Genomic DNA, 280976 nt, shown 5'->3' on the forward strand with positions numbered 1-280976 from the left:
TCTGGTTACTGCTTTCTAAACTGCTAAAAGATAACTTGCTACTTGTTCTCCAAAAAAAAAAGGAAGTTGGCTACTAAAAAAGTTCAATACTGCATTTATATTGCATATTACAAAAGAATTATGACTTCAGATCAAAGAACAAAAGAATTAAACTTCTGTGTGCAGACAATCACTATGAACTACAACTTCCATCCGTGTCAGGAGAAAACAAGTCCTTGCAAAGCTCTCCATAGAATCTACTAACCAAATCTATGAAAACAGGGCATTTCAGGTTCTTCCAGCAATACAGAAGCTCTTCCACATCCGTCAAGTCCCTCACTTTCCCTTCTTCAACAATCATCTCCACCAAATAGTTCTCGAAACTCCTGCATGCATCTTGCACTTCTTCGTGATCCGAATTTACCTTTTTTTCAGCCATTGCCTTCACATAGGCTGGTGTAACTGGTGACTGAGGAAGAAGTGCTAGTCTGTCCATTCCTTTCGGCTTCCTTAGTGAACGAAAAGCTGACCGGAACAATGCAGTCACTTTGTTCTTCTTGTGAGTCGTTTGAACCTTGGTGTACTCAGGACGAATATGACGGGCTCTTATAAAGAAAGGTTTTTTCAGCTTGATTCTGAAGATTCGAAAAAGTTTTGTGCATGGGTGGAGTACCTTGGATTTCAAGGATGATTGTGACCTCATCTTTTATGAGCGTGATATAAGGAATGGAGGAAGATGGTGAACTCTAACCGACTCTTTGAGCAGAGCTTTTTGTTTGTTGCAACAACGGTTGGTGTAACAAGGGGGGAGAGAATGTGTTGGTTCAGGATAGTAGGATGTTACACAGAGATGAAGGAAGGTTATGTACTTTATTCGTTGGGTGCTAATTCTACGTACTGGGGTTCACGTCTTAGGTGAAGTTAGTGGCATACCAATAACCCTAAAAAAAAGCTTATAACAACAACTAATAACATTTAAGAACAGCTTCATGACTAGGCTGACTGAAAAGCTAGTGATTGCCATAGATATGGTTTCATTGTCAAGATGAAGAAGATGAAGTTACGTCATATGCTTATGAAGGTGAAGTTTCTGGACTTCATGCCTTTAGTGAAATGGAGGTGCAAAAAACAAAGTCTATGATCTTCACATTGACACCTCAGTGACTAACCGCTAAGAATGAATAGTGGTTTCTAACACTAAACATGACCATGATGACCAATATATTGTGACAATCCATGCAGCTAGCTAGCCAAGCAACATGCAAGACTACTTAAGAGGCAGAGCTCCAGTATTAAGGACATAAGCTGAGCCGGTGTGGTTTAGCAACCACCAAACTAGGTTCACCTCGTGTGTTGTTTTTAAGAACAAAGCCTCCTGCATTTGTAATTTTCTTGTGGGTTTTTACCTTCAGCCAATCTGTTGTTTTCTTTCTAGCAAACTGTGTACTGCATTAAACGTCTGTACGTAGACACTGTTATGCAAACATCTCTATATTGTTAGTTCAAACATACATTCCTCTAATGCAAATGTCACTTTTCAACTCTCTTTCTTCATCGATATATCACTCTACACCGAAGTTGACATGCATGCATGTGGTATGCCATCCGGCCCGGGTAGGTCCAAATGTCTTATTTCTTAGTGTGTTCATTTTCAACACATCAATTCTCAACGAACTATATATTGATTTCGACAATTCGAAACTCGCAGTACGTGAACACCAGCTCTATGGTTGAGTATCACAATCCATTGTTGCATTAATCCATCCCTAATAATTAATTTACTTATGAACATCTTAGTCTAAATAATTAATGTAGGTATTGCCAGCCGCCTATTATAGCCTTAATTGGTTTGTGATCTGATCCCTTATATTTTACGACAAAAAATTAAAGAGATTGTTTTCTGTACTCTAGCAGTCTAGCTTAATCAATCAATTAGTGCATGTCGTCTTCGGCTCCTCTCTAACCTTTAATTTGTAGCTGTGTGATGTAATTAATTTATATCGTATGCGTACATACTATGTAGGTTACAGTCACGAATATAATCATTTCATTAGAGCTAGCTAGCAAGCTAGCATCCCCAACCGATCCTTCAATTTCCTTTTATTAAGAAGATTAATTTTTTTCACCAAAAAAGACTAATTACTTGGTATAGTTGAACATTATATTTAAAGTCGTTAAAACACGCTTTGTGCAATCATCAACACTAGTTACATATGTGGAAACATTTTAAAATCTTTTATCTAAGCATGCTAAATGATGTTAGAAATATGGAAAATTCATTGTTCAAGAAAACACTTCAGGAAAACAAGGTATATGTAATTTGACCAGAGAGGAAAGGAGGTAAAGAACGAATAAATTGAGGAAAATGTTAAAAAACAACAACATTTATGGGCATAAAAAGACTCGAAATTGTGACCTTAAAGTGGAAGAAAGATGAGAGTTGGACATATAGCCAACTGAGGCAATGATATTTTTGTGTCATATGTGCACTAGCTAATTTATAATCAAATTTCCGTGCAGCCCAGATAACTCACCACATGTATACGCCCCTACCCATGATTCCCTCATGAAGGTCTTGTCTTCGATCTCCTAGCTATAATATGTCGACTTGATGAGTATATAGAGGTGATCTTTGACACACACACACACACATAAAGCCGTTCGGAGACGGACGTCCGCAACTCCTCTAAAGTGTGGACATCTTTGTTTTTTTTTTTTTATGATTCAAGTTGGCGATGACGTTTTTGTTGCCTGGGGAACACCATATTCATCTTGGAGATTAGGTTTAGGGTTTTGGGCAGGATAATGAAGGCCAAAGATATCAAAATTCAAGGTTATGGGCAGTAAGATTGCCTAAGAGTTCAAGTTTCGATGGAGGAAATGAGAAACTAGTAGTGGGCTAGGCTGCACGGAATCAAGTACGGGTACGCGGAAGCGAAACGTTTAGAAACGCGAAAGTGTTTTTTTCAAATTTTTTAGACTGCGGGTAGATTTTGAAAACGTCGAAATAAAAAATTATACATATAAATATATATAAATTATACAAAAAAAATAAACATAATAATAAATGTTTAGTTTAAGTAACTCAAAGTCTCAAATAATTTAAATAATTTAGTATTCTACATTCGAAATAACACAAATATAATGAGAGATCTAAGTATCAATAAGAGTGAGGGAGAGTCGGCAACTCAATAGGAGGTCGAAATAAGTCATTTGACTCGACGAAAGTAAGTCTAGTCCTTCATTTTTTAGAAAAAAAAAACATAAAAAACCCTTATTTTATTAGAAACTCACGTTTCTATTTCGGAAACTCGCGTTTTTAAAACATCTTTTTCGGAAACTCACATTTCCACCGCATTTCCAAAATACTTTTTTTTGGAAACGCGTTTCTGCGCGTTTTCATCGCGGTTCTGTAGTGGTTCCGCTTCGGAAGCGGGAAACGCACCTTCCCTCGCGTTTCCGTGCTTCCTAGGTAGTGGGCGGCTCAACCGTCAAGAAGAAGCTCCAGGTAGAGGCATGGACACAGTCCAACGAGAGAAGCTCTGTCACCGGCGTGTGATTGTCGAAAAAGCTAAGAACATCAACACTTTTGGAGAGTTGTGGACGTCCGTCCTTGATCAAGCTCCACTTGTTCGTGAGGCAAAGCTGGAAAATCATTTGCTTACTAATTCATAGTTCATGCGTAGTTGCATACATAGATTTGGAATTCACCAACAAAACTCACAGGTGCAAATTGACCCACAAATATATGTGACCAAACAATTAACTCGTGTAGAGCATTTGAAGTAATTAAAGTTATTATATTTTTCTTTTCTGGAATTATTGAGAGCATATGATTCTTAATATTGTTGTAATGGAAGATAAATATATATATATATACAGTCTCTATCCAGAGTGAAGGTTCACTCTGAAATTTCAGAGTGAAGTTCTAATTTTGGCACACTTTTCGGTCAATTTTTTTCACCATAAGCGATTCAATATTTAGGTATGTTATTCAAGATCATCTCTATAAAGTTTCATCCAATTTGACAATGATTTAAGCTTTCAAAATTGAGATTTACACGAACGGTTCACGTTGAACCGTTTTAATTTATTTATTGATTTAATCTAATTTCAATACCTTAACGATGTCCGAATTGGATGAAATTTTGTAGAGATGATATTGAATAGCATATCTAAATATTGAATCGTTTATGGTGAAAAAATTTGACCGAAAAGTGTGCTAAAATTGGAACTTCACTCTGAAATTTCAGAGTGAACCTTCACTCTGGATAGAAACTGTATATATATATACTTGTCTTCCGTTACAACAATATTAAAAATCAGATGCTCTCAATAATTCCAGGAAAGAAAAATAGAATAACTTTAATTACTTCAAATGCTCTACACGAGTTAATCGTTTGGTCATATATATTTGGAGGTCAATTTGCACTTGTGAGTTTTGTTGGTGAATTCCAAATCTATGTACGCAACTACGCATGAACTTTGAATTAGTAAGCAAATGATTTTTCAGCTTTGCCTCACGAACAGGTGGGGCTTGTAGAAATTAAGACACTCGGAGAAAGGCATGGAATATCATCATTTGTAAAAAGCATGGTTTTATGGGAGAAAATACAGCACTTAGCAGACAAATGGGTCTTGGCTGTTACTATAAATCATGATTAGTGTAGGCTGCTTTAGGTAAACAAAGTGAGTAGGATCCACACAGGATGAGGGCATTGAAATCCATAGAGGGACAACAAAGCATGTAAACTGTAAAGCATTAAGTAATTAAATCAAGCTCTGTATCAAAAAAAAAAAGCCTCAAGCTTTAGCTAATATGCTTCATTAGTTCTGGCACAGCTAATCTGATGTCATTTATAGTATTATACAAAACAAATTGACAACTCTTCCAGCTTTCGAATTGGTACTAAACAATTACAATTATTTTTCCTTCGTAGCAACTTTACTATGCAATTTTTGATTCCATTAGAAACTTGGTCTAGCTAGTACTTATGTTTCCTTATAGGCTTTGCGCTAGCTGGTACAGTTTGAGAAAGAAGATAAATACACGAAACAAACTACAAAAGAAGGAAATCGATAGGAAATATTTATTAATGAGCTCGACTACTAAGCTAAACTTGTTAATCTTGAAGTTGATGTACACCAAAAATATTTTCTAACCTCTAGTCAGAATAATTGAAGAATTATCTAATTAATTATCAGTAACTAAACAGCTCTATGCAGAAGTTGGTTGATTGGAAGTAACTAATTAGCAGTACTAGACTAACCAGATTATGCTAAACAAAGGTACTAATTAGCCTCATGTTGCTTATTCATGTTGTTGATCATAGAAGAACTAATACAACACAAATTTTCCTACTAGTGGACCCAACTCCAACCTTCTATAAACCAAAACTTTTGAGCTCTTTAAACTCTCTGTTTCAGCACTCCTGCTGCTTATTCAACACCCCATGCCCGCAAAGTGCTGATCATAAGAGTGAGATACTAAGTTTGAGACACTCAATGAGCCATAGTTGATGGGCAACTACAGGTTTAGATTGTCAGATATGATACCAAATGCCTGGTTTTACAAGCTCAAAGATATGAGCAAAACCAGAAAACACAACACTACTTCTCCCAAGAATTTCTCACAAGGAACCCATCTTTCAAAAACTTTATACTCCTACTACATCACAACAGATCAGCAACCCAACAGAGATGAAAAGTTCTACAACTCACTTGCACACCCCAGAGCCTCAAATACACATTTTCCAGAACAACCCAGAAGGTCATCAACCAGGAGAAGCAGAAGGAAAGCTGTGTACAAGCCTTCTCCTAACAAGCATGTCAGCTCTTCCTCTGTTTCCTCCGGCCATTGTAGCTGTCATGCCTCAATTCCAGAGTCTTCAGACTACTTTGGCTCATCTTCAAGTGAGAGTCATTCCACTGAAGCTCATGACTTTCATGAACTGATTCCATCCGAGTTCGAAAGCAGCCAGTTGGGTGCTTCTGAGTTTGGCTCTTATAGCTGCAGAGTCAGTTCTTCAACTTCTAACACCATCAGTGATAAGAAAAAAGAAGGCTCAACAAACAGAGTTGATGATAGGTTTGATATGATCTCGGAGTTGGAGCTTCCTCCAATCTTGACAAAGCCAATGAAATTTGATGATTATAATAAGGCAATTTCGTCCACCAAGTTCAGGAAAAGTACGTCATCCAAATTGAAGGAAACAAAAAGACACCAGTCTCTTTCTGTCAAGATTGTCAAGGAAGAAAGAAGCAGTAGTAAGACACAGAAGAACCAGAAGACAACAACTCCTTTCGTTCGGAACTCGTCGACTTCTCCAACCGGCATAAGGCTTCGAGGCAACTCTCCGAGACTGGCAAGCAAGAAACTTCAACAGCCCTTTGGTGGTAGAAAGAGTGTGTCAAAGAATAGAGGCATCTCGGAAAGCTTTGCAGTTGTGAAGTCCTCAATTGATCCACAGAGGGACTTCAAGGAATCGATGAAGGAGATGATTGTGGAGAACAACATCAAGGAATCTAAGGATTTGGAAGACCTTCTTGCTTGTTATCTTTCACTCAACTCAAAGGAACACCATGATCTCATTGTCAAGGCTTTCGAGCAAATATGGTTTGATATAATTCAGATCAAAACCTGAGATTCTTAGGCTATGAAATTCATATGCATATATCCACATAATCTTATTAGTCATGGTAACTACTTTATTTTCTCATTTCCGGCTTCATCTTATTCTTATCTACAGAAAAGCTGAATGACTTGTATCTATTCTCTGCTCTATTAGGCATTTAAACATGCATATTATATCTTATGAGCAATAAAATAATCCTTTTGATCAAGTTCGGATTCCGGTTTGATATTGAAATCACTGCAAATGATCATCTGTTCCCCAGAGTTTGCTTCTGGTAAAGACTAGTAGGGCTTTAGTACTCTAAGGCCAGTAAATAGGAACCTGCATGTAGAGCAGTAGAGAAGCCAGAGCAACGTTTTGTCAGATGACCGAGTACTGCACTGCAAAAAAAGAAGAAGGTGCTGCACTGATGGTACTATTCCAATACTACGTATATATATACAAGAGAAAATATGTTATTAACTATTGTTAGATACAAATGTTTCCTATAAGCTCACTACCCTCAACTTCAACGGAATCAACGCCTTCAATATACCTCGATCTGCTTTTTGTTATGTTATGTCTGAAAGCTTGTGCAGTACGTAGAATGCCAATTATGAATATTAAACTTCTTTTCCTTCATATATAATCGAAATTAACTTCTTTACTGATCCATAACCATGAAATCTTGATATCAGGACTTACGACTTCCTCCAAACAAGAACCTGATATGCGTTGGCAACTATTGCGATTCAGAAGCTTAAGATCTTAAGATCAAATACAACAAATAGACTAATTAATCACCAATGAAACGATATATGAAGGTAACAGTATACTTTTTCAATCATGAATATACAAGGTATGCATCCCAGAACAAATGTAAAGAAGTATTTGGTTCTATATTCTCACAAGTCACAAGTACTGCGCTGAGCGACTGAGCATTGACTACCTCATAGTCTCATGCATCCATGAATAATTGAATAATATATTGAAAACCGACAACAGTCTTATTCAAACCTAAAAGGCTAAACCCGAAACAATCTTTCCACTATTGCATAATAAAAATAATGTAAGAAATTAATTGTATGCTTGTTTCATATACATATAGTAACTCTTCATAGTTCATACTATAGTTCACATTAGTAACTCGACAGCGTAATATCGTGGCAACGATGAGATAATCATTCCCCTACTACGTACATCCCTATGGTTGGGGTTCATTAAGTTGCAAATTTGTGCTAGCATACCATGGTTATGGTTTACGTAACTTTTTTTTTTGTGAAAGGTGGTTCAAGTAATTTTAGAACGGAAATGGCAAAACTCATTTTCCGAGGTTTTGGAGATGATCATCTTGTGTTAGAGTACCGCAACTGTGTAGTCTAGCTGATATAAAAGTTCATGATTCAAGCATAGTCCATGATTCATATTGCACCGATAGTCCGATACTATCACAAAAGTTCCTAACTTAGCCATTTAAAAAATTCATGCAACTAAACGTTTTGGCCTGAAAATAACCCATTTAAATATGTTATCATCGAAATAAATATGTTCAGAGTTTCACATATTTTAATGCGTCAATAGAGAATATATTATGTTGAGAGTTTTCTTGTTTACGGAAAGCGATTCAATGCACCACGGAGTGCTACCACCAGCGAATATTTTAATAAGAAGAAACAATATCAGCCACACACATGTGGGTCCATTCATTCAATATAATTTATCTCGTATGTCTTTTTTAAACTCCGTTAACAATCAAATTCTAACTGACATCTCATATCTACTTTCGACCGGCAAAGCTTAATGCGGGTCGCCCGACCATTTCTCCACATTCTGGCGGTGTTGTCGCAGAGATCTAATCCCATCTGGCTCGCATATCTATCATCAATGTCTCTGTTGTATGTTCTTGTCCATTCGTTGAAAATGGAGAGAGAATAGAACGTCGAAATCCCGACAGCTCCGGCATATCTTCTTTGTGTTCCGGTCACCATTTCCGGTGCATGAGGTGTGATATGTGATCCCCTCATCGAGTTTTGATTCTATGTATAATTGATTTTCAATTTGAAATGGGTTTTGGACAAATTTGGGTGTCATCGGATTCGGCGGAGGCGCGGAGCCACTATCATGGATGTCCAATCTAATGCTCCATGGTTCATTTTTGACTTTAAGTCATGCCCAGAAAGCATATGGGAATACAAGTACGAGAACTAAGCAACAAGGTTGTGTTACCAAGATCCTTCGTCTTCAACTATGGTTTTTGGGTTCATGTTTTCATTGTTTTGTAGTGTTTGATCAGTGAGGGAATAGAATTGATGGTGTAGATTTCTTAATATATTTTGGAAGTGGTTTGATAATGAAAATCCCATTCATTTTGACAATTTTCATTTCTCATTCTGGTCGGCTACGTAAAGTCGACGGCGGTTGGGATTCGAGAGTAGCGGGGAGCGTTGAGTGGATGACGGAGGCTTAACTGAGTTTTGGAAGCAAGTCACATGCTGAGGCACGTGCGGCTGGTTAGGAGAGCTCTGAATAAGCTCCCCTTGTTTACTAATTAGACGTGTATTAGACTTTTACTTTTAGTGGAGACGCTATTTGCATTTTTTTTGTGTGAAGAAAGTTTGTTCACAGACTTTGATGTTTAAACTACCCACCATTTATCATATACAGTCACATACGATAAATACACTCTTACTTCATTTTATAAATAAGAACCATATTCCCCTTAAAAAATCACAAAGCATTAATTTAGTATGAAAGTAGTGTGTTAATAACCTCTTGGCTTCCCAAATGGCTTCAATCTTTATATTTAGACTGACGATTCATCTCTCTCTTATCAGCCAAGTAGTGTTTCTCCTTGTTCTACCCATAACTGCATTTTCAGCTCAAGTTGCACCTGTTGGGCAATATGGGTATGAAAAGGAGCTTGAGTTCAAGTACTACATCATTGAAAGCGGGTCTGGTCCTAATGCTACAACGATACCTGTGGCAGGTGTTGCCGGAGAGAATTGGAGCCCGGCCACCTGGGGAACAATCGAAGTCAGTAATCCACTGTTGGTTGAATACCCAAGTCCATACTCGCGAAAAGTTGGTGAATCCCGGGGCTTGGTAGTGGCTGCATCAAAAGACGGAAGCACCAAGTATAATGGCAGCACGTTAGAAGTACAAGGAACATTAGACAGGGTTTCTAGGGGAACTAGCGAGCTTTCAATCGTTGGAGGTACCGGAAAGATGAAGAACGCGAAGGGTAGCGTTACTCTTCAATCGTATTTTGCTAACAAGTCTTACTCAATTATAGTCTTACTCAATTATTACAGCCAAGTACAAAATTTCATTTTCCAAATGACCATCTTTGTCATAACCTCGGCCATTATCAATTGTTGATCATCAATTGATTTTGGAGAAGGTGCTTATACGATACCTACTTTTACTTTTATAGAAATGGACAAAACTAGGGTTGTCAATGGGTCATGGGTTGGGTTCGTGTCGGGTCAATGTGTCTCGCGTGTTATAAAATATAAACTCAAACTCAACCTATTTATTAAACGGGTTACCCGTTTCCAACCCGTTTAACCAATTTAATAAATATATTTGTCGTTTTAGATAAAATAACTAACTAAAACAATAATCAAATAAAAAAATTCACTATATTACCCAAAATTCTGTTTCAAAATGAGAAAAAACTTACTAAATTTTTATATACATATAATATTACTATTTTAAATAGCTTGCGTACGCGTATTTTATATAAAATTTAGTTCGACTCTTTTATTAAACGTGTCATGCGGTTTCATTTCGTGTTAGCGGGTTAACCCGTCGTTGACCCATTTATTAAATGGATCATGGCGGGTTGGCCCGCCGCTGACCTCTTTTTAATCGTGCGGGTTCAACCCGCTTTATTTCGTGCGGGTTTCGAGTCGTGTTATCGGGTCGTGTCGAAAACAAAACGCCCATATACGAGTCACTTGTTCTCTCGTTTTTTTTATTTTATTTCATTTTTACGTATTTGTCTAATAAGTTGAGTGTAACAGTACACCTATAACCTAAGAACCCAAATTTTCCACAAGTGAGACAAAAAACGAAAGCAATAAACCAAACAATCCAATTGCATGTGAGCCTTAAGAAAAGGGGTTGTATCTAGTTCATCCTACGCTGTTAATATACTAATCTACAGAGGGAAGACGAGGACCACATACAGGACACACGTTTAACAGTCATAAGGCCTATAGTTCATAGAAGCATGTATTCATATAGCAAATTTGGATTACAATTGAACCACCTGCCAATTTTGTTATCCCGGACTGTGTAATTTGTGACTGTGTTGACTCAGATTAAGATACAGAAATTTCTTATCCATATTTGGTGCAGTCTCGGATTAACGAACAAAATTAGCAGAATAGTCAAGTCTTACGTTTGATGAACCACCAGACTAAATAAGTTTGTTACTGAAATATTTATTGAATTATAACAAGTCTTATTCAATAAGAACATAATATTTCATTAATAACACATGTTCATATAAACAATCTTATATAAGCAATATTCTTAATTTACAATTTCCAGTAACAATTGGCTTATAATAGAACAACTTTTTTAACATTCTTGAAAGTCGAAATAGGCAAATGTCTAGAAGATGACATCAAAGGAGTCCACTAGCGAGATAAGAGCGCTTTATTCCAAAGGAGGATAGCTCGTTTTGTAGCTGTTTATAGAGCAGAAACTTCCCTAAAATTTTCAAATCTGACTTCACCTTCTTCCCTTCCAGTTATCCTCCAATAATTCTTCTGTCTTCCATATGCAGCAGTACCTGGCGGCTGATGCTGATATAGTAAGTTGTAAACAGCTTATCAATCAGAAAAATGGCAAATACAACACACCTAATGTTACATGATTTTGCTAATTCGGAAGTTTAATCTATTGGATCCTGAACCGCATAAGTTGTAATTTGTAAAGATAAATGATATTCAAGCTTTGCTTGCCCTCACTTACTCCATCACCAATTTTCTCTCTTCGTGATTGGCATTTCCTTCATCAACTTATCCATTGCCTTGTTCAAATCAGTAGCCTTCTCATCACTCCCATACAACTCATCGAAATCAGATTCAACCTCTTCATAAAAACCAAACAGATTACAATGATCTAGCTGAAAACCTTAAACCTCATAACCCAACAAATTCAAGTTGATTTCTAAGCTTGTGATCGAAACCCATAATATATAGTTATCATGAAAAGTTAGTACCTTCGCTACTGACATCGTCTTTTTCGTCTTTGAAAACCTTTGGGTCTCGTGACTGAGACTCGGTCGTGTAGAAGCTCAATTTGAGCCGAGTTGAAAGGGCGAGTTTGGAAGTGGGTTTGTGGCAAGATTGAGAGATAAGACGAGTAGAGCGTAAAGAGAAGCTTCTCTGTGTGTTAGAGAGTCCGCACGAATTCGGCACATCTCCATAATCCTGAAAATTAGAGACGTCCGGATTAGCTAATTTCATTAAAATTAATTCCGTATTTTTTTCAAACGAGAATTTCTGACTAACTTCTTTCACTCTATAGTCTAATCTCAACTAATCCGGAATAACAAATGTGCGGTAAATAGATTAGCAAAAGTATATCTTTTGGTTGGGCAAATAAACATGTACGTGATGTATTATTTTCGTCGTGGGATTTTCTATTCATATTCACGATTTGATTTGCGTCCTATATGCACCTGCTGATTCATGATTCAACATTAAGGGGACCCAAAACTTTTCTTTTGAGCTGTGGATGAGAGTCGAAATCTGATGGGATTGATAAAAGTCCTAAACTCTTGATACTTAACCAAACAAAGCCTTATTATGTTACGATACTTGTACAAAATCAAGTCCACCCAAGCTCTACATAGCTCCGCCCCTGACTATTTATGTACTAAGGGTAGAGCAAAAGAACCCTAGCTAGCCTCGATGTAACTGGGTACATATATGCAATCGGTATCAACCTATTAATACAAGAATAGGGCTTGTTGCAAGTCTATTGATGCAATAAAAGAACTCTAATATGAGTCGTACACGACATTCGGAATTGATCTACCACTACATGACATTAGCTTAACTAGAGGCAATGATGCAATATGATCTCAAGCATTCTGCATCAGTAAATGATACTGGTAGCTCCCATGTTCCTCTCATATTAACGACTCATTTGAGTGGGCATGTGGCCTTGTTTTTCAACTAATGATCACCAATTCAGAAGAAGATTTTGGAAGTGGCCGGTAGCTAGTTTTGTGAGAGCCATGCACTGGCCTTGTATCTGGTATGAATATGAACAATGCAACCTATGCAAGGTCCATCAGATAAGGTCTATCAAATAAGTACAGTTCATCAAAAACCCCACAAGAAAATGTGCATCCCACGATTCTCGGCCATTCGCTCCTTTCGATGTTTCATATCAACCAGAGAATAGCCCTATAGATTTCCAAAATTAGCAAAACATGGATCAAGGATTTTTCCCTGAAGCAGCTATCTATGGTTGAAATACCCTCTGAGATGAGTCTCAGTAATTGAACTAGACAGATAAGTTCGCCTTAAAACAAAGCCTCACAGGAGTGAGAAGGCAAACATCTTTAGATGTACAGACGTGGACATATTATACAGTTTCACATCAAATGACCAAAGTAGTTGTACTCGTGCTCTAAATTCCGGTATATATGAAAACTTGCTAATATGTCATGTCATCTGATGGATTGATCATCTTTATTACGAAACTAGCAATGTTGGCCGCTTTGCTGCGGGTTGTGTACACAGTACTTTACCTCCATTTGTTCAATTAAATTATGAGATTTCAAGACTTTACACTTGACCGAATACATGGATTTATATATGGATTCCTATATCTATAAAGCCATGTAATAATGATCAACAACTAACTATGGCTAAAAGGAAACAGACATTGGTGTACGTTTAGTCTACATATTTAATTATATAACCAACAGAAACAGGAATCATGGTTGCCAAGCTGAGCTTCAATACTGCAATTTAGCGTTTGGCGTGTTGTGATCTGTTATAATGTATCTGAAGAAAAAAAAAACCCACAATCACCGCATCACTTAGTTAAAGGTGGTTGCTAGTCGGAAGCAATGAAGGCAATGAATTCTACTAACAGTCACATCAGTGCATCATCACATCCGGAAATATGATCAACGAAGCAACTCGATTTAGAAGTATGACTATCAATCAGAAACAATTGAGAAAATAAATGATACCACCTCAAAACTCTGACCCTAAAATCCCTTCTTGCTACCTTTATTTTTGAAATTGATTTGTGGTCTACTACGGATACTGAGGAGAGGGAGAAGAGAAAATAGAGCAAGCTTGATTCTAATCAAGAAGCGTGAAACCTAATAGTGATATACTAATCTCTTCCAAAACCTAATAGTACAGTATTGTAGCAGTGAAATTATACAAAGATGACATCACGTACAAACCCAAAACCTCTTACCTGACTCCCAAACCTTTTACCACCTTCATTTCATATATCTTTTGAAGAAAAATCACCCAACTAAAAAAAAACGTTTGACAAAGCCTCCAGAAGCTGTTTTGGTGTGGTACGCTGGTACATCAGCACACAGGCAGCTGGCGAAAAGGTCATATGCGTCATTTCACAAAACCATGGCAGCCAAGCAAAAATGCAGAACGACGGGGGCATTCTCATAGAAACATAGGGGTGGGCACGGGGCTGGATGGGACGGGACGGAGCTCATCCCACGTCTCATCCCACTCTTTTGAATCGGGACGGGACGAGGGTTTTTAAGAATGCATCACACTCGGGATTAATCCCGGTTGAGACGGGACGAGATCGGGACGGGACGGGACAAATCCCACATTCCTATGAAGTTAAATAAAAACCGATTTTTTTACTTTTTCATTAACAAATTAACATTTAATAATGAAATTTTAACAAAAAATGCATATTATGTACAAAATATTATAATTTACCATTATTATTTGAGTTGATATAATTTTGGAGTTATTAAGAACATAAATTAGTTTCATTTTGATACAAATATATAAAAAAAATTAAGTTTTCATTAAAGGTGGGACGGGACGGGACGAAGCGGGATATAAATTATTCGTCCCACTATTATGAAACGGGACGGGACAGACTTTTTTAGACCTCCGTCCCGTCTCGTCCTTATGAATTTCGGGATGGGATCGGGATTTCCGTTTTTTATGCCCACCCCTATAGAAACATGTATACGGCCGAGGTCGTAAATGAAAATGTGTGCAAGGGTAAAAGTGTTATGAACAGTGAAACACCCAACTCAAAAATAGTATATACTAAATGTGTGCAAGGGTCACCCAACTCAAAAATAGTATATACTAAATGTGAAAATCACAGGACTTTACTTAGTAATAGCCTAATAGGTATTGTCACAGTGAAGGAACACGGCCCAAATTTTGTTTGGTTATTTTGCAAACTAAATTTGCATTTCAAATGGGCTGATTAAATATTTAAGTGAACTGCTTTCGGTGTTGGATTATTAGGCCCAAAATATGTAAAATCCCGTCTTCCCTTTGTATTTTCTCTGTTCATTACATGAATCCTCCCAGATACAAACTTGATTATAAGTTTATATCCGAATTTGGTGTACATATTCCAGAAAGCACGACGTGTTTGGATTAGTAATTTCCACAAGTTCTATAAATAATGCACTTCTGAGCATTAAGTTGTTTTCACATTGCACTAATGAGAAGTGGGTTTTGTTAAAGCACTCAAAATAGCGTAAAGTCTTGTTTCACCGAGATCAAATGATTTGAACAATAATGTGGACGATGAAAATCCTAGACTTCTTTGTTCTGATGAAATGAAAACCCTAGACTTTAATGTTGCATTTTGCAGCTGGTCCATCACTCTACGGGAAGCTATCTGTTTTAGTGCTAGGGCATCATGTCATTGAAGTATACAACCATAGCCACTTATTCATTCTGAAAAAAAAATAAATAAATTCCACGCATATATACAGTCCTGTGTTTCTTTGGCCTAAGCATAACTACAATCGATTCAAACCATATAGCTCTTTATAATATGTAAATGACCGGATTCTGGTAGTGATCGACACTTGACCGAGCTAGCTCTCCACTTTTGGGTCCATTTGTACAAGACTATTGATCAAATATGCATTGTCAAATGTCATCGATGCTTCTCAGGTCTTGTGGAACGTAGTTGAGAAGAACCTGATGATGGCTTAGACAGCTTTGTGGAAACCTCACAAGGTGATTGAAATCCGATGTTTTCCACAGATCCGACTGTCTTAAACAGACGTCTCCTGTTCACTTCTTCTACCAAAGACCGGTGCAGTAATTGACTTCGTACATCTACAAGTGACCTATTCCTCATCAAAGTACGGTTATCCATGGTCCTGTTATCCACCATACCTGATGCTAGTAGACCTTTGCACTTAGCCAAGGATTTCCTAGCATAACGGTTTTCTTCAGGACAAAATCTTGTGGACTTGTGACATTTTGATATGGAGTGATTATCTCCTCCTGCAGGCCACATATTGTTTTCATGCTCATAGTCAGAGATGAAATGTACATTGGAATACATTCCTGATTGAGAAGAACTTTGAGAACTGATCTCATCATAGAAATCATCTGCAACAGAACAACATTGCAACCGAAACTTAAGATTCAAAATGAAACGATTAGATTAGCAGCATATGTATGCAATGATCATGAAGAAATGGTATTACAAGAGAGTGGTTGCCTACACTCGTCCACTCATGCTATTGTTTAACAGAATTGGTATTACCACAGGCCACTTTAAATCCATTTGTTCTGGCCTATGTAGGTTAAAATGAGGTGAATGACTGTCGAAAGTTTCATGAAGCAGACAAGACATGATGAGGTGATTTAAGGTTGAAGTTAAGTCAGTAAAGTGTCATGAAATGAAACCCCATCTTCATCAGGTACAGTTATAGACTTATATGGAATGGAATATGGTTAATGGTTTACCATTTATCCCTTGAGAATTTCAAAGAGATAACATCAACAAAAATCTTTCGACCAGGCAAAAGGCACAAGGCAAGACTGCAAGACTAGAATGTGATAATGACAGCAGCATTGCTTTTGAAAATATCTAAAACAAAATTAATAGAGGGAAGTAACAGTTAGGCATACCTTGGAGCTGATCACACCCATTTGTCATTCCGATAATTCTGTGAGAACTCATCAAACCTGAGAATGGTGACTGAGACGAAGAGTCGGAGGAGCAAGAATGAAAGTGGTAATGAGGACCATCATTGTCATCATCATCTTGATAATTAAATGCATGATATGCTTCAGTTTTCCAATCTGGTACCAGAACAGATATTTCCCCTTCAATCATCTTCGCAATCTCATATGGCTCCCAATCAATGATCTCCAGTTCCTTCACCATTTCTGTTGCAACATCAATCGGTGTGTCGTTTAATATGTCAAAAGGAAAAAATATGTTCCTGTGGGCACCTGCATGACAAAACAATAACAGAAACTCTCTTCATTAAAATCTCTTGACGTTTGCTTGGAAATGAAAATCTCTAAAGAAAAATAAACGAGTACCATCCTTATCAGCACTCTGAACTTTAAGAAAGATGGTATCATCTTCGGGATTCAACTTTCCCTTGATTGTCATGTGACTCCTTGTTGGATCATCATGCAATTGCAGCTTTTCCATTTCTTTGGCATTTAAAAATGGCTTTGGATGTCTGAGATTTCCCAAAAGCAATGGTTCGCCTTTATCGCACTCAAGAAATGGATCAAGCAATAATTCTTTTGCCGATAATCTCCTGGAAGCATTTACTAAGCATTTTCCAACAAATCGTTGTGCTTCAAAATCTTGAATTCGGTAGAATGCTGCTGGAAGCTTCCCCTGAACAATACAGTGGCAGAGGGTAAGGTTCTTCATCACTGATATCTATTGATCATTATATCAAAACTTCACCTTACCGATGTCACTTTCTTGTAGATTTGTGCAGGGTTGATACATTCACCATATGGATATTCGGACGTAAGCATCTCTAAAACACACATGCCAAAAGAGTAGACATCAACTAGCTCGTTGTAGTCTTCCTCATACAGCTCTGGTGCCATGAACTCTGGAGTGCCTAATAGTAAGAAGATAATGTACTTATCAATAGAGGAAATAAGTACCAGTATTTGTGGGCTAATGATTGATGAAGGAATACCTATAACACTATGAGCACTACGGGAACCACGAAGAATTACTGCAAGGCCTAAATCACCAATTTTGACTTGCCCAAGATGTCCATTGACAAAGATGTTGTCACACTTGAGATCTCTATGAATTACTGGAGGATCATTTCCATGCAAATAAACAAGACCTTGAAGTATCTGGCGTGCCCAATTCTTAATGGCTCGGATATCTACTCGAGGGTAGTTCTTTCTATACCTGCAAGATGGAAAATACAACAGGTTCATTATCGATAGTTTTGCTTACAATAAAATTGAATTAAAGATCAGCATTCAACATATCAGGCATTGGTATTTTAGATCGTTAAAAAAACAATAACAACAATGAAAAAACACAACAATGGGTATTAAGATTGTAGTTTTAGTTCCTGATCATGTATTAACAAGATTCTGCTGATTATACAGTCCCCATAACCCCAAGATATTTATGATGAAGATGACTATTGGAAGGACAAAGGCTTCAGTTAGAGGCTGTTGCAACATATTCTCTTTTTGTCTAGTTTGGCCTACCCAAGGATATACAAGTTAACAGTCTAAAGGAGGAATTGATAAATTAGAGCGGGAAAGAAAATTACTCTCTTACTGTCCCCGAAGTGAACATCTCAGTAATGAAGTTAAAAGTTTTGTGATCAACATCGATCCACGAGGTGTAGAACCGAATAATGGACTCATGATTGAGGGTGCTGAGGAGGTGAACCTCTGAATATAGCCGTTGCAAATCCTCTGGTGAGCGAAGCACTTCGCTAAACTTCACCTGATTCCATGCCACTTCCATCCCCAAAAGCTCATCAATAGCCTTGTACACTGTTTTCATTGCTCCTTTGCCAAGAACTTCTTGAAACTATCAATGACAGAAGAAAAAACATAATATTTACTAATATGTAAAGCAGAACAAACCAACTGACAAAACAACTAAGATGGTGTTTTCAAAAAAAAAAAAAAAGATGGTAGCGAGACTCTTGATCATTACACCCTTTAACAATGACTTTTATAAACAGATGAATGCCTAAGTTTTACTTGCTTGTTTACATGGTTAGTTATATTGATCTGCCTATAAACTGTTCTAAAATGAATCTGGCTATTCTAATTCTTTCAAGTCCATACAAGAGATTAGTGTCCACTCATGCTGTCATGCATAAGCGAGCGACTGTTGCAACAGATATCAGGTACATTTTTAGCAATTGTTCTGAGTTCTAGTGAAGAATTACTAATCTATGGCAGGATAGTTGATATTACTTTACAATCGAGCAAGCCTTTTACTTTTACTGCACAAATAATCTATTCCCTTTTTTTAGGATAAATAATCTATTCCTTAGTTTGGTCAACTTTAATTTTTTAAAGCACCACTAGTCGAATTCCATAGAGCTCAGAGCATAAATCAGCAAATGGAATCATATATACTACAAAGAGAAAAATCTGGCATCTTGAATATTTAAATTAGCAATCTTTCTTAATCAAGTAAAACAAATGGCCAATTGTTGAGGCATAAAGATGAAGGACGACAAGTACTCCTACTCAAACATAACACTTTAATAAATGGTGGTTTAGGCAGTGACTCAACCATGAGGCCATTACAAACAACCTCTTGGATCCTCTAAAAAATCTAAATCATCAACTGTTGTTTTCTTTTGGTTTTATTACTTTATACGTACGAAACTATCCACTGGTGTTGCCCACACGTCGTTTGTTTATATATAAATAACTCAATATACGTATATATACCCACATACATAACATATACAAATCCTAACAAGGACAAAATCAAGGACCTGGTTCTATTGCTATGGCGATGATCGACCATTTCCATGGTGGATTTTGAAAACTAATTCAAAACCCCACATATGTTTAAACAGTTCAACAACTATAAAGCACAAAACTTTCGACAGTTTCGAGCAACAAGAACTAAATCACCATGAATTCATGAAAACTCATAGCTTCTGGCAACTGGGTTAGCTTTCTCCAACTTCAATCATCTTTCACAGCCAAAAAAGCATGAAAATTGCAGAATAAATCCATGAATGAAAAGAAAGCAGTAGTAAGACCATGCATACCCGACCATAGCGACGATTAGGATCCATTTCCATGTAGGCAGAGCTCTGTTCACACATCATGTTTCGATGGACAAGTTTTAAAGAATGAAAACAAAGAGAGAAGAGAGAATAAGGGAGAGATAGTATGAACTATGAAGTGTATAGGCAAATAAAAATGGAATGTTAGAAAAATCAAATATAGGAGGCTTTCCCTCGTGGTTTACTTAGGAGAAGACAAACAAGTAATAAGAGGCAGAAGGGGCTAGAGTAGTCAATCCAACAGAACCATATTCCCACTAACAACAGCGCGTGGCGCCCACTCGAGATTGTGGCTGACGAGGTTACGGAACTAGAACAATCTGTGGCTGCACATTCTTGTTGTTGGTGGGAGAGAGGAACCAAGTACTTGAAGTCCTTGTAGTTTGTTGGTCTTTGGGTTTGGACTTCGGAATCATCGAGGAAAAAAGGGAGGAGACCGGAGTGGCGGAGTCTAGGGGTGACGGAGGAGCTGCCGGGATTTTGAGAGTAACCGGTGGCGGATGGCGTAGGCAAGTTTTTGAGGGGGAGGGATTGGTTTAGTGGGTTTTTGGGGATTTGGGTTTTTCAAGTCAAGACGTAACCATGATGATGAATGGGTTTTTGTTGCTTGATCATGCCTTGAGACCAAAATCCATTCGAGATTTCTTTATTAGGAGAATGAATTAACTTCATTCACATTAAGCTATGCACGATCATAAAGATTAAATATAAGAGACATATGTCATTTATCATACAAGTTAATCTAATAAAGCAAATTAATGTACAAAAATGTGTTTATTATACAAATTAAAGTCTGAAAAAAAGTCTAAAACAAACAGACATACTAGGAATGAAAATGCAAAGTAAATATGTAGCTCTTCAAATACTAAGTTCCGATAAATTCATCAACCAATTTGGGCCTAAGGCATAAATTGCATACCCTAACGGAAGAATGGTCAAAAACTTAGATATTTGAGAATGATCTTTTCCCATGAGGTTCAACATTAGACCAAACACTAAAAAGAAAAGGAGAATGAAAATACATAGCCCGGCCCATAAAGCATAACAACCCAACAAGCCAAAACCCAGTCTCCCATTTCTCCTCCACTTTCAACTAGAGGTGGCAAACGGGCCAAAATCTTGCTCGTGTCGCGTTCGGGCCAGCCCATTTTATTTATCGTACCGGGCTCGGGCCGGGTCATTTGTTTAAATATTAAGCCCGGCCCACGGCCCAAGCCCATGTCGGGCCAAGAAGCGGGCTAGCCTGGCCCATTAGCATTATATGACACAATTAAAATAAAAAATATTATGTACTTTGAATATTTGTTTTATATAACTATTTAGAGTAGTAAAATAAATAAAATACTACAACACATTTCATATCTTATTTTTAAAACGTTACGTATCTTAAAATAATGACGTTTCATTCAGTATTTTGATAATATTTGTGAAATATTGTAATTAAAATAATGAAATAATCAAGTTTAATAATGATAATTGTTTAAATATTGATATAAATAATATAAAATTATGTGTTTAACAAGCCGGCCCATGAATTACTCGTGTTCGGGTCATGCCGGGCTAAAAAGGGATCGGGCCGTGTCGGACCCATGGGCCAAAATATTTCGATCCGACCCATTACAATAACAGGCTCGGGTCAGGCTGCTAACGAGCTCGGGCCGTGCCAGGCCGATTTTTAACGTGCCGGGTCCGGACCGGGCTCGGACTTTTGGGCCCATTTGCCACCTCTACTTTCAAATGACGAATCTGACCCCCTAAGGACTTCTGCCACCACTTCAATCCAACGACTTGGCTAGTCTGGAAATCATGAATGCCGGTAAAGGGACTCAAGAAAGTCGCTGCCACTAAAGACCCCGCAAAGAATACGAAGCTAAAAAGCAAAGTCACAAACCAAACAATGGCTCGAATCAATCTTCAAGCCTCAAGCAATAACACCCAAGCACTCCGCCGACGGAATCTACCATGTTCATCTTCTGCTCTGGTTTACAAAACACCAGATATGTTCTTAGACAACTACTCAGAGTTAGGAAAACCAAAAAACCTTGAAAAACCAAGGCGGAAAACGATTTTCCACCAAATACTGCCGCAACCATGGCTTGCACACTCCGTTGAGACCGGGAACCCACGCTAGACGACACCTATAGGTTGGTCAGGGATCCCCGACGCCGCCAATAATCTCACGAAATTCTAGGTTTCGGAATAGAGGCTCCGCAAAAGTTAGAGCAATGTTTCAGTTTACGGTATCACACCTAATACACAACTATGACACTATCATCCCAAAATCCATTCGAGATTTTTCAATATACTCTGGTTTTTTGTCCCTACAACTAAAAAAATATTAAAACGACACCCCTCTCAAAACTATCTGCTTTAGAGAGATCAAAATTAATGAACGAACTTACAAGTTACAAAGGAGCTCACACAAGCGAGGAAATTAGAAATTCAACAAAGATGTTGGTCAAAGGCATGACCTTTCGTAGCAATAGCGTATGCAACAAAGTTAACTTCTTTGAGGATATGAGAAAAAAAAATTCTTCGAAATCTGGAGCAATATGTCTGATGTCGTGAATGATGGGCATCAGCCTCCAAGGGATTGAGTGGTTGCCTATGACACTGTTGATTATGAGCTTGAAGTCACTTAGAACAATAACATTTGAGAAACGCATCTCTTTGGCTTTGAGCAGGCCATTCCTTAGGGTAGTAGCTTCGGCAATTGGAACATTAGTTTTACCACAGCTACAAGCACTGGCAACAATGGGGGATATAGAATCATCTCCAATAATTAAACTCGTGGCAGCATCGGACAGTTTGTTAGACAACAAACTCATGAATGTTTATTTTGAAAACGCCAGGAGGGGTGAGACCATAAAAAATAGTATCCGAATAATTCTCTTTTGGAGTTACAAGTTCATAAGATCATAAGAAAAAAAGATCATACGGAACTTACAAATTCATGTATAGAGTTCTGAAAATCGCCCACAAAATCACTAACTATACAAGTAGTTTAACTATCATTCAATCCAATGAAGTAGAAATTAAAATCATTGAAAGAAAATAAAAAGCGGACATTATGTTCACTTAAAACCACAATATTAGCGTTTCTCGTCCATGCGTTATCAAGAATGAAATAACCAAAATTAGACAGTTTTACTGAGAAAAGTTGTGTATACGATTTAGTCGGATTATTAAAAATGCCACATGCTGACTTTTTATTGGTGAGGGAGGATCATTGTGCATGTTGACATCGTCATTCCGTAGCATCCGAAAATTTCTCCTAAGATGATTAATTAATATATATTCTGGATAATATGTAATTGTACAACTTTTAATTAAATAATAAATTAATCTTTCGCTTGTAAAATCGGAAATTGTCAAATATGATAAATCAAATATATATACATATTTGTCTGGAAAATGACTACATAAAAATGACTCATCATCTTGCCAAGGATAACATCTTCTTCCTACATAATTTTGATAATTGAAAGGTAAAAATTGGAAAGCAAAGGTAATTTGTCAATTTAATACAACGGAAGTTATTGTTGTTTGTTGAATATGGCTTATAAATTGGGATTTGTGGGTTCATCCACCAAGTGCTACAATCTTATTCTCCCAAGTACTCAGTAGTGGATTGATAAATCAATCAATCGTATTCATCCCATCAAATCACTCCTTCCCCGTGCATTCGACAAAGGGACAAAGGGTCCCCCTTATTTGATTCTTATCCTCTCCCTGCCAATAATCTTAGGGATTTCATATCCCCTCTAATCAGAATATCAAAATTATCCCCGACATAATAACTTAATTGTTGAAGTAACATTCATAGCCAGAAAGAAAAACCAAGTTTCTCCAGTTGACTGAGTACCAATTAACCATGTGTTACATACATCAAATCAATTTTGGAGCTATTTGAGTCCAAATTGATAAGTCCCAGCGTATTGCACCACATAAAAACAAAAACAAAGAGTTAGTCAACACAATTATCATTACAATATTTTAAGTGTGTGTTGCGCAGGCTTGTAACCACTGATTTGATAGCATATTCTAAAAAAATATGAAAAAAAAAATTACAAAAAAAGGAATTGCACCAGCCGGGAATCGAACCCGGGTCTGTACCGTGGCAGGGTACTATTCTACCACTAGACCACTGGTGCTTGTTGAAGTTCATCATAGACAGATTGTTCTAGAGTATTAGTTGGATGCCAGTTCCAACATTACACAATTTCAAGAAATTTTCATTCTGAAAAGAAGAGAGCAGAACTTCAGTTGTTTATTAGATTGGGTACTTTCAACAGAAGTAGAAGAAACAAGAGAAGAAAAGGAACAAAAACTTCATGAAATTCAACTAAACTGTCATTGTTACATCTATGTATTTGATCCTACACATGTCTAAAAAAGCCGGAAAGATTCCTAACAAATCCTTCTCAGTGCTGATTTGAAACAACTACAAACCTTGGGACGGAATCAAACTATGGGAGGCAAGCTTCACCTCCTGTGTAGAAATGAAACATGAAAAACAACTTCTGAATGCACAAACTGTGTAATCTACATTAAAGAAACAACAACACAGGGCGACAACCCCAACGAGAGTGGGGGTGGGGGAGATTTCTTCCCAGAAGCTCGGTCTAGTGAGTTAGCAGCTAGAGATATCAGGGTCTTCATTATTGAGTGCATATTCCCTCCTCCAAAGGCAGGCGAGGGGTGAGTGGGGGGAAATCATCTTCATTCTTCAGATGGAATACATGCTCTTCAATCCTGTAAATAAACAGCAAGGGAGGCTTAGCTTTGATAAGAAATCAATTACACATGTCTATACACAGTCGCCATTTTGTTAAAAAAAAAAAACTCACTTACCTCACTTCATCAATTCCTGATAACTGTGAACTGTCCAGTTCGGGCATGGGTACTTCTTCCCACGATTGAGGGGAGGAGGATCTAGACTCAGGTTTGTCAGGAATGTTGGAGAAACCATTTTCATGGAAAGGCTCCCATACTGAAAGCTGAGGTTGATGGTAATCTGATGTTGCAGAGTTTGGATTAATTAGAACTGGGAATTCAGCCTCAGAGAGCTGATGGTTGCATTCTCCAGGTGAGATTGACTCTTGAGGGGCCACAGGGAAGCCATAACTGAAAGTGTGTCTCTGGAGTGGAGGATAGGTTCCAGCTGACTCTTTCCTTCCCCTTCCAAACCAGTGTCTATCCTTGTAGGGACGATAATTCTGAAAAGACTGTAACCTTGAGAAGTTGAGACTATCAAACAACTGTTATTGCCCATGAATGACACAACATAAACCAAAATCCCAAAGCATAAAGCCAGTATGTAACCTGAATATAAGAATCCATGAAAAAAAACAAAGATGCATTACCGTATTGGGGATGTACGTCCCAGTTCCTCGTGGTTTGTTCTTCTCTTCTCTAAATGGGGGAACATAAAAATTGGAACCGTTTGTGTGATATGCATGTGTTCCCCAAGCAATACCATTTATTTGTGAACCAATATTATGCTGGGACTGTAGGGTTTCAGAGGTAACTTCCCATGGATTCTCTTTCCATTGCTGAGGTGACAAGGGAGGACTGGGCAATAAAGGAGGTGATGTAGCACACCCGTTGCCAATAGGACTAAATTGCATGTTCTGACAATGACTGTCCAAATCTTCACCAAGGTCCAACAGGGCATCATTTTGCACAGTAGTCTGGCATTTACTTTCATGCCTATCCAAAGTGTTTGCAAAAAACTTGTTTAGTTCATCTGACACTCTCTCTGGTGGTAACAAGAGAATCCAGCCGAGCTTCCTAGCTCCAAATTTAAAAGCACTACATATTCGATAGAAGCTACCTGCAGAAAACACATGAACCATGCACACAGACTGTCAGAGGAGCTAGTAGTTACCGTATTCCAGTAGAATTCCATGAGAGAGAGAGAGAGAGAGAGAGAGAGAGAGAACAAGGGCATACCTCTATTGACACTACGGCCAAGATTATTGTTCTCTTTTAATGTATCGATTATATTAAGATTCTTCAGAGAAAAAAATCGTAAGTGTGCCTCACACTTCTTTGATGGAACAGAGAACATGTCCACACAGTTTTTAATAAACTCTTCACTTAGCAGTACATCATCCCCTCCATTATCCGGTACTTCAGCTTCAGAGAGAGAGAGAGAGAGAGAGAGAGAGAGAGAGAGAGGAAACTCAGAAACCAGATCAATACAGAAGAGCCACCCAACATTACAGGCACAAAAGGTATGTCTTACCCACAATATTAGGCAAAGAGGATTTGCAAACAGGTCCGTTTAAACTTACACAATAGTTCTCCCAATCAAATTTGCTGAAGTAATCCAAAAATTTATGGAGGACCTACAAGATGGAAGCATAATCAAGAGTTACAGCTTCTGTATGATTTGATAATATAAAGCTCATGATTGATTGTACAAATACTCACCGTTAAAGGGCCATCTAGAGAAGAGTGGAAAAGATGGAATACATATAGGACTAATGTTTCCAAAGCATATGTTGAAATTAAACCATGATGGGCACCCAGAATACGACTCTCATAGTAGCACCAGGCTTTTATCAGAATAATGCTGCGTTTGAAAATATGATATTTGCCAATGTAGTGATCAACCTGCATACAAAGTACCACGAAAGATGTAACCCAATTACCAACTGAACATCACGAAACTTTTCATGCCGGTATGAGAATACTAATGTAAGAAGATTGGACTGGAATCATCAGACTCATTTCTACGCAACAAAACAATACCAATGATAGCTATGAATCATGAATTGAATTGCTCATACCTGTTCAAGAAAGCGTAGTGTATTAAGTCCTCCTAACTGATTGAAGGATATATCTACAATCATATCTTGCACTATGCATTTTACAAGCTTAACCTGCAACCAAAACACCCAAGCTTGAAACCTATTTAACACACATGAAGTCTTGCACAAGTCAATAAGTAAGATACTTACTTGAAGCATTATCAATCAATATGAAACATAGATGTAAAACAAAAGGTAAAAAACCTAATAACAACTAAATCTGAAGAAAATATGAACGAATGTTTTTCAATTAGTACATACGTAAGTGCACATACTACAGGATAAAACCTACTTTGGATTTCAGAAGAGAATGAGATTCAATGAACCAACATACCCAATTGAAGACATCTAGCAAAGCTCTGACATACTAATACCTATTTTAGTTTTCATTATAGAGTGTGTCAAAGGAAAACACATAAGTTGATAAGACTGAAAATCATCAAATAAGATGATAGTGATACCTACGTGCAACCGTGCAAGACTCCAATGCTAATTTTATTAGAACCGCAAAATGCGATCAAAATTGAAACTAAGAAATTGGAAAAGAAAAAAAAGGGAGAGACCCTATATTGCCAATATGCTAAACTCCACTTCCACCTTCATTGCAAACAAAAGAAAACAATGAGATACTAAATACACTGATATCGGCAGGCATGCAAGACTGCAAATCTAATCCTACACTGAGATACTAACAAGAAAATGTTTTCAACTTAAGAGATGCAATGTTTCCAAGAATAAATCAACCAATAAAAATGAGAAAAACCTCAGCATCAATGCGATGGACATCCTTCACATGGTACCGAGCAGCCTCATTATTCTCCTCCCCCTTCAGAACAGCATGAACATGAGCCACAAACACATCCTCAAGTTGCGGACTGCCACTGAAAATCGTCAAGTCTATATCTCCGTCGGGAAGATACGTCTTCAATGGAACTGACCCATAAGGAAAAACCTGTGAGACTCACAATACAAACAAAAATTGCAGGCTTAACACATATCAATTCCATTCTAAAACTCCAAAAAAAAAAAAAATTATCAACATCACTGCCATCATATTCTCCATAAAACAACCACATTGATATACTCCCAACTATGAAATCAAACACGAAAAAACTCTAACTTTGATCATTAAAAACTCCCATCAGCATTACTTAATCTCAACATTAAAACATAAAGATCAAAACTTTAATATCCAAACCAACACCCAATTAAAACTAAAACTAGTACTTCAAGACTAGACTAATACCTTGTTTGATAAACAAAGAACACTCGCATATACAAATCCAAAACCTCAGAAATGAAATTGAAGAAATTACCTGACAGCCCACGTTAGAAGAGATGAGGCTCTGCACATATAGAATGACATCCTTCCTTCTCCGGTGAGTCGCCACCGTGGGCTGAATCTTGGACAGAATATCCCGGGTGGCCCGTTCAGCTCCGGCCCAAGACTCCGGCCCAATTTCCGATGGATCAGGATTCGTCGGCGGCATGGGGCGATATTCCGGCGAGACGACGGCGTTCGGCTCCGGCGAACAGACATGGGTCATGATTAAAAAAAATGGGGCAAAACAGAGAAAACAGGAAGAGTCTTGGAGAAGATTGGATTAACTGAAACGACGTCGTAAACGGTTAAGCAGAGATCGGAAAATGGAAGAGAGAGAGAGAGAGAGAGAGAGAGAGAGAGAGAGTGGTCTTGTTCTTGTCTCTGTTTTTGGGTTTTTTTTTTTGGTTGGGGAGTTCTGGAAAAACCAAAAACCTTTAAAACCCCTATAAAACGCAAAGCGGCAAAATCCAAACAAAGACCGAAGCGCCTCGAGTTTCGTAGCTTTTGTCTCTTTCTCTCTAGATGACGTCACGGGGAGGGGACATGTCGGCAGCAAGCCGGACGCGAAGAATTGGAATTGCGCGCGCTGGCGGTAATGCAGCGGCGGCAAACACCGCAACAAAACCCTCCGACGACGTCAACGACGTCGTTTTGTCTTAAACCCTTCTCTTCTCCGATGTCCTCATCCTTTGTTAGTGATTTTAGTCAGAATGTCCTCATCCTTATCAGATTTGAGGTAAAATGGATGGTTTTATATTATGGTTCACCGGTGATTTTAGTAATGTGGTTTATGGGGTTAACATTCATAGGGGGATGATTACATTCCCCTTGTGAATTAAATGTCATAGATACATACAATTTGATTAATCTTTTTATTTTGAGCATACGACGATTTACAGTTGACTCTGAACAGTTTATTGTGGATAAACGTATATCAAATATTAAATGAAAACGATCACGTTTAGTTTAATTCTACGTGCGTTAAATATCAATTGCGAGTCACATTCACGTTGTAGTAGGTAAGAGAACAATAGAAAACAAATCAATGAAATATTTGAATATTAGGGCTCGTTCGTTAACGTTTTATGGAAACGTTTTTATGATTTTGTTTTACGAAATGAAAACAAGAGATTGAATTACAAGTTTTTAAAATCCAAAAATGCGTTCATCATAAGTATTTCGAAAACAATCTTCCAAAACTAAAATAACAGAATCGGTCATACAAAATTTAAAAATAAATTGCTACTTTCAAACTGATCGATCTTGATTTTTCTTATAGTTAGTACTTAGTACTCCTCAATAATCATGTAAAAGAATTTATTCTTTTTCATTGAAATGATTTAAGTTCTTGTAAGAAAATTCTCTATTGATCGTGAATTTGTAAAGATTGATAAAAGGTGATGGCCAAACCCCCTTTTTGCTGGAGAGATCGATAGAGTTGAAATTGCATACTTGAATCTTTATTGTTTTTCAAACAATTAAATCCCTTGCTGTCAGTTCCAATGATTCGATGATTTCGATCATCCCAACCCTTCAACCTCATTAACAATCTAAATTTCATCAGACACTCCCAGATCTAGACCCGATCAAACTAAAATCTTTGATCAATTCTTCCACAAAGAAGTGTTGTTGGCATGAACAAACTGTTTTTTGAAACTTGCGAACCCAATCAACAAAGCAAGTGAGATTTATGATACTCTAGCCGGCGGTGATGGGAAAAGCATAAGAAAGTTTTGGTGTTCGCCGTTCGCGGTAGAGAACAGGGTGTTTTCTGAAAACATGGAAAACTTCATAATATTTACACAGACATATAGAGTTGTATTCTCAAATTCGTTTTCCGCGTTTTGGAAGTCAAATACACCGAACGAGTATTGCCCCTATTTTTGTATTCATAAAACAGTTTTCTGTTTTACAAACTAATACCGAACAGCCCCAGCCCCTGAGTGATCGCCTATAAGAAGGTTGATTTACTTTTTTCCTTTTCATTTATTATTTTAGTTAAATTTTAGTTATTATTTTCAGTCAGATATAGCCTAAGAAACATCGACACAGCAAATGAAAAAAAATTTAGACAATTAATACGTTAATTAAATATTAATTTTAATATATATTAACTAATTAAAAAATGTGTGCTACAATTATTAGTTATTACTAAGGAATAGGTAAATACAAAGAACCATGCATAAATTTATTTATTGAAGAAAGAAGTATAAAATCTGTGTTCAAATTTCAATAAAAGTAAACTAAACTCAAAATTATCAATTAATGGTAGTGCCTAGTAGGGAATTGATAGTTGTTTTTCTTTGTAACTGGACAAAACTTTTAGCACGTGATGGGTACAAAAATAATTATCCATATCTACTCATCTAAACACATCAATCATTTCTCAGTCTCATAATCGAGAAGACCACACTGCCACGAGTGTCCTCCAAATCGTGTCAGATCGCTGCACCTTCTTTCTCGACCTCCTCCCCCTTCTGCTCTACGTTTTTGATCACTGCACCTTCTTTCTATAGACTCTAGGGATTCGACCTCGCTTTGATAAGGGAGAAGCTCAACGCCGACACAAAGAGCTTAAGGGCGACAACTCCGCCGTTGAAGCCAAGACGACGGCGGTGAAGCCATGACAGCGCCTCTTGAAGCCTCGGCGACTGGCGACGGAAGCCCGAATCCTCGACGACAAAGGCTAATATGATCTGATTTGACAGATCTCAACGCCTCGTTGTAGATCTCTCGATCAACACCACACCTTGATTCCCTGACGACGCCAAAACAGAGAGAAAAATAGAGATTGAAACCCGCCACTGACCACAGCGACGCCGCCGCCTTTGAGTGTCCAAATCATATCCAAGCGAGAATACATGTGTCCATATCGTATCTAAGCAAGCATATGCGTGTCCAGCGTATTTAAGTGTATCCGGTGCGCATTGCGTTTATGTCCGTGTCCAACACGCGATGCCGTGAGGTGTTGTACATGTCCGTGCTTCATAGGATATATCAAATGTAGTATTCGAGGGCAAAATGACTAGAATCTATAAGAGGAAGTTCTATAATGATATGCATGTTTAGATTTATTTCTACAATGTGTTTCGTGTCCTAATCCAATTCGGTAGAATTTCAATTACTCCGGAACATTTAAAGGTTGATATGTCTTATCAAAACAGAATTCCTCATTATTATAGAACCAATCCGGCAATCCCCATGGATGTGGATGCAGTGCACATGGATGGTATCATTGAATAATCGGTGTGTTAGGCATCATGGACTTTTGACCTTTTGAAAAACTTGATCACCATATTGCAAACTTGAGACGCAACACATGTATGCCAAACAAAATCTGGCATCCAATTCCAATGCCACCCAGGACTATATCCCGTCTCAGGATCAGTTTGTATCTATCTTTCTATCTCTTGAATTCAACATATAATACACTTCAGCCCGCCGGTTGTTGAGTTGTTTGTCTACATGTATTTTACCATCTTCTTAAGCTATTAGAATCCAACTGCAACGTCTCTATTTGAATTTTGGCCAGGCATGGCTGCTAATATTTCAACCTTGCCTAACAGAAATTAAGCTGAGTAAAAACTGAATGCAGTTGCGGAAAATCAACGAGTGATTGATGTATGTCTACGATTTAGAAGCAAAACGTAAGGTAGGGGTTTATGTAGATTCAGCTTTCTTTACTCTTTTAATACTACATAATCCGAACCACGCCTATAATCAAGAATGTTTGAAACTGCAAGTTGCGAATAAATAGGGTAAGGTGGTCAATACCATAGATAACTTACTAGTCAAGACATTCAAGTATTAATATAGATCAATCAATACAAGAAAACTGACTAGAGAACATTAGTTAGTATATGAAAAAACTGGGTCTTTCTATTCCATTTCCAATTGTCAGAACATGACTTAATGACACATTTACTAATGAAACTAACATAGAAGTCATAATCCGAGAACAAGATACATTGAAATCAAACCGGTAATAATGCAAGGCAAGTAATGAAACTAGAGAACATTAGTTAGTACATGAAAAAACTGGGTCTTTCTATTCCATTTCCAATTGTCAGAACATGACTTAATGACACATTTACTAATGAAACCAACATAGAAGTGTCATAATCCGAGAACAAGATACATTTAAATCAAACCGGTAATAATGCAAGGCAAGTACTCCAAGTAGGCTGTGTCAAAGTAAATAGCCTCAAAAATCTAAACATCCTCAACAATAAAACCACAGAAGCAGTCTTTTCATGGACGGGCAGTTGCCACTCCAGCAGCAGGGCGTGGAGCCTGACCAGGTCCACCAGGTGCACTAGGCCTAGGCTGATCCTCCTGATACACCAAAGTAAACGGAAAGGATTAACATGAGAACACAAATAAGGAGATAGGGGAAAATTTGTTTACTTCACTCAATATTGATGGGTTCTATTCATTCTGTTTTCACACCATGATGTCAAATACCATCACCAATGAATTGTTCTAACTATCAATAACAAAACAATTTATACCAAATTATGCTTCCATAAAGAAGCTATATAACAAGGAGATTGAATTCATATTGAGGAAGGGGAAGGATGTTGCAAGGACACTGAGATGAACTTTGAAAATGTGCACACTACATTATCAAATATGTCCAATATATCATCATATAGACAAATGAAACACCCGGACACAAAGTTTCTATGGAACACTTGTATTAGATTACTGATTCAAATAAACAATTTTTTACGCACTTCCAAGCTTTTAAAAAAAGGAATATGACGATTAAAAAGCAGAAGCCACATCATGCAAAAACCTGCGCCCCCAATCATCATCAGTCATCACCATGATGATGAGAACCACGAGAAAAATGTCAACCTAATTCACTGTACAAACTTAGACAGCATGCGCCAAACAAGATGACAAGTACTATAAGGAAACAGATCTTATGGGGAATATGGTAACCTCCAGTCATTAATCCCAGAAAGAGCAACACAAACTCATGATATTTCATCAAATAATATATATACAAGTATTGACAGTAGCCACAAAGATGAAAGGCCACACGAAACTGTCTTAGACCTCATATTGACCCTCTTTAGGTATCAGGCTTATTGCTCATAAAAGCATTACTCTATTGATAACATCACTGTATTATCCTCAAATTACATTGCTCATAAATACAAAAACAGAAACATTAAAATGGCAAACAAAACTTGGAACATACCCGGCGCCTGAAACGCTGAGGAGGCTCACGGCTCCTCCTCTTCTCCCTGGATCGAACCCTCACAACATGAGAGTGGATAGCACAGGAAACACAGTATTGCACCTTTGCATACAGCTTAGGAAGAGTGTAAGCTGCAACAATCATTGTCAACACAACAATATCATCAACACAACAGTCTCAACTTACATAACAAAAGTTACATTATCAAGAACAGTGAAAAAAGAAGAAGAGGATGAAAGAGTAAAAAACATAAATTTACCATCATAAACACAAGCCTCCTGGACATCCCTAACAGCAGCTTGCTCAACAATGTTCCTCACCAGAAACCTCTTAATAGCTTTATCCTAAATCCAAACAAACCCAACACCCAAATCAGCCCCAAAGCCAATTCGCAAAACCAAACCTGACCTAAAGTTTCAAGCTTGCTCGTTAAAATTGAGTAAAGGTTAAAACTTTAAGGTACCTTGGGGCAGCATTTGCCGCAGTTGGAGCAGCGGATGAACTTGGTGTGGCCGCGGCCGTGCTTGTTGCGCCCGCCATTTCTTCTCTTGAAAGTCTGCAAACAAAGACCATTGAGATGATTCAGTTGAGTCTAAATTAGGGTTTCAGGGAGGCGAATTCGGTTGGGAGATTAAGAGACTTGTTACCATGGTGAGTTTCTCTGAGCTCTGTGTTGCAAACACTTCGGCGGCCTTTCTGGGTTTTTATACACTAGGGTTTATTTCTGTGGGCTAGGCCAAGATGAGGTGGGCTAGGTTTAATGGGCCTAGTGGGCTTGTGATTCCACCATTCGTCCATTAAAAATAAAAACTAAAAGGCTATTAAAAACATTTTATTATACCATTCAAATGTTCAGCATAATTGGATAAAAAAATGTTTTTAGAATACCCCAGGCCCTAAGGCCCCAAAATCCAAATTTGCTTGATCAACCATGAATTAGATCATCATCTCGGTTAAAAAGAAGAGATAAAACAAACTGCCATCTTCGAATGGTTTGAAGAACCTTTGTTGACAAATAAAATTATGTTTTTTTTTCTATACACTAATAACCTGTGTGATGAATAAAACTTGTATTTCACTGTACTAATATTAGATTCTTTATTTTCTTAATATTTTTGAGGAATTACTTGGCTTGTTAGCATCCAAAATAAATCTCAACTCTCGAGTACAATCGAATGGCCCCAGGTGCTACAATTTTCCGAGTGCTATAACATGGCTTTGCTTCACCAACATCAACAAAATTCATTTCATTTGGAAAAGATTTATCACACAGGTGAACCCCAAAAAAGACAAGTTCATACTAAAGATAATACACTCGGCATTACCAAAAAAGATGAGAAGTTCGGGAGATCATCAACAACAAACAGCTGATTGCCTATTCTCCTAAAAAACCAGCTGATTGCTTATTATTTCTGCACAAGCTGAACAAACGTACCAAAGCCTACCTGCAGTAGCTACAACTTTGTCAGGACCAGGTTGTTGTCGAATCATGGATGCTCTTTCTCATACAATCCACTTGCACATTTCCAGTTAATAACCTCCCATATGTGCTTCAGATAATCTGGCCTCACGTTTTTGTACTGCACAATGTCAATAACATTCATGTTGATCATTGCTCTGGTATTCCATATTATTCATTCGAAGTTTAAAATAGGTTTTGCTAAAACAGTGCTTAAAACCTTTCAAACTAGATAAGAACTTTCGACCAAAAAAGATAACTGGATATGAACGTACTTCAGCATGAAGCAACAATATATCAGAGCATTCAAGCACAGACTACTAATTTTGAGTAGTAACATACTCAAGATGGTATGTAGCTTACTACTTTACTATGTATCTTACCTTTTCAGCTTTTCTACCAAAGCAGTTGCATACTATTAGCATCTGATCAAACATGTGGAGCAAAAAGAAAGTCAAAAAGATCTCTTATCAGCTCGGGCAATTGTTCATCGTCCAAAACTAAGCTATCAAGTCATTCAAGTGTATTAGAAATACCATTATCCAAAAAAAAAAGAGTATAAGAAATACCAAATACGAAAAAATTCACCTGCAGGTAGTAAGTATGCTCCCAAACATCTATCCCAGCCAGAGGAACATAACTTGCTCCTTTGATTACAAGCGGATCCTGCACAAAGTTTTCATTAGACAACAGAATATGCAGCATATATTGCTGGAAGACTCAAACAACGTGCCGTGTGTGTGCATATGCGTGTGTTTGTCTGCATGAGCATACTGCACAGATCCAAGCCCAATGACACAGTAACTAAAAAGAAAGCTCTGAATCACCACCAACAAAAGCCGAAGAGTGTGCGAAATGCAGTAACATATAAAGCTCAAAGCATACTCTACCTGATTAGCTGTGGTTTCAATTAAAAGCCTCTTTTGAACTCTGTCAAGCGCAAGCCACTATACATACATAATCCATCCCACAACAAATTGAATGAAACAAAGACGTACCACCCAACCAGAACCTTGCAAAGCAGCACCTTCTACCATCATTTTTTGTTTCAAACTTTCTAAGGAACCAAACTGATTGTCAATCTCCCATCCTAATGAATCCTTTGGTGGCTCACCACCTCCTTCCTGCCCATTATATTTCTTCACAAAATAAAAAGTAACACCAAATCTTGATTAAATGAATCTTATTAATTGCTTCAACACCATGAATATAACAAACCTCATGCGGTGCCAGACATTTCCAGAAAATTGAGTGGTTTATGTGACCTAGCCCAAACATGAAAGAAATACAGATATCATCGCTATCGTATCACATATATTGACTAGTTGACTGGTTTTGAGGTAATGCTAAGGTTTGACCTAGCCTAAGCCCCCTCTGCCATTTCTGGTAAGACTCGCTGAGGTTTTCCTTCTTAGAGTTGCCATTTAAAGCTAATCGATCGGATGCAAATTCTGGGTTTTCATGGTCGCATACTGCACACACTTGAGTCGGTTCAAGCTAAGCGTGATGAAGTCAGTGGACAAGTGTCACTGGTCCACGTGTCACGACAAGGACACTTCTCCCGGCAAGTTTGATTCTTGATCACGTCTCATGACTTCACTCACAAGTTCATCAAGTTGATTGTCTGACCATGGATATTATTTTTTCATCCCATTCACAAAAGATGGCTGCAGATTTAGTCGGTATAGCATACATCAATGTATACCAGATTTTTTCAGTGAATACGACATCTAGTAACTCCCTTACGTGCACATCACCAATCACGGGAACGTTGCATAACATGCAACATTGTACGTTTAAATTTTCCGATTTACTCATAAAACCAGGTCTTAGTCTTACCAGACGCACTGAATTGGCTGATCTATGATCACTAGCTTTCATTGCCACTGAACGATGCATTTTCCTCTCATCCAGACTAGTTATGATGATCATAAGGAAAGTGGCAGCATTGTAATGGTGCTCATGCAATCTGGAGAAACAATGACAATCTGAATCGAACCTCTCCAAAAGAGAGCAGATCGAAAGAGGGTAAAACTGCAAGAACGTAAATAATTAAACATCAAGGCCAATTCACGTTCACTAAATAAAACTAATCAGTAGAAACCAGCTAGGAACAATAATTCTGAATATTTCCAGTATTCTGGTTCAACCATACTACGTACCAAATTCCAGTATGAATCTCAATTGCTAAGCCTGATTCGTACAATAATAATCACCAAAACTGCTGATATAAACCGTTCTCTAGTCTCTACGACTCTTTTTTCTTCGACTCTGAAGTATCACTTCTACAACGGAAATTATAAACCGAACCAATGCCCCGGATAGAGAAAAGTTGCCAGCAACATCTTCATTGCTGGAACAGCTTTTTCCACTACTTTTTATCAAACTATTTTACCCAAGTTAAACTAAGAGAGACAGTAAAGGCTTTAAGCATGCAAGTCCTTGTTCAAATTCCACATAGGACCTTTCTGAACAGCACTATCCTCCCCTAGCATTCTAGTTCCACTTTCCATTGCTAATAAAGGATCCACTTCACTTTCTTTTGTCTGGAATCATTTAGCGAGTAAATGAAGTTAGCAAAGCATTTCCAGATATTCATATCCAAAAGTACTACTGGATGAAAGAGAAAAACTGAACTTATATGCGACTGACAAAAAAAAGACACAACTATAGCAGGTTCAATTTAGGCCCAGTTCATAACTCAGATTATGTAAAACTGGCATTATATACATGAACACCTGTGAGGTATAAATAAAAATGGATCTACCTGGGGCAACTGTTGAGATGCTTCACTAGCCTTCCGCTGGCTCTCACGAGTGCAACAATAAGAGTAGAGTACCATTCCGAGTACAGCAATCAATATCCCTAAAATGTTGCGCCAGTTAAACGGGTCATGAAGTAGAGTGTAGCCAAATCCCAAAACAAGGCATGTTTTCAAATGTCCAAGGACCTGATAGGTTACTGCAGACGTCTTTCCAATAACCAAAAACGTACTGAAGTTTACAGAGACAGATATCAGGCAGGATAGAACAATGAAGAACTGCAGCATACATAATACACTATCAGAAATAGAGGATATCACAAAATAAAGTGAGGAGGGGGGTAAATCCCCTAATGGAGTTGTTGACTTCTCACCAGCACTTGCGGGGTATACGCGAAGGAAAACACATTTTGATTAGTCAGAAATCCATCTAGACATGGACCAATGATAAACAGGGTTAATGCCTGATACGGGCAAGATTGATACAGAAGTTGGGTTGAAGAAACCTTGAACTTCTTCTGGATGGTATTGGTCATCTGAGTAACTGTTAAGGTTTAACAATATAGGCATATTATTCCAGATAAAAGCAAGTAAATCAAGTGCTTTAAGCATAAGAGCATGCCTCAGTGCATCCAATGAAACATTAAAGTTAACTCTAGCACGGGATACAATCTGAGCAACACAGGTTGTGAGAACAGCCAGCAGGGACAAAAAAGAACCCAGTGCATTGAGCTGAAGATCAGTCACTGTTGCAACCCCAACACCCATCAGAAGGATGCCAAGTGAAAACTGGATACTTCGGCTGTCAAAGTATTGGCATCAGTCCCCAGTACAAGATGTAACAATTTGAGATCAACTACCTAATACACTATAACAACGTAGAAGGGCACAGGCAAATGGAGAAAACATAAACACCTGACTCATATACTACATCAAATTTCTCGCACTATGGGATGGAATTTAAAAAAGTACTTAAAGACTGACCTGAATTTCTTCCTAAAGAAAAGGGTCTCCAACAGGACAGTACAAGGAATGATTGCCAGTTTTGTCATCTAACATAAAAAAGTAAGACTCAGAAACTGATAGTTTCATATAAAAATTTAAGAACTTGTGAACACGATCACACTAAGAATAAGTTGAGTGAGGCGTGAAGAAATATTAGAAACTTACCTGGTAGAAACCAACTGAATTGAAACCCAGGCTGAGATTCAGAAGTCCGATAGAGGTTCCATTTAAAATTCCAAAACTCATCACAGAACTAGCATCAAAAGGCTTGTGTTCAAACATTTTCATCCATAATGCTACGTGAAGAGAGCAAAATGTAACCAGAAGATGCCAGCTTGTCAAAGTAGTGGCTGTGGATTTAGATAGACAATTAGCATGCTATACTGTCAAAGCAAAATCAGACAGTAACATATGTATAATGACATGAATTTAGTCAAACTATGCAATCATGAGAGGCATATAACTAAAACAACTGAAGCTTTCCCAGATAAACCAACAAAAGCAGAGCAAGAGTTCTGTGCCAGCATCTGTGAGTTTTGACCACTTTATTACATTTCACCAGTGTTTGATCGAAATGATCAAAAATGAAAGTTGAAAACAAGTTCTTGCTTTACTGCGACAGTCTAAGCTAACAGAATTCATTTATGTAATACATGCCTTTTCCCAATGAAACAGCTGAGGAAATATAATGGAATGAAGAATCACAAAATTGCAAACGAGGAAACTAACTGCCAACTAATCGTTAGATCTTTGGAATCCTCCAATCTTAACAACAAATTTGAAACTAGATAGTTCATATTTCTATTCAGTAGAATATGGATTCATATAACTGATCCCTTACACTACCCACCAATTGGACCTGTTTTCTATCCACCAACATGACTGCACTGGTCAATACTTCCCTACTCAAAGATCATCATCAATATCACTCCACAGTCCACACTCATCATTAGATAACCGCATTCATATATAAACAGTACTAATACATTGCTGAAACCGAAATCATATAGATTCAAATAATAAAAACATTTTTAACAACAATTCTTACTAAAGCACGCGAATAGTGCAGGGGAAGAAATCCTACTTATGCAAACAAAACTGAGCACCAATTGTAACTACAACAACCAACACAGTTGATACTGATCATACCACCCCTTAACACTCACCAAAAGTAAAGCCAAGTGTGCTAATAAGCGCCTTGTTGCAAATGACAATCGACACGGACGACACCACCGACAAGCTCAGAGCCCCAATAGTCCCCAGCTGAAACTTCTGGCTCTCTCCCATTTCTTTTTTTTTTCTTCCCCACAATCTCTCTTCTTCTCTTCACACTCTCCACGAACGCTTTATATGGATCTACCACATTCCACCAACCACAAATAACACATTTTTATATATGTCAAAACCTTCAATAGCAGCAATGCGCCAAATCAGGCATTAAATTCAATACCTCATTATCATAATCATCATCATCAATATCTCATGAACCATTTTGAGTAAGTGCTGTAAGTCATACAGAACAAAGCACCAGCTCAACTGCCAAACAAAACCAGAACAACATATTAACCAGCCCTGTCAACAATTCAAACCATGATGTCGTGATTACTGGAACCCTAGATCTGTCATTTCATGGAGAACAGAGAATCATCGACGGAAAATGGAGACTTTACCGTACAGAAACGCGAAACGCGGAAGGTGACACGGAAGAAGAAGAAGAAGAAGAAGGTGGATGACGTAAGCGTGCGGGGGCCGGCATTGATGGGCGGAGCATCAGAGCTCGGCCTGCTGAATCATCATTATCATCATCAGTGGCGGCATTAATGTTCTTGGCTGATAATCAAAGATGGAAATTTTTTTTGCCCAGTGAAAAAAAATCTGTATTTTTTCAGAAAATAAAGAAAATGGTGAAAAATAACTGTTTTTTTTAATAAATTTAATTTTGGATTTTGTTTGACTTTTGTGGGCCTATTAATTACGCCGCGGCAGCACGTGTACTTTAGGGAGTGCTGGTACTGGAGGGAAGGTGGGGCCCATTACAATGTGGATTAATTAACTTAACTGATGATTAGCGTAAGCCTCAAGGTGATTAGTTACTTGCCGAATCTGCACGCGTCGGTGGTAGGAACTCGGAAGTTGGCCGTGTTACGGGAAGCTTAATTTGGCCGTTAAAGTGTCCTGAAACATAACATATCGTGATGTTCAATGCTTTATTCATATCATGATCATTATATTTTTTAAGTCGTGAGCACCTCAGATTGATGTCATGAACTCTCTCTCTAGTTCAAAGTCTTGGTTCAGTGACATGACTTGGCCTTGAAATGCAACATTTTTTTTCGATTACAGAATGCATTGCAATATGGTTTAATGTTGCGTAGCGTTACTTGCATAACATTAGCAAATTCTCGCGTAGAAGGCTACATAGATTACATAATTGGCTGCAAGTGATAGTCGATTACACTTTTATCTTTGTAATTTTGTTAAAAACTGTGTTTTATGTCATAATTTAGATACTGCAAAATCAGAAACATGTTATATTATTTGTACCTAATGGTACCTGAGGTATGTTATTATTTGGATCGCAATATCACTGTGATTATATATATTGGGCCTATCGGCTGGTGATTCATTGACCATTCACAGTGATATTGCGAGAAACAATTGTTGCCGACAGCTCTTAACAATTAAAACTAGTCCTATGACTCCTATCTTGCTTTACTGCCCAGCAACTCGATTCTTGTTTGGATTATCTGGTGCAAATTATGTAATTATGCAATAATAACCCTCTTAATCTAACGTTTTGAATCAGTTATTAACAGTATGTCTTAACTCTTAAACTCGAGTGTTCAATACAACTCTCAATGCTTTCATCTTTGGTTTGAGAACAATGCATGCAAGTTACTGCTAACTTACTATTGCTGGAGGAAATAGTGCATATCTAAAAAGATATTCATTGCTTTAATATATATAGCTTTAAGATTACAATTGAGGAACAAGTAATAACCCGAGTGAGGTAAACTACCAAATTCCCAGGAATCTCAACGTGAAAGGCTCTGCGGGTACTCTTTGGTTCACCTCAGCAAACCTCTTACACTTACCAAAAAACAATTAAAAAGCAGACACTTATATGATTTACAAATTCCTTTACCATATATTTTTACTGAGAATCTAAAATTGACCCCCTTGGTAAGTCTGACCAAACTGCCAGTTACCTGGAGCAACGTTGTAACTTGTCACAGTTCTACCGTCACTGGTGGTGACTTGGAAGGAGAGTGCTTGGCCATTGAGGTAAGAGTTGCTCTGCCAGTTTTGGCCCCAATTTCTTGACATCGATTGCCAGCCAGTTCTGGACCCCTTGATTGAAACCGAATGAACATCCCCGGCACCGGCGACATTGGTGATCAGAACCAGGTTGAAGTATGAGTGCCCATTAATGGTGAACCTTACTCCTCCTTTCTTCACACATGGTACTCTGTAGAAGCCAAACATTAACATACATTAATTAGTAAATATACTTATATACTGTACGTTATAGAAGTATTGTTGCAAAGAGTACCAATGTACCATCAAGCACTTCTGGTTTCAAGCAAAATAAATATACTTTGAAGATTCAAGTCCTACCTTCTGAAGGCAACGGGAACAATTCCGGCACGGTATTGCGCGATTTGCAAGAAAGCAGGCTCGGCCAAGTCGAAGTGCTGGAGGGGAGGGTTGCACCAACCGCCATTGTCATTGGCCTGTGCAAAGTTAGGAGGGCAGAAGTTGGTAGCAGTCACAATGATGCTTCCAGGGCGGCACCACCTCGGATCATTATCACACCTCATTTCATAGCAAGAGCCACAGCTCAAGCCATCGTTGAACAAAGCTGTGCTCAGTGCTGCAGTGTTGGTTCCATACCCTTGGCTATACAAGTTCCCATAACCACATGCTCCTCCTGCAAAACAAACCCGAAACTGAGATATGTCAAAACTTTATTCGTACTAAGAGATTGATCGACAATCTCATGACATAACATGTCGCGTTGGAAGTTAAACTTACCCATTGTGCCTGAGGCATCACCACCGCCATAGAATGTGGCGTGGCCGCCGTTCCAGCCACCATAATCAGCAAAAGTAGAGTGAAAATGGAGGTTGAGGAGAATGAGGAGAGCTAGAGGAGCTAAAGACAATGCTGAAGCTGCCATTTTGTGATTTTTTTTTTTGGTGATGATGAGTTTGAGAAGTGAGAAGGTTTGATGGTCAAAGCAGAGAAGGTGTTGTTGTTTGGTTTGTGGTGTTAGAGTGCACGAAGGTGCCTCTATTTATCAGGAAACTAAAGTGAGGTTGCAACTTTGTACAGACTAATCCAAAAATTTAGAAGTCATTGTGGGAAAACTCAGTTCTTTTATTTCTCTTTGTTTTTGAGATGATTAAGAAGAAGAAGAAGAAGAAGAAGAAGAACTGATTGACAAAATCAAGTGCACATGCAATGGTTCTGGTTGGGGTTACCAGCTGCTAGGCCAGTGGGCCAAACTTCTCCACATGCATTTCTCACGAATATGACTGTTTTTCTTACAATGACAAATGTAGGCAGTAAGTTGATTATTCTCATCCTAACCCACTATATAGTAAGAGTTCAAGTTTTAATCACAGAGTTCAAACGATTAAGTACGGCGGCCTGATTCGAATCTCATCAAATTTAATTTCTTACTAACTAAAAAATACCGGATACACAGAATGATTACTCCTTGTATATAAAACATCTACTTCTTGTAGTTTATCTCTTTGAGAACCCATATATTAAGATCTTACATGTATGCTCTAGTCATATAGAGGTACTTCAATGAACTTCACTTCTAAATAAGTGATTGTCGTTGCTATAATCCATGTGTGGATAGAACATTAGTTTGGAGAAATGCCATTGTATTTAATGGATTAATGGTAGGGTCTTAACAAGATAAAGGGTATCTCTGCACATGGCAAATAGTCTTGCTAAAATGAAAGCATGGATTATAGCAAAATAATAAGAGGATACAGTATTAAGCTGTTAGTTGAAATTTGATGGTACGTGCACCAAAATTTTCATTTGGCAAACTTCTAAAACCAAATCATTTGCCCATATAGAAATGTGATCACTTTACAAGAAGGATTTCCAACTGATCCAGAGAATGTGATTAGCAACTTGGAGACTTCATTGCGTCCCACCCCACAATTTCATATATATGCCTTTCAAATAGGGAAGTGCATGTGTTATGTTTTATCGCAGGGCCAAATTCATTTGCCCCCACATATCTCTTCAAATAGTGATATATCACTTGATCAAGGCAATGAAGATCTTGCTGCTCAGTCGATTTTGGTTCAGTTTTCTGTCTCAATTTGGATCAACCCCCCTGGCCTTTAGTTTCTAATCTAGGAAAATCGACAAGTAGCAAATGTCTCCACTACTAAAAGACAGGCTTCCTCCGATTTATCCATTTTAACCTTTCTTAAAATGAGGATAATATATTCGATGAAATGTCCTGAGGAAAGACTTAGGCAAACATAAAAAATTTCCTAATTATAAATTCACTTGAGCATAAACGGCTGTGAGTCATGATGAGCTCGATGAAATGTCTCATGAGTTAAATGTTTGGTATAAATTTATGAAGAAGATTTACCTGCATACGTGGGCATGAAAGACATCAGGAAGTAGATGTTTGCTTTTTGTTGGGTGTTTGGTCACATGGATGGCCGACTTTCATTGAATAGGTATCGATGAATTGCTGCTGTCTCGTATCCAATTTTGGACCCGCCCAATAAATAAGTCATGTAGCTAGCAAGAAATTTGAGGTTAAATCAACCCTAGTTTTGAATTCATGTGTTTTTCAAGTTTTAGTTGTAGTGTTGAGGTCCTTGGTGATGATCATTAAGATGAAAGACACTTATTACGAACCTATAAGCTAGACACTTTGATGGTTAAGAAAAATGATAGATCATAATGATTGTTGTAATGAAAATCATATGGTCGTCTCTATCAAAATTTATTAGATCTATAGAGTTTCATTCAAGTCATCTTAAAAAAAATGTCATGAATCCATAAAAAGAGAGTACCTTTATTTCATCCCTCGACAACTAATATAGCTTCGTCAAAAGCCTCATTTTCTTAGCAACTGCAATAATAGGAGAGCCATTTTCATCAGGATCGAATATTAGACCGAATCCATTAAAACTTTCCTTAACATGAAGTATAACCTGGCCGGAGTACGTAGTTTTCTGATGATTAACATGAAAGAGCTATATGTTCTTAAACCTAGTCATATAGCATGAGTCATCAGTCATATATTATGCAGATCGATAATATCACAGATTAAAATAAAGTGCATGTTTTTTGCGAGACTAAAAAGCCAAAAGCAGCTTCAGATTGCAGCAGTATGATTTCTTTGCGGGTTCTGGTTCACTTCGTGTTCTTGTTCTTGTCTCCTACTTCTAATTTCAAAGCAACAGTAACATACAACGAACAATTACAGGTGTCCTCAAAACCAGCTTGTATTTTATTAGAGTCCACTAATCTGATATTAACCATAAAATTTACACTGAGACTCTAATTGCTAACAAGCTTAAATGTGCATGAACCACCATTAATAACATAATTTGTCCTAACTAATCTGAAACAAGAAAGTATTAAACTAGCTAGTAATGCATCTCTGTCTTACATACGAGCAAAATAGTAACACAATTAGTAAATTATTAGGGTTTAGCATATAAAAAATTACTCCCATCTACCACCGACCAAGGCCTCATAATATAAAGTGCAAATAGTGGCATGCTGAACAGATCACCTAGCTACCAATTAAGCTGCCAGCAGTTGTATATTGCAAGGGAACCATTAATGAAATCACAGTATCTGTTTATTAATGTCTTTCTCTAGAGAACCCTATTCTATTGTGTTGTATGAGATTGCATTTCTCCCAGGTGTAGTAGAGCCCTGTAGAGGTAACCTATTGTTCTGTACGTGGGTCTTGCATTTGTGACAGATCGAAACTTTTGCATCGATCATTTCTACTTTTTTGAGTTGTTGCTCGCTACAAGCTAAAGATGTCGAGGGAGAAATATTTGCATGACAAAAGGCTGTCTAGTAACACAACTATGACTGTCAAAGAAGGAAAGATACTAATGATTTTCATTACTAGTATATAATTGAAAGATTGTGAGTTGAAAGCACTTAAAATTTTACACATGATCATGAACTCTATCTGCAGGGACGTCGGCCTAGAGATTTAATTAGTGGATTAGGATTTAATATGAGTTTCACGTAGGATTTAATGATGCAAATGGAGCTTCATTTCTCTTGGTGTCGGCCTATATGTTTGGATTTGTTTTCTGCAAAATTTCACTTATGTTGGTTGTTTAACAGCAAAGATTTATAACTCCTGATTGCAACCTTTCGTTATGGTTGAGTTGTATCTATTTCTGCTACCTATCTTTGTCCAGCACTAAAATTAAATATAAAAACCCTATATTAATTTGCAATAGATGTCTGAGGTTGGAGATAGATACATGAACAAGCCTGTCCTATTATCCTAGATGCACATGGAATGTGTTCATGCACCAATTTTCATCTATATCTTGGAAACAGTATTATTTTGTAATCTAGGAAGAATTGAAGCATTGATAAAGTATCTTAAACACCATCATATAATTTTGTCCCATGTCAAAACCTGACTCCCTTCAGTCCCTTGGTTTCAATTTACATACATGCCTTTTGTTCTTGTCCTCTCCTGAAGAGAATATTTGAGTTGGGTATGGATCTTTTTTATAGTTTTATTTATGATAGAATGCAGGAGTGATCTTCAATTCGGATTGCTGTATGATCTTGATTCTAAAACCATATATTTCCAGATTGTCTTGCGACGATTCTCCGAGCCTTCATCATTTTTACCTACAACGGATGCTCTAGTATTTGGTAAAGCTATTACATTCCAGGGTTTTTCATTACAACCCTTTTGTCTAGATAGATGAAAATATTAAACTGCTCTTTAACTGGGGAGGAACTACAATTGCATGGCTGGATAACCACAACGATAATAACCACCAAAGGAATCTAGGGGAAGGGGTCTGAACAATTTGAGCCATACAATAAACAATTTAATGCTATTATAATTATTGAGAAAATGTTGGATGTGACCACAATTTGTGGGAGATTGGATTAGCCAAATAGACAGGGGGGCACAAGGATTTGAATATCCTTTCTATTTAGTTAGGAGTCTTTGAAAGCGCCCTTCACAAGGGCTTGTCTGAGTTTCTTGGTAAGCAAATAGACCTCTTAATGCAGATTTTAAGCGACTGTTATCTAGTAGGGGAAAATAAGAACATGGTTTTAATTCAGAGCCCACAATATCGCCCTACATCAGATCATATGGAGATGCATCACAAATTCACAATCACCAGATCCAAACCCTACCATGTGCATTCTAAAGAACACTTGATCAATATTGATCCTCATATATAGGTTGCGTGAGGGTCAAGTTTTACCTGAGGCCATTTCCATGATAAACCAAATCAAACCAATATTGATGTACTTCCAAAACATCACATAAAACCAGCAGCATAATTTCAATTAATGTCAGGATCGAATAACAAGTTACTTGTGAATCAATTTGAATTCTAACAGTTCAATTTTCCGCCCAATTTTCAAATCAAGTATTCAAAAATTGTGTTATTTTTCAACAGTAACTAAGATAGAACTCAGACGACATCTTACAGGCTGTAAGGTATTCAATGACTATTCCGGCTGTGCTTCAGCATTTTACAAGTTTGTGTTGCGCAACCTGCAACACAAAATGCAAGTTTCCGACACTTGGGAAATGCTGATTGTGCATCCTTCTTCTGAATGCTTCTGAGTTGTTCTGCTACCTGTTTTGCAGATTCAAACATATACATCGTGTCAGAGCACAAGCAGATAGCTCAAGGGATCAAAGCCTAGACAAAGTATCATAGCAGGCAGAGAGGATAAATATATACAGTTACCACCAGAATTCTGATGAAACAAAAAATTATTTTGAGATTGCTCAATCAAGGAAAGCAGATAACTTAAATCATGGGGGTAGGAATAACAATAGAATAAATCACACCCAAGTAATTTTCTAATAAAAAAGAAATGCAATTTTTTAATGTCGAACTTCAAATTGCAAGATATCAAAGGCATGTCGCAGTGGTTTAAACAATGGGTATACTTACCTATCATGGCTACTAGTTGGCAGTCATTTGATCCCAAGGGACAAGCGTACTACCCCATATGATTAAAACAAACTCAATATATGACAAAGATTTAGATTTATGTACAATTCAACAAAAATATTGCAAAAAATTTACCGCTTTAAACAAACACAATAAATTATGCAAGAATGACAATGTCGACCAGCAAGTTTTAGTATCAATAGGAGAGAATAGAATCAAAGCGCAATGTAAACTAAAACAATTACTGCGAACTAGTAGCCATAATTGGTCAGAGCTTCTCTCTAAAAAATAATGTGTACGATAACAGTGAGTCGAAAACAACAGCAGGACTTCTTTATTGAATGTCACAGTTGGGTGGTAAGAATTTATTTGACTAATTTGAGCCATCTTGTTCAAATTTGAATCTACACAAACACATACCCTAAAATTTGACAGCAGTTTTTAAAAGAAAACTGCATATGTTGCAAAAAAACTATCCAAACAAACACTGAAGCAAATCAAAAAGCTGCAATGAAGCCTCTCTGAAACAGCAGCAAGCAAAAAAATAAAGGCTGCCAGACGCCAAATGAGTGTGAGATAGAGAAGCATATACTAACTACACAGTGGTAGCCTACGTATAAATCAAAGAAAAGAGATCTAAACTCATAAGTCATAACTGTATTATAATAAATAAAACAAGATTAATAATAAAACTAAGCAAGTGGAAGGGGAAAATCCTAATATTGCATCACAGAGAGTCAAAGTTTGAATCTATAAATCTGAATCTAGTGAAATAAAAGAAAACGCAGCAGATTTTGAAGCGTACCAGAGCTTGATAAAGTTCAAATAAACTATTTTGTGAATCCTTTACAAACTGCAACAAAGCCGGATCCACTACATTCTTCGACAGTAAACCAAGTATCAATTCCATAGTTGATGCATCTGCAGAGAAACCACACCTCCTCATTTCTTCAATAAGTTTCACAGCCTGTGATGTCTTGTTGTTATTTAAGAAGCCTCTGATAATGATGTTATAGGTGCAATCATTTGGAGGACATCCTTTCCCTTCCATTTCTCTCAGCAACTTTTCTGCTTCAACTAATAAGCCCCGGCGACAAAGTCCCTGAATCATTAAATTGTGTATTATGACATCAGGCTGTACTCCTTTTGATAATAAGTCACATAAGAGATCTCTTGCCGATTCAATCTCTCCGGCTTTGCACAAACCTTCAAGAACAACACTGTAAGACACAATATTAAGTTGCAATTCGCTGGCTTCCATCTTTTCAAGCAATTTTAATGCCATCGAAAGTTTCTGATTGTTACACAAGCCATTGGCTTCCACAACCTTCCCTTCCTTACTGTATACACCAACCAAGACATTGAAAGTGTAGACATCTGGAAGTATACATTTAGCCAACATATCCTCCAACAGCCTTTCAGCTTCATTCCACCTGCCTATATTGCAAAGCCCGTGAATCAAACAGGTGTAAGTAACCACATCTGGAGCCATCCCCCTACTGCTCATTTCAGAGAAGAGCTTCCTTGTTCTCCCATCTTCCTAAGTAAAGTAATAGAAGCACTGTTGTTCCCCGTCTTGCAAAAGCCCTTGATAAGAATACTGAAAGTAAACACATCGGGTTTACAATGGCCTTCCTCCAGCATTTTGTCTCAAATTCGTGCGGCCTCAGGGCAATTGATTGCGGAGAACAAAGCCGTGGATGAGAGTGTTGAAAGTGGAGGCAGTTGGGTGAAGGCCCAGTTTGAAGAACTTTCCGAAGACAGATAAGCTGAAACGCAGTTGATCATAATGTTGAGAGTATACTCATTAGGAACAACTCTGACGCAGAAGCATTTGTTGGAAGATGAAATGACAGCCGGGTACTGTTTGAATTTGACAAGCTGGGCCAATATCTGATTGAAAGGAATAACGAGAGGGGGAGGCCGGGAGTGAATCATTTCATCGAATCAAGGCATGGTCGGCATTACTCACTTCAAGTCGGTGGGTTCTTCTCGAATGACACAAAGCCATGGAATTGTTGAGAGCAGAGGGAAGACAAGAAGAAAGAACACCTCTTGTGCTGCGCCTGAGCATCATCATCATCATCAGATTCAAGTCATTCAACTAAGAGTTTAGTTTTGTTTCTCTGTGCGAGAGAGTTTAGCTTTATTACTGTGTTTTTTTTTTCTGCCATTCCTTATTAAATATTATTAGGAAGCAAATTTGTTGACATATAATATTTAATTTTTTTATTTACATTTTTTTTTCTGAAACTCATTTATATATTTTCTTTTAACTGAGAATATTATTAACAAGTTCATAGTTGATGCTTTGTTCTTGGGACATAATGCATTTCCCTAGTCTGGTTTTTAAAGAGTAACCAGAATTGAAACCAAACCCTGTTTTTAGAGTTACCAAAGTGTAACCAAATTGACTAATTGAGTCTATAAATTACTGGATAAGACATATCTAAAATCTCGAATTGATATAACCATGTGGTAATGTGATTTCATCTCAAATAGAACGCCGTAAACAACTAGACCTAGATGGTCAATTTTCCATCAAAATGAGCCGTCTATTAATTCTCAACTGCTAGGATAGGACTCGGATGACATCTTGAAGGCTGCAAGGTCTTCAATGACTATCGCAGAATCAGGCCGTGCTTCAGCTTCTTTCAAGTCTGTGTTGCATCCCCAAACACGAACTGCAAGTTTCCGACACTTGGGAGATGATTGTTGCAGATATGTTCTGTACCAGTTGATGACATCCACCTTCTGGATGCTTCTCAGTTGTTCTGCTTCCTGTTTTGTATACTCGAACATGTACCTGCAGATCAACATTCATTTGAACGCGTCAGAGAAGTAACATCAGAAAGGCGAGTTTACTAAAGTCTAGATAACGCTTTCTAGAATATATGGACGACCTTTTATCGGTAATCTCTGACCAAAATCGATTGGTTTCATATTGGAGAAATGGATCTTTCTCCAATAGCTTCGCCATTAGCCCAGCTCTGTAATTTTCAAAAGACTCGTTGTCCAGTCCTTGCTGCAAATGCCACCACATTTTATTTATAAGAAATTCAAGATCCAAACAAGTTATACCATGGTAAATGAGCATAATACTGTAGAATGAATATCATATCCAAGAGATTTTCTAATTAACAAAGAAATCCCATGCATTTCTTTCATAATAGCACATTGGCAGAAGAAGTTGCAAGATTTTATAGTCATGTCTCTCGGTTTTAATAAGTATATGCATAGTAGACAACAGTTGAGTTCACACTTTTTGAAACGTTAACAGAAAGTGTTGGGTAAAACACTAAAACCTTAAACTCGTTTTATTATCATCTTTTGAAACTTAAGCGGGCAAAAGCTTAAACTAGCAGTTTTCTAGGAGCCTTGAATGCTTACCAACAACTCCTCCAGATTGCTTATAAACATCTCAATTCTTTGTTGCAAGTAGACGGGGTTGTACTCAGATGACTGAACGTAAAAACAAAATCCAAATACATTCGTAGTAAACCGTGGGGCACACTGAACCGTATAACCAAGTTGCTCCTTTGTCCTATTTCCAGATGTAAAAGGACAATCGTCAGATTATACATCAAACTAAAGTGTGAATGTAATACTGTCACTCTGTCAGCCTCGATATATTACCTTAATTGATTGAAGAGTGGTTCCTCCACTATTTCATTAAAAAGATCTATTATGGCTCTCGATCTCGGGGACTCACTAAATACTTCCCGCTCAATTTGAAAATACAGCTGCAACGTGGAATCAACCCCAAGTGCAACACGTAAGACAAAGGCACATCTCAGAACAAAAAAAAGACAAAGGCACATCTATATAGAAGAAAAAAGTAAGTAACTAATACTTCTAAATTACCTCTATCACTGAATTTGTTTCGCACTTATTCTTCACACTGGCATCTCTAATGAGGTTAGCAGAAAGAGGAAGACAAATAACATGGTCTCTATGCCTCAGCTCAACAGGAAGTGGTTGTACAGCAAAATTTGTTTTAAATATATCTGAAAGGCTGATTGCTTCTTTTTCTGACAAATTTCCATGACAGAGGCCTTCAATGTATAACTGCATATTGAGGAGACGATGAGTTAAAATAATCAATCCTAACAGTATTTGATTACTGGATGTCATATCTGACACTATATCTCCAGTAGTTCATATCACTCTCTACTTATCAGGGTACACATGAAACTGAAACAAAAGGAAGTCAGCAATCTTTGACCATTTATGTGTACTCTTATACCTGGGAAGAAAGCTGGGGAATAAACAGCTTCATATCGGAAACAGACAGTCCATCCAAAACATGCAACTTCTCATCAACATCATAGAATTTTTGAAACAAAACTTGCAGTCTCAAGTATGTTGAGTGACTCAGAGGCTTCATATTGCTGTTCTTTAATTTTCGCTCCGTTTTTTCTTTAATAACCTGCTAAGTGTAAATTTGTCAAAACGAGCCATAAATCAGCAACGTTGTCATATCTATGGTTTACTTGAACTAGACATAGAGTGCAGAGCAGAGATGATTGGCTACATCAGCATACCACAAAACGATCAGAAGTTGGCATGAAACTTTTGGTTGTTTTCAGAATCTTTGACAACAGAGCCGGAAGTTTGTCATTGAAACCGTAGACCTTCAGCTCCAGACTGTCAGAAAATACAGATACCAAAGTTTCGAGCTTGGCAACACTCGCCTGCACAAAGAAAAATAAGTCAATGCCGACAAACTGACTGACTTTGTTCAACTAAATCGGGTATACCCTTTAGGCATTGGTAAACATATCATTAGGTTTTAGAATTAGCTATGCACGGCAGGGGAAGATTACCATTTAATAAATCAAACTGAAGATCGATATATATGAGTTGTTAAGAATGGAGAGATAACACTATTGTAATTTGTAACTTCAATGATAAAATTTATACAGGTACTTTATTCTGAAGTCTAAACAGGGTTTCCATTTTCAAATCTGAAGTTATTATAGAATCCAACTCCCTCTAGAGCAGAAATTTGGAGGCCAGCTACATGGAGGATAAACAAATGATCGAACCCCAAGAGTCTCCCGAAAAAAATGACTAAGCATCAGAAACTAAAACTAAACAACAAAGTCCCATTGCTCAGTATGAGATGAGACACTAACCTGATAAACAATTTCATTCAGTTCATCTTGAAGGAGGGATACATATAGTTCAGTCAAGACACAACTCTTCACATCATCATATCCACCCTTTAAATTGATGCGGAAATAAGTATTTGCTCGTGGAAGTTTAAATGTACTATCAAGTTTGTACCAGAACTTCACCAATGGCTCATCCAGTATACATCTCGGAGAAGATGTATTTGGATTATCAAGACCATCAGAACGAATCAAAAAATCAGTAGGAATGAATTCATTTTTCTCTGGGAGATGCAATGCAACATCAATTTTTGGAGGATCTTTCCACAAATCTATCAAAGATGGAGATATATCTTCCTCAGTATATTGTGAGCCAAACCAAGGTTCACACTGAAAATCTGAAACAGTTAAAACACACAGACATATAAACGCATTAATATTTGTTTCACTTAGTTTATTCCAATAAGTTCGTGTTGCATAATTTAAAATATATAAAGAGACAACATTGAAAGCATGGTCCACTCGGAGTTGCAAACGATTAAATTACATGGGATATATTGAAAAGGCCATATATGAGACACTTCCTATAACAACCAAAAACCCAATCTGAGAACACAAAGACTATAAGATAGAACAAGATATATAAGAAGCATCCTTCTTTTTGGCATAAGTGGTAATCGAATATTTACCTTCCGACTTAAATGAGGGCTTTGATACAACATCAATCCTCATGTTTTCGGGTCTAAAGAAATCAAGAACATATTTGATTGAATTCTCATCCCAAATTTTGTATGCATAGGACCCATAAATGACATGCTCTGGTGCATAAATTAGTAAATTTCCTGCAAGAAATTCAGACATTAGGTAATATATATCTAATTTCCTGCACTACGTGAACTTAGCTATTCAGAAAAATATATTTTATGAGGGGTCAATCTGGTGATATTTTCTGTAAAATGACTAAGAAAGGATATCTATTTCAATAGCAAAAATAACCTGCAAGTTCTGAGGCATAATCATCCTGAGGCTGCTCCTCTGCAAATCTAAATTCCATGTTCCCAGTATCCTGTAGTTCCTTATATATCCATTCTTGTGGAGATACTTGATGCAATAGCTTTATGTATTGATAGACCAAGCCAATAATATCGAAAATCTGCAAATAGGTATCATTGATGGAAAATGAGAAATAAGAATGATGGAGCAAACGTTAATTCAATGATCTGTTCAAACTTCAAACAGTATATTAACTGATGCCAGTACCCTGCATCGTGAGAAAGTTTAAGGCGTGCATTTATAAAAACCATCCATTTCTCAAGATCTACGTAACATTGCAATTTACTTCCAGGACAATACAAACTCAGAAATGAGATAGTTACTCTTCTACCACACCCAAAGAAATGAGTTATTGCTACCTTATCCAATCCAGAGTCAGTAAGATGAATGTCCATGCGAAAGACATAAGCCACAGAAGAACGATGCATCCCATCATCCCCAACACCAGCAGCCAGAGATGTTGCCCATCCTCTAGCTTTAAAATAGGAAAGCAAACTTCCCCTACCCTCTAGGAAACACAAAACATAGTTCTCAGTAAACAAAAACGTCAGATAATCACTGTATAGCTGGACAACAGATGACCACAAGCACGCAAGAGCGACAAGATCTCATGCAGGACAGATGCTAGTCAAAAGAAAATTATACACAAAAGGTGGCAGCACAGAAGAATTCGAGCTCCTTTTGTTGGATCTTAGCTAACTAAATCATACTATCAGAACTTTCAAGGACGTCTACTTCAGGAATTCACAAGAATTATAACTGTTAAAAAGGAGCATAATATTCTCAGCTTGTTTATCCAATAAAAACACCTTGCCCCATGCAGAACAATGAATGGAATATTCATCTTACCGTGCCCAAGGAGATGAGATAAATAATCTTCTGATTTCTTCAAATAGTCTTGACGAAGACATGGAAACGTCCATGTCAAGTGGAGTTCATGAATATCTTTAACAGCCTCTAGCCTGTAAACTTTTCCGGCTTTCCAAATCGGACCTTCTGGCACCTTAAATTCCAGTTTTACTTGGGGACCTTTCTTAACATTACCAAACAATTCCAAAACCCAATTCTCAAGGACATCAAGAGATTCTGCATCAAATACAAAGATCACAATGACTACATTTTGATTTGTCCAAAATATTAAAATGTAATAACAATTGCTCAATATTAGGATACAAAATTATATCTACAAGTTAATAACAACTGCACAAACACTATGATATCCAACAGCCCAAGGCCTCATCAAAAAGTGCTCGTGAAATTATTTCAAGATTCATAGGTCAAAAAGTACTCGTGAGATTCCCACTGTGATCTAATGGCCCGAAGGCCACATACAAAAGTACTAGTGAAATTATGTTAGGCTTCATACGCCAAAAGTGCCCTAGATTTCTCCAGCACATTGCCTATTTGGAATCATAAGTATCAGAATAATTAATATGAACACCACAATATTTAATTGTGTTCTCCAACATCAACTTCTGGGCCAGAACCATATATGATCAACAAAACAAAACAGAAACCCTAGTAAATACGTGTATTTATCTAACAAATGTTCCTTTGAAATATAAAGACCATATTAAAATTATCTGCTACTGGCAATCTTATATTCAACTTTTCAAATGACAATGGTAGAAACAAAATACAAAACAAAAAACAAGAAAAAGAGATAAACTTTTCACCTCCACCAATGACAACTAGCTTCATCAATCCACCATGGTAATAATCTCTGTACAATTTCAATATCTGTTCCCGCAAATTGATTCCTTTTTCCATGGCATCAGACAGGCTTTTTTTATTCCCTATTATGCACACACAACTAAAATTAGCCGCATTCATAATAAAAAAAACTTATTTGAGCAAAAAGAATAGTTAAGATCAAAAGCAAAACCCCATGATTATGTTTTACCCCATGCGAATCTATTAAACGGGTGACCAGGTGAGGCTGTATGGCATAGAAGTTGTTCAAGGCGGCAAGCATCATTTTGCAGAGCCTGGTTAAACTCTGCATTCCATTTTGTTTAAATAGAAATCCATTCAGCAATAAGAAACTAACAGCCGCACTAGGATATTTCTTAATGGAAAAAATTGGTGTCAATAAGTACAGACAAGAGTGGCATGCACCTGAATCTACAGCCTGTACCTCCCGCTCCATGGCTTCAGTTTTTACAAGGGGTGAAACAAAGAACTGGGAAAATCTGATAAATCAAAGTGCCCCAGTAAACAGAAGTCAACTTGCTGAAATAGAAATGTAAATCGGAGAAAATGAAAAGTTCTGGCAGAGGGAAGTAGTGACATCTGAATAATATACTACTAAATGAGTGTTTAAGGTATTATATATTGGATTGAAATGATATAAGACATGAGATGCTGGGGCAACAAGGTTAGTTCTTAATGATCTGCAACCAAAACCTCAGGTCCGTCCCAAAATTTTTGGATGCGGTAGTCCAACAAAAAGTAATATCCTTAATATATGGAACATAAATATATAAAGGTCCCATATATAAAAGAGAAAAGGACTAAAAAAGTTAGCAACATTTGTACACTTCAGATCCTATTGTCAATTACATTTATTGGAACATAAATATGACTACCACACATATATCTGTTCAAATTTTCATATGAATGAGTGGACATCGGTAGGACCAAATATCAATGCAGGAAGCTAAGACTAAACATATATCCATTCAAAATGTATTACCTCACTTTGACAAATCACATATATAGAATTGAATTGCTAACATTGAGCACTTGAGGAGATCAGTATTTACCTTGTCAAGGCACCCTTGAGAAATTCTGGTTTCACTTCAAAATGGTAGCAAGTGTGCTCTGCTTCCGTGTATGCATTTGAAGACCCTCCGTGCTTGGACAAGTAACTGTCATACTAGCAAAGGAAAGAGTCATAACAGTGATAACCAAACTTCGAAATTTTTTAAGTAATAATGTTATTAATTATATATATATATAGAGATATATATATATATATATATAGAGAGAGAGAGAGAGAGAGAGGATCGAGGGCGGACGTTGCCGCTTCCGGTGACCGGTGATGCGCATATGGTGCTGGTCGCGCTCCCTCCTCTCGAGGCTCCTGTTTGTGCCAGCCGGAATTTGCAAATTTCTCATAAACTTGAAATTTCTAGAAATTTGCAGATTCCGGCCACCGTGGGCCGGCGATGGAGCTCCGGCCGACACAGGCAGGAGTGACGGGAGAAGAGGAGCATGGCCGGCACCTTCGAAGCCGTCGTTGCGCGTCGCCGGAAGCGGTGACGTCCGCACTTTTGCTGCACTGCGGACGTCCGCTCTCTAACCCGCCTATGTGTATATATAGGGCCCTTCCAATGAGGGATCCCTTTTTTGGGTTTAAAAAAGAGATAGGTCATTTGACCAACTTCTCGATTATATTTTCACATCTCCACCATTTAACCTCTAGAGTCTAATGTATAGATCACCTCTGTAAAATTTCAGCCAAAATGGAAGTGTTTAAGACATTCAAAACTAGAATTTAAACTTATAAACATGAACGGTTCCGGTTTGACAGATTTGGTGCGTCAATTGTTTTCACCAAGTTTGTTAATACCTTAACGATCACTATTTTAGCTGAAATTTTACAGAGGTGATTTACACATTAGACTCTAAAAGTTGAACGATGGAGATATGAAATTTGTAATCGAAAAATTGGTGAATGAGCTATCCATTTAAAATACCCAAAAAAAGAATCCCTTAGTGGAATGGCCCTGTATATATATATTCTCTTTCTTGTGGGAGTAATTTCGAATGAGTATGTTGCGGCAACTAAAGAGTTCTCGAGACTGACCGCAATTCTAGCCCGACCCTTCCATATAAAAAAAAAGAGAAGAAACAAGAAGACTCATCATAATAACGCTTATTTAGTCAAATGTATTTTGCCCCGATCTATTGCTTTCTTAATCCTTCTCCTAATATTTTAATCCTGCTGCTGATTCTTAAGCTTAAGCCTTTTTGAAAAAGCCTCCGCTCCTATAGGTCCCAGTCTAGAACGTGTAGAATACACAATCCGTCGCCAGTCCTTTCTAAAATGGTAAATGCTATCCCTTGGTAAATCCATAATATATATACACACACACATACAATTAACCAAGATACAAACTATCCAGTAATGTATAAGCCAAACAGCTAAGATGATTCATATGTCATGGTATGATACCCTGGTGCCACCTAAACATTATTAAATGATTTCAGGACACAAAAAGTAGATTAAACAGCAATTTTTTCCTAATTATGTAAGAATAACATAAAACCCCATTTTTAATACTAATATAGAAATCACAACATTTACATGGTTGCTAAATGCAGCCCGACATATAGGCTGGACAGGTTTGCGGCAAAAAGAATAAGCAAGGCATACCCCATGTGTATGAATAGAAAGGCAAGTTGATGATTCGACAAATAACAAGTAAACCTAATTTTTAATTTGCGAAAAAGTAATCACTATTAAAAACAAAAATGACGCCGGTTTATAGATGATAAGGTGCACAAAGGAGCTCCATGCATTCTCAGAGATTAGAGAATCAAAACCAAGTCAAAATGGCAAGAAGAGCATACTTGGATGGAAAAACATACCTCGTTTTCGTCTGGAAATTCCGTACTACCCATAAATAGCATGTGTTCTGCGAGCACAACATACAAAATGGTTAAGTCAAGTCTGCACATCAAACTTCTAACCATGCTCCGGTGGAACATAAGGTGCACTGTACACGCTTAACTCAAACAGTCGTACCTAGGAAGTGTGCCAGCCCCTGCGCCTCAGGAGGGTCAGAGAAGCTGCCTATTCCTACGCACATTGCTGCGGCTGCCTGCAAGGACAAGCGATCATGTTCACTTATCCACCTCAAACACAAAATAACTAGACACCTCAATCATCATCATTCCTCCATATCCTTCTCAGTTATTTAACATCACAATAAGACAACCAAACACACAGAAAAATCCCCCAATTAAACAATCAAGCATTATGACCCCATATTAATAAACTTAAATAATGATGGCACCATTTACAAGTACTACTAAGCAAAACAGAGAGACTTAAAGTTTATGCAATCGGGTCATGAAGTTTCCATCTTTTCCAACCTCTTTGCCCTTATAAACCCTAACACTGATGTCATCAAATTCCAACAACTGGGTCTTCAAAACTAAACTCCAATACAATTAGGGCATTGCAAATTTCCAACGAAAATCACAAAAAAACCGACCTTCTTAGTCTGAGAATCCCCTCCCTTTTTCATCTTCTTCGTTAGCTCATCTTCCTCTTCTCCTTCCTCGTCCTCTCCTTCACTATCTTCATCGTCTTCTTCATCATCATCGCCGTCGTCGTCGTCTTCCTCATCGTCCTCGTCCTTGTCTTCTTCTTCTTCCTCTTCCTCGGCTTGTTCAGTTTGCTCAGCGCCCTTGGGGAGTTGGGCTTCTCCAATCTCGGGATCGTGAACTAGTAATGCGGTGAGGCCATTCTCGAGCGTGATTAACCGGTAGAGTCGTTTGTCGTTCGGAGACTTGATGACGACGACGTCCGATGAGAAAGTCCGGCGAGCCATCAAGAGATTATGTGTAGCAGTGTCTCGCGCCGCTAGGGGTCTCTTAAGTTTGAAAGTTGAAACAGCTTCAAAGCTTTAACCATGGAGAGCGTAGGGATTATAATGGGCTAGGATTGGGCTACAGTGTAGTGGGCTCGAAATCATGGGCCTTATTGGTTGGTAACGGTCCATGTCGGACAACCAAATGGGTCATGGATCCACTGGTTCACCGACTGTGAAAAGGCTGAAAGTCGGCCCGAAGTATAAAGGTGTGTGAGACTGTGAGAGCATATGCTTGTGTGGGCTTCATGACTTTGAGAGTCTTTTCACTTTCGCAATTCCCATAGGGTGGTGCAGTCTCCTGATTAAAACGTTGGGCTGATTAGGACTGGGCATCCAACAGTTCATCACACTCTTTAAACTCAGGACGAGAATGGAATTGGCCTTGTTTTTTTTTTAATTTTATTACACTAGGAATCTAGGATTGATTCTAGACGGGACTAGCGAAATCCCACCGTCCTAACATTTGAATAAAAAGTTTTAATTTTCAATTTTTTATTAACAAAGTAACATTATGCAATGAAAATTAATAAATAATCATATATAATGTTCCAAATATTACCAATTACTATTAATACAAAAATGGTTCAAACTCCAAAAAACTTATTTTTGTAAATAAGTTACATCTCCGCACAATTGTAGGACAGGATGGGTCTTACAGGATTGGAGCTATTAGTCCCACATTTTATCCCACCGTAATCAAACAAGACAAGATAAGCCAGGTTCATAATACAGTCTATTCCTAGTGACCCAATCACGACTGTTTTAGGTAAAAAAAGGTTTAGTCAAGAGGTGTCGAGGTGCCGAGCGTTTAACCCAACATTTAATCCGGAGAATGATTTGGCATGTGGTGCAATATTAGAAATAAGATTTTATTTCAGGCTTATGTATTGTAAATTGGGGCTCATGTCGTAAATTCGCCAAGCCTAAGATTTTATTTATTAGATTTGATTTTGGCTATGATGGGCCTAAGTGCCTCTCAAGGTGGGTTTATCTGGTATTCGGTATTCCCTCTTGTATTTTGATGTACCATAATTGGCGCACACACGACACAATCAAACCAACAAAGACCCAAACAACAACGAAAAGTTTACAGACCATATTAAAACCCGGCCCAAACTTAACCCGGTGACTTATAACCTCATATCAATACCAAAACCCTAACTCGGCGTCTCCAAAAAGCAAAAGCTCTTGGTGTTTCTGGGTCTCGGCCGCTCAAGCAAGAAGAAGAAGAAGAAGACAGAGCTTCCATCATGGTGGCTGTGAAGAAAACCAAGAAGACCCATGAGTCTATCAACAACAGACTCGCTCTTGTCATGAAGAGTGGCAAGTTCACCCTCGGCTACAAGACCGTCATCGACACCCTCCGTAACTCCAAAGGTAGGTTGAAAAAGCTTCAATCTTTCCCATTTCCTTTAATAGGGTCTTGGATTTTCGATGTGGTTTTTGAATTTTTGTGTGATGTGGGCGTGTGTGAATTTCAGGGAAGCTGATTATTATCTCGAACAATTGCCCACCTCTAAGGAAGTCCGAAATCGAGTACTACGCCATGCTTGCCAAGGTTGGAGTTCATCACTACAATGGAAGTAAGTGTTCTTATCAACTCTAACTAATTTGGATGCTTGTTTGTTTTTGATAGCGAAGTGTGCATTCATTTTTGAGATGTGTGGATATAAGAGGGTAAGGAATTGTGATGTGGAGGGATGCTTTTTTAGTTGAATGTGAATGGTGGATCATCGATGAAAGGCCAAACAAGTTAAAATGGAGCTCATAATTACTGGGTATTGTGAGTATGAGACTTGTTCTCGGAACTCATTTAGCTCATTGTTAGCCACTTGATGGACCTGATTTAGTGCGACTGTTATAGAAGCATAGGCCCCCCAAATTAACATACCCTGGGGAATTTGTTATTCGGTGTTGGATTAAACAATGGAGGGTTTCATATTGTTGATGATTGGGAGTTGGTTTTCATTGGTGGTTAGATTTGCATACATGGTGCTTTGCTGATTCTGTGATCTTTTCATTTGGAGGAATGAAATTGCTACCTGGAAAGTATTTATTCTTGTTTTGGTTTATTGTAGTCTTCAGGGTGAATTAAAAACTTAAAAAAAAATCTGTGCATATTATATTGTCCAGATGTAGGTCTTTGTTTGCTCTTTTACTATGTAATACTCTCGGGTCTAACTTCTCAGCATTGTGGTTGATTGATTCTCGTATGCATGATAGTTTGGTATTTTGCAAAGTATAAGAAATTTCTCTTAGTCTGCTTTTGTATAGGATACTCTCTTTGTGCCACCTATTATGCCTGGAAGACATTATAAACATTGATCTATTGCAGGAAAATAGATGGTCATTGTTATTCTAATTCGTCTAAGGGATGTAATTGATTGTTGTACTGATATATACTTTTCATTGTCATTTGTTGTGTTTTCAGACAATGTTGACTTAGGTACAGCCTGTGGCAAGTACTTCCGTGTGTCATGCCTAAGCATTATCGATCCAGGTATGTTTAATCATTTGTTCTTGTTTAAATTATATTTGTATATGACCTCATTCATGTGAAGAACTTATTTGGCTAACCTGGCTGTTGTTTTGATAATGTTCAGGTGATTCGGATATCATCAAGACGCTGCCTGGTGATCAGTGAATGGATTGTGGACACTGCCTCTGTATTACATTATTTTAGGCTTGTTTGTGCTTTATGAACGATGATGTATGCCCCGGTGGTCTTTAAAGATTTTGTTTGTGGGTATGTTAGTATTCACTTGATCAGACAAGATCCTGCGTTTAAGATTTTTCAAGTTAATTTTGTTACAATTGGATACTCACATTCCTATTTTATTGTTGCATCATTACCAACAAAAATCATCTGAATGGCGCTGTAAACTGTATGCATCTTGTGAGTTCCTAGGGCTCGATCCAAGCCCACAAATTTCTCTTTGGCTTGTCTCCTTATCTTTTTTGCTCACTGGTACATACACTTTTTGGTTAGGTTGTTGGACAATATACAATAGATAACTGAAAACATAGATATGTGCTGGTGTTGGCCAAACCTGAACAGAGACCAAATCCAGAAATGCTAGGAAAAGAAGGGGTTGCAATGGAACCCGATCGTTTACTTTTCAGCCTGACAGTTTCTTACTCAGTTTTGCCAAAGTGCGCCATTCTTGTCCCTTTGTTTTTGGCAAGATTGTAGGAGCATCCGTTGGGGGAACCCAGTACAGCATTATGTATCTTCGTACGAGGGCGGAACCCAGTACAGTATTGTATCTCTTGGAATCCTGAATCTGATCCTGTCTGCGAGATGATAGTCAAACAATGAACAGTGATATTAATCGGATGGAGGTTTCCAAATTCCAACACAGAATCTTACTTTCCCAGCTCATTGGAAGCTGGTTTCTTGGAATCCAAGTCCAAATTTTACCTACTAAAACAGTTCTGCTGGCCTAAGCTAAAGGGATTTAACTCAGTATACGTGTAACTACGTATATGATACTGTGCCCAGGGGCGGATTCAGCCCAGGTAAGATTTTTGTTCAGAAAAAAAAACTCTTTATTAAAAAAAAATTAAACCAATTGATTGTACGGAGTCTCTCTGCTCTCATCTATACTTCTACCGTTCTACTGTATAACCCAAAAAATTAGCTATTCTCCAGTTCTCTTCTAAGTTCTTTTAAAATTGAATCAGATACTGATTAGAATAATTAGATACTAATTATGGAATTATTAGATTTTGAAATTTGGTGGGTATATGGGTTTGTTCACTTTGTTGGTTAAACAGATCTTATTGGAAATTTGGAATATGATTATATGAAATTGGGTGTTAATGTGTTAGTCTTGCTACTGTCTTACTAAACAACTGAATAGATTATAATCAAAGATTGAGTATTTTATTTGCCTATTTGAGTTTGGTAAGATTGTAGGGAATTAGTGTCATCGATTTGAAATGATTGGAAATTTGGTGGTATGTTAGAGAATGGCCGAATGAGAAATTGAGCATTTGTCTATGTGGATTAGTTAAGAACTTAAGATTATAGGGAATTGTAGGAATATTTAGGTTTAATTTACTTTTAATTATATGAACTTTATACACTGTATATTGTAAACCTGAAAAAAAAATTCTAGATATGTCCCTAAAATTAGCCCAGGTGACATGTTTATCCTGGATCCGCCACTGACTGTGCCAACTCAACAAGAACTTGTTCTAAGAGCATAATACTGAAGATTACTCATAGTGGAAGGAGCAACTGTCTGACATCTTCCACGATCATAGAACTGAGATGACTTCTTAACGGCTGCAAGTTCATCAATGACTTGTTTAGACTCTGTTCGCGCTTCTTTAGCTTCTTTCATGTCAATGTTGCAGGCACGAGTTGCAAGTCTCCAACGCTTAGGAGATAATCACAAACTATATATATAATTCCACATAGATCAATACCGTAGGAATGCCATTTCAAATTTACAAGAACAAATTGAAGGTACATATATTGACCTCCATATAGTTGATGAAGATCTAAAGGTGTGGAGGACAAGTCATGAAGATTTGATATGTAAAAGAGAATTGAAGTTGTTTCCTAATTGGACTAGGAAAAGATTATGGTTTGTTTTTCCTACCAAAGAAGTCTCAACCGATTTGATTATGGGTAGATTGATATATATTTGGGAATATATATTTAGTTAAATGGTGTTTGGGAATTGTTATAGAAAAGGATTCAAAATAAAAGATGTATTCCATATTCATATGGATTTTTTCCTTTTCTGTGTGAGATGCATTAGGAAGGGAAATTAGGTTGATTACCTATGTGTACTAGGGTTAGGGTTGGATGGCCGGCTGCTATATATATGATGTACATAGGCAGTAGGTGTGATAGCCTTCAAGCACACACAGATAGAGAAGAAACAAGGTGAAACCAAAGAGAAGAAATTTCACAAAAATGAGAGCTTAGTGCTAGGAGATCTTAGTGACTCCATTGAAGACCTTAGTGGCAACATCAACGTTCTTAGTGAGGTTGATCATCCGTGTGACTACAATGTTCTTAGTGAGGTTGTATCAACATTTGAAGCAACGATCTTAGTGAGGTTGTTTCATACTTGATTGTAACTATCAAGTAAGAAGTATTTTTACATTTGAGAATAACATTATTATTGATTAAGGTGTAATCATTGTAATATTGTTTATTCAATAAAAAAGTAAAAATCTTCTATATATTCCGCTGCTATTACTCGTTATTGTTCTATCCTGTATTTTCACAAATAGAACATTTTCAAACTCTACTATTCATTTTCTCTCATACTATCTTTTCTTCTTTCACAGAGATTGAAAACGGTATGTGTTCATTGTAATCAATGTTTTAGTTTTGGACGCGTATTCTTCCTCTAATCATGTAGTAGAAATGATTATGATACAGCTGTAATTGGAAGGAAATAAGCTTTTTGACCAAAACGGCGACGTTGTGGTGTAAGGGACTCACCCTTGTTTGGTTAAAACTTAGATATAGCAAAATCTAAACTACATCGTCTTCAACCTTCGCCCCCGCGCCTCCGGGCTTCACGTCTGCAAAAAGCGCCGCCTCTATAGTCCACACACACACACACACACACACACACACACACACACACACACATATATATATATATATGTATTACATAACCTACCAATGATCGTCGATCTCTAAGAAGGCAAGACAAGAATCACAAGATCAAAGAGCGAGGCAACTCATCAGTGTATATGGGTGGCGGCGGCAACAGTACTTTCACCTTCACCATGTATCTGATGATGATCATCATCTTGTCTTCCATATCCTTATCTCGTAAGTTATATGAATTTATGATTTCATTTTCTTTGATTGAAAAAAATGAGGATGCATGACTGACGAACATGATGATGATCGATGGTGGTGGTGCAGATGGATACGACTCATTAGATCCTTATGGAAATGTAACTATTACTTGGGATTTTCTGGCACAAAGCAGCACAGATACGTATGACGTGAGTAAATATATCTGTCTACCTCCCACTTTCCTCTCATTCATTGTCATCAAAATTCTATTCTGCTTGTTTCATTTGATGATTATTGATATTGATTAACTAGACTTGGACTGGTGTCCTACATTTGATTATTCTTAATCTAAACCCTGTCAAGTTACACAATCCATACCTCTTATAAACTCAACCTGCTACATTCGGGGTGATAGTTTGATCGAATTCTCAAAATTTTCTCTAAACCGAGAAACAAATCAAATACCTTTCGAGAAAAAAAAAACTAACCTAAATTAAATCTTGATTCAGTCAGTTCAAGTAACTGCATAACAAAGTTTCGGATGAAAATTTGGATCTCTCTCATGAATCATGACTAGATGTTTCCATCTGTTGATACTTTTCCATGCATATTAGTTTCATATATTTATTAGACATTAATTTGATTTAATTCTCCTATCAATGTTTGGGACTGATTCTCCATTTCCAAAAGTATATGGGGACGGAATTTTGTGGAAAATTAGGAAGTAATATCTCATGTCCCTTGATTTACATTTTTTTGTTGATATATATATATATCAAGGTTCTAAAAAACGCTAGGTGTTAATCGGGCGGACAGCTAAAAACCAGCGCCCAGAGGATTAATCAGGGATTAATCGGGGATTAATCAGCTTAAAATTGAGGCGGCCAAGGGTCTCCAGGCGCCTAGGCGCTGTCTAGACGGTCCTAGGCGGGGATTTTTAGAACATTGATATATATATATATATATATATATACATCTTTTTATCTAAGGGCATATCAGGACGAGACCTAGAAGTTCCCTAGTGTCATGTCATTGTGTGAAGTATTCGATCTATTTCTTTCCTATAAATTTCCTTTCCAAATAGTATGTACACTAGCTGAATTAGGTAATAAAAATAGATATTAATCGTCTAAAATAATAAACTTGATAAATTGAATTCCAAAAAATGTTTGTTCAAGACGAAATAACATATCTATGTATATATGTGTGTTTGTATAAATGTGCCATGCATATTTCACATTTCGGATATTTGCAGGAACCCAATGAATTTCGATTTCTCAAACATGCCATGCAAATACATTGAACGAATACATGTGCAAATTTCAAATTACTTGAAATATTTTATATAATTCTATTCTAAATAATATAAATTGGTGTGTAACCCTAACTCATTAAAATAGAAAAGTTGTTATAATCACCAAATTGATTCAGCTATATCGAATTATTGATCAATTCGCAAGTGGGTAAGCTACCTAAGCTGATATATATTGTTTCTTTTGGTGGATGCATGCATGCGTGCAGATTAAAGTATCGATATACAACCTGCAACAGTACAGGCATATAGAATTGCCAGGATGGAAACTGCAATGGAAGTGGAACAAATCGGAAGTGATCTGGGACATGCGTGGTGCCGAGGCAACTGAGCAAGGAGATTGCTCAGCGTTCAAGGCTTCCGGTGGTGGAGATCTTCCTCATTGCTGCTTGAGGCAGCCCGCCATCATTGATCTGCTTCCTGGAACTCCTTACAATATGCAGTACAAGAACTGCTGCAAGGGAGGTGTTTTGTCATCCATGAACCAAGACCCTTCCAAGTATCTCTCCTCCTTCGGTATGAGCATTGGAAACTTTCCTTCTAACCGCCCATGGTCAAAAACTCCTTTCGATAAGCTCAACCTTACTATGCCTACCGAATTCAATCTTGGGATTCCTGGTTACACCTGTGGAGACGCGTTTCTAGTCCCCCAAACAAGGTATACTGATGAGAGAGGACAAGGACGCCGCTGGAAACAAACCCTTGAGACATGGAACATCACCTGCACCTACTCCCAGTTCCAGGCTTCTCTCGCACCCAAGTGCTGTGTATCCTTGTCTGCCTTCTACAACACCACCATTGTCGGCTGCCCGCTTTGCAGTTGCGGATGCCGAGGACTAGCAAAGGCCAAATGTATCGAGTAAATAATTAGTACTCTATCCCTTTTACTGCTCGATTAGCTGAATACATCATTAATTATATCTCAGCATAGTATGTCGGTATTCACCGCAGGTCTGGTGACAAGCCTCCTCCTTCTGTGTCGGAACTTCCACCGGAGAAGCGGGCAGTAGCACCACCTCTGGTAACATGTTCGCCGCATATGTGCCCCATCCGAGTTCACTGGCACATCAAGCAGAGTTATAAGGAATATTGGAGGGTGAAGATCACAATCACCAATCTCAACTTTGTCAAAAACTATTCCGATTGGAACTTGGTTGTTCAGCACCCAAATTTAAGAAGCGTCAGGCAGCTTTTCAGCTTCAATTACCATCCCCTCACTACCTACGGAAACATCAGTAAGTCCTCCAATTCCTCCTATTGAATATTCATACCATTATATATGCAATACTAGCTAAGCAACTAAATATAAGTTCATTATCAGATGATACGGGCATGTTTTGGGGCATCAAATACTATAACGACATGATACTAACCTCGGGAGACCAAGGGAACGCACAAACAGAAATGTTGATGCACAAGGATGAAGGAATTTTCACATTCAGAGAAGGATGGACTTTCCCAAGAAGAATTTCCTTCAATGGGGATGAATGCGTAATGCCCCCTCCAGATGACTACCCTACTCTTCCGAATCGAGTTAATACGATTGCGGCGACCTTCAACCCTTCCCTGCTATTAGTCTCCTTTCTGTTCCTAGCAGTAGCAGCACCGGCTCTTTTCCGCTGATCGATCCTAGTTCAATTGGCCTTCTACCTCTATTGTTGTTCACCAAGCTAGTACTTGATCAAGAGAATCAATGCCACATTCAGTTTAGTTTAGAGCATATATATTAATACTAGCAATCGATCTTATTGGGAAGTACTGTCTATGTAGTCAATTATTTGATGAGTGTCCTAAAACTAGCTAGGTAGTGTCACACTAACCATGGTACATTTCTCAAAATTTTGAATACCTTTCAATACTATCGGAACACCAATTGAATAAGTATTACATTACACTTTGATTAGTATTACGTTTACACATGATCAATGAGCAGAATAGGTACATTGAAAAATGCAAAATGCCTTGAGACTTGTACAATATGTGTGACCTTTCGTTACTTTTTACAACAAAGAATAATGCAAATATTGAAGGAACAATAATATACAGGAGAGGAAGGAAAGCCGGAGAAACTCAAGAAGAACACAAAAGGGGTGAGAGCAGAGAGAAGAAGATGGCGGCGATGGCGGTCAGGCGCGGCACAAGAGGTATGGTTTCGTCTACTCTCAACATCTCCATGGCTTTGTTTCATTCAAGAGGTACCCAATTTCCTCAAGTGAGTAATGCCGAGGATGCCCGCAAGGTGTTCGATGAAATGCTTCACTCGCGTCCGCGGCCTCCTGTCATCCCATTCAATCAGCTGTTGTCTCAGCTTGTCAAGCTGAAACAATACGCAGCAGTCATCTCCCTCTATAACCAAATGCTCCTGCATCGAATTTATCCCAATCATTATACTCTGTCTATTGTCATCAAATGCTATTCCCATTTGAATCGAATGGGATTTAGTCTATCTGTGTTTGGAAGTTCCTTCAAGTTGGGTCTTCAACCTAATGTTATTACCTTCTCCACTCTCATCCACGGCTTTGTTCTCCGCAATCAATTGCCTGAGGCCACACGACTTTTCGACAAAATGATGGAGGAAGGTCATTGTAAGCCCAATGTGTTTACTTTCAGTATTCTTATCAAGGGCTTTTGCAACACGGGGAACAACAGTGCTGCGATTGCTTTACTGAGGAAGATGGAAGAACAAGGATGCATGCCTGATGTTGTTTCTTATAGCAACATCATTGACAGCCTATGCAAGGATACACTCATTGATGAAGCACTGAAGCTCTTCTCTGAAATGAGCAGTAGGGGGATTGCTCCAGATGTGGTCACTTACACCTGCTTGATTCACGGGCTTTGCAATATAGGCAGGTGGAATCAAGCTCAGATGTTGCTTGACGAAATGCTGAGTGCATATATCTTTCCCAATGTCGTCACCTTCAGTTGCCTGGTTGATGCATATGGTAAGGAAGGGAAGGTTGTGGAAGCTGAAAGGCTGGTTCAAATAATGATTGAGAGGCATATTGAGCCTGGTACGATTACTTACAACTCACTTATGGACGGTTACTGTTTGCTTGGGGAAATGGAAGAGGCTAGACGAGTTTTTGATCTTATGCTCAGCAAGGGCTCCATGGTTGATGTCCAGAGTTGTAATACCTTGATCAACGGATACTGCAAGGCTAAAAAGGTCGACCAGGCTTACGCGATTTTTAAGGAAATGCCTAGTATGGAACTAGTTCCTGATACCGTCACTTATACCACTCTCATTGATGGTCTTTTCAAAGTGGGGAGACTACAAGAAGCACAAAAGTTGGTCTCTGAGATGATTGATTGTGGCCAGCTTCCAGGTCTTCAAACATACAATGTTTTACTTGATGGGCTGTGCAACAACCAGAAACATTCGACGGCATTAAAATTGCTTGAAAAGATGGAAGCCAGCAAATTGAAACTGGATGTTGTAACTTACAATATAATTATCGAAGGTTTGTGCAAAGCTGGAAATACAAAATCCGCGAGAAATATCTTCAGTAGTTTGTCATCAAGAGGAGTTCAGCCAAATGTGAGATCATACAGTATAATGATCCAGGGACTCTGTCACCAGGGCTTATTAGTTGAAGCAGAAAAGTTGCTGAGAGAAATGGAAGGGAATGGATGTCCGCCAGATGATTGCACCTATAACATCATTATCAGAGGCTTGTTAAATAACAACAAGACATCATTGGCCGTGAAACTTATTGAAGAAATGAAGAAGTGTGGTTTCTCTGCAGATGCATCAACTATGGAATTGATACTCGGGTTACTGTGTAAGGATGTAGTGGATCCGGCTTTGTTGAAGGTCTTCAAAGATTCACGAAAAAGTGGATCTGAACTTGATCAACCCCAGGTATGTCTATTTCTTCACAGCTCCAAAGTTTTTTATTTGAATTTCTGTTGTTTGTTTCACTTTATGTTTAGAAATTTATAGATTGCAATTTTGACTCTTTGTGATGCAAGTTCAGAACTTGGTCCTCCCACCTGCTTGGTGGTATATTTTTAAACTTTAGTATCTGCCACTACCGTTATTTGTTAGGACATTAGATTTGTGGTTTTAATTCTAAGCTGCCACTGTATATGGGTCTGTTAATGAAGATTTCAATTTAATTTGAGTGTTCTGCGTGGTATGCAATATCCACCTGGTTTTCTTAATTGTTACATTTTTTGAAAGGCTATAGCACCTTCTCGGCTTTCTGCAGTTATAGTTTCTTTGCTGTATTATTGCAGAGATGCAGCTTTCTAACTCTGCTTACAAGTTTTCGGGTATTCATGGTTTTTATGTGTAGAGTCAAATTTTAAGCAAGTTGGCTGAGACCAACCTCTTGAAACGCAACTTTATTTTTTCTATTCTCCTGCCTGAAATATTTCTTTGTCTAGACTTTGATCTCTTCGGCTAGCTTCCCAATGTTTGTGCTCTGATACGAGGCATATGTTTGAATCTGCAAAACAGGGAACAGAACAACTCACAAGCACTCAGAAGGAGGATCAAGGATGTCAAAACAGGTAACAGAACAACTCACATGGTACAAAACATGTTTGCTCCAGAGTGTTGGAGACTTGCCATATTAAATCCGAGGATCATGGATGAGCACTGCAGCGAGCCCTTTCTCAAGCTTAATTAAACTGTTCAGTTTCTTATCATTCAGAAACATTATTACATTATCTTCCTAGAAAAGTGCTGCGATCCCATAGACCCATAAGACCATGGTTTTAGCTTCAGTGTCAAGAATATATTATACGGGGGAGTCTGTTACTTTTTTTTCACTTTCCCAGATTGTAATTGTGGTAGCCGTATACTTAAACTCTGAGTCTGTTTGTTTGACGCTCTTCCTTATTACCAGCCATGTCCTTGGCACAGTGATGTCATGGATTTTGAAAGTACAGAGTAGAGACGGAGAGACCTCAAAAGATACCACTTTTTGGTACAGGAAAGTTACTAGAACAGCAGGTAGTTGCTCTACATTTCACAGTTCAGTAGGATCCACTGATGGGCGTTGGTGACCCAAGCACAAGGCTCGGAGAAAACCCAAACAAGTTACTTTGATGACGTCGGTAGAGTTGCAAACTTGCAATACGAGCTAAATGTTGCAGGGATTTAGATTCTAGATATAGAAAATCCTAGAAGTTTTCAGAAGTATCTAAAGTATTAGTTTTAGGATCATAGAACTTAGATGACATCTTAAAGGCTGCAACGTCTTGAATTGCTTGAACAGGCTCCCATTGCGCTTCATCAGTCTCTTTGAAGTCGGTGTTGCAACCCCACACACGAGTTGCAAGTCTTCGGCACTTGGGAGAAGATTGTTGCAAATAGGTCTTGTGAAAGATGACAACATCCTCCTTCTGTATGCATCTGAGTTCTTCTGCTGCCTTTTTTGAGTAGTCAAATATATATCTGTAGTATATTGACAATTATTAGTGTTGGGAGTGATCAGCATTAGAAAGCTTAATATGTATATACTAGTACCTTTTATTATAGATCTCATTCCACAATCGATTGGTTTCATGTGTAAGGCATGCATCTTTCTTCAAAAGATTTTCTATTAGTCCAGCTTTATAGTTCCTAAAGGAATCATCATCCAGTTCTTCCTGCAAATGCCAACGAGTTCGATAACAGAAACTCTAATGCAGAAACGAGATTCATGGATACACAATTTGAGAAGTCATTATGAAAACCATATATCTTTTAAGTTGAAAGTAGGTATGCAGTATGCACACAAATCTAGTTCAAACAGAGACATGCGAACAGTACTCATAATTTTAATTTTTTCTCTAAGGGAAGGTGATATCAATGAAGGAACCTTGCTTGAGCGCTTACCAACAACTCTTCCAGACCATTTATGAAGTTGTCAAGTCTTCCTTGTAGGTGGATTGGGTTATACATAGATGACTGTACTGAGAAAAGAATGCCAAAAACATCCCATTTTAAATCCAGGCCACACTCAACTCCATACCCGAGCTGCTCCTTTGTCCTATTTCAAGAAATAGAAAGACCTTCATAAGAATATTTCATCTGATCCAAGGTGAACAATTTATCAGATCCAGATTCTTAGCACACTGTTATCTGAGGCAATTCTTTTTATCAAACTGTTATTTCAATATTAAATGAACTCACCTTAGCTGATTGAAAAGTGGTTCCTTTACAATTGCATTGAAAAGATCTATCAAAACTTTCCATCTCATGGACTTACTCCCTGTTGCCCATTCAATTTGAAAATACAGCTGCAATATCAAACAAAACTGACATATAAGAAAGAAAGTACATAATATGTGAAAACCAAAACAATCTAATCCATTTTAGTTACCTCTGTCACAGAATTTGTTTCTGACTTGTTCTTCACAGTAGCATCTCTAATGAGGTTAGCACTAGGAGGAAGACAAATACAATGATTTCTATACATCAATTCGACAGGAAGCGATTGTACAGAAAAGTTTGTCTTCCATATATTTGTAAGGCTGATTGCTTCTTCTTGCGACAAATTACCATGGAGAAGGCCCTCAATGTAGATCTGTACATATTGAGGATAATACATTGTCACTTTGTAAGCATATGCCTTGAAATAAAAATACTAAGTAAATTATATATCAAGGGAAATATAGATATAAAGTATTCAATTTACATTGGCAGGTTCTTCCATGACAAAAGACCTGGCAGGTGGATATCTAATAAATTCAGTGAATACTCAACACAAATTTATAGTGTACCTGGGAAAAAAGCTCAGTAATGAATGAGTTCAAATCAGAAACAGACAACCCATTCAAAACATAAAACAGCTCATCTATGTCGTAGAATCTCTGCAACAAAATTTGCTCTCTCAAGTATGCTGAGTGACACCAGGGATTCATATTGGCATTTCTATACACTCGCACCATGTCTTCTTTAATAACCTATTACAATGCGATTTTGTTATCAACAAGGCAGAACCCAGAGAGGTATACTCAACTATACGCATAATCAAAGTTAAACCAGACATGGACCAGTCTGATGAAAATGAATGGCTCCCCAGCATACCTTAAAACGATCATCAGTTGGCAAGAAGCTCTTTATTGTTTCCAAAATCTTTGACAATAGAGCTGGAAGCTTATCATTGAAACCAAACACCTGCAGCTGGAGTTTGTCGGTAAACACAGAAATAGAAGTCCCCAAGCAGGCAACATGAGCCTACAAGCAGAGTTAAAAGGTTAAGCATTAATACAAAAGACTAGTTCACCAAGTCACTAGGATCAGAGTAAAATACAAGTACAGTACCCTGAGAAAAGAGCAACAAAACTAGCTAATAAATGCTGGGCAATGTGTCTGCAAACTCTGTTCTGCAACTGAGCTACTAAACATCAAGGACAATATATTTTTTTTATAAATTCCTTGATTTTTTTTTTTAACATTAAGGAAACTATTTTCCATAATAAAATCATACAGATCAAGGCAACTACAAACCGAAGTTAGATGTTTGAAGAAATTGAAGAGAAGTTCTTTCTAATTGTCACTCCTAGAAAAATACAGAAAAGAAAACACACTTCTAAAACTTTTAAATACCTAATCAGTTAAAGACATTGTGTCTGGCCAGTCACATGGAACAGTTTTCTAGTCTCCTTCTGATTTAAATTCAAATAGTTTCCCCACAAAAATCATTTATTATAGTGTAATAATTTTCCTCTTAAATTGACCTTAAACGTCACAAGTCATTAAAGATGAGATATTAACCTGATAGATGATCTCACTGAGCTCATCTTCAAGAAGGTCGATGTATAAATCTGTCAAAACACTACTCTTTACATTATCATATCCACCTCTCATTCTGATGAAAAAGTACGCATTTTCCCGTGGAAGTTGAAAAGTGCTATCAAGCTTGTACCAGATCTTCATCAATGGCTCATCTAGTATACATGTCGGAGAATATATATTTGAAATATCAAGACACGTCCCATCAGAACGGAGGGAGAAGTCACTAGGAATGAACTTATTCTTTTCTCGCAGATTCAAAGACACATCAATTTCTGGAGGATCCTTCCACAACTTCATTAAAGATGGAGATAAATCTTCCTCGATATAATGTGAACTGTACCAAGGCTCGCACTGAACCTCTGAAACAAATACAGCAAAACAAGGGAAATGTTAATGCTTGATTATGCTTGAGTTACTCTAGGACACTCCACATATTACATGAAACATATACAGTAGAATGGGACAGGGATAGTTTCAATAGACAATAAGCTTAAGAGCAACAAGATAAATGGATGGAGAAAGATGAACAACGAACATCCTTCTTTCTTTAATTGCTTTGGCGTATTAGGGAATCACCTTCTGTCTTAAATGAGGACTTTGATACCACATCAATCCTCATGTTTTCAGGAGAGAGGAAACTAAGAACATTTTGTATCAATGCCTCATCCCATGTCTCAAACATATAATCCCCATAAATAACATGCTCTGCTGCATAACGTTGTAAGTTTTCTGCAAGAGGAAGTTTGATTTATTCAACAATACACAAATACAGATATCTTAAAGGAATTAATTAAGCCCTGATCGAGAAAGAGGTGTGCTTCCAATAAATGAAAGAAACCTGCAAGGTTTAAAGCATAATCATCCTGGAAAGGCTCCTCCTCTCCAAATCTAAAGCACATGTTCCCTATATCCTGGAGTTCCGAAAATATCCATTCTGGTGTCTCCTGACGTAGTAACTTAATGTATTGATACACCAACCCAATCATTTCGAAAATCTGCAAGATAAGCATTCAACATAGTAAATGAGAAGTGAAAGATGCAGTAAAGTTGGCTTTGTTAGATCAGTTCAGCATAACTGAAATTTCTGACCAAGCATATGTAGAGAAAGAAAAAAGGCAAGCATCTATGGATTCTCCAAAACTCGTTGAATTTGAACTAAGTCAGAAATCTAATATAGGATAGTTAAAAATAATATTCTGCCGAAAGATTGAGAAAAAAAAGTACCTGCTCCAGTCCAGAGTCAGTGAGGTATATGACCATGCAAAAGACATCGGCCACAGGATAGCGGCTCACCGAAGCACCTAGATTTGTTGCCCACCCTCTCTCTTTAAGGTAGAAATGCAAACCTCCCTTGCCCTCTGGAAAATGTAGATTGTTCAGAGCTAAAACTAAATTAAGCAAAATGCATTAAAAAAATTTAGAGGTACCAAACCTATTGGCAAATCCATATTCAACATGCAAACATAAAAAAACCAATGCAGGAAAAAATATGATGGAGGCTATTTCAAGAAATATAATAACTTAGGCAAAAGGCAGATGATAGAAGCACTAAAGCTCCCCTCCATCCAATATCCAGAATGATTCATCTTACCATGCACAAGGAGATGATGTAAATAAAATTCTGGGCCTTTAGAATAGTGTCGACGAAGGCATGGAAGTGTCCATGACAATTGCAGTATGTGAACATCTTGAACAGCTTCTAGCCTGTAAACTTTTCCAGCTTTCCAAATGGGACTTTCTGCCTTGAACTCCTGATTTACTTTGGAACCTGTTTTGACATCTCCATACAATTCCAAAATCCACTTCTCCAGTACATCCAGTGACTCTGTAAGAATTAGAACCATTTAAATGAATATAGATTTATTTAATCATCAGAACTGAAAGAAGAAGTTATATGTTGATAGTATTTAAAATTAAAAGCTATTAACACTAATATTCAATTTGCAATAGCATCGAAAACTTCATCTCTATTGTAACTGAATAAGTTTCACCAATAACTACTGACAAATATTTTTTTATGTTATATTGTAATCCATTATAAACCTCAACCAATTCACAGAATCCCATATTTATGAAGACCTTATCATTTATTAATTTTATAATTTTTTTTTAGATTCAACTACAAAATATATAATCTCTTCCATTTCCTGCACTCAAGCACACCCTCTGTGGTGTTGCACAATAGAACATTAGAATTATATGTTACTTTATTATTTTATTTTTTTTGAAAACGACTTTATCTTATTTATGGTCACCAATTCTTGATTAACCTCCAAAAGGTGACAAAACCATGCAAAATAAAAATAAAAAAGGACACAAAATTTCACCTCCACCAATGACAACTAGCTTCATTAATCCACCATGGTAATAGTTTCTGTACAACTTTAGTATTTGTTCCTGCAAGTTGATCCCCTTCTTTGTTGCATCATCCAAGCTCTTCTTATTTCCTTTCATTCCATATATATAACAAGATGTAAATTTCATATCACATATAAAATATCAAAATGAGAAAGAAAAAAAACAGTGGATTCAAGTATCACCCTGAGAAAATCTATTAAACGGGTGACCAGGTGTGGATGTATAGCATTGAAGTTGTCGAAGGCGGCAAAAGTCATTTTGCAGAAGCCTGTTAAACTCTGCATTCCAGTTTGATTAAGAAATTCATTCAGCAATGACGAATCCATACAATTACAGATGGTAAGAAAAATCCGGAAGGATTGAAAGTGGAGGAAACGCTGGATGCGATAATTTAAGAATTAGTAGCGTATACCTGAATCTATAGCATGTATCTCTCGCTCCATGGGTTCACTTTTTAACAGAGGTGAAACAAAAAACTGAGAAAATCTGATAAGACCAAAGATCCCAAATAGATATAAACCAAGTTACTGAAGAAGAAGAAGAAAGGCAATTGGAAGTACAAAATAGCAGCGAGGTATGATAAATCAGTGAAATGATTATGAGCAGCAAGCAAGGGACCGACACAAACAATCTGAAAATAGACCTCACTTCAATCCCACATTTTCCTGATTCAGACAGTGTGTCATATCGATAAGTAATACATATACTTGGTCTTAGATGAGTTCATAATAAAACAAAAGAAAGCAACCCACATTCTTTTAACAACAGCTTCTAACCTATCAATATATATTTGTTTTGGCACATAACCACGAAAATCATATTCCATGAAAATCATTTCCAGATGCTCAAGTCAATAATAGAGACAAAGACAAGATTCAGTGTCAATTCAGAAAGCACACCAAAGACTAAGACCTTATTCCATGCATGGATCAAAATTATCTCCAACATAAAGGACTTCATGAAGAGCACAGTAATTACCTTGTCAATGCACCCTTAAGAAACTCCCCATTCACTTCAAAAAAATAGCAAGTATGCTCTGCACATGTGTATGCATTTGTGGACCCTCCATGCTTGGACAAGTAACTATCATACTAGCAAAGGGCAGAGACAGAAGCGATAACATAGCAGTAAGCAGTCAATCTTCTCCCACATAACTTGAGTGCAAGCTAGCAGAACTAATAAATTTTTTCGAATTAACTGATTTAAATATCATTTACAACTTTAATAATTACCAAAACAAAAGGGTTAACAAACTCACTTTTCTATCTTGTCTTGGCCATAACAAAATTGAATTCAATGTAGTTATTTCCTTTGCATTTTAAAATAGCATGAAGACCAACTTTAAGCCCCTAAACACAAAGTGCAGCATGTATGTCTTCTAGAATGCTGGTAGCAAAAGAACAAGCAAGCCCTCCACTTGTATGTATGTAACAAAAGCAAGTTGATGATTTTGTTGTGCTGAGTATAATCTCTATTGGCAATACTATCATTTTCCATAAATTCAGGATGTACATTGAAAGCATGTGAATCGCCAAATGACTTACTTATAAACACTAACTCAACTGGGACAAGACAAAAGAAAAGAAAAAGAAGACGCTCAGGGGCAAGCATACCTCATTTTCAACTGGGAACTTTGTGCTCCCCATGAACAGCATGTGTTCTGCAACATTGAGCTTGTAAGTAATGTGTTCATACCCTATAAAGAAGGGTATGCGCATGTTTCCCACAAACCTAGAAAGTGCGCAAGCCCCTGTGCCTTCATGGGGTCAGACCAGCTGCCTATTCCAACACACATTGCTGCTGCTGCTGCCTGAAAAAGAGTCATAAACATCATATTTACATTCTTCTAAATTGAGTTGAGTATTAACACATCCGGTTATATAATCAGATCATACACAGAGTTACCACTATAAAATAGAACGACCGCAAACAAAGAAAAATCTCATATCAAACTCCAGCAGTATACATCAGATGTACCAGTATGACAATAGAAGCCCAGAAAAAGCACAAAGATTGATGTTCCAAGCCCAGTGATCTTGTAGACACAAACTCATAACATGTTCCTACCCAATAAGCTATTTTCATCAATGGAATGCTGAGCCTATCACGTTACACCACCGTAATTTTCAAGAACCCAAGGTTGGATGCAAGATGGGTATTGCATATTTTTTTAATTCAAAGGGTCAAAAACTAAGCTGTTGTTTGCAAACTTCCCCAAAACTAATCTCACATTCAATCGAAAAGAATGCAACAAGAATGATATACTATAATACCAAAGTAAAACTATTTCTCAACTAAATTATGCTGATTTTTATAACTTTCTGAAAATAGGTTTACAATGAAGAAACAGAAATGCTGCAAAAATAACCCAAAAGTCCAAAGGCTCCAAGTTTAAGCTAGAAATGCAACATGGGTATTGCAGATTTCAACTCTAAAAGTGAAGCACCAACCTTCTTAGTCTGTAAAGCACCTCCCTTTCCCTTGCTTCTTCGCTCCCCATCTCCACCTCTGGCGGCTTCTTCTTCATCTTCACTGGGCTCAACAAGGCTCTCGTAGTAGTAGTCTTGTGAGTATACATCAGGATCATGAATGAGCAATGCAGTGAGGCCATTCTCAAGCTCAATCAGCCTGTAGAGTCGTTTGTCATTCGGAGACTTGATCACAACATCGTCCGAGGAGAAAGTGGGGCGACCCATCAAAACTAGTTAGCACTCTCAAACCTTAATCTCAGTCTGTTATTGCACCAGACATGTCTACTTGTCTCTCCAACAATAGTAGTGTTGTGGAGTTTGAGAAGTAGAGTCTTAAACTCACCAACAACAACAAAGTGGATGTTCCGTTCTACTCTACTTAGGTGAAAAGCTTTGCAACCTAATCTATTTTCGTTAGAGAGACTTGGCTTAGACCTAAACGAAACGTGGCTGTCCGCCGCAGGTTTGGACTTTAGGGGAGACGGGGTTTATGGCTTCTGAAGGTGCACCATTTTAGAAAAGACAGACTTTGACTTTCTTTTCTTCTTTCTTTCAGTTTTTTTTTTATAGAAAAGACAGACTTGACTTTTAGACAAACTAAATCATTTGATGGCCCAAATTACACCCTAATTCAAGCGTCTATAATTATCTCTACTAATGCCGTAAAGCGAGTATCTAAAAACTTTATTAAATTATAAATTATCAAATATATTTTTTTTATAATTTTATTCTCGTACATACACATAATCACAATTATATAAAAATATAAATATTTTAATAATATAATTTATTAAAATTATTATTCGTAGGAAACAAAATAATCATTTATGTAGTAGTGTTTCAATAATACACTTCAATTAAAAATTTACAAATCTATGCGATTAAAAATGTGCGGCCGAGTACCATAAGTATTCTATAAATATAAAGACCTAGTCATCGTCAGCCGCAATATCTTAATCTACAACAAACACTACAACTTTGGGTATAGAAAAGAAAGGGAGAGAACTCGGATCCAAAAACAAGGCTCAATTCTTGAATTTGGAAGATGATGATGATACTCAGCCGCAGCACAAGAGGTAATAAGCTGTCTTGTTGTCTTCCCCTCAACAATTTCGTGGCTCTGTATCATTCGAGAGAAACACTTCCGAATGAGGCTGCCGCCCGCAAGGTATTCGATGAAATGCTTCAGTCGCGTCCTCTGCCTCGTCTGGTGCGTTTTAATCAGCTATTGGGTCGACTTGTCGAATCTGGACTCTATTCGGAAGTTATCTCTTTTAATAGGCAGATGGTTGTGCACGGAGTTGGTCGGGATGAACATACTCTGTCTACTCTCGTCAGCTCGTACTGTCATGTGAAACAGTTGCGGTTTGGATTATCTGTTCTGGGAAATTTATTCAAAATGGGTCTTCAAGCTGATGGCATCGCCTTCGACTCTTTGATCCAGGCCTTTGTTCACGAGAAGGGAGTGGCTGAGGCTACAGAAATTTACATCAAATTGGTGAACCATGGTCATTGTAAGTCCAGTGAAGCTGCTTTCAGCACACTAACGAAGCACCTTGCGGACATTGATCGTGCAAAATGTATGACTCTCTGTGCACTTGCAGTAGTAGCTGAGCTGCGGGTAATTGTTTGATCAACTCATCAACCTTATCAACTTGTTGGGTATTTTACTCAGGAGTACCCAGTAACATCAAGTCTGGAACTAATTTTTGCCTTTTGAATATCTTTTCATGTCCAGGCGCTAGGTGCAAAGCCCAAATCTTTGGATATCGATGCCGACAAGGTTTTATTCCAAGTTGCTTGATCACGTTATAGCTTTTAAATTCAGATTCTTATTATTCATACCTTGCTAGATGGTTCTGGAATATTTTAGCTTTTAAATTCAGATTCTTATTATTCATACCTTGTAACTTAAGTGTATATCTTTTGATGTCTAGGCCCGAGGCCTATGCAAGATCCCCAAATCTGTTTCTGCTTCCGATATTTGGGAACTCAGCATCTTGATCCAGGTTATATTCGAAGCAATTCATATTCTTATAATTCTTATTTTAGCTTATGGTTCTAGAATTCTGTTTATCCGTTAAACCTCTATAATTACTCTAAGGACCGACGAAATGTATTATTATTAATAGATATATATAGTCTCTATCCAGAAAAGTTTCACTTTGAAATTACTTAGTAAAGTTCATTATCTCACTCACTTTTGGGTCACATTTCCACATTTCCACTGTATAGATCTTAGAACATAATGTATAAATTACTCCTGTAAAGTTTCATCCAATTCGATAATTGTTATCGTGATTTACCCTAATGGTTTAGGTTGAACAAATTGGTTTATTCAGTGATTTAGTGATGTTTAAACACCTTAACGATTATCGAATTATATGAAACTTTACATGAGTGATCTTTACATTATGTTCTAAGATTAGTACGGTGGAGATATGGAAATGTGACTGAAAGTGAGTGAAATAACAAACTTCATTCTGTAATTTCAAAGTGAAGCTTTAATGTGGATAAATGATTGTATATTTCACTTGAAAAATTCTAGCTAAAAAATAATTGTTGTACTTTCTTCAATATGCTGCATTGTCTAATCAATATTTAATTTTATGTACATGAATTTTCATATTTCTATTATCTTTTCAATTTAGCGAAAATTAAGCGTTCAGAGTCAAAGCTCTTCCTCCACAACCATTGAAAGTTCGCAAGATAGCTCTTCCTCTACAACCCTCGAAAGTTCACGAGATTCAAGCGAGAAAGGTAATTGTTCATTAGAGTTCTTTCTTTTGAACTTGTATAAATATACATAAATTATCGTGTTGCCTTCTTCAATTCTCTTTCCCCCATTCTTATATTGCGGATGAAATCATATGGAGGGGATTTCACAGCCCCTTCGATGAAAGTTCTTTCTGTGATGGTCATCGGGCAGTCATGTTTTTTTAAAGGGAAGCTAATCGGTCTTTTGTGGTTGTTGGTATACATCATTGTGTTTTTGGTGCGATCTTGAGAATCGTCGTTTATTTGCATCAATTATTTTGTGACCATATGCGTCAAACCCAATGTTTAAAACGGCAAAGGCGTATGTGCTTTATAAATATCTTAATTATTATAAAATAAACAAATGTGGATAAAAATAGTTCTTAATTCATATAAATTTTTAACATACATTAAATTCATACAATTTAAATTAACAAATACATAAATTGCTGTTTTATCATTCTAATTTCTTCTCCGTTCATCACTAAGAGCTGTTTGGATCTAGGCACACAACACACCAATTTAATGACACTTATGTCCATAAAAGAGAGAGATTATGTGATTCTACTTGACAACAACAATGCTAAACCCGTTGTAGTGGCACTAAAAAGATTGCTACGCCACAGTCAAACTAATGGTAAATGGTGGGATGGTTCAAGATTAGCACTGAAATAATTATATTTATGAAAGAATCAAGTAACAAGAGCGAACCACGCTCCTGTTTGACTGTATATATAGCTGAGTACCAATAGTCATGTTACTGTATATATTTGTGTAGAGTGTAGATCCAGAAGTTTAAACAAGTTGGCTGAATTCAACCTGTGAACTTGTCTGATTGGTAAACTAGAGCCTGAAAGGCATGGGAAGTTTTTTCTAGGGAATTGTATGTGGACCTTTTAGAGGCATGTTCAATTATCATTTTGTGTCTTTTTAGAGGCATATGCAATCCTCGTCTACATAGATGACAGCGAGGCATTGACTAAATACATGACCTGTTACTAGTCTACATATGCTATTCTTCTTGCATTAATCAAGTTCCCAGTTCCCTCTGAAATACAATCCACACAAGGAAAATGTCGAAAACCTCATTTGTTGTTCTTTTGTACTATTTTTGAACTGTACATAAATCCCAATCTGTATCGTCTATTCAGATAAGAAAGTGGGTTGAATCACGGGTTAATAAGCATGTCCTTTGAGAAGCAGGTACGCTCAGTTTTGTCAACCAAGTTTTTGCAGACTTAAGGGTGAGCAGGGATAGATGTAGACATGTAGTTGATATACACACTTGTAGGACCTCACTATACTAGGAAGTGCATTCCATGAACGTTTTGGGTAGAATTTGGTTTTAAGATGATGGAAGACATGCTTTCTGCTTTCCTGTCTAGGATGCAACATAAATTTTGCTTTGTAACAAATTTTCTTCCCCAAATTATGATCGATCTCTTTGGACTCGAATTTGATGTAATTGAACCATATTGCATATCACTCACAGGTTCCAAGATATAAGTTGGACTTGGACTTATCTAAAGAGTTGGAGCACCTTGCAACGGCGATAAGTGCTGAACTGCTTCTATCCGTGGTGGCAGATTGTAGCTGTTCATTGTTTATTATAGGCTGCCAACCTAAATTATAATTGTTGTACTAAATAGATTGTAATTTAGCTATTTTTCGTTCTTTTATAAACTAGAGGCTGTTGTCTATCTGATGAATAAACACTGAATGAACTTGGGTCATGTGATTTCCGATTGTTAAAAGTTCATGATAAAGTTCATATGAACATTTGTAATATGTCACTTTATGTAGGAGAAGGAAATGTGAAAGTTCTACATTCATTATAACCTTGGATGTGCTGTATACTTATCTTTAATTCTTAATAACATGGAACTTTCATAGCAGACTGACTAATTCTAGTTAGGTTGATAAGCTGCTTATTATATGTTTTGGATTGAGTAGAGTTGAATAAAGATCATGATATCATGCTTACTATATGTAATATGTTAATGATGCCCTGTGTATATATCAATCCTCCCTTTTTCTTTTCTTTTTTTCTTCATTTAGTTATTCCCATAATGAGAATTTTTGAGTGTGAGCTAAGTTGTTTCAGCTATGTAAATTCTTATCACTTTCTCTGTATTATTTTTCTATCCGTTTGCAATTACAATGAAAATGAACATTTTCAATTTTCTGTAAGTCTATAACCCTGTGGGCGCTTATTTCTGATTTCTACAAGTTTAGGAGATGTGAAATTCTAGGGAAAATAAGGTTAGTTAGTACCCTGAGGGGGTTGCATCATTCCTATACCGACCCTGTTTTAATTTTCACTCCTTATGGGATTTGAATTGTTATTCAAGTTATTGTTACCTACTTCATCAATCATCTGAATCAAAGTTGACATGGGAGTTAGCTAGCCTATCCAGATCTCAAATAGAAGTTAAGCATACTGTCTAGCTGAACTTAGCTTAGCTTTATTAGCTTTCTAATATTGTTATTAGCATATTCTCTTCCATCTTAAACTTCAGTTACATGATCGAGCTACAAGATATCAAAGCGTTGGTTGAATTTTGGTTTAGATTTGAAACCTACGTAATTCGAAAATTAATTGATGTGGCGGCACATAAATTAGTATGAACTCTCGATAATCTTAGGTCTGGGGTTGTAATTTGCAGGGGTGTGATGGATCAGTCTTGCTGGATGACACTGATAGCTTCACTGGTGAGAAGACGGCAGTTCCAAATCTTGCTGGATGACACTGATAACTTCACTGGTGGAAATGTGGTCTCCTGACTACTCCTGTGCAGACATCTTAGCTGCTGCAGCTCGCGACTCCGTTGAGATTGTAAGAGTACTATGATAAGTTTTCCGATCTTCAAAATGATTACGATAAACTCGATCTGATGGATATTTATATCAAGATTGAAAGTCTAATTTAACGTCCATGTTATGAAACATTCCCATTCCTTTGTTGAATGTGATTCTGTTAACTAGTTGGGAGGTCCGTCCTACTCCTATGGAGTATGGAGTATTGTTGGGCTGAAGAGATGCAACAACTAGTCAGTACGGCAAGCATATATAAATGACGCCAATAGAAACCTTCCTCCTCCGATTTTCGATTTCCTTCAACTTCTTTCCGACTTTCAATCCCATGGCTTAGACATACGTTAAGATGGAAGAGAAAATGCTAATAACATTATAGGGCCGGCTCTAAACAAGTGCAAGAAGGGCAATGGCACAGTGCCCTCAAATTTTGGGGCCATGTATATATATGTATATAGTTTATTACTCAAAAGGCCAATTTGAATTAGATTATGTGTGGTTTAGTTGGCAAAATAATGATCACTAACTTACTCCTACATTACACCAGATCTAGATTCGACACACATTACCGCATTGTTTTTTCCTTATTTCCTCATGTCGGATCTCATTAATTGGGTCACATTAATTTCCTGGTGGGAGTCATATTATCATATATGCTAAACTGTATTAATATAGAAAAATGTTTCGGCGCCACAATATAGCGTCAGATCCGGCGCCGCAATCATACGTGACATGCTACGTCACATTGCCATGTCAGCAATTATAATAATCACAAAATGTCATTTTTGAATGAAAATACAATCATATCATTGTTAATACTACGGCTCTAGATTTTTATATATAAAAAAAATTGTAGTTCTTGTTTATATCATTTATTTTTTCAAAATTCTTTCAAATATTATAAAAAATTCGATATATACAAAGTATGCTTGAAATATATATATATATATATATATATATATGTAGGAGGTGCCTATATAGTAATTATATTAATTAATTATAGCCATTAATTAATTGTAAATATGATATTAATTAAGATATGTATACTATAGGAAAAATAACATTTGTTACCTTACATATCCCCTTAAATTGATTATACCCTAATAAAAGAATACTTCATTTCAGAAAAAACCAAAAAAATCTTACCAAAAGTGTTCATATAAATAAATGTTGTAAGGTAACTAAATCGTTTGAAATTTAAAAATAAATAAATAAGGTATCCGAATTATATATCTCCACTAAAATATTTTCTTAAGAAAAACGAAAATATTTTTTAGTTTTAATAATCATAATGAATAAATTAAATATCGTATATATCACATGTCGTAATTATATTTTAGAAGTATTATTATGATGAAAACAATTATAATAATTTAGAATTGTTGGATTAATAAGAATAAAATTGTTTTTCCATTTAAAAATGACATTTTGTAATTATTGTAATTACTTACATGACAATATGACGTGACATGCCACGTAAGATTGCAGCACCGGATTTGGCGTCATATTATGACGCCCTATATAGAGGTTTACTATAAGCTTTAGAGCATCTTTAACAATGCTAACCATATTTTAGTTAAATTTAGAAATACGTCTGCATCGGTTCTCTCTATTTTAGATTTATTTGAATTCATAATATTAATTACATGATAAATGTATTTTAAATTTAATTATAAATTATATATAATTTCATATAAGAAATGTTTTAAATTCAAATGTTTTAACTTTAAGCTATCTCGGATAGACAAATTTATCGAGTGTGATAACTCATAGTTAAAGTAAAGTTATAATAGAGAGTCTGGTGTGGCTCTTATTTTTTGTAAAAAGAAAAAACTAAACATGCTCTATAAAATTGTTAAAAAAACTATAATAGAGAGTGCGATAAAGATGATCTAATAAAAGCTTTAGATAATCATCTAAATTCCTAACGTGTCAAAAATCTTTAATTTAGACTTGGATGCTATATATGAGATCCTTAAAACCAAGGTTTAAGGAATTGATATCTAAGAATTGTTGTCGGTCAAGAGACTCAAGACTAATTATAGGACTGCATGAAAATTAGAAACAGAGCCATATATAATTAGTGTGCACTTCCTAGATGTATCAAAGTTAAAATTGTATAATCAAGTTGTTGGGGTGTGTGAGATAGAGTGAGAGATTAATGTCATAAATGTAATGCTTATCCATGTGAATATCCGCCCAACAAACATTAATTCACGTTGAGTCGATCATCTCTCTCGGTGTCTTGGTCTGGGTTAGGGTTTCACATCACTCTCATTTGTGTGCATTACTTTACCCTAATCACCCTCTCTCTCTCCCCCATTAATGGCATCCACATTTTTTAAGATTTGATATTCATTTGTGTACAATTTCAATAATCACCCTATTTTCTTCTTCCCCTACTCGTTTTGCTAACACCAAGACATGAAAATGCAGAAGCACAATGGAAATAGAAGGGTCAAACCAGAACGTGAAAACCACACAACTGCATGGCTTTGCCAACCTAGTGCTGTTTCATAGTTCATACCCTTCACGCGCCTTGGCGGTGGTCAACCAGAGAAGGATCTATTCTGCAATGCTGCACAGGTTAGTGACTGAACTGCCCTTCTTCATCACATTCAAATCCAAGAAAATTGTGGCTGGAATGGAGATTTTCATATATGAAAACACATAATTTGTCTCTTTTGGTATAGCTCCAAGTCTATGAAGTGAATTATAATGGTTAATTACGTTAGTTACCATTATTCTATTGGTAAAGCATGTGGAACCATTCTACCCTAGGCCACCACCCTTGAACTAATATAAAGATGCTATCTCAGCTCCTCCCCATTCAACACACACATGCATGCATTAAGCTAGTTTCCTTCTGTTGTAGTTTTCCACCAGCTCTAGCTAAGTTCCATACTTCTACTTCAAGAGAAAAAATTGGATTTGTTCTTAGGGTGAAATGGGAGGAACTTCACCATGTGCTTCATGCAAGTTGTTGAGGCGCCGCTGCGCCAAGGATTGCATCTTTGCTCCTTACTTCCCTTCCGATGACCCTCACAAGTTTGCCATTGTTCACAAGGTCTTTGGTGCCAGCAATGTCATCAGCAAAATGTTGCAGGTTTCTATTTTTTCTTTCATTTCCGAAAACTCCTTACATACAACATATCGTGGCGTATAAACTTCTCTAGCATTGTTACATGACAATCATGTGACCTTTTCAGTAAGACTGAAGTTGTGTAACACAAGCTAGGTTTTCTGTGTATTGTTGCTAATTGTTTTGTGACGTACAGGAGCTTCCACTTCATCAAAGAGGGGATGCTGTGAGCAGCTTGCTATATGAAGCAAATGCAAGAGTGAGAGACCCTGTCTACGGCTGCGTCGGTGCCATATCTTTCCTGCAGAATCAAGTGTCCAATCTACAAATGCAGCTCGCGGTGGCTCAGGCTGAAATACTCTGCATTCAGATGCAACAGGAGCCAGTTGCAGCGACCTTACCGGCATCCCAGATGCTAGATCACCACCAATATCAAGATGACGATCAGAAATCCCTTCTGTTATCCAAAAGTCACGACTTCAACAACATTCCACAGTACCCGAGTAGCTTTGGTTCTTCCAGCAATGTAATCCAAGACCCTCTTAAGAGAGAGTCTCTATGGACTTGAACGTTGTAGTTTCGAATCGATCGTTAGCTTTGTCAATCCATCATCGTTAATTTCAATAGTCATTTTCCTGTTAATCATCTGATTCATCTCTGATCGAAGAAGGCATGTGTGTCAATTTTTGTGCGTGCGAGAAAAAGAGAAAGTGGATTGATGATGAGGCTAGGATCTGGAATTCTGGGTCAACCCCTTCATGTGGAAGATGGAGTAAAGTAGGGTTTACAAATCGTCCTTTTTCTTAGTGCAGACGTCAGCTTCTGAAGTAGCTCTCTCTTACTAGTATATCGTTCATTTTCGTTTACTCGTTTTCGCTCGACATCAGACCCATCTAAACCCCTTCCTGTGAGTTAGACGAAAAAAACCATGCATACAAGTTGTATGCAATATCTCTATCACGATAATCCTGATGTTAACACAAAAGAAAAACAATTATAATCATGGCTATGTTTTACACGTTACACTTGTTCGATGCCTACACACCAACTTCCTGCCAAAACTTGTTCGATGTTCTTGCATTAGACCATCAATATATGTGCGTTTAGATGCTTTAAAACGTTATATGAATTGTCATATATATATATATATATACATAGTTAATCACCCATTATAGTTTTGTTTCTTGTAACATATATCATCAATTCCGGCAATTCGATCGAGTCCAAGATGAAAGTTCATCGTAGAGTCAAATGTGTACGTTTCCCTTATCTCAATAACTAGATATGTTCACATTACTTCAAATAATCTATAGAGTACTGCTGATAATCTAGTCAGCTGTTGAGCACTAGGTGACGTTCAACAACCGTCTAATATGGTCAAACAGTGGTCAAACAGTGACCAAACCAAACAGTCAGATCAAACGGTTGTTGAGCGTCACCTGGTGCTCAACAACTTTTGTTCATAATTTTCAACGTGCAATCGGTGGAGGTCGACTGTGGAGTTATCCTAAGCATTATAACGCTGACAAGTGAGATTCTTCATGGGTCGAGTTCTTGATCTCAGCTGACCAGAAAGGAGTGCATGGCAACTCAATCAATAGGCCAACACCCCTACAAATTAATATTACAGCTAGCTGATATAATCAAGCTTCCTTTAAAAATTCGAAGGCCTAGCTAGTTAGGGTCTCACATGAAGGGCTAGACCAAACAGAAATATCCTTTGAATACAAAATAGCTAGATCAGACGACCACAATGATCTGTATAATAATGTGCATTTGCAAGTGCATATAGTATTAGACTAATAGTATTAGCACAAATTGTCAAGGCAAAACCTTATTACGTAGGAATATATGGACTGTATGCGTTATAACGTACACGTACAATAATCCTCTTAGCAGCTGGAAACCATTTTTCTACGTCATATATGAATGTTGGCTACCTTGCTACTAGCTAGTTTCATTGGACACACTAGAATTCCCTACTCTCTCTAAACCATGTTTGTCTTTGAAAGCCAGTATTGGGCTATATGCCTATATCTTTGAGTAAATCTATCAAGGAATTGATACAAGGAAATTAAAAAAGCATAGAAGGAATTGAAATAAGAAATTAAAATAAATTAAAAATAGAGAAATTAGATAATTTTGATATTTATTAAATAGTTATTACAGAGGCGGCTATTAACTTTATATAGTCGGAAAACTAGCAATACCCTATGCTTGATGAATCTAACATCATGACCCGATATAACCCTTACAACTGATCAATAATATATATAGGGATATATATTGGGTGAAATCCTTTCTCGACTGCCACGTGATAATTTCGTGGTTCCAAATCAAACTTGTGTCAAAGCGGTGGTGCACTCTCGACGCTCTTTCTTGTGATTTTACCAGCCAAATCAAACTTGTGTCCATTTCTACGTCTCCCGAATTTCCCCAACTTCTTTCAAAGTTTGCCAATTGATTTCTTGATTTCTAGTTTGACTCTTTGATCTTTCTCAAGACGATGATGCACCGGTGTTATTTTCGGTGTTTTAGCAGCTCGGTCGGGTCCGCTGTGCCCAAAATAAAAGATGTTGAACACGGCTACAAGGTGTTCGACCAAATGCTTCAAGGTGTTTTGACAGTTCCGTCGGGTCGTCTGCCTCCGGTTGTGAGATTGACTCAGGTGATGAGTCACCTTATGAGATTGAAGCACTATTCCGCTGTCATCACCATGAGTAGACGCATGCTTCTCTCCGGAATCCGTCCGGATACGTATACTCTAAACATGATGATTAATTGCTTTTGCCGTCTAAATCGAATGGAGTTTACCATGTCTGTTGTGGGACACTTCGTCAAATCGGGTCTTCAACCAGACGTCACCACATACAACACTCTAATCAACGGCTTTGTTCTGACCAATAGAATTCCAGAGGCCGTATCTATTTTCAACAACATGTTGAAGGGAAGTCATTGTGTGCCTGATGTGGTTACGTACAACACACTGATCAAGGGACTTTGCAGGAGCGGTGAAAACAATGCAGCTGTTCAATTGCTCAGGAAGATGGGAGAAAGAGCCGACACAGTTTCTTATAGCACGATCATCGACAGTTTCTGCAAGAACTTTCTACTTGATCATGCACATAACCTTTTTTCTGAAATGATCAGTAGGGGCATTGTGCCAAATGTTGTTACTTACAACTCTTTAGTTCAAGGAGTTTGCAGCATTGGTCAGTGGGACGAAGCTGAAAGGCTGTTGAAAGAAATGTTGAGTATGAATATCTGTCCTGATATAGTCACCTACAGTGTGTTAATTGACGGATTTTGTAAGGAGGGCAGGGTGGTGTGCGCCAAAGATGTGGTTGAAATGATGATAAAAAAGGGTACTGAGCCTGATGTGATTACCTACAGTTCACTGATGGATGGTTATTGCCTGCGAGGTGAAATGGAGGAAGCGAGAAAAGTGTTTGATCTAATGCTCAGAAAAGGCATCATGGTCAATGTTCATGCTTGCAACATACTGATAAATGGATACTGTAAACATAAAAACGTTTATCAGGCCAAGCTGGTTCTTGATGAAATGGTTCATTTGAAACTTGTTCCGGATAAAGTTACTTTCAATACTCTAATTGACGGTTTTTATAAAGCCGGGAGAATGCAAGAAGCAGGAGAGTTATTCTCTGAGATGGTAAGTTGTGGGCAACATCCAGATGAGAAAACTTTTGCCATTGTGTTTGATGGCCTATGCAACAACAACCAACTTGCATCGGCAGTGGATGTGCTTAGAGATATGGAAAAGTACAAGTTGCAACCAGATATTGTATTGTACACCGTCATCATTGAAGGTTTGTGCAAAGGTGGAAAACTTGAATCCGCAATAGATATCTTCACTAATTTGTCATCAAAAGGACTTCAGCCTAATGTGTGGGCATATTCTGTGATGATTGATGGACTTTGTAACGGAGGCCTATTGCTTGAAGCAGAAAAGTTATTCAGAGAAATGGGAACAAAAGGATGTCCTCCAAATGGTTGTACCTATAACACCCTTATTCGAGGATTTATCAAGAACAACGATATATCCAAGGGTGTGGGACTTATTGAAGAGATGACAGAGATGGGGTTCCCTGCAGATGCATCAACTACTGAATTGGTGATCAATTTGTTGTCTGAAGAAAAAGTACACCCAGCTCTGTTGTCATTTTTTTAAGGGTTGAAGAAATGAGAGGTATGGCTTCCCTGCTTGCATTGTTGAGACTCATAGGATATTAACCTAGCCCAAGCGGCCCAATTCCTATCTATGTTCGTATTGTCCAAGTATGTACCTATATATAGCTCTTATGTATTTTCTGTTGAGGTATCAATGAACAATTATCAAGTCATTTCTACATTTCTGCTGATTCAGGATAATATTTTGTTCTGCCCCTCTTATGTGTGAGTATGTCTATTGCATGCATGATTAAAGTGATTTCTGTATGGGTTGAAGTATTTATAACTGCAGTGCATCTATGTCTAGAACTCTAGAAGAAAGTCACTAAGTCAGCTTAAAGGTTTGTTTGCAAATAGCTTCGCACCACTTTTATAATTGATCAACCTGCTTCTGGCCTTAAGGCAATTTTCCGCTCCAAACTTCCTGATCAGAGATTAAGCAAGGTAAGACTTTTATCTCAGGCTTTTCATTAAGTTTGAGGATATGCAGTAAAATTTGTATCTGGTAATGCGTCCTCTGTGGTTTCAGACATTATATTGAAAATCAGAATGGTTGTAGATACCCCCTAATAATGATGATTGCTTGTCAATAGGCGAGACTCCAGGGTTTGCATGTTAGTTATATCTCTTAGTCTCTCTCACTCAATTTATGTCTATGAATAATCTAAGTGAAATTGCAATTTGTGATTGCATCTCTTCTTTAGTGATGAATTATCGACTTCATATTCTCCTTCTCTATCAATTAATCTTGAAAAAAGAGGATGCCTTGCATTTCCAGTATGTAATCCTGGTATATCTGTACAAGCCATAGAGCATTTAAGGTTGATACTTGGGTCTGGCTCAGTTTAGTGTACACTGTACAGTATTAATGGTCATTGGTCAAATATTTATTCTCCGTAGTGGTATGAAACTATGAATAACAGAAAAACTACCATGACTCCCTCCATCTCCATTGAGCACTATAGCACGCGTACGCTTGACTCGCTCTTCATGATCGAACCTATATCTCATATACTTGCCTAATCAAATGGCTAATCTATGAAGGACTAATCGAGTTGCCTTGATGGTGTTACAGAAAGATTAAAAAAAAAATCGATGGATTCAGAATTTGGAAGAAGGGCAAGGTGTGCAGATGCATCTTGCAATATTAGGAGCCACAAAAATAAATAATGTATATATTGTTGTTGTCACTCATTGACTGATGTGAAATATTGCGTCACCACTTGGAACACATACATTTTTATACCAAGTCCCCAGTTGGAATATTGACGATGTATACTCTCATTATCATTTTTCTTATATCTTTATAGAGTCAGAGAAAAGAGAACATTGATCGATGATGGTATATGTAATGGACTTTAGCCATCTCTAACTCGTAGTTACATCCCAAACTCATAGGCTGCAATAATTCTATGAAAATTCTATGATTTCTATTTAAAATGGAAATAGGCTGCATTGGTGAGAGGTGAAAATAGAATTGATATCCAAAAAAGTGAATGAAGATTAGAGAAAATAATCAAAATATCGTTTAAGAGAGAGAGAGAGAGAGAGAGAGAGAGAGAGAGAGAGAGAGGTGCATCAGTTTTACTCTTTAATCACCTGGCCAAATCTGAAGGCCCATGTCAAATTCAAGATCTGAAGGCCCAAATCTGAACTAGGGTATTTGCTTATAAACACTAGCTAGTAGCTACCCGTTCCTGTCTCTCACATCTCTCATCTTCTCGTTTTTCGCCGAAGTTCGAACCCAGAAGCACCACGAGCTTTCCGTCTCAGCCGTCACCATGAGGGCCAAGGTATCCAAAACCCTAGCCACCTCTAAGCTATCCTTTTTCTGTTTCGTATAAAATATTCTCTACTTTCTTTGTTCAACGAGTTTTCATAGCTCTGTGATCGGATCGTTGATGTTTGAATCCGGTGTTTATTTACAGTGGAAGAAGAAGAGAATGAGGAGGTTGAAGAGGAAGCGCCGAAAGATGAGACAGAGATCCAAGTAATTGCAGCACGACCTGTTTCAGATGACGTTTCTTGAGCCGGTCTAGGGTTTTGAGTTTAATCCCGGACTTAGTTGTTCGTTTCGGGTCAGAGCGACTCTTCGTTTTGGTACTCGTTTTTATTATGAGATTTCCTCTGTTACATTCTCTACATTTTTAATTAATATGGAATTCAACTACTTATTGACTACATTCTCTTTCGTATTTTTAGTTGTTGAATGGATGAAATAGTCTGTTGATAATCGATTGCGCTGCGTTGTTGGCATGCCGTGTTGCTGTGATTTGCTTATTGTGTTTTCGTCTCGATGATATCGACCTAGGTCAATGTCACAGCATAGTGGTTTAGGTTCAGCTGTTTTATTAATGGTCTTGTTGTTGCGTCTTGAACCGTGCAGTGTATATAGGCTTCTTGATATTGAATTGTTTGGCCACCGACCTCACTTTGCTGATCAAGGGCTCGAGGTGATTCTGGAATCCTGAAAGTTGAAGTGTTTGATTATATGCATCATAGATATTTTAAATTAGGGTGGGGTCTCTGGTCAGTGCAAGTTCTGTTCTGACACTGCATTGAGGTTGCGACGAGAGATTATTGATATTGAGTTCATAGATGAGCGATATAGGGTTGGTTGTAAGCCACCATATCTCTATAATGTTGTAATAGCTGGTGGTAATAGGTGCTTTTCTCAATCTTGAATGCATGAAATTCAGTATGCCTACAATTTAATTGAGAAATTAGCATGAATTGAGGGTGAACACTGCAATATGCCTACAAGTAAATGTAGCAGTTATAAGTGAAATAAGTGTTTATTCAGTGTCTTACCTGGTGCACTTAGAAAGCAAATCGGACTCCTTGGAGCAGTAGGTTCTGCACTTTGATAATCTCTTTATGAACTCCTTGGCGAGCCTTAGAGAACTTACTTTCATCTGCAATAAGTTGATCCTATGTATTAGCCATGCTGTCTAGGTGATATCAAAACAGGTTTATATGAGTTTGAAACAATACTATTTGGAATGTATATAAATGAACGAGGATGGTAAGAAATATTGCATCGGTAAGAGCCAGGAATTGCGTCATTTATTTTGTTCGTTCACCTTGTTTTTTCGGTTCGGTTTCAAGTTGTGTGATAGGGATGTGAATATACATCATGGAGACTCAGGTTGTTCGGGATTTTGGGTTAAATTCGACACGGGATATGTAAGTAACAAGGATGAATGAGTTTACATATATTGCAAGATGCTAACATCATTATAGGGGACCAATAAATCAAATATGTTTGCAGTAGTAGTTTCATTTTGCCGAAAGTACATTTAGGAAACCAAATAAATGGTTCCCTTAATTTGGGCAATGATAAAAGTCATAAAATAGTAAGCTGTTTTGGTAAAGCATAGTTTTCAGTAGAACTTGAGCAATAATGACAACAAGCTTGTCAATTTGTAATTACTTTTTACCTACCTGTCCGATCAACCCTGTGTCTAACATCCATTCCCATGGGATCTGAAAATCCCTGTATTTCTTGCTGGTAACATCCCTTGTTCTCTCTGTGCTGCTAAGACTTCTCTCCAATCTGTATAAATTTTACTTCAACATTTTGTTCACTACATTAAATGGAACAGAATAATACTAAAAATTAAGCTTTCGGCCGTAAACATGCATGCTTGCCTGTCTTGTAATGCCTCTATTCTTCGAAGAGCCAAGAGCAGTGGCTCCTTCATGTTGTCTTCGAATGATGAGACTTCGGATTTGAGGTTTCTGAGGTCTCTGTAGTTGCAGGCAGCTTCTCGCAGAATGTCGGCTTTTCGTTCTGGCCACTGCGGAAAATGTTTCAAAACTGCTCTTTCATCAACCAAGGAGGACAGCTGCAGATCCAGCCAATTCACAAATGCTTCTACATCGGCAATGTTCTTAGAGCATCCGCAGCGGCGAGCAATTTTGCCGGCGTGCTCGAGCAGGAGGAGGGACCAGCCGGAGGAGCTCGAGCAGGAGAAGGGGAGGCTCGCACCGGTGAGCAGGAGGAGGCGAGCTGCTCGCCCAGTCAACCCAGCCGCGGTGCTCGTCCGATCGCTCGAGCAAATTTTGCTCCGGCGTTTGCTCGATCGCCTGGCGGAGCCCACCGCCCGTGGGTGACGTCAGGCACGGGCGAATTTTTTTTATGTTAGGCGCGTGCGTTCACGCGCCAAAAAAAAAAGCGAGCCAATGAATGGCTGCCACGTGTCAAGCAGATTGGCCAACGGTCCAATTGATCTGGGCCTTCCATTTTGAATCAGAAATTTCGATCCAACGGTCAGAATTAATTGGCAACGGCTACTATTTGATCATAACGGAAATAAACCCAAAAAATTGTAAAAAAATCCCCAAAATTTCAAAATTCTCCCAAAAAATTGCCTATAAATACTACTTCAATTTGTTATGAACTCACACCAATTTGTGCACAACAAATTTCACATCTTCCTCCATCTCCTCTCTCTTTTCGTATCTCCTCTCTCTTTTCATTTAGCATTTTTTTCTAAAACAATGGGCACCCATTGGCTTCCTTCCGAAGATTTACAAATGTGCATTTCTTTTGTCCGTCATAGCATTGATGAATATGACGGTAACAAACAAAAGAGGGACAAATTGTGGGAGACAATTCATGGCCATTATATGCAAAATTGGGTGCTAGCACCGGGTGAGAAACCTCCGAAGGAGCCAAGGACCCGAATCGCGCTCGCTTCTCACTACAACAAGTTCAAGCTACTCTTGCAAAAATGGGGCGAATGTTTGGCGGCATCACGACAACGTATAACTAGCGGCACTTCGCTAATGGACGAAGTAAGTACATTGTGTTATCATATATTATAATTTTTATTTGATTATATGAATTAAATTATGTAATTTATATCTAATTTGTTTAAATATATAGCATTGTTTACATATTTAATTATTTTAATATATCTAATTTTATTTACATTATTTATTTAATTTAATTTGTTTAAATATGTAGCATTGTTTACATTATTTGTTTTAATATATCTAATTGGTTACATTATTTGTTTTATCTAATTTATTTAAATTATGTAATTAAATAAATACCTAATATAAGTTTGTTACATCAGGAACGACAAGCTCAATCATGTTACTATAATGCCAAGAAGAAAAAGTTTACACACTTTGAATGTTGGGAAGTGGTTAAAGATCATTCATCTTTCGTTGCGGTGCTACCTACTACTCCATCTCCATATGCAAGTAGTTACCACGGTACTCCTTCCGCAACTGAATCATCTCCAACCATCAATTTGGATGACGACCAATTGAATGAGACACCTCAAAGCAACACGGCAACTCCATCGAGTCCACCTAGACCAATGGGAACCAAGGCGGCAAAGGAAGCTAGGCGCCAAAAGAAACATGGTAAGACTCCTATTGAGCAACGGGTGGAGGTTTTGCATACCATTACAAGTGACCAAGCATCATGGCATACCAAGAGGCTAGCCCATAATGAAAGTGAGCTTAATTATTATGCGGAGTACATAGACATTCAAAAGCGAAAAGAAGCAAGGGCGGAAGAAGAGTTACGATTGAAGAAACAAGAGAATGACACAAGGATCATGACAATGGATTTGGAGGCTATGACCCCAATCTCGAAAAGGTATTTTACCAAGAGGAAACTAGCAATCCTTAATGAAGGAGAAGCTAGTCAAGATCAACCTACCGATGAAAAATATTCGGCTTGTTATCACCCAAATCGCGTGCTTTTTCCATAGTAGTTATAGTATTGTACTAAGAATAAATCTGGGCTTGGCTCGTCATTTTATGTAATTTAAATTTTTCGAGAAATAAAATGCAATTTATTTATTAAGTTGAAATTGAAATACACATTAAATTAAAACACATACTGAAATTAAACACAAGCTTAATAATTAAACACAAACATCATGAAAACACACAATAAAACATATTTAAAGTATTTCACCGGTTTCCACTCTCCAAATGTGTTTCACCAAGTCTTTCTGGAGCTCTCGATGGATGTAAGCGGATTCGAGATCGGCAACACGGTCGTGAAACCGTTGTATATTAGCTCCATCTCTACTGATTGGCTCAAAAAGAACTCGATTCCCTTGTGCATTCACCGGCCCATCATAAACCCGGAAAGCCCTCGATGGGTTTTGCAAGTCTTCTTCTTCTTCTTCATCATCATCCTCATCATCCACATACTCTTCCTCAACAATCATGTTATGCAATATAATGCAAGCTAACATGATGGTAGTCATTACCGATTTGTGGTGCAATGTACAACTATGACGTATAATTGCCCATCGAGATTGCAAGATGCCAAATGCCCTCTCCACATCTTTCCGGTATGCCTCTTGTTTCTTTGCGAAGAGCTTATCTTGCGGCGTCTGGGGATTGGAAATTGTTTTGACAAATGTAGAGTACCTTGGATATATTCCGTCAGCCAGATAATAAGCTGTGGTGTACCTCTGTCCGTGGACTTCGTAGACGACAGTTGGGCCTCTTCCGGCAAGGATCTCTGAGAACACATTCGATAGGTGGAGCACATTAATGTCATTTTTAGCTCCAGGACAGCCAAAAAAACTGTGCCATATCCACGTATCATACGAGGCCACTGCCTCTAGGATAACCGTTGGGCGACCCTTTCGGCCCGAGTATGCCCCTTGATAGGCGGTTGGGCAGTTCTTCCACTCCCAATGCATGCAGTCGATGCTTCCAATCATACCTGGAAAACCTCGGTGTTCTGCTTTAGCTAATAGTCGCGTGAGGTCTGCCGGTGTTGGACTGCGGAGGTATCTTGGACCATAGAGATGAACAACTTGGCTGCAAAACTCCTTCATATATTTCAGGGTAGTCGATTCCCCCATCCTTGTAATTTCAGTACACTGATCTGCGGCTGACCCGTACGCTAGCATTCGTAGAGCCCCGGTCATCTTTTATTGGGGAAGTAGCCCTAGCAAACCAGTGGCGTCTTCTCTTTGATGCCAAGACATGTCGTGGTTGCAGAGGTCCGTCATGATAATGTTGAATCGGTCTCTGCTCATCCTGTACCTCCGACGAAAGTCTTGAGCGTCGAAAATTGGACGTTCGATGAAGTAATCTTCCATGAGATTGTGTCCCCTAGATAGCCTTTGACGTGGCTTATTCGGTTTTTTACCGCGACGTGAACCGCTTGGTCGTGTTGATTCATCATCGTGTTGTGCTTCCGCCATGACCACCTGATTCACGAATGATTGCTCCATATCGTCATCCTCTTCTTGTTGACGTTGTCTCCGCCTGAAAAAATTGTGAAAGCTGAAAGGATTCATCAGAGTGATGAACAAGGAAATGTTGCTAAGTGTTTAGATTGAATGATGAGTTATAATGAGTGATATTAGACGTTTTTATAGCAAATTGGTCGAAAATCTTATCAGAAATTTGGTCCAATTATTTTGCTGATAGTGACACGTGTCAATTCTCTACTAGTCGAAAATCTTATCGGAAATCTGCTCCAATTATTTTAGCGACAATGACACGTGGTAGTGACACGTGTCAATTATCTATTAGTCGAAAATCTTATCGGAAATTTTGAATAATATCGAGTCGATAATGACACGTGGCACATTATTATTGGTTGTAAATATATCTGATAAAAAAATTAATTATTTCACAACAAGACAAAATTGAATTGCTCAAGCAAATTGTAAATGGGTGTGTGAAAAAATCGATTTGCTTGAGCAAAATATGAAATCGATTTGCTTGAAGCAAAATTTGCTTCTGGCCCTACCATTTGCTTGAGCAAATGCAATTTATGGGTGCGGATGCTCTTAAGGTTGCTGACCACCACCTCTTTGATCAAGAAATTTATGAACTCTGCTTGTGTTTCAACCTCTTACTTTATCTGTTAGTGTTGTGCAAACAATGTCAGCAAATGTGTCCCTATAGAGACTAAACGAAGAATTTATCATTGCCTTGCTAATTACTTACTGCTAAAACATAAGATGAACGATTTTCGATTTCTCCAATCATGTTCTTGGTGAGAGAAAAAACATGAACTCCTGCGGGGTTGGCTTTGTTCTCCATGTGTGGATCTTTCCTTGTAACTGATCGGTAGAGCTCAAGTACTTATGGCACACAGCGCACTCCTTTTGTACCAAATTTGCAGCCATAATCCAACATTAAATGCAGTTGAAGACGACCACCTTTTGTTTAACAGGAAACGACACTCCAGGAACAAAAAAAACGACAACCAACTTGCGAGCCGGTGAATGCGCCCCTCAAGCGAGCCACGCAAACACTCACTAACATCCTACACTTCAACTTAATTTTAATACTCCCCCTCAAGCGCAGGCTAGAGAGAAACGACAGCTAAGCTTGACCAACAAACTATCAAATTGAGCAGAGGACAAAAGTTTAGTAAACACATCTGCTAATTGATCACAAGATCTTACATACTTGGTGACAATTAATGTAACGACCCCAAAATTTCGAGCTTAAAAACTCAAAATTCTAAAGTCGTTAAACACAAAATAATCTCAAATAAATCGAAATCATTAAAGTGTAACTGCGGATCAATTCTGAGTTCTCAATACAACTCAGACAACCAATTATTACAACCCAAATTTATAATCCATACATAAAATGGAAATGTAATAATCCTCATAAATCACTCACAAATCTCACAAATAAAATTACACAAATTCTCGCACACAAATCCACGCTAAAACCTCACCACAGTAGGATACGAACGACTTCGAGCCTATGTAGTCGTCACTCAACCTCCACTAATCAGCACCTGCGGAATTATCCCCTACACCATCGAATTGGTGCACCGGGATTGTAAACACAAACCCAGTAAGCTTATAGCTCGTATGAGTAAAATCAATATAATTCGTATATCAAAATATACGAAAAATCACAAATCAACAAATATAAATGCCTTCATGAGTCAATGGACAGCCCATCTGGTTGTCCCAAAAGAATATGAAATGAAACGCTCATGAGAAAATTAAGTAACCCTTCTGGTTACCCAAATGCATTTATAATACGGGTACCAAGAACGCTGGTACACATCTGTTACCCCTCTCGTAATACACCGCTGATATTGGATAGCCACCCGCTACCCAACATCCAAATAAACTGAGTACCCATGAGCAGATAACCACCTGTTACCTCACATGCAGTACTAAGGCAGACATACTAGAGCTCTAACTGTATCGTAACTTTCGCCCGGCCAAAGGCTAGGTTTCGACTTGCCAAACACGTACAATAATCTCACATCATATTGTACCCAAAAATCAGGTCCGAAGACAATTCACATTTTAACAATCTCAATGTTAAAAATCACGTACAATAATCTCACATCATATTGTACAATTCAAATCACATGCTCAATATAATCACAATAAAATCATAACAGTATATTATATAGCAAACTATATATATTCGTACTTATTTACCATTTATACGATACATATATAGTCCACTATATCTTATACATGTCATATTTCACCACACATGCTCAATACACAAACTTCCGTCATCGAAATGACCATTTCTAATGAATTAATAACAGTATATAATATAATGAATTATATATATATATGTATTTATTACCATTATACAGTATATATGTAATCCACCAAATTGTATACATGTTGTAATTCATTATTAAATACTCTTGCGAAAATCTTGAATCACCGCGAGGGTAGATTCGTAAATATACGAGATTTTACTCACCTTATTGACTTGAGCGAAATTCCACAATTCCCGAAGATAATTCCTTTCCTTGATTTAACGATCACCTTGAAAAGATAAGAAAAGAATTTAGAATCGTTTCGTAAACCTTTAAATGCCGAAACAGTAATAATCAGATACTGTTCAGCAATTTTCGGTTTTACGAAGTTACTGTTCGGTGTTACTGTTCACTGTTACTATTCACGGTTACTGTACAAATATACCATTAATACGTATTTATGTACGTATAAATATTATATACATATTTCTGTACGTATAAATATTATATACGTATTTCTGTACTTATAAATATTATATACGTATTTTCTGTACGTATAAATATTATATACATATTTCTGTACGTATAAATATTATATACGTATTTCTGTACGTATAAATATTATATACGTATTTCTGTACGTATACGTACTGTTTAAATGTAAATACAATCTCAGTAAATAAAATTTACTAAATTACCCTTTTACAAATTACTTTTTACATTTATAGAAAGTAATTTATATTTACATTTACCGTAGGTAAAATTTAATTACATTTACCGTATGTAAATAAAAATTACATTTACATTTACCATACGTATTAAATTACCAAAATACCCTTCTCGGAATACTGTTAACGCTCCGCCGCTCGTGGCGGCGCGTGGGGTGCGCCGACGATAAACACGGCGCGTATCACGCCACCGCTGTGCCCAAACTCTCCCCCTCCTCCCCCTCTCCCCTTCTACGGTCTCCGACTACTCCTAAGCTAACCCACGCACCCCCACGCGCCGCCTCTAGGCGGCGGTAACCATCTCCTCCATCCACCTCCGATCTGCCCAAATCTCCATCCAAAACACTCGAATCCATCCACAAACAGCACAACCATGAATTAGAATACATCCTTACCTAGATCGGAGCTTGAATGGCGTCTGAAATGGTGAAATCACCGACGAGTTCTTCGCGGGATCCTCGTGCTTCGATGCGACTCCTCGACGACGTGCTGGGTTGCGACGTGCTGGGTTGCGTCGTGCTTGGAGAATGATGGGGTTGGACCGGCGAGGGTGTATGGGTGGTGGTGATGGCCACATCGCTTGGAGGTGATCGGTGCGACGCAGATGAAGGCTCGGGGGCGTCGTGTAGATTCAGGATGGCGAGATGGAGCGTCGCCGCCTCAGGGTCTACTACGGAGGGTCGAGCAGTCCTTTTGGGCTAGGCGGTGTGGCCCACGGTGGCCTGGTCGGCGAGATCGCCGGCGTAGACAGTGAGGAAGAGAGGGAGCTCGGGGAGGAAGAGAGAGAGATGAGGGAGAAGGAGCGAAGGGGGCGCGGGTTTGGGTTTCCAGAAATGGAAACCCTAACTCCTATAATTCACTATTTATACTAGTTTCCAAAATCGGAAACGAACTTCCGACGTTAATAACTTTTACATCCGACGTCCGATTAGAACGTGTCACATGCTCACGAACTCGTATCGACGAGCTCTACAACTTTCGTGAAGAAAGTTTTCGCAACCGATCGACAGAATAAAAGTCGATATAAACGTTACGGAAATGTAACGTTTTTCAATTTAAACGTTCCGAGAACGTTTCCGTTTCTCGTTTAATAACGTCGCATCAAACACATTCATTCTAATTAAAATTCGAAATTTTAAAGAATTCAAATCAAACTAATATTGTTTGAAATTTAGGGTTATTACAATTAAACTAGATTGAACTTGATCTCGGACAAAGTGGCCGTCAACTTCAATATGCTTAGTGCGTTCATAAAAAATTGGATTGGCTGCAATGTGCATTGCAACTTGATTGTCACAATGAAGAGTGATAGGTAAGAAGCATTGAATGCCTAAATCATCAAGTAATATTTTAAGCCATATAAGTTCACATGCAGTCGATGTCATGGCCATGTATTCTACCTCTGCGAGCAACCATTGACTGTTTTTTATTCTTCTATGTGACAAGATTTCCACCAACAAAGGTGCAATATTCTGTGGTAGATTTACGATAAACCACATTGCCTGCGCAGTTTGAGTCGGTAAACCCTTCCAACTTGAAATGTTCATACTTGTGCATTACAATGCCTCTAGTAATGGACCCTTTGAGATATCTCAGCAACCTCTTAACAAGATTATAATGATGCACAGTTGGAGAATGCAGCAACCCATTTTGGGAGACCAGACACAGACACAGACAAGGAAGAGGGAAGGTGGAAGGGGGTCTTTATATTACTCATCATACGCATCAAGATTAGTTCACAACAATCATAAACAATATTAAGACCATAGTTCATCAGGCCAGCATTTTATCATATCCATATATATGTGTGTGTAAGCATGTGCGTAGGTTTGGGACTAAGACTTTCGGATCGTTATATATATAAAAATTTAACCATGCATCTTTTTTTCTTGTTTTATTAATAGAATATAATATATTGGCCAATTATAAAATGGTATAATTTTCCATCATAAATTTAAAAAAGTCACCACTAATTTCTTAATTATAAAAAAATCATCTTAATTGACTAGAAATTAGAAAATAGTCAACAAATTTGGAACAAAATTAAAAAATAATCACTTTTAAAATATGTTTCTGACAATTTTGACTTTTCTCCAACTATTCTTCTTCATCATCTTCTTCTTTTTCTTTTTCTTCGAATTCCGACTATAACTTTCTCGTTTGACAATTGATTTGAGCGTGATTGATACCATTGGAAAAATCTATCTCCCTTATAATGAGCTCCAACGGGCCGGATAGATGCTTTGAACCCTCTACATCTACCCAGCCTCATATCCATAAGGTCGGGCTTTGACTTGGCTTTGACCGGGTCGGATCAGGCCTTAGGATAGGCTACCAACGGGCCACCTACAAGCTTTTAGGCCCGCGGCCAAATGATAACCCTTATCTTGATACTGATCTAGATCCATATCAGGATCTCTAAGTATAAAATACAAGATTAAGGAAAGAAAAGGCCTTTTCATTGAAAGAGTAATTATCCCGCAATAACGAAAGGATTATATATATACTATAGAAATTAAGACCGATCACTAAGAAGTTGTGTTTCTTTAAATTGAACACACCTTTTGATATGTTCTCTTTTTTTTTTTTTTACAAGAGAGGCTCAATAGAGCCAAAGCAAAAAAGAAACTAAGACATGCTTACACACATGTTGAGTAAAATTGTGCACGTAGTGAGCAAAAATGTCACCAAACATAATTTCACTTATATTCATATAGTGAATAGAATCTTAATTATTTGTTCGACCCATTCAAGACATAATGTGTCTCTTAATTACAATATCTTGTTTGTAGGGAAATACCATTTGATTCCATTTATGAAGAAACCAAATATATGAGATATGTGTTTGTTTGTTTTTTGCGATTGCATCCAAAAATTTGAATGGGTTGCCTGTGTACTCTGGGAGAGGGATCAAGTCACTCGTAGTTCAAGATTTCCAATGCGTGAATGACACACTGGAGGGCTATGATTTTGGAATGAGATTTGTGTTTGGGACCAATTTGGTGTAAGTGAATCAGAGATTGGATTTTGTGTTTGGGATGCGGATTTAAAGCCTATGGATTTGATTTGGATTTAATTGTAGTTTGGGAATGAATATGATTTTCTAATATTTGTGAGAATGTGACTGGAGTCAGTGATTCATTTGAAATTGGCTGAATTTGACTGGTGGTCAGAGATTTTATTTCGACATATGGGCGAATTTGACTGGTGGAGTCAGAGATTCTGTTCAGACATGTGATTGCATTTAGTGGGTCGCTAGATTGCCTACGTACCCTTGCAGGATCAAACTGACCGTAGTTCATTGATGTGGGTTTTTAGTTTTGTATCGACTTTTAAGCTCGACGGATATATGATGAACTTGAATCCATTAAGCGCATTTCATTTAGATACTCAATTTGGTAGAGCGTCTTCCGGGCTTTGTAACGAGTCTCGGCATTTAGTGGAATTTACATATCTGATTCGGGCACCATGTCGAGGTCTGCAGATGAGCCTTGAGACTTTCGGCTTATTTCCATTTATTTTGTAGGAGGCCCGAGTGAGCTTGCTTCCGATTGTTGTAGAGACCCAATGACCGCGGGTTTTATGTCATGCCTAACTTGAAGATAAAAACCAACTGATCATGATATTTGCTTTAGGTATTTTGAGGAAACAAACATTTTGCAAAACGCGCATATATCAATCTGCATATGCTCTGAGAAGATGAGTTTGCCATCTCGAATGACCATTGCTTAAACAATTAACGTTTTTGTCTTTTGTGCATAGAATACACCATTAGCTTGACGTCTTCCTCAAATTTACTATCTAACATATGGTGACTACCGGGAATCGTGCTTTACTGTTCACAAATGACAGTGAATAGACGATTTTGCCCTCAGTGAAGAAATCAAAGAATTCGCGCTTTATTGTTCATAAAGGGCAAAATTGTCTGAAAATCTTGGAGGAGGGCAAATGTGAGATAGCATAAGTACTCAGTAAGGGTATATTCGTCCGCTTACTACAAACCTAATATACAACAGCCGCAGCTGCCTAACCCATCTTTCTCAGCTCTTCCTCAGTTTTCTTCTCTGTCTCTATGCTATCCTCAAGCTCGCTCTTCGCCTCAGACTCAAGACCTTCAATCGAATCGAAGAATGGCACGGTCGCTTTTACATTTTTGATCGGACTCAAGAATCATATTTATACGTTGTCGGTATGTTTCTGTATAAGAGAGAAAAGTCAATTTCATATTTGAATCATTTAGTTTTACCTCCATAATTATTCATGACCTTATTTCTGGGTTTCTTCGTTCTATGGGTTTTTGTGATCTCTAGGTTTGGATTTGTTCCGATTCGGATCATTTTGTATGGATCTTTGTCATTTTGGTATATAGAAGAGTCTGATAGGTAAATCAAAGACAATTTGGTCTCAAAAGTGACGAGAACTCACTTCAAAGCATGCTTCTCCGTATTTTCAGATACAATGTGGCGAAGGCCCAAAGGTCCATCCTCTACTCTATGACCCTCTTTACCGTTTTTGTATGTTTGCAGAGCTGAAACACATACAAGAAATTATGAATTGTTGGCAAATCAATTATAAGGTAATGCCTCAATTCCCTATGTTCTCTGCTAAGAAGCTAACACCATTGGCACCCATGCTAACTGATTGCCACCCATCATCGATAATAATAAAATTTAGAGGCACTTCACCATTCTCAAATCTTCAAAATAAAATGCCTTTTACTATCTATACAATGCTAATTTTAATCAAGATCTACAATATTGTCTTTGGTGTAACTTAGTACCTCTTTAACCCTTGCTTTAGACTATCAGAAGTGACATTAGTGTAGAAATCATCCCATGTACACCAGCCAAACGAGTTATGTTCTGGTATCTGTGGCATAAAGCATTAGCAATTTAGATATATTGGAAAATAAAATTATTTACTTATTTACAAAATTGACAGCTTAAACCATTAAAATTTGAAAGTGAATTGCCTTCTTTCAATCTCGATTATGAAAAATACAACTAAAGAACTTAATGGAGTCCTCACACATGAACTTATAATCTATAAAACCTACATTAGTCATTCTTAAAGATAATGGCATGCTATTCAGTGCAATTTTTTTAAAAAAATATAGTGACCAGTAGTGTTACTTACAAAATGACCAAGTTAGTGTTTGCTTACAAAATGACCAAGTTAGTGTTTGCTTACAAAACGACCAAGTTATTGTATCATATAGAAATAATATATGATGATAAAAAAAACGTCTAATGTCCAGTTTAAACTTTAGTGTCTTAAGTCTAACTATTGGGTTTAACTAGATATGTGTTTGTTATCCTCTTGGAAAATGTTTTACTTAATGTATGGTACTTTTGTTGTTCACTATAGTTTTTATGCAAAGGTTGAAGTCTTTGTTTTGTTGATCTCAAGCTTTCTGCATATATCATCATAGGAAAAAAGGTTTCACTTAATGTTATTTGGTTAGCACATTAGAAAAGCTACTAAATTTAGGCCGATGGAAAAAGGATAAACTCATTTAACTAACATACTAAATATTTCAATGATTTTAGGATTTTTATCTCAAGTCCTCTGTGTATTAGAACTCAAGTATGAGGCTTATAACAAGAGAATTAAGTTGACTTTAATGAATGGTCCTCTGTGACAGACCTTACTGAAGTATATAGTCCAGCTGGAATGCTTCAAAGTGATTTTGTTGTTTCATTGTGTGTACTTCAATAAATACTTGATTTGCTTAGCTGAAATTGATTTTATTTTGGTTGACAAGAATCAACTATTTCTTATTTAAGCAGGTAGATTTTGGCATTGAAGTTGAGAACGATGTTGGTATAAAGAAAAAGTCGAGAGCGAATGTTTGTTGATGACAATGATGAAAATCATATGGATGAGTCATAAGAGGATTTTTTCAATGTGAGTACTTCAATTAGAAGACTATTGATCAGTTAGTCATAGAGCTCATTCAAACTCTCGAGAGATATGCATAGGTAAGATTTAGATTATGTGTTCACTATTGTGCAATATTTACCTCATCCATTTTTTGAGTTTTAATTTGTATTTTAAGAAAATAATATGGTCCTGTTGATTTTTTTATTGTTTAAATGGAAGGCCATGCTATCGGTTGCTGACTTAAGATCAAAAGATAATTTCTTTTAAATAGTGCAATTTATTTTATAATAAGCTCGCTGAGGTGATTGTAAAATTTTGGCTGGCATTGTTGTATTATGCAAATACAGCAACTCTTGATCGAGATGATTGTGCCACTTTGAAGATAGTGTACTTTTCTTAAATGTCACATGTGCTATCACAAAGGGTTAGTTTCATAACCATTTGAGTGAATCATTATCTTATTTGCCATACGAGATAAAAAAGAAGAAGCTATATCATCAATTACCATTTATGTGAAAATTAGATACTGATCAATATCAGATACTGATGAGTTGAGTATAAGTTTTATGTTTCTATTATGAGTGTTATCTTTGCATGTGTTTTTATTTATCTAATAGTGAAAATTCTAAATTTAGATTAGTTACAGCACCATTCTTCTCAAATTAACTAATTGAGGAAAAATGTCTTATGTTCCAATAGTTGCTACTTAAAGCTTATGAAGTTTTCAAACAATTGATTTTATCTTTTTAACTACTTGCTTTTGGTTGTAGGTGAACCGGCAGCTGCCTGAAAAAAGTCAAGAGCGGTGGATCTTTAATTTACTTAATTTCTATAATTTATGCATATTTTAGAACAATGGTTGAAATAGAACTATCTTTTCTATGTTTAATCTTTTGTGTATTACACTTTTTATCGTTATGCTCTATGAATGAAATGTTCCTCGGTATAAAACTCAGTGGTAATCATCTTTACATTTTTTGAACGTTATATCTTATCTTCAATAGTTGTTCTATTCGGCCACTAGACAAGAATCCCGCTGCAACGCGCGGGTTTAAAATCTAGTGTAATATGACACCAGATGATCAATGTTGATACCGGGGCGGATCCTCTTCATAATAAGGGGATGCATTCCCAACTAATCACAAAAAAAAATGTAATATACACATTTTTTGTAAGTGGAAGCATTTTCTATACCCACCGACACTTAGTATTTTTCACATGCACATAGAATAGTAATTAATTAAATTCACTTTTTTCCGACCTAAAAAACTAAGGCCTTAATTCTTAAACCAAATCCATATCTTAGCTCCACTCTCCACCACAATACTAATGTCTTCCATTAACTACTAATGTGTGGTTTCGCGGCGTTACTCGGCCAGCTCCCTAGATCGAATTGGGAATTTATAGTTTTTGTTTTTATTTGGCAATCTCAAGTGAAGGAGCTTATATATGTGCACTTATCAATTTTGGTAGCTAGATGTAATGTCACATTGTTAGTAGTTGTCTAATATAAATATTATTTTTCAATGATTATAGATTATTAGACTAAGATCATGTAATATCAAAACTTCAGCCAAAACGAAGCGTTCGAAAAAAATTGCTTCATGGTTTTTAAACACCGTCCAAATTCTCACTATTGATACCTCTGCAATTCCACCGCTTCAACAAAGTTGATAATATCAATTATGTATGATTGCCGCCATTGATGTCATTGTCATTTTGCCATAGACAAATATGAGACATGCCTTGATTTTGATTAAGGCCAAGCCACACACATGTCCGAGCTCATAAGCATTGAAGACACCTCCTCCACCTTTTCGAAAGAGAGAAAGCAAAGTTTAATTTATTTTGTTTCCTTTGCTTCTGGACGGCTAGGACCTTGCCAATTAATTAACTTTCATTACTCATGTTTTGTTTATTGATTTACAAGGTTTGAGTCCAGGTCCGTTTGCATTGTTATGAAACTTGTGGAGCAACGTCGTGAGAAGGTAGTTGGCTAGAATCATTTTCAAAAATTTCGACAGCATAATGGCGTTTCCGCACATATTTTATCATTGAAACTAGGTCGTTCATGAACGGTCTTTTGTTTCAATGGTAGAAATTACGACAGCTGAAATTACATTAAGACTTTGGTCGTTCATGAACGGTCATATTGTCTATTGCTACGGACTGAGGACCTTGCATGAGGTTGTTCATGAATTGCCTTGACTTGTTTGTAGCAAACTCGATCGATAGACCGGTGCGTCAAGTAATTGAGCACTTGAGATCAGCAAATGCATGATGACTCTGGCCGTCAACACGCATAACAAATCACCAGGGGGACCTATTAGAAGGCCGTACATGCATGGTGTATGAGGATTAAATGAAGAGGCTTGTATCACAGGGAAGGCAAACGTATATACCTGTAGCCATTCTTCTTCCTCCTAGGCTGCGTTTTCTCTTTGGCTCTGTATATTTTTGTTCTGTTCGTTTTGATGTTTCTGCCTTTCTCTTCTCTACCTCCTCCCCCTATAATTGTTGAGAGTCACGTTATAGATGCATGGGAGAAGAATCCGTTGGTTTCTTCATCAGATGAACCTCGCCTTATATTTGAATATGCCCGTTCTAATTTCAAACCAATTCAATCTTTATCCTATCTTCTTGAACGACTTGTCAATGCCGATTTGCCAATCAGATGAGTTCAAAACAAACAAAATGACTTGTAGTCAAAACCAACCATATATTTCGTTGGCCGACTCTTTCTCTACTAAAGAGATATGCACATAGACTTCCAATATAACCAATCACATTTAACTTAAAAATGAGTTAATCGAACTGCACTTTTGAATTATTTTTGTCTCAACAACACCCTTCTTGCCCTAGTTGCCGATAAGTCATCGAGATAAAATTGACAAGCGTGGATGAGATATGGTCAAATCAAAGTTGTGTTATTTGAGAGAATGTATTCCTTCTCTATAAATAATAGATGCATAAATCGGTTGCAAGAATATCTTAATGTCTCCTTCCAACATGAATTTACCTTTACAAAATACTCCTGTACTAACCCTATAAACATTATTAGCAAACATAACAATAGGAATCACATCCACATTTACTTTTGCTTAAATTTCAAACTTCTTCCATGAAATTCCATACCAGACATAAATATGCAATGGATTCCAAAGTCCAGAGCATCTCCAGGGTACATGTTTCCTTGTTCGTATTATAAAGCCATTTTTCTATCTCCAGGTACATATTAACAAGAAGCTGGGAGTTCCCATCTGAACTATTGTTTAGGCTGCATGGAAGCTCACATGTTTAGGAGTTCAGTGGGTTGCCTCACATAACAAAAGAACTCCCAGTTTCTGGTTAACTCATAAACTGTAAACATGTAGTATATGTGCTCCTACGCTGCATGCTAGCACATCTACAGCAAGTCCAAAACTGAGACATCTGCCTCAGCCTCATAATATATTCTAGTCTTCTATCTGCAAAAAGATCACATAATAGTTCAGATGTGCTAAACAATATGACAGAAATCACTAGAGCAACTAAAGGTTAATGTTGTACAAATACTGGACATATGAAAGAAGTTCCATTAGTACCTCATCAATCAACCATCATGCACAATAGTAGGTTTTTAAGAAGTGGCACCGCTTCCATTCTTGGCCCTTCTCTGCGGAAAATACCTTCTTGCCATACTTGTCATGACCCGCAGCATGTAGCTTGCAGTTATCAGAGATGTTAAACATTGTAATTATTCGGTTGTGCAGTACAACTGAGACATTCCCCTTTCTGAACTAGAGGCTGCACCGAAGCTAATTGTTGATGCAGGAGAGAGTAGTTACAGAAAGAAAGACAGGTTGTGGAAGGGAAACCAAGGCATTGCCTTCATTTGAATCAAGCTAGGTGTAGGATGATAACATTTGGAGTGATATCCCTACTGATGATTTCTGAGAAAAACTTAAATGCTTCATCAATGAGTGTGTCCTTGCATCAATAATGGCGTTATAGGAAACTATGTTAGGCTGACATCCTTGTTCTTCCATCTTTGCAGAAGCCTTTGATAAGAGTATTGGAGAACAAAGCTCACAATGACCTTATTTCAGCATTTTGTCGAAAAGTCGTGTGGCGCAATTGATTGTGGAGAACAAAGCCGTGAATGAGTAATAATATCTGGTTGAAGACCCAACTTGAAGGCACTTCCAAAGACAGATAGACTAAAACCAATTCGATTCAAATGGGAATAGCATTTGATGAGTATAGACAGAGTATGATGGGAATCTCATGAGAAATTCGATGCAGAAACATTTGTTTATACAGGGAGATGACTGCTGAGTATTGTTTCAGTTTGACAAGCAGAGATATATCTGATTGAGTCAATATCTGATTGAAAGGGATGACAGGAGGCCGAGGACGCGAGTGTAGCATTTCATCGAACACCTTGCGGGCATCTCAGCATTACTCACTTGGGGAATAAAACAGAGCAATGAAATTGTTGAGGGTAGGAGGAGGACAAGAGGAAAGCACACCTCTAATTGTTTCTGGATTCAGGAAGAATTGAGAGCTGTCTTTCCCTCCCATTTCTCTCAGCAACTCGTAGGCTTACACCAATAAGCCCTGTTGACAAAGTCCCTGTATCAATGAGAGTGTAAACACTCTTAATCTTTCCTAGTCCTCCCATTCCTTGAAGTGAGAATAATAACTTTCCGAATCCATCAACACCTTCTAAGTGCGTAATAACTTGACCGAGGTTATCGAATTTGGCTCCTCCATATTCCAGGCGGCGTCTCCGGTTTCTCTCGCAACCACCTCCCATCTGGGTTCTCTTATTCACAACTTCTGCACATGAGATCTAACCGTCAACATTGTTTGTTGGGTATAGAAGAATATCCCATCAGTAAAGCTTCACCTATTAAAGACCGAGTCAACTCATTTAACAAAGACATGGACGATGAAGAAGACGAGGCTTACCGGACTTGAAACCAGGCTCGGCGATGCGATTGGGCGGCGGCGAAAAGCAAGGCCTTGAGTGTAAGAGCAAAGTAGCTTTAACAGAGAGAAGAGGACGGCGAAAGAGAAATGAGGGAAGAAGAAGGCTTTTATAGTGTAGGGTTTTCGGAAACAGTGAATACAGTAAAAACCATAGCAGTAAATAGTAATTTGTTATTAGTAATTGAGCTGAAAACATTTACTTGACCCCATTTTTTTATCCTAGCCAGAGGTTCAAAGCGACCTTGACGTTTGATAGCTTTCAGAAAGAGCAAGAATGGGTCTTGTGTATTTGAGCTTTTGGGTCTGTGTGATGGTTTGAATTAGTGATTTGTAAGATTATGGGTAATTGTTTCTGGATTCATTGCCAACATGTTCTAACCTTCTGGTTTTGTTTACTGCTGCTCATATTCCTTCTGTTGATTTTATCAAGGAACGCAAGTAACTGGTGAATCTTTGTTACACAGTGCATTTAGGCCAAAACAATGAGCCTTCTGTTAGAGATATGGGAATATATTTTCTTAAGAGCAGTATCTCTCATTCTCTCGAGCTCTTTTTCTGAAGTTGAAACATTGCATCTACTAATTCATTGATTAGTGTGGTGAAAGTAAACACATCGGGCTTACAATGACTTCTTCCAACATAACATTCGGATAGACTGAAACCCATTGTGATTCAGATGGGAATAGCATTGAATCATACTCGTATGAGAATAAACATCAGGGGCAATGCAAACTGGGAAGTCTTTATTGATCTCTCAATTGAAACCGACCGGGGCAAAACCATTGCCCTCCTTCCTTATCTTCGACAGCAACCAAGATCTGCAGTCACTGGGGTTCTTGGGGAGATGCAGCTTGCACGGCAGGTGCAGCAAAATTTTGTTACAGACATGTATTTCCTTCTTAGGCCTCAGAATCATGGATCGCACCACAAACAGCCGCTATTATCGTGTGACCATAAAATGTTATGCAGGATCCATAGATCTAAATCTGGTCACGGATGATGATGGTTCACATAGCTTCAATCAAATGAATATGGAGCCTGAAGATTCGGAGATCGAATATGGAGATCATTTGATATATCATTGGATCTTCCAGAGCTCACAGCCACAGATATAGGCTATGACCATCCTCTTGAGAATGTCCAACTGATGAACAATAGGGATATTGAGGCGGCTGAACAGCCTGAACTACACTCTTTTTCTTTCCTAGTCCTCCCCTCCCTTGAAATGAGAACAATAGCTTTCCGATTCCACCAACACCTTGTAAGTGCGTAATGACTTCACCAAGGTTTTCCCATTTTTCCTCTTCATCTAGGCGACGTCTCCTGTTTATCTCGCAATCACCTCCCATCTCGGTTCTCTTATTCAGAAGCACAAGAAATCTACCATCAAAATTGTTGTTGGGTATAAAAAAATTGCCATCAGTAAAGCTTCATCTATTAAAGACCGAGTTAACACATTTGACAAAGACATGGCAAAAGAAGAAGACGAAGCTTACCCAACTTGAAAGTAAGCTCGGCGATGCGATTGGGCGCCGGCGATCAACAAGGCCTTAATTGTAAGAGCAGAGAGAAGTGGACGACGCCAAAGAAATGAGGGAAGAAGAAGGTTTTTATAGTGAAGGGTTTCGGAAACAGTGAACACAGTAAAACAGAGTAGTAAAGAATAATTGGTTATAGTAATTAAGTCGAGTACATTTACTTGACCCCATTTTTTATCCAAGCCGGAGGTTCAAACTTCAAAGCCCTTTTTCATCCCAAACCTTGACTTGAATTTTAAGTTTATAATAACACAGTAAAAATAGTAGTAAAGAGTAATTGGTTATGCTATGCATAAGAAGTTTAATGGTTATCCCAAACCTTCTAATCTTTTCTTGTTATGTGCTTCCACTTATGGGAAGCAGAGATGCAAGGCAGTCATGAAGAAAGTGTCTCATGATCCAATTGCAACAATTGAGGGCATCCGCCGTAATTTTGCTGAATGGTCAGCTACTCATTCGATTTTGCAGGATGATTTCATGAGGCATAGAGAGGGTGTTAACTGGATGCCTCTTCCTCCTGGTTTTGTGAAGGTTAATTTTGATGATTCTTGGAGTGCTACACAGTCTGGGTGTGGTTTGGGTTTGGTAATTAGGGATGGGAATGGGGCTTGTTTAGCTGGAGCAAGCTATGTTAGTTCTCATAACTCAGTTGTGGAAGCTAAGGCTATGACTGCTTTGGTTGGGCTCCAAAAGGCGGCAAATATGCATCAAAAGAAGGTTGTGATGGAAGGTGACTGTTTGGAGGTGATTGATGCTCTCAAGGATGACTCTTGTGCTCACTGGAGGTCTTTCATCATTTTGAAAAAGATTGTTCAGCTCAGTTTGGATTTTGATGAGGATTTGTGGAATTGGATTCCGCGTGACACTAATCGTTAGGCGGATGTTGCGACCAAGCTTGCAATGGTGGAGTTGTGCTCTTCGGAGTGGGTGGAAACACCCCCAACTTCCCTCTCTCGAGTATTGAGAAACAATGGTCTGCCAAGTCCACCCTAATGGCTTGGCGCTCTGTTGGTCTAGTTGGGGAGTGTTTGTTTAGTTTGTTATGTTTTCTTCTTTCTGCTTGTTGCTCATGTTGCTCTGTATTTTCCTCTTGATTGGACTTCTGCCCCTTTTCTTAATGAAGTTTCGAATTGACCAAAAAAAAACGAGTAATCAGAAGTTGAATACTTAGAATATATTGGCATCTCTGAAATTGGAAAAACAGAAAAACACAAATGGGCTAAAGGCGGTACAGAATTATATAATTTCAGTCTCTAAGAGAAATTTGAACCGAAGAGCGCTATGTAAAATTAGAAAGCTGGAACATGTTAGCAGTGAATCCAGAAACAATGGGGTTTGAACCCATAAACATAGAAACCACTTTGAACCTCCGGCTGGGATAAAAAATGGGGGTTGAACCCATAAACTTAAAATTCAAGCCAAGGTTTGGGATGAAAAAGGGCTTTGAAGTTTGAACCTCCGGCTTGGATAACAAATGGGGCCAAGTAAATGTACTCGACTCAAATAGATATTTGGGACTGAAAGCAAATTGTGAAGAGGTAAGGTAGGCCGTAAAGCTTTTATGAGTTTGGTGGTCATTTGCGTACTGTAGTTTCTACTTCTCAGACCAAGAGTATAAGCGTAGTCTGACTGTCTGAGAGAGACAAAGTTATAGAGAACTCCATGTAGTACGTATGCTCCACCAGGGATAGTGTAATAAAATCTCTGAATGATAAGAAAATAGAGTAACTGAGGATGGCCTCACTACATCGCTCAATCGTGTTCTCAAACACAATTCCAAAGTATCTACACTTCGCAGAAAATTTGCAACTATATTTTGTACCAGCTGATGACATCCTCTTTCTAAATGCTTCGGATTTCTTCTGCAACCTGTTTTGCAGATTCAAACATATACCTCGAGTCAGAACACAAGCTTCGGAAAGCTCAAAAGATCAAAGTCTAGGTAAAAGCATTGTTGCAAGCAGAGAAGATAGATATATACAGTTGAGTTCAAACTGGCTTCAGCCAAGTTGTTCAATATTTAGATTTCACATGTAAACAGAAAACCGCATGTCTGCATTAATCCGGCAAAGAAATAAAGACTGCAGAAAACCGAGAAGGAAGCCTATAGAAAAAAATAAAAAGTGATAAAAAAAATAAAAAGGTGGCCATCTTCCATGCCACGCTAAAAGACTCAAATTGAAATCATCATTCAAACGCCCAAAATTAGTGGAAGCTATAAGCATATACTTAATGGCACAGTGGCAGCCTAGAGGCTAGAACTAAGATCACTAACAGAAATCTAAGGTCATAACTTAAGCTGTACTTGCAAATACTAAATATCTATGATACACCAAGCAAGTGGAAGGAGTGAATCCTGATCTAGCATTACGGAGAGTAAAAAACTCCAATCCATATTAATTTTGTATGTAATTAAGAGAAACAAATAACAGCAATTGAAATGAAAAACTCTGCCGTGGAGAAGAAATTGACATACCTGAGTTGATAGAGTTCAAATCAAATTTATCGTGAATCTTTGACGAGCTACAACAAAGCCGGATCTGCTACAAAGAGTCAAAATTCCACTATTTAGTTCTGTATCTGAGCAATTGAAATGAAGAACTTTGGACCAGTGACGATATAGACAAATAGTACCTGAGTTTGATAGAGTTCAAACAAACTTTATCGTGAATCCTTGAATAGCTGCAACAGAGCAGGATCCACTTCATCCTTAGACAGTAAACCAAGTATCAACTTTCTAGTTGATGCATCTGCAGAAAAACCACAATTCCTCATTTCTTTAATCAGTTCCACGGCCACTGATGTCTTATTGTTATTTAACAACCCTCGGATAATGGTGTTATAAGTGCAATCATTTGGGGAACAGCCTTTTTCTCCCATTTCTCTCAGCAACTTTTGGGCTTCAACTAATAGGCCATGGTGACAAAGTCCCTTAATCATTACAGTATATGTTCTCACATCAGGCTGAACTCCTTTTAATGACAAATCACAAAAGAGGTCTCTTGCAGATTCAATCTCTCCGGCTTTGCACAGACCTTCAAGAACAACAGTGTAAACTACAATATTAACTTCCAATTTGCTGGCTTCCATCACTTTAAGCAGTTCTATTGCTGTAGAAAGTTTCTGGGTGTTACACATGCCATCAAGTATCACAGTGTATGTTTGAATATCTGGAAGCTGGCCGCAACTTACCATCTCAGAGAACAGCTTTTCTGCTTCTTGAATTCTCCCCACTTTGAAAAGACCATTAATAAGAGTGGTGTAAGTAACAGTATCGGGAACTAGTTCCATCTGATGCATCTCCTTGAAAATTCTGTAAGCCTGGTCGACCTTTTTGGCTTTGCAGTATCCGTTGATCAATATGCTGCAACTCCGAACATCAACCATGGAGCCCTTGTCAAGCATAAGATCAAAAACTCGTCTAGCCATCCATAAGTGAGTTGTAAGTAATCTTACCAGGCTCAATTTGCCTCTCAATCATCATTTAAATCACTCTATTGGCTTCCACAACCTTGCCTTCCTTTGCAAGACATTGAAAGTGTAGACATTTGGAAATACACCTTTGTGCAACATTTCCTCAAGCAACCTTGCAGCTTGTTTCCACTGGCCTATATTGCAAAGTCCGTGAATCAAGCAGGTATAAGTGACAACAGTTGGAGCAATCCCCCTACTGCTCATTTCAGAGAAGAGCGTCAGTGCTTCATCAATGCGTGCATCCTTGCATAGGCTGTCAATGATGCTGCTATAAGAAACAACGTTAGGCTCGCATCCTTGTTCTTCCATCTTCCGAAGTAAAGTTATGGCAGCACTGTTGTTTCCCGTGTTGCAGAAGCCCTTGATAAGAATACTGAAAGTAAACACATTGGGCTTACAATGACCTTCCCCCAGCATTTTGTCGAAAAGTCGTGCGGCGTCAGGCAGTTGATTGTGGAGAACAAAGCCGTGGATGAGATTAGAGTAGGTAATAGTATCAGGTTGAAGACCCAACTTGAAGGAACTTCCAAAGACAGATAGACTGAAACCCATTGGATTCAAATGGGAGTAGCATTTGATGATAATAGACAGAGTATAATGATTAGGAGAAATTCGATGCAGAAGCATTTGGTTATAGAGGGAGATGACTGCTGGGTATTGTTTCAGTTTCACAAGCTGGCCCAGTATCTGATTGAAAGGGATGACAGGAGGCCGACGACGCGAGTGAAGCATTTCATCGAACACCTTGCGGGCATGCTCAACACTGGTCACTTGGGGCTGATGGGTTCCTCTCGAATGAAACAGAGCCGTGGAATTGTTGAGAGTAGGGGGATGACAAGAAGAAAGCATGCCTCTAATGCTGCGCCTGACCATCATCATCTTCAGGATTCGAGAAGAATTGAGAGCTTTGCTTTGTTGCCCCTTTCTCGTATCAGCTTTGTTTCTTCTATCGGATTAATCTGCCTTTCCTTCCTGTATACTATTATTCAGAGTACTTCTATTTTTTTTTGTACCTTAAGGAATAGATGATTCATCCAACAACTAACGTGTTTGTTTAAAGTTTAAACCATGTTAGCCACTTAACCCCAAATACCTCTAGGTGCCCCAGCTTTTTTAAGGGAGAAGCAGAAGTAAGGGAGGACCTCCTCTTCGAAGCCGGAAGCTGCTTCTATACTGTATTATTCCAGTGATTGCCCTCTCTTCCTTGTACGAATTACAACACCCAGCCATGTATGATGTATCCCTTCTTCTTCGCATTACGCTAAAATTAAATGATCTATGTGTCTGTTCTCTCAACTCTCTCTCCCACTCATTCTAGATCATTGGCAATTTGGCATCATGAACTCCAGTCCATTACCATCCATGGCTGCTGCTCAAACCACCGAACAAATCGACTTAGATTCGGTAACCTTTTCTGCTGTAAATTCTTTGAATTTTTGGCTTATGACAAATTAAGTCTGAGAAATCTCTGGGAGCATTGGTGGTTTTTAATTTGGTTATTAATATATATGTAGCTTCTTGAGGATGAGTCAGAATATTAACTATAGAATCTCTGTGAATTTAATTAAAAAACTGAGGATTGACTCAATTGAGAGACTGTGCTTGTTGGAGAATTTGATCGAGTCTTCAGGTCAAAGATGGTTAATCAATTGCTTGTTGGAGTTCATATAGCATCCGAAGCTGAGGGAAGATCGATTGGGTCTTAAACAAGAATGTTGTTTGATTTCATCACAAAATAGCGAGGGATCATCCTGGTAACTAGCTTTCTTGTTCTGGTTCTCAATTCCATCCAAGTACCAAATTCGGATTTTCTTGTGTTTTCTTTCAAGTTAAATTAATCCTTGTGTTTGCCATCAAGTTACAATAGTCATATTCTAATTATGTACAGGAAATTGTTACTCGTGAATGTCCAATTCTAATTTTCATTCTTTTCAAAGTACACATGGTCTTATAGCAAACCTCTTGAGGAACTAAGTAGGCTGTCTCACATTTACTTTCTCGTGGAGAGATGCTGCATGAGTTATTTAAGTATTTTGTTATTTAAGTTGTGAGCATGCTCATTGAAACTAATTCTTGACATAACTGTCTCACAACATCTGATGTAGGCTGGGATCGGCAAGATGATGCTGGTGCAGTTAAGGTATGGGAAAGTTTTTAATGATTTCTCTTTTTTAATGATATAGTTCTTATTGTGTAACAATATCATGAAATTACCTCTCTTATAAGCCTGATTTACGGCTGGCCACATAAAGATTCCCACAACTTATTACCTATAACCAGTTCATAAAAATCCGGTTGTTAAGAAAGATTTTATATTGCAATCGCTCCCAACTGAATGACCATTAGAACCCATTGGTGAAATACAGAAACTAAATCAAGACACATCAAAGACTTTGGTCGTTCTTGATGATGATCCAACTGAAGCTCAAACTGTGCATGATATTGAGGTCTTAACTGAATGGTGAGTACCTTTCACTGTCTATTTATTTGGCTATATGATGTCTTTGTATTTGGTTAGATTTTTTTAGGATGAATTTGTTGATGATAAACACGAGCTGTGTAGTAATATCGACAGTTGGCAAAGGTACATGGAAACTGATTGAATCAGTATGTTTTGGTTTCCCATGTGTATCGAACTGTACTATTTGTTTTTGGGTTCTTTTGTTCAATTTGTTTAGTGCTGAGGAGTAAAGCTTCTCTTGTTCTAATACAATTAATATTCAGTTTTTACTGCACCTTTGATGATTACTGAAATGTTGAATTTCTTGTAGATCATTTGGATGATGGGGATAGAGTGAGTGAGCCCTTGAAGGTATAAATGGGTTGTATGTTTAGGTGCTGAGTTTGGTTGTGACCACAAATGTCACTGCTAGTGCTCTTGTAGTTTCAAGTTTAGTAGTAGACTAATGGTTACAGTTTAGTAGCAATCCATGATTCATTGTTGTATAAACATGGAGTTTGCAACTACTTTGTATATGATCTCATTTCAATTGTATGGTCATGATTTATACGAATGGAAAAAATAAAACTTGTAAGGGCCTATATTGTATTACCAAACAATCAAGATAAAATAATATTTCGTGTCTAAATTAGTCATTTTGTAACAAAAAGCATAAGTCACTTTTAAGTTTACTAAACACTTTGCTAAGAAGCTCAGCTGCACCAATTTATTGTTTTCTTCAATTAACTTTATTCTTTTGAGCATTTATGTAATTTATTGTCACATCCCTTTATTTTTGTTTTGGTTGTTGCTAGTATATTAACGACCGACAAAGTGACATTTACCGCCTCTCACTTTACTTACACTATTTTTAATCGTGGGCATGTTTTAAGTTATATCTATCTTAATATGTGCCAAAACAAAAACAAAAATTTACTCGTAAATCCATTTTTTTTTTGACAATAACTTGTAAATCCATATTTGGTTTTACATCGTTTCGGTTCATCAAGGTCATAGTGCTTCAAATCATTATATTTAGTTACACCTGTGTTATTTTTTAGTGTTATTGGCGTTTTATTTGAATCAACTTGGACTTTGGAGAGAGATGCCACTCTGGGTATATTACTGTATTGGGGTTTGAAATGAAATTCTCTAGAAGGTAGAAGGATCAGTCTTTTAAAAAAACAAAATACAAGGATGAGTAGCAAAACGTATAAAAGTAATATACGTAGTTTGTAAATGTATGTCTCCGTCTCCACTCTCCACCCTCATATACTCCCAAATTCAAAGATCAGAAAAAAGAAAAAATTCATCTCCCTTTCAAATTAGGGTTTTGAGAACGTCTCTCTTCTCTCTCTCAATTCCCAATCTCAATTTTCCGATTCCGGTGATGGACTCAGACGTCGACGTCTCGCGTTGGGTCCTCGAGCTCCTCCTCCGCGACCGCGAAAAGGAGAGCGTCGCCAAGCGCGTCATCGCCGCCGCGCCGCTCTCCAACCACGACCGGCGGCTGAAGAAGACGCTCCTCCTCCACACAATCGAGTCCCAAATCTTCGACGAGGCCGCCGTCACCGAGACCATCCTCGAGTCCTTGGAGTCGATCGAGGCTCTGGACCGCGGCCAAGGGATTCCGGTCACCGACGCCATGCGAGCGGCCTACTGCGCCGTCGCGACGGAGCTGACGGTGAAGTTTTTGGTGTGCTTTGAAGGGAAGCCGGGCGGGAAGTACATGGAGGCGGTTGATAGGGTTTGGAGAGGTAGGGTTAGGGTTTTGGAGGAGGCTGAGGGTTGCGAGCTGGTTTCGGCGGAGCTGAAGGAGAGGAGGGATGAGGTGGAGGCTGGGGTTTGGGATATGAGGGTTTCGAAGAGGCTGGGGAGTTTAAATAGTAGGAATGATGCTTTGAGATCGGTTGCGGCGTATGTGAAGGAAGCATTGGCAATGCTGGGTCCTCCATTTGCTGCTTGGGCTGTTAGGTTTTGTATGGAGAAGGGGAGTTTAAGCTCGCCAGGCGAGAAGGTTGTGGTGGAGAGTGATGGTAATGTGGGTGATGGGGATGAAATGGAGGTGGAAATGGTGAATGTGGTTGATTTGGATGTGCCAATGGCGAATGGAGTTGATTCGGGTGATGGTTCCGAGCACAATCCTGTGAGTGAACAGGAGGTGCAGAGGCCGGATGGGGCTAATGTGCAATGTGGGTCTCAATTGGAGGAACAGGGGCTAGATGGAGCAAATGATGGTGGTGCTGATAGGTCTGAACTGGAGGCGCAAAAGGCGAATGGGGCTGAAGTTAGAAATGCCTCTGAACCACCTAATGGAAACCGTGGTGTCCTCCGCTGTGAACCCACAAGTAAAGTGAAAGGTATACCTTTTTTCAGTAGCATAGGGATATTTATTTTACAGCATTGATGTTGAGAGTGTGCTCTGCAGTGCTTTATCTGGGTGTTCTTTATGCTTTTTTATCATCTTGAATTTTGTGGAGTAATTCATAGCTCTTGACTATCTGATAATCATAATCTTAGTTTCCATGTTGTTTTGATGATGTGCTGTTAACAACTATACAGCTCTTACTTGTTTATGTTAATGTTATATACCTGAAATTTGAAATATTTCTCTGCTTGATAATTGGTGATGATTTTGGTACTCCACTTTACCACTTCTACTCCACTTCTAGCTGCAAAACTGTGCAGTCGAGGTGGTAATATATGCCAAGGTGGAGTGCCAAATTTCATACTCTTAATAATGCTTCACAATGCCGAAATGTTATCGTCCTGTATTATAAGTGTTCCTGTTCATTTCATGTAGAAACTCCAAGGGTCTCAGCAGTTAGACACAGGCATGGTCCAGCGAAGATTAGAGACGATGAAGATGTGGTTACAGAACTATCGGCCGGAAAATATAACTCAGTGACTAGTGCTGAAGTTAGAAGAGTACAAGAGGAGCTGAAGGCTAGTGTTTCTGCTCTACATGGTGTAGTGACAGACCAACTTTCTTACGCTTTGCGCATAGCGGAAGTGGTCTGTTCTGAGTTGGGCTCTGTTGTAAGTGGAGAACACGAACGTGCAGCAAATCCATCTGTGGAAGAGAATGCCCCGCCTGATCAATCTAATAATGATAATCATGCAAACCAGTCTAGTCATCAGAATGATGTTCCCCAATGTAATGGGAAAGAAAATGATGCACCAACAGACAAGGGGAAGGATACAGAGAATGCTCAAATGGGGGGTGTCGATCATGGAAATCCATCTTCCAGTTATCAAAATGTTCATCGAGCGAGCTTGATGGAACGTAACAGCACTGCCCGTACTTATGAGGTAGTTATAGTTATGTTCATACTTTCCTCTTCCAGTCTTGCGGTTCCTTTCAACTTACTGTGTTAAACATGTGCAAAATGGCCAAAATTATGTTTTGGATGTGTTTGTCAATTCCCAGTTTTATGTTTGTATTCTTATTAGCATACACATGCTAAAATATCCATATCATAGTTGTATTCTTATTATCGTAGTGATTCCGTGTAGGATTTCTGAGTTTCTCTTTTTTGGTCAGAGATGTATGAGTTGCTCTGGTTTTACAATTTTGGTTCTGTTTGTTTATAGAATTGTATTAAATGATTATTGTTTTTGCAGTGGGATGACTCGCTAGGCATGTCACCTGAACAAACATATGGTAAGGGGAGACTTCACATACCTAGCCCAAAAAGGATCACTGTTTCTCCACTAAAGAAGTATGAGGATAAAAGAATATCCAAGAGGAGAAAAATCAGGAGATGGAGCTTAGAAGAAGAAGAGACATTAAGGACTGGTGTGCAGAAGTATGTTCGTTTTCCTTGTATTAGCTGATTTCTCTTTAGGTCGGGGTTAGATGCTCATTGGGTAGGTCTTAGCTCATTATCAGTAATGGTATTCACCTTCCTATTTTCAAAGTTGTTTTAGCTTGGGGTTAGATTGTCATTCGGAAGGTCTAACTGATCATTTGTAATGGTTTTGTATTTCTTTTCAATCCTATCAAGCTCGTTTGCTGGATTTTTAGGTGCTTCATAAATGTCATCTTTAAATCGATGATCAGAGTTTTATGTCCTTAGTAGTTACTATCAAAGATTCATCTATTGGGTGAGTAGGTAGCAATCATTAGTAGTATCAAACAACTTCCAAGTTCTCATAAATGTATCGCATTTTAATACAGGTACGGCAGAGGCAATTGGAAGGTTATTTTGGATGCATACCGAGCCGTATTTGAAGAGAGAACAGAGGTACTTATCTTTTGCACCGTTAGCCGCGTACAATCAACTTAAAATCTTAAATGTATCAGTTTCCTTGTTCACTTAAAATGTTCTGCATTAAGCATCTTTATTGTCTTTCATACCATTGAGGTTACTGTGTTCAGGTTGATCTAAAAGACAAGTGGAGAAATCTGACAAAGTAGAGACACCTGTGAATAGGCAGGTACTCAGATTGCTTTATATGTGCAATATGATATTTGTATAGGGTATGTGTACACATGTTAACGAAAGGATGCATAAAATGCTTGAAGTGTAAGCATAAAATGCTTGAAGTGTAAGCATCAAATGTAAATGTAATGTAATTAAAGCTTTATATAGAGAAGGACACTCGGGGATCTATGACCCTTGTATCAAAATTACTGATGGAACCTGGAATTGATAGGCCAAACTTCTAATGGAACATTTGAAAGAGACATATACAAGAAATTTCATGCTCAGATTCTGTTGACCCGACCATAATCCATGGGAAAATCAGGCCATTGGCACATGCATGCTAAGCATTTTCTTTTATCTTTTAATGTTGCTTCTGATTATACCCAACTTGATTATGAATTTCATCAGTCATGGTATAGATCTACTATAGCTTGCTCTTTCTTAAGGGGATATGAAATTAGTATTAAAAGAGGAGAATGGTCGGGTATAACTATAAGAGTCGTGATGTGATGCCGTCTCAACCGTAGAATATATTCAGCTTAAATTTGATGTGATCAGAACAAACAAATGGTAAGCAGGTATGTCAAAGGCAAATTGGAAACTTATCATAGGCATGTTTTGGCAAATCTGTGGAAACAGTAGGATTCTTTTTGTCATTTGGCATGGATTTCTGTTATTGTCCTGTCGACCATGTTGCTTGATCCCCTCATATCCACAAGAAGGCCCTCAGGCGCAGAAATCCTTTGGATTTTCCTTCTCAGATAGAATTCATTGGCATTATGGCACATGGAAATTTGAATTTTCTCGCAGCCCTACAATCGTAACAGACAATTAGGCCATATTTTTCATTCTTTAGTTTCATGCCCTCTGTCTATACAGTTGATACTTGATACAGAGGAGTGGCCAAAGCTTGGCCTCTTCATGCTATATTAAGCCAGTTAACAGTGTTTTCGTATCCTAACTCTAATCATATAAGAAAGATTACTCGCTCAATAACGTAGCAGCGAGCTATGGCTAGCTCTGCCTGCTATGGTGTGACATTCTTGGTGGTATTAGTATCCATTCTGGTGACGACTCCGTATGTCAGTACGGCAAATGTAATTTGCCAACAGGTCATAAACTTTCTGGCTCCATGCATCCCTTTCGGGGTGTTTGGAGGGAGTGTGCCATCGGAATGTTGTGCCGGCGTAAAAGGGCTACATGATGCAGAGGTTACGACATAGGATCGGAGAACTGTTTGCAGTTGCAGAAAGGATGGGTGTGCAATGATTCCAGGTCTGGACTACGACCGCATAAACATGCTTGGCGATCTATGTGGTGCTCCTTGTCCTTACACTGTTTACCCTTCTACTAATTGCTCTCAATAAGCTTCTTCAACATAAGTTGCAGACCATTTGTTCTTTCTGGTTAATGTTACATTATAGTGATTGTACATAGTAGCAGCACTGACTATTCTGTGGATCAATGATTCAATATCTTTCCAGGGTAAGAATCAAGCTTCCGGTAAGAATATATAAAGCTAGCTAAAATTTTGACCTTTAAAAATAAAAATATGATTTCCCCTGCTTAATGAATACCATTTGCTATCAATGGGAAATCCTGTCTCATCTTAAATTTTAAATTGAGGTGATTGGATTTGCACCAACGGTAACCATACATTTGATACCCAATCGAAGGATAGAACACTAAGATGAAATAGACCTGCCAATATACTAAGGTCACACAATGTATCTGGGTAAATATCAAAACGTATCGTGACGTTTTGATATTTACCCGGATACAATGTAACAACCTAGTGTTGTTTGTATGTTGTGTAATTGATTCAGCCACCATACGTGCCTAGATTTATGATATGGGTATTAGAAGGTCCTTAGAAGAATAAAAAGTTAGGTTTTGACGGATTTGAAAATGAAAGCCAAAGATGCAAATAATGTTATATCAAAGATTACTAATTAGCCCACTTCCATACAAATTAGATTTCAAAGTTCATGATCGAGATTAGACATCCTCTTCATGTTCATTCATAGTTTATCTTTCATGTCTTGTCTCATATCTGCACATGCCTAATTGCAGGGCATCAACCTCACAACAAAGGTCATCAAATCTAGCTTGATGATCCTTGAATTCGCTATTGAACCTCTCATATGTCTTTCAATTATGATAAGCAATACCGGAAGGATAGGAATTCTCATCATCAATTATTACAAAAACCAGGCTACTGTTATATCAATATATGGTCGAGCGGATTCGATAGAGACATACAAGTTGAGAAGCAAGGTCCTTCATTAACAACATTGATTAACATCACTCCATCTATTGCTTAAACTTAAAGCGTATTAGATTGTGCCATTTGTGCGAAAAAAATCTGGATTTTCTCTTGTCCTCTTGCAATTCTACAGAACTGATCCCAATCTAGCTAAGTTGTAGAATCAATCAGTTCAATCTACGGAAGAAAATTCTCAATCAAGGGAAAAAAATTCAATGGATCTTAGCTAGATGGGGATCCACAAGAAAGCTCAAGATCCATTGAATTTTCTTCTCTAAATTTCCTTGAGCCCCATGACCAAATTGTAACACAACACAACATCACACCCAGTTTTGGTTTCTTTTGGTCTTTATCATGGGGGCTTTATCGTGTACATAATGGTTACCCTCAGCTAACTCTATATAAAGGCCATAACCCAAATTGAATAAGCAGATCGATTTCTCACTATCAAAGTAGCTATGGCCAGATTTGAAGTTGGTATTGCATTCATGGTTTTACTAGCATCCATGGCGGTGACTACTTGTGTCACCAAAGCCACCATAACTTGCGGTGAGGTGACAGCCTTACTCATTCCTTGCATTCCGTTTGGAGTGTTAGGAGGCATCGTGCCACCGGGTTGTTGCGCCGGGATCAAAGGGCTCAATGCTGCACAAAATACGACAGAGGATCGAAGAATTGCCTGTACTTGCATTCAGGAAGGAGCTGCTGGGATTCCTGGGATTGACTATGATCGTATAAACATGCTTGGTGATCTTTGTGGTTCTGCTTGTCCCTACAAAGTTTATCCATCTACTAATTGCTCTCAGTAAGTCTTAAATGAAATAGATGAACTTTCTGCGACTCTCTAACGGTATAGCAAGCGGTAATCCTGGATCATGTATTCATCAAACTAATGTTAGTATCAATTTGTTTTCAGGGTAAGCTGAACCTCTTGAAGGGATTATCCTAGTGAGACAAGGAGTATATGAATGAAGCTTCCGGGCAACCTTCGTTCACTGTCATCTGTTTGTAAAACAATACTTGTGGTATTTGAGGAGATAATTACATGTAATACATATTATGAAAAATTGGAACCAATAGCATGAATAAAAGTCTTAAGACAACTAAATTTAAATAGCTGCCACCTGATATTTTACCATCATGAGTCAGGAAAAAGAAACAGTATATATCAATCATGTAGTGGACTAGTAGTAGTGATCACGATCACATCATTTGATCAATTCCCACCACCTGGCAACATATAAGAGTGTGAGAAAGGGACTGCCGGATGGGTCATTTCAAAGACTTCCTCATCTGATTACCTGATTAGAGGCGTGATTAGTGCAGAAAGAGTCTTAATTGTTTACTTTTCTTTGCCCAACTCACTTGGATTATGCATAGAGAGATGGGGCACTGGTCTCATTCATGTCCCTATTTTGATGTGCCCAAGCACATGTACCACACATGACCAAGTACAGAAGCTGGTAGAGCTTAACGTTTATGCCAAAACTGAGAGGACCACAGTGTCCAAATCAGTCTGGGAATATATGACTAAATCAACGCACTTCACCAGAATATTCATCATGCTTATCCAATATATTAAGTTATCAACGAAGGAACCATCAAATGGTGTATGGCATTCCAAACTTGGAGAATTCAATCATATATTCACAACTGCAAGAATTGATAAGTTTGAGTATGAACAAGGAAAAGGAAGAGGATCTGTATTTCAAAGTTACAGCACAGCTCAATGCAATCAACCCAGTGAGATGAAAACAATCACAGTAGTGCACAAAGTTTGTACAAAGGTTTTGAATGAAATGAGAGACAAATGTAGAGAATGCTGTTATTACAACATTCTCATATCAATGGGAATGACCTTACATTCCCAGATCTAACCAAGAACTCAGTAACGAACAAAGAACATTTGAAAAGGGAGCTTCCCCTTTTTGGTGAAGAACCCTAAGAATGAAGAATTGAGAATGACTCCATGAAACAAAATGGAATAAATAATGAAATAAATATAGAGCAGGCTCTCTAAATGATTGGGTGTCAATCTATAAACAATCTACCGGCCGGCGAATCATGGACAAGTCAGCAGGTCAGAAGCTCAGCAGCAAGTTTGAGTTAGAAAGTGGTACTACTCTCACTTGCTGAAAGCGAGGGGCCTTCAGACTTCACGAGATGTGGCATTTTATTACCGATGTCAAGTCCCTGTAACTGACCAACAGGGCCGTTCTGCATAATATCTGAAAGTGAATTTGGTTGATGAAGATGGTTACTAGGCATACTAGACTGGGAATGATTGAATGATGGCAACTGCATGTTCTGGTTACCAGCAGGTCCTGGCTGCTGTTGTGTAATTGGAAAATAAGCAGACGGTTTGTTGTTGTATGGCATCTGCTGCATTCCCAAGTTAAATGATTCTGAATGGCTCATCATCTCCCCTGTCGCAACCTTGAGCCTCTCAACCTCCTTCTTTAGTGCTTCGTTTAGAGCTGCATGATCAATTCCCGTTGCGTAAGTGGACCATTTTCCTAGCAGATAATAAAGAAGGAAAACATTTCTAAAAAGCATATATGATACTAATCATCAGTTGCTTACCATCTCGCAACTGAGCTTGTTGCTCCATAGCTTGTAACCGGAGCTTAAGCTCTGTGTTTTCAGAACTCAGACCTGTTGTGTCCCTCTATACAATAACAAATAAAAACATGGTTAACAACCTGAAAAATGCTTCGAATATGTTGATTGATGATAACATTGTCTTTCCATGTAGAAATTTCATGACAAACTATCTAGAAACACATAGCATAGAGTGATCGACAGATTTAAATCACAATCCATGAAGAATGGCACAAAAAGGATTTATCATTTACCATTGTAATGCACTAATTAATGTTAGGATGCATAATACAGGCATAGTTTGACATATCTTCTTAAATAGACCAACACCAACCTGGAATAAAGTGAGTTGGGCAGAAAGAGTGGTTGCTTCTGTTTGAAGGGTCTGAACTTTGCGCTCAAGTTCTTGTATATAGCGGGCCTTCCTCTCTTTGGAGCGGGCGGCGGACTGCCGATTTGCTAAGATCCTACACAAAACCAAACTTTGACAGTCATCATCCGACATTTGCTTGTCAGTGTGCATACTTATGAAAAATACAGTACCCCAAAAATTAAAAGCTCATTCGCAAGCATAACTCTGTTTTTCCAGTATACATCCCAAGCCTTTATACCTATAGTATGAAAACAACACAGTATCTAAAAACAAGGACAGAAACACAGGGACGCATTTCACTGCTCAAACTCGGAAAAAAAAAAACATTGGCATTTGATTCCAACAGATCACACCACACTTGCTCAATGTCATCACTTTTCCTATAATGCCGAGCAAAACACACAATCTCATTGCACATTGCACAGAAAAGCCACTCAATCACCACCTAGCAGCTGCAAAAATTCCTAAAATTTTGCTAAACAATTTCAGTAATTAAATCATAACTCTTGCAATGGATTCAAGCAAACAAAAAAACAACCATTTCCATCAAAAATTGGAAACAATGACGTCATTGATTTCGAAAACTCAGAAAATAAATAAAAAAGGGAAGACCTTTTGGCTCGCTTAGGATCAAGAGTCCAGAGCTCGGCGAGCTTGTCCGGCGGCATTGCCTTCTTGGCCTCCATAACCTCTCCGAACACCCCCGTCGACGTGGACGAAGCATCCACGGAGCTGCTGTGCCTGTGCCGCGACGGCCTCTTCTCTCCGCCGCCGTTCTCGCCGCTCCCGTTGTTGTTGTTGTCGTCGGCGGGGGACTGGAGCTTGTCGAGGTCAATGTACGTGGAGAAGAGATCCTCCTCGGATCCCAGGTCGTCGGCGGAGGATCCGGCGGCGTTAAATGGATCGGGGCCGGAAAGATCCATGAGATCCTCCGGCAGCCGGAAGCTGACCTCGGAGTGGGCCCTCCGGTGGGTGCTGAACCCGGCGAGGGCGGCGGTGGATGACCGGATGAAAGGGTTGGCGGTGGCGGTGGGGAGAATGGAGCCGAGCACTGTAGGAGTGGTGGTGGTGGAGGAGGAGGATGACGTGGCAGAGCTGGAGGTGAATGGCGCGGCGCGAATCTCGGAAGTCAGGAGATTGGGTTTGAGATCATAATAATCAGGAGGAGAAGTGGGGTTACTTGGGGGAGGGGCATTGGGAATGGGATTAGGGTTAGGGTTGGGAATGGAGGGGTGCATTGGTGGAGGTGGAGAAGGAGGAGGAGGAGGAGTTGTGGACATTGTTGATGGCTTTGGTGGCTCTTGTTGAGGGGAGTCACGAGGGGTTTATTATTCACGCGCTTTTCTTTTTGTTATTTCTTTTTTTTTTATTCGAATTTTCTAAATTGTGATCATGTTGACATTTTAGGGTTTAGTGTTTCTATTTTATTTATTTATCCCAACTTTGGGGTTCATTGAATAAGCACCAAACTCTTTTGTGATCGATGCCAAGAAGATGCATTGAGTATGAGCCGATGAGAAGATACAATATATAGCCTGAATTAAATTACTACATTAAATTCAGTGTGATCTAACGTTTAACATATTTGGAGAAATGTTTATTATATAATTATAAATCATTGTATATACGGTAGATAGTGTTGTAGAGCTCACTTTATAAAGCTCAAAAACTCTTTAAATTATTTTTCAATCACATTTCCAGCATCGCCTAGTTTTTAATTTCTTGTGAGTCAATCACTTCTAGCCAGTTACAATAGGTATCCGTGAATGTTCTAGTTCCATAAACTACATATCAAGATCATAACGCACTTCATATACTAATGTTTTTTTAACCACATTCATACGTTTGCCGCTTTGCAACGTAATAAAATCATTTTAATTCATATTTTGATATATCATTTAGCTTCTTTTCCATAGTAAGTGATGATGAACAAGAACTGGAATAGGACTAATAATATTAATTGTATATATCATCTAGGGATCTAACTCTTGTTCAGAATGATATCTGCTGCATATTAATAATCGATCATGATCATGACTGCTTATCGTTGATGATCGATGCCAATTTTGGGAGAGTTTTGTACTATTATCGTGTTTTCTGTTTATTCCGATCCGGCCGACTTAAGCATCTTTGTATATAGTTGAGCTTTACCGTAGTAAGCTAACTATATATTCGTGTCATCACCAATATTGATTATATATATTGATCAAGTTGTTGGCTGTGTGTTATCGTTTACTTTTGTTGTTACGGACATTACAATATTTCCTGGCTTTCACTTTCAATCTGTAGTCATCACCTCAATTTCTCACCATATTTGAGTTTTGTGCCGGCCATTATTCAGCATATATTCTCTATTCGAGTCTGATTTGTCACTTGGTAAGAAACATCGATCTATGGCTTTCATTCCAGTAATTGCAGTCACTTTAGTCGTAGCTTTCTTGTTTTGGAAGATTCTGTTAAAGGATCGCCGGAGCAAAAATCTCCCGGGAGGGTCTCTGGGGTATCCCTTAATCGGAGAGACATTTAGCTTTCTTCAAGCACAGAAGCAAGATCGAGGTCCTCAATGGCTGGAAGAAAGAACAGCGAAACATGGGCCAGTGTTCAAAACGTGTTTGATGGGTTCTCCGACTGTGATCATTATAGGTCAAGCAGGGAACAAGTTTATACTTGGTGCTGAAGATGATGTTCTTGCTGCCAAACAACCCCCCACCTTGAAAGCCATTGCAGGAAAGCAGAATATCTTTGAACTTACAGGATCAAGGTAATGATCCTCTATGATTTCTCCGAAAATGTTCTCTTGGCCGGACAGTTTGGCATTCATATTATATATGCTAAAGGGTTTTATATTTTATGATATCTATTAGATAATTTGTTATGTTGTTAAATTGTAATGGTATGAACACTGAGAGACTATAAAATAGGGATTAAGGGTAAATTCTTCTCGGTAAACTCTTTAGGCAAATTTAGGAAGATTTGCTCACATATGCTACATGAGATATGTGACACTTTAATTTAGTGACGACTTGCTAGAAAATCAGCTGGAAACTGTTACTCCCTTAATTTCTTTAAGACGGAATATGGTGCTTCAAATTGACAGTGAGACAATAACAATCTTATGACTTGCAGGTACAGATTGGTAAAGGGAGCAATGGTGAGCTTCTTGAAGCCTGAAAGTCTTCAGAACTACATCAATCAGATGGACGATTTTATCAAGACCATGTTACTAAAAGAAACAGAAAACAAAGACACCATAAAAGCTGTGGTCACCATGAAGAAGCTCACGTTCAACATAGCATCAAGCATCCTATTTGGCATCAAGGATGAGAGCACCAGGGAGGTTTTGTTTGATGACTTATCATTAGCATTCAAAGCAGTTTGGTCTCTTCCTATAAACTTCCCGGGCACTGTTTACCGGCGAGGCCTAAAAGCTAGGGCAAGGATTGTGGATTCGATTTTGCCAATACTGAAGGAGAGAAAGGAGGACATTGCGAAGGGGAAGTTAAGCCCTACAAGTGATGTGTTCTCTAGCTTGCTATCATTGAGAGATGAAAATCAAGAACCAGTTTCTGATGATCTGATCATGGATAATTATGTCACCTTGATGATAGCCAGTCATGACACAAGTGCAATTCTTCTTAGCCTTATGATATGGAAGCTGTCCATGGACTCAGAGATCTACAAGAAAGTTCTACAAGGTAGTTGATTGACTATACTCTTGCATATACGTCTTTTTTTTTTTGCTACATTAATGTTAGAGATGCAATGCAACCATTATAGATACACATGCAGTTGTTGATATATGCATCATATGTTGCACAATGGTGTTGATGAGTTTAGAGCAAATGCACCCGTGGTTCAAAAGAGAGGGGTTGGTGTGAGGGTTGAAGCAAAAAAACACATGCAGCGGTGTGAAATTGGTCTGGGACAGTAACATGACCCACATGAATTAGTCCAACCCGGGTAATAGGATGGCTACTCTTCAGCTGGGTTAATATTATTGCGGGGCCCACGTCTACACCACTGTGCAAGAATACACATATCTGTCTTTTAATTTTTTTTTTCCTTGGCGCAATTCACGCCGGTATCTGTCTTTTAATTTGGGCCATTAGATTTGGAACCAACGGCCTAAATTAAAAATCAACATTAACAACTACATTAAATTAACTATAAAATATATGTATCAGAAGTATTTTAAAAATTAAAAAATATTTATTTAAAATCATTCAAAATTTTGTATATACATACCATGCTCCTCTTCTTCATTTTTTTTACAAATTATATATTAATACTTATTCTAAAAAAATTAGATACAAGGTGAATATTAATTGGTTCTTAGATTGATCATTTTGGCAAATAGAGGACCATAGACTGATTTAGATGAATAGTGAATTAATCTGAGCTATGAATTAGTCCAACGTGCATTTGCTCTTATAGGATATGGTCGAAAAATGCAGTGAATATTATTATTAGTTGATTCCACTAGTGCATGTGCATGTCGGGTAGGGTATACTTGTTACAATGAGTGCCACACAATGTGATCGGGAAAATGCTCTAACATTACTATTTCAGAAGACCGTTGTACGTTATATATGTTCTTTTGCTTCGAACATGTTGGAGGTACAAATGTACAATGTCAGTTGATATGTATATTCTATATGATGGAGTACGGTCTAGCTAATTACAGATCGAAAAATGTAGCTGTTCAAGCATATCACTGTATATAATTTAAACCTGATATTTAGTGTATGTTTCTCTCTATTTTTAGCTTTTATGTTATTTATATTTGGTTGCAGAACAAATGGAAATTATTAGTAGTAGGAAGGGGGAAGAAGACAGGCTAACATGGCAGGAAATACAAAAGATGAAATACACATGGAGAGTTGCACAAGAGCTGATGCGCATAATTCCTCCTGTGTTTGGAAGCTTTAGAAAAGCGCTCAAAGACACTCAATATGGTGGCTATGACATTCCAAAAGGATGGCAGGTATATTCCGATCCCCACACATTATGGTGTTTTAGTTATTTGTTCGTTTTATTATTTGTATTGACGATATTGTCCGACAATTGATATATTTCTCTGATTTCATTTATAATACTAGAAACTACTCACACCCAATAAGTGTATAAAAAGTGAATTATCTATGTGAAAAAGTGAGTTGTTAAAAATATGATAATAATTAATAATTCTTATTTAATTTATTAAAAATTTAACCGTAAAAATCTTATTTATTTGTTTGTCAGTGTAAGATATGAAAATGATATTTTTCGGAAGTTTGTATTTTTTATAGCATCTGAGTGTTCGGTTTATAGTAGTAAAAACAATGACAACCACATCATAACAAGGATGTAGTATTGATTGCACAATAAAATTTTTCCATGTATTGCCCCACAAAGTTTAAAAGGCAATTTCACATGTATGATGCAGGTGTTTTGGGTGTCCTGTGGAACTCACATGAACAAAGAAGTATTTGATAATCCAACAGAGTTTGATCCTTCAAGATTTGAGAACTCATCAAAGCCAGTTCCTCCTTATGCTTATATTCCATTTGGAGGTGGCCTTCACACTTGCATTGGAAACGAGTTTGCTAGAGTTGAAGTTCTTGCTACCATTCACAATTTGGTGACGATGTTTGAGTGGACACAGGTGTACCCTGACGAAAAGATTACCCGTCAACCAATGCCATATCCATCTATGGGTCTCCCAATCAAGATCAAACCAACAAGAAGTTCCAAGTCTGTATAAGGTTACCTAAGTTTCTATGCCACTACTATCCTTTTGTTGTTTTTATACTTGAATGCATGCATGAAACTAAAACATAAACATGATAAACTGGATTTCTATAAGCACTTTATTACAGACACTCGTATGCCATTAGATCCAATTTCTTAACCATGCCAATCTGCCTACAGTGAGTAGGAAGAGAAATATACCAGAAGTAGAATACAAATTAAGACTTTGTTCACAATCCAACTTAAAACAAGTTCATATAAAAGATTACACAAACCCAGTACATAACAATTGGGCACTTTATTATATCTTCACCGGCGTGGCCGGCCGGTCCATTCTCGCAACTACGTACACCAAGTAACATCTAACACTGTCGAGTGCAGAAGCATCTACGGCGAAAGCCACGGCAGTCACCTCCAGTGAAACCCTCAGTATCGCATACAGATTCACAGTTTCTATCGCTCAAGCAAATTCCGTGGAACGTGTTGCTGAGAGTTTCACACGTCCTAGCATTAACAAGAGAAACCATTGCAATAGGCCCCATAATCCCTACATTCCCAACATGAAATGCATATATACATATGCACCCACATTAGTCAGTAATTGATCGAGCTAGCTACAAGTTCATATGTACCTTAATGTCACAATGTGTGTATGTATATATTTTATTACTACGTACGTACCAGTAGCCAAAAGGAGGAGGAGGGTGACAAAGAGAGTTGAAAACATACGCATGGAAACCTCCATAACGTCGATCTGAGCTATGTCTATACGTGTATCGGTGTGTGAAAATGATCGATCCAAATGAGATTATTGCACTGAAACCCCCTTACCCCAAACCTTGCAAAGAGCCGTGGCCTGTGGAAGCTCAACTAGCTAGCTGATGTGCGCTATACATATATATATGGATCGAGAACTACTCCTAACCTCATAACGTACTCACGCAAATACTACAAGTCACCTAAACAAGAACATGCATGGGGCTCTTCACTAACCGTCCACCTATTTACCAAACAAACACCCAAAAAATTAAAACCGCACATATCTAACAATTTAATGTAGCAGGGGGGCTCCGGGTGAGTCATGTATGCAACCTATATTTGTTACATTAATGGATGTAACGCCCGCATGGTATTAAAAAAACTGTGACATTTTTTTTATGGAAGATCACAGATTCACAATTGTAATGTGTCACATTCTCACTTGGTACTTTGGTAGTCTTGAAATGCTGAATCAGAAACATGTCCAACAGTCCAAGTAGCCGTGTTAGGCCCAAAAGGCAAACCCGTTACAAAGTCGCGATGAGTCATTGACACTTAGCGAAACTTATTCAGTACACGGGCCGTGTTGATACACGGGTGATCCTAACCGTTTGTTTCAACACGTGGAGCTAATTTCCGATCGTTTGAGATCAGAATCGAATTGGCAAAAAACTCGCGAGTGAGGTCTAATAGATGAGGAATAGATATAGGAATTTTAATCTATGTCTCGGCCACAACAAATTCTCCATCTTGTTATATCTTCGCAGCTTTCAGATCTGATGTAGTTCATGGTCTGCTCGGCATGGTGTTAGTACATCACTGGTGTTAGTCATTCAGTAAACCCTTGTGTTTTCTACTCCACGGTGGTGTTTGAAGCTAGTTCTGAAAAATGGTAAATAATGACAGATCTCTAAGTTTGATTGGCGGAGCTGGGGCGAGGATCTCGTCGGCGGCGGCGCTGGAGAGGAGGACGGCTAGGTGGATGAGAAGGGTTGGAGAACAAAGGTGGGTAGATCTGTAAATTTTCCGTTGTCGTCTTACTTGGTTCCATCTAAAATCAGATGATACAAATAAAGGTGGATAATAGGATTTTCGGTGGAGACATGAATGTCTGGATCTGAGAACCAATATAACAATGAGAGCAATGAGAGGTTGCAGTCATTGATCTCGAAGGGCTTTTCGGTTCAACCAGAGATTGTTGCAAAAAGTTGTTCCATTTTATATGGAAGACAGAGATCATGCAATCATCTATGATAAAACCCAATAACAAGCCACAATTTCATGCATGGCGCGTGAGAGTGCAACGACCCCGTGTATATACATAGGCCGTGCACGGAATAAGCTCTCGACACTTAGCTCTCTTCTCTCCCAAAGCTAAAGTCGTATCACTAGTGAAGTCGGACTTCAACCCCAATTCTCTGGTACGCTGCATTATACCTTCTCTGCGATTTCATAGATCTGCTCTTCTTCTTCTTCTTTCTACTGCTCCATATTAGCCTCAATTTTGTCTCTGGTCGCGTTTTTCGCGATGATTTTCTCGATTTGTAATCTGGGTGTAGTGTTGCGCTCGTAAAGCAATAATATTATATGTTTGATCTGGGTAAAAGATACTCACTTGAAGTCTAATCTTTGATGAATGCTGAACTTTCTGTTCTATAGTCGTGTAATGAGTTTAAGCTTGGTATGGAAACTAAGCATGTTTTAGTTAAAAGAAGAAGGAAAAGGGCTATGGCTGGTTCACAGGTATGAATCATTGTGTTAAAAAGTGAGAATTTTTACATTTCATATGAGGATTGAAACCGTATATTTCAGAACAACACTACAATTTTGTGTTGGATTGTATACTGAACACAAAGATGGTCACATATATATTGAAAAATTTAAGGCTTTTCATTAAAACTGAAGCAATTGGGGATGATCGAGGGAAGCATATGTTTGGTGGGTTCTGATTCAGCCTACCGAAAGAGTAGGGGCACCTTGGTTGCTGTATGAGTACTGCAACTATATATGTATATATCTCCTGTCTTGTGTTTGAATTGGTGTTGTACAATATGTAGAGGATGGGGAAGGAAAGGGTTTATTTCCGGCTGCATCTTAGCTCTCTCTTAAATGTGTGGTTTAAACGTTAAACGTAACTTGTGGGGTTTTAATTGGTTAGGTTCTAGTCCTGCCATTTTCATCCCCCTTTGTTTGAGTTAACAGTTACACGGATTCTGTAGTGTTTGGTGATGACTGAAAAATTACAAAGCTCTGTCACGGTTTACAGTTTTGTGACAGTGTTAATTTATAAGGATGAAGCATACTCATATATTTGATTTTGTTTCTCTTTTCAATACTAGTTTTTGGTGGTACACAACATCAAATTCTCATATATTTATCTTGTTGTGCAGCCCAAAATGACTATCAGCATAGTAGACCACGAGTTACCATACGACACCCACAATCTCTACGATGTATCCTTTTACAATGATCAAGTCCACACCCTAGTCACTCACAGCGCACCCATGGTGGAGTCCTGGCTGTCTGAAATCATCCCCATAATCAATCAAAACCCAATTGTGGGTCTGGACGTGGAGTGGCGTCCAAATTTTTACCGCAACAGCGACCACCCCGTTGCGACCTTGCAACTTTGTGTTGACCACCGTTGCCTCATCTTCCAACTCATCCACGCCCAAACCATCCCAAGATCTCTGTTTGACTTTCTTGCTAATGGCAGTTACACATTTGTGGGTGCTGGGATCCAGAATGATGTAGAGAAGCTCCTTGTAGACTATGACTTGAGGGTGACCAATCCTGTTGATCTTGGGGCATTGGCAGCGGCTAAATTGGGTAGGAGAGAGTTGAATAAAGCTGGGTTGAAGGGCCTGTCAAAAGAGGTGCTTGGGAAGGAGCTCCAGAAGCCTAGCAGGGTGACAATGAGCAGGTGGGACAATGAGTGGCTTACTTGTCCTCAGGTTCAGTATGCCTGTATTGATGCTTTCATCTCCTCAGAGATAGGGAGGCGATTAACTGCCATGGCTTGATTGCAGATGAGTGGTTTCTCAGATTTGGTCTGCATGGAGTTATATAGTTGGAGCACCAAATTGGAATAATTAGCCAGTCTGGCTTTCTTTATTTTCAATTTAAGGATTGTGGCAGCGCAAGTGTTTTTTTTTAGGATTACTGAATTGAATCATTTAGCTGCACGAAAAACGTATTTGATTACTGAATTGAATCATGGTCTCTCCCTCAATTTTGCACAGAAGTGCCATTCCCAGATATACTAGACTGTATAGCCCAAGTTTTTGTATCATGAACTAAATATCCCATGTTTCATCATCCATGACTCCATGAGCCACACAAGGTTATACAGAAATTGAGCAAAAATCCGAAAACAAACCATTTGAAAATGGTGGAATATTTAAGGAATTCTTAAACACCATGAAATAAATAAATAATAAATTTTGGCCTCTCTAGAAAGGGAGGTGGTGGTGACTGGGAGAATAAGGAGAGTGTGATGAACTGGTGACAAAAGAATTTGGGCCAGGACTTGGAGGAACATGGCCCCTGATTGGAGTTCGAGGAGTTCTTGGAGTAACTGGGCTTTTTGATCTGGGTGTGCGCACGGTGCTGCGACCGTACAGCCCATTTACAGCATTCCTTCTTGGCCCTTTCTCGGCCCACTTCAGCTCTGCTTGCTTCACCTCTTTTGGGTACCTTGAACAACATCCAACCTTTCCTGCTCTTTGCAAGTACCTAACATGATTAGAATTACATATTGGAGAATTAGATTAGATGCTGTCATTTTGTGAAGAACGAGTAAAATAAAACTATGTGGATGATCTTCTTGCTTGATTAATGCCAAGTATAAAACTTCAAGGACAGCATTCCAAATCAAATGCATTTGTATAAAATTTTATTTGTTTGGATCATAGAATTTTTATTTTTCTGTTACTATCATTTTGATTAGACTAATTTGGCGTTTACCACACCCCAATTGCCGGCCTATGGCTAGTATTTTATCAAAGGCCTATGTAGCAATACTTGATTATCATATGATCTTATGCTAACCTATGCTGAATTGCCAACTACTCTTGCGTTAATAACAATTGGTTGTGATAGCCGAGGAAATAATGTCACGTGACCAAGATTCTGGTATCATTTGCATTTTACAATATGTGGCAACTAATATAGCACAATCACGTCATTTTACTTATCATTTTTCTAATTAATCGATAAGCCAAAACGAGCTTCCAAAGGTTTGGATTGATATGTGATCATAATGCATATGACTTTGTTTTGAATGCAAATTCAGATTTGAAAAAAAAAAATCTCAGTTGTCTCAATTGTTTCAAAGAAAAAAGTACTGTGACATTTGGATTCTAACAAAAACAACATACCTTTGGCTAAATCGCTTCCCTAGACACTGGATACATTTTCTACCTTCTGTCATTTCTCCCATCCCCATCATCACGCATTGCCTGCAATACACTCTTCCACAAACCTGGAACATAATCAACATTTTGATCACGATCTCATTTCCACGTAAATATCGATCACATGTATAAAAACACAGATGATGACCTTAATTTTAAGTGATTTTCAGAAATTTAGAAAACGAAACATAACCTCAATCTGATGATCATTCATTACAATATATATGAACTCAATTGTATTAACACTCCAAGTATTAGACAAGACGCCAACATGAAATTTGAGCTCTGTTTGTTCGAATATGTACCAAGCAGCGATGGCGGAAAATATAGATGTAGGTACTACAGATGGTGCAGATATTGGAGTGAGGAACCCCAGGCCTTCTTTTTCTATCTTGCTGGTGCATGGCAGTGGAAGCAATGCTAACGCCGCTCATATCATGATGATCATAAGTAGTACTGGCCATGCTTATGCTACTCATCTCTACTCCTCCATGGCCACTCATCATATGATGATTAAAGTTATGGCCTAGGTGATGACCACCACCACCGTATCGATGGTCACCCCGGCCTGCATGGCCGAGGTGGCTGTTGGCCTCAAGATGGTGGTGATTATTCTGGTGTTGAAGGTGATGGTGATTACCTCTGTAAGGATCAACTACCTCTTCGTTGATACGGTGGTTGTTCTTGGATGCCTGCAGGGCTCTGTTGAAGTCGAGGCTGGGAAGTTTGGCCATGGGGTTTTGGGACCTGAGTTCGGAAATGGGTTCCAGAGTGTGAGAGGGTTTTCTCTTGTCTGCAGTTGTGCTGATGCTGAGGTCTGCAAAGTCTTGGAAAGTGAGGTTCACCGAGTCATCTGGTATCCCTTCATACATGTCCTCAAGCTCCTTCCTTGCCTTTGCCAATGTTGCCTTATCCCTTTCCCCCATTGCTACCCACTTACAGAGAGAGAGAGAGAGAGAGAGAGAGAGATGGTGGTTGAAGAAGGCAGAAATGTAGTCTTCTTTGTTGAAAGAGGGTTTACTGATGTGGGTTTAATAAGATTGTAATTCAAAGCAAAGACGCTAACAAAAGGACAGGTTCAAAGGCCGGTCATGGCAATTCTTTGAACATCATTCTTTGCTCCAATAGTGAAACAAGAGGAATTGCTGGATTGTGATTCGTCAAAAATGAAAAGCAAAATAAATTTTGAATTGTTTGGTCCTCAACTTGACAGATGTAAATTATCAATTCTCTAGGTGTCTTTACAAGTTATCATAACAGAAACAATGTAATCTCAAACTTGTATTTGCTGTGCTTTTTGTATGATTTCTCGCTAATTAAACTCAGTTTGCACTTAGATAAAAAAAATCACCTTGAATGTTTACGTGATACCAAAATGGATCGGAAAACTTAATTAAAAATCTAATATGTAGTGTAAATTACACGACGGGTAGTGACCATTGTAGTTGCCAAGTTGAGTTTACATTATACGTACCTCCTTCTGAAAAATCAGAAGTTTTGTATTCAAACCTGTGTTTAAAGACAAACCTGTTCTGTGAATCGAAATATTTAAATACATTGGCTTATCTTTTCCAATAATAAATCCCTACTCGTAGGAACAATAGTAGATAGGATCAACCCGCCGAAGAATCAAACAAATGATCGGCCGGACCATTTAAGTAGTAGTAATTAGTTGTCTGCTAGGGTCAAAGCATTGGTTTTGCACTCTTGCCTGGTGATTATGGGGACCAATTCTTAATAGGATGGTAACAGAAACCTGTCATATAACGCGTATCCAATGAAACAAGAAAAGCCGTTTACTGCTGAGGGACAAATTTACAGACTAAATCCCATATACTCGATTGGATGGAGACCCTCCTTAACTAGTTGGACTAATGAAGAGCATCAGCTGTGACCTGCAATGGTTTCCATTTGACTTGGAGGCCAAGGCAATGCACAGTACAAATGGCTAATGAACCCGAAAACAGAAAAGAAGATAAGAAAAAAGAACAAATGAAATTACATTCTGTGGTTGTGTAGAGGTAGAGATGTATGGAACCATCCACTTTGCTATACTTGGACAAGAAACAAGACGGGTGAGAATTTGGACTGTTTCACTCTAAATCTGTCTCACGGTAAACCTTATCACCTATTCTCGGGCAGTCCCATGCCACAGCTGAAAGGTGAACTTCATTTGGCGTTCGTCTCTCAATGTCATTATCACCATTGGCTTGGGTAAGCGAACAAGAAGCAAGACCGGCTTGTTCCTCGCCCATCATGGTTCCGATGGAAGTTTCGTTCGTGTACTTCTCCAATGGTCGGGCGGCAGAAGCAGCTTTAGCAAGCTTCAAGAGATCTTGAAGTGTGGGGTTCCGGAACAAACCGGAAGGTTCGCAATTCAGGTCAATTTGTCTGGCACTGGAACTTTCAGCAGCATCTGCTTGAGTTCTGCTATGGCTGCTGCTGGCTCCATTCTCCGATGAGTGCTTCCTATGCAATGCAGTGTCTCCTGATGTGGTGCCATTCATTCCTGATTCATCCTTGTGATTGTTATTGTTCCTCTGGGAATTCTCTACCAAGTGATTCATATGCAACGCAGTATCTGCTGATGTGGTGCCATTCACCTCTGATTCATCCTTGTGGTTGTTATTGTTCCTCAGAGAATTCTCAGCTTCGCGTTCTAATTGGCGCTTCTCATTCTTCCGCTGCATCATAGTTGTAAAGCGCCGTTTCACTGTCAAGCACACATTGCATTTGCATGATGGCTTGTGCTTGCCCTTCCCGCTTGGGGGTTGAATACACACTATGCAAGTACAACCAGGGCGGTGACGAGGATGTTTGGTGGTGGCTCCAACTAATTGTTCCCCTGAGTCACGCACATTATCTCCCAAAATAGCAGCACTAGCCAGGGCATCCAAGCCAGAGGGTTCATGTTCTTCAGCTTCCTTCTTCTCTAGGATTTTTCGTCTCTTCCTCAAACCTGGGGAAGATGTAAGATAAAGGAAAAGGATCAGGGAGTAATATTATGATGCCAACGATCATATCAGACAGTAATCTCTTCAACATTCAGAGGCAAGTATTTATGAGAAACTTCATCCAACGTTATTATTTTAATCAACACAACAGATAATGCAAGCGCATATAGAGAATTGTTTGAGGACAAAAGCATCAAACATCCCAATCATATATCAATGAACTCCAGCTATTTTCCATTTTCCCCAATTTAGTGTACCCAAGTACAACCTCTATTGAAGGACCACATGCATGTATTGTGTCTGCTAACAGGACATTACTGACCCAAAAACAGATGATAAATAAATAGATAAGAAAGTATTATATGATTTATATCCAAGGACCAACTTCTGAACAAAATTTAGAACTTAGAATAAGAACCCAAGAGACAGGTTTAAGTTTGACCTTTAAGGGATACAGATGAACTCAGAAGACTATCCAATTGCTTTGAGCTCATCTCCTCTGGTGCAGTACACGAGGACCTATGAGTATATAAGGAATCAAAATCAATCCTTCATCTCATGGACTAAAGAGTAAAACTTAAAGAATAAAATTGTACCTGCTCGAATCCCAGGAATTTTCTGAGCATGTCCACTTTGGAGGAAGGAGAACATCTACAGGCAATTTCCGCCACTTGGAGCAATCATCACATTGAGCCCACTGTTCCTGTCTCCTGGAATTAGTTGAAAATATTCAGCAATACAGTTGCTTTTCATAACTTAAACATAAAAGTTAGCCTTCATTCTACAGTACAATGGGCCACCCCATGAGATACACCATTCATGAACCAACAAGGTATATGGCTATGTACAAAGGTTTAAAACGTATACAAAGAATTTGAAGATTCTGTCATTAATTTACTGATGTCTGGAAAGAAATATAGTTATCTTTTCATAATAGAACAAGGTAACTTAAGTCCTGTTGTAATTCATAATTACTTACTTTGATGGCCCGGCAGTGAATATGGATCTCTTGCCAAAAACAGGGGGCTCCTAGAAGAAGCAAACAAACATTTATCAAATGACCGCCTAAAGACCCTGAGGAAATTTGAGCTTTAACACAGTGAAACCATAAAAGTTTCTTAACCTTCATGACTACAATAATTGGGACACCGATACCATAAAGGCTTCTTAACCTTCATGACTACAATAATGGGGACACCGATAATAACATACTTACATCATACTCTTCAAATTCAAAATCTTCAATAGTAACGATGTTTGGTTTGATACTTGGTGGCGGACGGAGCAAGTCCTGTGCTTCTTCCCATGTCAACCTCAGCTCCATAACATCTTCACTATGCATGAGCAACCTCTTACTTTTAGGCCCAATGTTCCGGGTCCTCTTTTTCTCTGAATTTGGTACTGGCTGTAACAAATCCTCATTTCTGTGACCATTGCTCTCATTTTTGTGCATATATGTATCCCACTCGGCCAAATGATGGTCTAATGGAGAATTTAAGTGAGGATCCTCGCTTCCTTTGTTCAAATGGAAGAGACTAGAGTCACCACTTCCGGTAGCCAGATTCTCACTAGAATAGGAAGTTTCCCCAGGTGTACCATTTGGAAGGATTGACATTGGGGGTCCCTGAATCTAAATCAATTGTGCATCAATGTCACTATGTCCGTTCAGTCAAAAAGAAAGGGGCAAAAATAGAGTCTGAAGAAAACAGGAAACAGAATTTCATCCAATTTGTAATTAGAAACTTAACCTGCATATTTACAGACTGTGATGCCTTTCGAAACCCTATGACAAGTTTGTTTCCAGGATCTATCCGACTAAATGTCACTGCACATAAAACAAATTACAGTCTGAACTTCTTCTGAAAATATGTGGAATCTAAATTATCCATAATGGAATGTGGCATACCAGTATCACCAGCTTGCAGTTGCATTGACTGTATGCAAGGTGTCACACCTTCTAAAACATACATCCTACTATTATTATTTGGCCAAAATCTGAACTGAAATGTCCACTCATTTCCCTTCACATCTTGAATCCTTAGAGGAAGGCCTTCTGAGTGAGAAATTGGAGGGAAATATGCCTGCATTCAATTCTAGTTCATACATGTGTGGCTAGGAAGAAATATACATAAAAAAAAGAAGGGTGAGGGAAAGAAAAATTTTCTTCATCCATTTTCCAAAAAAGAATAAGACATAATTGAAAAAGCATACAAATTCTTAAAGGAAGCTATATAGTTATGTTTACCTCGGCACATGCTTTTGGAAGAACCAAGCGACCAATTCGACCGGCATCACTAGCGCTCAGCACTTTCTCAAACAATGGAACAATAGTAGAATTCAAACTTTAAAACAATGTAAGGACACTATTTCCAAATGCAAAGATAAATAAAACGTCATTTATATTTTCAACAAAATCAATTTTAGAAAAAATTAAATTATGGATACGCTCCAGATAACTTCTGCAGCTCTTGGTCCGTAATCCGAGGCCAGTATCGGGGAAGTAATTGATTCTTTCCCCGTCCTTCAGCCGGTGGTCTTGCAATGCGCGCACTATTATTTATCTCACAACTCACAGGGAGGGCAGGTTTCAAAGGTCTGGGCAAAATAGGACGAGGTTTTTGCACCTGTTGGAAGGCAGAAGATGTCTTACTCTGTTCTCTTATATCCACGTGGCCCCCAGAAAAGGGTTGTACAAGATTTGGTGTTCCAGATGGGGTTCCCAAAGACATACGTAAAGATGGCTGAGAGGATGGCATACTCATATGATTGGCCTCTATCATTGTTCTACCATTATCTAATTCGGCTGGGAACGTTAACGATCCAATAGACGACTGAGTGGTATTAAAAATTCCTGGGGTAACTTCTTCTATTTGACGGATGACTTCTTGTCCTTTGGTTTGACCAAGGGATTCACTTTTATCATCTCTCAGAGGTCGAGGCAAGAGAGTGGATTCAAGAAATACACTTTCTTCACCTGTCGGAGATTGAGGCAAAAGGGTGGACTCATTAGCCTCCATAATCTTGCATAATTGCAAAAGCTTTCCCTCATCAACAGTACCACACAACTGCAAAAATTTTCCTTCATCAACAGTACCGCCAACAGCTCTATATTCAGCAGAACTGGAATTTCGATCAACAGCATTACTTAAAGTCAGTCCACTAAAACCATTGAGGACATCATTCCTCTGGATCTGCACACAACACAAAAGGGACCCATAAAAATCCTGTATTAATCTCATTTTCTAGGTGCAGGTTCTGTGTGTGAAAGATATAGATTATAAATCACAGCAACCAACTGGAAGAAACATAAGAATATAACTAAATATTACTATGGAAGATCAAGAGTTTATGTTTTGATAAACAGTGCATTTCCCTTTTACTTTATTAAACAGATGCATTGCTGAATCTATAAAAATTATGAAAGCTATAGCGGGTGTTTACAAAATCCAAATTTAATGAATGATACAAGATCAACACATAATTAAAAGCCTGAATTTATTCATACCACACGTGGTTGAGAACTGTTTGTGCAGCCAATGCACCCTACACCCCCGTAATCCAGGCACTCATATAAAGACCTGGAGGCTACGCATCCACAGTGGAGAGGCTGCAGAAAAATTAAAGACACAAATCAATGAAGAGAGAGAGAGAGAGAGAGAGAGAGAGGGAGGGAGGGAGAATCAAAAGATGAGCAAACTGCCAGTTAACCTTGTGGCACGAACTGCAGTCCCTCCAACCTGTTTCCCCCAGATGAAACGTATCGCAGAAAACTGACTTCTCATATGCAGCTCTGCAGTACACAGTTCAATATTTGAAACCAAGTCCGGAAACAAACATATATTTCCATCAACTTAAATAAAATGAATTACATGTCTAAGACACAAAGTAGAATTATGGCATTCATAGCAACCTAATGAAGAGTAAATGGATGCATAGAGAGATTGCCTAGTAGCTAAAAATACCACAAATGCCTTGTTTTAATGCATGAAACACAAACCAGAGTAGCTATATATTTTATTAGCTTGGGTTTATCAAAGATTTGCTTATGGATGACAATTCAACATAAAAGCAAACACTCAGATACTAAAGATAGATGGTGAGGAAGTCTCAAAGTACGTAGCTAGCCTAATGGGCTGAAACAAAAAAATCAAAGAATGCTAGTGATATCAGCTCTATCAGCATAACAAAAAATTACAAAACTGTATAGTATGATAAGTTGATAACACGGCAGATGATAGAAAACATGACCACCCTACAACATGAAGCTCAATATTGCGTCCTCTAAGACTGTGTGATGTAATTAGCCATACAATACCCTGCTAATCCCATTACCAAGTTCCAGCAATTGAACTGTTGTGTTAGAATATAAAGCGGTCCTCATAAAGAACTTTTAACAGTGTTTATCATAATTAAAGGTTCTACATTTGCCATTTAGATCAATTAATGCAACGAGGATTATAGTCATAAACCAAAACTCAGATCATGGGCGCAGCGATCAACACACTTAGACAATTAGACTAGCAGCTAGCTCATGAACAGCCGCAATTGGTCCAGACCCAACCCCCCCCCCCCCCCCCCCCCCCAATGAAATAAAGATCAAAACTTTAATCTAAAACCCAGAATACACATAAAACCCAACGTTAAGAACCAAATCACATATCCCATAATGCCCTCCCAACACTCTACCAAACTCAAAGCACCATAAAAATCAAAACTTTAGCTGAAAAATCAAAACTTTGAAACTAAAAGAAAGACCAAATTCTTACCCACACTTGTAGCAGAGATGGGCAAATCCACCAGATCGCAAAGGCCAGCCATCCTTCCATTCATGCGTATTACTCGTCCCACACGACACATTCATGCAAATCTTGGTCGCCATTGCTCCAAATTCAACCCCTGAAAACCAAAAACCCACAATCAAAATCCAAATCCCTAAAACCCCTTTTTTGCCACAAATTAAAACCAAGACATTACACCAATCAAACCACCCAACAAACCCAATTAGCCAAAACTAATCGAAACACCAACCTTGTATTCTCCCAATCTGCAAAACCCAAATCTCGAGAAGGCCTAGTCATTCAAACACTGAAGCAAACTCCTTCAGTGATGAAGATGAGCTTAATGGGTCTGAGGGAGTAGTAGTACTACTTGCAACAAAACGAGTCAAACTCAGTGGTTTAAGAACGTAACGGCGAGTTGGGTATTTTTTTGGGTGTGGGTAAGACCAAGAAAACGTGTATTTGGTAGAGAGAGAGAAGAGAGAGAGAAGGGTTTTTTAGTAGAGAGAGAAGAAGAGAGAGAGTGCATGCAAATCAACAGATGCATAAAATGCATGCACGACACTTGAAGACACACCGCTTAGCAAGTCGTCTCACTAATAAACTCAAAGAGAACTCTCAACTCCCCAAACACACAAACTCTCTTGTACTGTAAATCTGTAATTTTACTTGTTCGTTCCTAATTAGGGGACTGATAGAATGACCCGGCGGTTTCGTTTGTGGGCTTTGGGTGACCTCCTATTATGACCTGTCAATTGGATTTTGTTGAAGAAGAAGATGGGGAGGAGGAGAGGGTGATAGGGTCACCGCGGGTTGCATGGAATTTCCTTGGGGGTACTGATCGGGGGTTGTTATGATTGATCTAGATGTGTGTATATTAATTGAGATGCGTCATCCAACGTGGGGGATTGGGAAACGAACAAGATGTGAAGGTGAGAGGTTTTATTTTATGTTTTGGGGTATGAAAAGAGTAGGGAGAGTTTACGTGGAAGTCGGCTAGGTCAATTGTTGCTCGAATGGTGTTTGGTTTTTGTCTTTTTGATGTGCCTCTTTTTCTTGTTTGAAAACCTAATGACATATTGTAGGGGTAAAAGGCAAATTCTTTGGCATCAATTGTTGCCTTGGCCCGAAAGTTGTGAGACGTGAGAAGAAATTAAAGATTTAGAAAATTACTTAATAGTACCTTAATATATTTAAATTAACTAAAAACTCGTTTTTTCATATTTCTTATATAAATTATGACATAAGTCGAAGCCCAAAAACGAGTGGACAAAAAATGATTAAGCAATTAATGTAAAAATGTCTAAAATACTATTATTTTCGTTAAAATTAACAACTGTCACTTCCAGATCAAATGAATTTATCTCTTCTCATTTTATAATTTTTTCGGCAAATTTCACTTTTCGGCCAAACCACCGACAATTTGGATGTCATGTACTTTCATTTAAGTATCATATTGTATATGTTTTAAGAAATTTTGAATTTTGCTCACAAAAAAAACACAGTAGTAATTAGTTTCATAATCGACATTAACAGCTAGATTCATAGTCGATAGTAGCATGTACTTTCTCAGCCGACAATAGCATCTTTCAAGTCGGTAGTAGTAGCTACTTTCATACTTAACAATAGCATATTGCATAATTAGACAGTAACAATTAGTTTCACAATCGACAATTAATAGCAGTTACTTTCTGAGTCGATAGTAGCAAGTTCACATGTAGATGTGAAATGTGGTAGTGAGAATGAATTTAAATTCTCTTAAATGTGATGGGCTAAAAATAGGTAAAAAAAAGTAAAATATCATATGACATGTGACAGCTTGTCATTATGTTGTCTTTATTTATAACTTTTAGTCCTAATTTGCTATATCAAATTAGGAAGTGAGCTTTTTGTAAATCAAATTGTTGTATGGTACTTATTAGTAGTTTGTTATTAAAGATTTGGCGTACAGTTTCTAGCCTACTTTGTAGTTCGCGCATAATCTTATGTTTGTAATTTAGTTGTTCTTAGTAGGTTAACAGATCATTGTTTCCAAAAATGATCATACATGGTAATAGCTTGATTATCATAAACAATGACGGTTTAATCTAACTGCTTAGGCCATCTCCAACCCACCTAAATTAAGGGCTAAAAAACTCTCATTCAGCACTATTCATCTCCAACCCCATTAAATTAAGGGCTAAATGGCATTGTTTTAGCCTTTTAAGTGAGTTTTAATTTCATTTGTTTATTCAATAGGTCCCCACATCTAATTCTCATTATCAACTACATCTAATTAATTATAACTTTATATTAATATAAATAATTTAAATTTTGATGATTAATACAATTAACTTTAATTTTAATAATTAGTACAATCAATTTTAATTTTATTAATTAGTATAAATTTTAATTTTGACGATTAATACAAATAATTTTAATTGATATAATTAATTTTAATTTTAATTGGTTAATACAATCAATTTTAATTTTGATGATTTAAATTAGGAATAGATTGAAAAAATAATATATATATTTGAAGAAAATGGTTTATACAACCTCACTATATATATTTATTTATTTATTTAGTTATTTGACATAAGATGTAAATGAATTCGCAATGTCACTGCTTTATTTCTTTTTATTTTGTTAAATATATACTATCACGTCAAATATAGTTGAATGATAGAAGTGAGAGTCAATAATAATTTCAATTAAAATATATAATAAAATGTCAGAACTAATTTCTTAATTATAAAAAATAACTTATTTAGTTAAAATAAGAATCTAATACGAAACTTAAACATATCATAACAACCTCAAATCTTAAAATATAATTTAAGACTAAAAATTTAACCATATGAGTTGGAGACAGTTTGTGTCACATCGATAAATAGTTTAACTTTTCAGAATTACAATTAGCCATGGGGTTATTTTAGCGGGTTGAAGATGACCTTAATATGTTAACAAGTCATTATCTTCATAAATAGGTGTTATTTTGATTTCGAAGACATTTTTGTAAAAGCTTTCTATTTGATTTCCCTTTGGTGGGAAACAACTACATAAATGTGTGAAAGGAAAACATCTACCAACTACAACAATATGAACAAGATGATGCGGCTAAATTAGGAAAAAACCTCGTAGACACCACTCTACGTCTCTACCTAAAGCTGCATCTACGACGCGTTGGCATACCTGTCCAGATTAATTGGGTACATCTGCAAGTTATTGAAGTTACCTAATTCAATGCAACATGAATCCACATAACCCATGCAACCAAGCTTTACTGCCTTATCCAAAACCAGTGTATTGTTTTATTATTTGACAAAATTCTAATAATGGTATATGAGGTTTGAATGACTGAGAATTAAGTGAATATTATTTCTAAATAATTAAAATGGTGTCTGACGTATAAAACCCGACCCAATACCAATGCATACTGTCAACTTCAATGCATCTTCCATTTAATATGCAAGGGTAAATTCGTCAACTTCTTTTTTCTGTTATTCCAACATTGCAGACCATTTAAAGGTTAAAGCTTACCTAAGCTAGATTTCGTTGAAATCCTTTTTGGGAGGCTGTTATGTTTTCCATGCTTAAAGGTTAAAGCTCACTTGAATTAGATTTTGTTTGGCATGTAAACTAACTGTTATGGTGGCATTTTTTTTTTATGTTTAGCCTTCTTATGAATTTAGCAAATACCATACTTTTGTGTAACAGCCGGTTGTTTATGATTTTAAAAAAATGTCAAATGCCAATTAATGTTTAATATATGTGTGTTCCCAGAATGCTTTTATTTGGTAAATCATGTTCCCAGCTTTTTACTTTGATTTATTTTACACATTTTGTTTTGGTTTGGTTGCTATATTATGCCCCATAAATGGCTAGTTCAATTGACAAAAAAAGAGATGATGGTTTAGATGATTTATTTCTGCATACATTTCCTTGACACTCTAGACTTCTGATCTTTACCTTTACTAATTAAACGTGTATATATAGATGCTGTCTTTATTTGCTGGGTTTAGTATTGCTAATTTAGAGGGGAAAACTAGAACAGTTTGGAAGGAAAAACAAAGAAACTAATTAGAGTTTCGGAGGGAAATTGGGTCTGCACTATTGTTTGAATGGCAAAAAACTGAAATTAGTGATTTTAGCCTCGCACATTTGACGAAAGTTGATGAAGTTAACGGTATGTACTGATATTGGGTCGGGTTTTATATGTCATGTACCATTTTGATTGTTTAGAAACAGTGTTCACTTTAATTCTCAGTCATGCAAAACTCATGTACCATTCTTAAAATGTTACCTTATTATTTCTTTCTTTTTGTAACTCTTTCTTCATATAATATTTACTAGAATTTTATCAAAATTAGCTTTGAAACGAGGGTGCATCTGGCCTAATATCTTAAATGTTGTATGGGCGTTCTTCTTTTATGAAAGATAAACTTTTTTAAAGAGTGAAACCTCTAACCTCTTAGAGAATCCGGAGTTTACAGTATTAAAGAGCAAAACTCTCGAAGCTTCCCTCGACACTTCTTTCAATCCAACAATTGCCGGAGAGAAATGTCTAAAACTGTCGATAACAACAGTTACGAAGTTGAGCACTCAATGAATATGTTTAAAGCTAATACATTCGAAATGGGAGATCAAAGATCTAAGACCTCTAACAATCTCCAAGGCGGTTGAATTGAGCCATTGCTTGCATCATTCTCCAATTTTGAGTCGCCTTCCGTTTCAATTCTGTTGATTTTGAGTCGTCTTCCACTTCAATTCTGTTGAAACCATAGCTCATGAGCTGCAACAATACTTCTTTTTACTTGCTTTGATCTGAGTGAGGTTTTTTTTTACCAGACCTCATTTTATCATTTTGGTGCTCAATGTACCCACTATCGATGGATTCTTATAACAAGTGTGATGATTAATGGCCATTAGAACTAAAAGAAAAACAAACATGGCGAGTTGGCGACTAAGAAAATATAAGAACTAGTTATAGGGGGAACCGAGTACACTAACTATTCTAAAAGTGGAGCTTAGGCTCGACAGAGCTCTCATCATTTGTTGGCAATCAGAGAGACCAATTAGACCTTAGCATAAGGGCAGTCATTTTGGTATTGCCATCCATTATATGTACAACACCAGGCTTTACACTGAATCTCTCACTCAAGTTAAACTTCAAGTAGGATTCGATCTGAAAATGGTCACAGCTATTTGGACCTCCAAGCATCCCATTTAAACTCATTCCCCATCCAACTGAATCTTCAGAGTCATCAGACACAGAAACGGCCCATTCTACATGCCTGGGATTTGATTTTTTCATCTCAACCCAACCCCCGATCTTTGTCGTCTCATCAACTTCAGATTCTAACATCAGCGCAATGGATCCAGTTGCTGATACGTATCCTTGTGAGTTTTTTCTTAATGGTGGAGCTGATGCTTCAACCATTGTCGAACGGGATGCATAGTGTTCCGAAGTGGCTGATGAGACGGAAAGAGCTTTGTGATTGACACATTCACTTGATGATTTGGGCATTTGTTGAAGACCAAGAAGCGAGAGTTTGGTGTTTCCAGGAAGTTGGCAGACAATTTGCGCAAAAGTGCTAAAGCAGTGCCCACCTAAACCTACTTGCATTCCAAGTCCTGATACAGACTGCGCCAATGAAGCAACAACTACATTTGCATTTTTCACCGTTATGCCAATTGCACTGCCATTATGCTCATTTAGCAAAGGTGGTCCGAATGACGATCGATCAGTTAGGCCCTTTCCCTGCCAGGAAAAACAATTTGATTTACTAAAGAGACTGATTGACAAAAGTGACTATACCAGTAACTTTCAAGTTTCAACAAGGAAATACACAAGGCCAGAACATGTTTATGTTTGGAGTATCATATTTGGCGCTGAAACAACAGAGTCAACACAATAGAGTGTGCAGCATGCCTCATAATATGGTTGACATTACTCGTTAAAAAAAGCAGAGCTTACATGATTGCCACAACAAATTCAAACAATGAGATGTGGTGGCATTGACCAATTCAAACAAAACTAAAAGAGAATTGTTTAATTTATTCACCAGTCTCTACTTTTAATCTACTATTTAGTATTAACAGCCTTTATTGTCTTCAAAGCAATTAGACACAATCATCAGGCTAGCATCTATCTCATGAACTATGACATTATTGTTATGTTAAATAAGCACCTGAACACACTCCAATATCATCATTAGGAATTCAGGGAGACATCTCTCTCATGAATCATGACCTTAATCTTTATGAAATTACCACCTGAACATCATTCAAAAGTCCCTGAGCTGCACACAGTTCTTACCAAATTGAAAACCAACCAATAACACGAAAACAATCCATAGTTTCCAGACCACCATTGACATCAATCAATGCAAAAGCAAACAATACCTGATGAGAAGGACTAGTAAGAACCGCAACATCCCTGCACCGAGATCCCACTGGAATAGCAAGGCAGGACAACCAATTGCTCACATTTGCCGTATAACACACCTTAGCTAGATAAACGGCACTTTCTGAAACATCACAAACATCACTCCTGTGCTTCTGCCCGGCCAAAAACTCACACACAAGAGCATCACTCTCCCTCACTGCAGTTTCGAAACTCAACCTACAATCAACTCCAGTTCTAATTCCAGCTCTACTAAGAGCCTCACAATTCTGAAGACCCCCATCATCATTACTATGCTTCCACAAGAAACCCCCCAAGAAATCAACCTCTCCCTTCAAATGGGTGTTGCCTCCTTGAAATGGGTTTCTTTTGGAAGGCCCAAATAAGGCCAGCATTCTCTCAACCTTGTCTTGCCTATCTCTCAATCTCATCAAATCTGAAAATGTCTCTCTTTGCAGTCGCTTCAGTATTTCAATCTGAACATCAAAAACATACAAAAAGATTCTAACTTTGAATAAAGCATGCAACTTTTGAAGACCCATTACAATTAGAAATCCCAATTTAGAGTATTTAGGGTGAAATTTCGTTACCGGATTCCGGCTAGGTGGAGATTTGGCGCGGCGGTGGATGAGGTTGTCGAAAAACTCTTGAGTTGATATCATGAAACCTTCAATGGCCTCCATTAGAGAGACGCAGAGGGAGCAAAAGGGTGTGTTTGGATTTCAAAGATGAGATCCGAGAGCGGCAGAGGTTGATGCTTTCGCTCCCTTTTCTCTGTCTGAGTGTTCTGTGTTTCATTGCTATTTCAATTTCCCGGCCTTAGCGAAACGATGCGTTTTGAAGGTAAAATTATCTAAACGTCAGCATTTTTTATTCTAACGAATAGCTCCACTATGACATAGATGATGTGTTTTAGTGCAAAATTATCAAAATACATCTTAAATTTAATTAAAACTGTCAATTTATATTTTGAATTTGTATTTAAGTTAATTTATCTTCTAAATTTGGTAAAAATTACCGATTTGCACCCATCTATTAAAATTAACTGTTTCTATCTAATTTTATGTCACATGCACATGGCAATATTGTCATTTTCTATTTATATTTTTCTTTAAAAAAATAAAAATATTACTTAAAAGGAAGATTATTTTTTTAATCAAATTATTTATTTACATCTTTTTTCTACATATTTAACCATATTTCGAATTATATATTCAACATACTCACTCATTCAATTATAGTGCGTTGTGTATATATATTTTTATATGTACACATTTATTTTTTTATTTTATGTGTATTTATTTATATTTTTTAATATTTTTAAACATACCATATTACGTAAAATAATAAATATATAAATTAATAACGTGTTTTAAAAAAAAACAAAAAAACATAGTAGCAAGTGTTCCTCTTAAGTAATTTTCTTAATTTATTTGTAACGACCCTAAAATTTCGAGCTTAAAAAACTCAAAATTTTAAAATCGTTAAGCACAAAATAATCTCAATGAATTCGAAATCATTTTAATGTCACAGCGGATCACCTCTGAGTTTAAAACATAACTCAGTCAAGCCGATTATTACAAACCAAATGATAATTCAACATATAACAATTGGAATTGTATAATTCTCACAACAACCTCACAAATAAAATCACACCAAATCTCACACATAATCCACGATGGAACCTCACTACGACTGGATGCGATCGACTTCGAGTCTTCGGAGTCGTCACTCAATCACCACTACTCAACACCTGCGGAAGTATCCCCTACACCATTGAAATTGGTGCACCGGGATTGCAACACAAACCCGGTAAGCTTTACAGCTCGTATGAGTAAAATATTAAAATAACTCTCGTCTCATAAAAGACACAACTCCACATCAACACAGTATAAAGAAAATCATGAGAAAACGAGCAACCCATCTGGTTACTCTAATACTTTCACAAAATGGTAACTAATGAGCGCTGGTACACATCTGTTACCCCTCACTTAGTATACCGCTGATGTTGGGTAACCACCCGCCACCCAACATCCAAAACAAGCTGAGTACCCATGAGCAGATAACCACCCGTTACCTCCCATGCAGTACTATGGCAGACAGACTAGAGCTCTAACTGTATCGTAACTTTCGCCCGGCCAAAGGCTAGGTTCCGACTTGCCTCACATGTACAATAATCTCACATCATATTGTACCACACATCACGTCCGAAGACAAATCACAATATTTCACATTTTCCGTGATAAAATCACATGTACAATAATCTCACATCATATTGTACGTTTTAAAACTTTCACAATATATCCATAATAAAAATCATAACAGTATATTATATAGTAAACTATATATATTCGTATTTATTTACCATTTATACAATATATACATAGTCCACTATATCATATACATGTCATATTTCATAAACACCTGAAAAATTACGTACGATAATCTCACATCATATCGTACCATTAAAATCACACATGCACAATTTTTCTGTCACCGAAATGACTATTTTTAATGAATTAATAACAGTATGTAATTTAATGAACTATATATATATATGTATTTATTACCATTATACTATATATATACGTAGTCCACTAAGTTATATACATGTTGTAATTCATTAAATAAACACACTTGCAAAAATGTTGAATCACCACGAGGGTAGATTCGTAATTCAGTGAGATTTTACTCACCTTATCGACTCGAGCGTGATTCCACAATTCCCGATGATATTCCTTTCCTCGATTTAATGATCACCTTGAACAGATAAGAAAAGAATTTAGAATCGTTTCGTAACCTTTAAATGCCGAAACAGTAATAATCGGTTACTGTTCAGCAATTTTCGGTTTTACGAAGTTACTGTTCAGTGGTACTATTCCCAGATACTGTACAAATATGCAATTAATACGTATTTCTGTACGTATAAATATTATATACGTAGTTCTGTACGTATAAATACTATATGCATATTTCTGTACGTATAAATATAAATACGTATTTATGTACGTATAAATATTAATACGTATTTCTATACGTATAAATATTATATACGTATTTCTGTACGTATAAATATTAATACGTATTTCTGTACATATAAATATTAATACGTATTTATGTACGTATAAATATTAATACGTATTCCTGTACGTATACGTACGATTTAAATGTAAATACAAATTCAGTAAATAAAATTTACTAAATTACCCTTTTACAAAATTACTTTTTACATTTACTGAAAGTAATTTATATTTACATTTACCGTAGGTAAAATTTAATTACATTTACCGTAGTAAATAAAAATTACATTTACATTTACCGTACACAGTAAATTACCAAAATACCCTTCTGTCAAAACCGTTCCCACCGCCGCACGTGGCGGCGCGTGGGGCACACGCGCCACCCGTCGGCAAGCGGCGCGTGGGGCTCACTCGCCGAAGCCACCCACGGCGCGTGTGACGCCACCGCCGGTCCAAAATCATCCTCCTTCTACCTCCGCCCTTCTCACGGGCTCACGCCGCCCCTAGGCTACTCCACACTCCAACACGCGCCGCCTCTAGGCGGCGGTGATCCTCCCCTTCTTCCTTCTCCGATCCCTCTCCAAACACACCAACAAATCACCACAACAATCACATAATCATTCCTAGCATCTATCTCACCTCAATCGATGGTGGGGAACTCGTCTCGAGCTCGGTGGTGGCGAGGTGGATCGGCGCTGCGGCTTGCAGCGACTGTGGCGACGTCGGGGGTCCTCACGGGGGCGAAGCAAGTGCTGGCAGGCTGGAGGGTGACTGCCTAGGTCCTTGCGACGTCGATAGGCGGGGCGGTGCAGGCCACGGGGAGCTGGAGGCCGGAGATCGGGGAGAGAGAGTGAAGGTCGGGGAGAGAGAGAGAGAAAGAGAGAGAGAGAGAGAGAGAGAGAGAGAGAGAGAGAGAGAGAGAGAGGGAAGAGGGAGGCGGGCTGAAGAGGGGGTTTCCAATTATGGGAACCCTAGCTCTAAATCATTCCTTATATACCCCCTCTCAAAATCGGAAACTAACTTCCGTCGTTAATAACTTTTACGTACGTCGTCCGATTCGAACGCGTCACATATCTACGCACTCGTATCGACGAGCTCTACAACTTTCGTGAAGGAAGTTTTCGCAACCGATCGACGAAATAAAAGTCGATATAAACGTTACGGAAATGTAACGTTTTTCAATTTAAACGTTCCGAGAACGTTTCCGTTTCTCGTTTACTAACGTCGCAACCAAATACGTTCATTCTAATAAAATTCGAAATTTTATAGAATTCCAAATCAAACTAACATTGTTTAAAATTTAGGGTTATTACATTATTTCATTATTAAATATGAATAAATATTTAATGACAATACTGTCACTCAAATACAAGACATGTGACTTAAAATTGGATGGAAAACATTAAATTTAACGGATGAGGTGCAAATCGGCAATTTTTACCAAATTTATGAGGCAAATTGACTCAAATGCAAGTTCGAGGTATAAACTGACATTTATAACTAAATTTGGGGTGCAAATTGACATTTTTGCCGGTATTTTAGGGTTTACGAGTTTGATAGGTCAAAAAATGAATTAAAAGCCTGGGAAATTGGATCATGAACTTGTGTGGCTATTCATCCAAAATGTGCAAAGCCTCAAAGTTGATTAAAACTATGAAAATTGAAATCAGATACTCAAAATTATGACTAGAAAAAGGTATAAAGCATAAACGTTGGCTTTTAGGCCTACATATTAAGCTTGGATGATCAACCTATATCAAAACTAGATTCTTTACCCACATGACCTTGAAGGGTGGCTACAAAAACATAATCACGTTATTAGGTTTCCTCATATGATCAAACAAATTTGATTGTCCTAAGTAGTAATAGTTCGGACTAGTTCCACTCCCCCAAGACCCAAAGATCGACTAGCTCTACCAATCGTTTAGCTATGGACTAGACGATATTTTATCTCCAATCTTCTAAGAAGAGGTAGGTCTTTGTCAGAACACAGAAGAGATCTTTTAAATTGTATTGAATAAATCTTATTTGCTTCCAAATTACTAATAATCTGGATTTGCAGCTATTCCCTGAATCAATTTATGATTATCTAACAGATAATAATGAGATCGCATAAAGATACATGATAGAAGAGTTTTGACTTGTTCCTCAAGCTAGGCTGGATATTCCCTATCATATTCTTTCTAATTGTAAGACAACAAAATAAGATCGAGAGGCAAGCTTGGAAGCCCATCCTGAATTCCTGATAATTAATGCATGCTTGTATATTAATCAAGACAACAAATATTCTTTCTAAATCTTTACACTAATAATAAAAACGAAGATCTAGTTTGTTTTAATATTATAAGAACTGTAAGGTAATGGCTCCCATGGCGATCCTTGTACATATCCCATTATCGGATATGAATGCATGCATGCATGCATATATTTAAGGATTATGGTGAATATTTCCTGGTTTCGTATTGGTGAGTATAGATGCTGACGCATTCAACTACATTTGAATTAGTAACTAATTATAAGACAAATTAAATCTACTATGAGCTGGACTAGTGGATTATCATAAATCTCAGAGGATTTTATTTTATTTTTCATAGAAATAAATCTCCCAGGATCAATTTCTGAAAAGGATTACCACAATGGAAGATCACCAGCCTCTTCCGACGATGATCATATTTGCTCATAATGAAGCAAAAATAATATCATATCACAAACACCAAAAAATACGACAAATTTGATTCCTTGCCTAATTTTAAAATTCTGGTTCGTCTATATATGCTCGGTAATACTTTGCTCTCTGCATTAGAATTCAACCAACTCTCTTCTTGATTTGGTTTGTTGAGAGATTAGAGAATGTCTGCTGTAACAATGGGGTTAAACAGTGATGAAAAGCCACATGTTTTGGCTGTTGATGACAGTGTTTTGGATCGTAAAATCATCGAGAGGTTACTCACCAATTCTTCATGCAAAGGTATATACTACTATCTTATATATTGATTACACTATCTTCTTCTTTTGTTCATGTTTGAGTTGCGATTTGCGATTATGGGTCTATCCTTTTTTTTTCCCGAACTGATATATACTGGGTTTGAAAGATTAACTTCAGTAATGATATTTGGCTTCCTCTATTGCAGTGACAACAGCAGAAAATGCACATGGAGCACTGGAGCTGTTGGGTTTGGCAGATGGGCAACAGAACTTTTCTAACACTGTTAGTGGCAGCTTCTTCAACTCTGCAAATTTTCTTATCGAAAGTTTTTATCGGTAACGATGGAATTCAAATTTTATGCATTTAACATGATAATCACCGATGGAATTCAAATTTTCTTATCGGCTCGCAGGTTTCCGGCGTTAACATGATAATCACCGATTACTGCATGCCAGGAATGACAGGATACGAACTACTAAAAAAAATCAAGGTACTGTAAAATTCATGATAAATCAAGGTACCTCCTAATTAGTGATGTCTTAGCATTTCTCTGACGCTAAAATATTCCCCATTTGAACAGGAATCACCAACAGCGAAGGAGATACCGGTAGTTGTTGTATCATCTGAGAACGTACAGACTCGGATTGAAAAGTAAGTTACTTGCGATTGAAATACATATCTGTTATGTATACTCTTCTTTGTACACCAGTTCATTGATCCCTTAATTTTCTTGACATGAACAGGTGTCTTGAGGAAGGAGCTGAAGAGTTCTTGCTGAAGCCTCTTCGACAATCGGATGTTAAAAGATTGAAAGGCCATCTAGCGAAGGATGGAAGCCCTGCTGATGAGGAAATGTTCTGTGTGGGAAGATGATTCTAGTTTCTTATCAAGTCCAAGATTATACGAGAAAAAGAAAAAAGAAAAAAGAAATTAGCAGACATCTAACAGTCACATCCATACGTCAAACCCTTGCTTGATTCATTGTAACCTGTTTTTTTGTTTTGTTTCAACTCCTACTTTCAATTCATTTGTATACAGTCGAAAGAACTCGACCCTTCCTTTCTGCTCCTTTGTGTTACTCTTATAATGGACATTAGATAGCATTTTTAGTAGCAACAGAAGTTCCAAATTACTACTAGATCTGATGGCAGCTTCTAATTCAGTTATTGATTACACATTATATGATATTAACAAGGGAATATATCCACCTGACGTGCCAAAGATGCTACGTATTCTTCATGTTACTCTGTGCAGCTGCATCCTTTAATACCTTCTGCACACAGAGAAACTGAAGAACATAGCTCTGAAGCATCATAACCTGGGAAGATGAGTTAGCGAATTCACTTTGTCGTTTGATTTCCCTCTTTATTTCCTGAGGCTCAGAATCTTCCATTTCTGTATTAACAAATGAATGAATCATATTACTGATCAGAAAATTTGAAAAATTAAACCAAGGTATAAATACCTTTGTTCCGACTTTGACATGGAAGAGGAATTCCTGAGTGATGGGATTCTCTGTCCACAATACAACCCTCTCAGTTTGACATACAGATCAGATAGTGATAAGTAGAAAGAAAAAAAAACTATTGTATCTGGTGCAACTTACACTTTTTCATCCACTGTATTTTGAACTTTATCTGGGCTCTTCAGAAATGATGATGCCTCCTCTGCATGGTCAGGCATATAGGTTGCTTTTATACTTTCCTCTAGTCCTGAATCCTCATCCCTGGCGTTACTGCATACGCTGTTTTTGTCCTTTGATTGTAAAGCACTTGCTGCATCTTCACTTACCTTGAACAAGTTCTTCAGAATAGCATTTTCTTGCTCCTGCCTAGAATTCTCTTTAGGCTGGAATTTTGATTTCCCCTCCTCGGCCTTGCTAAAACTCTCCTGTGCTGAAAAATCAGGAGATGGGGTCTGATCATGTGAGCATGCTAAAAGATCTGATTTTCTTGGTCCAAAACCAATGTTAGAGGTCACAGGAGGAGAATCATGAAATGCAAATCTCTGCGAGATAAAACTGCCTGAAGGTGAACTTGTTACAGGTTCACAGTGCTGGGAAGATGTGGCATCCAAATCTGGGGAATCAAATGCAATGAAAGGATCTCGAGATAAAGGCTTAGAGCCTGCTGGTGGATAATAATTTTGACGGAAAGAACTGGACCCTGAATTTATATCAACTGACATGTATCTTTCCTCAGACCACCAATTGTGGTCTGGGGTTGACTTTTTCTGGAAAGGAGTGTTTGAGTGGTGGGAGGGTTTCATCAAAGATGATTTTGATATATTTCTACATTTCCCTGAACCATGTGAAATATTCTCCTGCTGAAAAAAGTCCCTGCTTCTGTCTTGTGTCATTTCCGTAGAAGTTATGTCCACATGATACTTATAATCAGGCTCGGCAAATGAATTGACATGTCTCCTCTTGCTGTGTTTTCTGGTTGATCTTGGCAGTGAATCATCGGTTGCATTGACCCTCACTGACATTAATGGGAACAAAAGTAGTTTCAGTTATAAGAAATAAGATTATGAAGTTGGCAAAATCAGAAAGTAATACTACATTATCCAATACTATTAAGCAATAGATATATACCTGCACTTGATGAGCATGACTCCTCACTGCCAAAAGACACGAAAGGTAATGATACACGAGTCAACCATATAGGTGGGGTACAAAATCAATGTGAAAACAAAAGGTCATTGCCACTCTATACCTGAGCAGGCTGGTATTATCCCTATCATATTCAGTTGCAAAGCAAGACCAATCACGCCTGCTTGCTACACCTTGAAAATCAAAATTCATTCCCCGTGTATGCTGTCTGTACATCACCAAGACACAAGTCTTTGAGTGTGTGTACAGCGATGATGGAAACTTGGAAAGCTACCTCAGTATGTAGGCATACCTCTGTCCATTGGATATCATAAAATCAAGATCATTCTCTAATACTTGGTGCCTCAAATTTGCTGGTGACTCTGAAGAGAGAGACATGGGAGAGGAACATCAGATCAAAAACCAGTACAGAAAAACCATAGCTGGAGCAAAGAGTTCATTCTGTGTTGAAATTAGATAAACAACTTTTAGCGGTAATATTGGGGCCACAAGAACTAATCCAACCATGCAATGCAGATAGGCCAGTTGAAATTAGTTTGAGATAAAAAAAATTAAAACCTATGCCTACTTGAACCCCCCAAGATTATATGCTTGTTCGCAAACAGACAACAGATTGATTATGATTCGTAAGGCATAATTAAAGTGAGAGTTTGAGACAGAGTACCTAAGATGTTGAACTTGTCTGTTATACTTGAACAAAACCTGTACAGACGCCATAAATTAGCAAGAAGACATAACAAAAATAAACTAGAATAGAGGTAACCAATTACCTCGTTGGTGAAAATGGTTCTTCAAAAGTGAAATCTGACATCCCATACTCTCCATGCATCATATTATCAACAGATCTATGGTTCACAACACTTGGCCTCTTCAGTGATAAATCATGTTCCCATTCATTAAAAGAGTCTTCCTCAAGGAAGCTAGACCTACCTGGTATGGTGGTATATATATATAAACAAGTCATTTTATTTTCAAAAATAAAAAATAAACAAGTCATTTTAGCCCATATATGGAAACTTTCTAGAAGAAAATAACAAAAGGTCGAATAGAATGAAGACAGTTACTTTACCATTCCATCTATCTTTGCAGCTGTTTTCAATTTCATCAAACATTCTTCTGCTTCCATAATATGTTTGAAAATTACTATCATGACTATCAAATTGATTGCAATCACTGCAAGTGGAGAATTTGTTCTTTGGATTACTGAATGAATGAATCAAATCCATAGAGAACTCTAAACAACTGCTAGTAAGGGGCATAGAGACATCTTGCATTACTGTGTCCTGCATTAAGAATTACATTAATAAGCTTGTATGTCAGAATTATCATGAAAACAGCAGCAGAAGATTAAACAATTATTGAAGCAGCATTGTGATATTAAATATATCAGATGAGTTGAAGCAGCATGAACCATTCTATATGACAAAATATCCTAACATGATAACATAAAGCCCATTCTAAAAACTTCTTAAGGGAATATGTACTAAAGGATTCTGAATGAGATAAACATATAGTAAGAAAGATACACGCCATATTGAATAACCACCTACAAGTTGATCATGACTCTCACCATTCCAATTTCAATATCATCCAGACGCTTCAAGTTCTTAAATGAGCTCACTTTGCTTGCACCAAGCAATGGCGAGGAGCAATCATAGGAGAAGGTCCTAAAATCATAACAAATCAAGCCATTAGATTTACTTAGAATCTTCTCTCCAAACATAGAGTGCTTACTTTGATACCAAGGTAATAAGCGTAGTTTTAGTATCTAAGTCAAAGCTGACAATAAAATTAGTGAAGACCATTTCATTAAAAACATATACTTTAAAACCGGAGGTGTAGAAATCTGGGTTCCAACTTATCAAACTATTAGTTTTTAAAAGAGAGAAAGAAATATATAATAAAAGAAAAGACAACAGCTGACATACGATGGTAGAAACAGTTACCTTCCAGCCTGTTTCGGTGAATGGACTGGCGTTTCCATTCCCACTTTTCCCAAACCTATCAGGTAAGAATGAAAGTCAAGAAGTTTATCAATGTTAGAATGAAACGATATTAGATTTCTCTGGACGCCGAAGCCTAACCATATTAGATGTTAAATGTTTGCCAATTGTTTGGCAACCATACTAAGAGTCATCCATTCTATTATTCTCGTTCATAAATAAAGCAGACCAAGCTTTGAAAGCTATAACCTAAGAATGATGTGTGTAATTAAAGACATGCTGATGGGATTAAACCCAATCCTAATCCCACCCCGTTTTCGCCCCCAAGACTTAATCTAATGTCTAGGAAAAATATAGAGTTCCTCCATTTTCTAGCTTATTGATTGCTCATCTTACTTCCAGAAGATCAGAAATAGACTTGAACACTTCCATTTAAAATCAGCTTTCAATCATAAATTGAAGGGGAAACCATAAAATTTGACCACCCCATAGTGAAAAGTAGTTGGTGTTGTAGATATGAGTTAAAAATGAAAGTATAAAAAGCAATTGATGAACTGACAAATTACAATATCATACCTTCAACTGAAAATGCAACATGAGCTTCATGGACTGGACTTCCTTCAACGTAATCATCCTCCAATCCATCATTGCCGAAAAAATCAAGTACACAAGACTCTGAAACTGAAGGGGAACAAGTTTGTAGAGCAAACTTAGTCAGAAGCCGATAAGTAACTATATAAAACAACCCATAATGACGAGGATGAAAGTGACTTTCAATGCTATCCAAATTTCATGACAGCACTCTTTTGGTACAACGGAAACATAAAACTCCAAGAAAATATTCAATAGATTTCTACTTACGCTGCTCGACAGGTGTCTTCAAGTTATGTGGGTTAGAATACATTTCATTGAAAGACTTTCTTTGATTATCAGGAGCAGTAGTGATAGCCCTGGTATGAACAGTATATGTCAGCTTTCCCCAGGAAAGGGTGAAGTCTAGCAGAGCAATCAAACAGACATGATACTCACTCTATTGGAGATGCAACCTCCAAATCAAAGCCTGATTCAGCTCCTGTTTCAACATATAATTAATAAGTTGTAAAAACAGCTTCCAGTTATGTCGTACAAAAGTATAGGGTCAGGTAACAGCAGCTAGGTGCACAGAGCGGAGGATGAGAAGTTAAGAAGATGAAGTTGAAAAGCTTACTTGTTTTGTTAAATTGAGCAGAAGTGGGAGGAGCAGCCTTCTTTGGAGCAATTGTTTGTGGATCCACTAAGTGATCATACTTCACTCTGGAAGCCTTAGCTTTTATGTCTTCCCTTCCTGGTATGATTGTAAAAGTAAGAAATGGAGGAAAATAATTAAAAACAAACAGAGATTAAAATAGATTGGTGGAAAAATTAAATAGAAATTTACTTAATTTAGACTGATAAGTGATATTTTGATAGTATAAGAAAAGAAAATGAAAATTCTTATTGGTTTATTCAAGTAAATTGAGCAGAAATCAGGACTTGTAAATCACAATATCATAGCTAAGATTTAAGTTAAACCAATTTTAGTTGCAGTGCCACAATACTGCATATCCTCAGACTTGGAAATTATGAGTTCTGACCGGGTATCTGACCCTCACTTAAATGAAAATCACTAGGATTCGCATTATCCCATAATTTTAGTTCTCAAAAGTCACAACTCTTGGCATAACAGCAGATAATAAATTGCTCTTAATAACCTACTGAGTTTAGTTAAAAGCTTACCATTGGCACAAGCAGATTTCTGTCCTTGGGATACCTTTGACAAGTTAAGTAAACTGAGAATATCCAATGACTGATGTTCTTTGTCATGTTTCTCAGCTGGTTGTGTATATGCATAGCTCTCTATCCCATTTGTTTGCTGCTGATGCTGTTGCTGTCGCCTTCTTTGTTCAAAATATTGTTTTTGCCTTTACGAAAAAAGAAAAAGAAAAAAAGGGGTCAGACTTGTATTACTAATCTCTACAACCTTTAAGGTTTAAACATTAGTCCAATGTTCAACAGCTAATTCTTCAAGGAATATAACTTCACTTAAAATGCACCAATTTGTATATATAAAATAGTAAGACTTTGCAAGATAACCATGTGATTTCATACCAATATACTAACTAGACCTCAGTGCTGTAAATTTTCTTTCCACTGCATAATTGAAAACTTCTACTCACAAGGACAAGTACTGGAGGAACAAAATAAAGATGGTACCCGTACCTGTTCAGTGTAGACTTCCTAGACTGAGATTCCCAAGAGCAAACAAGATTTACCATGTAGATAACAAATTATAACATGTCAGGCATATATCAGTATCATTTGTACTATACCCTGCCTACGCCACACAAAAGATACCGGTAAAAACTTAAAACAAAGAACTGCAGATTCCGAAACTGCAAGACCAATATATTAAAAACTGTAACATAAGATTTAAGTACAGACTCGAAAGCTACTGAAGTCACAGCCGATTCATACAGTGACTGTAAGTTGAAATGAGACTTACAGTATTCACTTTCCTCCTTGAACCTCCCATCCATTGCAACATTATTGAAAATAAAACCTGAAATTAAGAAATTTCACCCCGAAGTTATTAAAATTCACTCATGAAATTCTGAATCACCATTCATTCATTTGCGAAAAGTATCGAAAAATGCTTAGATTCTCAAAACAAAAACAGTAATTGTGAAATTGAGCCAATCGACGACCAAAATGCACACACAAAATAGAGAAACCTAACAACTCCCACATGAAATCTGAGAGAAATCGCTTACCAAATCGAGCTAGGGTTTAGTCCCGAAGCTCCACCAAGCTTCTCTTCAGCTTCCGAAGTTCACCGAGCTCAAAAACCTAGAATCCAGAGAGAATCTGAGAGAGAACAATTGAAGATTGAATCAGAGTTACAATCGGGGCATCAATTTCGTAGTGTAGCAAAAGATCAATTACCTGTGAAACTCGGAGGGCACCGACTCAGTGATTTGGTACTACTCGGAGGCGGAGATAGAGTGGCGGCGGCGGCGGCGATGAGGACACGTAGAGAAGAAGCAAGGCGAGAGTGAAATAGGGTGGAGTGGTTTTGCGGTTCAGATTGAATATGGAGAGAAGAAGAAGAAGAAGAAGAAGAAGAAGAAGAAAAGCGAAGGGGTTCAGATTGAACCAATTTTGCCGCATTTAACAAATTTAATTTGGCGCGTTTATTATTGAAATAACGGATATCTATGGGGTTCCCATTCCTGACCCGAGCCCAAACCCATTTGTATGGGCTTGAGCCCGATATTTTTTTGGTATTGTGGAGAGTTTCAAGACCAATGGAAAGTGAGAGATTACTACTACAGTAGTTGTAGTTACACTCTTCCATGAAATGACATATTATGATCTTAGTAATTTCACCAATTTAGTGATGGCGTTGCCGATACCGGCTAACGTTTTTCGTCGGTTGATGTCGTTGGGTGTTTTTGTTGGTCTGGCAGGGTTTTGTTGGTTACTAAGCTGGTATGGTCATTGATGATTGATTTACTATCCAACTCTTTAGAACCAAGTTGGTATGGTCATTGTCTCATTGACCTTCAGGATTAAAATTGGACTATTCGAGTTCCAAAACTTTTCTTTCGTTGGTGTATTTGGGGGAGCATTATTTCTTCACTAAATTGTTGGCGTTGGGCTTTGGGCTAAAGTGGTTGTAATCCCAGAACCTCGGCAGCTACCCAAATCCGAAGCCCAATAGAACGGGTCAAAACCTCAGGTGCGTTTCTGTTAAATTACACAAATGACGACATCCTTTCGTAATCTACTACCCTTAAACCCTATCACATCGCGCTTATAAATACAAGACCCAGAAGAAACACCTACTTGCAGGCTTGCAGCCAAGCATAATCGTCTTCTTCCTTGTTACTATTTGCTTCCATGCTCTCGTTTTTTATTTTCCAAATCATTTGGTTAATTTAGTTTTGTGTTTTGCTTTGCATTCTTTTGTGGACTAGGTTTACTGTGTTAAATCTCGTGTTGTTGATGTCTAAGGGTTTTAGGGTTTAAGATCTGTGCACAATAAGCCGATGCTCTGGATGATTCAAAGGAAGGAAGCATGGTGATGTGCACAGAAATTGAATTTTAACGGTCCGCATGTCTGCCCTCTCTGATCTTCTCTGATTTGAGGGCCTGGTTACGACCCACATTTCTTCTTCGCCTTCTCATTCTCTCTGTTTCTCGCTCTATTCAGACTGTAAACAAGTTCAGTGGATACATGATTTTGCAGAACAAAAATGTAGGGAACAATTGTGGGCCTGTGAAGCTTTGAATTTGCGAGCTCATTTTTCACAAGATCAAGATTCATTCAGGAGGATACCAAGTTCATCAATATAACAATTCAAGTTTTAAACAATATTTAAAATGAAATGTGTTCTTAGGAATTGCATGTAATATCTGGGTTATAAGCAAGCTTTTGAGGACCTCAATTGGACTGAGGCCGGGGGTGAACCACAACATGCGGTCACTAATAGCAAAACTGGACAATAAGATTACCCAAGAGATTAAGTAGTAAATAAACCATACAAAACTACTGCGTTACCAAATTAGCAAGTGTAGAAACCTGCAGCAGCTCAGAGGTATTGAGGTTGATGAAATCAGTATCCTGCTATTTCTGAAAATCCCGAGGATAAATCCAGTGTTTTTCTTGGTCTATTGAGAGCTCTGAATGAAACACTTGCAATATCCACTTCCCCTATTCAATGAGATGACTAAGAATCCAAGATCATCTATGACGTTCTAAAGATTGTACATTGTAGAGATGATCAATACATCTCTAAATTGCCCTGAAGATTGTTGCGTTACGTAATCTGAAATGTGTAACAACAAGAACAGCCATAAACTTGCAGTTGTAATTTGAAGCCAGTAATTATGTGAAGCGGTAATTAAACCTGGAGCAAGTTAAGAAACCAATAAGAAACTTAGACAATAAAGAAGATTTTTTGTTTAACTGAACTCATGAAACCAGTATAAAATAAACCACTAACAACCTTTTCTCCAACATCAAACAAAAGAAACCTTGCATCGCCTCAGCTAAATAAACATAAACTGCATATTTGGCTTTTAGCCATGGCTAGAGGTGATCAAAATATGCTTATCAAGGTAGGTTTGATGTCAGTAAGTGTAGCAATATTCATGTCATCATTTGCAGCTGCTGAAGAATACAGAGCGTGTCATGATGCTGCGGCGGGCCCTACTGGCGAGTTGAACTATTTCGACATTCCTGATGCCTCCCCTCCAAGTTCTTTAGAAGTATACGTGTTCCCTCCGAATCTATCACCGGAATCTTATCAGAAGTTGGAGGAATGTGCAAATAAGATTAAAGCAGATTATGCTGATGAGATCCTTGCCAGTATTTTGAAAAGTGAGCCTCTCACTGTGGATAGTTGCCAAGGCCTTGTGTATTTGGGATATGATTGTCACATCCGTTTAGTGAAAACTCTGCTCTCACGTCCGGATTTAAAAGAAAAGGCTTCTGAGGCACTGCCTAAGAGTTTGCAGATTTGGGATGCATGTGCCTACCTTGTTGCTGATGATCAGTCTGTTGCTCCTTCTCCTTTCTACTGATCATAGTAGCAAAGACGATGAGTTTAGTTAAATTCTGAGAAAAAATTGTTAGTGACTTACAGATAACAAGATTAAACTTACAAGAGAGGTAAAATCTGAGTACTTGGTTTGCGACGAAGATATAAATATGCTATCCTGAATAATTTGTTTTCAGCCGAACTCTAAAAATAAAGTATGTGTAGAATAAATGCAAGTATGAGATAATTTCTTTCATCACTTGCAAACCACAATATCAAAAGTTTGGCATGCATGGTATTATGGTAAGCGATGGTATCATAACTTATAGCATTACATAGAAAAACTTCTGATCCAAACCACAATGATCACGAAACATAAACAAATGGAGAAAGAGTGCACAAGTTTCTCTCAGGTGCAACATGAGGAGCCAAAACACAATGTAAAGGATAAACAAAGAAACAGAAACCATGATTTATAATCAGAATTTCATTAGATTAGACTGATAGAATTGGCTATACTACAATAGCAGATGAGCCATATAAGGATTTTTAATCTGGCTCAGCAGGCACTACATATTGTCATCTTAACTGCTACAAGTCGAGACTCGAGACAAGATCCAGAATTATCAGTACCATAGCTCAAAATTAAAGTACAGGTTTAACCAACTCAAACATACGCCAAAAACCTAAAAACTCAACATATTAGCAAGACTGCAAGAGTAAAGATAGTTCAACAAGTGCTTTACTGAAAATATGACTTGAGCATAGTTCTACAACTTTTCCCTCTCCTTGTAGTTCTGGAAATATCTGCATACATCTCTAGATTCAGCATGGACAGAAAAGTAATAGTATCAGCTAGAATATAACTTTGAAGAAGCTGGGAACAGAAACATGAGAATTTGGCGGCAACTGATCAGCAATTGGGAAACAATTACAAAAAAGGGCATTCATGAATAAGTCTGACTATGCAATGTCCTGATGTATAACTGAACAACAAGATGTCCAGGTGTGCATGCAAGTTGCAAATTTAGAACTTGACAAACAAAGAAAAGATCATTACATACATGAGGAAGAAAAAAAAATACAATACCTACCTTTTGTTCCTCGCAATATCATCTAGTGCCAATGTGCCACTCCATAGTGTCAATATACTATGATATCTAAGGGTCAAATGAATTTTATTTTTGCTTTGATACACAACCATTGCTCAGGTGGAATACAAAACATAGTTATGCACAGCACCATACAATCACATATAGTTTCGGGACATCAAATCATAAACACTGAATATCTGATACAAAATGAAAAGCAAAATTGACCAATATGAAAATATCATCCATCCATTCAGAATCTCAGCTCAACTCTGGTTATCAAACAACAGTATCAAGCTAAAAAAAGACTTCATTGCAACTCACCAGCCAAAAACAGCTAGAGGCATGAGACCGAACCATCCACTTGACATAAGATGGAATTTCAAATTGCAGACTCTTTTGAAGCCCCTGTGCAGCTCTGAAAGCAGCAGTCCTTTCTTCATAAATAGTCATTCTGCATTCCTCCAAAGGCCTTGCAAGGTAGCTCTAAATATACTTTGAAACATCAGTTCTAACATCTATGCAATAGACACAATGAAATAACATAAATTTCAAAGAATATATCAACTCTACCTTCCAAATGAAGTTGAACTTGACCTCAACCTATTTTTAATTGGAAGTCCGATGTCAACCTGCACTAGAAATTAGAAAAGGATTTTCTCATTACAGAAGATTTTAACCAATTATGCACATCACTTACATCATCAACATATGATTGAATTTGGTATCGCTGATAGGTAGAATGTCTTGCTCCACTTCAAAAGCAGTATTCTTTGCCTTTGGCTTCCAAATGGGCCAAATCCTTTGCTGCAGCAAATATTACATTAGCAAATACCAACAACAGTATTAAGGAAAACCCACAACAAGCCACTAGGGAAGAAGTCTGGGTTTTAACCTGTGGCATCCTCTCTGGAGCTGTAAATTTCAGTTTGTTGTGCTTCCGTCACTTTAAGCAATTTACTTGCAGCAGAGAGTTGCTGATACGTTAAGTACACAGCATAATTTGGAAGATCCGGAAACTGGCCACAACCTTGAACCTTAAATAACAACTTCTCAGCTTCTTGAATTCCCCTGCTTTGCAACAACCCGACTACATCCTTAGACCAAAAGTGACTATCAATTCTTTAGTTGATGCATGTGCAGAGAAACCACGCCTCCTCATTTCATGAAAAAGTTTCATAGCCCATGATTTCTCATGGTTATATAACAAACCTCGGATAATGATATTATAGGTCCAACCATTTGGAGGACATCCTTTCCCTCCCATTTCTGTCAGCAGCTTTTCTGCTTCAGTTACTAAGCGGTGGTAACAGAGTCCATGAATCATTATATTGTATGTTCTCACATCTGGAAGTTGGCCACAACCTGCTTGCATTTCAGAGAACAACTTTTGAGCTTCTTGGATTCTCCCCGCTTTGCAAAAGCCTTCAATAATAGTGTTATAAGTAACAGTATTGGCTAGTTCCATACGACACATTTCCGTAAAAATCATGTTAGCCTGATCAATCTGTTCATCCTCGCAATACCCGTGAATCAATATGCTGCAACTCCAAACATCAACAATGCAGCCCTTGCTAATCATAAGATTAAAAACCTGTCTTGCCTTATCCATTTGTCTCCGCAAACAATAACCGTGCAGAAGTGAGTTGTAAGTAATCGTGTTAGGCTCAATACCTCTTTGAATCATCATATCAACTGCATTTTCGGCTTTGACAACCATCCCCTCCTTACACAATGTATCAACCAAGACACTGAAGGTGATGACATCTGGAAAAACGCCTTTACTCGACATGTCATTAAGCAACCTTGTAGCTTGTTTCCACTGGCCTACATTGCAAAGTCCGTGAATCAATGAGTTGTAAGTGACAACATTCGGAGCAACACCAGCATCAATCATTTCTGCGAAGACTTTCAACGCTTCATCAATGAGTGTATCCATGCAAAAACCCTTGATAAGTGTAGTGAAACTATACACATCAGGCTTAAAATGATCTGCCTCCAGTATTTTGATGAAGATTCGGGCAGCATCACGCAGATTATCGTCGAGAACAAAGCCGTGGATGAGAGTGTTGAATGTGATGACAGTTGGTTCAAGACCCAACTTACAGAACTGTGCCAAGACAGACAAGCTGAAACCCATTTCATGCAGATGTGCATAGCAGTTGATGAGAATAGACAGAGTGTAGTGATTAGGAGCGATTCCTACCAGACCCATTTGTCTATTCAAAGAGACGACTGCCGAGCAGTGCTCCAATTTGACGAGTTCAGTCAAGATTTGATTGCAGAGTATAATAGGAGGCAGAGGACGTGAGTGGAGCATTTCGTCGAACATGTTCACGGCATCTTCAACACTGCTCACTATGGGACGATGGGTTTCTCTCGAATGAAACAGGGCTTTGAAATTGTTGATAGCAAGACAAGAAGAACGCATACCTCTTGTGCTGCAGCTGCGCATCGTCATCATCATCTTCATCTTCAGCTTCGTCTATCCTCTGCTAATGCACATCATCATCATCTGATAATAGATTTTGTAAACTATATTCCTGAACCAATATTCCACATTCAATGTCGCATTGTCGCATCACTCGCATGGTCTTTTTGTTATTGTCAATGACTGAACTTGAGTTCACGTTTGCAGCTTCAGTTCAAAATCTTAGTCTTATGTCTCGGACAAACTCGCTAACATGGCACACCGTTAGGTTTTTATGTACTTATTTACAGTAATATGTACTGTAAATATTATCAGTATTATGTACTTATTTACAAGAATGAATTACATGCTACAAATTACGATTTGATTTCATCACGAATTCACAGTTAGTATTTTTTTATCACATGATTTTCTTTCTTTTTTCTTTTTTTTTTACGAAGAAGAATCGAAATCACGTAAACGTGATTAGTATTTGATGCTTGGGCAACAAGAATGATGGTTAAGAGTTAAGACATTAGAGCTTTGTTGTGTCTTGCATCTTTTCTTTGACAGTGTCAATGGTTACTTTTTTGGACGTGTAAATTTGAAAGTCCAATGTTTTAGAGGATTTCTAGATGTTTTGGTCAAGGTTTGCATTTCATGGCTCATTATTGATGTAGACAATAAGTGTATCATGTTGAGTCATGAATGGGGTGTTACATTAATGGTATAACATCTCCTGGTTTTTAGAAGTAAAAAAAAAACATAATGTCATTTAAATATTCGTAATTATGTAACACAATATAAGAAAACGGAAAACATTTATTGGTTTTGACTGAACTCGTGAATGCATCTATCCATGATCAACAGTATATACATACACGAGCAAAATGGAAGATTACCTCGGACATTTATCTAAAGTTAATTATCTTGAATACATCATGGCAATATCTGTCATGGTTGGCTTGGTCTTCGCAGGTGTAACATTGCTTTTCTCATATGCAGCAGCTCAAATTCCTCATTATGACTATCTTCCTGATCGCATTAGCCCTGCTAAGTCTGAAGATGATGAAGCCTACGCTCCGGTTACGATCGATTATGGATTTCCACCAGAGAGTTTCGATGAATGTGGAGACAATTTCAATCTAAGTTGTGTTGATGAGATCCTTGACGGTAGGTTCAAAGTTGGTTCTCCTACTATGAACTGCTGCAATTACCTTGTGCAGATGGGATATGGCTGTCACATTAGGCTAGCGACATTCGCAAACCGAAATAATAGACCAAAAGCTTATGCGGCATTGGCTAAGAGTGCGCAGATTTGGCACAAGTGTGCATCAGTTGTTGAAACTAGTTGATTTGGTGATGATCCTGCTCCTTTAAAATCTCATTTTGCATTATATCAGTACACCACAGAATTTGGATATTTAGGATTTGTTTGGCTAAAAGCCTAAAATTATTAGCGGCACTTCAACCATAGTTTGTTTGGTACTACAGCATATGTCTTATCAATCCTTATTAAGCTTTTCAGAAACATGAATAATAGTTTGCTGCTATGTTTAAGTTGTCGATCTGTGTCTGCTAGCTCAAAACTCTTAAGTATGAGCGAATAGGAGCTAAGAACTATCATAAAATGATTTCATATACAACTACGTTCTAAAAGATAGTGACAGAACAAACAAATGCATCGATTCATATTTGAAAACTACCTATATTGTCGACTCTCTCTTTTTATTTATCTAGTAAATAACTCATTTACTACAATGGGTGAGTCGAACTCACTTCACCGCTTAACTGTACAGTGTACACATGAATTAAACAAGGGAGTCTGATAGGATGGATAATTGTTGAGGATACCTCCAATTGGCACATACGAGATATATTTGGGTTGGAAGCGTTCAGAGCAACCCCATATATTCGAAGTGAAAAAGATGTGCACGAAAAGCCCTTCTATACCACACCTTACTGCTCGACGCAAATCATGCATTATAAACAGTGCACATGAATCCAAACATTATCAAAACTTCGGGAGTTGGTAGCCTGATACTATATAGACTTAAAATGAATTGAGTAGCCATAATAATCTATCTACCCCTCTGGAACAAAAAAATAATGATAATCTATCTACCCCTCATAAAAATGATGCATAAACTTGCATTCTTAGGGTAGTTTCCAAGCCATTAAAATAAGAGTGAAGTTTATTGCAAACTTTTGAAAGCCATATGAATTGAAGTTCGTAGATTTACACAAGCCACAACATACCAAATTCATCCACTTTTGTCTCTGGTAATTTTCACATATTCAAAATTACTCAACACATGACGTAAATCGATCTCTACTGTGAATTATGCCCTTGGCTTCATAACTATGGTTGAGTGCTTCAAGATGTGCAGACTAAACTGTCCACCTTTCTCCGTCGTGTCAAGCTGAGTTTGCCCTGGAGGAGGTAAGAGCTCAAAGTTCTGGACCAAACGTCCCACGGTAATCCCAAGGATCGGCAATGCCAAAATAATCCCGGGACAACTCCTCCGGCCGACACCGAACGGAAGGTACCTGAAGTCATTGCCATTGGCCTCAACCTTGGACTCCTCTTCCAAAAACCTCTCGGGCCTAAACTCCTCTGGCTTCTTCCAGTGTGCAGGGTTGTTTGCTAGCCACCAAGCATTCACCAAGATCTTGCTCTCCGCCGGAATGTCGAAGCCTCCGAGCTTGGCATCATTGAGATTCATGTGTGGGACGAGGAGGGGGATTGCCATGCGCAGCCTTAGGGTCTCCTTCACCACGGCTTGAAGGTACGGTAGCTTTTGGAAATCGGGTTCTGTGATTTGAACGCCACGGCCTAGGACATTGTCGAGCTCATCTCTTACCTTCTTTTGGATTTCCGGGTGGTTCACAAGCTCGGCAATTCCCCACTCGATTGACCATAGTGTAGTTTCAATGGCTGTTCACCAAAAAATGTAACACGTTAGATAATTGTATGAACAACTACATTACCTCATTTGTTAACAGATTCAAACAAAAGCATTATATACATATCGATGGATGATAAAGATTTATACGAATATTGCGACCATATATACAACATTTTCAAAGTCATCGTGTTGTTGTTGGTATGTCTATGTGGCGGGGATTGGTAAGAACAAAGCGTGTTTTAAAATGTGTGATTTAGTCATTTTAGTGAAGAGTATAACTGGTTGCCATGATCACACGGGACCGCAATTGAAAGTTGACGTACAAAATCGAAAAGCTTAGGTTAACCTAATCTTGAAAATGAAACGTATCACTATATTTATATATATAAGTGTTGAACTAAAAAAACCTACCTAGTGTATCACATATATAATGTACCTAATTCAAAAGATAGTGCCTTAAGCAGCACAACAACTCGACCGAACAAATGCATACTCATGATGATCGATTGATGGCCACTTTGAGCTTTGGCCTTTTCTATCCAGATATCATGATTTTTAATGTAAAATCGAAAACAAGATGAAAGCAAAATACTTGTTATCCTGAAAATCTGATCGTGCAATTATATTGAATTTGGTCCACACAATAATACCTAGTCATCACCTAATTTATAGGCTGCAACTTGTATGAAATCTTTAAGGGTAATGTGGGTATGTGACAGTTGATAAATTTGTAATCCGATCATTTTCTCAAAAGGATGAAAAACGTTTTATAATACGAAGATATCATTCGGATACACAAATGCATTTGTAACAGCACCCATTAAGTGATTTACAACAAATCACAACTTATATTTTTAGTTAAAAGCAATTATCAGTAAGTAACGGGCACATAATTTAGCTGAAATTATGCAGCGATCAATATAAAACCTCTAGTAACATAAGTGCGGCGGACAACTTACCGGCGACGTTAATGTTCTCGACGATGTAAAGAACATTGTCCTCGTTGATCTCTCCTTTCTGCTGAGCGTCCAAGATGTGGTCAATGGCACACTTCAACCCTTCATTAGTTGTGGCTTGTGTGCTTGCAAGTTTCCTGTTAAACAATCAACCAAAAACAATGAAAATCAAATGTTAGACTTTTTCCACGTACTGTTCGCACACACAAAATTAGAAAAAGTTCCATTACATCAAAACAAAGAAAATTCTTGAGAATAATTTGTGCCATCATATATAGAACAACAAGGAATCTTCAACTCTAGAATTGTTCTTTTTGATGACATTCTATATTAGAAATTAGATAATGTAGCAATCTGGATATTAAACGACATCTAAGTAAAATAATAAATTATTTCAGGTAGATTAATTTTTAGCATAAATACCGCCATACCGCCCCATAGCACTTAATTCATTTAAAAGACGTCATGTGAAAAAACTCGACAAAAAACTGAAAGAGACCATAAACCAAATGAAATGGTTCATCTCATCCAGAAAGATTGAATGAATGCACCCAGAAAAAATGGAAATGAAATAAATTTTCTCATAATTACGACGAAAACAATCGAAAAGGTGTCTTACTTTCTCTCATCGACGAAATAGTCCTTGAAGAGCTTAATCCTCTTCTCCTTCACCTCCTTACAGATCTTCAGGTACCCTCTGAGGAACGGTCGGAGCACCGGAATGAAATCACCGTAATTATATTCGAAGCTCTGCGCCAGTCGGCTCCTCTCTCCATTCAAACCCCTCAGTTTCACAAACAGAGGATCCTCCTCGCTCTCAAATCTCCTGTCGAACATGATCCTATACATGTTGTTGTACATCATCAGCTGCAGCCTTCTTCTCAGCACCATCCCACTGGTGGCGGCCTCGGGGTGTTTCTTGACGTCCTCCACAACCGCCGCAGCCTCCGCCTCCCATCCGTGGCGGTACTGCTGCACCACCTTGTTGGTGAAGAACGGAACCGTCATTATCCTCCTCATTTTCCTCCAGTGCTCGCCGTACACGGTGAACACCATGTCCTGTCCTTTCCCGGTGAATATGTCAAACACGACGTTCCTCGTCCGGGAGCCGAACTCGATTCCCTGAGTGTGGAGCACATCCTTGGCCAGCTCCGGCGACGAGACGACGACAAGGTTGCGCTGCCCCATGCGGAGCATGAACACGTCGCCGAACTTCTTGGCCATGTCGGTGAGGTTACGGTGGTTGAGGTCATCCCCGACCTGGAGCCAGTTGCCGAACACGGGCACCGGGATGGGACCGGGGGGGAGCTTGAACTTCTTGCCACGTACCTTGGAAACCACGATGGCAACGACGACGGCGATGAAGAGACCTATAAGGGTCTTTTCCAATAGTAAGAGATCCATGGCGGGTGTGAGTGAGGGTTATGGAGGTGTTTTATTTGGTGGTTTATGAGGGGGAGGTTTTATAGAGGGTGACGGAAAGCGTTAGGTGAGTTGTGTGTGATTGTGGGGGTGGGTGGAGCCGTAAACGTGGATTTGACGGCGTTAGGGTGGGGTTGACGGAGTTAAGGGAGGAGTAGGTGAAGGTGAGGGTAGGTGAGGAGGGGGATGAGGGATCGTTTCAACTTTGATAGCGAGGATGGGGGTTTTATATGATGTGGAACCGGGTAGGGTTTTTGTCTGATGTGAATCCAGTGGATTTGTGACACGTAAGCTCGGTGGCGGTGAGGGGGATGAGGTATGGAGTGTAGTGGTTGCGGTTTTGGGATGGGTTGCGTGGGTGCTTGAGGATAGCATATGATGCTTCTCTGGCCACCATATATTATTCATGAATTTTGGAAATAAGGTAGTACGATCGAATATTTTCAAAGAAAATTAATTATTATACTTACAATTTGTGAAAGAGTACACATAGATTTTTGCAAGTTGTATCTCTCAGTTTCTTGTATTTAAAAACACCAATAATTTTGTAGTGGGAGACCAATATTAATCAAAATTCTTGATAAGTTTTATTATAAGTACAGTACCTTGTAATTATTATTTTTATAACATAAAGTTTAAAGAAACTATACTATAATGGGGTAGTAATTTCGATTTTTTTCAGAATTAAATTGAGAGAACAAAAGAGTTGATATTGATTCATGAGAATTTGATTCAAGAAAATCGAATCTTGTTAAATAGGTGAGAGCAACACCCATTCCAATTTTTTGTGTTAAAAAGCTGATAAACAATTTTACCTGATCTCTCTCTCTCTCTCTCTCTCTCTCTCTCTCTCTACGTAAGTCAAAGTACTCCAAATTCATCATGTAAGCATTAATGATTGAATAAAGGAAACACCATTAGGTTCTTGGTTTAATTAGATTGAGAAATGATATGTTTTGTATACCTAGAGAGGCCTTCACATACAAGAGAGGAAACTGAAATGCTATGCATACGTTTACCAACAGAAATGGAAACTGAAATTGATAGGCCCTCACATCTAAAACCCATATTCCTTCCCCTCCATTTCGAATTTACTATTTCACGGTTGAATTATCGCTTAAACCTTATATAGTTGTCCTAAATAGGCAAGCTAGAAATGAGAAGTCGAATTCCCTACGAATCTATGCCTTTTCTTCTTAATTATGTTGAATGTTTAGATTATTCATAGTCATTCAAAGCTTGAATAATATCCCTTAAGAGTCAATATATTATTACTTCTGAATTAGTTTGTTTATCACATCCTTATAAAGAGTACTAACTTACTACACTACTCACGCTACTGAGACGTATGTACGTACCTTTCGCATACGTACATATAATTATTAAATTACATCAACCACTAAAATTGATCTCATACTTTTGCATCTAAGTTCAATAGCAACTGATCGATATAGTTATGCACCCCACTCTCTTAGTCTAATTTGACCAGATTTACTCTATCAAATCGTTCTACACTTCTACGACAGCTTGAAAGTTTTCGTATATCTACAGAACAGCAGCTTGGAAGTTGAAATCGTACTGCATGACTATTTCTACGTAGCAGAAAGTCTAGCTGCGAATGGATAAATTACATTACTGTATTCACAAAAGTCAAATTCATCTAGCTTCTAGTATATTATCATCAGAATCTTCGGCCGCCGTCGCCGTTAGAGTAACTTTTTGACGGAGTCTATCGTTAAAAACCAGATAAATGTGATCGATTTTTGGGGGTACGTAGTCTTACCTTACAAGCTCCAAGTCATAACAATTTTACCTTCATTATTAGAAAACACACGTTCTGTATCTGCATATCTACCAGAAAGGTTCCATGCATCACGACCCAACTTCTCTTCTATATTTTCTTAATATTGATATCTCACCTTACAACTTAGACTGCCCTAGCTAACTCTATATTATACATATAAACTTACATACATGAATACACCCATCATCAAGCTAGCGACCTTATCATGAATGGCAAATTGAGATGTATTAACTACATTATCAAGATGACATGATGGATTAAGTTAGGGCTAAGATGTTGGAGTTGACAATCACACACGCCAGGCTTGATAGGGACTCATAGGAGAAGATAGAGCAAATATAGGGCCGTGTACTTGTTCGAAATTAATACTGTACTTGTTCGAAATTAATACTGTACTTGCATACACCTTCCTAAAGTTTTTGATTTCATTTAATTTCTAGTTAACTAAGAGTACATCACATGTATACACAATTGAAGGTTAGATAAGAAGTGGTATTCACGCCATCGATTTAATATTGATCGATCATAAATCGATTTAAATCTATAATGCAAGTATTTTAAACAACTAAATGTTTACTATAGATCAATCAACCCTATCTCATGTATAGATATCGCTAAGGAAGCTCTATCGCTAATTTCGTCACCCAAATCGGTCTAAAATCCAACTAAAATACGCTCAACTGATCAACAAAGGCACATGATCAGTAAGACAATAAGATGTATCTTAAGTGCCTAGTGAATCAAGTACGCATAGAATGAGAAGATTGGTTGGAAATGAGGTACGTATCTAGGGACCCTTCGATCGATGATTGATTGTTTTAGCTGTTTATTTTTTCCTGTATAAATCGTTGTAAGTTAGAAACAAAGAGAATATTGATATAGCTAGGAAATACTATATATTGAAACACACGAAAAGAAGAAGCTGGATGGCTTGGATTGGATTGGATTCGATGGTATACCAATGAACTCACATACATATATCATATCATATATGTGACTGTAAGTGGACCTTTTCCAAACCTAGAGCTAACTAAGCTCTCGATCTCACAGTCTCACCTACCACCATGGAAAGCGACGAGCAGCCGAAACCCACAATTCACAATTTAAATACATCCACCACCATGCCACCATGCACCACCACGCCTTGATCCTCCATTCTCACCATCACTCCCCACTTTCCGGTCACCAAATCGTCCACGTCACGCTCAGCTCATGCAACCACATCCTCTTCTTTTCTATTTCTCGCTTATTTTTTTCGTGTTTGATCACGACCTGGACAATTGGACGTTGCTGTACGTATGCTTTGTAATACATACAAGAAAGGGAACCGGGAAACCATCAGATTGCTTTGTCTGCGATTTGTAGATGCCGATGATTGAGGAAGTCCCTATCTGATTAGATCAGCTAATACTATAGAGTGATTGAAGAGTACTGCGTCTGCATCACGGGTAGTCTGATACTAGGTAGCTTAGTTATATTTGTCAAGCATAGATCGTTTATAGATCTAAGCTCTCGGGGGTTTATTATTTGACATGAGATAGTTTGATGACACTTGTCTTGATCGGAATAAAATCGTTTACATTTTGCCAACTCCGGTCCTTCAATGGAAAGTTGCAACTTTGGTATAGAGCGGCATACAAATATTTATAATTGATTGAATAAAATTATCACACTGACAACGATTTTATTACACTAAATTACGACATTAACAACAAAATTATGACATTCATTTTACACATTTACATATAATTGAATAAATTACCATCATTACAATAATTTGTTTAAAAACTTGTAAAATATTGTAAGTAAAGTAATTACCTATAGTAAAACTATAATTATTTAAATAATTATTCGTTTACGGTTTTACCACAATAACGACAAATTTGTAGTTATATTTGTAAATGTGGGTACCATATACTGGTGGGTACCTAAGAAAATTTCAAGTTGCATAGTACAATACTAAAACCAAACATTGGCCGGTTAACATTCTTCTTGGAATGTTGGAATAAACATTGTAGCCTAATTATGAGAAATTTGTCTATTGCCATAAGTACTTGAATATAGGGCTGTTAATCGGTTCCGGTTCCTGAAAGAACCGTTGGAACCGAACCGTTTAACAGCAGTTCAGTTCGGTTCCTAGAAAAAAAATGAAGTTATACAGTAGAACCGCACCATTTTTAAAACAATTCGGTTTGGTTCGGTTCTAAAATCTAAAATGTATAGGAATCGTTTGTAACCGTTTTGGGATCGGAACCGTTTGCAAAAGGGAGAAATTGCTTTAAACTAAAGTACTAGTTATACTCCATTTGGTGGAGGACATAGACTATGCCCTGGTTTGGAATTATCTTATCTCGAATTATCAATCTTCCCCCATTTCTTGTCACCAAATATAAGTATGATATGCTTAAACTAACATCAATCTTGAATTTAAGACAATTTTTTTTGGAACCGGAACCGTCATGGAACCGTTAGGAACCGAACCAAACGGTTCATATTCTGAAAAATACAAGAACCGAACCGTTTAAATAACACGGTTCGGTTTACAGTTCCACCGATTTTTGGCTATTTTAGAACCGTTTACAGCCCTACTTGAATACGAAGAAAGAACGTGCATGCAATATGAAGAAATTTGTGTGTATGCTCTTATGCCTATTTGGAAAGCGCGCAATAATATTAGATTTGAGGATAAGAGCCATTCGCTTATGTGCATATTCTCCTCTCTCAAGGCTTGTCTTGGCTTTTCTGCTCCCCATTTGCCGGGTTGTTTGGAATGGTACTGTAGACTATTAGTTGTTACTTGGGTTGGGAATTCAACCTACTATTAAGTCTACAATGCGCCTCGTTTAGTGCTATGGAACCCTCCAATTGCTCCTTGGGTTAAATTGAATACTGATGGTCTTGCCAAGGGTAATCTTGGGTCGGCAGCTTGTGATGGTATCTTTTGTTGAAAAAGAGAGATCTCACATCCTGAAATGTAACAAATAATGTACAATTTATAAGTGGATATATAATACTCAATTGTACTAAGGTCTTTTGAGATTAAAACACAACACCTCAAATATGGTTAAGTTCAAACAATATCGGTGCATTGGTGATCCACGCTTGTCCCTATGCAACACGATATCATAGTGAGTCTCTTTTCAATTACTTATTTTAACCGTATGGGAATTCCCCAAGCATACGGAGCCCAAATGTGGGTTCATCGAATTCCATATCAAGTGTCTGCAGTGAACCTTGGACTGTAATGCCAATTTCCGAAATGAGAATTGGAACAAACCACCAAATCACATATACCGATTTCTGATGTGGAAGTTAGATAAAACGAATTACATGTGCAAACCTAAAAATTAGATTGCACGTAAGGAGAAGTGTTGAAGATGAGAAATCTCATATTGAAAATACGACAAATAATATATAGCTTATAAGTGGATGAATAATATTCAATTGAACCGAAGCCTTTTGAGATTAAAACATAATACCTTAACGATGGTTAAGTTGAAACATTATTAGTGCATTGGTGATTCACGGGCCACATTTGTCCATGTGCAACATTTTTTGGGGGTATCCATGGTTGTTACATTGGTGATTACTGTAAAGGTTTGGGTAATCATTCAGCTTTCTATTAGGAGCTTATGGGAGTGATCATTGGGATTGAATATGCGTTCCAACATAATTGGCATTGCCTCTGGTTGGAAAGTGACTCGACTAGTGTGATTGCATGTCTTCACTCTTTTTCGGATCTGCGGGCTAAATGATGAGGCATAATCTAAAATCACAACTCATAAGACATAAATTTCCACTCTACGACAATGTCACACTTTAGTGTCATTATGACATTATGTCAATTAGTATGACTTTGACCGAGAACAATAAAACATTTCTCCTTCCCAGAATAATATAGAATAACATTTATATTCAAATGAACAGTCTCGTTCACACGGTCAGTAGCTGATCATGAAATTCATGTTCAACTACCATTGATATAAATCCAAAAGTAAGGAGAATCTTTTTAAAATTAAGTTATTTTGTTTTCAACCCTTGAATTTACATCCAATAGTGGTTGAATATGCATTTTATGGTCATCTACTGACCGTTTGAACAGAACTGTTCAAATGAATACTTGGCATTGTTGTGCATTTATATGTTTTGTATGTTTTGTCCAACATTCTAATATAGAGATATATAAGTCATGATTTTAACCATTCACATCTCTAATGTTTCATTTGATTTCCCCGGACCCGGTTCTATCTTAGTAGTTTGCTTATTCGGGAACTGGCCCATCAACTTGAGGCCATAAAGCCCGCAGAGGCCCCAAAACAGACCCATAGCCCACCCAAGCGCAGCACTTTGAACATTAAAATGATCCTATAAGCTTTGAGATTGGCCAACCGCGAGCCTCTCGTTCTTCTCCAACACGCGAACTCACTCGCAGTCACAGTCGCAGTCGCCGCATAAATCCGAGCCTCCCAAACTCCCCCGTCAAAACGATGTCGTATGTGCCTCCGCACCTCAGAAACTCCACCTCTACAACTACCACCACCACCACCACCACCTCCGCCGCCAAAGCCTCATCCGCAACCGACGTTGATCGCAGCAAGCTCTCCTACTCCTCCAACTCTCACTCCAACCACAACGACAAGTCGTTCGCCGCTCCGTTATCCTCTTTCTCCCACTCCAATGGCTCTCGCTGGAGCTCCGCCGCTCACTCTTCGGCCAACCGAGCTCACTCCCCGCCGGCCTCCGTCGTTCCTCAGTGGAAGCCGTCGGAGCGCGTCCTCCGAATGAAGCCGGAGCTGGTTCGAATCCTCATCCTACTTCCTTCGCGTTTTGGTTTCAGCTCCAATTTCAGCTTTCGCAGTTTTTGAATTACTGAAATTGATTAGCTTAGGTTTTCACATTCGCTATCACCGTTCTAATTTAATTCTGTTCATAATTTTCATGCTGTAATTTGAAGTAGGATTCTGAATTTCGTGTTAGGATTTTTCAAATTTAAGCTAGTGATTTTTGCTCTTAGAGTTTTTAGTTTTTACTTCTATTGGCGGTTAATTATGAGTATCTTCATCCTCTATTTTTAGGTAGGAATTTTAAGGGAGGTGCCGATAGTTAATTACGATTTATTCTTGTGATTATTAGGGAGGTGTTTATAGTTATGCATAGTCGCCTCCGAGGTCAAGTCTGATAGCTGGAGTTTATGAATTAGATGAGTTTTATTTTCCCTGTGTTGATGTAACGTCTATATGTACAGATTGAGGAGGTGTGTTTGCGGCTTAATTTGGATGTTTCTGTTAGTCCTGACTCTGCTCCTCCCCCGGCACCCATCGAGTCTTTTACAGATATGGTGAACCTTCATGTCAAATGAGATTTGTTTTTCTGATTTGGCTTGGAGGAGTTAATGAACTTGCACAATTATTTGTTTGCTATTTCAGTGTTTGCACCCTAGCATTATGAAGGACATAGCATTTCACGGATACACTATGCCGACGCCAATTCAGGCTCAAGCCATGCCAGTTGCTCTGAGCGGAAGGGATTTATTAGGTTGTGCTGAAACTGGTAGTGGTAAAACTGCTGCATTTGCAATTCCTATGATTCAGGTTTGAGTCATCATACTTGGCATTCTTATTCCTTTTTCTTTTTTGTTCGACAGAATCATACTTGATATTCTTGTGTGGCCTAGTATGTGGTTTTGTTTATTATTTATTTTCGTTTTTACTGTGCAGCATTGTTTGGCTCAACCTCCGATTCAGCGTGGTGATGGACCACTAGCATTGGTACTGGCCCCAACTAGAGAGCTTGCACAACAAATAGAGGAAGAGGTAATATATCTGTGGTTAAGCTTATTGATGTTGATATGAGTTCCTAGGTTTCGGTTTGAGTTTTATTTCTTTATACTTTTCATCAGGTGCTAAGTTATCATCTATATTCTTGCAGGTCAAGGCTTTTAGTAAATCTCTGGAGTCATTCAAAACTGCAATAGTTGTGGGTGGAACCAACATATCTGAGCAGGTAGATGACTTCAAAATCTGGTTATGGACAATTGTATTGTGCCATGGGAAGGAAAATTCATCACCTATTATTTTTGTCATATTGATTTTATATTGCCAGCTAGGTGTGTGTTAGGAATCCAAATGATGTAACTCGTGTATTATAGTTTTCATATATGTGATTATTTTTACTACCCCTCTGCACCCTTCTTGCTTTCTCCTCTACAAAGACTGATAGCTGCTTCTCTCTCTCTCTCTCTCTCTCTCTCTCTCGTCTATTTAAGTTTTATGGAACATAGTACGTCCTCTTAATATCTACTGACATCACTCATATATGAAATGATAGAGATCTGAGCTCCGAGCAGGAGTTAATATAGTGGTTGCTACTCCCGGAAGATTTATAGATCACTTACAACAAGGAAACACTTCTGTATCAAGAATTTCATTTATTGTTCTAGATGAGGCTGATAGAATGCTTGACATGGGTTTTGAACCACAGATAAGAGAGGTATAGACTCAACTTTTCTTACCCTCATATGTTTATTTTAATTATTCTTACTAGTTTATGCCATAGTGTCACAGTGGCTTGCTTTTGGCCTAGGATTTGTATTTTAGCTCATAGTGTTTGTGCCCAACTTTTTCATCATATTGCTTTAGTATTTCATCATATTGTGTTTTTGCCAACCAAAAACAGCAAGTACAGTACTGAATATGGATGTCTATTTACTTGTTTTTTGTGATAATGACATTTTAAGAGAAAATGTTTATCAGAAAAAGCTGTGAAGTGATAATTATCCTTGGTGGTATATAGAGTCTATGTCTGTAGAATTTGTGTCATTTACATATCTGTACTTAATGAAACATGTTCATTGTTTTATAAGAAACATATTATACATAAAATTGACTATTTCTTCAACAATAAATTGAATATCTGAGACCATATATTCTTTCAGTAACCTGCTATGTGAGATTATGCATCTACAAGATGCAATCCCCAACCCTATATAATTAACAAGTATATTACGGAGGCTAGGGGAGTGAATCTTCTTGAGTCTAAAGTCTAAACCACTATACTCTGAGTCCCTGTCATTGACATCTTTACATGCTTTTATTTTTTTGTTCAGGTGATGCGGAACCTTTCTAAAAAACATCAAACGTTGCTGTTTAGTGCAACTATGCCTGAAGAGATTGAAGGATTAGCCCAGGTAAGATTTCCCTTAGATGAGTTTTTGAAAAAAGTGTACAATTAGAATAAAAAATGGAAAGGCAATAATGAATAATGGGTAAACCGTACACCCTATGTCAATGCTATAACTGGCACTGGAATCTAAGTGTTTCATCACTTTTATGAGTACTAATTTTTTTTACCAATATGTTTTTAGATCTATATGGCGCATAGTCTTATACTGCTCTGATGTGAGCAGAGTTTCAGCATGTAGAATCAATTTGGGAACTTTTGTCTTATGCAACTTTTAGTCTTTCAAAATATGCATTCGCCTAACCTTTGTTTTTTTAACAGGGAAGGCACTACAGTAAAGTCCTTACATGAGTTATGACTTATGAGATCCGGATATTTTCCTGATATACATAACCTATCTGCACTCAGTTCTGTTTCTTATTTAAAAGCCCAATCCTATTTTTCTAGGCCCCATTTGTCCTATGTGCTTTGTTTATTTTTAAAAATATTGAAATATTCTTGTTGAAAATATAGAAATAATGATAGAAAATTTTTATAACATAATTTATCTGGAACATTAGAAGGTCTTGAAAGTTCTATCAGAAATTAATACTGGATTCTTCCTTATTACTGTAGATCAGTAGTATTCTCCATAATTAATTTGTGGTTTTTATTAATATGGATACTGTGCCATCTTTGCTTTACACAGCTAAATTTGTCATGGAGAATATTGACAAAGACGTATCCTGCCTTCTTTCCTCCACCTGCAGGAATATTTGACTAATCCAGTGCAAGTGAAGGTGGGAAAAGTAAGTAGCCCTACAGCAAATGTAACTCAGAGTTTGGAGAAGGTTCCTGACAGTGAGAAGGTTGGTTCAGACTAACACAAGAATCATCTGTGTTTCTAAAACTATCTTTTAAGTGTACAGCAATTTTTATCTACTGGGGTGTGAGGTGGGTGGGGGGGGGGGCAGGGTCTCTGCCTTTATGTTGTTTTTTGGCTGTTAAGTCACTTACTCAGTATTCAGTCACCTTTTTTCCGATTGCATTCAGTTGTACAATGCATAACATTTTCAGTGTTTTAGAAGGGTTGGTTGGATGCTGCCATGATATTAATCACCCTTCTAGGTTGATTGAGACGCTTAGTTATTTGTAAGTTAATGTAGAATTGTAGATTGAAGTTTATGGTTAAAGAGTTGTAGGTGGTCAGTTAGTTATGTATTCTTTAGTTGGAAGTCCTTTTTCTTTGGATATTGTTGTGCTTATTACCCTTATCTTGGGTAAACATATTGTGTAAGTAAAGAATTTGTTTATCAATTAAGCTTTTTTCTTGTGTGCTGCTCAGTTTGTCTCAAATTGCTAAATGATGGTCCTTTGTCTTTGTAGACTGATCGGCTTCTGGGTTTGCTCGTAGAGGAGTCTTCTCGAGCTGAAAGAGCTGGACATCCTCTCCCCTTAACTATTGTATTTGTTGAAAGGAAGGTATATAATGCTTCATGCCCTAATCACTTGCTTGGCTATCTCGCCTTTTCAAGTTATTGTTTGTGGCTTCATGCCTATAAACAGTTTGTTTGTCTGAAATGGCTTTAGAAAATAAGTCGGCTAACTCATTTATGGATTGCTTCAGAAAGGTGAGGGTCATGCCTGAGAAGGGAGTGTCAGGTCCATTTTTGAATTTTCAATTCCACTTTATGTACTAGTCCAAATCTTGGACAGTGTCTATATTTGAATTAATGTTGTGAATAGAAGAAAGATGTTCAATTAGGACTTTATGGAGAAATAATTTGTCATTTAAAAATATGTATTTTTGAAACCGATTTTTTTTTTCTAAATTATTCTTTGATTCTATTTGTTAAATGTATGATTATACATTCCCACCAGGAGTAGTTAGCAACAATCCATCCAAACTTTGGTGCAACTTTATTTTCTTTTGGTACTCGTAAAATTTTAACACCAAAGTTGGGTCTGCATGCAGACACGCTGTGATGATGTTGCTGAAGCTTTGGTAGCACAAGGTTTGCATGCAGTTGCTCTTCATGGTGGACGTACTCAAACTGAAAGAGAGGCTGCTCTGCGTGAGTTTAGAAAAGGCACTACCAACATTTTGGTTCGTCTTTTTTACTGATTTTCCTTTTTTTTTTTCATTTATTCTGCTTGAATGCGTGGTAGTTTTTAGAATATTTATGTCTCTTTATCAAATAATTACCTTGTATTCAGGTTGCCACCGATGTTGCATCTCGTGGTTTGGACGTCTCAGGAGTGGCTCATGTTATCAATTTGGATCTTCCAAAGGTATATCCTGTCTTAAATGAAATCTTGGTTGAGTTATATTTAGAATCTATTGGCCCAGCATAGAATCCGAAATTGGAGAGTCCAGTCTGAGTTTCAATTACCGATTCTGTATTCAATAGGTGGTGATCTTACCACATCTAGATAGCTGGTACAATCAAATCTCGACTTTTGATCATAAACCTAGCCTAGTCTTTTCTCTAGTGTGGTCTTTTCAGTTGCTATTAATTTTGTTGTGAAATAGCAAACCTGAAGCTTCAGTTATGGCTACCTCAATATAGAGCATGGAAGATTATGTACACCGGATAGGACGGACTGGACGAGCGGGATCAATGGGGAATGCTACTTCCTTCTACACTGATCGAGATATGGTACTTCCTGTTTTCACCTTCACGCTGCATGTATCTTTTCTTCCATCCACTTGGAACTTATGATTTTATTGATGACACTCTGTAGTTCCTTGTGGCGAATATAAAGAAAGCACTAGCTGATGTGGGATCTGGAAATGCTCTGGCTTTCGCTACGGGGAAGGTACAGATCTTAAGCTATTTATAAACATTCAGTCTGGATGGTTTTGTTCGAGGAAAAAAGGAACTTCTTTTATGACATTTGCAAATCATGAAGATTTTTTCTACTGACCATTAGACTGCAAGAAGAAAAGAGAGAGAAGCAGCTGCTGCTCACAAGCAAGCTAGGGTTACTCTATCCAAGTCTTCAAGTATGGGACCCACATCAATAAACATTGAAGACAAGTATAAATTCATGGTTTCTGACCCGGACAGTAAAAAAGAGGGTGCAGCAGATAGTGCTTGGGACGATTAATGAAGTCCACCTTCATTGTGGTCAAGATTGATGCTTGATGCCTCAAGGTTTTGAGGTTAGCAAGTTTCTCTCTCTCTCTCTCTCTCTCTCTCTCATATTTCTCACTGTTTGTCTATTGTATTCTCGCAACTTTGCTACAATCTGCACTCCTTTCTTAAAATCCACACCCCTTTCTTTTGTGGTGAAGTTACTTCAGAACATGAGTATGTGCTTTCTGTTTATGCATGCTTTCCTGCAAGTATGCTGCAGTTTACTGATATAAGGAAAGATTCATCTGCAGGCATGTGCTTCTAATTGGTGTTCGGACTACAAGTTGATAGCTCCTTGTAAGTTTGCCTTATTGGAGCTGTTACTTTACATCATTGATGTACCTAGCACCTGTACGAGGACTAACTTGGTCGATACTTTCAGATATTGTAGGGTTGGCGTGTAGGAGTTCTGCATGTGTATATCTTAAAAAATGGATGTTTACTTAGGGATATTTGTTAGTGCAAAGAAATACTTTGCCCGATAATGGGGTCTCTAAAGGCATATGATTTCAGTTTCTCATCACTATCATATGCATTGTTCGATTTGCTTTACGCTATGTGCTCAACAAATGTTGATTCTGTGGTGCTTCAAAATCTGTAAATTGTGAGAAACATTACACCATATCAACCCATGAGATGACTATTTCGTTCGTTAGTTTCTGGTATTACTTTTGGCACTGCCCATCAAACATGGTGCATGGGACTGATGAGAGAGAGGCAGTGTTTTCTTTGTGTGGCGTCTGTTTTGAAACTCTTGTCATACAGCTGGTTCAGGGGTTTACGACCTCAATCAAAATAAGAAAGCAAAACTCTACCATTTACAAATGAGAGAAAGATTGGTGTTTTGAAGCTAAAGACCTAAGGTGAGAAAGGAGGGTGTGCGCAATTTTTCAATGTGCTACTGGTCTAAGGAACATATATAGTTTTTGTATACGCGCTTTTTGTTCATGCTTGCTGTCCTGCAAGTATCCTGCAGTTTACTGATCTCAGGAATGTTGATCTGTAGGCATTTGCTTCTAATTGGTGCTCGGACTGCATGATGAAGACTATATATGACTATATGTTCCTCGTAAGTTTGGCTTCTTGAGCTGTTACTATACATCACTGATGTACCTAACACCTTGGACAAACGTAGTCGATACTTTTAGAGACTGTATGGTTGGTTTGTAGGAGTTATGTATTGCATATTTCTCAAAAATGGATGTTTACTTGGGATATCTATAAGTGCAAAGAAATACTTGGCCCGATAACGTGATGTTTTCTTGGGATGTTTACTTTGAGTGCTGCATTTACATTATTGCTGCGTATGATTTAACAATTCCTCACCACTATCCTATGCCTCGCTTGAATTAGTCTTTATAAGATGAGTTGAGTCTGAGGTGAAAGCTTGCGCACCATATCAACCCATAATATTATGATTTGTTAACTATGCTGTATCATTGGCATTGCTTTTGAGTTTTGACATTGGCCATCATCCATTGTGCAGCGATATCCATATCGAGTCTTTCTTTACCTTTGTGCATATACAGTACTAGTATGTCTCAGATGTTGAATGCTAATCAGGAAAGTAAGTTTTAAAGAGATTTTATTGGAAAGCCTACCTATGTGATTGCTAGGGGCGCGATAATGGAGTTGTGTTATACAGCTCGTGAAAGGACAAGTATACAGCTAGTGGAAGGATCAGTGAATTTCTCGAAACAATCTGATTAGTATTTGTGGGTCTTAACATCAGGCAACCATGATATAGAATTATCGAAATGTTAGGGGGTTGAGATGAATATAAGAACAAACAATTGATATGCTTAGCAAGTTGTCTGCACTCTGCAAGTTTTCCCACAAACTTGATGGATGTTTTGTACTAGCAATATGAAAACCTCTAATCTCAAGTCTCACATAAGCCTGCAAAAATTAACCCCAAAAAAAAAAAACATAAGCCTGCAAAAGTCACAAGGCAAAGTACAAAGCTAAATATAGGCCATGAAGTGCGCGGGTTTGAGCAGTCCACAAAGATTCCAACACACAAACCATACAATCAGAGTCAATAGCATCGCCAAGTCTAGTGCGTAGATCTTCTTGCGCCTTTCCCAGTTGTTGTTCAAGCTGCGAAAGTTCATTTCTCAACTTGAATACAGCTTCCTCCAGCCGGCGAATCTCCCTACAACAATTTTTTCTGATCCAGTAGGCCTGAGCATATAACCAAAGAAATTCCTAGTAGCTTGTTTCAAATGATCCAACATGAAATCGACATTGAGTCCCCAATTTATAATGTCACGACATGCATCCCTCCAAATTAGAAATGTCTCCTCATTCTTCACTTCTTCAACCTCCATGCTATACAGCACATTACCAAACTCCTCGATCTAGATATGCTTCTGACGTGCACTTAACCTCTCTGCAAACAAGGTAGAGAAACTACCTCCACCGTACAGTACTTCTCAGCAAACTTAGTAAGAGGAGCCACAAACTCCGATGGAACTTTTCCACCCTCAAATGAAGATTGATCACCACTCAATGGACGTGCAATGTCGTCAATGCTTAAGTGATCCCCAGAGTCAAAAAGAGCAAAAATGTTTCTGAACCGCATTTCCAAATCGACCACCAACTCTGTCCTAGATTTGTCTGAAGTAGGAGTGAGGGAACAAACTGAAGCATCATCAGACAAACTTAATCTCCGCCAATTTCGCTTTCCTTTACTCCCCTTCCTATCAATGGCGCCTTCTCTAATCTCTACAATCCTCACAGCGGATAGCTGCTGAAGACCCTATTTTAGCATGCAGTACACCTGTGTCAATGTGAGGACAAGGTTTTCTCACTTTTCCAACTGAAGCTTCATCACCACCACCATCATCATCCTTAATGCTTAGGTTGCTTGATCCGGCAACATTTTTCGGGGAATCGGACGCAACCCACTTCTCCTTTTGAGGAGCCCTAGCCTTCTTTTTATTCTTCTTCTCAATCCTTCAGTTGCATGATTCGGCAACATTCTCCTGGAAATCGGACGCAACCCAAGCCCTACCCTTCTTTTTATTCTTATTCTTCATTAAGTTCATAAAACTCTGGAGGAAGAGGAGCAGCAATGCTAACAGAGTAAAAGGATAATATATATAAGGACAGAAACTTTCCTCCATCCGAGTAGCAAAGACCTAAATCGTACTGTCTACTTCTTTGCATATGTACTCAACATTGAATTTTGCACTGTCACCTTAAAAGCCTGGAGGTTCTGCATTGCCATTGATGATTGCATCTCATTTTCATACTCCACAAAAGCAATACCTGGCTTGCTTCCACCATTCTAACCTCCTTAAAACCAGGGTATTGACAGAAGAGCATTTGCAGCATCAATGGAAGTTGCCTCGTGAGGAAGATTCTGAACAAACAGAATGTTGTTTGGTGGTGCAGGGGCCTCGGGCACTTTGACACCACCAGGATATGGTATTTGGGAGAGCTGTACCTGGTCAAAGGGTTAAAACTCACATATGAGAAGATGCTTATAATGTAATTCCTAGAAGTGCATCGGGCTAACAATTCAACCAAACCTACAGAGCTTAATGAGTTCACATATGGTAAAGGTTTCATTACTTATCAACAGAGCAAATGCTCAAGCCTAAAGACATTTAAATGGGTAGTGCAATATTCAAGCCCAGTCAGATGGGGAAGGCTGAACTAGTTATAATTAAACAGTTGATTTCACAATTCCATCACCGTGTTTTTTGTCTTATCAGATGACCCTTGATCAATGAACAAAACCAAATTTCTTTATGAGAGGTACTTGTGTATATTGTAAAATCAATGATTTCTCCTCATTGTAATGATTTGTGTATTGTTTTATAAACATGCAAACTACCCAACACTACCACAAATAACTGAAATAGTTTTTTCAGCTCAAAGAAGGCCACATGAAGAATATATACATTAAACAGATAGATATCCAAATGAAATATTAAGGTTTATAGAAAGATAACTTGAAGAAGCGATTTCTCCTAAAACAGAAAACACGATTCTTACCGGAGGTGCTCCACCATAGGCACTGGGATACGCAGGATTGAGACCCATTCCAGCTTGGTTAGCATCCTGCTGTTCTTTCCGTTTTTTCCCTGAAGAAAATTGAGCTTTAAGCTATATGAAGCCATATATCGACCATAAATATATATAGCATTTGCTTCGTTAAACAATACATCATACTATAAGATAGTCAAATAATGCATAAACGCAAACAATATGCAGGGAATGGGGATTGCATATGTTACTCCATAGTCTCCATTATCCATAAAAGTTGACATGGTTAATTGGTTAGTCTAATAAATAGATTATAATGATATTCTAAATCCCCGGCATCATTTATTGTGGCAAGACATAGTCTGTGGAACTGTAAATTTAATCAGTAAGACAATTTGAATGATTATCATGATATTCTAACCCCAACTCATCATCAAAATGTGGCATGCGAAGAGAATGATAGACACAACAGAACAACAAACCAATCATATAACTGACCAAGCTTTTCAGACACTAATATCCAAAAAGAAAGTACACATATACCGGAGGAAGAAAATAGAATATCAGAATGCCCTTACCCTTACCCTTCTCCTCATGCCTCTTTCGTTTTTCACGTGGAACAAAAGTACCATCAGCCTTTGCTATTATATCTGATTTCGTCTTGGCATATTGTATTTTCTGCATCAACCAACATCAACAAAACTATATCAGATAATCGAAATCAGCACTTATACTGATCATAACTCATTGTATCATATACAACAATAGTAAAGAACACATGATTAGTCTCATGGGACGACGTGGCACACATGCATGCTTCCTCAACTGTGATCAACCAACCCCAATCCCTATAGCAGCAATGCATTTTACAGACACCTAAAACTCACATCATAGCAATTTAATTCAACAACAAACCAAGTTAATACACTACACCTCAAATTAACCAAAGCTGTAAATTCAAAATTAAGAGCAGTAATGAGATTAGGAGTAAGCTTGTCGTAGAAAGGGAAGCTCTGCATTTGGCGAATGGCATTGGCGGCAGAAGAGACGTCCTCGAAGACGACCCAAGCTTAAGGCCTTTGTGCTTCAGCGTCTTGAAGGCCAGCACAACCAGAACTGCGAGAACATGGCGTGCAGCGTCTTCTTCAACTCGTCCAGCTTGATAGAGATTGATATGGGCTGGGCTCATTCTTTTTGATGCCCAACTTTAAGACGTACATAGGGGTAAATTCGTCTTATGGGTAACATACGTGGACGTATTCAATCGTTTTCGGCGCAAATTCGACCTCTCAAGGCACGTTTCCAAGCTTATTCTTGAGTTTAGACATATCAAAACCTTGAATTTTAGTCGGAAAGAGGTCGGATACGTTCGGATAAATGCAAGAGATGATTGGATATATTGTGAAAAGACAATTTTATCCTTGCGCGTTAAATGTTTTCAGTTCCATGGCTGGGCCAGTTTTGGATTGCTTAGGCTAAGGCCTCTTTTGGGCCCTCAGTTATATTTTTGTTTTTACAGACTTGTATTTCATGTATAGGGTTTTATTAGCCATTTCGAAATAAAACATAGGTTTTTGACATCGGTATTCATTAAGGATATATCAGTATTATCGGCACATATTGCTCTTCTCATTCAGATTCTACCTCTATATCGTACAAACATCAAAGTTCGATTGATCAGAATAAATTGATTTACATACCTAAAATAAGAACAATCTAGAAATGAATCCTAATTAAACTTCTTGACGTCGACAGGAAAATTGATTTTGTAGCTCTCTCCTTCTGCTCTTGCTTCACGGTGGATGAGAGACAGTTTTGATAGAGAAAGCAAGCAAATTTTGGAGACGTGGATGGAGTATTATACATGGGGGTGGTTTGTGAATTGTGATAGCCCTTAATTTTATCATGTTTAAGAAAATTAGTATTTGGAGGGGAAAAAAAGGATCCTTCTATTGGCAGTTCCATAAGGGTTATATCCTTAATTAATATACCGATAAGAGATAAGAAAATAGCAAGATAGCTAGAGATCTTTCGTCTTCGAAGGGATCAGACCTTCGATGCTTAAAGTGTTCCTCTTCAAAACAGTACATACCCCTTATATGAACTAGATACACATTCTAGTATACGACTCTTAGCCACAACCCTTAGTTATCAAAGGAAATTACCTGCCCGATAAATATCATAGAAAACAACAACTCAATCAATAACGTAAAAAACATTAAAACAACTGTAGATCATGTTTCTAGGCAGATGAACCCATTCAATTATATATCAAGGAGCTACATACCAAGTACTTACTATCAGAATTATATAGTGTTGAAGCTCAAGGTGACTCGTACATAAATCTAACAATTATAGTTAAAATTTAATCAATTTTCTTCACCAGAAATGAATTCAGTAGGTCAAACTAAATGACTTGATTGATCAATAGTTATTTCATCTTAAACCCGCCAAGATCATCTTTGTTTTGTGTTTTCCTTGAAACAAAAAGCCAGGCCCAAACAAAGCTTAATTTCAGCTCAATATGGGCCGGGTCAACCCACCCGGTTCATCCTTGATCACATGCAGAGTTGATGACAGTAGTACTATCAAAAACCCCCTCACAAATTCCACTCTTCATTTCTTCAATCTTCTCCGCCGCTCTCTCTCTCTCTCTCTCTCTTCTCAGCTCACTCCACACCTTCGTTAGGGTTCCTCCGAAGACCAAAGGTAAGCCTCACTGGTTCAAATCACCACTGATTTCCTTCTCGAATTTTCAATTTCAGTACTATGAATCAACTTCCTTTCGTATTCTTGATTCGATTTTGTGGCTCTGTGGTGAATTTAGGGTTTCGGAGCTGAAAAATCTCACAGAAATGACGAGCAACAATAACAACAACCCGAACACCTCCGTGTCGGTGCCGGTGCCGGATAGCGAGGGTCGCGGCGGTAGGATGAGACTCAGGAGAGCGAGGGTGGCTTTCAGGAGAGCAAGGGTCTTTGTCCGCTTTGTTCTTTTTCTGTATGTACCAAAATCTCGTCTTCCTTGGCTTAATCGTGGTTTAATCTTTTAAGCAATTTTATGAAAGAGACTAATCAAGAATTGCCACAGCTAATTATGAAATTAAGTAATGTGTTATGTGAGTTCAAAACATGGACATTATTACCAGGAAAGTAAATTTGTTATTACAAAGTGGCTAATGGATGTTCTGTATGGTATACAAGTCTTATGATTTAGAGAGTGTATTGTTCTTTGTTGCAGAGCCTTAGTCAAGATTGTGGATCATTTCTATCCTTTCTTGGGTAGCTGGATCTCTGGTAAGTTTTGATCCAATATTTTATATGCGAAAATGCATACTTTGATTACAGCGATATATATACTGATAAACTATACACACAGATCTTGGGACTCTTGGAGTTCATGTCGCATTTGCTGCTATCTTTACATTAGGCTATGTGATGGGAGTGCATCACATGGAGGAAGTTGTTGACAACCCTCTTGCTCATTAGGTAAGCTTGTAATACTAAACAGTAACAAGTTGTAGAATTGGAGCTTTACTTTGTTATCTGATAGACCTGCATGATGTTCTGCTCATTGTTTTGTTTTGTTTTGTTTTGTTGGGGTGGGGTGGGGGTTACTGGTGGAGATTATCTATCTCATGCCAAATGCCATGACAAATTCATTAGTTGGGCTTGAGATGAAGTTCCCTTTTAGGTCTGTAGTATGTACATTTACTGTTTTAGATCCTAGGTTTTGTAGTCTGTACATTCCTCAATTAGATCCTACATTTTCTGTGCAAACTATATATTGTTTTAAACTTTTGCTAGTGTGAAATAGGAAGTTTTTTTTTACTTTTTCATATGGCGAAACTTATGATTTGTGTTCTGTACATTTATCTAATGCATGAGTTATATTCAACTGTTCTGTGCAGGCATGGTGCTTCTGAATTGGAGCTTTAACTGCAAGCTGAAGACAATTAGTTCCTTGTATATCTTTAGTTCCCAGAATCTGTTGCTTAACGCGCGTCGTTGATGTATCTAATCCTTGTGCTTAGTTGATGCTACTTTAATTGGAATAGAACTTCGGATGACTTTGGCAGGATAATGAATTTGGCAGGATAACGGATTTGCTCATGGCCTTTGAATTCTCAGTTTTACACCATTGCCCTGTACATGTTGCATTTTTAATTTTCCACGTTCGTCTTAACATAAGTTTAACTAAAATAGAAGCTCATGAGTCATGATTCTACTTCCTAATGTTCGTATACAAGAATACGACCTGTCGTATTATCTCGTCGGCCAAACACGACCAGTCGTTTTCAAACTCCCATCAATAAAAGTCTTTACCGCGCGAACCTTCCCTCAATAGAGTTATTGTTTTCTGTGATTTGAGATCTGGAAATGGCAGGTGGGATCGCATCTGCATCGAGCCGTCTCTCTAAGCTTCTCAGGCCTCCATCCACTGACATTAAGGCCGCCCGCTATGTGGGGCGTCGCCGCCGGCACCGGGGCTCTTTGGTTTGTCCAGGTCTCAACTTCAACTTCTCTCCCAAATTCACTTCATATAATTATAAAAATTCAACACGATCACTACACATAACAAAATTCAACACGATCATGTAGCAATCCAGAACCAGGTTTTAGTTGAAATTGCTTCGTTGTAAGATTCTGAAACTTGTTTCTTGTTGAATTATGTATCAGCCCTTTGATTGGTTGAAGAAGACATTTCTGGAGAAGCCAGAGACTCAAGGAGCACAGTAATGCAGTAATGTATGCTTTTTCACACAGCAATTTATTACGGAATCAATCCGAGAAGGTCATGGTTCCATCTGTTTACAATAATTTGCTTGCTTTTGTTTCTAGTTTGTAGGACTCCTTTTTGTTTGTTGTGTTTTAAATATTTATTTTTATCATCTTTTCGCTTGCTATATTGTAAATGGAACAGAACTACTCTTCGTCTCTCTTTTCTCATCTTGATGTGATCATAAGATTTCAGTAGCTACTGTGGATTTACAGGGTTGTATAGGACCCAAAACAGTGTGACCGTCTTTTTGTATTTCTTCTCGGATTGGGAATAAGATCCAATTTCTACTACTGAACAAACACATGCGCATGAACATTACATAATTCATTTGCATTTCTTAACTTGGATTATCAGTAATTCAGGATAATGATGGAATGAAATAAAGTAGGAATGATGGGTTGCCTAGTCAATATGTATGGTTTTTCTGTTACAAATAATTATGCTGTTGTACCAGCAAGAAGCGCCTGTAGCTCAGTGGATAGAGCGTCTGTTTCCTAAGCAGAAAGTCGTAGGTTCGACCCCTACCTGGCGCGGTGATTATGCTTGTTTTTGCTATTTTTACTTTTAGGCCCTCGAATCCCTGGATACATGGTTAAATGCAACTTTTTTTTGGGTGTTTGTTTACTTATGAGCCTAAATTTGATGTGCTACCTTTGGTCCGGAGTCTCTCATGAAAGAATTGCAGAACAAATCCAATTGTGTCACTCTAAGCCAAAACTGAAACACAGAACTCAACAAAATTAATACACAAATTTACGCCCTCAACCACCCTTGAGGACGACCTGGTGGCTAAGGACAGCCCCTTGATACAACCCTCCTGCATTATATGACACTAAATCTCTACTACACAAACCTCACATCAATACAGACCATGAGTGCATGGCCAGAGAAGTACACAAAAGGAAGAGAAACCCCAAACCACCCAAAAACTTACATACAATCCAAACCAAACTCACCTATGCTCACCTCAGGACGCCAAAATCGGTAATCTCTTGTGTTCCATGCAAGCCTTTCGAAGCCTGTTATAACTGTTCCTATAATGTTCAAGTGAGAAGCACAACTGCCTTATAGCTTCTCTCTTTTCTTCTGCTCCGTCTAAAATTATCACTCTTTGCCTCTGAATCTCCTCCTCCAGTTCCTTTGTTCTTGCTATCATCTCTTCCACCGTTTTCCTTGCCTCTTCAGCCCCTGAAACCAGTTCCACTTGCTCCTTGTGCAACTGCTGCAGTTGGGCGTCCATCTCATTTATCTTATCATCTCTATAAGTAAGTTCTGCTTGAAGTGTTACAACTTTTGTACTAAGCTCATCTTTTTCTGCTTTCATAGCATCAAGGGCCGTATTTAAGTTTTCAATGTGATTACTTATCTCAAGGATTTCTGCCTTTAACTGCTCGATTTCACTTGTAAGTCTCTCCTCCATTTCTGCTTTCCCAGCCTTGATCATTCTGATATCATCCTCCAAAGAACGTCCTCGAGACTCCCAGTTTCTAATCTGCTCCTCCAGTTGCGTCCGTTCTGAAGACAGTCTAGATATTTCGGCCTTTACCTGTGACTTCTCTGGGAATATCTTCTCCTCAGCATCAGAAACCGCTATTTTCAAATCCATGACTTCATGATCCCGGTCTGACAAACTAGTTTTCAACCTTGCGATTCGTTCTTGCAGCTTCGTGACCTCTCTTTTCTCTGAGTTAAACTTTGTTCTCCACGTAGCAATGTCCTTGTTAGCAGATTCCAGCCGACCCTCCAACTGATGAATTCTGTCAGAGGCTTTATTACTTTCAAGTTCTTGTCTCAAACTTGCAATCTCTTTCTGTGAATGCTGAAGCCTATCTGTTGTGATTCTCAGCTCTTCCACCATTGCTTCAATATTGTTACCGGGGTCTTCAACTTCTCCTGACCTAGGTATCTCTGATACTCCATTTACCTCCAAGTCCGGCTCACTCTCATGCATCTTGACCTGTTTATGTTCTGATGATTCAAGACCGGCCTCAAGGGCATTGCCATTATCTAATGACTTATACCGATTGAGCTCAATGTTCAACCTGGAAATCTGTTCTCTTGAACCCTGCAATTTTTCATTTGCAATCGTCAGCTCTCGCTCATATTCTGCAATCTTTGCAGAAAATTCCTCAAAATTTTCAGTTTTTGACCTCTTCAATGGAGTATCTGCATTCCCTTCTTGCTGGAGCTTGTCCTTCAGTTCACGAAGCTCGATTTCCAAATCAATTATCTTCCTCTGCTGCGGATCAACTCCGTTTGACAACACCCCCGAGTAATTATTGACCGAAGAATCATCGCCATCAGATTCTATCTCAGAATCTGTTATTGAAGTTGATTCTTCCCCTTCTCTCTGGAAATTATCCGAGTTGTTTCCACTGGGGCCAAGGAAGAATTCAAAGCCAGCAGCACGAGGGCCAGATTTACGACGACTCAGAGACAGCCTTAGGGATTGTAAATCAGGAGAGGACCATGCAGATGGTGGTTCTGAACCAACGTCAGAAATGCATGAGCTCATGGATTGCAAATCTGAGGTTACATTCCTCCTCAACTCTCCGGTCACATGATCATAACGTTCGGCTAGAGATCGGTACAAGCGATAAAACTCTTCAACATGAGAAATCAATTCAGGCCTCTTTTGATAGTACATTTCAGCCTTTTTTGCAAATGAATCCCCATCTTCTTCGACCAGCTTCAGCATCCGCTTGATGTGCCGGTCCATCTCTGCGGTTAAGGACCGTTTTGTCATTTTCTTGACAGGCATGATTTATGAGAAAAATGACTAACAATCAAAGTTTCACAACTTTGACAAAAAAAAAACCAGGCAAATTCTAGATAATTTTAACATGTAAATTTGGAAAATTAACTTCCTCCACCAGTTTGGGAAAATTAACGCCAACCACCATTTCAATTAGGAATAGAAGCTAAACTTATACAAAAATTTCACTATTAACCATTTTAACCTTGACCCCATTTAGATTGTGAGAAGAATTCTTATCTTCAACTAACATAATATCCCAAATCTCACATTAAAAGCCAAAAAAAATTGTCATTAAATTACAACAATAGTGTCTTCTCAACAACAAAACTTGAAAGAGGAAAAATGAAAAAGAGTATTAACAAAATTCTAACTTGTAGTAGACATTTGTAATCAAATATAACTCCCAGTTAACAGGTGAAGTAGGATAAATTTTGCAGGCAGTTTATGTCAACTAAATGAACTAATAGATGGACAACTTTTTTTGTTTATATAAACACATAATTTGTTATATTAACAATCTCTTTCCTAAGTTTCCACATTTGATAGCTGTTCCTATATGCACTTACAAAGAAGAGACCAAAAGAGGTGTTCATTGCTCACCCTCGAGATTCTCTGAAAGCCACTTAGAGTTTTTGGGACTGATGTGACTGTCCCACCACCAGGAATGAGACTTCCTTGATTCCAATCGTTTCATACTCTTATTCGACTGAGCCTGGATATAAGCAACACATATCACTTATTAGCAGTTTGCACCAATATTGATCAAAGCCAAAAATTTGACATGTCGACATGTAATACCCCTATTCAACACTTTAAACATAAACTGGCCTTTGACATGAAAATAATACAACGGAAAATAAGACACTATACTCGATTTCACCAGTTCATATCTTACCGAGGGAGTAGCCATTTGCTAATGTGGCCAAATCTCTGACTTGAAACTTTTGATGCTATCGAACCCCTATATCCGAATACCACAAACAAATCAGTATTTCTTCCACATTCATATGGTTCCACCTTCCCTACAAACTAAATCAAAATGTGAACCAACAACTCAATTATTTCACCCCCTCAGCTAAATATTGCATCATCACATTTGATATCTTCCATCACATCATGTCTAACGTTCAAGTTGTAAACAGTAAAAGAATCTATCACCCTGAATGCCATTCAAGTGTGCAAGATTTCTACCCTTTTTTTGCCAGAATGTGATTTGGGCCAAACTGTTCAGGAACACAAACAAGCCCACATTCTAGAAAGAGCGTGAATGCACGCGCGAAAAGCAGGGCGGGAATTGAGTGTGTACAACTGTCTGAAGGACAGCTCCACCCTCCATTCCAATGAAGAGGAAAGCGTGGTAGATGGAGAGGTGACTCATTATTGCAATTCTATTCATTACTAAAAACCAATAATCACTCAATAATATCTGAAAAAAAAAACTCATCAATTCACCCCAAAAGAGTCGAAAAAGATCTTGATGCTTCTTCAGTAGAAAATTCCTGTTTCAGAAAAGACTAGAATTTTGCAGAATTTAACAAGTTGGGGTTTATGAGTCTGTGCATAAGAATCTCAGAACTCATCATAATCCACATAAAGGAGCAATCTTTATGACCAAAATGGAATACCCAGAACGATAAAACCAAAGAAAGAACAACAGAACTTACAGTAGGGCCTTTGAGCTTTTGCTACTGAAGACTTGAGAGAAACATGGAGATCCCAGTTGGTGAAGAAAGAGAGGAACTACGTTATTGTTCAGGATGGGAAAGAATTCAAAACAAGACAAAAGGGTCTCTGGGTTGATCTGGAATAGTGTAGAAATGATATAGAAAATTGAACCGAGTGAAGAAGGCTCCTTTCTTTGTTTTGTTTTTATATTTGACAAGAGAAAAGGTGTAAGATAGGGGAATGTGGATGTCATCTTCCTAAGCACTATTAATTGACCAGGCTTCACAGAGACAGAAGCCATGTGAGAACCGAGAAGAGGGCTTTGTCACGTTTGTGCTCCCAAAAATAATATCTGCCGTCCAATATTTTCATTATTTTTAATTGAATTGTTGCCTTTTCTAGTTGACATAGATATATCATATTGTTCATATCTCTATCCTCACCGATTTTCTTCAATATTACGTCATCGGCCATAATATTTGCAGGTGAAGATGAAACAAATTAGTATGTCGATCACCATCACAAAATTGAATTTCTTGGTCCATGGTGATGTGTATTTCAGTACCTGCATCTCACTTTTGGGGTTTTGACCCCTAATTCATATGATATTTATTTTCTTGAATTTAGCTGCATATAAGGGTCAGTTTGGTCCTGAGCTGAAATTTTTAAAATCTGCAAACGCAGATTTAATCAATAACAGTTTCTAAAAATTTTATTTTGCAGCTTTTATAATTTGTCTAAAAGTTTTATTGGTGTTCGTGAACTTATGAAATAAGTTGATTTACTAAATATTTTAGTGAAATTATTTAAGAATTTAAACTCATAATCTAAATCAATCTGAGGATCAAACTCATCCTTAATGTATTCTTTCTTAGATCTAAACTTGATTAGCCAAGCTACATGCCTACATGGTGCGTGCCAATTAAGAGGTTGCGTGTAAGTGTTAACTTTGGTTTTGCTTAATTAATAAATAAATACGGATAGTCAATCATTTACATATATACATAACTGATTTGATTTGAGTATCTTAGTATAATTGTGTATTTGTATTGGTTTAGGGTAGTTTGATGTAGTGTACGTGAAGCAAAAATATGACAGATTTGCTATCCTCAGAAGGCCACGTCTCCATATGTATTTAGATTTTTTGCATCTGAAATTAACAGATTATAGAGAAGGTGAAACGTCCAACGTCCAACGTCCAAAAAAGAAGTTTTCGGAAGTGCAAAAAAATATGCATTATGAGTCTCCAACCCCCAAATTGGAAGAACATTTGTGCCTGCGCAACCCAAGATTTGCACTATGCGAAAAAATCTTACATACTTTATAATTCATAAATAATAGATTCCATATAAAACAGTTTCCACTACTTCTCTTTTCTAATATGGGACAAACAAACTTCTCACATTCTAAGTAGTTATTTTTAGGTGACAATTTCTCATTCACCCACTAACCAAATTATACAATTAGACATATGATCATGTAGCCTCATCATGAAGAACTCATATCTATGTTTATCTTTAATTAATTACAAGTTTAGCTCACTTCAATTAATCAATTAAATTTTGTTTTAAAATGGTTATTCAAACCATTTTTCCAACACATATTTCACTTGTGTCGACACGATATTCACCAAAAGGAGCTAGTAATTAACAGAGACATACCCTGTGTGCCAGCCTTCTGCGATCGAATGAATAGGTATGGCCGAGGAAGATAAAGGCATCGGTTGTAACTGGTCTGAGCTTGGATTATAGCTACTAGAGTTGATTTTGAAAAGGCTTGCTCTCGTTGACCTCGCTTGCTTCAAACTCATTTCTTCATCCTAGTATGCCGCTGCAAACTCATATATCTCTAGCCCTGTTTACGAACGCTTGGTGTCTCATGCTCCCTCGAGAACGTACGTAGTGACAGTGGACGCTTCTTTAGCCTCTCAGAGAAGAAGGTTTATACCTTGAGGAACCTCTTTGAAGGCTTCGGTGAGCATTAAAGGCGTCTGTTGTGTTCCTCATACGGGTGGCTGGTGATGTGGGACTCAGATGCATGCAGGGTACATCTTTTAAACCCCATCTCTAGGGTTTACGTTTGTCACAACCCCGAAATTCGAATTTGAAGTTATGAAAACTCTAAAACACTCTCAAATATATTGAAATCATCTTATAGTAACAGTGTATCGAAACTGAGTTCACAGTACGACTCAGTCGACTTGAATAATACACAGTTTATACCTCAAGTATTATAACAAATTGAAATTTAAAATTCAAAATATATTTATTTGTAAATTTCACGCGTACACAAATATTTCAAGTATATTTTCGTAAATTTTAAATTTTAAATTATATTTTAGAAGCATTATTGTGATGAAAAAGAAGAATTATAAAAAGAACAAAAAAAAATATTTTTACAATAATTTAGAACCGTTAGATTTACAAGGATATGATTGTATTTTCATTTAAAATGATATTTTATATCATTTTAATTGTTAATGTGGCAATATGATGGACATACCACGTAGGATTGCGGCGTCGAATTTGGCGCCATATTATGGCGCCCTAGCACTCTTCTTTTGTAAAATATGTCATGCTCCCATTCACCACATGTAGCATTCTTGAATCCAAACTCAGGTTGTGATTCAAGCTTTTTTATCTCTATCGTAATCTCGCGTCCACTGTTTCTTATCATAATCTTTCAACACCCATATGCTATTGTTCATATCCTTACCTCCTGGTCGGCTGGTCTTGACAAACTAGCTTCCAAGATGGCCATAGATCCTCTCAGGGTAAGCCAGTGGAAGTAGTGTGGGTGCTTGTTCGTGCTGTGTAAGTTAGGATGATGAATCCTATAAAACTCTTCTTTCTTGAAGTCGAAACATATTATGTGGATAGTTCCTTCGTCACCTTTTCTCGTGGAACCACTAACCAACCAATGCATGTCTCCATATGCACATACATGCCTCACGCAATTTAAACAAGATGGAGGAACCGAGGATATCTCCCGCCATGACCCTGTGCCCAACACAAGAACTTGGGCTACTACTAGATAGGGGAGCTCGCTACCAAATAGCCAGGAAACAAGAAGAAGTTTGTGTGTGTTGGTTGTACTATCGAACCCAATGCCGAACCAATCATCACATGGTAGAATACGATTCCCTATGATTGTACTCCTAGGAAGCCTTAGAACTTCTCCTTCCCTGAGAGGATTGAGTAAGAAGCAATCTTGGAGAAATGCATTCTTCAAGAAAAACAAGTTGCAGTAAACAAAATGGATATGGTAAGCCGCCCTGTCGGATTGGTCTGAAGATGTAACCGTAACTGTATATTTTCCTTTCGTCAAGGCACCGGTACTGCCATCATATTTCAGGGACTGCAAGGCCAAAAATATTCCAGGACGGCCAGATGGTCGAGCAAGAAACATCAGCCACTGGGTTGGTAGTAGTAATCAAACGAGCCGTGTGCAGTGAGATGAAAAAACGGTCGTCAACTATATGCAACAAGGCCTTAGAGACACATCGGATGCAACAGAGTGAAGTGACCGGCAGCCGCGAAAGGATGTGAAACACGATTTCCTGGGGCATGTCCATCAGGTGCCTCCTCTTTCTCTTGGTCCTCGTCATGATAGACATGAGCAGCCCTCGATACTTTTCCATTATGATATGCAATTCTTACTAATCCGCATAGGTATAGGAATCCCGGCCGGTGATGGAATATGTTTGACTCGGAAAAGGAATCCAAATAGAGCCAAATTAATAGCGCCAATATTTGGTACCCTTGTACAATGCGGGAGTAGTGGATAACGCTGCTTTGAGTAAAACTTTTAACGCTGCATCCAAAATTCAAATCATTGACTTTGCATCGTCTTTCAATACAAAATGTCTGTAACTCAATTCTAGTCAATTCTTTTAGCGAGTCTTGAACCACAACATATACAACAGCTCGAGTACTACATCTTAAAGGACATCTTTTGAACCAAAAAAGCAAAGACCCTACACTGTTACAATCGTGACCCCTCCTGCTGGCTGCATTGCCATACTTCGCCAATGTCAGCAACAAAAGTGGGCTTGAGACAATGTGCCTCCCAACTCAGGAAGGGAGCAAGTAATTGATCTATATATGGGAGACTAAAGCAGCAAGCAAGACTAGAGGGAAAAAGAAAACATGAAAGTTGCAGCCTGTTTCAGATTATTTAAGCTAGGACTGTGTTCGGGTCTTAATTAATTATTTTTAGATGGATCCGAGATCCAACCCATGTTAATTATTCGGTTCGGGTTTTGCATTTTTCAAGATAGGACGCGAGCATATCCGGGTCCGAAATGAATCAGTCGGTGCTCGGTTTTATTCGGTTTCAAAATGAATATGTAATCCTATAATTTTTGTAATACATTCAAGTCTTTGATGCAATATATAATTATATAAATATATCAATAAGCAAGAGAAATCAACCAAATTACAAACTATCCCACAATATAATATATAAAGTCATAGACAATTAAACCAACATTCAATTTTAAAGTAAAAACAAATGATAATCTCCAATAAAATTCTTAGTTCTTTCAATTAAAACCTCTCGCACAAAATCAAAGGCACTAGGAGATTTGTGAAAATAGAATAGCATGTTTTGATTCTAAATAACCCATCAAAAAATTACCCTAATAATCTAACGGTTCATATCATTCTAATATAGATCTAACAGTAATCGGTTCCTAAATATAAAAAAATATTTTTTAAAAAACCCGATCCGACCCACCTTATATGGCTTGGATCAAATCGGTTCTATTTGGATCCGATCCAAACGCACAGCCTTAATTTAAGCAGTTGCTTTACCGTTCCAACTCTTCCTTCTTCATTAAATCTAACAGCTCCAGAGTGTTCTAACCAATAGAAACAAGGATCCCCACAGCTTCAATGAAGGAGTCATCCTCCAGCCTCTGCATTGCTTATCTAATTGTTTCCCCTTGCTGCATGTACAACGCAATCTTGTCCTTGATGTCGTCATGTATTGACCAAAAAGGATAAAATTAATGGCATGCTAATGTACACAGCAAAATACCAACAAAGAATTAGACACTAAGAATAGGAACCTGAAAGTATACTTACAAAAGAATCGAGCTCTTTATTGCACTTCATTTCTGCCACCTCTTCATTCTTAATCTCCAATTCTTGTTCATCCTCCATTGTATTTTCCTGAAACATTATAATAGAACCTTCTCAATTTCTGTATTTTAATAATAATAAAAAGAAACAGTGGATTAAAAAACAAATTGTTACTCAGACAATACAGAAAGAAAGCAAGGGAACTCAAAATTTCAACTTTCAGTATCCAAATCAAGAACCCTTAAGGATGCATACCTCATATATTGGAAAATTGTTGCGCTTCTGAGTTACCCATGAAGTGATTTCAGATATATAACCCATATTCTCAGAAAATTCAGAAACATCGGCAGACGTTTCAGGGAAGATGTCATCCGTAGACCCCTTCTTTCCAGCATTGTTCATGTTATTCTGCAAGAATCCATAAATTGTTTAGAAGGCCAGCGTGCTCAAGTTATAAATTACACTCAATAAGATAAAAACGTTCCAAGAACCAAAATTCAAGAGCAATTGTACCACAGAAGGCCAGCCCATTCACATTGCAAATTCTAGAATAAAAACATAAATACAATCAGAATAAAAGTTGCATAATATTTACGAAACACTTCAGATCTTCTTTACTTTTGATCTCCACCTCTTCTTCCTTCTTAATCACCAACTCCTTTAATCTTCATCGCTTTTTCCTGAACCATTATTTATTTGTAGAATCTTACAAACCCAGTTTTGGAAAGTAGAAGAGAAAACCGTGGATGTAACAGAGGGCTAGGCCATTCACATTCAAAACTCTAGACTTAACATAAAAATACGTCTAACAACAGGAGTTGCAAGTATACTTACAAGACTCTCCATCTCTTCTTCAATCTTCATTGCCGGCCCTTGTTTGGTCTTGATTCCAACTTCTTCTTCAATCATCATTGCTTTTTCCCGAGCCATTATGTATTCATTGAATTTAAATATCATATTTCGGTAAGGAAAAGAGAAAACAGGGATAAAAGAACCAAGCTATACTAATAATTGACACACAGAATAATGAAGGAAAGCAAGGGCATTCAAATGATCAGTTAGTTACTGAAATAGGCAAAACAACCCACACTTCATCAGTAGGATGATTGTAACGATGCTGTGAAAGATATACCCAGATCCTTGCTTGTATCATAAGAAGATGATTCAGGAAATATGTCATTCTGCATGAGTTATCAGTGCAGGGGTATTAGAATTCTAAAGAAATTCACAAAATGAAGTGGACATAGTTGGTTAGAAGGCCAGGGCATGTTCAACTTCCGAATTAACACACTCAAGAACTGAACAAAGTACTAATACTTAAAAGAAAGTAGAACATTAGAAACATTGTTTAGTAATTAATCATACAAGGGCGTATTATACTTCTTGAATGTTAAAATCAAAAGGAAAAGAAACTCTTCCAAGAAGCTTGAGAAGTAATTAATCATCCAAGAAACTCTAATCTAATCTAAGGCAGTATACAACATGAAAACTAAATAAAGAAACTAGAGAAGAAAGCTACCTCATCAAACTCTTCTTCTCTATCAACCTTCATGAATTTCATCTCTGCATGGTTTTTCCTTTGTCCGCCATTGTTGGCCACCGAGGTTTTTACTTTTGAGCAGAAACAGAGAAAGATTGGGACAGAGAGAAGTCAAGAATCACAGAGAAAGCAACGAGTGAAGAAAATGAAAAAGGCCTCTCAATCTTAGTCTTATATACTAATGGGGCAGCAACAACAAATCAATGCGGGTGAAAAAGCTCTTACGCGCGTGAACGTCGTCGTGTTTTTTTTTCTTTCGCTGAGGCATTTTATCATACACCTTATGTGCGCAAACCGCATTTGCAACCCAATTACCCGAAAGCCGTCGTTCTGCAGTCTTATATTCTTGACAAATGAGAGGCTGAATGTCGTCGGTATCAACATAGGCATGGCCTCCATGGCTAGAGACATCAAGACCTGCAGTTTCGTCATCAACTGAGATCCTCAGAACGTTAAGCTTGTGAAGGATGAAGAACAGAGGACCCATTGTTAAGCTAACCCAGCATACAATCACCAAAGCCTCGACCACTTGAGCACCGAGCAGACCCCAACCCCCACCCATTAATAGACCATAAGGTCGAGTCGTTCCAACCACTCCCGGCGAAGTCGATAGCACCAGAACCAAAGAGCAAGAAACTAGTCTAGCTAGGATTGAGCCAGCCACTTGATGACCAAACCCAGTGATCGAATATAATTAGAAAGGGAAGTGAAGGAGGTGTGTGTGAGACAGGGACGATATAGCTAGCTCTTAATACATTTTCTAGATGTAGCAAGAGCTCTGGAGTTTCAATGATAGGTCGCTTTGTTCATGCATGGATATAAAGAGCCTATATGATTATGTTCTGTTATTTTGACATAGTTTTCTTCCCGTATGAGATCTGCTGTATCCGCTAACAATAAACTAGTGAAGCTCAGCTAACACGTCTAACATATTTTGCAATAAGAAACTTCCTTAAGAGTAAAGGCATCAGAGGGATCAACACAAACCCTGGTTGCCAGATGAGAGCATCAAAAACACAAATCATTTCAATGTTAAAAGAGGAAACCAAACAAACCTATTTCAGATTCCCCCATTTCAACTAAACCATCAAGTAGAGAAGACTTTTAACATTTTCATCAGACTAAACAGTAATCAATAACTTCCGAGGATAAACAGCAATCAACATTCAACAATATACAGATCACATTGAAATTCAAATATCCAAAGCAACAAACAAATGCACATACACAGAAAAGCAGTCCAAAAATCAACTCTAGACTCATAGAACCTGATAAATGAGCAAGGCTACTTCTGTGATAAGATACTGCTTACATGAAAACGTGTTATTATAGCTACATTACACAACTACCATACTATACAGTTAAATCAGATTCCCAACAATTTCATAAGATACTGCTTCTATGAAATGAATCAGATCCAATATTATCAAAGAACACAAACCCAGTTATGAAATTAAAGGCCCAACTACCAAAGACTAACAGAGATTCAATTCCAGAACCACCACCATATTTCATTCACTTCATTTCCTACCAACATACACAAGATAAAGCGAAAAATACATAATCACTAATTAAAGAAACCCTAACCCTAAACAAAGCACACATAAAAGTAATAAACCAAATCGAACCGCCACAGCGCAACTCAGGACACTTCAAGAGCTCGTAAACTTGGTCACGGCCTTGGTCCCCTCCGAAACAGCGTGCTTAGCCAGCTCTCCAGGCAGCACAAGCCTCACCGCCGTCTGGATCTCCCGAGAAGTGATCGTCGGCTTCTTGTTGTACCTCGCAAGCCTCGACGACTCCTGAGCAAGCTTCTCGAAGATGTCGTTGATGAAGCTGTTCATGATCCCCATGGCCTTGCTGGAGATCCCAATGTCAGGGTGGACCTGCTTCAGGACCTTGAAGATGTAGATCTTGTAGGTCTCCACGCTCTTCTTCGTCCTCTTCTTCTTCTTGTCTCCGGCGGCGGCTCCGGCCTCCTTGGGCAGCTTCTTGCCGGCCTTGGGCTTCTTCTCGGCAGGAGCTTTCTCGGCGGGGGCCTTCTCCGCAGGCTTCTTCTCGGCGGGCTTCTTCTCGGCTTTGGGGGCCATTGGAATTGAGATTGGGAATTTAGGGTTCGGGAGATTTGGGGATTTCGATTTTGGGGACAATGTTTTCGCCTGAGTAGTGAATACTGAGAATGAGGGTTGAGGGGTTTTTATATAGGTGGGGAGGTCGGGTTTTATTGGCTAATTGGAGTTGATGCGGATCGGTGAAGTGGGAGTAGGAGGACCGTTAGATTGGTGTTTTGTGAAGTTTATGGATTGACGGTGTGGATTAGAGGTCTGAGCGGATTGGCAGATGTTGCGGTGCGGATCGATGACGTCGTCTGGTGGTGGTTGACTAAAATAAGAAATAAGATGGTAATCTTGGAAATTAATGGTAGCAATCACAATCTCACAAAACCCAGATCCACTCAACCTAAAAAACCCAGATCCACGTCTCAGCTACACCCGATAACTGCCACCTTCTCCCGATCCACCACCCTCAACCACTAGGCCACCAACAGTTCTTGCTATGTGCAGTTGCGTTAATAGACGCTCTATCTATGGAAAACGATTTTTTTTTCATAAACCCTAGAGCAACTGATTTTCACATAGCTCTACAACTATGTGCAGTAACGGTTTTTTTTTCTTTTAATGTTTTACTTTATTCATATTAATATCCATAGCATGAAATTGTAAAAGTCATGTAGCTAGATTTCTAATCTTTCAAGATAACAACTATAACTTTCATCAAAGAATAATAAGCGCGTAATTAATTTACACATACAAATTTCATAGTAGTTGAAATCTCTTTTAAAAATTGAATTTTGTCTCTCAAGGTTCTTTAATTCTTACTAGAAACAAAACACACATGCCGTGTATAATTACAGAGAGATTGTAGGAGAAAAAAAAATTAAAACTGGTTTTTACATATTTTTTTATTACTACATTATCTTTTATTTATTAAAAAATATTTGATTAAAATACTATGGTATAAGGGTTTTTTTTATACAAATTTCATAATGAAGTGAGTATTAATTATTATAGTATAAATACAATTATTTGGGTCTCGACTTTGGACTCTGGACCAATACGAAATGGACATCGACTTCCATGATGTAAACTCAAGTCTTTTTTTTTTGGTCAATGATGTAAACTGAGGTCTAAGATAGGCTCATCTCTGCAAACCCATTAGGTAAAGGAGATCCCAAAAGTCCAAAACGTTACCATCTTCTTCGAGAAAAGGTTAAAGATACACACAACTTGGTTATACACTTATACATATCGCCGGCGACTGGAAATTTGGAAGTTGCACCAGGTTAGTACTTTACCTATTCTCCTTCAAAACCATGAGTCCATGGACCTTTACACCTTCACCATTGTGATCAGTTTCAACCCAAACAAGAAAGCCGACGATGCCAACACCATAAACCATTCGACAAGAACAAAAAATATCCGCATCAACCAAAATAATTCAATTAATTTTTAATTTCATTCTAGGTCCTTCCAGGGAAGTGTCTGTCACTATTTTTCATACGATTAGTCTTGGTCAATAAGCCTTCAAACTTTTACTGCTGATCATAGTAAACAAAGGAGAACATGTTCCAGGCTACCCTCCAATTGAAGCCAGATATTTTATTTTTCTACACTAAAAGCTTGACTGATTAAGATTGAACGCATACTTAATGTAGGCGAAATGTCTATAAATTAAGTATATTTTGGTATGATTTTAGTTGATTATATGTGCTGCAAAAATTTCCAGACAAAACTTACTTCATTTCCCTAGAGTCATGATGAAAACCATTCTGGTGCTTTTGCTTTGTTCTTTCATGACTATCCTTTTTGATACTGCTTCTGCTGCACGACCTTATGATGACGTTCCTTACAATATATGCTCAGTTGCTACTGATAACTCTGTGGGTGATAGTACGTTTCAAGCAAACCTTGTGAGTTTACTCAATTTCTTGCCTCTCAATGCCTCTGTCTCCAGATTTTATAATGCTTCAATTGGAGATGACCCAGATAGAGTTTACGCTCTCTATATGTGCCTCGACTTTCTTTCAAATGATACTTGTCATAGCTGCATAGTAGAAGCAAAAACACGTATCATGGATGGTTGTTCAATGTCAAAACAAGCAATTGTATGGTTGTGTAATAACCCTAAAATTTAAACGATGTTAGTTTGATTTGGAATTCTATAAAATTTCGATTTCTAATTAGAATGAATGTGTTTGGTTGCGACGTTAGTAAACGAGAAACGGAAACGTTCTCGGAACGTTTAAATTGAAAAACGTTACATTTCCGTAACGTTTATATCGACTTTTATTCCGTCGATCGGTTGCGGAAACTTCCTTCACAAAAGTTGTAGAGCTCGTCGATACGAGTTCGTGGATATGTGACGCGTTCGAAACGGACATCGTACGTGAAAGTTATTCGCGTCGGAAGTTAGTTTCCGATTTGGAAACTAGTATAAAAAGGATTTTTTTGTTAACTAGGGTTTCCATAACAGGAAACCCTTTCACACCCGCCGCTCTCTCCCTCGAACCCTCTCTCTTTCCCTCTCCCTCTCCCCGAAATTTCCCCCCTCTCCCTTCGAAAATTTCTCGATTCAATCCAGCGACTCCGGCCTTCGTGTCTCTCACCGCCGGTCCAAGGAGCTTCGCGTCGACGTTCACAGCCACCCTCGAGCTCGCCGCATCGTGCCTCACCGCCATTAGCTTCCTCGAGACAACCCGAAGCTCGCCACAACTCGCGTCCTCACCAGCGGAGCTAGGGCACGGAGGAGGGCGGTACGACGTCGATCCTCGCCTTGGTACTCTCGGTTTTCAATTTGGAGGCCAGACTTTATCAACCCGAGTTCTCTCCAAGGATTTGAACTTCACCGGCGATCCAAGCTTTTCCGAGGCCAAATCGGAGGTCTAGCTTCGAATTAAGGTATGGTGTGGTTGCATTTGATGATTGTTTGTGATTGTGAATGAATTGGGATCGATTTGTGAGGATCGGAGGGTTGGAGGAGGAGAGGGTTACCGCCGCGTAGTAGTGGCGCGTGGGGGAGCGTGGAAGGTGCAGGAGAGGGTCTGCCACCGTGGGAAGGAGGAGGAAGAGATGAGGGATAGATTGGAAGTAGCGGTGGCGTGCTACGCGCCGTGGTTAGCCTCGGCGCGTGGGCCCCATGCGCGGCCGGCCGGAGGTGGCGCGTGTGCCACACGCGCCGCCGTGTGGCGGCGGTGTAATTAGTTTTGACTGAAGGGGTATTTTGGTAATTTACTGTGTAATGGTAAATGTAAATGTAAATTTTAATTACTACGGTAAATGTAATTAATTTTTACCTTCGGTAAATGTAATTATAATTTACTTTCAGTAAATGTAAAAAGTAAATTGTAAAAAGGGTAATTTAGTAAATTTTATTTACTGAATTTGTATTTACATTAAATCGTATGTATACGTACAGAAATACGTATATAATATTTATACGTACAGAAATACGTATTTAATATTTATACGTACAGAAATACGTATTAATATTTATACGTACAGAAATACGTATTAATATTATACGTACAGAAATACGTATTAATATTTATACGTACAGATAATACGTATTTAATATTTATACGTACAGGAAATACGTATTTAATATTTATACGTACAGAAATACATATATAATATTTATACGTACAGAAATACGTATTAATGGAGTATTGTACAGTAACCGTGAATAGTGAACAGTGAACAATAACTTCGTATAACCAAAATTGCTGAACAGTACCGTATATTACTGTTTTGGCATTTAAAGGTTTACGAAACGATTCTAAATTCTTTTCTTATTCTTTTAAGGTGATCGTTAAATCGAGGAAAGGAATTAGCATCGCGAATTGTGGGATTACGCTCAAGTCAATAAGGTGAGTAAAATCTCACTGAATTACGAATCTACCCTCGCGGTGATTCAACATTTTTGCAAGTGTGTTTATTTAATGAATTACAACATGTATATGACTTAGTGGACTACGTATATATATAGTATAATGGTAATAAATACATATATATATATATAGTTCATTAAATTACATACTGTTATTAATTCATTAAAAATAGTCATTTCGGTGACAGAAAAATTGTGCATGTGTGATTTTAATGGTACGATATGATGTGAGATTATCGTACGTAATTTTTCAGGTGTTTATGAAATATGACATGTATATGATATAGTGGACTATGTATATATTGTATAAATGGTAAATAAATACGAATATATATAGTTTGCTATATAATATACTGTTATGATTTTTATTGTGGATATATTGTGAAAGTTTTAAAACGTACAATATGATGAGTGATTATTGTACATGATTTTATCACGAAAAATGTGAAATATTGTGATTTGTCTTCGGACGTGATGTGTGGTACAATATGATGTGAGATTATTGTACATGTGATTTTATCACGGATAATGTGAAATATTGTGATTTGTCTTCGGACGTGATGTGTGGTACAATATGATGTGAGATTATTGTACATGTGAGGCAAGTCGGAACCTAGCCTTTGGCCGGGCGAAAGTTACGATACAGTTAGAGCTCTAGTCTGTCTGCCATAGTACTGCATGAGGTAACGGGTGGTTATCTGATCATGGGTACTCAGCTTGTTTTGGATGTTGGGTGGCGGGTGGTTACCTAACATCAGCGGTATACTAAGTGAGGGGTAACGGATGTGTACCAGCGCTCATTAGTTACCATTTTGTGAAAGTATTAGAGTAACCAGATGGGTTGCTCGTTTTCTCATGATTTTCATTATGCTGTGTTGATGTGGAGTTGTGTCTTTTATGAGACGAGAGTTATTTTAATATTTTACTCATACGAGCTGTAAAGCTTACCGGGTTTGTGTTGCAATCCCGGTGCACCAATTACAATGGTGTAGGGGATACTTCCGCAGGTGCTGAGTAGTGGTGATTGAGTGACGACTCCGAAGACTCGAAGTCGATCGCATCCAGTCGTGGTGAGGTTCCAGCGTGGATTGTGTGTGCGATTTGGTGTGATTTTATTTGTGAGGTTGTGAGGATTATACAATTCCATTTGTTATATGTTGAATTATCATTTGGGTTTGTAATAATCGGCTTGACTGAGTTATATTTTAAACTCAGATGTGATCCGCTGTTACGCTTTAGTGATTTCGATTTATTTGAGATTATTTGGTGTTTAACGACTTTAGAATTTTGAGTTTTTAAGCTCGAAATTTTGGGGTCGTTACAGTTGGTATCAGAGCCTAAGTGCGTATTTGGCGATAATCAATATCATCCGGGAGCGATGATCCGACTGCAGGCGGGCCCCCATCACATGCTCCTCGGTATTGATATGTCGTCGGGTACGCGAGAGTGTTTTAGGAGCCATACCTAATGTTTGGTCCTCCGAGAAGTATCGTGATGATACTTCGATGATTCATCATATCCCGAAATTTCATGTTAATACCTATTGAATCTGTTTTAGTCGAATTCGAGACTTAACATGTATGACTGAGTGTTAATTGTTGAATGGTGATGAATTTGGAAAATGGCCGTGGACAGGGCCGAGGACGGACGAGAGGTCGAGGCCGAGTTAGGGCTGCAGGCCGAGTCCGCAATGTATAGAACCTTTATTAGGAGGCTGCTCCACTGGAAAGACAAGTTGATCTTGTTGCTATCATTAGAGACGATAGTCGTGTGTTGAGGTTGATCACAGACAGGAGTGAGCTGCTAGTGCTGTCATTTCATGACGCTTGGATCATATGGTAGCGGACCATTGGATCGAGAGTATTGGGACTTACTTGGTAATGATTGAGTACTCTGAGTTAGAGAAGACGATGATAGCCACATTCATTTATTGATAGTTGGCGGTGGAGGGGTTAGGATTGATTCCTACGCCTATGGGAAACTCTTTATGTGTCACTTCATTTTTGGAGTGTTCCTCGAAATTGGAGACAATGAAAGGCTTATCCTATTGTGATTGGAAGTAGAGAGTTCTCTGCTTATTTGATAGTGATTCCGGACCACACTATAATGTGGTCTGAGGAATCGATTGGTTGAGGCCGCAGTACGCGGTGATTGATTGTTTTGACATGGTGGGTTCCTTCGTAGACCCAGGAAACCAGAGTTTCGTATCTTTGACTCGAGGCGGATAATGCCATGAGAGCTTGAGTCATGGCATATGTCGAATATGTGGATCTGAAGAAGCTATCACAGACATCGTTGTGATATCAGAGTAAAGTGAGACGTTTTAGGAGATACTGTGTTACAGCACCTATAACGAAGACGCCGTATGGATGGGACAAATGAATTCAAAGACTTAATTACTAGTGTGATCAGTTTAGAGAGGCTACAATACACCCTGAGTTTGACATGCGATCCAGATACTGGAATGCTAACAGGTTTGAGTACATAGTTTCCTATCAGGGCAGAGAATTGTCAAGGAGTCTTGATAGAGAGCGTTGACCCTATGTTGAGGGATGTTCAGTGTTTAAATGTTGAGGACTAGATTTTAGTTATGCAACTAATCTAGAGATGTGTAGACCATAGGTTGGAGGTGGTTAACTAAAATTTTCGTGACTAGCATCTCTAATGCTATTGGTAACAGAGTGGTAGGGCGTATGATACGTCCATAAAGTGGTAACACAATTATTGAATTGAGATTCACTTTTGTCGACGTGACATTCCAAACTTGTTTTGGTTCGACTATAGACAATTGATGTTACGCATTGTTCTTGGCTGAGCGAGAAATATAAGGTGATGGAGAAATCTCAATGTGGCGATATGAATTAATTATTTGCTAGATGAGCATTTAATTGAGAACGCTGGTCTTTCAGGATTTAATCATTTTGGTATTGAGGATTGGAACTTCACAATGCCACAGGTCCAAACGAGACGCAATGGCGGTGAAGTAACTCTATTAAAGGTAAGGTATGAGATGACCTTAGCTTAGTGGTGTTTTAACGAATTTCTTTTTCGTGACAAGCACCTTCCAACTGGTAAAGAAATGGTTGAGAACCAAATTTTCTTTTCAAGTACAAGTGGCGTTAATGTTGGAGACTTAGAGGTTCTTTTCCTCTATGCAGCAGATTGTTTATTGTTGGATAAGGAGAAGTTGAATGAAGTGTTCAACAAGGGGTAAATTTTACAATAAAGAGTACCCAATTATATTACTGCTTGCAGAGAAGTTATTTTGGCCGAATGCGTTGGCCAGGAGGGTTCTTATTGAAAGTAAAGAAACAACTGTTTAGAGTGGTGGTATAGCAATCATCTTGGGTTAGTCTGGAGGAGATGGTGGACCCAATATCAGGATTCAGTTGTTGAATTGTTTACTGAATTTATTGTATTACGACGGTGGGAAAAATCAATACTATGGATGATGCCACTGGGGCGTTGTGTGGGACCATGGGTCATACATTTGAGGCATGTATGAACCAGGGGGTAAAGTATGTCTCAGTTGTGGTCGTGTTGGATTTCGCGCTGTAAAGTTCGCCTGATTTTCATGTTCCACCGATGTGAGATAATCACCTTCTTGTCTGAACCCCAAATTGTGGCATACCACTCATGGAAGCAAGAAGTTGTAATTAATTTTCGACGGTAAGTTTGGTGAGTATGATGGGATGCGTGATGTGTCGCTCTTGTGGTGGCGGTAGAGGTTCTCTACTGCCTTGTGCGTATATTAGTCGATTCTCTGGTGAAATTTTTGGAGAGTAATTCTTAATCCAAGGTGGTGTGCTGTGGTGGTTGTGAACTCGATGAGTTAAGATTTCCTTATCGTGATACCGATACAAATAGGGTACTTGGGCGGGTATCTTGCACGACAACTTTCATGGTTATAATAAGATGATCTTGAAATGAGATTATTTTGTTAATTGGAAGGATTGGTATATTCGTTATTCTAGCGATGCATCGTGGTGAAGTCATGAAGTTATTGTCGTGATAAAGCATGTTTATTTGAAAATCACTATGTGTAATGTAAGTAGGAGGCATGAGTTAATCATTGAGTTGACTCATGTTAGATGTTGAGAGTTTTGACCATGCTCAGTGGTAGGAGCTACCTCTTGGCGTGAGGATAGTCTGTCAAATCGCTAGAGAGGGGTGAACTAGACAAAATAGGGCGTCAACGCCTCCATGCTGAAAACATCATTATGTTTCGAGAGGATGATTATATTTTGAGTAGCTCACTTGCAACTATTATTGTTAGGACATGTGACAAATTGTCTGATGGAGGAAGTTTAAGGTAACAGCAGATAGGTTAAGAGCTCGTATGCTGGATTGTAAGGTAGCTGTGAAATCATTTGAGATTGATTGAGTTCGCCTACAACGACAGTTACCATTCCAGCATCGGCATGGTACCCTATGAAGCACTTAAGGTAGACCATGTCGATCACCTATCTGTTGGGCCAAAGTTGGGTATAGTGAGATTTGACAAGAAAGAAAAGTTGGCCGAGGTATGTTGGGCCTTTGAGATACTTGAGAAGGTGGGCGAACTAGCTTATCGACTAGCCTTGCCTACTAGTATGTCGGGCGTTCACAACGTCTTCCACATTTCCATGTTGAGGAAGTATGTACCAGATGAGTCACATGTGATCGATCATGGCACCATTGAAGTGAAGGAAAATGCCACATTTGTGGTTGAGCCGGTTCGTATCCTGGATAGGTCCACAAAGAAGCTTCGGTGGAAAGAGGTTGAGTTAGTCAAGGTGTTGTGGAGTTATCATGATGAGGGTGATGCATCTTGGGAGCTAGAGTCAGACATGATGACTAGATATCCACAGTTTGTTGAGTGAGTTTGAATTTCGGGACGAAATTCCTTTAAGGGGGGTAGATTGTAATAACCCTAAAATTTAAACGATGTTAGTTTGATTTGGAATTCTATAAAATTTCGATTTCTAATTAGAATGAATGTGTTTGGTTGCGACGTTAGTAAACGAGAAACGGAAACGTTCTCGGAACGTTTAAATTGAAAAACGTTACATTTCCGTAACGTTTATATCGACTTTTATTCCGTCGATCGGTTGCGGAAACTTCCTTCACGAAAGTTGTAGAGCTCGTCGATACGAGTTCGTGGATATGTGACGCGTTCGAAACGGACATCGTACGTGAAAGTTATTCGCGTCGGAAGTTAGTTTCCGATTTGGAAACTAGTATAAAAAGGATTTTTTTGTTAACTAGGGTTTCCATAACAGGAAACCCTTTCACACCCGCCGCTCTCTCCCTCGAACCCTCTCTCTTTCCCTCTCCCTCTCCCCGAAATTTCCCCCCTCTCCCTTCGAAAATTTCTCGATTCAATCCAGCGACTCCGGCCTTCGTGTCTCTCACCGCCGGTCCAAGGAGCTTCGCGTCGACGTTCACAGCCACCCTCGAGCTCGCCGCATCGTGCCTCACCGCCATTAGCTTCCTCGAGACAACCCGAAGCTCGCCACAACTCGCGTCCTCACCAGCGGAGCTAGGGCACGGAGGAGGGCGGTACGACGTCGATCCTCGCCTTGGTACTCTCGGTTTTCAATTTGGAGGCCAGACTTTATCAACCCGAGTTCTCTCCAAGGATTTGAACTTCACCGGCGATCCAAGCTTTTCCGAGGCCAAATCGGAGGTCTAGCTTCGAATTAAGGTATGGTGTGGTTGCATTTGATGATTGTTTGTGATTGTGAATGAATTGGGATCGATTTGTGAGGATCGGAGGGTTGGAGGAGGAGAGGGTTACCGCCGCGTAGTAGTGGCGCGTGGGGGAGCGTGGAAGGTGCAGGAGAGGGTCTGCCACCGTGGGAAGGAGGAGGAAGAGATGAGGGATAGATTGGAAGTAGCGGTGGCGTGCTACGCGCCGTGGTTAGCCTCGGCGCGTGGGCCCCATGCGCGGCCGGCCGGAGGTGGCGCGTGTGCCACACGCGCCGCCGTGTGGCGGCGGTGTAATTAGTTTTGACTGAAGGGGTATTTTGGTAATTTACTGTGTAATGGTAAATGTAAATGTAAATTTTAATTACTACGGTAAATGTAATTAATTTTTACCTTCGGTAAATGTAATTATAATTTACTTTCAGTAAATGTAAAAAGTAAATTGTAAAAAGGGTAATTTAGTAAATTTTATTTACTGAATTTGTATTTACATTAAATCGTACGTATACGTACAGAAATACGTATATAATATTTATACGTACAGAAATACGTATTTAATATTTATACGTACAGAAATACGTATTAATATTTATACGTACAGAAATACGTATTAATATTATACGTACAGAAATACGTATTAATATTTATACGTACAGATAATACGTATTTAATATTTATACGTACAGGAAATACGTATTTAATATTTATACGTACAGAAATACATATATAATATTTATACGTACAGAAATACGTATTAATGGAGTATTGTACAGTAACCGTGAATAGTGAACAGTGAACAGTAACTTCGTATAACCAAAATTGCTGAACAGTACCGTATATTACTGTTTTGGCATTTAAAGGTTTACGAAACGATTCTAAATTCTTTTCTTATTCTTTTAAGGTGATCGTTAAATCGAGGAAAGGAATTAGCATCGCGAATTGTGGGATTACGCTCAAGTCAATAAGGTGAGTAAAATCTCACTGAATTACGAATCTACCCTCGCGGTGATTCAACATTTTTGCAAGTGTGTTTATTTAATGAATTACAACATGTATATGACTTAGTGGACTACGTATATATATAGTATAATGGTAATAAATACATATATATATATATAGTTCATTAAATTACATACTGTTATTAATTCATTAAAAATAGTCATTTCGGTGACAGAAAAATTGTGCATGTGTGATTTTAATGGTACGATATGATGTGAGATTATCGTACGTAATTTTTCAGGTGTTTATGAAATATGACATGTATATGATATAGTGGACTATGTATATATTGTATAAATGGTAAATAAATACGAATATATATAGTTTGCTATATAATATACTGTTATGATTTTTATTGTGGATATATTGTGAAAGTTTTAAAACGTACAATATGATGAGTGATTATTGTACATGATTTTATCACGAAAAATGTGAAATATTGTGATTTGTCTTCGGACGTGATGTGTGGTACAATATGATGTGAGATTATTGTACATGTGATTTTATCACGGATAATGTGAAATATTGTGATTTGTCTTCGGACGTGATGTGTGGTACAATATGATGTGAGATTATTGTACATGTGAGGCAAGTCGGAACCTAGCCTTTGGCCGGGCGAAAGTTACGATACAGTTAGAGCTCTAGTCTGTCTGCCATAGTACTGCATGAGGTAACGGGTGGTTATCTGATCATGGGTACTCAGCTTGTTTTGGATGTTGGGTGGCGGGTGGTTACCCAACATCAGCGGTATACTAAGTGAGGGGTAACGGATGTGTACCAGCGCTCATTAGTTACCATTTTGTGAAAGTATTAGAGTAACCAGATGGGTTGCTCGTTTTCTCATGATTTTCATTATGCTGTGTTGATGTGGAGTTGTGTCTTTTATGAGACGAGAGTTATTTTAATATTTTACTCATACGAGCTGTAAAGCTTACCGGGTTTGTGTTGCAATCCCGGTGCACCAATTACAATGGTGTAGGGGATACTTCCGCAGGTGCTGAGTAGTGGTGATTGAGTGACGACTCCGAAGACTCGAAGTCGATCGCATCCAGTCGTGGTGAGGTTCCAGCGTGGATTGTGTGTGCGATTTGGTGTGATTTTATTTGTGAGGTTGTGAGGATTATACAATTCCATTTGTTATATGTTGAATTATCATTTGGGTTTGTAATAATCGGCTTGACTGAGTTATATTTTAAACTCAGATGTGATCCGCTGTTACGCTTTAGTGATTTCGATTTATTTGAGATTATTTGGTGTTTAACGACTTTAGAATTTTGAGTTTTTAAGCTCGAAATTTTGGGGTCGTTACAGTTGGTATCAGAGCCTAAGTGCGTATTTGGCGATAATCAATATCATCCGGGAGCGATGATCCGACTGCAGGCGGGCCCCCATCACATGCTCCTCGGTATTGATATGTCGTCGGGTACGCGAGAGTGTTTTAGGAGCCATACCTAATGTTTGGTCCTCCGAGAAGTATCGTGATGATACTTCGATGATTCATCATATCCCGAAATTTCATGTTAATACCTATTGAATCTGTTTTAGTCGAATTCGAGACTTAACATGTATGACTGAGTGTTAATTGTTGAATGGTGATGAATTTGGAAAATGGCCGTGGACAGGGCCGAGGACGGACGAGAGGTCGAGGCCGAGTTAGGGCTGCAGGCCGAGTCCGCAATGTATAGAACCTTTATTAGGAGGCTGCTCCACTGGAAAGACAAGTTGATCTTGTTGCTATCATTAGAGACGATAGTCGTGTGTTGAGGTTGATCACAGACAGGAGTGAGCTGCTAGTGCTGTCATTTCATGACGCTTGGATCATATGGTAGCGGACCATTGGATCGAGAGTATTGGGACTTACTTGGTAATGATTGAGTACTCTGAGTTAGAGAAGACGATGATAGCCACATTCATTTATTGATAGTTGGCGGTGGAGGGGTTAGGATTGATTCCTACGCCTATGGGAAACTCTTTATGTGTCACTTCATTTTTGGAGTGTTCCTCGAAATTGGAGACAATGAAAGGCTTATCCTATTGTGATTGGAAGTAGAGAGTTCTCTGCTTATTTGATAGTGATTCCGGACCACACTATAATGTGGTCTGAGGAATCGATTGGTTGAGGCCGCAGTACGCGGTGATTGATTGTTTTGACATGGTGGGTTCCTTCGTAGACCCAGGAAACCAGAGTTTCGTATCTTTGACTCGAGGCGGATAATGCCATGAGAGCTTGAGTCATGGCATATGTCGAATATGTGGATCTGAAGAAGCTATCACAGACATCGTTGTGATATCAGAGTAAAGTGAGACGTTTTAGGAGATACTGTGTTACAGCACCTATAACGAAGACGCCGTATGGATGGGACAAATGAATTCAAAGACTTAATTACTAGTGTGATCAGTTTAGAGAGGCTACAATACACCCTGAGTTTGACATGCGATCCAGATACTGGAATGCTAACAGGTTTGAGTACATAGTTTCCTATCAGGGCAGAGAATTGTCAAGGAGTCTTGATAGAGAGCGTTGACCCTATGTTGAGGGATGTTCAGTGTTTAAATGTTGAGGACTAGATTTTAGTTATGCAACTAATCTAGAGATGTGTAGACCATAGGTTGGAGGTGGTTAACTAAAATTTTCGTGACTAGCATCTCTAATGCTATTGGTAACAGAGTGGTAGGGCGTATGATACGTCCATAAAGTGGTAACACAATTATTGAATTGAGATTCACTTTTGTCGACGTGACATTCCAAACTTGTTTTGGTTCGACTATAGACAATTGATGTTACGCATTGTTCTTGGCTGAGCGAGAAATATAAGGTGATGGAGAAATCTCAATGTGGCGATATGAATTAATTATTTGCTAGATGAGCATTTAATTGAGAACGCTGGTCTTTCAGGATTTAATCATTTTGGTATTGAGGATTGGAACTTCACAATGCCACAGGTCCAAACGAGACGCAATGGCGGTGAAGTAACTCTATTAAAGGTAAGGTATGAGATGACCTTAGCTTAGTGGTGTTTTAACGAATTTCTTTTTCGTGACAAGCACCTTCCAACTGGTAAAGAAATGGTTGAGAACCAAATTTTCTTTTCAAGTACAAGTGGCGTTAATGTTGGAGACTTAGAGGTTCTTTTCCTCTATGCAGCAGATTGTTTATTGTTGGATAAGGAGAAGTTGAATGAAGTGTTCAACAAGGGGTAAATTTTACAATAAAGAGTACCCAATTATATTACTGCTTGCAGAGAAGTTATTTTGGCCGAATGCGTTGGCCAGGAGGGTTCTTATTGAAAGTAAAGAAACAACTGTTTAGAGTGGTGGTATAGCAATCATCTTGGGTTAGTCTGGAGGAGATGGTGGACCCAATATCAGGATTCAGTTGTTGAATTGTTTACTGAATTTATTGTATTACGACGGTGGGAAAAATCAATACTATGGATGATGCCACTGGGGCGTTGTGTGGGACCATGGGTCATACATTTGAGGCATGTATGAACCAGGGGGTAAAGTATGTCTCAGTTGTGGTCGTGTTGGATTTCGCGCTGTAAAGTTCGCCTGATTTTCATGTTCCACCGATGTGAGATAATCACCTTCTTGTCTGAACCCCAAATTGTGGCATACCACTCATGGAAGCAAGAAGTTGTAATTAATTTTCGACGGTAAGTTTGGTGAGTATGATGGGATGCGTGATGTGTCGCTCTTGTGGTGGCGGTAGAGGTTCTCTACTGCCTTGTGCGTATATTAGTCGATTCTCTGGTGAAATTTTTGGAGAGTAATTCTTAATCCAAGGTGGTGTGCTGTGGTGGTTGTGAACTCGATGAGTTAAGATTTCCTTATCGTGATACCGATACAAATAGGGTACTTGGGCGGGTATCTTGCACGACAACTTTCATGGTTATAATAAGATGATCTTGAAATGAGATTATTTTGTTAATTGGAAGGATTGGTATATTCGTTATTCTAGCGATGCATCGTGGTGAAGTCATGAAGTTATTGTCGTGATAAAGCATGTTTATTTGAAAATCACTATGTGTAATGTAAGTAGGAGGCATGAGTTAATCATTGAGTTGACTCATGTTAGATGTTGAGAGTTTTGACCATGCTCAGTGGTAGGAGCTACCTCTTGGCGTGAGGATAGTCTGTCAAATCGCTAGAGAGGGGTGAACTAGACAAAATAGGGCGTCAACGCCTCCATGCTGAAAACATCATTATGTTTCGAGAGGATGATTATATTTTGAGTAGCTCACTTGCAACTATTATTGTTAGGACATGTGACAAATTGTCTGATGGAGGAAGTTTAAGGTAACAGCAGATAGGTTAAGAGCTCGTATGCTGGATTGTAAGGTAGCTGTGAAATCATTTGAGATTGATTGAGTTCGCCTACAACGACAGTTACCATTCCAGCATCGGCATGGTACCCTATGAAGCACTTAAGGTAGACCATGTCGATCACCTATCTGTTGGGCCAAAGTTGGGTATAGTGAGATTTGACAAGAAAGAAAAGTTGGCCGAGGTATGTTGGGCCTTTGAGATACTTGAGAAGGTGGGCGAACTAGCTTATCGACTAGCCTTGCCTACTAGTATGTCGGGCGTTCACAACGTCTTCCACATTTCCATGTTGAGGAAGTATGTACCAGATGAGTCACATGTGATCGATCATGGCACCATTGAAGTGAAGGAAAATGCCACATTTGTGGTTGAGCCGGTTCGTATCCTGGATAGGTCCACAAAGAAGCTTCGGTGGAAAGAGGTTGAGTTAGTCAAGGTGTTGTGGAGTTATCATGATGAGGGTGATGCATCTTGGGAGCTAGAGTCAGACATGATGACTAGATATCCACAGTTTGTTGAGTGAGTTTGAATTTCGGGACGAAATTCCTTTAAGGGGGGTAGATTGTAATAACCCTAAAATTTAAACGATGTTAGTTTGATTTGGAATTCTATAAAATTTCGATTTCTAATTAGAATGAATGTGTTTGGTTGCGACGTTAGTAAACGAGAAACGGAAACGTTCTCGGAACGTTTAAATTGAAAAACGTTACATTTCCGTAACGTTTATATCGACTTTTATTCCGTCGATCGGTTGCGGAAACTTCCTTCACGAAAGTTGTAGAGCTCGTCGATACGAGTTCGTGGATATGTGACGCGTTCGAAACGGACATCGTACGTGAAAGTTATTCGCGTCGGAAGTTAGTTTCCGATTTGGAAACTAGTATAAAAAGGATTTTTTTGTTAACTAGGGTTTCCATAACAGGAAACCCTTTCACACCCGCCGCTCTCTCCCTCGAACCCTCTCTCTTTCCCTCTCCCTCTCCCCGAAATTTCCCCCCTCTCCCTTCGAAAATTTCTCGATTCAATCCAGCGACTCCGGCCTTCGTGTCTCTCACCGCCGGTCCAAGGAGCTTCGCGTCGACGTTCACAGCCACCCTCGAGCTCGCCGCATCGTGCCTCACCGCCATTAGCTTCCTCGAGACAACCCGAAGCTCGCCACAACTCGCGTCCTCACCAGCGGAGCTAGGGCACGGAGGAGGGCGGTACGACGTCGATCCTCGCCTTGGTACTCTCGGTTTTCAATTTGGAGGCCAGACTTTATCAACCCGAGTTCTCTCCAAGGATTTGAACTTCACCGGCGATCCAAGCTTTTCCGAGGCCAAATCGGAGGTCTAGCTTCGAATTAAGGTATGGTGTGGTTGCATTTGATGATTGTTTGTGATTGTGAATGAATTGGGATCGATTTGTGAGGATCGGAGGGTTGGAGGAGGAGAGGGTTACCGCCGCGTAGTAGTGGCGCGTGGGGGAGCGTGGAAGGTGCAGGAGAGGGTCTGCCACCGTGGGAAGGAGGAGGAAGAGATGAGGGATAGATTGGAAGTAGCGGTGGCGTGCTACGCGCCGTGGTTAGCCTCGGCGCGTGGGCCCCATGCGCGGCCGGCCGGAGGTGGCGCGTGTGCCACACGCGCCGCCGTGTGGCGGCGGTGTAATTAGTTTTGACTGAAGGGGTATTTTGGTAATTTACTGTGTAATGGTAAATGTAAATGTAAATTTTAATTACTACGGTAAATGTAATTAATTTTTACCTTCGGTAAATGTAATTATAATTTACTTTCAGTAAATGTAAAAAGTAAATTGTAAAAAGGGTAATTTAGTAAATTTTATTTACTGAATTTGTATTTACATTAAATCGTACGTATACGTACAGAAATACGTATATAATATTTATACGTACAGAAATACGTATTTAATATTTATACGTACAGAAATACGTATTAATATTTATACGTACAGAAATACGTATTAATATTATACGTACAGAAATACGTATTAATATTTATACGTACAGATAATACGTATTTAATATTTATACGTACAGGAAATACGTATTTAATATTTATACGTACAGAAATACATATATAATATTTATACGTACAGAAATACGTATTAATGGAGTATTGTACAGTAACCGTGAATAGTGAACAGTGAACAGTAACTTCGTATAACCAAAATTGCTGAACAGTACCGTATATTACTGTTTTGGCATTTAAAGGTTTACGAAACGATTCTAAATTCTTTTCTTATTCTTTTAAGGTGATCGTTAAATCGAGGAAAGGAATTAGCATCGCGAATTGTGGGATTACGCTCAAGTCAATAAGGTGAGTAAAATCTCACTGAATTACGAATCTACCCTCGCGGTGATTCAACATTTTTGCAAGTGTGTTTATTTAATGAATTACAACATGTATATGACTTAGTGGACTACGTATATATATAGTATAATGGTAATAAATACATATATATATATATAGTTCATTAAATTACATACTGTTATTAATTCATTAAAAATAGTCATTTCGGTGACAGAAAAATTGTGCATGTGTGATTTTAATGGTACGATATGATGTGAGATTATCGTACGTAATTTTTCAGGTGTTTATGAAATATGACATGTATATGATATAGTGGACTATGTATATATTGTATAAATGGTAAATAAATACGAATATATATAGTTTGCTATATAATATACTGTTATGATTTTTATTGTGGATATATTGTGAAAGTTTTAAAACGTACAATATGATGAGTGATTATTGTACATGATTTTATCACGAAAAATGTGAAATATTGTGATTTGTCTTCGGACGTGATGTGTGGTACAATATGATGTGAGATTATTGTACATGTGATTTTATCACGGATAATGTGAAATATTGTGATTTGTCTTCGGACGTGATGTGTGGTACAATATGATGTGAGATTATTGTACATGTGAGGCAAGTCGGAACCTAGCCTTTGGCCGGGCGAAAGTTACGATACAGTTAGAGCTCTAGTCTGTCTGCCATAGTACTGCATGAGGTAACGGGTGGTTATCTGATCATGGGTACTCAGCTTGTTTTGGATGTTGGGTGGCGGGTGGTTACCCAACATCAGCGGTATACTAAGTGAGGGGTAACGGATGTGTACCAGCGCTCATTAGTTACCATTTTGTGAAAGTATTAGAGTAACCAGATGGGTTGCTCGTTTTCTCATGATTTTCATTATGCTGTGTTGATGTGGAGTTGTGTCTTTTATGAGACGAGAGTTATTTTAATATTTTACTCATACGAGCTGTAAAGCTTACCGGGTTTGTGTTGCAATCCCGGTGCACCAATTACAATGGTGTAGGGGATACTTCCGCAGGTGCTGAGTAGTGGTGATTGAGTGACGACTCCGAAGACTCGAAGTCGATCGCATCCAGTCGTGGTGAGGTTCCAGCGTGGATTGTGTGTGCGATTTGGTGTGATTTTATTTGTGAGGTTGTGAGGATTATACAATTCCATTTGTTATATGTTGAATTATCATTTGGGTTTGTAATAATCGGCTTGACTGAGTTATATTTTAAACTCAGATGTGATCCGCTGTTACGCTTTAGTGATTTCGATTTATTTGAGATTATTTGGTGTTTAACGACTTTAGAATTTTGAGTTTTTAAGCTCGAAATTTTGGGGTCGTTACAGGTTGGAATCCTGTCAGCTGCGCTACTCCAATGAGAATTTCTTTGGCAAATTGAATGTATCCAACAACATTCTTCAAGTCAATAGAAAGAATACTTCAGAGCCAGAAAAGTTTAGGTCTGTTGTGAGACCAAAGCTTAGTGAACTCACTGAGGAAGCGGCTTATAATGATACTTTCCCTAAGATGTCTGCCACTGGAGAAGTACTATTTGGAAATGAAACGATATATGCTCTTGTGCAGTGCACTACCGATTTATCTGAAGATGACTGTTACAAGTGCCTTCAGAGAGCCACAGGACAAGTTTTAGAAGTATATTTCTTCTCCATGGGTGCAAGACTTCTCAGTCCTAGTTGTTACCTGAGGTATGAGAAATACTCATTCTACGCCTACGATGATAAAAAACAAGCTTCAAAAAATCAAGTTTCAAAGGGTAAGTACTTTCGAAGAGTATCATTAATTCATTATGCATGTTATTTCACAAGATAATCAAATTATTTTTTGTAAATCCTTGTCAAAATCAGGTGGAAAGAATATTTGGTTGATCACAATCCTAGTGAGCGTATCAGCATGCCTGGCTTTTGTACTTTTTGGTCTCTGTATCTTGCTTGCAATGAAAAGGAGAAAAAGAAAAGGTATTGATATTGTATGCTCATAGAAACTTTAATTTTAATTAAGCTAACTGAATCATTTTCTGATGCAGCGCTTTTCTTTTCTCCATCTTCAGACAATAGTGTAACATTAGGTTTACCTACACTTATCCGTAGAAGCCAATTTATAGGAAGGAACAACATATGCGCTCAGGAGTACCGCAATATCAGCTTTGCGTCTATACTAGAAGCTACTTCCAACTTCTCGGTGTCAAATAAACTTGGGGAAGGCGGTTATGGTCCTGTTGACAAGGTCAGAACAGTTTTTCTTGTCCATAATTTTACAAAATAATAACAATATTGTTGTTAATAATTTAAAACTCATAGAAAAATTGAATGAATGTATCAATGGGCGGATCTATGTGGTAGGCTGTCTGGGCTCAAGCCCAGACAGAATTGAAGAATATATAATATGTAAGTACAAATAGATAATGAAAGTAGTGTTGGTTCAGTTGGTAAACTACCCAATTCATTTTCCTTCATGCCCAAGGTTCGAATCATTTTTCTAATATTTCTCATCTACTTAGTTTTTTTTATCTAAATCGTACATATATTTTTCTCGAAATGCTTAAGGTATGATATTTTTTTTCTTTTCCTTCCCTTTTTCTTTTTCTGGTACATATATTTTGAAAGAATATTTTGCTAAATTTGTACTTTCAATTATATGAATTCTGAAAATGTCTTCTCATATATATATATATATTGCAACAACAAAAGAATTTTCTTTTGAAGAGTAGAGCAAATATATATGTATCAAGAAATTGCAAAAAAAAAAAAATACACTTCTAATTAGCCTAGACAGGTTATCCGCCACTGAATGTATCTATATGTGTTTGATTATGACTTTGTTTGATTTGGTCCCTATCTTCTCAGGGCATCATGACTGATGGAAAGGAAGTGGCGATTAAGAGGCTTTCATGCTGTTCCGAGCAAGGCTTAGAGGAATTCACAACTGAGGTTCAACTGATAATGAATCTTCAACATACAAATCTTGTCCGGCTTTTGGGTTATTGTGTAGAAGGAGAGGAGAAGCTTCTTGTCTATGAATACATGCCAAATAGAAGCCTAGATGTCATTCTTTCTGGTGTGCTAATTTCCTCTTCTCTCTGTCGATCAGTTTAAAGTATTTTCAATTATACAGATAATTATTAGGCAAAGTTCAGCATTACATGATTTCAAGCCAATTTGAGTTAATCAATGATTTTCCACTTATGATGGTTAGATTCAAAGAAACGCGCACAACTTGATTGGACCAGACGTAAAAACATTATTACTGGAATTGCGAGGGGAATTCTCTATTTACATAAGGATTCTCGCCTTAGAATCATCCACAGAGACCTCAAAACTAGCAATGTATTATTGAACAATGAGATGAGCCCAAAGATCTCAGATTTCGGCATGGCTAGGATCTTTGCAGGAAGTGAAGGACAAGCTAATACTGCTATAATAGTTGGAACCTAGTAAGTGCTTGGTCTCAACCTTTGCAATTTCAGTTTACATATATAGTTGGTTATTGAGATACATTTATATTTAAAATTTTCCCATATCTCACAAGTCACAAGATAGATTGAAATGGTCTTTTACAGACTTATTGCTTTAGACCTTTAGTACACATACCTGCTCTTTCTTGGATGATTTGCTACTGATAAGCATTGTGTAGACTTTCACTCCCCATTAATGTTCCCCTATATCTATTCTAAAAATCCCTATTGAAACAGTGGATACATGGCTCCTGAATATGCAATGGAAGGACTGTATTCTTTCAAGTCTGATGTCTTTGGCTTTGGAGTACTCCTGCTTGAGATATTAACTGGGAAAATGATCGCTGGCTTTCATCGAACAATGCGTGCTAGCCTCCCATCATATGTAAGTTTTAATTTATTGCACAACATTTACATAAGTTTCGGAGTAATTATAACACCGAATGATGATATACAGGCATGGAAATTATGGAATGAAGAAAAAGGACTGGAGCTAATTGATCCATTGCTGGTTGGTTCGTGTGATTCAGATGAATTTTTGAGATTTCTCCATATTGGATTGTTGTGTGTTCAAGAAGATGCATATGATAGGCCAACCATGTCTTCTACTGTTGTAATGTTGAAGAGTGAAACTATACATCTTAGCCAACCTGGAAAACCTGCCTTTTCCATTGGAACATTCGGTGATGTACATAATAAGGCTGGTGCAGATAGTAGCTCTTATAATGGGCAAACAATTTCCAACATAGCGCCCCGATAATAGAGCTTAAGTTTATGGTGGCATTGAGATTGCCATGCAATTGATGCTCTCTCCTTCCAGGCAACAAAGTACTTGCCTTCTAGAAATCAGGCACAAAGTTATAAGTACAAATGTTGTCCTCAATTGTCATTACATAAATAGATATACATGTATAATTCAAAATACATGGAAGTCAGATGAGAAAATTTGGGGATCCAATAACAAAAGTCATGTGAAATATACATATATATCTATTCTTATGCCCCTAGAGTTTCTAATTTCGTACATTGTGCGAACTGCACGCGCACTAATTACTCATGTTATTGACTTTCTAGATGAAAGTGCCAACTTCTATAAAACCGAGAAAGCGGAAACAAAAGGAATAAACTATGCTGCCCCTCTCCCTGTCTCCCCATTAGTTTATTGATATGTGTCCTTCCACGTCGCCATACTTAACAACTCCTTAACAACGTCAAGTTGCTATGAGAAAATATATATTTGTTGCTGATATTACGGCCCCCCAGGTTAGTCGTCGTCTTGAAAGATGAGTTCTTGCTTCTCTGACTACATCAAAAATAGATTTGGAGATGTGGGTGTACAATAACAGAAAACACAAAAGAAAACTCAGAAGTTGGCTTAAACTCAATCAGGTTGTTAATTTTACATTTCTTTCTTATACAGAAGTTGATCAAAGTAAACAATCAACCATGAATCAGAACCAAGGGAAAAAAACAGAGATTGAGTATGCACAAATGAACAAGTGAACAACCCAACGGCCCCAATTTCATGACTAATCTCAATTATTTCTGCAAGAAGACCTCAAAACCATCCAAAGCTCCAAATTTTCAAATCCTTTCGCATGCCCATCTCACAAAATAACTTAAAATATCTAATCTGGGAGGGTGGTGAGCATAAGCAACACTCATGTAGATCTAAGATGGGTTCTTGATATTAATTTGCGGATAGCTTGCATGCATGAGAGTGAACACAAAGGTCTCTGATTTCTCTGAGATAACAACAATCGAAATCTCTTCTTACATCCTTAATTACCAATGCTACAAAGAATCATAAGAACTTTCAGATCTGGGTTCGTCTTCTTCGACCTTAATATTGGTTTATTTTTTAACTAATTAATATTAGGAAATATATGAATTTTCTCATCATCCTAAGGTTGTGAAAGAGCTGTTAAATGCGGTGACATGGAAGGACACATGTCAAAAAAACTAATGGGAGACAGGGAGACAGAGAGAAAAGGACAACAAATTTTCTTCAGAAACAATACAGGGCCAATTAACAAAGAACCCTAGCCTCCAAAACTCTAATAAAGAAACTTTAAAGCTTACCATTCAATAAAGAAACAGGACCTTGGACTTGGACACACTTTGAACCTTACTATTCAAAGAACATCATAAACTTCAGATCGTAAGATCCAATTGATCCTTGATAATAACTATAAATAAAAAAAAAACAACAACTCTTCTGTTGGACTTGTTCTTGATGAAGATGCATGGTTAATTATTCTAACAGAATAAGTCCAGAGGCAGTTGAGCCATTTACATCTTGTTTCTCCGACTTTCAGAGGCAGTTGAGATATCATTTTCACATGGAAATACAAGTAGAGTGTGAGTGTGTGGCAAGATTTTTACTCAATCCCAAGAAGAAAGATTACTGTTAGGAGAAAACAAATTTCTCAGAAGTCAGAATCGAACCACATAAAGATGCAACCTTGGCGCAATTAAAGTGCACATCAGAAATTACAAAAATTGTACATTTATCACAACTTGTATTAATCATTACTTCAGAAGTACTAGTTAACATGTGTCTTGCTCAGTACATGCATAATATTCCCTAGTCCTTGTTTATGATATTCAAAGCATTGAACATTTATTTAATTCCTAGTTCCTATCATAAAAGAATCTCAGCCTTCCTGGATTCAGCAAGGAAGTTTCTATGCATATCCAAAGGCTAACGGTTTGCAACAATATATCTGCCAGAATTGAATAGTCGTAGAGACCTAATTGTGTATATGTTTGAGTCTTTCTTGAACCCTTTACTGAAAACTGATATAGATCAAGTTTCAGTTATGATTTTCATAATTATACTACTTTTGTTTTCTACTACCACTATTGATGCAGATCTTCTTTTCAAAGACTGTCGAGAAACCAGAAACTACACTATCAATAGTCCATTTGGAAATAATCTCAACCTGCTCCTTGAGTCATTGTCCTCCAACACTTCAACCTCTGGTGGTTTCTATAATGACACGATTGGCAATGGCACCGACCGAGTCTATGGACAAGCACTTTGTAGAGGGGATGTGAACTCCACAGCTTGTCGGAGCTGTGTTCATGATGCAAGCAAGGATATCGTCGAAAGTTGTAATAATTCAGAAGCAATTATATGGTATGAATTATGTCAAGTTCGTTATTCCTATATCACGTTCTTTTCAAAAATGGATTATGCCGAGAAGGATCCTGAGAAGAATAAGGGGGAGAAGAATGTATCAAATCCGAATCTTTTAGGCAATGTTTTGAAAAGCTTCATGTCAAAGCTCGTGAAGCAGACTGCCTATAATTCTAAGCTCATGTTTGCAACCGGCGGTGTGAAACTTTCAAGAAACCAATCTGTCTATGGTCTACAACAGTGCACTAGAGACATTTCTGGAAGTGATTGCGACACATGTTTAAATTCTGCTGTTACTGAGCTTTTGACATGCTGCTCTACTCGTGAAGGTGGAACCGTTGTCAGTGCGAATTGTAATGTGAGGTTTCAGCTCTACCCATTTTTTAACGGAGGTTAGGGATTTCAAATGTTCTTCTTGTCTATTGATAATCATCCGTACTTGCAATATATTTCTTATATATACACAGTGTTACATATTTACCATAGATAAATTGATCGACAGGGGACAAGAGGAAGATCTGGAAGGTGGTCGTTATATGTGTATCCGCTATACTATCAGCAGTTCTCATTGTACTTTGTGTTGGCTATGGGAGAAGGAGATTGAAAACTGTTCAAGGTACATGGATCAATTTTTTAGAAGTTACAAATATGTAGGATTACCAACTAAAAATGATTCTAACGTTGCTGCAGATGAAGAAAGAAGCCGGCATGGACTACTACCTGGATTATTAAACCCTACTGGAGTAACAATCATAGAAGAAAACAAAATGGTAGGTTTTGAAGAGCTGCCATTCATTGATCTAGCTACTATCAAGAATGCTACAGATGAATTTTCAGATTCAAACAAGCTTGGACAAGGTGGATTTGGTTCTGTTTACAAGGTAATACATATCTAGGCTAAATAGCTGAACTAGTTCAAGCTGGCTGCCGGTCCAAATGCGAAAGTAATTTTGTAAGTACTCTCAGGGTTGGCTAGAGGGGAAAGAAGTAGCAGTTAAAAGATTATCACGAAAGTCATGGCAAGGCTTAGAGGAGTTTAGGAATGAAGTCACTCTTATTTCAAAGCTTCAACACAGAAACCTCGTGCGGCTTTTGGCATGTGGCTTTGAGGAAGGAGAAAAGCTGCTTTTGTACGAGTTCATGCCAAATAAAAGCCTTGATACATTTATCTTTGGTTTGTTGACTTGTTCATTCACCACTAATCTGTAGTTCTCTTTTAAATTTTACTCACTTTAATAATTTACACATTGACAATGACATGAGTTGGTTTAATTACCTCTGAACTTCTTAATTAGATTTGGAAAGACGAGCTGAACTTAATTGGCAAACATATCAGAATATCATTGAAGGAATTGCCAGAGGACTTCTGTATCTTCATGAGGAATCCCGGCATAAGATCATTCACAGGGATTTGAAGCCCAGCAATGTGTTGTTGGACTATGAAATGGTTCCAAAAATATCGGACTTTGGAATGGCAAGGATGTTTTGTGACAACCAGAACACTGCCAACACCAAAAGAGTTGTAGGAACGCAGTAAGTCTCTTCATGTTTACCTCATCTGTTTAGCATGATTGAAAAATGAAAAGAGATTATGTGTGTTGATGCTTTATGCTTACCGTGAAAACAGCGGCTACATGGCTCCTGAGTATGCAATGGAGGGACTATTTTCAGTAAAATCTGATGTTTTCAGTTTCGGAGTACTCTTGCTTGAGATTATTAGTGGGAAAAAGAACAGTGGGTTTTACCTAACAGAACATGCCAAGACATTGGTTGAATATGTATGTTTGTTTTCCCCCTATGACTATTAATAGTGTCACTTTACAAAGTTTAGCTGCAACGCAGGCATCAATAACCACATCACATTAATTCTTGATTATTTTGTTTGATAGGCATGGACACTATGGAAGGATGGAAAAGGGTCGGAGATTGTGGAACCTTTGTTGATGGAACGATGCCCAAAAGTAGAGGTTTTGAGATACTTGCAGGTTGCGCTTTTATGCTTGCAGGAAGATCCTGAAGAAAGACCAACAATGTCAGCTGTGGTTGTGTTGCTAGGAAACGATGACTCGATTAATGGTCTTCCTGAACCAAAGAAACCAGCCATCTTTGCAATAGGTAGAGTTTCTTCAGTGAAAATGTCTACCTACAATCCTTGTACGTGCTCAAATGAGCCCACTATTTCCAGCATTTCACCTAGGTGAAGGAGGTTGCTTGCTAATTACCCAGGTTCTATGTTCAAAACTCTAGCTAGGTTTAATTAGGAACAACTATATATATGCAATCACATTCTGTATATTTAACTAATTAATTGATTCAAATGAAGTTGATTTGTTCTGTAGCAATGAAGAGCATTGTAATTTATGTAATATGTCTTACAAGTTAAGGGAAACCGGATTCCCATATTAGAATTCATGACATGCAGGCTTGGGAGTTATGGAATCAAGGGAAAATGTTGGAGTTGGTGAATCCATTGCTGAAAGAATCATGCAATCCAATTGAGTTCTTGAAATACATTCACATTAGATTATTTTACAATAGGCCGACTATCTCGTTGTTCTAATCTTAAACAGTGAAAGTATATATCAATCTTTCCAAATCAGTTTGATTTAGCTCATATTAAACCAAACCAGTGAAACCAGCATGCTTATCAGCTTATGTTATCAAAGATTCAAAGTCATCAACAATGGTTATAATAATTTTAAACACTTCTAGATCTAATAAATCCACATGAGTCATGACCACTGATGTGTTTCAAATACGTGTAATTAATCTTGAAGAGTAAATCTTCTGCAGCAATGGCTAAAACTGGTCCCAGGCGTAGCTAGATTGTCAAGATTCCCGTCCTTATCGGCCCTCGATTGATACATATCTCCTTCCTCTCTGTAACGACCCCAAAATTTCGAGCTTAAAAACTCAAAATTCTAAAGTCGTTAACCACAATATAATCTCAAATAAATCGAAATCATTTAAGTGTAACAGCGGATCAATTCTGAGTTCTCAATACAACTCAGACAACCAATTATTACAACCCAATTTATAATCCATACATAAAATGCAAATGTAATAATCCTCACAAATCACTTACAAATCTCGCAACTGAAATTACACAAATCCTCACACACAAATCCATGCTAAAACCTCACCACAAGTAGGATCCGAACGACTTCGAGCCTCTGTAGTCGACACTCAACCTCCACTAAACAGCACCTGCGGAATTATCCCCTACACCATCGAATTGGTGCACCGGGAGTGTAAACACAAACCCGGTAAGCTTATAGCTCGTATGAGTAAAATCACTATACAGTTCGCATATCAATATATACGAAAGATCACAAAACAACAAATATAAATGCCCTCATGAGTCAGTAGTCAGCCCATCTGGTTGACCCAAAGAAATATGAAATAAAACGCTCATGAGGAAATTAAGTAACCATTCTGGTTACCCAATGCATTTATAATACGGGTACCAAGAACGCTGGTACACATCTGTTACCCCTCTCGTAATACACCGCTGATATTGGATAGCCACCCGCTACCCAACATCCAAAACAATCTGAGTACCCATGAGCAGATAACCACCTGTTACCTCGCATGCAGTACTACTCTGATATTGGGTAACCACCCGCTACCCAACATCCAAAACAATCTGAGTACTCATGAGTAGATAACCACCCGTTACCTCACATGAAGTACTATGGTGATATTGGGTAACCACCCGTTACCCAACATCCAAAACAATCTGAGTACTCATGAGTAGATAACCACCCGTTACCTCACATGAAGTACTATGGTTGGCAGACTAGAGCTCTAACTGTATCGTAACTTTCGCCCGGCCAAGGCTAAGTTCCGACTTGCCAAACATGTACAATAATCTCACATCATATTGTACCACACATCACGTCCGAAGACAAATCACAATATTTCACATTCTCCGTGATAAAATCATGTACAATAATCACTCATCATATTGTACGTTTTAAAACTTTCACGATATCACCACAATAAAAACAATAACAGTATATTATATAGCAAACTATATATATTCGTATTTATTTACCATTTATACAACATATACATAGTCCACTATATCCTATACATGTCATATTTCATAAACACCTGAAAAATTACGTACGATAATCTCACATCATATCGTACCATTGAAATCACATACACATGCACAATTTTTCTGTTACCGAAATGACTATTTTCAATGAATTAATAACAGTATGTAATTTAACGAACTATATATATATATGTACTTATTACCATTATACTGTATATATGTAGTCCACTAAATTATATACATGTTGTAATTCATTTAATAAACACACTTGCAAAAATGTTGAATCACCACAAGGGTAGATTCGTAATTCAGTGAGATTTTTACTCACCTTATTGACTTGAGCGTAATTTCCACAATTCCCGATGCTAATTTCCTTCCCTCGCTTATAGATCACCTTGAAAAGATAAGAAAGGAATTTAGGATCGTTTCGTTAAACCTTTAAATGCCAAAACAGTAATAAACGGTTACTGTTCAGCAATTTTGGTTTATACGAAGTTACTGTTCAATACTCAATTAATACGTATTTATGTACGTATAAGTACTATATACGTATTTCTGTACGTATAAATACTATATACGTATTTCTGTACGTATAAATATTATATACGTATTTCTGTACGTATAAATATTATATACGTATTTCTATACGTATAATTATTAAATACGTATTTCTGTACGTATAAATAAAAATACATATTTCTGTACGTATAAATATTAATACGTATTTCTGTACGTATAAATATTAATACGTATTTCTGTACGTATACGTACGATTTAAATGTAAATACAATCTCAGTAAATAAAATTTACTATTTACCTTTTACAAATTACTTTTCACATTTACTGAAAGTAATTTATATTTACATTTACCGAAGGTAAAATTTAATTACATTTACCGTAGTAAATAAAAATTACATTTACATTTACATTTACCGTACACAGTAAATTACCAAAATACCCTTTCAGTCGAAACTAATTACACCGCCTCACACGGCGGCGCGTGTGGCACACGCGCCACCTCCGGCGGGCCGCGCGTGGGGTCCACGCGCCGAGGCTAACCACGGCGCGTATCACGCCACCGCCGCCTCCAAACTCTCCTCCTTTCTCCCCTCTTCCTTCCTCCGCTCCTAGGCAGCCCCTACGCCACCCCACGCCTCCCCACGCGCCGCCTAAGGCGGCGGTATCCCTAAAATTCCTCCTCCTCCGATTCTCACTCCACAATCATTCTAAACTATCCCAAATTCAACATCAAACACTCAAAACCAAACAACACATCCATTAATACCTTGATCGAAGTTTGAATCTCCGATTTGGTCTCGGAAGGGCTTGGATCGTCGATGGTCTCCAAGATAAAGGCAGAGAGCACCAAGCGAGGATCGGCGTAGAGAAGTCCTCCTCCGTGCTCGTGCTTCGTCGGGGGTGCGCTTAGGATGCGGACGTCTCTTCTGCCAAGTCCAGGGGTCGGGTGGAGCTCCGGCGCTGTGTGGAACGGCGTGTCGAGCTTGGGGTCGGTAGTGAAGGGTCGTGTGATGCTTCCTAGATAGGCGGTGGGCGACACGGTGGAGCGGTGAGGGAGATCGGTGTGGTGTTTTCTGAGGAGGGGAGGGTGAGTCGGGGAAGGAGAGAAAAAAAACCCGAGAGAGGGAGAGAGAAGAGAGAGCGGCGGGGTGAGAGGGTGAAAGGGTTTCCAATTATGGGAACCCTAGTTGCAACATTTACTTATATACCCCCTCCCAAAATCGGAAACCAACTTCCGTCGTTAATAACTTTCACGTATGGCGTCCGATTCGAATGCGTCACATACTCACGAACTCGTATCGACGAGCTCTACAACTTTCATGAAGGAAGTTTTCGCAAACGAGCGACGGAATAAAAGTCGATAAATTCGTTCGGAAACGTAACGTTTTCTTATTAAACGTTCTCGTATCGTATCCGTTACTCGTTTCATAACGTCGTAACCAATCACATCCATTCTAACTAAATTTCACAATTTTAAAGAATTCAAATCCACTCAAATGTTGTTTGAAATTTAGGGTTATTACACTCTCCTTCCATGAATATCATCAACACAATGACCTCTCAGAGAATGACATTTCAATTTGGCTTCAGCTTGGTTGACTACTGGTCCTTCGAGACCCCAAGACAAGAAACCCTAGCTCTCTCTAATGGTGATTACATAATATTACAGGGCTAGCTTGTTGCACGAATGATGCACCTAAAGGGAGTTAGTTTTTGCTAAAGTAAATAGGGCATGCAGATCGAAGTAATCCTTCTCTTCCTTTCAATGATTTCTCTACTCGGCTTTCCAACTTCAAAAGCCGACTGTATCTGTCTAGATTGCCACACCTCCAATATCAGAATCGGTGATGATAGGACCCCATACTACCAAATCGACTATATTTGGGAATCTACTAAGGGACAATTGGGACAGGCAAGGGCGAATTTAAGTAAAGATCGGCTTATACCTTCTAACTTAAATCATTGTTTGCAGACTTCGGAGAACGATTTTCTATCATCATATCGGTAACATTGTTAACAATTAGGCCAACTAAATCGTCGTTCAGATGACATATTTTTTTTGCTAGCATTATCTCTGTGTGCTGAAACGAAACAATCCAAATACGTAAAAGTCTAAAACAGTTGAAGAACTTACCCTGATGATCTTTGCCGCCTGAATTTCCAAGCTCTCCGTGAGGTTTCGTCAAACCGAGTCGCACATGAAGCAGTTTTACGCTTTCCGACGTCTTTTTGTTTCCGGTTCTTGTCACGATTTCGAAATTTTGAATGATAAAAATTCGAATTCGAAACCATGAAAACTCTACAATAATTCCAAATATATTGAAATCATCTTATAGCAACAGTGTATCAAAACTGAGTTCACAGTACGACTCAATCGACTTGTAATACATAATCAGTTTATACACTCAAGTATTATAACAATTGGAAATGTAATATTCACTCAATCCTCACCACAAATAGAAGAAGGAAACCCTCAGTATTCTTCCGAGTAAGCTCTTCGAGCCTGCTAATTCCCACCTACAGAACTATCCCCTACACTATCGATTTGGTGCACCGGGATTGTAAACACAAACCCGGTATGTTTTTCAGCCCGTATGAGTAAACCAACATTTAAACATACATCACATACAAAAGAAATGTACAATTAACATTTTAAAATATGTGTGCACATGAAACTAGGGAAACCCACCTAGTTACCCGTAACAAATAACATTTTAAATATGTGTGCACATGAGACTCGAGCAACCCACCTGGTTACCCGAATATCATTTTAAAGCATGTGTACTCATGAGATGGGCAGCCCACTTGGTTAACCCTCATGAATACAAGACATGGAGACTAGAGCTCTAACTGATCGTAACCAACACTCGGCCAAGGCATGGTTCCGATTTATATGTCATCACCGTCCAAAGACCAGAAAACGTTTTAACAAGACTCAATGTTAAAACCACGTACAATATAATCATCCACACATATTTATTTACTACAACCAAGCGACTCTTGCACAACAATATATATAAAGTCACTGTAATAACCCTAAATTTCATTACATTATTTGATTCAATTTGAATTCTATTTAATTATGAATTTCAGTTTAAATGAATTTAATTGTTTGCAACGTTACGGAAACGGAAACGGAAACGTTCTCGGAACGTTTGAATTGAAAAACGTTACATTTCCGTAACGTTTATATCGACTTTTATTCCGTCGATCGGTTGCGAAAACTTCCTTCACGAAAGTTGTAGAGCTCGTCGATACGAGTTCGTGGATATGTGACGCGTCCTAATCGGACGACGTACGAAAAAGTTATTAACGACGGAAGTTAGTTTCTGATTTTAAGGGGGTATAAAAGGACATTTTGTGAAGTAGGGTTTCTATTTTCAGAAACCCTCTTCTCTCTCTTCTCTCCCTTCCGCCGCCCCCCTCTATTTTCTCTCTCTCTTTCTTTTCTTCCTCCCGAGCTCTCTCTCTCTCTCTCTCTCTCTCGCTCTCGGGTTGATCTCTCCCTCGAGTCGATCTCCCTCTCCGATCTCTGCCCTGCCCTTCGAGGCTTGCACCGCCGCTCCTACGGCCTTGCGAGCTCCGCAGCAAGCAACCCGAGCTTCCCCCGCACCGTGCCTCACTGCCACGAGCATCGCCGCTGCATCACGCATCGTCATCGTCATCGTCACGCATCGTCATCGCCGCTGCATCTCCTACATGGCACCACCTACAATCGGAGGGGAACCAAACGCCGCACCTCACCTCATCTTGACTCAAACACAGTTGATTCCGAGGCTATCGAGATATCGATTAGGTGAGGGTTTGATTTCATTTGGTTGTGTCGATTGTTGTTGTGTTTTTGGTTTGAATCGGAGGTGAATTAATGGAGGATCGGAGGAAGAGGAGAGTTAGGGATGCCGCCGCCTTAGGCGGCGCGTGTGGAGGAGTGGGGTGGCGTAGGGGCGGCCTAAGGCCGGAGGGAAGGAGAGGGGAGAAAGTAGGAGAGATTTGAGGTAGCGGTGGCGTGCTACGCGCCGTGGTTAGCCTCGGCGCGTGGGCCCCACGCGCGGCCCGCCGGAGGTGGCGCGTGTGCCACACGCGCCGCCACGTGCGGCGGTGGGAACGGTTTTGACAGAAGGGTATTTTGGTAATTTACTGTGTATGGTAAATGTAAATGTAATTTTTATTTACTACGGAATTGTGGAATTACGCTCGAGTCGATAAGGTGAGTAAGATCTCACTGAATTACGAATCTACCCTCGTGGTGATTCAACATTTTGCAAGTGTGTTTATTAAATGAATTACAACATGTATATAATTTAGTGGACTACATATATACAGTATAATGGTAATAAGTACATATATATATATATAGTTCATTAAATTACGTACTGTTATTAAGTCATTAAAAATAGTCATTTCAGTGACAGAAAAATTTGGCATGTGTATGTGATTCAAGTGGTACGATATGATGTGAGATTATCGTACGTAATTTTCAGGTGTTTATGAAATATGACATGTATAGGATATAGTGGACTATGTATATATTGTATAAATGGTAAATAAATACGAATATATATAGTTTGCTATATAATATACTGTTATGATTTTATTGTGGTTATATCGTGAAAGTTTTAAAACGTACAATATGATGTGAGATTATTGTACGTGATTTTTAACATTGAGATTGTTTAAATGTTGATTTGTCTTCGGACGTGATTGGTACAATATGATGTGAGATTATTGTACGTGTTTGGCAAGTCGGAACCTAGCCTTTGGCCGGGCGAAAGTTACGATACAGTTAGAGCTCTAGTCTGTCAGCCATAGTACTTCATGTGAGGTAACAGGTGGTTATCTACTCATGAGTACTCAGATTGTTTTGGATGTTGGGTAACGGGTGGTTACCCAATATCACCATAGTACTTCATATGAGGTAACGGGTGGTTATCTACTCATGAGTACTCAGATTGTTTTGGATGTTGGGTAGCGGGTGGTTACCCAATATCAGAGTAGTACTGCATGGGAGGTAACGGGTGGTTATCTGCTCATGGGTACTCAGATTGTTTTGGATGTTGGGTAGCGGGTGGCTATCCAATATCAGCGGTGTATTACGAGAGGGGTAACAGATGTGTACCAGCGTTCTTGGTACCCGTATTATAAATGCATTGGGTAACCAGAAGGGTTACTTAATTTCCTCATGAGCGTTTTATTTCATATTTCTTGGGTCAACCAGATGGGCTGACTATTGACTCATGAGGGCATTTATATTTGTTGTTTTGTGATCTTTCGTATATATTGATATGCGAACTGTATTGTGATTTTACTCATACGAGCTATAAGCTTACCGGGTTTGTGTTTACAATCCCGGTGCACCAATTCGATGGTGTAGGGGATAATTCCGCAGGTGCTGATTAGTGGAGGTTGAGTGACGACTACAAAGGCTTGAAGTCGTTCATATTCTACTTGCGGTGAGGTTTTTAGTGTGGACTTGTGTGTGAGAATTTGTGAGTGATCTGTGAGGATTATTACATTTCCATTTTGTGTATGGATTATAATTTGGGTTGTAATAATTGGTTGTCTGAGTTGTATTGAGAACTCAGAATTGATCCGCTGTTACACTTTAATGATTTCTATTTATTTGAGATTATTTTGTGTTTAACGACTTTAGAATTTTGAGTTTTTAAGCTTGAAATTTTAGGGTCGTTACAGTTGGTATCAGAGCCTAAGTGCGTATTTGGCGATTATCAATACCATCCAGGAGCGATGATCCGACTGCAGGCGGGCTCCCATCACATGCTCCTCGGTATAGATATGTTGTCGGGTACGCGAGAGTGTTAGGAGCCATACCTTATGGTTTGGTCCTGTATAGAGTATTGTGACAATATTCCAATGATTCACCTTCTTCTGAAATTTCATGATTGATATTGGTTGGATCTATTTTGTCGAATTCGAGACTTCACATGTATGACTGAGTGTTAATTGTTGAATGGTGATGAATGTGGAAAATGGTCGTGGACAGGGTCGAGGCCGAGTTAGGGCTGCAGGCCGAGTCTGCAATGGGGAGAACCTTTATGAGGAGGCTGCTCCACTGGAAAGACAAGTTGATTTTGTTGCTATCGTTAGAAACAATAGTCGTGTGTTGAGGTGATCAAGGACATGAGTGAGCTGCTAGTGCTGTCATTTCATGACGCTTGGATCATGTGGTAGCGGACCATTGGATCGACAGTATTGGGACTTACTTGGTAATGATTGAGTACTCTGAGTTAGAGAAGACGATGATAGCCACATTCATTTATTGATAGTTGGCAGTGGAGGGGTTAGGATTGATTCCCACGCCTATGAGAACTCTTTATGTGTCACTTCGCTTTTGGAGTGTTCCTCGAAATTGGAGACAATGAAAGGCTTATCCTCTTGTGATTGGAAGTAGAGAGTTCTCTGCTTATTTGATAGTGATTCCGGACCACACTATGATGTGATCTGAGGAATCGATTGGTTGAGGCCGCAGTACGCGGTGATTGATTGTTTTGACATGGTGGGTTCTTTCGTAGACCCAGGAAACCAGAGTGTCGTATCTCTGACTCGAGTCGGATAATGCCATGAGAGCTTGAGTCATAGCATATGTTGAGTATGTGGATCTGAAGTAACTATCACAGATCGTTGTGATGTCTGAGTAAAGTGAGACGTTCCGGAGACACTGTGTTATAGCACCTATAACGAAGACGCCGTATGGATGGGACAAATGAATTCCAAGACTTAATGACTGGTGCGATCAGTTTAGAGAGGCTACAATACTCTCTGAGTTTGACAAGCGATCCAGATGCTGGAATGCTAACATGTTTGAGTATATAGTTTCCTATCAGGGCAGAGAACTGTCAAGGAGTCTTGATAGAGAGCGTTGACCCTACGTTGAGGGATGTTCAGTGTTTAAATGTTGAGGACTAGATTTTTGTTATGCAACTAATCTAAGTTGAAGCCTAACAAGGTTGAGATATTATGGTCACGTAAAAGATGTGTAGACCATAGGTTGGAGGTGGTTAACGGAAATTTTCGTGACTAGCATCTCTAAGGATATGGGTAACAGAGTGGTAGGGCGTATGATACGTCCATAAGTGGTAATACAGGAAATGGGATTCACATTTTGTTGACGTGACATTCTTGTTTTGGTTCGGCTATAGATAAGTGATGTTACGCATTGTTCTTGGGTGAGCAAGAAATATAAGGTGATGGAGAAATCTCAATGTGGCGATATAATTTAATTATTTGTTAGATGAGCATTTAAATGTGAACACTGATCTTCCAGGATTTAATTATTGTGGTGTTGGGGATTGGAACTTCACAATGCCACAAGTCCAAATGAGACGTAATGGCGGTGAAGTAACTCTATTAAAGGTAAGGTATGAGATGACCTTAGCTTAGTGGTGTTTTAACGAATTTCTTTTTCGTAACAAGCACCTTTCAACTGGTAAAGAAATGGTTGAGAACCAAATTTTCTTGTCAAGTACAAGTGGTGTTAGTGTTGGAGACTTAGAGGTTCTTTTCCCTCTATGCAATCGATTGTTTATTGTTGGATAAGGCGAAGTTGACTGAAGTGTTCAACAAGTGATAAATTTTACGATAAAGAGTAATCAATTATATTGCTGCTTGCAGAGAAGTATTTTGGCCGAATGCGTTGGCCATGAGAGTCATGATAAAAGTAAAGAAACAACTGTTAGAGTGGTAGTGCGGCAACAATCTTGGTTTAGTCTGGAGGAGATGGTGGACCCAATACCAGGATTCAGTTGTTGAATTGTTTACTGAATTTATTGTATTACGACTGTGGAGAAAAAAAAAATCAATACTATGGATGATGCCACTGGGGCGTTGTGTGGGACCATGTGTCATACATTTGAGGTATGCATGAACCAAGGGGTATGGTATATCTCAGTTGTGGTTGTGTTTATTTTGCACTATAATTCCACCTAATTTTCATGTTCCACTATCGGGAGATAAATATTTTCTTTACCTGTCCTGCGACTTGAAGCAGATAGTTGTAACTTCTTTTCCGACGGTGAGCTTTGGTGAAGGTGGTAGGATGCGTGATGCATCTCTCTTGTGGTGGTGGTAGAATTTTCTACAGCCTTTTGCGTATATTAGTCGATTCTCTGGTGAACTGTTTGAGAGTGATTCTTAATCCAAGGTGGTGTTCTGTGGTGGTTGTGAACTCAATGAGTTAAGATTTCTTTTATCGTGTTGCCGATACGAATGTGGTACTTGAGTGGGTATCATGCACGACAACTTTTTATGGTTATAATAAGATGATCATGAAAGGGGATTATTTTGTTGATTTGAAAGGAATGGTAGGTTCGTTATTCTAACGATGATTTGTGGTGAAGTCATGAAGGTATTGTTGTGATAAAGCACGTTTATTTGAAAACCACTATGTGTGATGTAAGTAGTAGGCATGTGTTAATCATTGATTGACTCATGTTAGATGTTGAGAGTTTTGACCATGCTGAGTGGTAGGAGCTAACTCATGACGTGGGGATAGTTTGTCAAATCGCAAGAGAGTGGTGAACTAGACAAAAGAGGGCGTTGACACCTCCATGCTGAAACCATCATTATGTTTCGGGAGGATGATTATATTTTGAGTAGCTCACATGCGACTATTATTGTTAGGACATGTGACAGATTGTCTGATGGAGAAAGTTTGAGGTAACGGAAGATAGGTTGAGAGCATGTATGCTGAATTTTAAGGTAGCTGTGAAATCATTTGAGATTGATTGAGTCCGCCTACAATGACAGTTACCATTCCAGCATCGGCATGGTACCCTATGAGGCCCTTAACGTAGACCATGTCGACCACCTATCTGTTGGGCCAAAGTTGGGTGTAGTGAGATTTGACAAGAAAGAAAAGTTGGCCGAGGTACGTTGGGCCCTTTGAGATACTTGAGAAGGTGGGCGAACTAGCATATCGACTAGCCTTGCCTACTAGCATGTCGGGCTTCCACAACGTCTTCCACATTTCCATGCTAGAGAGAAGTTGAGCTAGTCAAGGTACTATGGAGTCACCATGATGAGGGTGATGCATCTTGGGAGCTAGAGTCAGACATGATGACTAGATATCCACAGTTGTTGTCGAGTGAGCTTGAATTTCGGGACGAAATTCCTTTAAGGGGGGTAGATTGTAATAACCCTAAATTTCATTACATTATTTGATTCAATTTGAATTCTATTTAATTATGAATTTCAGTTTAAATGAATTTAATTGTTTGCAACGTTACGGAAACGGAAACGGAAACGTTCTCGGAACGTTTGAATTGAAAAACGTTACATTTCCGTAACGTTTATATCGACTTTTATTCCGTCGATCGGTTGCGAAAACTTCCTTCACGAAAGTTGTAGAGCTCGTCGATACGAGTTCGTGGATATGTGACGCGTCCTAATCGGACGACGTACGAAAAAGTTATTAATGACGGAAGTTAGTTTCCGATTTTAAGGGGGTATAAAAGGACATTTTGTGAAGTAGGGTTTCTATTTTCAGAAACCTTCTTCTCTCTCTTCTCTCCCTTCCGCCGCCCCCCTCTGTTTTCTCTCTCTCTTTCTTTTCTTCCTCCCGAGCTCTCTCTCTCTCTCTCTCTCTCTCTCGCTCTCGGGTTGATCTCTCCCTCGAGTCGATCTCCCTCTCCGATCTCTGCCCTGCCCTTCGAGGCTTGCACCGCCGCTCCTACGGCCTTGCGAGCTCCGCAGCAAGCAACCCGAGCTTCCCCCGCACCGTGCCTCACTGCCACGAGCATCGCCGCTGCATCACGCATCGTCATCGTCATCGTCACGCATCGTCATCGCCGCTGCATCTCCTACATGGCACCACCTACAATCGGAGGGGAACCAAACGCCGCACCTCACCTCATCTTGACTCAAACACAGTTGATTCCGAGGCTATCGAGATATCGATTAGGTGAGGGTTTGATTTCATTTGGTTGTGTCGATTGTTGTTGTGTTTTTGGTTTGAATCGGAGGTGAATTAATGGAGGATCGGAGGAAGAGGAGAGTTAGGGATGCCGCCGCCTTAGGCGGCGCGTGTGGAGGAGTGGGGTGGCGTAGGGGCGGCCTAAGGCCGGAGGGAAGGAGAGGGGAGAAAGTAGGAGAGATTTGAGGTAGCGGTGGCGTGCTACGCGCCGTGGTTAGCCTCGGCGCGTGGGCCCCACGCGCGGCCCGCCGGAGGTGGCGCGTGTGCCACACGCGCCGCCACGTGCGGCGGTGGGAACGGTTTTGACAGAAGGGTATTTTGGTAATTTACTCTGTACGGTAAATGTAAATGTAATTTTTATTTACTACGGTAAATGTAATTAAATTTTACCTACGGTAAATGTAAATATAAATTACTTTCAGTAAATGTAAAAAGTAATTTTGTAAAAGGGTAATTTAGTAAATTTTATTTACTGAATTTGTATTTACATTTAAATCGTACGTATACGTACAGAAATACGTATTAATATTTATACGTACAGAAATATGTATTAATATTTATACATACAGAAATACGTATTAATATTTATACGTACAGAAATACATATATAATATTTATACGTACAGAAATACGTATTTATATTTATACGTACAGAAATACGTATATAATATTTATACGTACAGAAATATGCATATAGTATTTATACGTACAGAACTACGTATATAATATTTATACGTACAGAAATACGTATTAATTGCATATTTGTACAGTATCCAGGAATAGTAATAGTGAATAGTACCACTGAACAGTAACTTCATAAAACCGAAAATTGCTTAACAGTAACCGATTATTACTGTTTCGGCATTTAAAGGTTACGAAACGATTCTAAATTCTTTTCTTATCTGTTCAAGGTGATCATTAAATCGAGGAAATGAATATCATCGGGAATTGTGGAATTACGCTCGAGTCGATAAGGTGAGTAAGATCTCACTGAATTACGAATCTACCCTCGTGGTTATTCAACATTTTGCAAGTGTGTTTATTAAATGAATTACAACATGTATATAATTTAGTGGACTACATATATACAGTATAATGGTAATAAGTACATATATATATATATAGTTCATTAAATTACGTACTGTTATTAAGTCATTAAAAATAGTCATTTCAGTGACAGAAAAATTTGGCATGTGTATGTGATTCAAATGGTACGATATGATGTGAGATTATCGTACGTAATTTTCAGGTGTTTATGAAATATGACATGTATAGGATATAGTGGACTATGTATATATTGTATAAATGGTAAATAAATACGAATATATATAGTTTGCTATATAATATACTGTTATGATTTTATTGTGGTTATATCGTGAAAGTTTTAAAACGTACAATATGATGTGAGATTATTGTACGTGATTTTTAACATTGAGATTGTTTAAATGTTGATTTGTCTTCGGACGTGATTGGTACAATATGATGTGAGATTATTGTACGTGTTTGGCAAGTCGGAACCTAGCCTTTGGCCGGGCGAAAGTTACGATACAGTTAGAGCTCTAGTCTGTCAGCCATAGTACTTCATGTGAGGTAACGGGTGGTTATCTACTCATGAGTACTCAGATTGTTTTGGATGTTGGGTAACGGGTGGTTACCCAATATCACCATAGTACTTCATGTGAGGTAACGGGTGGTTATCTACTCATGAGTACTCAGATAGTTTTGGATGTTGGGTAGCGGGTGGTTACCCAATATCAGAGTAGTACTGCATGTGAGGTAACGGGTGGTTATCTGCTCATGGGTACTCAGATTGTTTTGGATGTTGGGTAGCGGGTGGCTATCCAATATCAGCGGTGTATTACGAGAGGGGTAACAGATGTGTACCAGCGTTCTTGGTACCCGTATTATAAATGCATTGGGTAACCAGAAGGGTTACTTAATTTCCTCATGAGCGTTTTATTTCATATTTCTTGGGTCAACCAGATGGGCTGACTATTGACTCATGAGGGCATTTATATTTGTTGTTTTGTGATCTTTCGTATATATTGATATGCGAACTGTATTGTGATTTTACTCATACGAGCTATAAGCTTACCGGGTTTGTGTTTACAATCCCGGTGCACCAATTCGATGGTGTAGGGGATAATTCCGCAGGTGCTGATTAGTGGAGGTTGAGTGACGACTACAGAGGCTTGAAGTCGTTCATATTCTACTTGCGGTGAGGTTTTTAGTGTGGACTTGTGTGTGAGAATTTGTGAGTGATCTGTGAGGATTATTACATTTCCATTTTGCGTATGGATTATAATTTGGGTTGTAATAATTGGTTGTCTGAGTTGTATTGAGAACTCAGAATTGATCCGCTGTTACACTTTAATGATTTCTATTTATTTGAGATTATTTTGTGTTTAACGACTTTATAATTTTGAGTTTTTAAGCTTGAAATTTTAGGGTCGTTACAGTCACTCCAATAATCAATTCTACCGGAAGGTACATTACCTCCCCTTTCGGTCACATCAGCCACAATTAATCGAAAACAATCAAATTTCATACTTTAAATAAAAACTGTAACGTTATATAATATAGCAAATCATATATATGTATTATAATTACTATTTTTATACACCTACATAACTCACTATATTGTATTGACATCAAATTTCTCTCATTTAAAGAAATCATAAATACAAGTCACCGCTAAGGGTAGACTTGTCACCGTAAGATTTACTCACTTTATTTCATGCGTGCAACTTTTACGGCACAAAGAGAGATTCTCTCACTCGTTTCGTCAATCACCTAGTAGCATAACAATATGCTTAGAAAATGACCCGCATAACAACATTGTTTTCACGCAAACACTGTTCACGAGAACACTATGCACGCACCACCTTTTGACAACCGCAAGTGGTGCTCACGCGCCACCCTCCGGCAACCGCGCGTGGTGCTCACGTGCCGCCCAGACAGCCACGCGTGACCTCATTTCCGGCCACCTTTCCACCCCCCCTTTCACCTCCATCAACCTACGGCCTAACACCATCTCTCCGACGCCCCACTTCCTCCCACGCGCCGCCCTAGGAGGCGGCACCTGCACCACCAACTCCTCCACCCAAACTTCATCGAATCACAAAATATTCAACACCAAAAATGTAGATCACAAGGTGTTAAACACAACCGTGACTTGCAGCTAGTCGTAGACCGGCCGGAATCGCCTCCGCAAGAAACCAGATCAGAGATTGAAGATCGAAGGTGAACCCGCTCGATCCGAGGTTCACCGCCGGTGGATTCACGCCTACAAGGAGGAGAGAAGGCTTTCCGTTGCCGCCACGTGCCCCAGCCTCGCCGGTGACGTCGAGTTTGCCGGTGCCGCAGCGGTGCTCCCTCGGTGGCGGTTGAGACGCTGCACGGGGTGGGTCGCCGCTACCACGGGTCAACGCGGCTCGACCGAGCGATTCCAACGACATCGGCGGTGTCGAGCATGGCGGCCAGAGGTGAGAGATCGCTGGAGAGGAAGCTTGGGGTGCGATGTAACTCGGGTCGGGGTCGGGCCGGTTCAGGTTTCTATTTTTGGTTTTCTGATTTTTAGTTTCCAAAAAAGTTCTTTTATAACCTTCAAAAATCGGAAACCAAACTTCCGTTACTAACAACTTCCATTACTAACAACTTCCACATACAACATTCAATTAAGGCATGCTCTACAACTTCCGTGAAGGAAATTTTTGGTGAGGAGAGACGGAATAAAAGTCGACTCTTGAGCCACTGAAAACGTAACGTTTTTCAACCTTAAATTTCTGAAATAACTTTATTTTCGTAAAGACATCGACGAGAGGGCGTAGAATATGATTTTACTCGAATTACTAAACATAATAATTTGCGAGAAATTAAAAGAATTTAAACTAGAAAATCTGGGTTATTACAGTTCTAGCCTAGAAGTGTTACTACCTTCAGGAGAGCGTGTTACAATTCGTTCACATGGTCAGCTACTGACCGTGAAATTCATACTCAACCACTATTGGATGTAAATCTAATGGTTAAAAACAAGATAACTCAATTTTAAAAAGATTCTCCTCACCTTTAGATTTACATCCAATAGTTGTTGAGCATGAGTTCCACGGTCAACTACTGATCGTGTGAACGAGAGTGGAGCGTGTTATGGTTGATGGTTGATATCTAATGTTTTTATATTTTACAGTATATATTACTTAAAATTATGACAGTAATAAATAAATAAATAAATAACCCTAGACTATACAGAGAAAAATAAAAGATTCGATCCTAATCAACATAACTGAGAGTGAAGAATGCCTTATCTTTTTCATGGAGATACGTGAAGAAAAAGAAAAGACTTCAAGAACGTATGTTATCCATATATTCGTTTAGTCCTGCGACTCCTGTCTCAAACTCTCAATTAGAGGAAAATTAGTTTATTGATCATTATATCAGAGATTGAGCTCCATCGCTGAGTAATTCATATGATATAACCAAAGAGACCAAGCTCTCAGGACCGAAAAGATCAGAAACGTGATAGTCGTTAAGAAGAACAAAAATCTTAAGTAGCAATGGACCCAGAAACTGAAGTAGCAAAAACCTCATCACCATTTGGTTTTAATCCACGGCATAGGGCATGGAGCTTGGTGCTGGTATAAACTCAAGTGTCTATTTGAAGCTTCAGGCCACAAAGTGACTTGTATAGATCTCAAAGGTGCTGGTATTGATGTAACAACCCAAATTTTTCAAAACGATATTTGATTTGAAGTAAATTCTATAAAGTTTTGAAATTCATTTAAATTGAATTTGTTTGTTTGCAAGCGTTACGAAACGGAAACGGAAACGTTCCGAGAACGTTTAATAAGAAAACGTTACGTTTCCGAACGAATTTATCGACTTTTATTTCGTCGCTCGGTTGTGAAAACTTTCTTCACGGAAGTTGTAGAGCTCGTCGATACGAGTTCGTGAGTATGTGACGCGTTCGAATCGGACGTCGTATGTAAAGGTTATTAACGATAGAAGTTAGTTTCCGATTTGGAAAAGGGTATAAAAGGAAATTAATCAGAATAGGGTTTCCATTTTCAGAAACCCTATTCTCTCGCATACCCGCGCCTCCCTCGAACTCTCTCTCTCTCTTCTCTCGAGTTCTCCCTTCCCCTCCGAAACGATCGATCGGCGATCTCGCCCTCCGGCGCACCGTGAGCCACACCGCCGTGCTCAGGAGGATCGCGCGACCTTCCTCCCCAACCCTTGAGCTTGCGAGACGCTGGCACGCCGCCGAGACCTTCACCTCTCTTCCCGAGCCTCCCTCGGCATCGCACCGTGAGCACCGCTTCCAAGCTGCCTCGTCACTCATCGCCTGACCCTGGGCACCGCGCGACCTCCCCACAACAACCCTCAGGCTCACCGCTGCTCGAGTCGACGTCGGCGACTTCTCACGCATCGCTGACGACAAATCGAATTCCATCGATCGAATTAGGTAAAGATTAATGTAATTGAATTGTGGTTTGTGATTGTTGGATGTTTGGGTTTGATTTGGGAGAATTTTTGGATTGAATTGTGGAAGAATCGGAGGAGGAGGAAGGGGAGGATTACCGCCGCCTAGGCGGCGCGTGTGACGGTGTGGGGTGGCCTGGAGGGGCGTGAGACAGAGGGAAGGAAGAAGGGAGGAAGGAGGGTGATTTTGGAGGCGGCGGTGGCGTGATACGCGCCGTGGTTAGCCTCGGCGCGTGGACCCCACGCGCGGCCCGCCGGAGGTGGCGCGTGTGCCACACGCGCCGCCACGTGTGGCGGTGGGAACAGTTTTGACAGAAGGGTATTTTGGTAATTTACTGTGTACGGTAAATGTAAATGTAATTTTTATTTACTACGGTAAATGTAATTAAATTTTACCTTCAGTAAATGTAAATATAAATTACTTTCAGTAAATGTAAAAAAAAGTAATTTTGAAAAAGGGTAATTTAGTAAATTTTATTTACTGAATTTGTATTTACATTTAAATCGTACGTATACGTACAGAAATACGTATTAATATTTATACGTACAGAAATACGTATTAATATTTATACCTACAGAAATACGTATTAATATTTATACGTATAGTATCCGGGAATAGTAACAGTGAATAGTATCTGTGAACAGTAATTTCGTAAAACCGAAAATTGCTGAACAGTAACCGATTATTACTGTTTCGGCATTTAAAGGTTTACGAAACGATTCTAAATCATTTTCTTATTTTTTCAAGGTGATCGTTAAATCAAGAAAAGGAATTATCGTCGGGAATTGTGGAATTACGCACAAGTCTATAAGGTGAGTAAAATCTCACTGAATTACGAATCTACCCTCGTGGTGATTCAACATTTTTGCAAGTGTGATTATCAAATGAATTACAACATGTATATAATTTTGTGGACTACATATATACAGTATAATGGTAATAAGTACATATATATATAGTTCATTAAATTACGTATTGTTATTAATTCATTAACAATAGTCATTTCGGTGATGGAAAAATTGTGCATGAGTATGTGATTTAAATGGTACAATATGATGTGAGAATATTGTACGTAATTCTTCAGGTGTTTATGAAATATGACATGTATAGGATATAGTGGACTATGTATATATTGTATAAATGGTAATAAATACGAATATATATAGTTTGCTATATAATATACTGTTATGATGTTTATTGTGGTGATATCGTGAAAGTTTTAAAACGTACAATATGATGTGAGATTATTGTACGTGATTTTTAACATTGTGATTGTTAAAATGTTGATTTGTCTTCGGACGTGATTGGTACAATATGATGTGAGATTATTGTACGTGTTTGGCAAGTCGGAACCTAGCCTTTGGCCGGGCGAAAGTTACGATACAGTTAGAGCTCTAGTCTGTCTGCCTTAGTACTGCATGTGAGGGAACGGGTGGTTATCTGCTCATGGGTACTCAGTTTATTTTGGATGTTGGGTAGCGGGTGGCTATCCAATATCAACGGTGTATTACGAGAGGGGTAACAGATGTGTACCAGCGTTCTTGGTACCCGTATTATAAATGCATTGGGTAACCAGAAGGGTTACTTAATTTCCTCATGAGCGTTTTATTCCATATTTCTTTGGGTCAACCAGATGGGCTGACTATTGACTCATGAGGGCATTTATATTTGTTGTTTTGTGATCTTTCGTATATATTGATATGCGAACTGTATTGTGATTTTACTCATACGAGCTATAAGCTTACCGGGTTTGTGTTTACAATTCCGGTGCACCAATTCAATGGTGTAGGGGATAATTCCGCAGGTACTGATTAGCGGAGATTGAGTGACGACTCCGGAGATTCGAAGTCGTTCGTACCCTGTTGTGGTGAGATTTCTGGCGTGGATTTGTGTGAGAATTTGAGTGAATTTATTTGTGAGATTTGTGAGTGATTTGTGAGGATTATTACATTTCCATTTTATGTATGGATTATAAATTTGGGTTGTAATAATTGGTTGTCTGAGTTGTATTGAGAACTCAGAATTGATCCGCTGTTACACTTTAATGATTTCGATTTATTTGAGATTATTTTGTGTTTAACGACTTTAGAATTTTGAGTTTTTAAGCTCGAAATTTTGGGGTCGTTACAATTGATCAGTCGGATCCCAACACAATCCTCACGTTTGAAGATTATATAACAAGCCTCTCATTTACTTCGGCCCAATTTGGTATAGTTGTGGTGTGAGTAAAATGATTTTTGATGTTGTTGTGAGCAAAATGACTTTTGAAGCTATTGTGAGAGAAAACAGTTGAGACGTTTGGTAAATTGTTTTCAAAACTGTTGTAGGAGCGAAAAACTATTATTTGTGTTTGGTAAATTGTAAACAAAAAGGGATTATAGTATGTATGATTACCAAAATGTTAATATATGTTTAAAGTTTTATTAAAATGGATAAAATGATTCATTCACTTTTAATTTGTGTATTAATTATTTGAAATATACACTATGGGACATTCCAATTGTTAGTATAATTGATTGCAATTGTTTTGGTTATACGTTGTTTGAACCAAATAAAAAATTTACGTTAAAACTCTTAAATTTTCAACAAAATTTATCCAGAATATTACACAAAATATTTATCAACCATAATTAAATAGAACAACTACAATGCATTCATTAGACTTTGTGCAATCATATTTCTTAGCACCACCATTTCTTGTCTCCCCGCACCATCTTCTTCATACTCATTATCCTCCATATCATCACCAATTTCTTCATTTGGGTAATCATCATCTTCATCAAAATCTTGATCTTGTTGAGCATACCTTCTTATATAATTATGAATAGTCATAGTAGCAATAACTATTTTTATATGTTTTTCATAAGAAAAACTTGGCATATCACATAAAATATTCCATTTTTTTTCCAAACCCCAAATGTACGCTCAATTATACTCCTAAGGGAATAATGTGCATGATTAAATACTTCTTTATGACCTGTAGGTTCATCACCTCTACGAAAATGTGGAATGTGATATCGCTCACCTTTGTACGGTCCTAAATAACCCTTTCGTTGTGGATAACCGGCATCCACTAAATAATATTTTCCTGAAATAAAGAGTAAAAATGAATATATATATATATATATATATATATATAGTCTATAGTTTATAGTTTAAGACTAACAACTCGAGACCTAAGTTAGAAATTACCGTTTGAAGGATGTGGAAAATTTGATCGAGGGTCTTGTGTAGCATATGAAAATACTCTACTATCATGAGCAATGCCTTCCCACCCTGCACATACGAATGTGAATTGCATGTCAAAGTTGCATACAACCATCACATTTTGGGTGGGTGACCCTTTCCTACCAATATATGGCACTGCATCTTTTGGAGAAACCACACCTTGCACATGAACTCCATCAATGCCCCAATGCAGTCCTACAATTTTGAGTAGTATGTTATCTTGATTTAAACAAATATATATGGATAATAAAGTGACAAGTATTAGATATAACAATATACATACCTTAAAATGAGGCATGTACCTTCCATCACTCTCAATCTCGTTTGGAGTGCTCTTAAATTCGGGATCCAATGGTTTTATAAGCTCATTCGCCATATTATAGAATATATCCAACATTATATCAAAATATCTGCTCATTATCTCTCCAGAACGTTGAAAACGTTCTTGTGTGTGTCTATTTGTTTCACCACCTCCCAAAATATAAAGAAACATTGCTAAAGTTTCAGCCGTGTCAATTTGCTTTGAACCCTTGAACACCTTTTCAACATCTTTCAATAGCATATAAAAACATGACTTCTCCATTCTAAATGCATTATAACATCTTATTTCATTGCCTTCTAACACTTCTAATAACCAAATGTACCATGTGTGAGAGCTTGTCATACATGGAGTTTTCATAATATATTTTTCGAGATACACTTGCATAAGGCGACCGGCTACACATATAATTTGATCTATCTCCTCCTCCTCTGCAGAATTGTCCATCATATAACAAATCTGCAATGACATTAACAAAAACATATATAATCAATATCTTTAACAGAAGCCAATGTATCAACAAAAAATAATAATAAGTAAACAACCTCAATAAAAACAAAAAACAGTATTCAGTAAACAATGAATTAAGTTTATTTGGAAGCACAATCTCAATAAAAATATGAGGGAAGTACCATCAGTAAACAAATCATGTTTATCTGAAATCACAACCTCAATAAAAACAGTTCCATGAATAAAAAACAAAAGGAAGTACCATCAGCAAACATAATCAATTCTACAAGGTCTTTGTTACCCTAGTCTTTATTTTAACTAATGAAATGCAACAAATTTCATATTACAAATGAAGGGTTGGCCTTTTTTTTATTAAGAAGCAAAAAATGAAGCTTAAGATCAGCATCTGTCATCACAAAGAACATCTTTATCTTCTCTTGGGAGCAAAACAGCTTCGTAGCAAACCACCACAAAGGGGTACCAGTTTCAGCTCCGGGTAAAGTTGCGACTACTCGCATCACCTCTTGAATACTAGTCCATTGAGAACTTGTATGGACTGATGTCGCAATACTCCTACTCTTAACTACCTCAACAAGACGATCAATCTGCTTAGATAATTCACTGCACCTCCCACCCTTCCTTTCTTCCCCTCTATAAAAACTCATTTGTCTTCTTTAGCCTCTGTTGGCCTCTCCACTGTTTTTTTCCCTTAGCTTCAGTATTTTGCTCGGGCTCAAGTTCCATATCATCATTGACTGAAACTATATCATCATAATCCTTAACCACCTCTGCAACATCATTAGTAGCTGATGAATCATGATAGAATGACCTAGAGCTGCGCAACCCTTGAACATTTTATCATAAAGTTCCATCATTTCAGGGCTAATTCCTCCAACACGAAATTTTCTGTATTGTGAATTTTTATGTAATTAAAAAATGAAATCATCCATGTCATAATATAGATCACAAAGTAATGAACATTATAAAATCATGCTTAGATAAAAATAACACAAGATACAACCAGAAGTTAAAAACACACCTCTTTTGACCACCATTCCGGAGTCGCATCAATAGTCTTCTTAGAGGGATCCCAGCCAATACTAGTTTCCTTTTGCAGTAGTGTGTTCCACAATTTATAGTCATTCTTAAGCAAATCCCACTTTTTGTTTTCAATTGCTTTTTATCATAATCCCTCCCGGTTATCTCCTTAAAGGCTTTGACAACATTTTCCCATCCGGTTTTATCTAAATGTGTACCAGGCCGGTTTCCCTTGTCCACTTCCTTAGCAGCTAAAGAACAAAATATATGTACTATATCATCAGACCATGTAGCCTTTGGTTTTCCATTTCCATCGATTTTAGATGTGGTGGATTTTTTCTTCCCCATCTAAGGATAAGACATGCTTAGTTCCCTCACTTTATAATTCACTCAGTTGTTTAAAGAAAATGCAGATCAAATGACATAAGAGTATCTACACTAGAATAATAAAAAATGGAGAACTAACAGAGTATCACTCCCGTTCATGATTCATCAAGTAAATAATTATATGGTAATTGACGAGATCTTTAACCCATAATCTTAACTTGTTGATCATCTGTTACATTCAAAATGCAATTGATTTTAGCAAGGTTGTCAAATTTTAGCAAGGGTGGCAAAGATGGAATAATGATAGATAAATAGAAAAGGGTGATGATGTATATTAGTTTTTTTTTGTATGGCGAGGTTGTTTTTTTAAATTAAAATCGAGAAAGACGCATGCAAAAACCTAATGATGGTGTCCTCTGCATACAAAAGGAAAAATCATAACACATGATTCGATTCCGAGAAATAGGTCAAGCGTGGGGCTACCCTCAGGTATCACGTTCTCCGTTCATGAATCAAGACATCAAGTAAACAATTATCTCAAAATCAAAGTGAAAAAAAAAGAAACATCGATGAATGCATAAATAATTAACCCCAAAGATTAAAACAAGCATTTCACTCATCTATGAACAAAACCCACAACAAAACAGCCGGAAAATGGTAAGAAGAATACATGACAAGCAAGTGTTGATTTCAGAAGAAAACTATGATTCGAAGGTGATTATAAGGGGCCTTGCGCCATAACTTCTTAGAGAAGAAGCTTCAAACTGGTTCTTGTCTCTGGGGTGTTCAACATAAAGGAAGAGACGAATTAGATATGTGGAAAATGAGATTTGTGGAGAATGAAGAGCGTAATTGAGAAGAAGAAAAAGTGTGCAGCGTTATTTAAGATAGGGTTTTAATGGCATGTGATATTTAGGAAACACTGAGAATAAAATGGGCTACTCAAAATATTTCATTTAAAAACATTGTAGCTCCGTGTTTTACTTTGTGTTTTTGCTAAAAGCTACTTTTATTAGCTACTTTCAAAAGCCACATTCCACTAACTTTTCAATTTTGACTGTTGTGAAAATCAAACGGGTTAAAAGTAGCTTTAGAAAAACTTACCGAATATTATCAATTATCTCAAAAAATTCAAACATGCACAAAATCGTTTACAAAAGACGTGTCAAACTAGCCCTTCATGTCTACCTTGCCCCAGAATGAAAAGGTATGCTAGTATTATGCTTCTCGCGCTAGCATCTATACGTGTTTCTGTTGGTTTTTTAATAGGAGGAAGATGTTTGGATTTGGTGCGGAAGTGTGTGATATATGTGGTAGGCTTAAATCGACGTATTTAGGAGCTATGATGAGAGAGGAGGTTTGGAGGAGATAGAAACAGAGGAGGCTAGTTTATAGTTTATCAAATGCTAGCATTGCCTGTACAAGCATTCACTTCACTTAATTATAATTACATACCCGAGCATGTTACATATATATTTATAGTGGTTTTTTTTCTTCCTCTGATTCATCAACAACTTTTGCAGAAATAGGATTTCTTCTAGTGAGAGAATCTCTACCTTCTCTCTAGAATTATTTTGCTCTTGCATTCCAACCAGTTCCCATATCACCTATCAATCCCTTAGATCTACATCAGTCATCCCACCAGTCTTCCCCAATCTCTGCAACTATTATCCCCTGGTTATTATCTTCCTAAAGTGTCGTGAGGTCTTCCAAAAAAGGTCTGGCCTTTTCATTATTTGAAAAGGAGTCTTTTGTCCCAATGTTTGGTACCAGATCTCCGGTCCTCTGTTGAATCAACTAATGGGATTGAATCCTGACCTTGTGCTAAGTGCCTCGGCTCATTAGGAGGTTACCATATTGTCTGTACTCCCCTCCTTTATTCATACCCTACTGGTGGTTGAATCCTTTTATACCCATCTGGTGGTTATTTATTGTAGAGCAGGGGTCTCTATTTATTTCATATTATCTCCTTCAAGTATCCATGGATAATAACTCTGTAGTGACAGAGGAGTTACCATATGAAGATGAAGAGATTGTAGAAGCCTTCTTTTGAAGTCCGAGCCGACTTCACTGACTTTTGAGCATGGTATTGATATTTTTGGTGTGCTGGTTGCTGAGGTCGAACCGAGCGTGAATATGGTGAAGGAAACTTTACAAGGTATGTGGCGTTCTCTTGGTCAGATTCGGATTGTTCGAGCCAAAACCAATGCATACATCATCTCTGTTGGTTCCGAGAAATTGGCTCGTAAATTGATGGATGGGAGCCCCTGGGATGTAAAAGGGTACTGTTTTCCGGTGAGGATGTGGCCGAATTATCATTCCATTGAAGAGCTTGATGTTCATCGAGCGGTGTATTGGATACAAGGGCACGGAATTCCGAGAGAACAGATTACTGCAACTAATGGCAGGCGGCTGGGAAATCTTATTGGTTCTGTCTTAGAGGTAGAGGATCCGATTAAGACCTTCGTGTTAGAGTGGAATTCAATTCTCGTCGGCCCCTTGCAACATCAGTGAACCTTCCCCGACCTGGATCTGCTCCATCAAAGATCAAACTGAGGTATGAGAATCTCAAAGTTTTCTGTTATAAGTGTGGTCGTTTGGGACACATGAGCGGTGCTTGCAGGTATAGAGTTAACCCCAAGTTATTAGAGCTGGGTAAAAAATTCCGGTGGAGTTTCCATACGCGCCGTCGTACGGAATCTTTCGTCGAAGCAAGGAACCAAGACAAGAGAATGGAGAAAATTCAAATTCTAGGGAGCTCAACCTAGATGATGGTGACTTATCCCTGGTTCCGCCTGGTTTCAATGTTGATAAGGATGGGGTTTTATCTAACTCTGATCTAGGTGGAGGTATGTCAACATCAGTGGTCCGCATCCCCTCTCCCAAGTACAGGACGGGAACGGGTAGCTGGTGGAACCCAGACTCACGGTGCAATATATAGAAATGGGAATCTCACTCGTGCTGTGAATGAGCTTCGTCTTGACAAAGATTGGGCCGACCCAGAAGTAATTCCTCCCTGGGCCTTCCGAAGGAGTGAGGATTATTTTAAAGCTGATCGCTTCTTTCCTGACACGCTGGAGGACCGGACTTTAGCTAATAATAGATCTAAGCAAGGACTAAAATATCGATGAGAACAGAAATATCGAGGGTCTGAAAATTAGAAATTTTAATAAAAATTTTAAAGAAATATCGATTTTAAAAAAAAATTAATAAAATTTATGGAAACTTAAAGAAAAACATGGAAATTATAAATAAAACTTTCAGAGATGATTCAAATAATCATTATTTACTATATTTCATACGGTAACTTTGTACAAACACTACTCTATAGAAAGTAGTAGCAATTTTTGGTGAAATAGTTGAGAATTCTTTAACAAAATTACTTTAAGCATCTATTGTTTTTATGCATATAATAAATTGAACACGAAATTACATGATTGTTTAAAAAAAAAATCTATGAGGTACAAAATATTTATTGTCTTCCTTGTCTCCTTGAGTAGAGCTCCGAGTATATTTTTCAACGATTAAACAATGCATCCAAAATGGATGTATTCGTAGTAATTTTATTTTTATAAAGTAGTTAAAAATAGGCTTATAGGTGAATCATTAAATGTATGGAAAAAATATAGTAAACTTAGTTGAGATCAAGAACTAAAATATCAGGTTTTGAAGAAATATAAATCGTTCAAAAATTGTAAATATCGATATATTGAGAAAAGTGTATAAATATTAAATAAATTATCGATCATATATATATAGATGGTTGCAAGATATTTGTAAGCAAACTTGTTGGCAGGGTTGGCAAACTTGAATTGGAGTGGTTTACACCCACCAGGGTTCGATTCTCTCTCAAACCATTCTCTTTTTCCTTAAATATAAGGACCACGTGGTAGAAAAGTGAGGAATATGCTATAGAATTTCGAAAATATCGTGAAATGTCACCAAATATCCTGAAATATCGGGAAATTTCCGGAATTTCGAACGAAATTTGTTTCATACCCCAAAGATATATCGAACCCTCAGAAAAATGAACATTTCGCCAATATATCGTGGATTTTTTAGTCATTGTGTAACGACCCTAAAATTTCGAGCATAAAAACTCAAAATATTAAAGTCGTACAATACTAAAACAATTTCAACGAATCGAAATCGTTTAAATGCACAGCGGATCATTACTGAGTTCACAATACAACTCAGACAACCAATTATTACAAACCCAATTTATAATTGAACATTACATAAAATGGAAATGTATAATCCTCCCAAGAAAGTCGCACAAAATACTCACACAAGCTGGAACTAAACATCTTCAAGTCATCTGAGCGGTCCGTCAATTCCCGCTAATCCACACATGCGGAGTATCCAGTACACCATCGAATTTTGTAAACACAAACCCGGTAAGCTTTACAGCTCGTATGAGTAAAAACAACAATAAAACTCGCATATCAATATATACAGAAATCCACAAAAATATCAAATATAAATGCACTCATGAGTCGATGGACGACCCGTCTGGTTGTCCAAAATATGAAAACGAAAGTGCTCATGAGAAATTGGGCAACCCTTCTGGTTACCCAAATGCATTTATAATACGGGTACTAATGAACGCTGGTACACATCTGTTACCCCTCACGTAGTACACCGCCGATATTGGGCAACCACCTGCTACCCAACATCCAAAAATATGAGTACTCATGAGCCGATAACCACCTGTTACCTCACATGCAGTACTCCGGCAGACAGATTAGAGCTCTAACTGTATCGTAACTTTCGCCCAGCCAAAGGCTAGGTTCCGACTTGCCAAACACGTACAATAATCTCACATCATATTGTACAAAAATCAAGTCCGAAGACAAATCAACATTTTAATAATCTCCATGTTAAAATCACGTATAATAATCTCACATCATATTGTACAAAAATCAAGTCCGAAGACAAATCAACATTTTAACAATCTCCATGTTAAAATCACGTACAATAATCACACATCATATTGTACAAATCAAAATCACATGCTCGATATACAATCTCGTCATCAAAATGACATCATCACGATAAAATCATAACAGTATAGTATATAGCAAACTATATATATATGTACATATTTACCATTTATACAATATATATATAATCCGCTATATCATATACATGTCATATTTCATAAACACGTCCGAAGACAAAACATTTTAACAAACACCATGTTAAAACCACATACAATAATCACAGCTCATATTGTACAAATTAAATCACATGCTCAATATTTAATTCCAATGAATTCATAACAATATATAATATAGCAAATTATATATATATGTACTTATTACCATTTATACAATATATATGTAATCCACTATATCGTATACATGTCGTAATTCAATATTAAAAACTCTTGCAACATCTTGAATCTCCACAAGGGTATATTCGTAAATATTTGAGATTTTACTCACCTTCCTTCCTGTGTGCAACTTCCACGACACTGAAAGTAATTTCTTCACTTGTTTCGTCAGTCACCTAATAACATGATAAATGCATAGAAAATGATACTTAAAATACCAGGTGACAATTCCAGTACAACTAAATGTTGTTCATAAAACATTGTTCACAGAAAATTGTTCATGATTTACTAATCACAATTTTTTACTAAAACACTGTTCATAGTTACTGTTTGTCATAGAACTGTTCACTGTTGCTGTTTTACCAAAATACTGGTCACATTTACTGTTGTAGAACACTATTCACATGCCTATTCATGCGGCGTCACTGTTCACCGACCGCCACCAATCATCACTAAATTTCACCACCACAACCTAAACAACATTTCCAACAACTTTCTAGTTGACACCAAGGTCTAAATCCAAGCCTAAACAGTCCAAACGACAAAGAACATAAATTCGGCACTATTCACAAACCCTAGAAATTGAAATTCTTGATTCGGGTACTTACACTTCAATTTGGCTTGATTCCTTTTGTGGGAATGTTGCTGGGACTGAGACAAGCAAAACCCCCCAAGAATCTCGAGCTATGGTGGCCGGAGGAGGCGGCGCCGACACAGCAGAAACTTCTGGCAGTTGCTGCACCGTGTGTGGTTGTCGCCGGAGTGCAAGGCGTAGCCCAAAAGATGGAGATCGTCGAGCCCGTCAGTTCGATAAGTGGCACGACACGAGGCGACGTCGGATGGTGGAGAAATCGGCCAGAGAAGATTTTTGGGTCGGGTGAACAGTACCCGAGCTCTGGTGAACAGTAACCGAGCTGATTTTGGAAAAAAAAAAACTGATTTTCTGATTTTCTAATCTCCTCTCATTCCTTTTATACTATTTCCAAAATCGGAAACCAAACTTCCGTTACTAACAACTTCCACATACAACATCCGATTAAAGCGTGCTGCGCGTCTACGAATTCGTATTGACGAATTCTACGACTTTCGTGAAGGAAGTTTCATGAAAAGAGTCACGGATTAAAAGTCGACTCTTGGGTCAAATGAACTTAATCAAATAACACACATTTGGCTCTTGAAACCAATTTCTACTTCGAACAACGACAAAATAAAAGACGTAAAATGTGAATTTAATCAAATTACCATTCCTTTAATTTCTGATAAATTAAAAGAAATGGTATTGAAAATTTGGGTTATTACACATTGGATCTGAGGGTGGAAGGTTAGAATCCTCTATGTCTCCAACTATTGGTGGAAGTTCTGTGAAGATTGTTGAGTTTCAATTGGAGCCTAGTGAGCGTGTCGATGTCGGCCAAACAATCAAAGAGTTGGTGTCAAAGGGCAAGAGGAAGAGATTTAACAAGCCTAAAGGTGATGCTGGTGCGGCTTCTTCTAAGAGAGCGAAAGGGTTGTAACTGTCATTTACTTAAAACGCAACACTTCAACTATATGTAGGAGTTGACTTTCAACAAGAGTCTTTACTCTTTAGGGTTACTTAATTATGCTCTACGTTTGAGATGTGGATGCGTGGTTACATCGTAGCAATTGAGTAGGAGTATATGTAGAAAGAACTATGCTTTTGCGCAACTATCAATGATTTTAGTAATATTCTAGTTCTTAGCGTAGCTTTCAATCTTTCATTTCTCATACTTCTCTGGGTATCATCACAAGGGTCATCAGTTCCAAATCTCCGATTGTCTGCTGGTTTGGGTCGTGGCCGTGGTGGTGGTAAGAGTCGGTGAAGCGATAGTGCTAAAGAGAAGGGATCAGAGGTCCCAACATAGAAGACAACTACTGCTATTATTGATGATCGAGATATTACAGATCAAACTCATGCCCTTAAGTCTGTGAAAGTGGTTGTAGGTACGGAGGATTTAACCCATCTCCGGGGTGGTGGCGGCTGGCCGAAATCAGCCGCAAGGAATCAATGATTGAACTTTCTTGGAACTGTCAAGGCATTAGGCAACCCTTGATAGTTAAAAAACTTCGGGAAGTTTGCTGTTCCCACATTTTAGACTTTGTTTTCTTATCGGAGACTCATAATGATAATGAGTATGTGGAGGGTATTATGAAGGAGATGAATTTTAATAAGGGTTTTATTGTGCCACTGATTGATACTGCAACATTTTAGACTTTGTTTTCTTATCGGAGACTCATAATGATAATGAGTATGTGGAGGGTATTATGAAGGAGATGAATTTTAATAAGGGTTTTATTGTGCCACTGATTGATACTGCAAGTGGTCTATGTCTTTGGTGGAATGATATGTTCTTGGTGGAGACAGTTGATTTCTCAAAGTTTTTATTGATACGTTGATTCGTGAACTAGAGAGTGGGATAATGGTGAGAATGACGTGGTTGTATGGACCTCCTTACCCAGAAGACAAGGATGAGTTTTGGTATGAATGGAATTTCTCTTCTAGGGGTGACCACACCCCTTGGTTCCTCATGGGGACTTAGATGAAACTTTGAGTCCGTCAAAAAAGAAGGGTGGAGCGATTTGGAACCCAAATCGACATCAGTACTTGGATACTTTCTTGAATACTAATGGTCTAATGGATATTGGCTACAAGGGCCGAATGTTTGCATGGGTTAGAAAAGAGAATGGAGTGGTGATACTCCAAGAAAGGCTAGATCGTGCCTTGATCAATTGACTGACTTTTAAGATGGCCGAACACTACTCTTATTAATTTTCCCAGAGTTGGGTCTGACCATACTCCCCTTTTCTTTATGACCAACAAAGAGAAACGGAAATGGGCTCATTCCTTCAATTTGAATCAACATGGACTGAAGAGCAGGAGGTGTATCCACTAATACGAGAATTGGAGCTCTATTAGGGCCAATGGACCTATTGCCACTTGGAGAAGGAATCTTGGCCAGTGTCGATCCAAATTGCGGGACTAGAGCAAAAAAAGGTTTCCTCGGTGCAACCGTGAACTAACTAAGGATGGTCTTGTGGAGCTTGATGACCTCCAAATACAACAACCTTTGAATAGTGATGCAAAGTAGATGGAGGTGAGTGCTAATTTAAATGATCTCTGGATTAAAGAGGAGCAATATTGGCATCAAAGGTCAAGGGTTAAGTGGCTAAAAACAAGGGACTCCAATTCCCATTTCTTCCACCTAACTACTCTTCAACGCCGGCAGAAAAATCAGATTCTCCGAATTCAGAACACATGTGGTATTTGGTTACATGATCAGGAAGGAGTTAGAGTCCCACTTCTAGAAGCTTTTTACTAGTGTTGGGGCTAGAAACTGGGGTTAATTGCTCAGTGGTGTTGGACAGTTATTTCGGAAGATGAACTCTACTTTGTTAGCTCCTATCACTATGGAAGAGATTAAGTGCATTGTGGATCAGCTGGGAGCTTTGAAAGCTCCAGGCCCGGACAGTTTTCCGGGTTTATTTTATCAGAAGTACTGGGGCATAGTGAATGATGTGGTCTTCAAGTCAAGCAAAGACTTCTGAAGAGGGGGAGTTGATATTAGCTCTTTGAACGTGACCAACATTGTACTGATCCCGAAAGTGGAGAGTCCGGTGTCGACATCACACCCTGGCCAATTAGTTTATGCAACAATTCTTATAAAGTACTATCCAAGTTTCTTGCTAATCGGCTCCGGATTATTTTAGCATATATTATCTCTCCTAATCAAAACACATTTGTTCCGGCAAATTCAGGACAATCTTCTATTAGCTCATGAGTCCTACCACTACTTGAAGTCGGAGAAGTCAGTGGTTATGTCTCTCCCTGTGTACCCTATGGCATGTTTCAAGCTTTCTAAAAGCTTATGTGATGATCTAAATTCGGCTATTAACAAGTTTTGGTGGGGTAGCAATGAGAAAGGGAATAAGGTCCACTGGAAAGCTTGGAATCATTTTTTTTTTTGGGTTAATTGGAATCAGTTAGGAAAGGCTAAATGTGAGGGTGGTATGGGGTTTAACTATTTAAGGATCTCCATCATTTCAATATGGCTCTTCTTGCTAAGCAATGTTGGCGACTATTAACGGAACCTAACTCTTTATGGGATAGAGTTATGTGTGCTCGTTACTTCCTAAATGTAGTTTTATGCAAGCGGTGAAAGGCCACCGTCCCTATTGGAGTTGGGCTAGTCTCCTTGAAGCTAGGGATGAATTGCTTCTTGATAGTAAATGGCTCATTAGGAGTGGTAAATCAGTCAACTTTTGGTATGATCATTGGCTTAATTGTCAGGGGATAGGGCAGGTGCTGGCTAATCCTATGGTCAGAGGCTCAGAGCCCCTTTGACTACTTCGGTCATTCACTTATTGATTGGGATACTAGGGTGTGGAATCTATCCTCTGTGTCTAATCTACTCCATCCTAGCATGATCCCAATTATTCTTAATACCACTTTTAGTAATAAGGAGGATTTGGACAAACTAGTGTGCCCTCACTGTAAAGATGGGGTCTACAAGGTCAAGGATCGTTATTACTTATTACTGGTACCATAACAAGATTTCTGAGGTGGTTATTCATGATCCTGGACCTTCTCATAGAGTGGACAAGTTACTGTGGAAGTTGGTTCGGAAACTGGAGACTACTCCGAGAATTCGGCTTTTTCTTTGGAAGGTGTTAAACAATATTGGTCCTACTTTCTCAAACCTAAATAGGCGCAAGATTGCCACCTCCCCTCCATGTCCTATTTGTCAAGGAGATGAGGAAACATTCGAGCACCTACTTCTTTTCTGCCCGTGGATTCAAGCTGTCTGGTTCGGTTCAATTATTGGTCTCCGTATTGACAGACATACATTCACAACTTTTGATAGATGGATTTTCAAGCTCTACAAGTCTATCTCCAATTCCAGTAACAAGAAGGAAATTCTTACCTTTTGCTGCTATTTGCTATGGTGCATTTGGAAAGTCAGGTGCAATTTTATGTACAGAGGGACCAAAATCTCTCTATCATTTGTCATATCCACTGCTTCGATTTTGGCTGGAGAGTATTTGGAGGCCCAAAAGCTCCCTCATTTAATCCAATATGTACAATCTCCTCCCCCGGCCTATACTTGGTCTCCTCCGCCTATATCAGTGGTAAAGGTGAACTGTGATGCTGCTTGGAAGTTCCCGAATCTGGCGGAAGTGGGAGTGAACATACGTAACCACCTGGGAGTATGCATGGGGGGCCTCTCTAGATCATGCTACACTTGGTCACATCATCATGATCATTCTAGAGTCTTCCTATAAGTACATGATTATTTGGGATTATACAAGTAACTCTAGGCTTATCTTCATTAATTTATCTAGATGTCTCTAATTTCATCAATGTGCATTAATTTCAACACTCCTCCTTAATGTGCATTGATGACGCTCCGAGCAATCTTGTGGTAGATTATTTTTTTGATCTTGGTATAGCGTCTTGGTGATGGTCTTCTCGCTCTTGCATTTACCTTCCATTCTTTGGCAGCTTTCTTGTCTAGCCTTTCTTTGACGTTTTTCTTCTTTGTTGCATCTTTGTGAAATTTTGGCCTTGAATTTGTTTCTTCTTGCGCTCGACATGGAGTCTTCAGCTGCTTTATCTGTAAGACGACATTGTTCTCGACGACTTCTGCTTTGTTGGCGCGCATTGTATTGGAAAAACTCTATTTTTCATTTTTATGTTGATATTAGCCTTCTTTTCTTGTCATATATTTTGCGTGAGTCTCCTTAGAATAATATAGCATATCCAGTTTCCAACATTTGTCCGACGCTTAGTAGATTGTGCTCCAAGCTAGGAACTAATAGAACATCATGAATATATTTAGTTCATTTATAAGTCGGGATAGAGATCGTACCTTTTCCTTTTGTGTTTATTACGTCTCCATTTTCCAATGTCAATTGTGACTTTCTTGAAGCAAAAAACTAGGAGAAATTGGTCTTGTCTCCTGACATATAGTTGTTGCAGCTGCTGTCGACGTACCATTCCATGTGTCTGTCTTGGACTGCCGTGTGACGGGTATAGAAGAGCAACTCATTTTGCTCCTTGTCTTCTGAATAATTTGCTCGATGGTTTTTTTTTTTGAATAAGCATTCTTCTTCTATAATCTATATGACCAAACTTGTTGCAGTTTTGGCATTTTAGTTTTCCCCGGAACAAGCAATCTTCTTCTTTATGATTATTTTTCTTGCAAACCCCACATGGAGGATAATTTATTTTCTCCTTGATTTTACTTGTATTTTCTCATTGAGTTTATCTCCTCTAGAATATTCATCAACTTTTTCTTCTTTTTCATATTTATGAGATCGTAGATTGAGTTTTGATTGGAATGCTTTTTCTATAAGGCTTTCATTCCAATCACTCACCTCTTTTCAAATGCTTCTAAAAAGCCTATTGATTCTGACACCGAAGGACTTTAGATTTTCGATGGCAGTAACAATCATATCATATTTTTTAGTAAGGCTAATTAGTATTTTTTCTACTACTCTAGTCTCACTAATTTGTTTTTCATAGGCCTTTAATTGATTTATAACCTCCTTGACTCGGGAATAGTAATCTTTAATGATCTTAGAATCTTTCATTTTTAAATTTTATAATTCTCTCCTCATAATTTGTAGTTTGACGTAAGGACTGAAAAATCGAAATTATCATTGATATTTCGGCGATAATTTCGTTTTTCTCGCCTAAGGATATATCCTTCATATACCAGTATAATTTCGTTCGATATTTTTGAAATTTCCCGATATATCGCGATATTTTCGAAATTATTGGGAAATATCGCGATATAAACACGTGTCGCCACTATAACCTCATTCTGCCACGTGTCGCCACCACAAAATAAAATTCAAACATGTTTTTGAGGGGAATCAAACCCCTAATCACATGGGTACGCACCCAATGACCTTACCATTTCAACCAATCCATGTTATTATTCTTTTATGCAATTAGAGTCATATATATCATCTTACAAAAAACATTTGATAATTTGTCTAATCCCAACTAATTTTACTAGTTTCTTTTTTTCTTGCTTATTATTCAACTAAAAATCATTGTTAGTTAATTTTTAATTTCTTTCCTTTGTTAACTTTACTATACTATGAATACATAAAAAGATGTAATGCATTGTTGCACCACTACTATTTCATTTGTTCTTCTTAAGATTTTTCTTCCACTTACCTACTGTCATATAAATTGATGATGAATTTATGAGAGAAGCTCAACAATGCATTATTCACTATATTCTTTCCAAGTCAATTAGATGTTTATACTTTAAAATCAATTTTTACGAATTCTCGATGGTTGTTTCATCTCAAATCACTACAACTCCTTATAGACTAAAAATTATACAATATTTTCTTATGAAATATAGTAGACAATTGATTAAAGAAACATCTCTTAAAATTACATCCAAAATTTCCATTTTTTATTTAAATTTCCATCAGTTTTCTCAATTATTTTTCAAGATCGATATTTCCCCGATATTTCCGTCGAAATTTCCATTTTTGAAGCCTCGATATATCCGTAATTACCGATATTTTAGTCATTGGTTTGACGTACCTTTGTTGTTCCTTGAAACTCCTCCTTTAGTAGATCCGTAGTAATCATTGCTAGTCCATTAGCAATGTCTAACAAAAAGATTCAACTAATAACTAACTACAAGATTCCGACACACAAAACTCTAATGTTATTAACACTTGTCTCAGTAATCTTTACTCTCATGACATCAAGAATAACACTAAATTGAAATAAACAAGTTGAATTCGAAGGTTAATTAACATCTGGATCTCAATCATCGAACAAGTAAGACATGACAGAACAATGGTGATATTAAGCTCAACATGTTTCAAACAAGTTCAAATTCATTCCTCAGAAGGTATGCAATCTTATTTTCTCTTAGAATCATGGCTCATGCTTAAAAGTTTTTCACACACAAAATTTATATATTTGAAGCACATAGTGAAACCAATTCGAAAACCTCATGAATGATACCAATCACATGCACAAATGGACCAAAACCATATGCTAACTCTTGAGACAATCTCCACAAATCAAGGGCTACTCATCTTAATAATCATGCGGATTTTTATAAATGGTTGTAACAAGGCTTAGCTAAAGGCATGAATTTTTATCAAGAAATAACTAACGTCATCCTAAAGACCTAGGTTGCACGGACACGCCATTGCAGTGGCGTATCGCGTGTCCGACACTGACACGCCCCAATACGCGCCGGACACGCGAACTGACTTTGAACACGGCCCGGACACGCGAGTATCCGAATCGGACACGTGGACACACACCAACTCATAATAACAGTTAAAGTGCTTATGGTGAGAATCGAATCTTGGTCATCCAAGGCACTCAACAACTCCTCAACCATTTCAACAGATTCAGTTTTTGTTATATTTATACACACTTTAATATATATAAGGAGAGAAACTCGTGATAAAAATAAGAATGCTTGTGGTGGGATTCGAACCTTGGTTATCCAAGGTACTTATCAAGTCTTTAGCCATTCTAACAAGTTATGTTTTCATCATTTTAATGCACACTTTGACATATATATACATCTAAAATTCTAAATACTTTCAAATTTATAAAATAATTTTTTTAAAAAAAATATATATATATATATATATTAAAAATAATATTTAATTAACTTGTCCACCACGTGTCCGTGTCTAAAAAAAATTATATATGCCGTGTCTACGTATCAAATCGTGTCCAATACGGACACCGTGTCCGTGCCCGTACTACTTAGCTAAAGACTTAGCAGAGCATAACATGTTTCCTTATGCCACCAAACACCATCAAGGGCCAAATATCATCTTTTTGGGCCCAAGGTTCATTATAATCTTGTGAAAATGGACAGAAGCTATAATAAAATGATTTTGAGCCTTCAACAAACAAACACAACTCTAATTTCACTACTTATTTTCTTCTTTTGTTGAATTTTCTATTTTTTTATTATATTTTTTTTCATCATTTCTTTTTCTTCGGCACACACATATATCTTTCCCCCACACTTAGTTCACATCATCACTCCATATTAAAACCAGAATCAAGCTCTGTCAAGCCTCGAGGACAAGGGTAAAGATATAACTATACTAAGCAGGATGGTAACATGTTGGTGATGAAAGAAAATGCTTAATGCAGGCTCAAAGGGGTTGATTAAGGAGTCCCAAGCAGGGCACAAGTATGGATACATGACTATTTGACATAAAGTGGTGGCAATCCTAGAAAGATCCAACACTCATTTTCGAAATTAGAGCATATTATGATATAAAGTCTCAACAATCAACACGAGTAAGTTATAGTAAATTCTATAGTCAATTAAAGAGGTATGACATGCAAATTGATCAAAGAAAGATAATGAGTTTACAATGAACATAGCCAAGAAAATATCGATTAAGCACTCAGAATAAAGACACATATATAGTTCAAAGTCTCACATAGGGTTAATATGAATCAAACTTATTTCAACATGCTCATTCTGTACCAATGTTTCAATTCTTCATCTACTACAAGTTAGTACAATTTCTAACAAAATCAATTAACCACCGAATAACATTTAAGCACCATTTTTAATCTTGTGATCATCAATCAACCATAACTTCAAAGATTAACATCGTCAAAGACTCGATAAGAGCTCTTAAGACTCAAAAGAAAAAAAAAACAAGCAAAACAATTTGTTTTCTTTTTGACATTTTCTGATTTTGTTTTTAAAATTTATGACTAACAAACATGTAAATCCTTCCCCCACACTTAAATTATGCATTGACCTCAATGAATGGGAAAACTATATGATGCAATGAAGCACAAAAACATATAAAAAGGAAATAAAGACGAAAACATGAGAAAAAGATGAGAAAAGCTCCCCCATGGTTGTAGTCCAACAGCCTACATTCCAGTCTTCATAACTTTTTCACATGGTTTCAGATCAGTAAGGAAATAATGGGGGAGGAAAGCTGATGTTGCTAGCTTTCCAACCATATAAAGTACATCCTCTAACTCCAAATAAGGAGAAAGTTATCTCCCTGCAAAGTTGTTAGGAAAAACATGTTCATAAAATCGAAAACTAGAGTGACTTTTACCTTTTTTATACCTGAATGTCGGTGATTTCCATTGCCGGAATAGAAACATGATCTAAATGAAAGTTGTAGCTGACACGACAAGCTTTCCAGATGTATGTGGCATGACTACCCAGATTAGTTGCAAGTGCTCCCTGTTGTACCGTGTCCAGACTGCAGCTACAAGAGTTTTGAATTTCTGACACGACCTTATTGCCTTCAAATTGCAACTGGGAACTATCTAGACGTCTAAATCAAGTTCTGTAAAACGCTAAGGAAACTAGACTCAAAGACCTTTCTGTCCATATAAACACACATTCTAACTCTCTGTGGATTGAGAGATAAAACTCGTCAAAGATGATGAACTACTTCTGTCAGATTCTGCTTTGGACGAAAATATGTGTTTTTCTTCACTTTTTCTTGAAAACTAACCTACACACGCACAAAACATATAAAAAAATAAAAACACTGACCAAATAGAAGAGTAAATGATAGAGATAAAATTGGGTTGCCTCCCAACAAGCGCTTAAATTTAAAGTCTTATAGCTCAGACCGAGTTTAATTCAAAAGAATTTTGGAGGTGACGCATATGGGGTTTCTCCTCCACCATTTTATTGTCCAACCGCGTAGTATTTCCTCGAGCTCATTGCTGGTCATTTCACTATAAATCTGTAGCATCTCAATGAAAATTATTAGTGAAAGTGGAAACCTACCAGGCATAACATAGGACATGAAGTCCTTAAGAGACTGTGTTCCTCTAGCCATATGATATTATGTAGAATTTAAAATGCAACATGAATGAGATGCAAAATGAATGGAATGGATAATGAATGCAATTTGAATGAGATGGTTAAGATGCAATGATCAATAGTCAAAGAAGAGCAATTATAATGTCATCAATATACAAGTCACGAACATGTCAAAAGTCAAGCACGAATTAAGGGGAGAAAAAAAAATAAAAACTAGCTTCATAACCAATTTAACATATTGTCAAATCTTATGTCTAAGTTCATTTTAATTTCTTAACTCAAAACCCTAACAAAGTACACACAATATACAATTACAAAAAAAATATATCTACAAAAATCTAAAGCAAAAGCAAGCAAGGGATTTGCAATCCCCGACAACGGCGCCATTTGATGAAACGTTTTTAAGGCCATCAATAAAATCCTATAGAAGATAGTATAGTTGTTAGTAAGGGTTATCGTATAGGTCGGGGATTGATGGTACTCTGCAAGATAGAGCATTAGTAAAAAAGATTATCTACAATATTCACATATACAAGAGGGTGTTCAGAGTTGATTGGATTGGTGAACAAATATAAATAAAACATAAGTATTGCTGAAAACATGATATAAAAAAGTGAACATTGATGTAAATATGAGAGAAACAATAGCTAGGAACTTATCTCCACCACTAGATACTCTTCAATCACCCCAAAACAATGTCAATGATTATAGATGAATGCACTCATAGTTAAGCCAATTTCGTTAGGTTATTAACTATATTACGTTCTCTTACTTGCTATGTTAAGCGAAATGTCGGTATTCGACTTAACTATATTCTCAATTAATTGATCTATGAAATGTCGGTATTTAAACCAAAATAACTGAAATCATAAAAATCTAAGAACGTTTGAGTAACAACAAAGAATCTAAGGTCAATGTCGGTAGCTCTAGATTACCAAGGAATCACTTCACACAAGTATCTGCAAAGAACTTGTTATCTCTCATAGAATATGCAACGATATGTTGGTCATATACACATTCAAGATAATAAACCCTAGAACATGCATCAAAGTGTCACCCAATGAAACATGCAATAGAATTATCAATGAACAATCAGCGAATAAATTCACATCTAAAATTATATAAATCATTTGGGATTTGAGATCAAAGACGTATCTAGGGCTCTGATCAATCCCTAACTATTAAGGAGTTTAGTAACACATAATCTTGAATAAGCGCATCAAATAATACATGGAATATGAACTAAAGGAGGAGAAAGAAAAACTTGATGATAGGTAGGAGATCTCTTGATGTATGGTTGCCTGAATCTCCCTTTTCTTCTTTTTCTCTTCTTATCTTCTCTGTTTTCTCTCTGCCTCCTTGCCTCCCTTCCTCCTCTCCATCCATGTCTCCTCTGTTTTTCTGATATAAATAGGGTTAAGAAACCCTAGCAATTCGTCCATGGGCTTTCTGAAGTGGTCTGGGTCTTAAAATAAAACTTTTATCCACACTAAGAAAATCGCGTAGACCGACTACCGCTCACTAAATCGATCATAACTTTCTCCAGAAAATAGATATTGCTGCGATTCCAATAGCTCTGGAAAGTGGAATCATAGAGATTTTCATCGATATATTATACATAAATTTCCTCCATGTAGATTGCCCGCTATGGGCCGTCGAAGTTGACTGA

General features: G+C 38.0%; 39 protein-coding genes, 2 long non-coding RNA genes, 3 other non-coding genes and 2 pseudogenes across 51 annotated transcripts; 19 read left to right on the forward strand and 27 right to left on the reverse strand.

Annotated features, from left to right (window-relative positions):
* Positions 1–126: 126 nt before the first annotated feature.
* LOC126788788 (transcription repressor OFP17) lies at positions 127–682 on the reverse strand. The gene has a single exon (XM_050514798.1). It carries the CDS (start codon positions 680–682, stop codon positions 173–175), a length of 510 nt encoding a protein of 169 aa, XP_050370755.1. The 3' UTR covers positions 127–172.
* Positions 683–5442: 4760 nt separating this feature from the next.
* Positions 5443–6753, forward strand: LOC126788415 (transcription repressor OFP3-like). The gene has a single exon (XM_050514405.1). It carries the CDS (start codon positions 5499–5501, stop codon positions 6621–6623), a length of 1125 nt encoding a protein of 374 aa, XP_050370362.1. The 5' UTR covers positions 5443–5498; the 3' UTR covers positions 6624–6753.
* Positions 6754–9377: 2624 nt separating this feature from the next.
* Positions 9378–9971, forward strand: LOC126787511 (pterocarpan synthase 1-like). Its single transcript, XM_050513382.1, has one exon. The coding sequence runs from the start codon at positions 9378–9380 to the stop codon at positions 9969–9971; it is 594 nt and encodes a 197-aa protein (XP_050369339.1).
* A 3573-nt stretch (positions 9972–13544) lies between these two features.
* On the reverse strand, positions 13545–33903 carry LOC126789264 (40S ribosomal protein S26-like). Of its 2 annotated transcripts, XM_050515384.1 has the most exons (6): positions 33874–33903; positions 33690–33782; positions 33486–33570; positions 33227–33357; positions 32265–32352; positions 13545–13554 (listed from the first exon to the last, which is right to left on the reverse strand). In XM_050515384.1, the coding sequence occupies exons 1-5, from the start codon at positions 33874–33876 to the stop codon at positions 32269–32271; spliced, it is 396 nt and encodes a 131-aa protein (XP_050371341.1). In that variant the 5' UTR covers positions 33877–33903; the 3' UTR covers positions 13545–13554; positions 32265–32268. The 2 variants fall into 2 exon arrangements, with proteins under 2 accessions (XP_050371341.1, XP_050371340.1); XM_050515383.1 differs by lacking the exon at positions 13545–13554 and having other exon boundaries at positions 31856–32352.
* Positions 15507–20431, reverse strand: LOC126789263 (probable serine/threonine-protein kinase WNK4). Its single transcript, XM_050515382.1, has 7 exons — positions 19858–20431; positions 18382–18647; positions 17782–18005; positions 17543–17700; positions 17156–17465; positions 16736–17062; positions 15507–16210 (listed from the first exon to the last, which is right to left on the reverse strand). Exons 1-7 carry the CDS (start codon positions 19915–19917, stop codon positions 15747–15749), a joined length of 1809 nt encoding a protein of 602 aa, XP_050371339.1. The 5' UTR covers positions 19918–20431; the 3' UTR covers positions 15507–15746.
* TRNAG-GCC (transfer RNA glycine (anticodon GCC)) lies at positions 23959–24029 on the reverse strand. Its single transcript has one exon. It is a non-coding gene; the product is annotated as a tRNA-Gly (tRNA).
* LOC126789262 (uncharacterized) lies at positions 24186–28414 on the reverse strand. Of its 2 annotated transcripts, none has more exons than XM_050515381.1 (9): positions 28010–28414; positions 27457–27645; positions 26673–26765; positions 26314–26496; positions 26126–26228; positions 25831–26016; positions 25242–25711; positions 24730–25094; positions 24186–24630 (listed from the first exon to the last, which is right to left on the reverse strand). In XM_050515381.1, the coding sequence occupies exons 1-9, from the start codon at positions 28238–28240 to the stop codon at positions 24537–24539; spliced, it is 1914 nt and encodes a 637-aa protein (XP_050371338.1). In that variant the 5' UTR covers positions 28241–28414; the 3' UTR covers positions 24186–24536. The 2 variants fall into 2 exon arrangements, with proteins under 2 accessions (XP_050371338.1, XP_050371337.1); XM_050515380.1 differs by having other exon boundaries at positions 24730–25103; positions 28010–28411.
* An 810-nt stretch (positions 33904–34713) lies between the features above and the next one.
* Positions 34714–36415, reverse strand: LOC126787512 (superoxide dismutase [Mn], mitochondrial-like). Its single transcript, XM_050513383.1, has 6 exons — positions 36411–36415; positions 35904–35985; positions 35684–35809; positions 35576–35632; positions 35274–35351; positions 34714–34806 (listed from the first exon to the last, which is right to left on the reverse strand). Exons 1-6 carry the CDS (start codon positions 36413–36415, stop codon positions 34714–34716), a joined length of 441 nt encoding a protein of 146 aa, XP_050369340.1.
* A 387-nt stretch (positions 36416–36802) lies between these two features.
* On the reverse strand, positions 36803–39779 carry LOC126787725 (UDP-xylose transporter 3-like). Its single transcript, XM_050513625.1, has 7 exons — positions 39618–39779; positions 38617–38801; positions 38431–38498; positions 38116–38248; positions 37821–37982; positions 37453–37725; positions 36803–37231 (listed from the first exon to the last, which is right to left on the reverse strand). Exons 1-7 carry the CDS (start codon positions 39736–39738, stop codon positions 37112–37114), a joined length of 1062 nt encoding a protein of 353 aa, XP_050369582.1. The 5' UTR covers positions 39739–39779; the 3' UTR covers positions 36803–37111.
* A 1792-nt stretch (positions 39780–41571) lies between these two features.
* Positions 41572–42637, reverse strand: LOC126786534 (expansin-A4-like). Its single transcript, XM_050512381.1, has 3 exons — positions 42487–42637; positions 42070–42382; positions 41572–41920 (listed from the first exon to the last, which is right to left on the reverse strand). Exons 1-3 carry the CDS (start codon positions 42629–42631, stop codon positions 41617–41619), a joined length of 762 nt encoding a protein of 253 aa, XP_050368338.1. The 5' UTR covers positions 42632–42637; the 3' UTR covers positions 41572–41616.
* Positions 42638–47038: 4401 nt separating this feature from the next.
* Positions 47039–48950, reverse strand: LOC126786537 (putative pentatricopeptide repeat-containing protein At1g12700, mitochondrial). The gene is made up of 2 exons (XM_050512383.1): positions 48448–48950; positions 47039–47318 (listed from the first exon to the last, which is right to left on the reverse strand). Exons 1-2 carry the CDS (start codon positions 48925–48927, stop codon positions 47181–47183), a joined length of 618 nt encoding a protein of 205 aa, XP_050368340.1. The 5' UTR covers positions 48928–48950; the 3' UTR covers positions 47039–47180.
* A 1123-nt stretch (positions 48951–50073) lies between these two features.
* Positions 50074–59412, reverse strand: LOC126786520 (nardilysin-like). The gene is made up of 19 exons (XM_050512366.1): positions 59035–59412; positions 58563–58638; positions 58406–58452; positions 56575–56687; positions 55928–56001; positions 55713–55808; positions 55486–55605; positions 54659–54895; positions 54169–54317; positions 53753–53909; positions 53446–53598; positions 52781–53154; positions 52187–52336; positions 51889–52071; positions 51507–51710; positions 51279–51385; positions 51033–51186; positions 50546–50667; positions 50074–50448 (listed from the first exon to the last, which is right to left on the reverse strand). The coding sequence occupies exons 1-19, from the start codon at positions 59371–59373 to the stop codon at positions 50208–50210; spliced, it is 3096 nt and encodes a 1031-aa protein (XP_050368323.1). The 5' UTR covers positions 59374–59412; the 3' UTR covers positions 50074–50207.
* A 1203-nt stretch (positions 59413–60615) lies between these two features.
* Positions 60616–62253, forward strand: LOC126786542 (60S ribosomal protein L30). Its single transcript, XM_050512389.1, has 4 exons — positions 60616–60792; positions 60897–60998; positions 61847–61915; positions 62019–62253. The coding sequence occupies exons 1-4, from the start codon at positions 60666–60668 to the stop codon at positions 62057–62059; spliced, it is 339 nt and encodes a 112-aa protein (XP_050368346.1). The 5' UTR covers positions 60616–60665; the 3' UTR covers positions 62060–62253.
* A 2886-nt stretch (positions 62254–65139) lies between these two features.
* LOC126787513 (COBRA-like protein 6) lies at positions 65140–68126 on the forward strand. Its single transcript, XM_050513384.1, has 5 exons — positions 65140–65221; positions 65318–65400; positions 66713–67362; positions 67455–67738; positions 67825–68126. Exons 1-5 carry the CDS (start codon positions 65140–65142, stop codon positions 68124–68126), a joined length of 1401 nt encoding a protein of 466 aa, XP_050369341.1.
* A 328-nt stretch (positions 68127–68454) lies between these two features.
* On the forward strand, positions 68455–71113 carry LOC126786523 (putative pentatricopeptide repeat-containing protein At1g12700, mitochondrial). Its single transcript, XM_050512370.1, has 2 exons — positions 68455–70368; positions 70969–71113. Exons 1-2 carry the CDS (start codon positions 68482–68484, stop codon positions 71023–71025), a joined length of 1944 nt encoding a protein of 647 aa, XP_050368327.1. The 5' UTR covers positions 68455–68481; the 3' UTR covers positions 71026–71113.
* A 385-nt stretch (positions 71114–71498) lies between these two features.
* Positions 71499–79432, reverse strand: LOC126786521 (nardilysin-like). The gene is made up of 19 exons (XM_050512367.1): positions 79047–79432; positions 78328–78406; positions 78210–78256; positions 77575–77687; positions 77009–77082; positions 76779–76874; positions 76566–76685; positions 75830–76063; positions 75463–75596; positions 75077–75233; positions 74815–74967; positions 74218–74597; positions 73528–73677; positions 73221–73403; positions 72821–73024; positions 72631–72737; positions 72334–72487; positions 71983–72104; positions 71499–71910 (listed from the first exon to the last, which is right to left on the reverse strand). The coding sequence occupies exons 1-19, from the start codon at positions 79290–79292 to the stop codon at positions 71637–71639; spliced, it is 3027 nt and encodes a 1008-aa protein (XP_050368324.1). The 5' UTR covers positions 79293–79432; the 3' UTR covers positions 71499–71636.
* Positions 79433–81963: 2531 nt separating this feature from the next.
* On the forward strand, positions 81964–88288 carry LOC126786538 (LOB domain-containing protein 12-like). The gene is made up of 3 exons (XM_050512384.1): positions 81964–81978; positions 87580–87744; positions 87917–88288. The coding sequence occupies exons 1-3, from the start codon at positions 81964–81966 to the stop codon at positions 88286–88288; spliced, it is 552 nt and encodes a 183-aa protein (XP_050368341.1).
* Positions 88289–90064: 1776 nt separating this feature from the next.
* Positions 90065–91909, forward strand: LOC126787515 (putative pentatricopeptide repeat-containing protein At1g12700, mitochondrial). Its single transcript, XM_050513385.1, has one exon. It carries the CDS (start codon positions 90227–90229, stop codon positions 91907–91909), a length of 1683 nt encoding a protein of 560 aa, XP_050369342.1. The 5' UTR covers positions 90065–90226.
* A 1930-nt stretch (positions 91910–93839) lies between these two features.
* On the reverse strand, positions 93840–103527 carry LOC126787516 (protein CHUP1, chloroplastic-like). Its single transcript, XM_050513386.1, has 5 exons — positions 103512–103527; positions 99852–99992; positions 95560–95920; positions 95353–95464; positions 93840–94823 (listed from the first exon to the last, which is right to left on the reverse strand). Exons 1-5 carry the CDS (start codon positions 103525–103527, stop codon positions 94716–94718), a joined length of 738 nt encoding a protein of 245 aa, XP_050369343.1. The 3' UTR covers positions 93840–94715.
* A 7642-nt stretch (positions 103528–111169) lies between these two features.
* On the reverse strand, positions 111170–113016 carry LOC126786544 (uncharacterized). The gene is made up of 2 exons (XR_007671199.1): positions 111579–113016; positions 111170–111461 (listed from the first exon to the last, which is right to left on the reverse strand). It is a non-coding gene; the product is annotated as an uncharacterized LOC126786544 (long non-coding RNA).
* Positions 113017–114794: 1778 nt separating this feature from the next.
* Positions 114795–115382, forward strand: LOC126787517 (uncharacterized). Its single transcript, XM_050513387.1, has one exon. The coding sequence runs from the start codon at positions 114795–114797 to the stop codon at positions 115380–115382; it is 588 nt and encodes a 195-aa protein (XP_050369344.1).
* Positions 115383–115735: 353 nt separating this feature from the next.
* LOC126786525 (putative pentatricopeptide repeat-containing protein At1g12700, mitochondrial) lies at positions 115736–118979 on the reverse strand (annotated as a pseudogene).
* Positions 118980–121693: 2714 nt separating this feature from the next.
* On the forward strand, positions 121694–125132 carry LOC126786524 (uncharacterized). Its single transcript, XM_050512371.1, has 5 exons — positions 121694–122780; positions 123224–123732; positions 124045–124229; positions 124601–124667; positions 124802–125132. Exons 1-5 carry the CDS (start codon positions 121811–121813, stop codon positions 124838–124840), a joined length of 1770 nt encoding a protein of 589 aa, XP_050368328.1. The 5' UTR covers positions 121694–121810; the 3' UTR covers positions 124841–125132.
* A 2407-nt stretch (positions 125133–127539) lies between these two features.
* Positions 127540–128224, forward strand: LOC126786541 (non-specific lipid-transfer protein 1-like). The gene is made up of 2 exons (XM_050512388.1): positions 127540–127921; positions 128033–128224. Exons 1-2 carry the CDS (start codon positions 127575–127577, stop codon positions 128040–128042), a joined length of 357 nt encoding a protein of 118 aa, XP_050368345.1. The 5' UTR covers positions 127540–127574; the 3' UTR covers positions 128043–128224.
* Positions 128225–128752: 528 nt separating this feature from the next.
* Positions 128753–131360, reverse strand: LOC126786531 (transcription factor RF2b-like). The gene is made up of 4 exons (XM_050512378.1): positions 130703–131360; positions 130052–130184; positions 129700–129784; positions 128753–129593 (listed from the first exon to the last, which is right to left on the reverse strand). Exons 1-4 carry the CDS (start codon positions 131326–131328, stop codon positions 129223–129225), a joined length of 1215 nt encoding a protein of 404 aa, XP_050368335.1. The 5' UTR covers positions 131329–131360; the 3' UTR covers positions 128753–129222.
* A 1123-nt stretch (positions 131361–132483) lies between these two features.
* Positions 132484–135939, forward strand: LOC126786527 (taxadiene 5-alpha hydroxylase-like). Its single transcript, XM_050512372.1, has 4 exons — positions 132484–132851; positions 133217–133785; positions 134884–135074; positions 135516–135939. Exons 1-4 carry the CDS (start codon positions 132484–132486, stop codon positions 135831–135833), a joined length of 1446 nt encoding a protein of 481 aa, XP_050368329.1. The 3' UTR covers positions 135834–135939.
* Positions 135940–136182: 243 nt separating this feature from the next.
* Positions 136183–136565, reverse strand: LOC126786543 (defensin-like protein 1). Its single transcript, XM_050512390.1, has 2 exons — positions 136502–136565; positions 136183–136367 (listed from the first exon to the last, which is right to left on the reverse strand). The coding sequence occupies exons 1-2, from the start codon at positions 136563–136565 to the stop codon at positions 136183–136185; spliced, it is 249 nt and encodes an 82-aa protein (XP_050368347.1).
* Positions 136566–137848: 1283 nt separating this feature from the next.
* Positions 137849–139820, forward strand: LOC126786535 (3'-5' exonuclease-like). The gene is made up of 2 exons (XM_050512382.1): positions 137849–138000; positions 138970–139820. Exon 2 carries the CDS (start codon positions 138976–138978, stop codon positions 139600–139602), a length of 627 nt encoding a protein of 208 aa, XP_050368339.1. The 5' UTR covers positions 137849–138000; positions 138970–138975; the 3' UTR covers positions 139603–139820.
* Positions 139821–139911: 91 nt separating this feature from the next.
* Positions 139912–141957, reverse strand: LOC126786533 (uncharacterized). Its single transcript, XM_050512380.1, has 3 exons — positions 141300–141957; positions 140959–141062; positions 139912–140314 (listed from the first exon to the last, which is right to left on the reverse strand). The coding sequence occupies exons 1-3, from the start codon at positions 141918–141920 to the stop codon at positions 140032–140034; spliced, it is 1008 nt and encodes a 335-aa protein (XP_050368337.1). The 5' UTR covers positions 141921–141957; the 3' UTR covers positions 139912–140031.
* An 815-nt stretch (positions 141958–142772) lies between these two features.
* LOC126786522 (B3 domain-containing transcription repressor VAL2-like) lies at positions 142773–149335 on the reverse strand. Of its 2 annotated transcripts, none has more exons than XM_050512369.1 (13): positions 148977–149335; positions 148715–148844; positions 147657–147738; positions 147454–147555; positions 146394–147139; positions 146194–146290; positions 145855–146029; positions 145697–145773; positions 145165–145572; positions 144928–144977; positions 144545–144658; positions 144391–144467; positions 142773–143953 (listed from the first exon to the last, which is right to left on the reverse strand). In XM_050512369.1, exons 2-13 carry the CDS (start codon positions 148825–148827, stop codon positions 143088–143090), a joined length of 2907 nt encoding a protein of 968 aa, XP_050368326.1. In that variant the 5' UTR covers positions 148828–148844; positions 148977–149335; the 3' UTR covers positions 142773–143087. The 2 variants fall into 2 exon arrangements, with proteins under 2 accessions (XP_050368326.1, XP_050368325.1); XM_050512368.1 differs by having other exon boundaries at positions 145165–145578.
* Positions 149336–153671: 4336 nt separating this feature from the next.
* Positions 153672–155882, reverse strand: LOC126786530 (uncharacterized). Its single transcript, XM_050512377.1, has 3 exons — positions 155705–155882; positions 155114–155590; positions 153672–154469 (listed from the first exon to the last, which is right to left on the reverse strand). The coding sequence occupies exons 1-3, from the start codon at positions 155795–155797 to the stop codon at positions 153771–153773; spliced, it is 1269 nt and encodes a 422-aa protein (XP_050368334.1). The 5' UTR covers positions 155798–155882; the 3' UTR covers positions 153672–153770.
* A 4988-nt stretch (positions 155883–160870) lies between these two features.
* On the forward strand, positions 160871–161960 carry LOC126786540 (two-component response regulator ARR17-like). The gene is made up of 5 exons (XM_050512387.1): positions 160871–161102; positions 161266–161342; positions 161473–161550; positions 161641–161711; positions 161804–161960. Exons 1-5 carry the CDS (start codon positions 160985–160987, stop codon positions 161931–161933), a joined length of 474 nt encoding a protein of 157 aa, XP_050368344.1. The 5' UTR covers positions 160871–160984; the 3' UTR covers positions 161934–161960.
* Positions 161961–162008: 48 nt separating this feature from the next.
* Positions 162009–163600, reverse strand: LOC126786532 (uncharacterized). The gene is made up of 3 exons (XM_050512379.1): positions 162667–163600; positions 162526–162575; positions 162009–162455 (listed from the first exon to the last, which is right to left on the reverse strand). The coding sequence occupies exons 1-3, from the start codon at positions 163545–163547 to the stop codon at positions 162286–162288; spliced, it is 1101 nt and encodes a 366-aa protein (XP_050368336.1). The 5' UTR covers positions 163548–163600; the 3' UTR covers positions 162009–162285.
* Positions 163601–163698: 98 nt separating this feature from the next.
* On the reverse strand, positions 163699–167990 carry LOC126786528 (uncharacterized). 2 transcript variants are annotated; one of them, XM_050512374.1, is made up of 13 exons: positions 167853–167990; positions 167370–167554; positions 166822–166938; positions 166644–166686; positions 166476–166564; positions 166191–166289; positions 165618–165672; positions 165242–165338; positions 164741–164954; positions 164442–164601; positions 164336–164373; positions 163964–164033; positions 163699–163879 (listed from the first exon to the last, which is right to left on the reverse strand). In XM_050512374.1, exons 1-13 carry the CDS (start codon positions 167906–167908, stop codon positions 163714–163716), a joined length of 1389 nt encoding a protein of 462 aa, XP_050368331.1. In that variant the 5' UTR covers positions 167909–167990; the 3' UTR covers positions 163699–163713. The 2 variants fall into 2 exon arrangements, with proteins under 2 accessions (XP_050368331.1, XP_050368330.1); XM_050512373.1 differs by having other exon boundaries at positions 166191–166295.
* Positions 167991–169697: 1707 nt separating this feature from the next.
* LOC126789650 (small nucleolar RNA snoR100) lies at positions 169698–169803 on the forward strand. Its single transcript, XR_007671566.1, has one exon. It is a non-coding gene; the product is annotated as a small nucleolar RNA snoR100 (small nucleolar RNA).
* An 844-nt stretch (positions 169804–170647) lies between these two features.
* On the forward strand, positions 170648–171225 carry LOC126786539 (uncharacterized). The gene has a single exon (XM_050512385.1). It carries the CDS (start codon positions 170721–170723, stop codon positions 171216–171218), a length of 498 nt encoding a protein of 165 aa, XP_050368342.1. The 5' UTR covers positions 170648–170720; the 3' UTR covers positions 171219–171225.
* Positions 171226–172664: 1439 nt separating this feature from the next.
* On the reverse strand, positions 172665–174867 carry LOC126786529 (pentatricopeptide repeat-containing protein At5g41170, mitochondrial-like). Its single transcript, XM_050512376.1, has 3 exons — positions 173162–174867; positions 172967–173073; positions 172665–172752 (listed from the first exon to the last, which is right to left on the reverse strand). Exon 1 carries the CDS (start codon positions 174737–174739, stop codon positions 173357–173359), a length of 1383 nt encoding a protein of 460 aa, XP_050368333.1. The 5' UTR covers positions 174740–174867; the 3' UTR covers positions 172665–172752; positions 172967–173073; positions 173162–173356.
* Positions 174868–176853: 1986 nt separating this feature from the next.
* On the reverse strand, positions 176854–179984 carry LOC126786811 (trans-cinnamate 4-monooxygenase). The gene is made up of 3 exons (XM_050512742.1): positions 179161–179984; positions 178545–178678; positions 176854–177614 (listed from the first exon to the last, which is right to left on the reverse strand). Exons 1-3 carry the CDS (start codon positions 179943–179945, stop codon positions 177019–177021), a joined length of 1515 nt encoding a protein of 504 aa, XP_050368699.1. The 5' UTR covers positions 179946–179984; the 3' UTR covers positions 176854–177018.
* Positions 179985–186164: 6180 nt separating this feature from the next.
* LOC126786082 (DEAD-box ATP-dependent RNA helicase 52A-like) lies at positions 186165–193102 on the forward strand. Of its 3 annotated transcripts, none has more exons than XM_050511792.1 (15): positions 186165–186563; positions 187013–187105; positions 187194–187358; positions 187485–187580; positions 187696–187770; positions 188095–188256; positions 188873–188953; positions 189696–189794; positions 190312–190407; positions 190901–191032; positions 191143–191217; positions 191496–191585; positions 191671–191745; positions 191860–192091; positions 193072–193102. In XM_050511792.1, exons 1-14 carry the CDS (start codon positions 186255–186257, stop codon positions 192034–192036), a joined length of 1725 nt encoding a protein of 574 aa, XP_050367749.1. In that variant the 5' UTR covers positions 186165–186254; the 3' UTR covers positions 192037–192091; positions 193072–193102. The 3 variants fall into 3 exon arrangements, with proteins under 3 accessions (XP_050367749.1, XP_050367747.1, XP_050367750.1); XM_050511790.1 differs by lacking the exon at positions 193072–193102 and adding an exon at positions 192317–192730; XM_050511793.1 differs by lacking the exons at positions 191860–192091; positions 193072–193102 and having other exon boundaries at positions 191459–191585; positions 191671–191688.
* Positions 193103–195222: 2120 nt separating this feature from the next.
* On the reverse strand, positions 195223–197614 carry LOC126787518 (U1 small nuclear ribonucleoprotein A-like; annotated as a pseudogene).
* Positions 197615–199303: 1689 nt separating this feature from the next.
* On the forward strand, positions 199304–200109 carry LOC126785690 (uncharacterized). Its single transcript, XR_007671117.1, has 3 exons — positions 199304–199358; positions 199441–199550; positions 199973–200109. It is a non-coding gene; the product is annotated as an uncharacterized LOC126785690 (long non-coding RNA).
* A 1195-nt stretch (positions 200110–201304) lies between these two features.
* On the forward strand, positions 201305–201377 carry TRNAR-CCU (transfer RNA arginine (anticodon CCU)). Its single transcript has one exon. It is a non-coding gene; the product is annotated as a tRNA-Arg (tRNA).
* Positions 201378–201515: 138 nt separating this feature from the next.
* LOC126785687 (protein NETWORKED 4A-like) lies at positions 201516–205451 on the reverse strand. Its single transcript, XM_050511310.1, has 4 exons — positions 205267–205451; positions 204498–204563; positions 204203–204314; positions 201516–203565 (listed from the first exon to the last, which is right to left on the reverse strand). The coding sequence occupies exons 2-4, from the start codon at positions 204510–204512 to the stop codon at positions 201812–201814; spliced, it is 1881 nt and encodes a 626-aa protein (XP_050367267.1). The 5' UTR covers positions 204513–204563; positions 205267–205451; the 3' UTR covers positions 201516–201811.
* A 4378-nt stretch (positions 205452–209829) lies between these two features.
* Positions 209830–211226, reverse strand: LOC126785689 (uncharacterized). Of its 2 annotated transcripts, none has more exons than XR_007671116.1 (4): positions 210970–211031; positions 210607–210759; positions 210355–210441; positions 209830–210239 (listed from the first exon to the last, which is right to left on the reverse strand). XR_007671116.1 is itself a non-coding variant. In XM_050511313.1 (4 exons), the coding sequence occupies exons 1-4, from the start codon at positions 211213–211215 to the stop codon at positions 210195–210197; spliced, it is 315 nt and encodes a 104-aa protein (XP_050367270.1). In that variant the 5' UTR covers positions 211216–211226; the 3' UTR covers positions 209830–210194. The 2 variants fall into 2 exon arrangements, 1 of the variants encoding a protein (XP_050367270.1); XM_050511313.1 differs by lacking the exon at positions 210970–211031 and adding an exon at positions 211186–211226.
* A 2155-nt stretch (positions 211227–213381) lies between these two features.
* On the reverse strand, positions 213382–214048 carry LOC126785688 (histone H2B). The gene has a single exon (XM_050511312.1). The coding sequence runs from the start codon at positions 213979–213981 to the stop codon at positions 213544–213546; it is 438 nt and encodes a 145-aa protein (XP_050367269.1). The 5' UTR covers positions 213982–214048; the 3' UTR covers positions 213382–213543.
* A 1578-nt stretch (positions 214049–215626) lies between these two features.
* On the forward strand, positions 215627–240177 carry LOC126787519 (uncharacterized). The gene is made up of 15 exons (XM_050513389.1): positions 215627–216061; positions 232510–232937; positions 233029–233139; positions 233208–233407; positions 234028–234238; positions 234377–234614; positions 234873–235020; positions 235093–235383; positions 237347–238169; positions 238280–238393; positions 238468–238658; positions 238744–238951; positions 239073–239310; positions 239405–239555; positions 239667–240177. Exons 1-15 carry the CDS (start codon positions 215706–215708, stop codon positions 239976–239978), a joined length of 4020 nt encoding a protein of 1339 aa, XP_050369346.1. The 5' UTR covers positions 215627–215705; the 3' UTR covers positions 239979–240177.
* The last annotated feature ends 40799 nt before the right edge of the window (positions 240178–280976 follow it).

The sequence above is a fragment of the Argentina anserina genome, chromosome 3, assembly GCF_933775445.1.
Source record: "Argentina anserina chromosome 3, drPotAnse1.1, whole genome shotgun sequence".
In the NCBI taxonomy this organism is placed as follows: domain Eukaryota; kingdom Viridiplantae; phylum Streptophyta; class Magnoliopsida; order Rosales; family Rosaceae; genus Argentina; species Argentina anserina.

Coding starts and splice junctions, on each gene's coding strand:
- LOC126788788 (XM_050514798.1), bottom strand. CDS start 682: ATGAGGTCACAATCATCCTTGAAATCCAAGGTACTCCACCCATGCACA.
- LOC126788415 (XM_050514405.1), top strand. CDS start 5,499: ATGGGCAACTACAGGTTTAGATTGTCAGATATGATACCAAATGCCTGG.
- LOC126787511 (XM_050513382.1), top strand. CDS start 9,378: ATGGCTTCAATCTTTATATTTAGACTGACGATTCATCTCTCTCTTATC.
- LOC126789263 (XM_050515382.1), bottom strand. CDS start 19,917: ATGATGTGTGAACAGAGCTCTGCCTACATGGAAATGGATCCTAATCGT. Junction 17,701..17,781: donor TAGTGCTCATAGTGTTATAG/GTATTCCTTCAT, acceptor TCTTACTATTAG/GCACTCCAGAGTTCATGGCA. Junction 17,466..17,542: donor TCTACAAGAAAGTGACATCG/GTAAGGTGAAGT, acceptor TGTATTGTTCAG/GGGAAGCTTCCAGCAGCATT.
- LOC126789262 (XM_050515380.1), bottom strand. CDS start 28,240: ATGACCCATGTCTGTTCGCCGGAGCCGAACGCCGTCGTCTCGCCGGAA. Junction 27,646..28,009: donor CTTCTAACGTGGGCTGTCAG/GTAATTTCTTCA, acceptor TGAGTCTCACAG/GTTTTTCCTTATGGGTCAGT. Junction 26,017..26,125: donor CTCTTTGCCTAATATTGTGG/GTAAGACATACC, acceptor CTCTCTCTGAAG/CTGAAGTACCGGATAATGGA.
- LOC126789264 (XM_050515384.1), bottom strand. Junction 33,571..33,689: donor GCGGCAAATGCTGCCCCAAG/GTACCTTAAAGT, acceptor GTTTGGATTTAG/GATAAAGCTATTAAGAGGTT. Junction 32,353..33,226: donor CTCAGCGTTTCAGGCGCCGG/GTATGTTCCAAG, acceptor TTGGTGTATCAG/GAGGATCAGCCTAGGCCTAG.
- LOC126787512 (XM_050513383.1), bottom strand. Junction 35,633..35,683: donor TGCAAGGTTCTGGTTGGGTG/GTACGTCTTTGT, acceptor ATGTATGTATAG/TGGCTTGCGCTTGACAGAGT. Junction 35,352..35,575: donor TTGAAACCACAGCTAATCAG/GTAGAGTATGCT, acceptor AACTTTGTGCAG/GATCCGCTTGTAATCAAAGG.
- LOC126787725 (XM_050513625.1), bottom strand. CDS start 39,738: ATGGGAGAGAGCCAGAAGTTTCAGCTGGGGACTATTGGGGCTCTGAGC. Junction 37,983..38,115: donor CAACCTGTGTTGCTCAGATT/GTATCCCGTGCT, acceptor ACAGTTACTCAG/ATGACCAATACCATCCAGAA. Junction 37,726..37,820: donor CGTATACCCCGCAAGTGCTG/GTGAGAAGTCAA, acceptor TGTATGCTGCAG/TTCTTCATTGTTCTATCCTG.
- LOC126786534 (XM_050512381.1), bottom strand. CDS start 42,631: ATGGCAGCTTCAGCATTGTCTTTAGCTCCTCTAGCTCTCCTCATTCTC. Junction 42,383..42,486: donor TGATGCCTCAGGCACAATGG/GTAAGTTTAACT, acceptor TTTGTTTTGCAG/GAGGAGCATGTGGTTATGGG. Junction 41,921..42,069: donor GTTCCCGTTGCCTTCAGAAG/GTAGGACTTGAA, acceptor TGGCTTCTACAG/AGTACCATGTGTGAAGAAAG.
- LOC126786537 (XM_050512383.1), bottom strand. CDS start 48,927: ATGGCATTAAAATTGCTTGAAAAGATGGAAGCCAGCGAATTGCAACTT. Junction 47,319..48,447: donor TTGAACTTTATCAAGCTCTG/GTACGCTTCAAA, acceptor TCTGCAAAACAG/GTAGCAGAACAACTCAGAAG.
- LOC126786520 (XM_050512366.1), bottom strand. CDS start 59,373: ATGGCTCGCCGGACTTTCTCATCGGACGTCGTCGTCATCAAGTCTCCG. Junction 54,318..54,658: donor ATCTCATCTCCTTGGGCACG/GTAAGATGAATA, acceptor TGTGTTTCCTAG/AGGGTAGGGGAAGTTTGCTT. Junction 50,449..50,545: donor TCAGAGATTACCGATAAAAG/GTCGTCCATATA, acceptor GTTGATCTGCAG/GTACATGTTCGAGTATACAA.
- LOC126786542 (XM_050512389.1), top strand. CDS start 60,666: ATGGTGGCTGTGAAGAAAACCAAGAAGACCCATGAGTCTATCAACAAC. Junction 60,793..60,896: donor CACCCTCCGTAACTCCAAAG/GTAGGTTGAAAA, acceptor TGTGAATTTCAG/GGAAGCTGATTATTATCTCG. Junction 61,916..62,018: donor CCTAAGCATTATCGATCCAG/GTATGTTTAATC, acceptor GATAATGTTCAG/GTGATTCGGATATCATCAAG.
- LOC126787513 (XM_050513384.1), top strand. CDS start 65,140: ATGGGTGGCGGCGGCAACAGTACTTTCACCTTCACCATGTATCTGATG. Junction 65,222..65,317: donor GTCTTCCATATCCTTATCTC/GTAAGTTATATG, acceptor GTGGTGGTGCAG/ATGGATACGACTCATTAGAT. Junction 67,363..67,454: donor GCAAAGGCCAAATGTATCGA/GTAAATAATTAG, acceptor TATTCACCGCAG/GTCTGGTGACAAGCCTCCTC.
- LOC126786523 (XM_050512370.1), top strand. CDS start 68,482: ATGTGTGACCTTTCGTTACTTTTTACAACAAAGAATAATGCAAATATT. Junction 70,369..70,968: donor CTGAACTTGATCAACCCCAG/GTATGTCTATTT, acceptor TCTGCAAAACAG/GGAACAGAACAACTCACAAG.
- LOC126786521 (XM_050512367.1), bottom strand. CDS start 79,292: ATGGGTCGCCCCACTTTCTCCTCGGACGATGTTGTGATCAAGTCTCCG. Junction 76,064..76,565: donor GCTAGTTGTCATTGGTGGAG/GTGAAATTTTGT, acceptor TAATTCTTACAG/AGTCACTGGATGTACTGGAG. Junction 75,597..75,829: donor ACATCATCTCCTTGTGCATG/GTAAGATGAATC, acceptor TACATTTTCCAG/AGGGCAAGGGAGGTTTGCAT.
- LOC126786538 (XM_050512384.1), top strand. Junction 87,745..87,916: donor TCATCAGCAAAATGTTGCAG/GTTTCTATTTTT, acceptor TGTGACGTACAG/GAGCTTCCACTTCATCAAAG.
- LOC126787515 (XM_050513385.1), top strand. CDS start 90,227: ATGATGCACCGGTGTTATTTTCGGTGTTTTAGCAGCTCGGTCGGGTCC.
- LOC126787516 (XM_050513386.1), bottom strand. Junction 95,921..99,851: donor ATCTTATGTTTTAGCAGTAA/GTAATTAGCAAG, acceptor CTGGGCGAGCAG/CTCGCCTCCTCCTGCTCACC. Junction 95,465..95,559: donor ATAGAGGCATTACAAGACAG/GCAAGCATGCAT, acceptor AAATTTATACAG/ATTGGAGAGAAGTCTTAGCA.
- LOC126787517 (XM_050513387.1), top strand. CDS start 114,795: ATGCATAAGAAGTTTAATGGTTATCCCAAACCTTCTAATCTTTTCTTG.
- LOC126786524 (XM_050512371.1), top strand. CDS start 121,811: ATGGACTCAGACGTCGACGTCTCGCGTTGGGTCCTCGAGCTCCTCCTC. Junction 122,781..123,223: donor ACCCACAAGTAAAGTGAAAG/GTATACCTTTTT, acceptor CATTTCATGTAG/AAACTCCAAGGGTCTCAGCA. Junction 124,668..124,801: donor TATTTGAAGAGAGAACAGAG/GTACTTATCTTT, acceptor TACTGTGTTCAG/GTTGATCTAAAAGACAAGTG.
- LOC126786541 (XM_050512388.1), top strand. CDS start 127,575: ATGGCCAGATTTGAAGTTGGTATTGCATTCATGGTTTTACTAGCATCC.
- LOC126786531 (XM_050512378.1), bottom strand. CDS start 131,328: ATGCACCCCTCCATTCCCAACCCTAACCCTAATCCCATTCCCAATGCC. Junction 130,185..130,702: donor GATCCTAAGCGAGCCAAAAG/GTCTTCCCTTTT, acceptor GGTTTTGTGTAG/GATCTTAGCAAATCGGCAGT. Junction 129,594..129,699: donor ACAAGCTCAGTTGCGAGATG/GTAAGCAACTGA, acceptor TTGATCATGCAG/CTCTAAACGAAGCACTAAAG.
- LOC126786527 (XM_050512372.1), top strand. CDS start 132,484: ATGGCTTTCATTCCAGTAATTGCAGTCACTTTAGTCGTAGCTTTCTTG. Junction 133,786..134,883: donor CTACAAGAAAGTTCTACAAG/GTAGTTGATTGA, acceptor ATTTGGTTGCAG/AACAAATGGAAATTATTAGT. Junction 135,075..135,515: donor ACATTCCAAAAGGATGGCAG/GTATATTCCGAT, acceptor TGTATGATGCAG/GTGTTTTGGGTGTCCTGTGG.
- LOC126786543 (XM_050512390.1), bottom strand. CDS start 136,565: ATGGAGGTTTCCATGCGTATGTTTTCAACTCTCTTTGTCACCCTCCTC. Junction 136,368..136,501: donor CCTCCTCCTTTTGGCTACTG/GTACGTACGTAG, acceptor TTGGGAATGTAG/GGATTATGGGGCCTATTGCA.
- LOC126786535 (XM_050512382.1), top strand. CDS start 138,976: ATGACTATCAGCATAGTAGACCACGAGTTACCATACGACACCCACAAT.
- LOC126786533 (XM_050512380.1), bottom strand. CDS start 141,920: ATGGGGGAAAGGGATAAGGCAACATTGGCAAAGGCAAGGAAGGAGCTT. Junction 141,063..141,299: donor TTTTCCGCCATCGCTGCTTG/GTACATATTCGA, acceptor ATTATGTTCCAG/GTTTGTGGAAGAGTGTATTG. Junction 140,315..140,958: donor GGGAAGCGATTTAGCCAAAG/GTATGTTGTTTT, acceptor TAATCATGTTAG/GTACTTGCAAAGAGCAGGAA.
- LOC126786522 (XM_050512368.1), bottom strand. CDS start 148,827: ATGGCGACCAAGATTTGCATGAATGTGTCGTGTGGGACGAGTAATACG. Junction 146,030..146,193: donor TTCCAAAAGCATGTGCCGAG/GTAAACATAACT, acceptor AATTGAATGCAG/GCATATTTCCCTCCAATTTC. Junction 145,579..145,696: donor CACAGTCTGTAAATATGCAG/GTTAAGTTTCTA, acceptor CAATTGATTTAG/ATTCAGGGACCCCCAATGTC.
- LOC126786530 (XM_050512377.1), bottom strand. CDS start 155,797: ATGGAGGCCATTGAAGGTTTCATGATATCAACTCAAGAGTTTTTCGAC. Junction 155,591..155,704: donor CTCCACCTAGCCGGAATCCG/GTAACGAAATTT, acceptor TTTGATGTTCAG/ATTGAAATACTGAAGCGACT. Junction 154,470..155,113: donor TTACTAGTCCTTCTCATCAG/GTATTGTTTGCT, acceptor TTTTCCTGGCAG/GGAAAGGGCCTAACTGATCG.
- LOC126786540 (XM_050512387.1), top strand. CDS start 160,985: ATGTCTGCTGTAACAATGGGGTTAAACAGTGATGAAAAGCCACATGTT. Junction 161,103..161,265: donor CACCAATTCTTCATGCAAAG/GTATATACTACT, acceptor CCTCTATTGCAG/TGACAACAGCAGAAAATGCA. Junction 161,551..161,640: donor AACTACTAAAAAAAATCAAG/GTACTGTAAAAT, acceptor CCATTTGAACAG/GAATCACCAACAGCGAAGGA.
- LOC126786532 (XM_050512379.1), bottom strand. CDS start 163,547: ATGTCAGTGAGGGTCAATGCAACCGATGATTCACTGCCAAGATCAACC. Junction 162,576..162,666: donor AATACAGTGGATGAAAAAGT/GTAAGTTGCACC, acceptor TATTGTGGACAG/AGAATCCCATCACTCAGGAA. Junction 162,456..162,525: donor ATGTCAAAGTCGGAACAAAG/GTATTTATACCT, acceptor TTGTTAATACAG/AAATGGAAGATTCTGAGCCT.
- LOC126786528 (XM_050512373.1), bottom strand. CDS start 167,908: ATGGTAAATCTTGTTTGCTCTTGGGAATCTCAGTCTAGGAAGTCTACA. Junction 165,339..165,617: donor TCACCGAAACAGGCTGGAAG/GTAACTGTTTCT, acceptor TTATGATTTTAG/GACCTTCTCCTATGATTGCT. Junction 164,374..164,441: donor GAACCATTTTCACCAACGAG/GTAATTGGTTAC, acceptor GCGTCTGTACAG/GTTTTGTTCAAGTATAACAG.
- LOC126786539 (XM_050512385.1), top strand. CDS start 170,721: ATGGCTAGAGGTGATCAAAATATGCTTATCAAGGTAGGTTTGATGTCA.
- LOC126786529 (XM_050512376.1), bottom strand. CDS start 174,739: ATGAAGATGATGATGACGATGCGCAGCTGCAGCACAAGAGGTATGCGT.
- LOC126786811 (XM_050512742.1), bottom strand. CDS start 179,945: ATGGATCTCTTACTATTGGAAAAGACCCTTATAGGTCTCTTCATCGCC. Junction 178,679..179,160: donor TATTTCGTCGATGAGAGAAA/GTAAGACACCTT, acceptor ATTGTTTAACAG/GAAACTTGCAAGCACACAAG. Junction 177,615..178,544: donor CGAGAACATTAACGTCGCCG/GTAAGTTGTCCG, acceptor TTTGGTGAACAG/CCATTGAAACTACACTATGG.
- LOC126786082 (XM_050511792.1), top strand. CDS start 186,255: ATGTCGTATGTGCCTCCGCACCTCAGAAACTCCACCTCTACAACTACC. Junction 187,771..188,094: donor GAACCAACATATCTGAGCAG/GTAGATGACTTC, acceptor ATGAAATGATAG/AGATCTGAGCTCCGAGCAGG. Junction 190,408..190,900: donor TTGTATTTGTTGAAAGGAAG/GTATATAATGCT, acceptor GTCTGCATGCAG/ACACGCTGTGATGATGTTGC.
- LOC126785687 (XM_050511310.1), bottom strand. Junction 203,566..204,202: donor GCTTTCAGAGAATCTCGAGG/GTGAGCAATGAA, acceptor CCTTAACCGCAG/AGATGGACCGGCACATCAAG.
- LOC126785689 (XM_050511313.1), bottom strand. CDS start 211,215: ATGAAGATTGAAGAAGAGATGGAGAGTCTT. Junction 210,760..211,185: donor AAGAAGAGATGGAGAGTCTT/GTAAGTATACTT, acceptor GGATTCTTGCAG/AATAACATGAACAATGCTGG. Junction 210,442..210,606: donor ACAATTTTCCAATATATGAG/GTATGCATCCTT, acceptor ATAATGTTTCAG/GAAAATACAATGGAGGATGA.
- LOC126785688 (XM_050511312.1), bottom strand. CDS start 213,981: ATGGCCCCCAAAGCCGAGAAGAAGCCCGCCGAGAAGAAGCCTGCGGAG.
- LOC126787519 (XM_050513389.1), top strand. CDS start 215,706: ATGATGAAAACCATTCTGGTGCTTTTGCTTTGTTCTTTCATGACTATC. Junction 238,659..238,743: donor GATTTGGTTCTGTTTACAAG/GTAATACATATC, acceptor AAGTACTCTCAG/GGTTGGCTAGAGGGGAAAGA. Junction 239,556..239,666: donor CCAAGACATTGGTTGAATAT/GTATGTTTGTTT, acceptor TTTGTTTGATAG/GCATGGACACTATGGAAGGA.